We start from the raw sequence: 236,352 nt of genomic DNA, 5'->3' as shown, positions 1-236,352 counted from the left end.
TCTAGGCAAACTCTTGTTGGTACGAAGGTGTCCCCGACAGAAACCTCTCTCCAGCGAGCCGACGTCCCTGCCTTTCCACGGAGTCCCCCCGGTGTTGGAGGGGCGTCGGCCGTTTGATCAGCAGGCCCTGGGGCCCAACCGTGAACAAGACGGGCAAGTCCTCGCGTAGCAGAGGTCATTCTAACGTTTATTTATTTTTGAGACAGAGACAGACAGAGCATGAGCGGGGGAGGGTCAGAGAGATGGAGACACAGAATCTGAAACAGGCTCCAGGCTCCCAGCTGTCAGCACAGAGCCCGACGCGGGGCTCGAACTCACGGACCGCGAGATCATGACCTGAGCCCAAGTCGGATGCTTAACCAAATGAGCCACCCAGGCGCCCCAGCAGAGGTCATCCTAAAGGGGAGAGAAAGGAACAACGCCAAGGACGGGGAGAAATGCAGTGACGCGGACGGAGGGCAGGCACTGAAGGTCATGAAGGAGGTGCCATGACGGGCTGAGCTGAGTGTGGCTGGGCAGGGGTGGGCGGGGCCAGTGGGCCAGAGAGGCCAGCCCTCAGGGTTGTGTCTGGACAGATGCTCAGGATCGGGGGGCCCGTGAGCTGCTTGGGGCTTTGGGAGGGCTGGCTGCGGGACACAGGTGATTTCCTCGGGGGTCTGGAAAGAGCTGATGCTCGTGATACATGGGCCCCTCCCCCATGTTGGCCCAGTTGAGACCAGAACGGAGAGACTGTGAGGCTGAGTTACTGAGGCGGAGTCCCCTTGCAAGAAGGACCATGAGCTTGCAAGGCCAGGGTGTGGGGCTGCCCAGTTACTCGATTTCCCTGGTCCCGACCGTTCAGTTCTTCCTTCCATTCCACTGTCCTTCCTCTCTGTGCTACCGTTAGCCTGAGCTGTCTAGACATGGCCTCCGATGCCCGCAGCCCACAGCATCCTCACCTATAAAAAGGTCACTGTGGTTTCAGTAAGGGACACAGAAGTGTCACCTGGATGATAGAAGGCAGCGGTCTGGAGAGAGAGGAGATGCTTAGAAATAGCGCAGACAGGACTTGGTGAGGGGATGAGTGAGGAAGGAGGAGAGAGGCGTCAAGGAGGATGCCCAGGTTTCTGGAAGGTTCTTTCAAGGCAGGGGCTCTGCAGGGGGAGCAGGGCTCAGCAGAATGAGGACCTTCGGTTTTAGAGACGTTGAACTGTCACGCTGGCAGTTGAGGATTAGGCTGGGCAGTGACACAGAACTGGGGGCCACCAGTGTGGAGATGGGAGGGGTGCCCCAGCAGGTGGCCTGTGGGCAGAGGGCAGCTGTCCTAGGTCAGCCCACAGGAACAGGCAGGGCACGGCATTTCAGGAAAGCCAGGGATGAGCACTGCACAGGGTCATGGTGCTGAGACCTGGGGGGGGGGGGGGGGGGGACACTGGAACTTCACAACTTGGGAGTGCAAGGTCACAGCTCAGCAGGGAGACCCATGAGTGGGCCAGCCACGTAGACAAGTCTTTCAAGTAGGGAGATGCGGGAGAGAAGAGAGGGCGGGACCTTCCGAGGGGTCGTTCGCCCAACTAAAGGTTATTACTTTTTATGGCTTTGTTCATTCATGCATGCATTCGTTCATTCCGCCAATATTTACTGGGTGCTCACTGTGTGCCCAGCTGTTCTTGGTGCTGGGGACACTTCGCAGAAAAAGATGGGCCAGTCCCTGCCATCACGGACCATAAAATCCAGCGGGTGCTTGAGTTTTGTTGAGGTTGCAATTTGTACCATAAACACTCAATTCAATGATTTTTAGCAAACGTTCGGAGTTGGGCAACCACCACAATCCAATTTTAGAACGTCTCCGTCCCCCGCAAGACCCCCCATGCCTGTTTACAGGAAGTCCCCATTCCTACTCCCAGCCCCTGACAACCGCTACCCTGCTTTCCGTTTCTATAGATTGGTCTTTCTCGGGCATTTCGTGTAAATGGAATCCTACAGCATGTGATGTTTAGCTTCCTGTCCTTAGCATGATGTGTTTGAGGTGACAGGATACCCCAGCGTTTCCCCCCTTTTGACTGCTGGGGTAGGGGTGCGTAGGGGTGGGTAGCTGATGGCCCTGGAGTTGTTTTTACTTTGTAACCACTGTAATGGTTCGTAGCCATTGTGAGTAACACCACTCACCAGCTCTGCATATCTGTGCCCGGTCTTTATGTGGACAAAGGTTTTCGTTTCCCCTGGGTAGATATCTAGGAGTAGAGTGGCTGAATCACAGAAAAATAAACTTTTTCGGCAGCTGCCAAACTGTTTTCCAAAGCACAGCGCTCCATTTAACGTCCCCGCCAGCGGTGCGTGTGGATTTATTTTTCTCCACGGCCGCGCCAATACCGACTGTCTTTCACAAACCTTTTGTAATGTTTATTGACTTTTGAGACAGAGAGAGGTAGAGCATGAGCGGGGGAGGGGCAGAGAGAGAGGGAGGCACAGAATCGGAAGCAGGCTCCAGGCTCCGAGCCGTCAGCACAGATCCCGATGCGGGGCTCGAACTCACGGACCGCGAGATGGTGACCTGAGCCGAAGTCGGACGCTTAACCGACTGAGCCACCCAGGCGCCCCGAGGACAGCCCTTTTACATCTGGCCATCTTTGTGGCTGGGAAGTGATGGGTCTCTGTGCCTTTGATTTGCGTTTCCCTGATGCCTAAGGATGTTGACCTGCTTTTCATGTGCTTGTGGAACATTTGTATGTCTTCTTGGGAGAACCTGCAGTAAAGAGCTGAATTTTTCAGTTCTGGGAGGAGATGGTGACTTATCTCTAATTCCGAGGTGGAAGGTTTCACTGACTCTTCCATGAAGGCTTTACTGATAGCTCTTGTCTACACTGGTCTCCCCTTTCTCTTAGAATGTAAAGCATAAGTCAGATCGTATCTGAGGCCTCATGCCCTCCAAAAGAACTTCCCCTGGATCTTAGAGTAAACTCACGCTCCTCACCCCTCTGGCCTCATCCCCCACCGCCCTCCCATTTCTGCCCCTGCTCCTTTCGCAGCAGCCTCTGAGTGTGCCACGCTCTTCCCTGCCCCAGGGCCTTGGCACTGGCGGGCCTCTCTACCTGGAATTCTCTTCCCCCTCGCTCTTTGCAGGACTGGCTCCACGGTCTCTTTTCACCTTCTGTTTGCCTCAAAGCACTGATCGGCTAGGACGATCAGTCCTTAGGTGTTCGCTTGCTGTTTTCTTTTCTCCCCCTCGCAAAGCCTTTGCGAGGACCACTCCAGCATCCCCCCCGGCCCTGGCCCGGCGGCAGCAGGCATGGGGTACGGGTCAGCTGGATGACTGACCGAAGGGGACGCAGGTGTCTTCTCCTTTGTGACTGTCCTCACCCTCCAGCCGTGTGGCTCCCGCTGCCCGGGCCTTTGCCATCCATCCCCAGGCGGAGACGAGGCACAGCTCGAGATCAGGGTGACATTCCATCCTCTGTGTCCTCGACGGTCACTTGGTGAAGCATTTTGGGACCGTGTTAGAGCAGCAGGTGCTGGGGGCACCGACAAGCCAGAGCAAGACCAGACGGGGTCCAAGGAATGGTTTAAAAGTTGAGGAAAGGTCCTCCCAAGAAAAGATTTAAGGGCAACGTGACAGATTCGAAGGGCTGTAAGGGGAGCCGCGGGCGGAAGAAATGAGGGGGTAGGTGCTGGTTTGGCATAAGGGGGACCTTTCTGTTAGCACTGTCCAGCTCTGGAATGGCTCATCTTCTGAGGCAGTGAGCCCCCTGTCCCAGGGAGAGTCGCCCCTGGGTGTGGTGGAGGGGATACACCATGGAGAAGAAGGTTGGGACAGGTGGCTCGCTGGACCTTTCTGCCTCTGAGCCTCTAGGAATCCCCTAAGCCGAAGGGTGCGTGTCGCACCGTGCCAGCATCCTGAGGTGGCCTAGAATTTTGATCTGGTGCTTCTGGAAAAGGGGAAAGAGCCACTTTGGGGGGGGGGGGTGGGAAGAAGGAGAGCAGCGTGCATGTGGCATCCCCAGAACCGGCCAGCAGGGAGAGGAAGGGCTTCCCTCCAAGGCCCTGAGAGTGACTTTGCTGCTCGCTCGCTGATTTGTGGGGCATCCCTCTCCCCTATAGCAGGTCTGCCCCACGAGGGCAGGGGCTTGTGGTCATTCACCATGGCATCCCCGGTGCCCAGGACAGTGTCCAGCGTCTGGTTGGTGCTCAATAGACCTGAGTTCAAAGCCCAGTTCTGGAAGCCACCTCCCTGGGAGAATCCCCGCCCACATTGCTTTCGGTTCCTTGACCTCTGAGTCTGTTTTCCTCGTTTCCTCAGTGTGGGTGGTGGCAGGAGGGTGACAGTCATCCCTGCCGGCCAGGGGGTTGCTCTTCTGTTATTCTTAGTAGGTCTTTGTTGCCGGGACCCGCCTCCCCCATTCCCACCGTCCCCTGGGCAAGGGAAACTTTAAAAAGTTTCCAGGTCCCACCCACCGACTCTTGGAGAAGGTCACCCTGGCTAGTGGAGCCAGAATGTGGGCGAAGGTGAAGGCTGAGTCACGACCACAAAAACTGAGGGGCGTGTCATGGGGATACGATACCCCAGTTCCGGCCAGGAGGATGCTGTGTCTCACGCCCCAAGGCAAGGAAGCCCAAACAGAAAGGCTTTGAGAAAGAAAGGAAACAGGACTGTGAATGGAAAATTTCAACCGACCACCACCCAGGAATCCCCTTGGCCTGGGGTTGTCTTTGGAGCATCAGTTGTCTTTGGAGCATCAGCTCCCCACCGGCACCGGGGCCCCCTGTCACTTGGCCTAGAGTGGCTTCCCCATTTGTAAATACAGGTGAGCCTCCAGGCATCCCCCCACCCCCCAGCCATCCTTGCTCCCCAGTGTTTAGTCCCAGGGCCACAGCAAACGCTGTGCCCACAACCTGGCGTCTTCTTTCCCTCCCACCTCGACCCGCTGAAATCCTGCCCCTTCCTGACGCCCAATTAAAACACCATGTCCTGGGGCGCCTGGGTGGCTCAGTCGGTTGAGCGGCCGACTTCGGCTCAGGTCATGATCTTGCGGTCCGTCCGTGAGTTCGAGCCCCGCGTCGGGCTCTGTGCTGGCAGCTCAGAGCCTGGAGCCTGTTTCAGATTCTGTGTCTCCCTCTCTCTCTGACCCTCCCCTGTTCATGCTCTGTCTCTCTCTGTCTCAAAAATAAATAAACGTTAAAAAAAAAATTAAAACACCATGTCCTTAGGGCATCCGACTCTTGCTTTCGGCTCAGGTCGTGATCTCATCTCATAGTTCTGGGTTCGAGCCCCGCGTCGGGCTCTGTGCTGACAGCTCGGAGCCTGGAGCCCGCTTCGGATTTCTGTGTCTCCCTCTCTCTCCGCTCTTCCCCTGCTCATGCTCTGTCTCTGTCTGTCTCTCTCTCCAAAATAAATAAAACATTAAAAATTAAAAAAAATAAATAAAAGAACAAGCTAATTTAAAAAGAGACAACATGTCCTTGAGGCTTCAAACCATCTTCTGATGCAGCATCTGCCCCCCTCCTCTGCCTGCAGGTGACATTTCAGGCCTCGGTGACCACGGCCTGGTGGTCAGCTGGGGTTGCACACTTCCCTCATCACAGGCTCAACCTCTCCCACACCGGCTCATCTTCTCTTTCTCCCCAGCTCGAATGTGCTCCGGTGTCCTCGCCCATTTTCATGTGACTCTACACGTACTTACCCACGTGTCTCGTCTCGTAGGCTTTTTCTGACCCTCCGTCTCCAGGGTCCAAAATGACTGCCCACTGAAAAAATACATTAGCGCCCCTTGGTATTGAGCCAAACGAGCTGACAACTCAGGTCCACGCAAAATCCTGCACCTGGACGCCCATAGGACTTTTACTCCCCATCGCCCAAACTTGGAAGCTACCAAGGTGTCCTTCGGGGGCCGAATGGATACACTGTTGTTGCACGGAACGGAATTTTATCAGAGATAACAAGACGCGAGCTGCCGAGTCACAAAAAAGGCGTAGAGGCAACGTAAGCGCATAAAAAAATCTATTCATCGAGGCGCTTGGGTGGCTCAGTCTGTTGAGCGTGTCTGACTCTTGATTTCCGCTCAGGTCATGATTTCACGGTTCATGAGATCATGAGAGCAAGCCCCACATCTGGCTCTGCACTGACAGCTCAGAGCCTGCTTGGGATTCTCTCTCTCCCTTCCTTTCTTCCTTTCTTCCTTTCTTCCTTTCTTTCTTCTTCCCTTCCTTCCTTTCTTCCTCTCTTTCTTTCTTTCTTTCTCTCTCTGCCTTTCCCCTGCTCTCTCTCTGTCTCTCTCTCAAAAGTAAACAAATCAACTTAAAAAAAGTCTATTCATTGAGGCACCTGGGTGGCTCAGTCGGTTGAGCATAGGACTCCTGATTTTGGCTCAGGTCAGCATCTCCCGGCTCATGGGTTCAAGGCCCACGCTGGGTGTTAGGCTTTGCGCTGATAGTGCGGAACCGGCTCGGGATTCTCTCTGCCCCTCCCCCGCTCTCTCTTAAAATAAATAAACTTAAAAAGTCTATTCATTAAGAAAAAAGAGGGGCAGCTGGGTGGCTTGGTCAGTTAAGCGTCGACTTCGGCTGAGGTCATGATCTCACAGTTAAGCGTTCGAGTCCCACGTTGGGCTCTGTGCTGACAGCTCGGAGCCTGGAGCCTGCTTCCGATTCTGTGTCTCCCTCGCTCTCTGCCCCTCCCCCATTCATGCCCTGTCTCTGTCTCTGTCTCTGTCTCTCTCTCGCTCCAGGGCCGTTGGCTGAATTTCCTACCATGCCCAGTGGGTGCAGTGAGAGGTTTCCACATCTGCACTGAGAGGGTTTGGGCAGCAAACAGTTCCTGAGCCCAGGTTAGGGGGCTGTGGGCTGCGGGGCACTGAGAGGCCTGGGTTGGGCCTAATGTGGGCAGGGCTCTCACACTCCCAAAGGCTGGGCAGAAATGGCGGGTCCAGGTCCCAGCATCACCCCCTCCCTTCCTTCAGCTAGGTTTGTGACTTCTCTGAACCTCGCTCTTCTCATCTGTAAATGGGGAGCACAATTCCTGCCCCACAGTTGGGAGGGTTAGATCCATGCATGTCTGGGCTGCTCCCTCCCATTAGGCATGGGCGTGACCCCTGCCCTCAGGGCCCTTCTATCTGGTTGGGAAGGGAAGGCCCACGGACTTAAAAAAAAAAATGTCACACCCGCAGTGTGACAAATGAAGATATAGCAGGAGAGTTGCTGGAGACGACTTCTGTGTTCTCAGTGGTTTCCAAAGGGGGACAGGGCCATGTGAGAGGTCTTCTGGAAGCGTCCAGAGGAGGGCCTCCGAGGAAGCATGTGCTTGTCTGGGAAGGGACGTTAGCCATTAGCCGGTGAGGAATAGCCAGCAAGAGCCAAAACGAGGAAGTGGGAGAGAGTACCACAGAGCGAGTGTCCAGAAGCAGCCTCCGACGTCTGACAGGCTCCGAGGCCAGTGCTCAGGGAGGCCCCCAGACCAGGAACACTGGCCAGTGACACGACCCCTGCTCTTCCTGAGCCGTCTGTGCTAGGAGACCCAGCAGGGTCTGGGGATGTGAAGGGCGTGGTTTGGGAGCCAGACAAGAGCTGCATGACCTTGGACAAGTCACTTTACCCCTCGAACCTCAATTTCCCCAAATGCAAAGTGGGGGTGGTTGTGGATTGCAACATATACAGCACCGCCACGGGGCCTGTCACCACGGAAGGGGGTCATTTGGGTGGCAGCCATGATTATTATTGGGGGCTGGGAGAAGCCAGGGCCGGTTGAACCCCTTGGACCCTCCCTGGGTGCCCAGCCTGAGATGCATCCCTGCAGGTGCCCAGTGAAGGCTGACGGACCCACGACTGCACGAATGGGGGAGCAGTGGCTCTGTCCCCAGACCCGGCCCAGGGGAGGGCCTGTCTCTGGGTGCCCTGTGGACCCATAGCAGGAAGGCTGTGACCCATAATTAACCAAGGCCTGGCTGGGCGGGCGGCCAGGCTCTCCCTGGTGCCCACGTGATACTCCGTCAGCCTCCATGAGCACACGTGCCGCAATCTGAAACCCAGCCACAGGCTGGAACCAGTTGCACAGAGAACCGAGTTGTCACAACAGGAAGGGCGTGTTTGGAGGCTGCCAGAGGGACAGTGGAGGGGGCCTGGGCCCTGTTCTCCCACACCCCAGGCCACCCAAGAGCTGCGAGGCCGCAGGTGCCTAGAACACGGCTACCGGGAGCGTGTCCTTGGCAGGGTGCTGGATTCAGCCCTGGCCAGCCATCCCTGACCTCGGCCTTCAATTGTGAGGATTGTTCGCGCTTTAGGAATCCGCGTGCCCTGCACCTCAGGCCAACAGCTCCGATCCCGCTGCCCTCACGACCTGCCCCTGCAACATGTCCTCCCGAGGCCTGCTTATCATCTTGGAGGATCTGCTCAAATTCTGCCCTTCGCAGGAGCCTCCAGGGCCCCCAGGGCTTGCTTGGGCCCCTTGGGAGCCTTGTCCACAGCCCCCCACCCGGCAGGAGGCGCTCAGATGTAGATAACGTGTGTTCTTCATTCATGCCTTCCTTGGTCCCTGGTATTATGTGTCTGCTGTGTTAGAGGGAGAGGTGGTGTCAGTGTGGGTAAAGAACGTTGGAGAAGGAGCCAGGAGCCCCAAGTTTGGGAAGGATCCGTGGCCCTGGGCCTTCCCTGGGCCTCTGCTTCCTCACCTTACAAGGAGTGTAGGACTCACCTGGCTGCCCTGTGGGGTCTTGGGGCTTTGATGTTCTGTGGTCCCAGATGCTGTCCCCAGTCTCCCCCCCCCATCCCCTGCCAATCTCTCCCACCTGCCCCACTGCCAGCCCAGTAGTGCTAATGTGAAACCGTCGCCCCCTATGCCTGTTAACCTGCTGATTGCTTATCCTGATCTAGTGTCTGTCATTCACGCACCTGGAGAAGAAAAGGAATATTCTGAGCCTCTGCCACAAGGCGTTCACATTCGAAACCATTTGACCTTACCCTGGCAGCCTCTGGCTTGGATCTATCATCTGCTGCCCAAACCCAGAGAGAAGAGAAAGTTGCAGGCATGCGCGGTCCACCCGCCAGGGGGGGGATTGCTTGAACCTCATATGGAGGGTCTTGGCCCTTCCCCACCTCCCACCCCCACTGGGGCCGTTTGGATCGGAAGGTGGGTTCTGATGGGTTGTTCTCAGACTCGGTTGGAGGCTCCCACAGAGGGAGGAGGGGCGGGGGGGGGCAAGAGAGGAAGCGGGGGCAGGAGCAGAGGGCCCTGGGGGGGAGAATGCAGGCAGTAGGGTGGGGCAGCCTGTGAGAGCCGGTGCCGCATTCCGCATTCCTCATTCCTCCGCAGGTAACAACCCGACAGCAAGGCCACCTCTCTGGGAACAACATCTACCCGACAGGAAATGCAGGAGTGGGAGAAGGAGCCAGCACGTCCATTCGGGCGGGCCAGGCACCCCGCCTGCTCCCTCTCCCTTTCACAGACCAGCAGGTGGATCTGGCCAGCAGGTGCATCATGGTATGGGCCAATACCGGCATCAGTCAAGCAGGTGCCATGGCATTCTGGGCACCGCGTGAAGGGTTTTGCTTCTATCCCCGCATTTAATTCCTCAACGGCCATCCTGTTAGGTAGGGGTGAGCCATCGTCCCCCTGTCCAGATGAGGACATTGAGGCTGAGAAGTGAGGTGAGTTGCCCAAAGCTGTATCCCTAAAAGTATGCTAAAAAAAAAAGAAGTCTCTTAAAACAAAAACAGAGCAAAGCACAGGACAAGGAATGAGGAACTTTTGAGCCTGTGACTGAGTCCCAGGCTCTCCTAATTGCTGGGGGGAAAAATTCTTCTTAGCAAAAGATTAAGTGGCCTGTGTCACTCAGGCCTCTCCTCCTCCTTTCTTCTGACACGATGAGGTGACTGGGACCCAGTTACATATTATCCTGAGTGGGATGTCCCTGGAAGCCTGACCTTCACTGCTGTCTCTTGTACTGCTGCCACGGTGGTGACATTATGCTGCGTAAAATCCTGGGCCCAAGACCATTTCACCAGGAAGTGCCCCGCCCACCCCAGTATGTCACAGATGGTGATTGAACACGTCAGCCACAGACACACGGACGCGGGTCCTGCCCGTTCAGCGGGACCTTTGGTAGCAGCTGGTCTGGGGACCAAGAGCAGCCCTTGATGGCTCCCCACCGTCTTCTAGTTCTTTGTGTTTTTATCTGTGGCACTCTTTCCATGAAATTTTACGTCTGGTGAAAAGCGGCGCTCTATGGGTGAGCATTTATTTTGTAACATAAGCATGGTATACAACTTCTTTTGTAAGTGTGAGTTTCTAGCATTCATCTGTTATAAAGCGATCCAATAAAAGCGGTGTCACTTTGGGGGTGCCTGGGTGGCTCCGTCAAAGCACCCCACTTCAGCTCAGGTCACGATCTCCCGGTTCGGTTCGTGGGTTCAAGCCCTGCGTCGGGCTCTGTGCTGACAGCTCAGAGCCTGGAGCCTGCTTCGGATTCGGTCTCCCTCTCTCTCCGCCCCCTCCTCTGATTGTGCTCTCTCTCTCTCTCTCTCTCTCTTTCTCTCAAAAATAAACATTAAAATAAAAAGAGCAATGTCACTTTTTTGATGAACGCACATTCTGTGACCGCTGCAGCTTTTTTTTTTTTTTTTGATTAGCTTTGGTATCTAATTTCATTTGGCATCAAGGAAATCTGGAATCACAGAAATAGTTGCATATGGTAACTTTGTAAAACAAGAATTTGTTTTACAACCAGGAGACACCCTTCCATTTGGCTGATCCAGGAGCCTGCCAAGGGAAAGATGACGCTTTGGATTCAGCATGGCATCCCTCCTGGCACCCAGGACCTCTCATCCTGCTGAACTGCAGGAACTTAAAGAGGGAGATTGGGAGGCTCGGCTGTGTTCGTTGCAGGGTACGATGTATCACATTAAGCCTGGGCATTGTTAGGTCTTCGTGCAGTTTCAAAACATTCACTTTATGTATTGATTTCCTTGTTGCCACTTGTTCCCTACTAAAGTACAAATGGCAACGTTGTAACCTTGAACACACCCCCACTGGCTTTTGCACGGAGTAAGAGTCAGAAGAACCCTCTGGGAATACGAGGAGCTTGTGGAAGATGGGGTGATCCCGATGCAGGGTGTCCTGGAGATGCCCACTTTGGGAAACACCGTCCAGCTGATGCGACCATATCCTGCGGACTTTGGGCGGGAGCAGGCTCCCACCCCGCAGAGTCGGCTTGAACGTGGCACGCTCAGTGAGTGCAGCTATGTAACTTGATGGCACGGTTTTACGTGAGCCGACGTGCACAGGCCAGAAAGGAACAAAACGGAGCAAAGCCAGAAAGGCCGGGATAATTGCCTCCTAATCAATGACACATTTGCAAGGAATCCAGATCTTGATACAACTTGGCAGGGAAGAGCTTCATTCTGAGGTGTATCCAGAAACGTGCTCCTCTAGCCTCCACTTAACGCTTTGGTGTCTCTAAAATATTAATAGTTGATGCGGAGTACACGTTCCTGCATCTGGTGTATGGGGTCACAGTTAAAAAATTTAAAACATTAAATATATCCCGAGGCACTCACTCAACCAGTGCTGACTGCCAGGATCTGTCGTAAGAGCAGGTATGATCTCATGGATCCCTGAGGTTTCCCTAAGCATTGGATCCTATGATTTCCCCCATTCTGCATTTTTTTAAAGTTTATTTATTTTGAGAGAGACAGAGAGAGAGAGAGAGAGAGAGAGAGAGAGAGAGAGAGAACATGAGTGGGGGAAGGGCAGAGAGAGGAAAAGAGAATCCGAAGCAGGCTCCCTGCTGTCAGTGAGCTCCTGAACCGCCTGCGGGCCAAGATCAAGAGTGGGGCACTTAACCCACTGAGCCACCCAGGTGCCCCACTCCCACCGCACCCCCTTTTTACATTTGAGAAAACTGAGACCTGGCAGGGGGGCCGGGGGGGGGGTAGCGAAGTGACTTACCAGCACCCACAGCTATTCCCTGCACGGCCGCCTTCCCCACCTTAATTCTCCTTATTTCTCCTCATGCCTGCAATGCTCTGGCCAAGCAGAACCCTCCTCTCTTCCTGGAGAGCAGGATTTCTTGCCTCTGGGCTTTTGCTTTCATCGTTTCCGTTCACCTTGGCTCAGTTAAATATCACTGCCTTCAATATTGTGGCCCTCCCACTGGACGGGTTCTGGTTCTCCGGGATCGCTGCTGTCCCTTGATGGGGAGGTCTCTTCCAGACTCGAGGTCTTTGCTGGGTCTTCTCAGGTCCGTTCCTCCCCAGACTGCCAACTCTCCCCACCCCCCCCCCCCATCCTAAACATTGGACTTATTGTTTTTAAAGTTTATTTATTTATTTTGAGAGTGAGAGAGCAGAGGAGGGGCAGAGAGAGAGGGGGAGAGAGAATCACAAGCAGGCTCCGTCTTGTCAGCACAGAGCCCACTGTGGGGCTCAAACCCATGAGCCATGAGATCATGACCTGAGCTGAAACCAAGAGTCGGATGCTTAACAGACTGAGCCACCCAGGCACCCTGACGTTGGAATTATTTATAGAACGGATGTCTGTAACAGCTTTTGATTTTTTTTTTTCTCGTACAAGGAACATATATCTCTGCATAAGACAATTTACCAGCTATACAACCATATCTGGGTGTTTTAATTTTTTTGCAGAGTGTTTGGATCTCAGTGAAAATGTTTTAACCTGGGCTACGTAAAGTTTATCCAGGCTGCCGAGTAGGGAATGGCTAATAAAGGACTAACTGGGTCGCTCTTGGTTCCAGACCCAGGTAATGGGCACGTTTTGTGGGGAAGGGGGGACCACAATGTCAGTTGACAAAGCATGGCTGACGTTAACTGCTCAGATACTGGGTACTCACTTCTACATGCATGCTGTCCACACTCTTTTTTGTCCCACTCACCCCTTACCACAACGTACGATGGGCTCTGTTATCACCCCCGTGTCACAGATCGGGACAAGGAGGTGCAGGGAGCTGCAGTGACTTGCCCAAGGCCCCCGAGTGGGGAAGGGTCAGAGACAGGATCTGGCTCCAGGCCAGTTTGAATCTGATTGAAGAAGGAGCCAGGAAGTGGCTTCTGGGGCTTGGAGGCCAGAAAGGCTCGGGAGGTGTCTTACTGCCAGCCAGTGCCAGGCTCAGTGCCTCCCCGTGGTGTCCTGTCCGCAGGGACCCCCTCCTAGCCTCACAGGTGTGCAGCATGAAGGGGGATATGTGTGAGCATGTGTGTGCATGGAGAAGGGGCTGAGGGCAAGGACCGAGGAGTATGTGGGGGAGAGCGGGAGGCGGGAGACAGAGGTGACCCACTGGAGGTTCCGGGGCAAACCTCTCGTCACAATTAGCAAAAACAATGCAAAAGAACGAACAGTTTGGAAAGTGAAAAAACTCTCTCTTTGCGGACTCTCCCAGAATTTGTAGAATTTGTTTGTTTGTTTGAGAGAGAGAGAGTGCAGGGAAGGGGCAGAGAGAGAGAATTCCGAGCAGGCTCTGCGCTGTCAGTGCAGAGCCTGAGGCCAGGCTGGAACCCACGAACCGAGATCATGTCCTGAGCTGAAATCAACCGGCTGATGCTCAACTGACCTATAGGCGCCCCTGTTGGTAGTGGAATTATACAGTCTCCACCATTTTGTGTCCTGCTTGCCCTTTTACCATTCTAGCTTAAGCATGTTCCAGCATCGCCGCACCGTCCTCAGGGTTATTCTCCCGTGGAACCAGCACAGATCTGGGTTGGGGCGGACTTGGGTTTCTAATCCTGGCTCCGCCGTTTACCCTCTTTACTCCAGCACCCCACCCCGCCTCTCCGCCGTTCAGCTCCCCAAATTGCCTGGCCTGTCTCCAAACCCTCCCTTGGGCATGCTCGGATCATCCTCTCTACCAGGATCCTCGGAAGCAATGGTTGGAAAGTGGTCAGCGAATGTTGGTAATTTTGTACTCATTGTTATTTCTGTCTGCAGAATGGGGCTAATACTCCCATCAAGCAAGGTCAGGTAAGAACCAGAAATAAAGCGCTCCATTGTGTGGTGCCTGGCCATCCATATGCCCTCCCTGGCGGCTCTGTCCACACACACACCCCTCCACCACCACCACTCCTCCCAGGGCTTAAATTAAGCGGCTCAAGAGGAATGTACTCTTGTGGCGGGAATCGGAGGAAGCCCTGTTGACTTTGGCTTCGCCGAGCGCCCCAGGAGAGGAAACTTTCAGAACGACTACTTCCCTGAATTCCCAGTCGGGTGAGGCGCTGCCCTACGGCGCTCCCCACGCCTGGGTGCCAGCGAAGCCTCAGGACTCTGGCCCCAGTACGTGAGCGCGGCGAAGCACAGCCTGGGAGCGACCCCGGGACAGTGACCCCCGGCACCCTATCGGTTGGTTAAGTAGGCACTCCCCCTTGATTGACAGGAGACGCCGCCAATGGTGCCCAGAGGAGGTCCTTTTGGGCGCCAGGGGGCGTGCCGCCTCCCGGCTCCCTGGCCCAATCCGAGGTGTGGAAGGGGCCGTGGGGCGGGGCCAGGCGCTCAGCAGCCAATGGGGCGAGCACGGCGGGCGCGTCGGGGGCGGTGCGCTCCTGGCCGGCGGCAGCGGCGGCAGCGGCGGCCGCGGCGGGGCAGGGCAGGGCTGGGCTGAGGAGCGCGGCCGGAGGCAGGGCGGGAGCCGGAGCCGGAGACGCCGTCGCGGCGGGAGCGGGGTGAGCGGCGAGTCGGGAGACGAGCGGCGGCCGAGGTGAGGGGCGCGCCGCGACGGTTGGGGCGCCGCGGGCGGCCACCGGGGCGCCGGTGGGCGGCCGGGCCCGCGCTGCTCGCCCGGGGGGAAGCCTGTGCGGCCGCGCGGCCGGCGCGCGGACTTCCTGTCTCCGTGGGAGGGGGCGTGTTCGGGGGCGGCGGGCGCCGGAGCGCGAGCTGGAAGGTTCTCGGGTGGGGGTCGCTGGGGAGGGCAGCGCCGCGACGGGGCCGGCGGGGTTGGAGGCTGCTGCCGAGGGGGCAGGTGGGCGCTCCGCAGACACTCGGGGAGGAGCGGCGGGCGCGCTCCGGGGAAGCCGCCCGGCCGAGGGGCGCGGAGGTTCAGTGGGGGACCCGTGGGGGGCGAGGGCGGCTGCGAGGGGAGGAGCGGGGTGGCTGGTAGGCGCCAGTTGGAGGGCAGGCGGGACAGCAACGCGGATGAGCTTATTTGGGGGCCCTTTGAGGACTGCCCTCTATTTCCTTCCTTCCCACCCTCCCCGTGTCTCTCCTGGCTCCACGGGGGTGAGGGCGGCGAGGCCTTCCTGGCGAGCAGGTCCTGGGGCAGCGGGGACAGGCAGGAGAGGCTGGAGCTCTTGGCCTCCGTTCCATCCTCGGAGTTTTACCAGACTGTCAGTGGTTCGTAAGAAACGTGAACACGTTCTCTCTTCTGGGGTTTCCGAGCCTGCCCGGGCATCGGAATTGGAGAGGGGTCCCGGACTGGAGAGGTAGCAATTTCTGCCCCTTAATTTCAGTGGTTCGTTGGGTTTTGGCTCCACTGGAGGCGGGGGAGTGGGGGGGGGGGCGGGCGGGGGACTTTGCTTTTCGGATGGAGCTGGTCGGGAGGGCAAACTGTGCTGCCTCCTTGGGACCCACGCAGCTGCTGTCTTTGAGGATGCTGCCCTCCAGTTGGGTGCCCAGGGGAAGGTGTCCTTGGAGGTGGGGTGTGTGTAACCGTTCCCGGGTCTTCCCTCCTCTACTGCAACTGTCCTGTGTTTTTGTGGTTGAGGAGGGTAGGCTGCCCAGAATCTCCACGGCTACTCATTACACTGTTTACCAAACACTCCCTGGCTGTGCTGATGAAAATCAAGAGAACAGCTAAAAGAATTCAAACCTGAGTTGCTGACGGTGAGCTCATAGCTTCCTTCCCTCCTCTGCAGTTTTAGGCTGAAGTTCTGTTTTAACCCTCCTGGGATTGCCAGGTTGGAGCCCAGGGCAAGGAAACCAACCAGGTGGGCGCTGGTGAATGCCAGCCCTCCCGTTCTTGCCCCCAAATGTTCTTATCACACTTGATTCACAAGCCTGCTTGAAGCCTCCACGTACAGGCATTGACTAGGAGCCAGGGGGTTTCTCTTGATTCATGTGGGAAACTCATCTGCATGCATCTAAACTTTCTTCTGGAGCTCGGCATTCTCCTTGGTGAGGTTATGCTACTTGAGATATGAGGCCACCACATCAAAAACTTTTCTGCGGTGTGTGATTTTCTTTTGACAATTGTCTTCAGGCTTTAAAGAAGCTGGCTGTTGGGCCGGTGATATTGATTACTCGGGAAAGTAACATAACAGGGAAGAGCAGAAGGGTGATTCGGTCTGTACTCTTTATTCAGGTTTCGGAGGGGAATTAAAAACTCATTTGAACGGAAGTGGCACGTTCAGCTCATGGTGTTTGGGAGTTGGAACTTTATTACTTTCAGTCACAGGTGTATGAGAGGTTGTAATGTTTAAATTACCTAAAAGTATGCATCTGTGAAAAAGTGTGTGGGCTCCCGGCACCGCCTGCTGCTGGGAGATAAGGTTGTCTTTCCCTTGTCCTTGATGCCCAATCCAGATCTCTGATAGCCAGGCCATTTCTGGGGTGGGAGCTGAGGGGCGTTTGTCCTTTTCATTTTATTCTCTATATTCACTTGAAAATTGTGTTGACCAACTTAAGGACACGATGCTCAGGCTTCCTGCTTCTGACCGGGTCATCAGTTGATTCTGGGATGTTAAGAAATATCAAAAAGATTCCACAGACGCCTTAATTAATAGTAATGGTGCCTTGCGTTTAGAGATGGGGCACCTGTTACCCAGTGCTCTTAGGCCACACTCAGTGGAACCTCTGCGCTGACTCGTGCCTGCCTTATCTGCCATCAGATTGTCATGGTTGCTGTACGGAGGCCTCCCCATAGATTATGGGGGTAATGACCACATTCATGTGAGCCGTGGTGCTGGCTCAGTTTTTTTCCAGTTAGATTGTTTGGAACTGCAGTTGGCCTACCTGAAGGCAGGGTGGCAGGGCCTCAGTTATGAAGTCAGTGTGCATTCCGCAGGTAGAGACCGACCTTTACGGCCCTGGCGGTGATCCTTCACAAACCTGAAAGTATCTTGGTGCCTGAAACCTGACTCCTGATGGGTCCCAGTGGTGGTCCCTGGGGCGGCTGTGTAGGAATTCCTTCAGACGTTTGGTATTGCGATGATTATGTTCTGTCTGCTGACTGCAGACAGTCTTAAAAGAATTCTCCAAGTATACTCAGAGGTATTCTGTGCCATGCAATGTTCTTGACGTGTGTGTAGTTCCAAAGGTAACTCTTTAAAGAACAGCGGCCATCTGGGAGCACACACGTTGGTAGTTTGATTAAAAACACACATTAAACAACAACAGAGATGTCCTTTCTTTAGTTATGTGTTGGCTTCCGTTTATTCCCAGAATAACAATTTATTCATTCTGCACGTTAATCTGTTAGCTTAATAGAACACCATGTATTTTTTAAATTCCTAGAATAAAATATTTTGTTTTTTAATTTTTATTTATTTTTATTCTATTTTAGAGAGAGCATGAGCAGGGGAGAGGGGCGGAGAGGGGCAGAGAAAGAGAGAGAGAGAGAATCTTAAGAAAGCTCCACACTTATTGTGGAGCCCAACATGGGGCTGGATCCCATGACCCTGGGTTCATGACCTGAGCTGAAAGCAAGAGTCAGAGTCTCAACTGACTGAGCCACCTAGGAGCCCCTGTTTTGTTCTGGTTTTTTAAAGAATTTTTTTTTTTTTAAGTAATCTCTACACCCAGCGTGGGACTCAAACTCACAACCCTGAGGGCAAGAATCACACGCTCCACCGACTGAGCCAGCCAGTTAGTTGCCCCCAAATCTTTAGTTTTTAATTGAGATATATTGGACATATGTTTATGTGTTTCTCTAAAAAAATTTTTTTTAATGTTTATTTATTATGGAGAGACAGAGACAGAGCATGAGCATGGGAGGGGCAGAGAGAAGGGGAGACACAGAATCTGAAGCAGGCTCCAGGCTCTAAGCTGTCAGCACAGAGTCTGATGTGGGGCTCAAACTCACGGAGCGTGAGATCATGACCTGAGCTGTAGTTGGACACTTAGGCGACTGAGCCACCCAGGCGCCCCTCAGGTTTTATATTTGTAAGGTGAAGGCCTGAGAGGTTCTTCACCTTTTGAGAATTTAATAAAAACTGGGCACTCCTTCCCAGAAAGCACACAGCTTCAGAGGGCTGGGCCAGATTGAGGTCTCTGGGATCACCCCATCTCTAACCCCCTTCACTGCTGATACTCTGTAATCCTATTTTCTCGGTCATCTTTGAGCTAATAATAACAATGACTTGTATTTATAGAGGACACATTCCAAAGCATTTTCACCTCTCTTTTTTTTTTTTTTTTTTTTTTTGTTTTGGGTCCTTAAAATGTTTCTGACTGGTTTGGGTGGTGATGGATAGTCTTTTTCACGATGAAGAGAGAGGTACGGGGCTGGCTATTCCTTTGGTAGGATCACACAGCCAGAGGCTTGTCCTGGGACCAGAACTGGGGCACCTGGTTGCCAGCTTGGGGTTTTTCCATTAGGTTTTGCTTCCTTGGTGGTTGTCATTACCAGTTATGTTTGGCAGTGTAAATATCCCAGGATGTGTCACTTACAGAGGAAACTATTTGCTCATCTGCTGAAAGGGCTGTTTTTTTTTTTTTGTTTTTTTTTTTTTTGGTCGGAATTTGGATCACTGAACACCTTTCTGCCTGACTGTCAAAAGGATTATTTTGTTTTTGTTATGTTTTTCTTGTCATATTTTTCATAGGGACACGTTTGTAGGACTTAGGTGTTTTGAGCAGACTCGTTTAATGTTTATTGATTAAAGGGTACATTGAAATGATTACCACTCAGTTGCTTAGCACTTGAAAAACGTGTGAAGTCAATGTTAAGTCAGAACTCCAAATGTTTGACTTGTCCATCCAAATATGTACTTCAGATGAGATACGCCTGCAGCCTGTGAGGCCCCTCCCTGGGCCCAGAGCTCCTGGGTGGGTTTGAGGGTTGGGTGTGGATTGTGCCAATGACCATGACTTTCCAACAGTGGCTTCTTGTGGCCTTCTGGCCAGAGTCTGAATATTTTAGGGACTGGTTTTTTTCAGTTTATTAACAGAGCACAGAGTCTCAGCTCATGTATGCAAAAGAACACTGAATTTTAAAGACTCACGGATGTTAGGTGGTTTATTACTGATGGAAAGAATCATCGCAGTGAAGATGTTTTGAATACTCAGATGGAGGTGTAGGGTGGCATACAGTATGTATCCCTCAAATGTGGTGTGAGTGCGTGTGGTCCTGTCTTCTTGTTAGGTTGCATCTGAGACTATTATTCATCGTCCAGAGGTGGAAGAAGGTATTTGTTCGTTATTTGTTCATTTCACCATGAACTTCTTTGGGAAACCTACAAGGGCGAGGCAGATATGCACCTTCTCCCTGACACTGAACAGAAAGCCTCATGCCATGTGTCAGCTTCCTTAAATGAATCGCTCCCCAGAGAGAGGAATTGGTGGAGGCTACAGGCAGCAGTGAATTCTGAGCATTAAGCAGTTGGAAGTCCCCAGAAGTAGCAGCCTGGTCAGGAAATGAGGCTGTCGGAGGGCAAGGCCCATGACGAGGCCCCAGGCTGCCCGCCCCCTTGCAGGGATGGTGTCTAGTTAAACGTGACCTGCCATAATGGCTCCTTCATTAGCTCTGCTGGTATTTACAAGCCCTTCCTCTGACCAGGAAGCTTGCATCTGTAGGCTGGCGCTTCTCTTCCAGTGGCCTGCTCTCTGTGATTTAAATATCGTTAAGAGTGGTTGTCAGCTCCTTTAGACTGCCATGTCCAAGTGCCTGCTTTTTATTTTAATTTCACTCCCTGGGGCCGAGAGCGTTTGGAGAGATGTTTGTGGGTGTGGGGAAGTGGACAAGGGGGGGGGGGGTCGAAGCTGGGGGCATCCTGGCTCCTGAGTGTCCAGTGTGCCTGGCTCTGCCCACAGCTCTGGGATCCCAAGATGAAGGTGACTGTCACACTCTGCAGAGGCAGCTCAGTCAAGGAGGCTGACCTGGAAGCAATCACGTTTCACCAGGACAGTAGCAGATAGGAGCATGAACAAAGTAGAGGGGACCTAGGTGGGAGGGTCTGACTGCCCTCAGAACGCTGCAGAGAGCTGACCTTCAGGGAAGTGACTTTGGAGGGGTTTTCCAGATCCACAGGTGCTTTCCAGGGGACGATGCCTGGAAGGAGAATCCCAGTCGGGGAGGCACGGTGCTGTCGAGAATGTGGGAGTGTGAGTGGCTTGGGGTGAGAGGAGCCTCTTCAGGTGGAGGGAGGGAAGGCTGGGTGGGCAGGCTTCAGGTTGTGTAACCTGCCCGGCACGCTGGCTCGGGTTTTGGACCTCTTCCTGGAGGACGGGAGTTCAGTGGGGAACTGTTTCCGGGCAGCAGACACAGCAGGTTGAAGCTCTGCACAGAAAGGAAACGTCAGTTGAGAAGTCTGGGATGCAGATGGGGACGGGTGGTTAGGTAGCTCATTTTCACCAAGGTCACCGCTGTCCCCTGGAGGCTCAGGGATTACCATCCAGGTTTCTAGGAAGCGGTGGCTGCACTCTCTAACGACAGGGGCTTCCAGAGTGGGATTGGCAACCGTCTTGCCTCAGTCTCTTTGCTTATCGTGTTGCTTGCAGTTTTGGTTGGTAATGCAGTGGCTGCCTGGGTTCTGCCTTTTCCCTGTGGTTTTTGCTCACCGATCCATGCAGTCAGGAGGTAACTTTCACCTCTGGTTCCTGCAGGAAGGTCATATTGCACTAAGCTATGGGAGGTAACACGGTTTCAGAGTCGCACAGTCCCGGTTTGAGTTCAGCTCTACCCCTAGGTAACCGTGTGGCCTTCCTTGGCCACATGCTTCAACATCTTCAGAACTGGACCGCTGACGGCCCCCTCCTCACATGACCTAGGGAGGGCAGTGTGGCCCCGAGAGCTCAGCACCTGTGCCAGCTCCATGGTGCAGGGCCTCTGGACATGCATGGAGTGCGGCCCGCCCTGGCACTTGCAGGGCCTGGCTCCTGTCTCCTTGCCGCCTCTCTGCTTCTGTCTGAATCTGCCCTTCCTGTTGGGGCGCAGGCCGGAGGGCGGTCCAACCTCTCCCGAAGCCTTGCTCCTTCTGGGAGGGCGATTCTGTGCCTGAGTTGAATGTTCTAGGTGGTGGAGAGCCTGAGTCTGAGATGACGGGCCGATGCTGTGATTTAGTGACTCTCAGATTCGAAGGCGCATGTGTGAGGGTGATGATGGCTGTCACTGAGGTGACGAAAAATACCACGACTTGAGAAGGCCAGTTGTGAAGGTACACGGACACTTGTCCCATGGGGAAAGTATTAGACTACGTGCAGCGGTGGTAGTCAGGGCTGTAGAATTATGGGCGGTTTCTCCGTGTGTCCCAAACTGCACCATTACCCTTCTCCTTTTAGAATTAGTATTTGTGCAGGAGCTTGATTTTATAATGACAACATATGAAAAACAGCCTGGTTGTGCAGGCATCTGCAGTTTACCAGAACTTTCCTAGAGCTCTCGTTTTGTTTCCAGAGCGCCTTATTGGTTGGCCTCACTCTTCATTGTTTGGAGGAGGAAAAGGGGGAGGCCTGGGGGGCTGGTGGTTTGGCTGAGGCCAGCCGGCCAGGACCCCGACCGGGCCTCCACCCTGAGCCGGGCTTCCCTGGGAGCCTCGGTGTGGGGCCTGTGCTGGGGCCTGCAGGCGGCCTTCACAGAACGGACTGCGTCCAGTGTTGTGATGTTTCCTATTCAACCGAATGAAATTTTATTATAAAGCGGTGCCTAAACCATGCTTTGTGAACATTCTCGTATTTGAAACTACAATTTGTGTTCCGTTGTGCCCAATTATGTTGTCGCCAACCGAGCGTGCCAAGTCTGTGAGTTGTGGTCTTCAAGAGGAACCACAGAGCCGGCCGTGCCCCCCGCACGGACCTCCAGGCCCGCTATTAGTGGGTTTTTATAGCTGACTGGTTGTTGGAGGCTGGAGCTGGCCTGCCTGGGTGCCGTTGAGCTTGGATGTGACGGTGTTTCAATCCAGGGAGCAGTTGGGACAGACGTCCAGCGCCAGTAAACGCATCCTCAGCTCAGGAGTCTGGGCAGGCACCAGCGAGGAGGCCCGCGACAGTGGGGGTCGGTCGAGGGTGGAGGCCACCACCTGGGACAGGCCTCTGGGTTCTGGGGTTCCTGAGGGACCGTACAGGAAGCTCTACATTCCTGCTCCCTTGATTCTTGCCACGAGAGAGCGTTAACTCCACTTCCACGTAAGTAAATCAGAGTTCTGAGAGATGAAGTGACCTTCACAGGGTCACCGTCAGAGCTGACCCTCAGCTTGACTCTGAAGCCACACTCTTCTCACTCATCTGCTGCCTTGAATAAGTAGATTCTGGGTCAGTCAGTCTCCTATGAAAATAAGCATTACATGCTAGTCCTCTTTCCCCACCTCTCAGAAACAGAAAAGAGGTGAGTCATGTGGTCTTTTGTTTTAAGATAGGATCTATGCCTGCCACTAACTTGGGCAAGATAATCTGGAAGTTTGTAATTTATATAGCAGGGAGATAAGGGCAGGAAAGGGAGAGGCTTTTCAGTAGCTCAGCTGCTAGGTGTGTGGTCACGGCCTGTCCATCATCCACCTGTCCGCTGCCACTGTCCAGCTCCTGACTGGTGTGTGTGTGTGTGTGTGTGTGTGTGTGTGTGTGTGTGTGTGTGTGTGGTGGGGGGGCGGGGGGGACAGCATGCCTGGGGATTCCAGAGCTCCCGGCTTAGGCGTACCCTTGCCTCACCTCCCACTGGCTGTATTTTGAAAAGTGTCACATGTTGTTTAAAAACAGCGAGTTGAGGAGAAATCACATTTCTGTAAAGCACTCCTTTTGCACTACGTAAAATTGTGAAAGATATTCACGTTTTGTTGCCATTGTGATACCAAATGAAGATCCGTTGTCGAGGTAAATTAGAGCAGATGTTTGTTTGTATGCTGGTGATAATCGTTAAAAGGCTTATACCAACCCCATTCTTGTCTTTTTCTTTTAAATATTGAAGGTGCAGAGGTTTTTCTTTTTTTTTCTTTTTAATGTTCATTTATTTATTTTGAGAGAGAGAGCGTGCACTAGCAGGGAAAGGGCAGAGAGGGAGGGAGAGAAAGAATCCTGTGCTGGTGGCACAGAGCCTGACGTGGGGCTCGAACCCTTGAACTGCGAGATCATGACCCGAGCCGAAAGCAAGTGTCAGACGCTTAACTGACTGAGCCACCCAGGCGTCCCAGAAAATAGAGTTTTCTGAATAAAGAACTCTTCCTGTGTTTTACCTTCCGCATGCATAGGGGTTTTCAGTTTATCTTAAGAGTAGTTGCCACCTGCTAGCTGCCTGCTTTGTTTCAGGCTTCAGGGGAGGCCAGGGAGGTGCATTGCCTCTGTCCGACCTCTGACGTCACCAGTCTGAATGCAAGGACACTGCAGGAGTGAGACCGTGTGCCTAGTCCAAGGTCATTCAGGTTGTAAACAGGGTTGTAAATGGCAGGCACCAACCGCATGTGCCTCTTTTTCATTAATCTTCGCTGGTAGGAATGCATTATTCAGATCCACTGAAATATTTTATCTGATCTTTTCCAGGGTTTTACCATTGTCTTTAACAAGACCTTTAATGATTTTATAATCTTGTGAATGTAATGAGATTAAACCATTTCCTTAATGCTGGCCATTTTAGGTAATTTCCAACTTTTTTGGCTATTGTAGATGAATTTGTAATTTACAGTTTCATTTTTCTTTCTCCATTTGTGTGTTCAGTTCCTGGGAATAAATTCTCAGAAATAGAAGTCCCAGATTAAAGGGTATGAACGTCTTAGAGGTTTTGAAAGCCTTCTCTGTTGCTTGTGGGTTTGTTTTCCTGATACTTATGGGTGAAAGTGTCGAGGGATTCTCTCTCTTTAAGATGCCTTGGCCTCTGGAACGTGTAAGGATCTGTGAGATTAAGAAACTTTCGAGAGGTTTTCTCAAATGAGTCACGTTTCCTTTCTAGGTTTCTGGCTATCGTTTTACTCGAGTTAGCAGGAAACAGTCTTTGAAAAAGGCGTTGCTACTTTATCAATCACCCGAGCTAATGTTCTACGTCCCCAAGGTTGTAAATGTTTGTGGCTGCATTCCTCCGTCAGTACTGTGGTCCTGCCGCTCTGGGCCACCACATCTCTTCGTTCTCGGACAGTGTGCATATCGGGAAGGGCCCTGCTGTGCCAGGTCTTCCCCGCCAGTGTCACTGGGATGTCAGGACAGCCTGGGAATCAAGTGATCCTGCAGATTTTGCCTTGTGTACCTTCTAGAGGCAGCTCTCAGAGGTGTTCCTGGCCCTGTGAACGGTTAGAGTCCAACAGCTCAGAGAACATACTGGGAGGTTTATAGTGTCGTGCTTGCTCTCCTTGTGGTGTTTTTTTTTTTTTTTTCTCTGTTCGGAAGTTGTTGTGTCCTTCACTGTCCCTCACCGTGTCCCTTCCCCGAGGGATGGCTGGCTTTTTCATCTTCCACAGTCCCTTAGGTATCCTCCCTCAGACTGAGTGGAGTCCTGTTTTCCTGGTGGCTCGTTTTCCAGGGTCTGCAAAAGACCTGCTTATCAGGAACTAGGAGGGGCTCTGGTGGGGAGCGGTGCTGGGCCTCAGGGCCTCGCTCTCCCCCTCCTGGAGCCCCTCCCTTGGATTCCTGCTGTGCCTCCTTCATGGCCTCCCATCTCTGGGGTGGGCAGGGCCTGCTTCCCCTGGAGTCCTCTGTCCTCCCCAGGACAAAAACTCTTTTCTTAGTTCTTATCCTGGCTAAGAAAGGCTGACGTCCACAACAGAACAGAATGAGAGACATTAGTATGAGTAAGAGGAAATCATCGCAAACACCACAGAAGCGTAAGGAGAGTGTTGTCTCCCAGGCACCAGTGGGTCCTCACTGCCAACACTGCAGGGCTGGCTTCTCTGGTCCGCTCAGCTGGGTGCCACCTCCATTCCTGCTTCCCCTCCCCACTCATGTGTATTCTGTCAATTTTGTTTTCATTTAATTTTAATTTAATTTTTTTAAAATTTTATTTTATCTTTAATGTTTATCTGTTTTTGAGAGACGGAGCACGAACAGGGGAGGGGCAGAGAGAGGGGAGACACAGAATGCGAAGCAGGCTCCAGGCTCCGAGTTGTCAGCACAGAGCCCGACGCGGGGCTCGAACTCAGGAACTATGAGATCATTAGCTGAGCCGAAGCTGGACGCTTAACTGACTGAGCCACCCAGACGCCCCAATCAACCCCAGTTTTAGAGTCATGCTTTGCTCTGTGCTTAGCAGTCTGTGTTTGTATCACAAGTATGGAAACTGTACTTTGCCCTGGTTTCCACAGATGCCTAAACGGGCCTAGGTTAGCTGTTGCCGAGGCAACTTGCCAAGCCTTTGGTTGTGTGTGTGGTAGAGGCTTTGGCAGGGGCCGGAAGGCTCAGGCATCCTTGCAGCTTCTCAGCCTAGCTGGATGGTAACTACCAAGCCCCAGAGGCTCACGCTCTTAGCTTCCCCTTTTTTCCACACTTCCTGTTTTATTTCCCGAGAAATGTCTGCTCAGCTGCCGTGACCTGGCCGGGTGGCGTGGCGTGAGGGCTACTGAGTCTCAGGACAGGCCCTCTGATACCTGACCTTGAGGCATGATTCCTTAGCAGCCTTTGAGCCACGCTTTTTTCTGGGTTCAGCAGGATGCACGGTGGTGGCCCACCAAGTTTCTTCTGCTTCTTCGACCTGGGGCTGGGCCTTACCTGAGAGTCCCCCGGAAACAGGGCCTCGCGGTGGGGCGAGAGGGGTAGACCTGGCCATGAGTGAGTCATGGGGAAAAAGTTAACGTCTCTTTTTATGAAAAGTGAATGAGGTGGTTGGTATAATAAATTCCAGACTTGTTTCTGTTATTTTCTCTTTAATGCTGCTTTTATTTCCTTTTGGATTTCTCTCTTCTTGCTCTTACAGGTGGATGTGAAGTTGCCTGATTTGGGGGGAAAGGCTGTTTTATCACCTCCCTTTAAAGCTCAAGACCAGTCATGTGACCCTCCTTGAAGGTTTTGTGTGTGTGTGTGTGTGTGTGTGTGTGTGTGTGTGTGTGTGTGTGTTCGTCTCCAGAATTGTTGTTTTAGACCTGTGCTTTTTGGTCTCTAACCTCCAGCAGGAACGTGTAGTTCACGAAATTCAGAAATGGTTGAGACCAGGGGCTCCTGGGTGGCTCAGTCAGTTCAGCATTCGTCTCTGGCTCAGGTCATGATCTCGCCATTCGTGAGTTCGAGCCCTGCATTGGGCTCTGTGCTGATAGTACAGAGGCAGCTTTGGATCCTCTGTCTCCCTGTCTCTCCCCTGCTCGTGCTCTCTCGCTCAAAAATAAGTAAAAATTAAAAAAAAAAAATAGTTGAGAATCATGTGCCCTCTAACTGATAGGCAGGGTGAGGGGACCCCTTTAAATTCCTGCCTTGGGGCGCCTGGGTGGCGCAGTCGGTTAAGCGTCCGACTTCAGCTCAGGTCACGATCTCGCGGTCCGTGAATTCGAGCCCCGCGTCGGGCTCTGGGCTGATAGCTCAGAGCCTGGAGCCTGTTTCCGATTCTGTGTCTCCCTCTCTCTCTGCCCCTCCCCCGTTCATGCTCTGTCTCTCTCTGTCTCAAAAATAAACGTTAAAAAAAAAAAATTAAAAAAAAAATAAATTCCTGCCTTACAAAAACTTAATGTTAGCAGCACGATTGGAAGAGGTGGAGGCCCACTCCCGAGAGATGAACTCTGTCAGCCCTGGGTGCTGGGTGGGGGGAGGCGGCTTTCCCTCCTGGGGTGGAGGTGGCACGTTGCCCCTGTTCAGAGACTGCAGAGCCCTGCTCTCAAGTCCTGCCGCCGTCTCCTCACCCTCCTCACCGGGGACCTGGGTTGCCTTCCCCTGTAGGAGGGCCCCTCTCTGAGCAGTGGGATGGGGACGAGACTGCTCAGTTCTGGTCACGGGCCAGCGCCATTTCCTCCGCTACAGATGTATGCAGTTGAAGGGACAGGCGCACAGATCTGCCTTAAAGCCCTCTAGTGCATTGGTGGTCCCCACAGGGACGCTGGCTCCCCAGGAGGTGAGGGTGTGGCCCCAGAGGGATTGCGCACTCAGAGCTGTGCCCACCAGGCGTAGTTTGTACACAGGGTTTTTGCTGGCTTTCGACTTTCTTGTTGCGAAGTACATTCCAGAATCCGAACTGCAGATGTAAAGGCTGGGGCCTGCCCACGGCAGAGCCGAAGACTGCATGGTGGCCAGCCCTTGAGAAGCCTTCTCTTTTCTGGGTAAGTTCCCCTCTGGTTGATTTTGCTCTGTGAAGTTTGCTGCCTTACTAACATAACCTTGGTCATTAGTGTTCTGAGATGTGGGTGGAACTCAGCGGTATATCCTGACTTGGGTTTAGTTCTGAGCTCTCTTTCGGAATTTCATGACAATAGACTCCCCCACCCCGCCAAGAGGTTGCAAGCGTTTTTGCGCACAATTCCAGGGAGTTCATAAATCCTCATTTGATTATTCAACAATATTTGAACGTCTGTCTCTTGCCAGGCCTGATTCCTAGCACTGGGGTTACAGCAGGAACACAGTAGACCAAGACCTTACATTCTGGTGGGGGACGACTAATCAGGGGACTAGGGATGCTTAGACAACGCATGCCCTAGTGTGGAGGGAAGGCCAGCCTCGGGGCTAGAGGGTCCAGGCCTCATCCCGCCTGCTTAAGGCTTGGCTCCTTCCAGCCTTCACTTTCCTAAACTGTTTTTTTTTTTTTTTTTAACTTCATCATTATCATAATGATACTTAAAAATTTAATATTTATGGAGGCTTCTTTGTGGCAGGTGCCCTACTTTGCCATGCGTGATTACACTTATCCTTATGACAACTTTGTTTTGCAGGTGGGAAGCTGGGCTTAGGTTAAGTGACAGGCCTCGTAGCTCGGCCGGCCGTGCAGTGTGTGTGTTTGATCGGTGAGCGGCTTGGGGTTGTGGAATTCAGCAAGCTAGGCCCGAGGGCATCATCAGAAAGGCCACCGGAAAATGAAGTCTGGCCCGCCCTTTTGCCCGGGACATCTCCGTTCTCTGATTGCTTCCTTCAGCGCTGAGTCAGAAATGTCTTCTTTGCCTGACTGTCCCGTCAAGTGGTCTTGTTCCAGGATGGAAACGTGGGTTTCAGGCCCCTGTATGGTAGGCATTATAGACACTTAATGCTGCCGTGTATACGTGTCTATGCCTTTAGCAAAATGGCATGATCTCATCGCCAGTCCCAGACAGTTGCCTCGTGAATGGCATTTGAAATGCACGTTGTTCACTGCTTGGCTTAAAGGAGGAGGAGATTTATATGCACAACAGATTTTCCACATCAGAGAATCGTTTTCTTGTTTTTTAACTTCTGAGGCACTGCCCAGAGGACACAGGGACTTCCTGAAAAGTTGCTTCTAAAAAGTTCCTCTCTTCTCTGGAGGGTGGGATGAGGTAGCATTTGCGATCTCGACTGGGCCCCTGACATAACAGAATCGTTCCTCTGGAAGTCGCAGGCCGCCGTCCTCCTGGCATCCGTAGCTGCTGGTTCTTTAAATATTTACATTTAATAACTTCATAGTCTGCTTCCTTCTAAGGCTTGCCACGACTTCGTGCCAAACACAGAGCAGCACCTTTAGAGTTATTTTGAAACGTGACTGAGTGCCGGGGTTAAGTTTCTCTGCGGCCAGCTCATACCGTGGAGGGTCGGGTTCTGCTCGGGGCTAAGTCAGCATTGCAGCGTCCGGGCGCTTTTCCTGTCGTTGGGTCCCGAGCAGTCCCGAGGCTGGGAGGGGCAAGCCATCGCTTCGTGCGCTCAGAGAGAGCGGGGAGGCCTTCTAAAGCGTTTCCAGTCGAAAGGGGGGAGGCGGGGTGGGGGGAGGCCAGATTCGAAGTCCAATGAGATGGGGATCTGGGGATCGGGGAAGCGGTGGCGGTGGGGGGCGACAAGAGAATCTGTAGGGTTTCTGACGCGGGGAGGCAGTTCTGTGGCTTCTTGCCCTGGCTGGGAGGCTGTGGCTCCGGGGGGTGGGGGTGGGGGGCGCGTGTTCAGGGGCCGCGGCGCACCCACACACCTTTCATCCACACTTCAGTGTATATCAGACTGGGCCCATGGGACGCCTGCCTGGGGCCTTCTCCCAACGCGACTCTCCCCACAGGGTGAGGAATCTGAAAGGCCAGGGGCCGTGCCTACCCGGAACCTGTGTCTCTCCTTGCAGACCAGGCGCGGGGACAGAGACCCTGGAATTCTCCGCAGCCCACTGGTAAGAGCCGTGTGGGCCTCTTCCCCCGCCGCGTCCTACTGAGGGCGGACCGTGCCTCGGCGGACACGCACCTCAGGCTGAGAGGCGACCGGATGGCGGTTGCGTCCGGGTAGCGTCTGTGTGGACAGGGCTCGGGCGTCCAGGCCGGCGTGTTCTCGCGAGTGCACGTGGGGGTCGTGTGGTGCGGGGAACTGCTCCGGATTCCTCGTGTGTTTGGTTTCTTGACATAACAAAGTCCCTGCTCGGGGGACTTGAGCGTGCTGGGCCCTGCCATCCTTGCTGCTCGTGGCACCCTGCAGGGCTGGGAGGTGTCCCTCCCTGCTTGACAGCTGGGGTTCGGGGAGGTGGGCCCCAGAGCAGGCCTGGCCTCTTCTCAGCTGTTCTGACCACTAGAGCAGCCGCACACGATGAGATCACTGGCCGGGCCCCGTTTTATCTGAAGTCTCCTTCTGGGGTTTGGCTAATTGAGATCTTCGGGATCTTGTTAGCGTTCTGGCACGGTATCAGAAGATTCCGGTTTAGATCGTGGCTTTCTTTTATTTCTGCTTCAGCTCAATGGACTTCAGCCTGGAAGATTCCCAGTGAACAGTTTTAATGTTGACATGTGAGACTTTTCCTTGCAGCAAAATATAGACACACTGGCTTTGGGGTAAATAGCTCTTCCATAAACAAGGCATTTCACTTCTTCAGCAGCCAAGCAGCACTCCAGGAACCTTTTGGGGAACATACTTCTTGTGTCGTCTTGTCCCCTGGAAGGGGAGGACACAGTGTCTTGGGTCACTGCCGCAGCCACAGTGTCCCACAGTACACGTGACCTTCCACGGGTCTGTTGGGACCGGGGTGGGGGTGGGGTGGGGGGCTGCCCCTCCAGGAGTAACTGCCAAGTTGGACGTGAAGACGAGCCTGGGAGCTGCCTGAGGATTGTGGAGCCTCCAGCGGTGTCCCCAGCCCAGTGGGTCACAAAAGCTGGTCTGAAATGGTATTGTCACTACTGTGAGAAAAAAGGCCGTGTTCTTTTTGTATATTAAGATTAGCAATGACCTTTTCTTGGGAACGGCTTCCTTTTGGTATAAAATTGTAGCCATTCTATATTTTAGCTTTTTAAAAAAAAATTTTTTTTAACATTTATTATTGAGAGAGCATGAGCAGGAGAGGGGCAGAGAGAGAGGGAGACACAGAATCCGAAGCAGGATCCAGGCTCCAAGCTGTCAGCACAGAGCCCGATGCGGGGCTTGAATCCATGAACTGCGAGATCATGACGTGAGCTGAAGTTGGACGCTTAACCGACTGAGCCACTCAGGCGCCCCTATATTTTAGCTTTAAAATGCCCTTTCTTTTCAGGGGCACCTGGGTGGCTCAGTCGGTTAAGCATCTGACTTGATTTTGGCTCAGGTCCTGTTCTTACAGTTTGTGAGTTCAAGCCCCACGTAGGGCTCTGTACTGACAAGTGTGGAACCTGTTTCGGATTCTCTCTCTCCCCCTTTCTTTCTGCTCCTCCCTGGCTTTCTCTCTCACAAATAAATAAATAAATAAACAAATAAACTTAATAAATAAATAAATCAAATTGTCCTTTCTTTTCTTTTTTTTATTAAAAAAATTTTTTTCATGTTTATTTCTGAGAGAGAGACAGAGCATGAGTGGGGGAGGGGCAGAAGAGAGGGAGACACAGAATCCGAAGCAGGCTCCAGGCTCCTAGCTGTCAGCACAGAGCCCGATGCAGGGCTCGAACTCACAAACCGTGAGATCATGACCTGAGCCGAAGTCAGTAGCTCAACTGACTGAGCCAGCCAGGTGCCCCTGTCCTTTCTTTTCATGTTTGTGAAAAGAACTGGTAGTTTGTTTTTTTTTTTTAATTTTTTTTATTAATTTTTGAGAGAAGGAGAGAGAGAGAGAGAATGCATGGGGGAGGGGCAGAGAGAGAGGGAGACACAGAATCTGAGGCAAACTCTAGGCTCTGAGCCGTCAGCACAGAGCCTGATGCAGGTCTCAAGCTTGTGAACCATGAGATCATTGCCTGAGCTGAAGTCAGACCCTTAACCAACTGAGCCACCCAGGCACCCCACAAGCTGGTAGTTTTTAGAGTATTCTTACTTGACAAAAGGTAAGCAGCTTCATGTTATTACCCTCCCAAATTTTAATGTTTTAAATTTTAAGTCAGCTCCATGCCCAACATGGGGCTTGAACTCATGACCCTGAGATCAAGAGTTACATGTTCTACCCACAGGGCCATCCAGGTGCCCTTCCTCCACCCATATTTTAAATAGTTTTATTGAGTATAATCAACAGGCAATAAGATGTGCATATTTAAAGGTTACACTGTGATAAATTTTGCCATGTGAATACACCCATTAAACCATCACCATAATCAAGATAATGAACACATCCTTCACCCCCAGAAGTATTCCTGAGCCACCTTAGTCCTTTCCTACTCCCTACTCCCAGGCAACTGCGGGTCTGCTTTCTGCCCTTGTACGCTAGTTTGTATTTTCTAGAATTTTACAGAAACGGAATCATACGGTATGTAGTTTTTAAGTCTGGTTTCTTTGAGCAGAATTATTTTGACATTTGTGCATGTAGCGTCTATCACTTTTCGCTCTTTTCTGTCGAGTGTTTGGGGATGCCGCAGTTTGTTAATCATTTGCCTGTTGACGGACATTTCAGCTGTTTGTGGTTTGAGGCTGTTGCAGACAGAGCTGCCGTGAACATTTGTGTACAGGTCTTTGTCCAGAAGCTTTCATTTCTCTTGGGTAAATACTAGAGCAGAATGGCTGGATGGTATGGTAATGTTTGTTCAACCTTTTAAGACACTGCCAAGCTGTTTTCTTTTTTCTTTTTTTTTTTTTTAAACATTTTAAAGTTTATTTATTTATTTTGAGAGAGAGAGAGCAAGCTGGGGAGGGGCAGAGAGAGAGAGAGAGAGAGAAAGAGAATCCCAAGCAGGCTCTACACCATCAGCACATCTCACAGTATGGGGCTTGAACTCACTGTGAGATCATGACCTGAGCCAAAACCAAGAGTCGGACCCTTAACCGATTGAGCCACCCAGGCGCCAAGCTGGTTTTGGTTTCTAAGGTGCCGCACCATGTTACGCTTGCCCCATAGTGTGTGAGAGTTGTAGTGCCTGCATGTCCTTGCCAACATTTAGTATGGTCGGTCTTTGACTTTTGCCATTCTGGTAGGTCTGTAGTGGTGGCTCACTGTGGTTTTAATTTGCTTTTCTCTAATGACTAATGATGGTGAGCATCTTTTCATGTGCTTCTTTGCTATCTGTATATCTTTCTTCGTGAAGTATCTATTCAAACCATTTGTCCATTCTAAAAAGTTCACTTATTTTTTTTTATTTTTAATTTTTTAAAAAATTTCTTTAACGTTTATTCAGTTTTGAAAGACAGAGAGTGTGAGCGGGGGAGGGGGCAGAGAGACAGGGGAAACACAGAATCTGAAGCAGGCTCCGGGCTCTGAGCTGTCAGCGCAGAGCCTGACGCGGGGCTCGAACTTGCAAACCGTGAGCTTAAGTCAGCCGCTTAACCAACTGAACCACCCAGGTGCCCCAAAAGTTCATTTATTTTTTAAATTATTTTTTACGTGGTTTTTTTTTAAGCGAGATAGAGCGTGTGCACATGTGCATGTATATGCACTTGTACAAGGGGGGGGAGGGGCAGAGGGAGGGAGAGAATCTTAAGCAGGCTTCACACGCAGTGCAGAGCCCAACACAGGGCTTGAGCTCAATAACCGTGAGATCAAGACCTGAGCTGAAATCAAGAGTTGTGTGTTTAACCAACTGAGCCACCCAGGTGCCCCTGTAGCTTGTCTTTTCATTCTCTTGCCAGTGTCCTTTGGAGAGAAGTTGAAACAATTTGATCAGATCTGTTCTACAGTTTGTATTTTTTAGGTTGGTATCATAGCTAGAATTTTTGTGTAATCCAGGGTCACAAGTGTTTTCTTATATTTTCTTGTAGAAGTTTTATAGTTTCAGGGTTTATATTCAGGTCTGTGATCCATGTAGAGTCATTTTTTGTGCCTATGGGATGAGGTATGAATTGCTGTTTATATTCTCACATGTGGATGGATATCCATTTCAGCACTGTTTTGTGAAAAGTCCCTCAAATTTGGGGGGAGAATTTTCAGTTAGAAATCCCGAGGTCTGGGAATTGTGGTTCTAGGCACCCAGATCTCCTTCCTTTATGACTGGTTACTGTTCTTATCAGCTTCACACAGCCTGGCTTTTTCTTCATTCCATTGGTGACTTAAGCCGTTGGCAGCAGAGGCCCTCTCCCTGGGTCAGGTGGGCTGGGAGAGGTGTGCTGGGCTCTCATGGGGTGTCTCCCTCCAGTCTGGGTCTTAAGAGCCCTGCTCACTGAGCTCTTAAGGACTTCCTGGTGGGCAGGTTCCGGGCAGTGTCTCATTTGTGGAGGTGACTGTGGAGGCCTGCTGGGTATGGAGAGGTGAGGGGACAGCAAGCCCACTGTGCCCGGACAGGTGAGTGGGGCCCAGGCTAGGCACATGGGAAGGGAAGCGGACCCATCCCCCATCTGTGTGGGCTGGCAACAGTGTGACCTGTCTCGGACTGAAGGCCCTCTTGGCCCAGCTTTAGGACCATGTGTGCGAGGTGTGGGGTGCTCTTTCTTTTCCGTCAGTCCCAAAGGGGTCCGAACAGCCTCCGTCTTTGCATCCATATGCAGCGGCTTCGCAGGTGGCCGGAAAGGCTCATCTGCTTTTTCACCTGTGGGTACTTGATCTTGATTCGTGTGCTGCTCCCATCGCCATCACCAGCACCCAACAGCAGTGGAGCTTTTCTTGTGCCCTGGGTCCTTTGTGTGCATCGCCCATTCAATCCTTACAGCGGCCCTCTGGGGTGGCCACAGCCCATTTTACAGATGAGGAAGGAGGCACAGAGCAGGTGACCGGATGGAAGAAGTCTTTGGCCATGCTTATCAGACATTATTGAATGTTGGAGGAGGGATCAGGTTTTAACATTTTTCATTAACTCTTTTGAACCACAACAGGAAGGTGATTTACCTGGCTCTCTCTTCTGAGTCTTCCTTTCCTTATCAGCAGTGGGAGCAGTTGGGCTGTTTGACCAGATTAAAATTCTTTAGTGGCCCTGTGGCCATCTCAGTAAAGTCCAAACTTGTGATCTGGCCCTTGCATACCCCTTCATTCAGCCTGATCTCTTGCCGCGCTGAACTTTGAGTGTTTCTCCCTTTCCACAGATCCTGTTGTCTCTGCTGCAAACGCCCTTTCTTCCCATCATTTGCCCGCCGAACTCCTCCCCGTCCTTCGAAACTCAGCACTATTTTTACACCCTTGTCCCAGTCCCGGCCCCGCAGAGTGCAAGTGCCCCGTGCGGTGCTGCTCGCACGTGGTGTGACTGCTGACCACCTGCTGGTCCTCTGCTGGGCTGGGAGCACAGTGAGGCAGAGGCAGGGGCTCCCTGTAATATCGGAGTCCCCAGGTGTTAGGTCTGTGCTGGCCAGTCATAATAGGCAGGAGGACATTTGTGGCATGAATGACTGTGGCACGAGTAACATGCGGACCCTCAGTTCTCAGGGCTTGCCACATTAGGGGAAGCAGCGTTGACTGACTGCAGCATGTGGTGTATTTAAAAAGCATCATTTGGTGATTTCTTTAAATCCTGAGCTGGGTTTACATGGATCTTTTTTTTTTTTTTCTCTTTGAGAATAAGTTTCCTATTGTGTTAAGAAATACACTATTTCTTTGACCTCTTTTAGATCACAGATTTGTCTGAACATTTTTTCCCCAAATGTGTGTGATGGCATTATACTTTTTTATGGCAAGCTCAGTACATAATTTGAAGTTTTGAAAATGTTTCTTTGGAATGTTGGAGCCATCATGGATTAAGTGTAGTTTGGTGTGGGTGCCTGGGTGGCTCAGTCAGGTAAGCGCCTGACTTTGGCTCAGGTCATGATCTCGCGGTTCGTGGGTTCGAGCCCTGCATCAGTCTCTGTGCTGCCAGCTCGGAGCCTGGAGCCTGCTTCAGATTCTGTGTCTCCCTCTCTCTGCCCCTCCCCTACTCATGCTCTGTCTCTCTTTCTCTCAAAAATAAGCAAATATTAGAGTTTTTTAAAGTAAGAAAGAGAAGGAAGTTTGACGAGAAACGTTAACTGTGTTTAGCACAGAGCTATTTAGGAAGGATTTGCTGCATTATACTGCAGTCTGCATGCCTTGGCTGCATGGCTTTACTCCTGAGCTGCCGTGGTGCTGGGAGCAGTTAGACATCCGGCCAGTGGGCCCTGCGGCTGGACTCGTAGGGGTTGTTGAGATACAAACCTTTGAATGAAATTTTCAGTTCATTGCAGAACATGTTTTCCCTTTTAGGTTACTGGGAGGCAGGATTTAGCAATCTCACCTGTCTACTTTTCTACTGGGGAACGGGCAGTGGAGGGAGCTAAGGGAAATGGAAGGTTGAGTTGTATCTTTATGAAAATGAGTTCAAGTTTCATGTGGCCGTGGTCCACTCTTGCTCTTGGCACGTGCCTGACTTCTGGACATGGCACCAGTGAGGTGTGGAGCTGTCGGTCCTGAACTCAGAGTGGGTGGTCTTGAAGGACCGTGGTGGGTGGCCAGTGAGGTCCTCGAGCGGGGGGCCGGTTATATGTAGGGTTGGAGTCCTTCTCTGTGGAGAGCCAGCCGGTGGTATCCGTGGTCCAACACGTGGCAGGTACTTCACGTATGTTCCATCCACCTCTCACTGTGGTGCTGCAAGGCTAACGCTGCCCCTTTTTACATGGGGAGGAGACAGAGAGGCTCAGGAAGGTAAAGGTATGTGTTCACAGTCACCTAGCCAGTAAGTGCACAGCCGGGTCTGTCTTGGGCTTTCACCTCTGCCGTGGGATTGGTTGATGTGCCACACTCTTGAGCTCCTTGGCATAGACCCTTCTCCCAGTGTCCAGTGGGTCTGGGCCAGGCTGCAGAGAGCGGTGAGGGTAGCCTGGGATGTGAGCACGTGGCCTGTGCTCACACAGAGTTCCGCGCTGGGGTGTCGGGTGACGTGTGTCCTTTGTTCACCTGAACGTGATGAAGTGCACGGCTCTGTCCTGGTCTGTGTGTTGGCGGGGCGGGGGGAGGGGTAGAGATGCAGACACTCCCCAACCATGGGAAATACCTTTTCTCATTAACCAAGTATCGGAGGGGTGGTGGACTCTCTAGCTGTCAGAGTGGCGTGAGGGGAGAGTGCTGGGGGCCCAGCTGGTAAGTCATAAAGAGCGGCTTCCTGGAGGAAGTAGAGATGTCTGTGCCTCTGTGTATAATTTACATGGAGTGAAATCCACACAAGAAGTTTGGTTCTCAGGGACTATTACATAGGCAGTAGGAATCAACAAAGTTTAATTTTTTTCACTTGAAATTAAAAAAAAATTAAGATATAAAGGACAGTATAACACTATGTTAGTTTCAGGTATACAGTAGCAATTCGATGTTTGTATATTTTGCGAAGTGATCGCCACCGTTGGTCTAGGTAACATCCGTCACCACACAGTTACAGGTTTTTTGTTCCTTGTACTGAGAATATTCAAGATCTGCTTTCTTGGCAACTTTCAGATGTACAACACAGTATTATCGAGTGTGGTCACCATCCTGTATGTTAGGCATTGATTCCTGAGGACAGCAGCCTCGGGGATCCTCCTGTTCTCTCTCTCCTGGGATTAACAGAGGTCTCTAAGCAGAAGAGTAAGGTGAGCTCAGATCTGAGTTCCGGAAGGTTTTCTGGAATGGAGAGAAAAGGATAGAGCCGAGAGGCAGATGTCTGAGGCAGTGGCAACGGCCCCTTCTTAGGGTCTTTGCACATGTGGTGTCCACTCCCCGGACTGTCCTGTCTGTCTGGCTCCTTTGGGTCATAGCACCAAAGCCACCTCCTCAGCGGACCCTCCCTGGCCACTCCGTCTAATGTTGTCCCCATCCTGCGGTCTCAGCGGTATGTCTGAAGCCATTGTGTTCACACCTGGGTTTCTATGGATGTGACCTCCATCCTTTTGTTCGGCTGTCCCCGTCACATGAGCGGGGGCCCATCTATCCCCTGTCCTCCCCTCCGAGGACAGTACGGGGCCCCTGCCAGGCCTCCGTGAACATGTGGTGGGAACCAGTAGTTGAGGTGCAGGATCTGAGGTGCGGTGGGACCGAGCGGCGCTGCCCGGAGCACAGGCTGGAAAGGGGACGGGGCACCAAGGTCACTCTTTTCAATTTCCTTGAGCTGGATGGATGCCGCCCTTGATTTATACTTGTGGACGTTTCGGCTGGGTGGCCACTGCTCTTTCCTAAACAGCTGGGATGTTTGCCAGACTTGCTGACCGCTTCTGTGGCTGAGCTTTGTGGCTTCCAACAGCGGCACCGTTTTGCTTAGTTTGGATCGCGTTTCCTTTTCCGTTGGGCGAGTTCTCTTCTGCTAGCTATCGTTTCCCTCTTTTAAATCTCCCAGTGGAGCTGTGGCTCTTCCTTTTCGTGTGTCTCTCTTGTCCACTGCTTCTTTTTCTGTATTCGTTCTGGGAAAAGGGAAATTGACTCGGGGTGGCTTGACCAAGCTTACAGAGCACGGGAATCGTCGATTTTGAAATGACACCTCCAACCTCCTGACTCTGGACATTTGCAGCGGGCCAGATCCCCGACGCTCAGTCAAGGTGACCGTGATGTGCCCTTTCTGCTGGTGTGTGGGTGTGGAGACAGGCGGCCAGCGGCTCTCTGTGGACCCATAATGGACGCGTCAGTCCTGCATTCCTGCAGCGAGGTGGGGCGCGGTGGGGGTGGGGTGGGGTGGGTGGAATTGCTTCAAGAGGAGATAGGGCTGTGGCGCCGGGGGCGGCACCTGGGGTTTGCTTAGTGAGGCCAGGGTGGGGGTAGGGTGGGGGCACCTGCCAGATGGCAAGGATTTTTTTCAAACTTGACTCCTTCCTCCGGAGTAGGCGTGGTGCAGAGGCAGACACAGGTTGGATGGCAGATGGGGGGGTGGGGGGGTGGGGGGCGTGATTCGTCGTGTTTTTGATGTTTGTGAGTGTTTCAAAACCACGCGGGCCCTGCTCAGGGGTTGGCTGAGGGCTGGTGGCCGGTGTGGCTGATTGGGGGTGCTGGTTAGTAAGGGGTGACCCTGCCGAGCCCTGGAACTGGGTCTGGACGTGGTCAGGGGACCACGAGTTGCCGCCACGGAGCCTCCGAGCGCACCCATCTTCAGGCGCTGGTGGGTGGCGTGTGGAGCCCATAGAAGCGGCTCCGGGGGTGAGCACCGCGGTCGGGGAGGTGAGCCGCTGAAAGAGGAGAGGGCTTCTCTCTGGTCATGTTGTCCCACACGCTTCCTGACTTCATTCTTTGTAGGAAGCGGCCGGCTTTCCTGACTTTTGGTTACTTAAACAAACCAATGTATATCCATTTTTAGGATTAAACAAATTTTTTTTTCATGTTTACTTCTGAGAGAAAGAGAGGCAGAGAGAATAGGGGAGGGGCAGAGAGAGAGGGAGACAGAATCCGAGGGAGGCTCCGGGCTCCGAGCTGTCAGCCCAGAGCCCGACGCGGGGCCCCAACTCACCAACCGGAAGATCATGACCTGAGCCAAAGTCAGACGCTTAACTGACTGAGTCACCCAGGCGCCCCTAGGATTTAATTTAGAATAAGGAAGATTAAGTATTGGCCTCACTTCTGTTTTCCAACTGCCTCCCCCACCTTGCTTTTTTTGGGTAACCAGTTGTCTCTTTTGGAGTAGTCTTTTGAAGTTGTAAACCGCTTGGCTTTGCAATCTCATCGTTATTAAATTGGTGGCATTGTTGATATGCCAAGGGGCAGAGCCCTGTGTGTCTGTAATGCGGAGGTGTTCAGCCCTTCCCCCTGTGGTAACAGTCAAATTAGGCCACAGCTTTGCCACCTCTTGGCCCAGGTGAGGTAAGAGCAATTTAATTTCCGTTTCCTTCTCGTTTACTTTGCTCCTTATTCCCGGATGCCCTGAAGTGCCGAGTAAAGGGAGTGGTTTTTCCCCTTGGAGTCAGCTTCGCATCAGGGGTATATTACCCAGCTGGCCGGGGTCAGGCACGTAAGTCTCGCTTCGTCCCCAGATGTGGTCTGGGGAGACGGGCAAGCACGGCGGGGAGCAGAATCTTGTTAGCAGGCTGACATCAACATCAGAGCACCATCAGGGAAGCCCGGGGCTTTTCTTTCAGATTGGAAGTTGAGAATTCTGAACTAGGTACTTTTATTAATTTGTCTTGGTCTGTAAACACATTACACAGCTGTTCTGTTTTCATTGATGGTGGGGAAGAATGCTTCTGCTCTGCTAAGTGCTGTGTCCCGTAGGCTGTGGGCGCCTCCTCCAGCCCAGTCGTCTTCCAGTGTGTTTCCCTTGAGGCAGCACTGTCCTTGGCACTTGACGTGATGCCTGGTCAGTGGTCGCTCAGCATTTGTCTCGTGAGACCGAGACAGGCCACCCACCCGTCAGCTGACGAGGCTGGATAAAGCAAGAATCATACAAAAACCACAGAGTTTAGGCATTTTATTTTTAACATAAAAGAAAAAATCAGTGCATCTCATGTGCCAGTCTCTTATTGACCTTTTACTTTCTGTCTGCGAATAGGAACTGTGAGTCGTTTTCCTGCGTAAACTACACCCGTAATTTATTGTCTTCCATATTCAGTTTTTGGATGAAGAGGGTTGACAACCAAGAAGATGCATGAAGCAGTCTGAGTTGCTAAATCTGAAACGTTTTACACATTTTCACCCAGTCCTTTATACTTGTCTTACCTGTCTCACCCACACCTGTAATTTAGTTAGGGTTTATAAAAGTCTTAAAAAAAATTTAGCAACTTGTAATTTTCGTAGAAACGACCGTAGAAAGTGTGTGCGCGTGTGTGTGTGTGTGTGTGTGTATACGTACAAGTACACATATACGTATATCTATATGTAAATGCTTATTTTTGTACCTGTATATTTTATTGGTACAACGGCATAAATAGGTTTGGGGATGTTGACTTTAAAAATAAAAATTCCCAGTTATTTTACCAGCAAAAGAAGGGTTTATTCAGTTTATTCAGGAATAAGAGAATTACAATCTGGGCCAAACCCGTTTTGGCAAAACTGTAGACAAGTCCAGGGAACAGTGGAGAGGTGTGCTTTTTTAAGGAGAAAGGGATAAGCCGAGAAGGTTGTTACAAACTAAAAGTCCATTGGAGTAACCTGGGAGTTCAAAGTATGGTGGGTCTTCATTGGCTGAGCCCTTGACCAAGGGGATAGGGAAGCGTCTCTTCCCCCTACTGGAGTAGTGGAGTAGTATGCGTGCAAGGTCAAGTCTGTCTCTTCCTCTTGGGTCTGCAGTTGACCAATCGGTGGGGGGGCTTGGGAGCTCCCCCTGCCAGAACTCCCCAACTCCCTTTTAGTGAGGTTTCCCGGTGCTAATATTCCCAGGGACAAACACTTGCTTAGCACGTTGGGCAGCGTGTGGGGTCTGTTTGCCACATGCAGTTGATATACCAAGAGGGTCCTTTAGTAAATTAGATGGGGAGTCTGTTCTCCGGAAGCTTCCAGCCTCGTGGGGGCCACTGCTGTATTTCAGTAACTGATACACAAGTCAAAGAGTGGCAGATGTCTTCAGAGAGAACCTGTGCTCCCAGCAGGAAGGGGTCAGACTGCATGGAGAAGCAGGTATTTGACCGGCCAATCATTTCTTTCTGTGTTCAGCTGCATATTTTTCTGTAAGTAGAGATTTAAACGTATGTAACTGTCACTGGGTCTGGGGCAGTGGTAAGTAAATCTATTTTTGAAGTTTCTGTGTCTCCGTCCTTTGTAGAGGCACAGGCTATTTCTCCTAAGTGACAAAGCTTTAAAATACCTGTGTTTGTGCTCTGCTCCAGTGGATCGGTCAAGAAGGATGGTGTTCCTTTCAGTCACGAAACAGTGTACCAGTCACGGTTCTGTGGTCCTAAGCTAACCTGAGCATAAAATTGCTTCCTTAGAAGACAGCGGGTGGGGTGCCTCACAGACCGAAAAGGAGTCAGGGAAGGGACGATTGTTTCCAAGGGGTGGGGGGACCCCCCCCCCCCCGCAAAGCCCAGTTGGAATGCCGTAGCTAGAAGGGGGAGAAATGGGTGCTGGGCAAGGAGCAGCCTGTTGGGAAAGGCTTTGCCGGGCGCCCTGTGAAGTGGGATAATACGTTAACAAGGGCCAGGATGCATCCAGGAGGATGCAGAGACACTTTTGTATGTGTCTCAGATGAGTTCACCTGAACTTCTAGAGGCTAAAAGTATGTAGCGTGTCATCCATAGGAACTCAGGAGTTCAAGCCATGTTTCCAGCCTGCCTCCCAAAACTTACTGTCTGTATGAGAGGCGAAGTCTTCTTGAGATGCCCCCTGTGTGGGTGGGTGAATTCAAGTGAGGAGACACAGCGTCATCCCGGAGCAGAGAGCCCAGCTTTGCACCCGTCGGCCTGACGGGGTGGACTCTGGGCTCTGCGCCCCAAGCCGATGTGGACTTTGTGCTATTCTTTTGTTGTGTGTAAACCAAAGCCGTAATATTCTTTCTTAGATTTTTCGAAGTTACAGGTTACTGCCTTTGTTACTCTATGTTCATGCCAAGCGAAACAGAAAGATGTATACACGTCCAGGCGGTGGTAAACTTCCAGTCACAACACTGTGGAGATAAACCAGCACTGACCTGGTATAGCCGAGCCTTCCACAACTTTCTCTAGGCTCTCACAGACATCAGAGCATGTTTTAATAAAAGCAGGAACATACTGTAGGCACCGCTCAGCAACTGGCTGTTTTCACTTCCTTTTAGTTTACAGACTCCTGAATTTAAGCTGTCTGAGAAACAGAGCTCTGACAAAGTGCTCTGTGTGTTGTACATGTTTGTTGTTGAATGAGTGAGTGAGTGAATGCTGTATTCTGGATATCTCCCCACGGCAGTAGTTTTCGGTAGTTGGGCCGGATTGAATTGCTTCAGCCTTTTTGTAGGACATAATTACAGCAACAGCGTGTGACTTGTGTGCCTTTTCTGGGCATTTCCACCAGGCGCTAGATGTTTGTCTATTGCTAATCTGATGGGTGAAAATAGCATCCCATTGTTGTATTATATTTTCCTGAGTACTGGTGAGGCTGAGGAACATCACACATATTTATTAGCCGTTTGTATTTCTTCTAGGAGTTTTTTTTTTTTTTATCCATAATCCTTGTTCATTTTTTTCTTTTATTGAATTTGGTTTTCGGTTTTTAGGAGCTCTGTACGTTGGGCTATAAATCCCTTGTTGTATGAATTACAAATATGTCCCTCTGGCTGTTGTTCCTTTAATTTGTTTTTATTTTGTTTAGATGTCTTTTTCCATAAAGCTTAAAAATTTTTATGTAGTCCTATGTGTCTGTCTCTTTACAGTGTGTAGATTTCCTTTTCCATCCATGGTCTAGAGAAGACTATAGACCAATTTCCTGTGTGTGTATGCATATGTATGTTTATATATATTTGGAACATTTCTAAATATATTTCTAACTAGAACAGTAATTTGAATATAGTGGTGTAATAAAAGATTACAGAGGGGAGGTGGGCTGGGGGATGGGGAAGTAAAGGGGATGCATAGTACACTTATGGTGATGAGCACTGAGAAATGTACAGAATTGTTGAATCGTTTTATTGTACATCCTAAACTGATAATAACAGTGTATGTTAATTGTACTTGAATTTAAAAAAAAAAAAAAAAAGCTTTACTCTGCATGACCAAGTAAGGTTTATTACGGGAGCACAGGGTAGCCTAACAGGAAGTGTGTCAGCCGGCGGAGGCTCTGGCTCAGGGCTTAGGAGCATGCTGTGTTCCAGTCCTGACGTCTGTTAACTCTCTGACTTTGGCTGAGTTATTTAAATCTCCTGAGCTTTGGTGTCCTCTGTAAAATCAGTAGCACAAGAACAGCACCATCGTATAGAGTTGACGTAAGGGCTAAATGTGGGATAAATACGTCCACAGTGATGAGAACAGGGCTTGGTGCCTGGTAAGTACTCAATGTTATGCTGACCAATTCACTACATAAAATTAAAAGCTACGTTGACTGTGTTAGCAGATGTTTAAAAGGCATATAATAAAATCCAACAGCTAATCCTGATGAAATTCTAAGTAAAATGGTCATAGAAGGAATCTACATAAATACGGAAGCATTTCCCAGAAGCGGGCAGCAAGCACATTAAGTTGTCGTTCTGTTAAGTTCCAGCACGACAGGGAGGCCCGCCTGCAGCCCTCCCTGTTCCTTCACAACCGTGAGCTCCCGGATGATCCTGTGGACGTGACAGGTGCATGGGGAGAGGGGCCAGAGGAGTGGCTGTGGCAGTGTCTGTCCAGTGAGCTGGCCCTGTGCTTGTCTTCTGTCTGGAGCATGTGACCACTTGTCCCGAGGACTTCCCACTGGCCTTTCACCACCAGGTGTGGCTCCCGACCTCACCCTGCAGGAACCAGGAATGAATTCCTGGGGTTGGGTGGCGGAGACGATTGTTACCGCGAGGAGCCACCTCACTGGCCAGAGGAGCAGTACAAGTACCCGGAACTGAGTGCAGCGTCCAGATTGCTGAGGGCCAGTGGCAGCGCGGGTAACCTGGCAGGCGCCCGCGGTTCTGTACCCTCTCTGCGAGGGGTTAGCCCAGCCATAATCTCTGACCTCTCCCTTCCTCTTCCACATGCAAAATAAGTGGACCAGTGTTCTTGAAATGAGGGGGAGGGAAGGCTTGAGTGCTCTGAACCCTGGGCTTCGGGTCAGATGGCAGCTTCTAGACTGGTCTATGCAAGTTTTGAAGCATAATAATGACCTTGAAGCCAGCCTCCCAGCTTGGGAATTTAACAGTCCTGCACCACAGGGAAGCTCCTAGTAGGTATTTCCTGCCAGTGGGTAAAGGTATTCCAGGATATTTTATCATTCCCTCATTAACCTGCCTTTTTTAATTTTTTATTTATTTTTTTAATTTTTTTTATTTATTTATTTTTTTTTTTCAACGTTTATTTATTTTTGGGACAGAGAGAGACAGAGCATGAACGGGGGAGGGGCAGAGAGAGAGGGAGACACAGAATCGGAAACAGGCTCCAGGCTCTGAGCCATCAGCCCAGAGCCCGACGCGGGGCTCGAACTCCCGGACCGCGAGATCGTGACCTGGCTGAAGTCGGACGCTTAACCGACTGCGCCACCCAGGCGCCCCAACCTGCCTTTTTAAAAAAAAAAAAAAAATTTATTTTAATTAGTTATTTTATTTTAAATTTTTAAATTTTTTTAACTTAAAAAAGAATATGTATGCATGTATAACCAATGTATTCACTTTTTGTTTATGAGCTTTATAAAAAGAGAATCGTAAGTAATCTGCAAATTCCTTTTTACTGTGAATAGTGTTCCATTGTGTGCATTGTATTAGTCAGGGTTTTCCAGAGAAACAGAACCAATAGGATGTGTGTATCTGTAGAAAGAGATTTATTTCGAGGAATTGGCTTACGTGGTTATGGAGACTGACATGCCCAAATCTACAGTCTGGGCCAGGAGACACTATGCTACAGTCCAGGCCCTCCTGAAGGCCGGCTGAAAGAGGATTCTCTCTTGCTTGGGGGAGGGTTGGCTATTTTGTCCGTATCTTCAGCTGATTCGATTAGGATCCTCCCACATTGTGGAAGGCAATCTACTGATTAAAATGTTAATCTTATTCAAAAACACCCTTGCAGAAAAACCCAGAATAGTGTTTGATCAAATACCTGGGCACTTTGTGACAGTCAACTTGGCCTATAAAATTAATCACATGCATAGACATTCTCTTCCACACTGGCCATTGTCACACTTCCTTTTTTTAAACAAATTTTAAAATGTTTATTTATTCATTCATTCATTCATTCATTCATTCATTCATTCATTCATTCTTGGGGCGGGGAGGGGCAGAGAGGGGGAGAGAGAGAGAATCCCAAGTAGGTTCTGTGCTATCTGCGCAAAGCCCGATGGAGGGCTCAAAGTCACGAACCGAACCGTGAGATCATGACCTGAGCGGAAATCAAGAGTCGGACGCTTAACCGCTTGAGCCACCCAGGCGCTCCTATTGTCGCACTCCTTAATTGTGCCCATCTAATGGCTGTCAGTGTCCTTCTCGTTCTGGCCTTCATTTGCGTCTCTCTGGTCACTGATGAAGATGAGCATCTTTTCGTGTGGGTGTTAGCAATCCATGGGTCCTCTTTGGTGACGCCTGATGAGTCTTCTGTACGTCTCTTGGGTTGTCTGTATTTTCCTTACTGATTTGTGTTGGTTCTTCTTCATTTGCATAGTAGCCGATTTGCTGGTTCGATGAGATACAGATATTGCCTCCTACCTTGTCCATGTGTTTTTATTGTCATTATGCTATCTTTTGTTAAACATTTTTAATTTCAGTGCAGTTCACTAGATTAAATCTTTTCTTTAATGATCTGGTACTTTTAATGACTTTTTGAAGGAAATCCTTCCTAGCCTTGAGTCTATAAAGATACTTATTTTCTTCTAACAAAAGTTTTTTTTTAACATTTATTTATTTCTCAGAGACAGAGACAGAGTGCAGGTGGGGGGTGGGGCAGAAAGAGAGGGAGACACAGAACCTGAGGCAGGCTCCAGGCTCTGAGCTGTCAGCACAGAGCCCGACATGGGGCTCAAACTCACGAGCCGTGAGATCACGACCGGAGCCAAAGCCAGACGCTTAACCGACTGAGCCACCCATGCGCCCCTCTCCTAAGAATTTTAAAGTTTTGCTTTCCACATGAAGCCTTAGTCTATCTGAAGTTGATTTTTGTGATTGTTTTTTTGTGTGAAGTAGGAATCCAGTATTATTTTCTTCCATGTGGATGACTGGTTGATGTGGCATCACTATTGAGAGACTCCTCTGTGCTTTGGGACACCACCTCTGCCATAGAGGAGTTTAGAAATATTGTGTGGGTCTGTTTGTTTTCTTTGCTTTTTTTTTTTAAATTAAAATTGACTTTTTTTATTGTAGTAAAGTATGCATAATATAAAATTTACCAATTAAACCATTCTATTTTTTTAATTAAAGATTTTATTAATTTTTAAATGTTTACTTTTGATTAAAAAACTTTTTAAAAAATGTTTATTTTTGAGAGAGAGAGAGAGAGCATGAGGGTGAGGGGCAGAGAGAGAGAGGGAGACACAGAATTTGAAGAGGGCTCCAGGCTCTGAGGTGTCAGCACAGAGCCCCATGTGGGGCTCGAACCCGCTAACTGTGAGATCGCGACCTGAGCTGAAGTCGGATGCTTAACTGACTGAGCCACTCAGGCGCCTCATAGATTTTATTTTTTAAAGTAATCTCTACACAGAACATGGGGCTTGAACTCACAACCCTGAGATTAAGAGTCACATACTCCACCGATGAGTGATCAAGCCAGGCACCCCTACCATTTTAACCATTTTAACCATTTGAAATTGTTCACTTCTGGGGCACCTGGGTGGCTCAGTCGATTAAGTGTCTGACTCTTGATTGCAGTTCAGGTCATGATCTCACAGTTGGTGAGTTCGAGCCCCGCATCAGGCTCTGCTCTAACAGTGCAGAGCTTGCTTGGGAGTGTGTCTCTCTCTCTCTCTCTCTCTCTCTCTCTCTCTCTGCTCCTCTCCTGCTTGTTCACTCTTGCTGTCTCAAAATAAATAAACATTTAAATTGTGCGATTGTGTGGCATGAAGCACATTCCCTTTGTTGTGCAACCACCACCACCATCCGCGTCCAGAGCTTTTTCATCTTCCCAGACTGAATCTGTCCCCGTGAAATGACAGCTCCCCATTCCTCCCTACCTCTGGCCCTGAGGGTCTGTTCCTGGTCTGTGCCTGATCAGCTTACCACCACTAGAGACAACCTCCCTTCCTCCATTCTGCCTTTTATTAAAGTGTTTGGGGGGCGCCTGGGTGGCGCAGTCGGTTAAGCGTCCGACTTCAGCCAGGTCACAGTCTCGCGGTCCGTGAGTTCGAGCCCCGCGTCGGGCTCTGGGCTGATGGCTCAGAGCCTGGAGCCTGTTTCCGATTCTGTGTCTCCCTCTCTCTCTGCCCCTCCGCCGTTCATGCTCTGTCTCTCTCTGTCCCAAAAATAAATAAACGTTGAAAAAAAAAAATTTAAAGTGTTTGGTTTTATCTTCCTTATGAGTGAACCTCAAGGACGGAGACTCTCTAAGTGGATCTCTGTCTCCCTTAAAATTAGCACTTTTACAGTGAACGTACGACGAGAGCTTCGTAAATGCTCATCATTGAGTACCGATTGGAATCGGGTTGGAGTGAGTTAGTAGGTTACACTCACTCAGGTTGGGACCCGTGAGAGATGCCACGAGTGTCAGGAGTGACCAGATACCCCCTTCACAACAGACGTGGACGATATGGTGGCACTAGCCGGGTGGATTTGCTGGCTCTCCCTGACCCGCCATCGGGCATGGCCTCCTTGAAGGTTCGCTGGGTCTCCCGAGCAGATACCTTTGCTCCAGATGGCGGCCTTGCATTGGTCTGCAGGGGAGAGGGAAGGAAAAGAGGCCTTAATGAGTCCAGTGCCGATGACCTCTTCTTTATTTTTATTTTTATTTTTTTGCTTTGTCCTTGAAGTGTAGTTGACGTACAATGTTATATTAGCTTCAGGTGCACAACGTGGTGTTTTGACAATTTTGCACGTTACGCGGTGCCCACCATGGTAAGTGCCGTTGCCGTCTGTCGCCACGCGGCGTTATTACCGCCTTATTGCCTGCGTCCCCTGCGCTGTGCTTTTCATCTGTGACTTACTTATTTTATAACTGGAAGTATGTACCTCTTAGTCTCCTTCACCTATTTCGCCCATCCCTGCACCCACCTCCCTTCTGGCACCCACCAGTTCTCCGTGTGTATGAGTCTGTTTCTGTTGTTTTTTGTTTGTTTTGTTTTTTAGATTTTACATATAAGTGAAACCAAATGGTATTTGTCCTTGACTCATTTCCCTTAGCACAATACTCTCCGGGTCCACATCCATATTCTTGCAAAGGGCAGAAGCTCATTCTTTTTTTATGGCTGAGCGATACTGCAGTGTGTGTGACACACGTACCACATCTTTGTTATCTGTTCATCTGTTGATGGACACTTGGACTGCTTCCGTGTCCTGGCTATTGCAAATAATGCCGCAGTAAACATGGCAGTGCATGTATCTTGTCAGATTAGTGTTTTCGTTTTCTTGGGTAAATACCCAGTAGTGGAGTTACTGGATCATATGGTACGTCTATCTCTAACGCTTTGAAGAACCTTCCTACCATTTCCACAGCAGTCACGCAAGTTTACACTCCTGCCAACAGTGCGAGAGTGTTCCCTTTTCCCTGCATCCTCACCAACACCTGTTAATCGTCTTTTTCAGACTAGCCATTCTGACAGGTGTACGGTGACGTCTCATTGTGGTTTTGATTTGCATTCCCTGATGGTCAGTGATGTTGAACATCTTTTCCTATGTCTGTTGGCCATCTGTGTGTCTTGTTTGGAGAAATGTCTATTTCAGTCCTCTGCCCATTTTTCAATTCGTGTGTGTGTGTGTGTGTGTGTGTGTTGAGTTGTATAAGTTTTTATTTTGGGTATTAACCCCTTTCCAGATACATCACAAGCAAATCTGTTCTTCCATTCAGTACGTTGCCTTTTTGTTTTTTTGATTGTTTTTGTTTTTTGTTCTTTTTGCCATGCAAAAGCTGTTTATTTTTATTGGGTGTAGTCCCAATAGTTTATTTTTGCTTTTGTTTTCCTTGCCTGAGGAGACTTACCCATAAATACATTGTTAAGGCTATTGTCCAAGAGGTTATTGCCTATGTATCTTCTGGGAATTTTATGGTTCCAGGTGTCACATTTAGATCCTTAGTCCACTTGGAGTTTATTTTTGTGTATGGTGTAAGAAAGTGGTCCATGTGGCTATCCAGTTTTCCCAGCACAGTCTTTCCTAGTGAAGAGACTGTTTTTTGCCTATCGAATATTCTTGCCTCCTTTGTCGAAGATTAATTGACCATATAAGCATGGGTTTATTTCTGGCCTTTCTGTTCTGTGCCACTGATCTGTCTGTTTTTGTGCCAGTTCCGTATTGTTTTTGAGTACTTTAGCTTCGTGTGGTAGATCTTGAAATCTGGGATTATGGTGCCACCGGCCTTGTTCCTTGCTTATGATCTTTTAATGATAATCTCCACCCAGACAAGAAGCCTGTGTTTGGTAGCTGTCCCCTGCCCACCAAGAAGAGTGTGCTGCTGTTCCCCCGGGGAGGAGTTAGACATGGGGTAACAGACCAGGAGCACTGAGGAAATCCTCCTTCGTGGAGATCAGTGTAGAGGTCGTCGGAATACAAATGAAATTCATAGGCAATTGATAGATGAGTGTGGTGGGTGTGGTACCTGTCATCTGGTGCCCACGGGAAAGAGCTGTGCGGGGACAATAAAGCCAGCTGTGCTGGCTCCTCGGTGGAATTGGCTTTTTGTTGTTCCGTGGTACCTGGGTCTTGGAGGGCAACCAGAAGGAGAGTGGATAGAGGGATTTGGAGGGAAGGAGACGGAGATTTTGGGACACGATAGGCTGTCAGGTGCCAGACCAGGTGTTTTATCTCACCTAATCCCCTCCGCAGGCTGAGACAAGACCTGCCGGTCTTCTTACAGCCGAGCACCCCGGCCCCGTTGGGCGTCCGGGGAAGGCTGCTGTGCCTGGTGCCGGTGTGGGGCTTGCCAGGCCTGGCGAGCCTGGGTGCGGGGCCCGAGAGCTTGTCCTCTAGAGTCTGTCAAATGTGTAAAGTCCAGGGTGTGTTTGGACAGTTTCTAACTCAATACAGCATTTAAAAAATGAATGGAAAAAAGCCTATGTGGCCTTTTTCTCAGTGTGAAGTTGAAAAGCGAAGGCTCAGTGGAGGGCCGTCGGGCAGTGACCCTATTGTACAGACTCCTGGTTGCGTCACTCAGGGCGCTGGGGGAGTTTTGACCTGAATTTTGCAAGACAGTCTTCAGTTACTCTCCAATTACTGGATAAGCAGAAATAATGAAGTTGCTCATTGATGACAAACATGGCAGACTCTGTCGTTTTCAAACTGTTGTTCTGGAGAACAAGTACAACCTTTTTTTAGCTTTTTTTTTTTTTTTTTTTTTTAAGATTGTTTAAAAAAAATCGCTACTGGTTCTCTCTCTTTGTCTCTCAGTAATTTTGCTGCAGAGTGCTTGGGCAGGAGTATTTCACATAAATTCTTCCGTGGGCTGACCTTCAAGTGCAGGACGTTTGCTCTAGTGCCCAGGAGGACATTGGCTGTGCTAACGTGCTTACTTTGTGTTGAGTCTGGCCACAAAAGTCTTCTTAAATCCAGTTCTGAATGAATTAAATCCCCATATGCTGTTTATAATTTGAAAACCCAGGTGTGTGCTTTGATTTCTAGAACTGTGTCCTGTTTCAAATACGGGAAGGCACTGTTACGAAGAAGCGCATGCAAAGCTATTGAAAAGCACCAGTGAATTTTCAGTCTTTGTGAGGCGATAGGCTCAACCCTTCCAAGCATGGTCTCCGGGTCACAAAGACCAAGGGCAGAATCCTGCTCCTGCTGCTTCCAGCCCTTTCCCTGTGCAGAGCTCAGCCTCATACTTGCTAGTGCACAGTTCTTTTCTTAAAAATTAAAAACAATGTTTTAAAATATTCATTTGAGAGAGAGAGAGAGAGAGAGAGAGAGAGAGAGAGCTCACACACACATGAGGAAGGGGCAGAGACGGTAGGAGACAGAATCTGAAGCAGGCTCTAGGCTCTGAGCTCTCAGCGCCGAGCCCAATACGGTGCTCGAACTCACAAGCCATGAGATCATGACCTGAGCTGAAGTCTGGTCTTTCACCGACTGAGTCACCCAGGTGCCCCCGTTAAAAAATAAAAATTAAAAAAAAAATTTTAAGTAGGCTCCACACCCAGTGTGGGGCTTTGAACTCATGACCCTGGGATTATGAGTCATATGCTCTACCAACTGAGCAAGTCAGGTAACCCCCCCACCACTCAGTGCATTTCTGGTAACAGCTCATCTTTTCTCGAGATTTATAAAAAGCTATTTTTTGTTTTTATTTTTTACATGTTCATTTATTTTGAGGTGCCTGGGTGGTTCAGTCGGTTGAGCGTCCAACTTTGGCTCAGGTCATGATTTCACAGTTCACAAGTTCGAGCCCCGTGTCGGGCCCTTTGCTGATAGCTCAGAGCCTGGAGCCTGCTAAGGATTCTCTCTCTCTCTCTCTCTCTCTCTCTTTCTCTCTCTTTCTCTCTCTCTGCCCCCTCCCTCGTACTCTGTCACTCTCAATCTCAAACATTAGGAAAAAAAAAAATTTTTTTTTTTCCTAATGTTTATTTTGAGAAAGTGCACGAGTGAGCAGGGGAGGGACAGAGAGACAGGGAGAGAGAATCCCAAGCAAGGTTTGTGCCGTCAGTGCAGAGCCCGACTCAGGGCTTGATCTCACAACCCTGGGATCATGACCTGAGCTGAAATCAAGAGTCAGGCGCTCAACCGACTGAGCCACCCAGGCGCCCCCAAAAAACTTTTTTAAAAAATGAATTCTCATACAGTGGTATGTAATCCCTCCTCCTTTTATTGTTTTCAGTCCGCGAGCCGGCAGACCCTCAGAGCTTGCCGAGTGAACCAAGAGAGGCTCTGGAGGGGAGAGGCTGGGCGGGAAGGGAGGGCGGGAGCCCGGGCCTGCTCCTCGCGGGCTCTGCTGAGGCTGGAGTGGGGAGACCAGGCAGTGCAGTCTCGTGGTTTGGTGGTCACCTCTGTCAACCCAGTTCATTGCTACAGTCAGATGCTCCCGCGTCCAGTGGTGCACAGCATCAGCGACCTTGAACGGCCTTCAGCTTCCTTCAGGTCAGCGGGCTCCCTTTCTTTGAGACTCTTTAGCAAACTGTTTTATTTCTTCACGCTTCGTCTTCCCTGGATGAATTTTAGAAGGAAAGCCACATTGCCACCGACTCCTCATAAAGGGTATAATGAACACTTATTAGCCAGTTGAATTTTTTATATTATTTTTTCTGCGATAAGCTTTTTATTTTGGAAAAAATTGAGGTATGCAGAAAAGTTGCAAAGACAATACAGAGAGTTCCCACAGGCTTTTCGCCCAGTTTCCCCGAATGTTAACATCTTATGTAACCGCAGCACACTTGGCAAAACCAAGAATTTCACGTTGGTACAGAGTTATTAGCTAAACTACAGACTGTGCTTGGATTTCACTGCTTTTTCCACTGAGATTCTGTCTGTTCCAGCATCCAGTCCAGGACATCACATCGCGTTTATCCTGGTCTCCTTCATCTGTGACGGTTTCTGCCTTTCCCTGTTTTTCACGACCTTGACAGTTTTGAAGAGTGCTGGTCGGATATTTGGGGGGATGTCCCTCACTTTGGGTTTGCCTCATGTTTTTCTTTCACATTATTGGATGGGACTTATGAGTTGTGGGGAAGAATACGGCAGAGGTGAAGCGCCTGCCTGAAACCGTTTCAGGGAGCGCAGTGACGTCAGCATGATTGATCCCTGGTGAGGGTCACCTTGTAGGATGGTATTTTTACTCCTCAGTGTGACACATGGCTTGAGCGGCTCTGGCTCCCCAAAAAGTTGCCATTCCCTTCAGGTGAGGGCCTCTCCTCTGCCGTGTGTCTCTTCCCAGAGTAAGCACCCGTGCTGTGGGCCTGCCGGGTCCCGTGAAAACGCATCTGGGGCCCACGATTCTGGGAGCATTGAACAATTTTCTCAATCACAAGTGAAACAAGGCCAGCCCTCCATTGGTAATTGTTGAAACTAAGGGTCATGATTCTAGTCTTTTTACTTTTTATATGGTTGACGTTTTCTTTTTTTTTTCTTTTTTTTTTTTTAATTTTTTTTTTCCAACGTTTATTTATTTTTGGGACAGAGAGATACAGAGCATGAATGGGCGAGGGGCAGAGAGAGAGGGAGACACAGAATCGGAAACAGGCTCCAGGCTCTGAGCCATCAGCCCAGAGCCCGACGCGGGGCTCGAACTCATGGACCGCGAGATCGTGACCTGGCTGAAGTCGGACGCTTAACCGACTGCGCCACCCAGGCGCCCCTCTTTTTTTTTTTTTTTAACATTTATTCATTTTTGAGAGACAGAGTGTGAGTAGAGGAGGGGCAGAGAGAGAGGGAGACACAGATCTGAAGCAGGCTCCAGGCTCCGAGCTGTCAGCACAGAGCCTGACACGGGGCTCGAACTCATGAACCACAAGATCATGACCTGAGCCGAAGTCGGACACTTAACCGACCGAGCCACCCAGGCTCCCCTACGGTTGACGTTTTCTATAAAAGATGAAGAGGAAAACATTTCCAGTCTACAGATACAATGAATCCCACATGGTTTTGAGGGTGTAGGTGTTAGGATGTTGGTTGTTGCCAGAGTCGTTTGGGCTGGTAGGACTCATCTTGAAGGTATTTGGTTCTTCCCCAAGGCCTCTGTGGGAAGACAAGCTTGTGTATAAAGCAGTGTTAAGTGGTACTGCTAATAATTATGTAATGAAAGTATTTCTTAACGTCATAGATGTAGCACAATAATCGGTGTACCGTCAGAAATGAATCCTGCAGGGGCGCCTGGGTGGCGCAGTCGGTTAAGCGTCCGACTTCAGCCAGGTCACAATCTTGCGGTCCGTGAGTTCGAGCCCCGCGACAGGCTCTGGGCTGATGGCTCAGAGCCTGGAACCTGTTTCCGATTCTGTGTCTCCCCTCTCTCTGCCCCTCCCCCGTTCATGCTCTGTCTCTCTCTGTCCCAAGAATAAATAAACGTTGAAAAAAAAAAAATTAAAAAAAAAAAAAAAAAAAAAAAAAAAAAAAAAGAAATGAATCCTGCAGAAAATGAGGTCGTAGATGAGTTGGAATACGTTTGTGGAACAGACAGAAAATCTTCACTATTGTCACATTAATTTGTTGGAAAGAGCATCTGAATCTAATGAATTTGGACGTGGCCTATTTCTTATATATGCACTGTTTTGAACATTACACATTGTGAATCTGGCGTTTCGATAAATGAAGCAGAGAAATACTGGTACCAGTTAAAGGTCCCAGTCCCCCCCTCCCGAGCCTCAAGACACTTTCTAACAGGTAGGGAACTGAAAGTGGATTTGGAAGGGGCACACTGGGTGAATAAGCACGAAGGGCCCCAGGGTCTGGGTCAGCTTGCTCTTCGTGTCCAACTCCTCCCCCCCCCGCCCCTCCCCCCATTCACCCGCCAACGCAGTTACAGAGTGAGGAGTCGTAAAAGTGAACACTGTCATGAAGCATCATAAGCATGCTTGGTGCCACATTTTAAGAAGATCTTGGCCTTGGAAGTCAATGCTCTGGACTGTTTATAAAATTTCCCCCAGCCCTGGGGCACCTGGGTGGCTCAGTCGGTTGAGCATCCGACTTCGGTTCAGGTCATGATCTCACAGCTCATGAGTTCGAGCCCCACGTCGGGCTCTGTGCTGACGACTCGGAGCCTGGAGCCTGTTTCAGATTCTGTGTCTCCCTCTCTCTCTGCCCCTCCCCTGCTCACACTCTGTCTCTCTCTCTCTCTCTCTCTCTCTCTCTCTCTCTCTCTCGCAAAGATAAATAAACATTAAAAATTAAAAAAAAATAAATTTGCCCCAGCCCTAGTCCAGGTACATAGGTACTGTCACAGGACCATCTTCCCTGTCACGACCTTTATACAGCTTTGCGTGCGTATGTTCGTTGTATGGGTTCGGTGGTCACCCAGCTCTGTGGGGCATGTGTGTTGCCAGAAGCACTGGGATCTTTGTCCCCTCTTAGGGAAGGGGCTGTCTGGCAGCTGACTCCCCTTTCTCAGGGTTCTCACTGGGAGACGTCAAACTGTGAGAGCCTGAGAAGTCTCCCCTGCCTGTGTGTGGATGGCCCTGGGGACGGGGCCTTCATTTGGTTCTGTTCTTCTGGTAACCTCAGATGTGCTTACCCTCCACAATGGCTCCCTCAGACCCGCCTCTGTGTGGAGTTAATTTGGGTGATGCCGAGGTCTTAAAGAAGCGCTCTACTGTGGATGAGATCGTTGGTCTGAGCGTCTTCTGCTTTTGGATGCGGCTGGAGAGCCTCGACCCTTCCTAGGACTTAAGTATGTGTACAGAAATGGTTCATAAGATCTCAGACGGAGTTACGGAGTGAATTGTGGGGTACGCCCAGGAACCCCATCCCTTGGCTTTCCCACGTGAAATACTGCACAACCAGTGAGACCAGCTGCAAGGGTGACGCGCCTCCCTCTGGAGGTTCGGTGTCAGGCTTTGGTTGATGGCATCTTTGCTCCAGGGTTTGTCCAGAACGGGGGTTTTATGGAAGCCTTGCAGGCAGGGGTTCGCCCCCTGGGTGTGCTGTGCCCAGAGGCTTCTGAGCGTCGCGGTCCCCAGTGCCCTCTGTGCAGCCGTGGGCCCTCCACAGGCCTGCCTCGCACTGCCTTGGAGTCACCCGTTTGGGTTTAAACTCTTGTAAGGAACTCCGTTTATTCCTTCATTGTAAAATCAATGCACGTACTTTGTAAAATACGAGTACAAATTATTCAAAAGAAAATCACTCTCGGTACCTTGATGTTCAGTTCTCCAGAGCGTTACGTTTACCACACACAAATGTGATTTTTAGAAACAAATGGATCATATGATTTAAGCCGTTTGTAACCTGTCCTTTTTTCTCTTTTTTTTTTTAATGTTTACTTATTTAAGAGCGCGAGAGTGAGAGAGAGGACAAGTGAGGGAGGGGCAGAGAGAGAAGGAGAGAGAGAATCCCAAGCAGGTTCCTCACTGTCAGCACGGAGCCCCATGTAGGGCTCGATCTCATGAACCGTGAGATCAAGAGTTGGACGCTTAACCAACTGAGCCCTTGTAACCTGTCCTCTACTTCAGTCTCACTCACGGGGGAAATGGGCTCCTCGTCTATACTCTGTCTTGAGCCGGGTCACCGGGCACGGATGTGGGGCAACCACTGCCAGGCTGAACAGTTTGCTCTCTCCTGCGACCCCTGCCAGGGTGCACGCCGTGTGCCCCTGAGACCTGTCCCGGACTCAGCCCTCTCTGCTGCTCAGCCCGGTTGGCTTTTGGGCAGAGCCCCCACACTTTATTTTCCTTCGCAAGACCATCTGAAGCAGCCCCTTCCATATCCATACGTGGTTCCTCGTGGTCACCGTGGGTTTGCCTCCATTCGGATTGCGTCGTTGATTTTCTGACCTGTATTGGTCGCCTGCCCTCTGAATTTCCTGGGGTGCTGCTGCCACCCGAGTCCCTGCGTCTTTGCCTACTATGTTTCCACCCTATCCTAGGAGAGTCCCCTTTGATCCTTCCGCGACTTTGGCTGTGGTCAGCATCATGGGGCTGACCTCAGCGGCCACCATGTAAAAATGCCCTGTGTGTACATTACCTCCCTTCATCTTCCCGAGCCCCGGTGTGGCAACTGAGGCTGTCTTCGTGTCACAGGTGGAGGAGCTTAGAAGCCTGCCAGGGTCCCGCACCTGCTCACCACTCTGCGCCCCTCTCTGTTGCTTGGCCCCACTCAGCTCCACCTTGCCCACGGAGGCCAGCCTGTAATGTCCGCACTTGGCAGGGTCTCATGCCTTGTCGAAGTACAACTGGGAATGTTGTGTTTAAGATTGTTTAGAGTAGGCTTCAATTTTAAGTGGTAAAAGTAGAAAGAAAACATGAGATTTGTCAAACGAGACACACTTTTAAGTTTGTCATTGGTATTCTATTTATAATCCCATTTCAGACCTGAGAACGGGAGCTTTTAGGGTTAGAGAGCGTGTCTTTTAAATTGAATTTTTAGGGGCACCTGGGGGGCTCCGTTGGTTGAGTGACCAACTCTTGACCAGCTTGCGTCATGATCTCACCGTCTGTGAGTTCAAGCCCCACATTGGGCTCCGTGCTGACAGTGAGGAGCCTACTTGGGATTCTCCCCCCCCCCCCCCCCCGTCCCTCCCCTGCTTGCTCTTTCTCTCTTTCAAGATAAATTAAAATAAACTAAAAAAAAAAAATAAATTGAATTTCTACAATACTCAACAGTGCCTGCAGGCTTTAGATTCATTCATTAAACTCTAAATGTGTATTTACAGGCCGGGCTGAAGCACAGTGTTCTTGAATAAGGGTTTGGATGCCCCCTATTTCTTGGCACATCGGGATTCTCCATCTTCTCCCATCTTTCCCATCATCTTCTTTATCGCTGGCACTGGTCTAATTGCAGGAGAAGGTAATGAGAACATTCTGGGATGCTTGGGATCGTGATTTCACTTATTTACATATTTATACCTCTCCCGGTTTCATGAAGGGTTTGAGTTGGTTGTTTGGGATTATCAAAAGAAAAGGCAAGAACTGAATTCTTCCTTTGCCATCTCCAAAGCAACAATAAAACATGTTTAGTTCTTTAACTTTTTTCAAAGTTTATTTATTTTCAGAGAGAGAGAGAGAGAGAGAGAGAGAGAGAGAGGAAATGAATGGGTAGGGGAGGGGCAGAGAGAGAGAGAGAGAGAAAGAAAGAGAAACCCAAGCAGGCTCAGTGTCCAAAGTTGGATGCTCAACCGACTGAGCCACCCAGGTGCCCCAGAACAGGTTGAGTTCTGATAAGGCCCTCAGAGGTCTCCCAGAGCTCTCCCACACCGTCACGGCATGCTTGTGGGACCGAGGACTCCGCTGGCAGAGGGAACCAAGTGTAGAGCTCTGTGCAGTGTCACCACTGTGTGACCATCGGCAAGCCACCTCCCTAGAGCTCTAGTTTTCTCTTCCAAAAGATGGGGACAGGCCTCCCACCTTGCAGGGTTATCAGGAAGTATAGTCATTGTATGTAAACATCATGGCAAATGTGTATAAGATGTCATAAATAGTCCCTAATTTTACCTAATATTTGTAGAATTTCTAAACACCAGTTCATGATGGTATTTTTACTGCCATGGGGCCAAAGTATCAACATTGTAATTATTCTTTACAAAGCTAGAGATATTTAGCTTGAGGCTCTTGATTTATTCTGAAGTTGTATGACCTGCTTTTTAGTGTCAAATGCCTTTTTTATTATTAAAATGCCTTTGAAATAAAATAATGGGAGGTGATTGGTTTTTCTTCTTGTTTTAGTGCCCTTGGTGGACAAAATAACCCTGGTGGGTAAAGTTGGGAGCTTCCGTCTGGTGCCCTCTCCCCTCTTGGGGGAGGAGGGAGCCTCAGCCCCTTCCTTACCTGACTCCACCCATGGCCCAGCTTCCGGAGAGTTTTCCCATCTCCCCCACCCTCCTAGGTGGGGCTCCCTGCTTCCCATCTGTTAGGTAGCACCCGTCACACTGGGTGGTCCCCTGCGTGCTTGTCTCCCTACCCTCCTAAACTCTAAGCTGCGTAAGGACAAGTGTGGGGAGCGATTTAGCTTGTAATTCCTGGAGCCTAGCACAGAGAGGGTGCACGCACATACAAGAGGGGGAAAACCGCCAGTAACACTCGAACACAGCCTGTCTCTAACTTTATTCCTGCAGATACCCAAAACTCACCACAAATCTTGCTCACCACTCCTTTTTGAGTTCAGACCTTCCTTCAGGGATCAGTTTCCATCTTCAGCGTGTTGACCCGGGAGGGCCTGAGGGGGCCCCAGAACCGAGAGTGACATCTTAACCACGCACATGTTGTGTTAGAAGCGCAGGGGTTTCTTCTCGCGATGGCACGTTATCAAATGTGTAAGAAAAGAAATTAACATTTTTCATATCACATTGGTGCTTTGCAGTTTTTCTCAATTGGGCTTTCTGCTTTAATTAGTCTGGCTCATTTTTTTCTTTAGCTTTGGGCAAGTGCCAGGGAAGCAAAGACGCTTATATAAAGGGTTTTAAAGGGTTTTTTTTTTTTTTTTTTTTTTTTTTTCCAAAGATAGAACTGGTACTTAGTTCAGCTTGTTCTGGCACCTTCTTCTTTGATCGAGAATGTTAGAAATTTGGCTTGGATTGTTCCTTTTTGTATACATATGTGGGAAAAGCAAAGGCAAAGACGGCTCTATTTATGTCTTATTCCATAGAAATATGAAAGGCTAACAAGTAGGATTTGAACACGGCCACTACTCTCTCCACCAACCAACACCAAATAACCCATCGGACTGCTTTCTAGAACCCATTTAAATTCTAGAATTTCAGATTTACTTATCATCTGAGGAGAAAGAAAAGCTAATAATTGTAATTATCACATTAGATTTTACTTGCTTACCGACTGTCAAACGGCCATCGAAACCTGTCACCGAGAGCTGCCCTTTCTAATCCGCTGACTAGACGTTCTCGCGTTCTTTACTGCAGTGCTAAGGGAGAGCCGAGTTCACCTGGTGACGGGGTAGGGCACTCGGGTTCATCGGGATCGTTTGTGCCTGTTAGGGGACCAGCCGTTCTAAGAACTGAGACCCAGTGCAATACACGCACGCTGACACCGCCTGGAGCTCAGAGGCACCTTGCCGTGTGGTCCTCGGTGAAAGCAGCTTTGCTGCACTGGCCCTGCAGAGTGGGGACAGTTCCGATGTTCAGGTTCCGCACAGGGCTTTTCTTCTTTTCCTGTCTCTCTTGCCTTCTCCCCCACAGTCCCTCCTCCCTGCCTGCTCCCCTCCCCTTTTCTCCTCATTGAGATATTAATGTCCATACAACCGAATGGACCCATTCAAGGGCTTTGACTAATGGATACGCCTGTGTAGCCACAGCCCCAAGCAAGACAGGGAACATTTCCATCGCTTCAGAACTTCCCTTGTGCCCTGTGCACTCTGCCCCCACCCGGCCTGGCCCGGCCCCGGCCCGGCCCGGCCCGGCCCGGCCCGGCCCCAGCCCCAGCCCCAGCCCCAGGCACACACTGATCCCGACTCGGTGGGTTTGTTTGGCCTGGTTTAGAGCTTCGTGTCTGTGGAGACACACAGCAGGCACCCTTTCGCGCCCGCCCTCTTTTGCTCACCACCAAGTTTCTGTGATTCACCCGTTTGCATCTGTCGGAAGCTCATTCCTTTTAAGTGTGGAGGAGGAGTTTCCTGCCCCTCACGCAGCCGAGTTTCCGCGTCCCATATGGAGAAGTGTGATAGAGAAATCAGGGCCCCGCGGAAGTGCGTGCCTGGTTGGTCTGTGGATTCCCTTGTCCCAGCTCCCCTCCGCACTGAGGAAGGCTCTTCCTGAGGAAGAGCACAGGAGGCACCTTCTCACCCCGGCCGTCACCAGTTGAGAATCTTGAAGAGTTGGCTTCTCAATATGACTCCGATCTGGTTGGCGCCTGCCTGTGGTAGTGGATACGATCCTGGTTTGCCTTTCCGGAGATGGGGAGATGGGCATTGCTGCCGGTGTGGGGCCTTGTGACCAGAGGGGTCTTCTAGAGCTTCTGCATGACTTCCGCCGTCCCGGCAGGTGCCAAACCACCAGGCTCTGCGTTGAGCGCTCGCTAAGTTCAGGGACACGAGAACGAGAACCGCGGAGCCCAGCTAGCATGGGGCCGCCAGGTACCTCCACCCCTCCCCCCAGCACCTGCCTCTGAGCTGTCCGGCGTTTCCCTGGCCCTGTCCTGGCTCATCTGGGAGCTCTGTTTAGCCCAGGAGGGAAGACTGAAGCACAGAACTGCAGTCTGCACTGTTTTATTAACGTCCTGATTACTGTGTGGCCATAACCTCTTTAAGGGTCACCTTGCAAGAGGCAGTAGTTGCTTAGGGCTGGGGAAGGGGCGGGGAAGACGGGAGGGAGAAGGAGGTGGCAGCTAAAGTGCACGGGGTTGCTTTTTGAGGTGGTAACAATGTCCTGAAATTGGGACGTTGGTTGCCCAACTCTCTACATTCACTAAAGACCATTGAATTAGATATACTGTAAATTGCGAATGGCTGAATTGTATGGTATGTGAATTACATCTCAGTAAAGCTGTTTTGGAAGAAGTGTGGCATTAGAGCAAGGGCAGACCGGTAGCAGAATGGGGGAAAAAAATCACATAGTGGAAGTCCTGTTCTCGCCCCCATGTGACATGACCTGTTGACACATGTCCTCCTGTCCCTCACGAGGCTGGCTCCGTGGGAGGCCTGAGCCCGGTGGAGAGACCGTGGGCTTTGAAAGTATCCGGTAGACCCGACTCTGAATCCTACTCTGCCATTATTTGCTGGGTGGTGCTGGGCAGGTTGCCTAACTTCTCTGGTGGTTTCCCTTCTGTAAAACGGGGCTAGCGGTACCTATCTTACGGAGTCTTTTAGAAGAGCTCGGTAAAGGCAGCCGTTTCCGCCCCGCGCCGATCATATAACAAAGGTGTCAGAGAGAGGAGGCAGCCTGCCTGGTGTCGTCCTGATGTCTGGGGCTTAGGCTGGGCTGGTGAACTGCAGGGGCAGGACTCAGCCATTGGCTGAGGACGGAGGTCATGGAGGCTCTGGTAGCGTTCAGCTGACTTGCTGGCCTGGGTCCCTGAATTTCTTTTCCTGCCTATCTACGTGGTTTGAGTAGGCCGATGACAAGCTCTTGGAGAACCCTCTCCTGTCCCTTTCTTCGTGGAGCCCTCCCCGACCCCGCTTCCCACCCTGGGTCGCTGCCGCCCTCGCAGTGTTCCCTCCGCCCCTGGTGCACGTTGGTTCTCGCAGTCATCAGCCCGTGCCGTGTTGATTTATTTACACGTGTGTCCTGCCCCGACACTGAGGAGTCCCGGGCAGGGACCTTGACTTTCACAACCATGGGGCCCCCGAGGCCTTAAGCACTGTGCCTGCCACTAATGTTTGTTGAATGAATGCCCAATGGTTTCAAGTCCGGTGACAGAAACCAGATTGGAACTGGAAATACCAGTTTAGGCACCAGGTGCCAGAGGTTAGCAGGTGGGTTTCCCTGGAGCAGTGTTTCTGTCCCAGGACTGCCTTAGGGCGGGAGAGCTGCCTGAGACAGTCTTGTCCTCTGCCAGAGGGGCAGGACAGCTTGTCTCTCGCTGGGAACTGGGAACGCACTGGTGAGGTGTGGCTGAGGTTGTGGGGAGTGGGGAAGAACGCCCCAGCCACGCTGGAAGGAAAGCGGGGCTTGTTACTTCATAGTCCCACTGCCATCTGCATTTTTCTTTTAAGTTTATTTATTTTGAGAGAGAGAGAAAGAGAAAAAGCACAAGCGGGGGAGGGGCAGAGAGAGAGGGAGAGAGAGGATCCCAAGCAGGCTCTGCGTCGTCAGCCCAGAGCCTGACGTGGGGCTCAAACCTACAAACCATGAGACCAGGACCTGAGCCGAAATGAAGAGTCGGAGGCTTAGCCGACTGAGCCACTCAGGCACCCCTGCTCTCTGCATTCTTAATTCACTTCAGATCAGATTTTTATTACACAGCAGCTGTATCCGAGATTCAGTTCTGGTTTATCGAGGGAGGCCACAGTGGCGAGGCAGCGGGGTGGGGGGAGTGGTTAACAGCTGGATTCAGGAAGCTGATTCAGATCTTAGCTACCCCCATGTGCCAGCTTTGGGACACAGGGCAGGTAATAGAATATTTCTGGACCTCAGTTATCTCATCTGGGAAATGGGAGAGGCAACAGTGCCCTGATGGGATTATTTTCATGATTAACCATAAAGTAAGCATTGTATAAATGTTCACCAAGCAGCTTGTGTTTGTTGGATTACAAAAAAAGTAAAGAGAATGAGGGTCTTAGAAAAACAAAATGAATAAATCTATCTTGCCACGATTGTCCTCTCCCGTAACCAAGAGTCCTAAGTGGGCCTCTGGGGCGGGGTTTTCTGTCATGCCAACCAATGAAGAGGAAAGGTAGATGATCATCTGGCTCTACCAGAACTCAGGTGTTTATTCTTTCTTAGTGGAAGAAAATACCCCCAGAAAAGAAGGACTTTTGTGACCATACTTTGTGCTGCTTAAATTTAGTTAAAACGCTTTGGAAGGTAAATGCCAGGCCGTTAGTTGTAGAAAGCCTGTCTGCGTGTCGTGGTCAGGTACACCGAAGTAGTCTCTAGAAACATTATTTAGCCTTCTCCGGCCTTAGTGTCCATCACTGGACAAAATGACCTTGAGGGCCATTAACCGCCCCCAGCAGTTCCCGGGATGAAATAGGCACCTCCCTGCAGGCCAGAGGACGCCGGAGGCCCGGTGCGGCTGGCCTAGAGCTCCAGCGTGTGTCCCTCTGTAAGGGTGCGGGGGAACCAAGCGGACTGTGGGGTACAGCGAAGTCTGCGTTGGGCTGACTTCTGTGGGGATTTTCTTTCGGGGGCCAGAGGGTGACATGATAATTTTCCAAGTAGTGTGAATTATTATCACATGTCAAGTAATTGAGCCTTGCGTCGGCATGGTCATTGCTTTATTGGTGTTTTTCCACTAAGGCATTTCTATAAAAACTCTTTTTTTTAACGTTTTATCTATTTTTGAGACAGGGAGAGACAGAGCATGAACAAGGGAGGGTCAGAGAGAGGGAGACACAGAATCTGAAACAGGCTCCAGGCTCTGAGCTGTCAGCACAGAGCCCAATGTGGGGCAGAACTCACAAACCGAGAGATCATGACCTGAGCTGAAGTCGGACGCTTAACCGACTGAGCCACCCAGGCGCCCCTCCACTAAGGCATTTCTAAACACAAGATTCTGGAAAGATATTCTTAACCTATTCTCTTTCATGTTGTAAGGTCAGACTAGAGGCCCATGTTGCAAGGAGGGAAGGATCCAGTTCTGGCCACCGCCACTTAAACGTAGCATCTAGCTTGCCATAGGGGTTGAGGGAGGGGTGCACATTGTATCTTCTGGGAGGGTACTTTGGGGAAACTGAGATCTTAAAACATTTGTTTCTTGTGTTTTTACACATTAGTTTCAACATCTGTTCTTTTTTGTAGTGTTTGTATTTTTTAGTATTGTTGCATACGTTTTAAAAACGAGACACAATACATACATACAAGTGCACATATTACACGTTTGCATACCAGTGAGTTTTCACAAACGGAGCACACAAACAGCTCAGGAAACAGAGCCCTGCTCAGGAGTGCTCGTGGCAACCCTTTCCTGCTTAGTCCCTTCCCGTTCTGCCCTGGCTTCAAGCAGCGTAGAGTGTTTGTGTCGGCTCTTTACTTTAACTCAGGGGAACTATGCAGTATGTATTCTCATCGGCACGTATATTTAAAAATGAGTTAGGACCCCTGCCCCTTCCCCTAAAGTTACGTTATTCTTTTTCCTTCACTTTTAATTCTTTGTAAAGCTCCAGGAGGAAGGGTGTTTTCTGCGTTTAGTTTTTATTCTGGCGACTCCCACTCACGCGTTTGAGGGCCTCCGGAGGCCGCCTGTGCTGCTGAGAGGCCGGGTCTCCAGCTGTTGAGCCGCTTTCGCCTCGCTGTATGGAGTCCCAAAGAGAAGTTGAGTTTTACGTGTAGGGACCATGTAAGATTATCCCCTGCAAGTAAGTCCCTGTCCCATGATCTCCCGTGACTCCTGGCCCCTTAGCTCCAGCGCAGGTCTCTGTTCCTACCTGGAAGGATCCCAACTGCAACAGATTCTAAGGCTGTCGTGTGCAGTGTCAGTCAGTCGATGGACAGGTTGATTTGGGGAGGGTCCTATGCCTTTTGTCCCCAGATCTCCTCTGTCTGACTTTCTCTCGAGTACTGAGATTTCTGTTGGGCCGCTTTCTGAAAAGAAAGCGCTTCTGTGAGGGTCCCAGCGGGCCCGGAGCGGAGGTCTGCGGACCTGGTGCCTGGAGGGTGCCTGCAGCGTGGAGGCCCGACCATATCTCGCTGCCAGGAGTCGGCAGCCAACAGGAAATGATGAAATGCGCTGGGAGAATTCGGCGGGGAGCTGGAGGTCAGACACACCAGCAGGGCCGGGAGGAGGCAGGTACGGAGGGAGGCTGAGCTGCAGAGGGAGGCAGTCGAAGCTGGCGTTGGACAGAAAAACGTGAGTGTGCCATCTGAGGTGTGTATTTCCTTGAGGGGAGACCTTTGTAAGAGCAGAGTTGTCATTGATTTTTTTTTTCCCCCCTGGGTGCTTGGGTTTAACAGAAATCTCACCTTTTAAACACACCTCGTCTTAGAGCTTCTCGATGGAAACGTTCACCCGGTTCAATAGGAACCGAACTAGCGTGGAGTGTTCTCTCCAAGATGCTTTGCGAAAATGTCGGAGTAAATGTTTGATTTCTTGCTTGGTGAATAGATTTTTGGCCGAGACAAATGAAAGGTCGGGCTTTATCATCTTGACTCTGGTTTTAGAGCACACATGCATGCTTCATTCCCAAATAGATGGAATAAATGGGAAACTTGGGCCTGGCGTAGACCAGCTTACACACTCCCAGCTGTATTTTTTTTCTTACCGGGGAGCTAAATGAGTTCCTTGAGTTAACTGCTGACAGGGGTTGGTTCCTTCTCCTGCCGTCGGGCACATTCTGTCTTTGCATGCTGCCGTTTCTTTTCTTCGCAGCCAAATCTAATCTGCAGACATGAAAATGGGACTTGTGAGAAGAGGCGACCAAATTCGCTTCTCCAGACACTAATTGTTTCACGGCCGCCTGCCCCAGACTCCCACAATTAGCCTGTGGCTTGCTCCAAGGGCCCCCCGCCCTCCTCCTCGGTCAGTTTTTTCTTATTCCTCCCTGCAGCCGGACCCTGTGCGTTCGGCCCCTTCTGCCTGCTGTCACTAGCCCCTGTGTTTTTATTTTTAGTGGATAGCGGAGGGCAAAAAGCTCCATTGTTTCCATAACCAAGCAGCCTCATGTGCGTATTGCATTGTTTCCTATCTTGGAAGTCGTGTTCTGGAATTAAAAAATTGTGGCTTCCTCCTTATTGTGTATGCAGGACTCAAAGTGCTTCTGGTTAGAAGGGCTTTTAAGCTCCCGGCGCTTGAGTGATCGATCGCAAAGTGAATATACTTTTTGGATTACCTGTCGCCGTGAACATTTGAAAGGCAGCGTCTGGGTCCTTTCTGTTCTCCAGAAAGTGCCCTGCTGGCTCAGCCTGTGCCACACAGAGAAGCATATTTTCTTGTTAGGCTGTCACCTTGTACGATTTGCGTATTTCAGACACTTTCGGGTTATGCTTTCCTTTTTTTTTTTTTTTTTTTTTTAATATTTTTATTTATTTTTGAGACAGAGAGAGAGACAGAGCATGAGCGGGGGAGGAGCAGAGAGAGAGGGAGGCACAGAGTCAGAAGCAGGCTCCAGGCTCCGAGCTGTCAGCACAGAACCTGATGTGGGGCTCGAACCCACAAATTGCAAGATCATGACCTGAGCTGGAGTCGGACGCTTAACCGACTGAGCCACCCAGGCGCCCCAGTGTGCTTTCCTGTTTTTAGAAATCTCCCAAATATATACTATTTCCCTCAGACCTTAATGAGGTCCACAGGTTTTGCCCTTGCTGTTGTAATTCTGGGTAGCTCCTCAAACTCTTTTCCTTCTTCACACTAAGATATCTTACTGAATTCTAGATGAACTTTAAATGCTGTGTTTATGGAAAGTAACAGAGAGGTGTCATAACTTCAGACTGAAACATGTCTTGCAGGTCTGAGATTGATGCCCGTAATAAAAATAAGCCTCCCCTCCCCCCCCCCCCCTTTTTATACATCATTAGTCCTCTGTTTCGTCCCGCCACATAATTCTGCTATTCATTTGGTGGCATAAAGAGATGGGAACATGATATTTAGGGTTGCAGTGGCTCTTGCGGGCAGTATAGTCAGGCCCTTCTTTTTTTTTTTTTTTTAAAGCAAAGGAATGAAGCCAGAGGCAATGTGACACGCCTTGTTGACTTGGCCAAGGTCACACAGCTTGTTGTTGGTAGCTTGTGGGCCACTGGCCTCTCTTCTCCCTGCTTTCTCCACACATTATCTCACGATTAATAGGACTTGGTCAAGAATGGCTTTTCTCTTCTGATGAGGCCGTTTTCATTTGTCTCATTTTCAAGTATTCAGCTTTTTTGCAGCAATTTCCCAAAGCCAGCACCACCTGGTACAGGTCTACAGTGAATTACCTGAAGCCCAAAGTGAGCTGACATTTCTGTCTCTGAGAGAGATTTCTTCTTAAAACTAGAGTTCTCTATGGTATAAAGTTCTTGCTTCACCCCTAAACCAGGCCTGTTATAAGTGTTATAAGTATACCTCATTATATGATCACCTGCTAGCTGAGAAATCCAAACTTCTAAAAGTTTATTTATTTATTTTGAGAGAGGGAGGGAGGGAGGGGCAGGGAGAGGGAGAGAGAATCCCAAGCAGGCTCCCCGCTGTCAGCGCGAGCCTGATGCAGGGCTCGAACTCAGGAACTGTGAGATCATGACCTGAGCTGAAACCAAGAGTCAGACCCCTCCAACGACTGAGCCACCCAGGTGCCCCCAGGGATCCAAACTTAATAAGTTCACAAGAATACAAGAAACAGACAAAAGTACTTGGTTCTTTGAAAGAGGATTCTTGAGGATGTGGGAGAAAAAAAACAAAAAACAAACCTCAAGCCTGGGGACATCTTGGTCCCTCTGAGGGAGTTACCGATGGGGCTAAGTCTGGACAGCCTAGGTTTTGGAATGTGGCAAACTTTAAAACAAAAGGTTATCATGTTAAAAAAAAAAAGGGTAACGGTTTAATATATAACAGTGGAATTCACTCACAACTTTCCAGAATCAATTAAAACAGTCTCTCCTAAAAATGGAATTTGAATCCTGAAATTCAGGTATGCAAATTAGATGCAAATAGAGACCTACCGAGAGCAGTAGGTAACTAACTGTTCTTAGACCCTGATATGCTCCCACTGTCCAAAGCCACCTCCAATCCCTTGTAGAGGCTCACAGAATAGTACTTATCTGTATTTTTTGAAGTATTTAAAAGTATATGCCTTCAAGAGTTTCTGAAACAAATATGCTGCAGGGAAATAGGCATTTTCTTCTTTTTTTCTTTTTTATTAAAAAATTTTTAAAAAATGTTTATGTATTTTTAGAGAGAGAGAGAGAGAGCAGGGGAGGAGCAGAGAGACAAGGAGACAGAATCCCAAGCAGGCTCCACACCAGCAGCATGGAGCCTGACGTGGGGCTCGAACCCACGAACCTTGAGATCGTGATCTGAGCCGAAATCAAGAGTCAGACGCTTCACCCCCTGAGCCTCCCAGGTGCCCCCAGAAACAGGCATTTTATAAATACTCGTATTTGGAATTGTGGTCAGTAACTTTATGCCTATTTTAATTTATAACCCTAAGAGTGAGTAGGACACGTGAGCAGCGTTTTTACGCGGAGGTTCGGCGCTGTGTTTCCCTCCTGTTCTGGCAGGCGCTTTTGTCATTATCCTTGAGAAGCTGCTGCTTTCAGTGGCAGAGCCAGGTGACCTCACCCAGGGGTTAAAGAAAGGGTGAGCAGGGAGTGGCTTGGTTCACTTCTCCCATAATTTAGTTCCCTTGGCTCCCCAGTTAGCATTTTACCTTTACTGTCATATTTTCGGTACATTGGTTTCCTTTTCTTCATATGTAATTGGCCTTCTTAACATATATGTGTGTATATTTGTAACTGTGTGTGTAAATACATGTATCTGTAAATGTATAATTTACATACCATTGCCCTAGTCAGTAGGTAACTAGCATTCCTCCTTGCTCCTGGCTTCCGCTCACATTAGTGTGGACTCTGGTATACGTGAGAATTTAAAGATGTGAAACAGGTATGGTGCTGGCTTTGCTGCAGACCGAGGAGGGGTTGAGGACAGCCCCTGGGGCCGCTTTTGGCTCAGAAGCCTCTGAGACTTTGTGCTGCCGGCATGGGCCTTCCTCACTTCCGTCTCTGTCCGGGGCTTCTCTCCAGGACAGCTCTGAGTGGTCACCTTGGAAAACCTTTTTCCAGTATCCCAGCTAGATCATAGGTCCTAGAGCCAGGTAAAGAAACAGAGAGAGAGAGAGAGAGAGAGAGAGAGAGAGAGTGAGTGAGTGTGTGTGTGTGTGTGTGTGTGTGTGAGTGTGTGAGTGTGTGACAGTATGAGGGGAAATAATCATGGAAAACATGGACTGTGGATTTGAATGAATAAACGAGTTGCAATGGTCCCCTTTCCACAGAAGTTGCCTTTGAAGGCACTATAGTCCTGTGTCACCAGGCTGGTCTAAGTGCATTTGCATCTTGCATTCTGCCTGGGCACCAGGTGACAGACTGGGTGCTTATTTAATGTCTCCTCTAGCCCTGGGAATCTGGCCTCAGTTTTTTCCTCATTAGACTCTGTCATCAGTGAATCAAAAGAAGTGACTCTGTATGTGGACTCGTGAAGCATATTGTTCTATTTTTGGTTAACTTAAAGAGTCTCACGGAAAGTATCCTGAATATGAAATGTGTGCCAATGGCACACATATTATGGCCGTCATAATAGTAAGGGACTAAAATTTTCTTTTTTTTTTTTTTTTACCCCCCCCATGAAGCCAGTGCAATGAATTTCCTACTCAGTCTTGTTTCCCACCAGGACTGTTCCACAGTGGAGTCCTTAAGGGGGATCAGGGGAGAATGATTTTGCCTATTTGACAAGATGTTGTTGGTGTAATTAATAGGCTAATAAAACGTTGACCTTCCCAACTTGGAATTCTGTCTTTGTGTTCAGTACCGGTAGGGCTAGTACAGCAAGATAAATGAGGCACAGGGCAGCTCGGGGACGACAAAGTGACCTCTTTATGGTTCTTTTCACTATGAACTGACACACAAAGAAAACATAGCACAGGGCCCAGTGGTCCGATGACCTAGTATCTGTTGAGCTGGAAAGCGGAATTGTTCTGGTAACTCACCGCCTGTGAGCCTGTTCCGTGCAGGCTCACTTAGGTCTGGCCTGCACTGTGCAGGGAGTGTGTCATATGCAGCAAGGCCCCGAGGCCGTGCAGAGAAGCAGCGGGGCCACTTGCGGGGGAGAAGTCTTTGCACGGTCGATGTTGAACTCCAAGCCTTACATTTCCTCCCAGGAGCAGCCAGTAGACCGCCGAGGCCGAAGAATGCGAGTGCGGGATGGTGACTGCTGTCCCGGCGAGGCTGACGTAGACCGTGGTCACCCTGGCACCTGACTGCTTTCAGTGATGGCCGTGCGGCCACCTGAGCGAGCTCCGTGCTTATTTCCAGCTGTCCATTAGGGGACCACCCGGGGAGACAGGTCACCGGGCTGCTGGGTGGCTGCTCCAGGTGATTGGCTCGTTTGTGCCCGCGTGCATTCATACGTTCAGTTCACCCACTTGGCAGAGCCTCTCGTCCCGAGTGTGCCTCTCGTCTTGTGCTAGGGCCCTGGGGTGCGTGATGGTAGAGACTGAGTTCTTGCCCCTGAAGAGCTCACAGTCCGTTGGGCTAGAGACTTCCAAATGCCAGGGTGATGAATCTCCTTATAGCTGGAGGGGCCTTATTCTACTGTGCGGGGTGGGGGAAGTTGGGGAAAACTTCACAGTTTGTTGGTGGGTTTCAGAGAGAGGGGCCTGTCAGGCACACAAGGGAGCTGGAGGAAGCAGTGTGTGCGGAGGCAGGGACATCAGAAGGCGTCTGCCGCACTTGGGTGTGACTCGGCTGGCCTGTGGCACACGTGTGGATGCCCTGCAGGCGCCTCTGACTTATCAGGCCCAAACCAGTTATTTTCATCCGAAACCAGTTCTTTCTTCTGAACCTTCTGTTTTCCTTTGCGGCATTACTTTCTACCTTGCCTCCAAAATTAGGAATTTTTAATCCCCGTTACCCTCCCTGCCTCGCCCCCCCCCCCCCTTCCTGGGATAATCGTTCGGGAAGTCCTCTGTTCTTCCAGACCGTCCTCAGTCCTGCTCTCCTAACCGTTTCTCTTGCTTCCTCTCTAACCTGTAGAGCTGCACTGCGCTAAGCACACGTGGCTGTTTATACGAAAATGAATGAAGAGTCGCTGTGATGAAGGGGACAGTTCCTCAGGTGTACTAGCTGCAGCTCACGTGTGCGGTGGCTGGTGGCTGGTGGCTTGGGCGGCTCGGCTCTCAGAGGCTCCGTGGTCTGGGCTCCTCTCCGTCAGAGGGAACTTTTCCTTCCCGGACCTTGACCAGGTCCCTCCCCGCCGCCTTCCAGAGGAGCCCAGATCCCTAGTGTGGCCTCCAAGGGGCCCAGCCTCTGGCACCGGTTTTGCCTCCTGGTATCGAGCTCTTCCCTCTTCTCCTCCCCCACCGCCCCTTTGATCCTGCCCCTTTGAAGGTACCGGTTTATCTTCGAGTCTGCACCCTCTCCCTGCAGAACGTCATTCCCCGCCTGAGCGTTCCTCTGCAGCCTGCAGACCTAGCGCCTGCTCGCTCGCTCGCTCCCTCCCTGCCTTTCGTCTTCTGTTTGTGCTCCGGACAACTGGCGGTCACACGAGAGAGTACCCACGGTGCTTATCCTGCGGTTTGTCTCTCTCTCTGGCAGCCACCGTGGTTACGCTTTGGGGACAGATAGACTTAATTGCAAAACCAACCCTTTACTTGCCAGGTGGCCTTGGGCACGAGATTTTAGCTTCCCTGAGTCTCATTTCTTCGTGGGTAAAGTAAGTGGTTCCTCCCTCGTGGTACATGAAAGCGAATACTTAGAGCCCCCGGCCCTGAGCGAAGCTAGCTCGTCCGAGGTGGCTGAGAGCCCTTGCTCTGGATGTCCTTCCGGTGCCCTTCAGCCCTGCTGAAACCACAGCGTCTACGAATAGTGATGCTTTGTTTCTTCTTTTCTCATTTTACTGAGTTTCCTTATTGCACTGGCCAGTGCCTCCAGCATAGTTCGATTAGAAGTGGTGATAAGAAGCAGCCTTTTCTTGTTCCTGTGCTTTCTGTTTGCTACAGTTCTGGTGAGGTGTTTTGTTTTGTTTTGGTCTTTTGTTTCGATTGAGTTCCATCATGCCCTCCACCTCCATTTTCTCTCTCAGTTTAGAAATTAAATTCTCTGGGGCCTCCTGGGTGGCTCAGTTGGTTAAGCATCCAACTTTGGCTCAGGTCATGATCTCATGGTTCATGAGTTTGAGCCCCGCATCGGGCTCTGTGCTTACGGCTCGGACCCTGGAGCCTGCTTTGGAGTCTGTGTCTCCCTCTCTCTCTGCCCCTCCCCTGCTTGTGTGTGCGTGCGTTCTCTCTCTGTCTCTCTGTCTCTCTGTCAAAAATAAATAAGTAAACTTAAAAAAAATGTCTCCTTCTGGAACTTTCTTAGATGCTAAGTTAGGCTTCACTGTTTTTTCCAAGTCTTTAATCTTTGTTTTATATTTTCTTTCTTTGTCTCTCTTTATTACCTCAGAAGGAAAGGTGACTTATCTACTTCTCTTTCTCTTTTCTTCCCTTCTTCCCTTCCCTTTTCTTTTCTTTTCTTTTCTTTTTTAATGTTCATTTTGTGGGGGGAGAGGGAGACACAGAATCGAAGCAGGCTCCAGGCTCTGAGCAGTCGGCACCGAGTCCAATGTGGGGCTCGAACTCACGGACCGCGAGATCATGACCTGAGCCGAAGTCAGACGCTTAACCGACTGCGCCACCCAGGCGCCCCCTCCTTATATTTCTTCTTCAGATTTGCCTTTTTTGTGTCTTTGGGTTCCTTTATTATATTTTGGAGTATAATAAAGTGATGCCGTTCTATTTTTTTCAGCTTTTCAGTTTTTTCAGTGGGAAACTCATTAAGATATCTGGTTTGCCTTGCTGCTGAAAACAGAAGCCTGTCCTGTCATACTCTGTGTTTGTGCCAGAGCCTAGCACATTCCTTGACTCGTTCATTCCAGACGTGTTTATTTTTGCTCCTGTTGTGCATTAGTGCTAAGGATGCAGGGGTGAAGTAGACACAGTTCTCGTTCTTCAGAAACTTGCGTTCTTGTGGCTGGAGAGAGACAGTATATAAATACATAATTTGGCCTGGGAGCCTGAGTGTTATTTAAAAAATAAAGCCGAGTTTAGGGGCTGATGTGTCAGAGGAATGGGGACGGGTTAGGCTTTTTAAAAGAAGGTGATATGTGAGCAGATGTGTGATGATTTGAGGCAGCAAAACCTGTAGAGCCTGGAGGAGGGGTGTTCCTGGCAGAGAGGAAGCAGGTGTGAAGGTAGGCCTAAGCCTGGTGCATTTGGAGGCCCACAGGAAGGTCATGGTAGCTGGAGGAGCCAGGCAGGGGTCGGGGTTGGAAGGAACTGACGCCGGAGCTGGAAGCCGGGACCAGTTTGCAGGGGACCTTGTAGGTCAGGGAGGGGAGTGTAGATCAGTGATTAGCATTTTCCGGCACGCTAAAAGACACGGCCGGCAGCTCTTGGCAAGTTGTAAGTTCGCTGGCTTGACCCAGGCTAGCCGAAGCAGAGATGGTGTGAGGTGACCACACCGTGGCCCTGTTTCAGGGTAGAGCTGAGAGATGTGGGGTGTGAGGGCAGGAGAGGCATCGGGGTGGCATGGAGGCATTTGTCTTAAGGAAGCAGCTGGCGTAGGTGATGGGGCTCTTTACTGAAGGAGGAAGACTGGGTAAGAGCCTGTCCGAGGCGGGAGGAGCCAGGGCTGAGTTTTGGGCGGTGTGTCAGAGAGGCCCGTGGGGTGCCGAGGAGTTGATGCTGAGCCAGTGCTTGGGGCTGTGCTGGAGTGGAGCTCTGGGGAGAGGTCTGTGCTGGGGAAGTGAAGTCAGGAAGCATCAGAGGGGCCGGGGCTTCAAGTCACAGAAGAGGAAAGGCAGTGTGGGCACTTGTGCTGAGCGAGCGTGAGTGACACCGGGCCAATTATCGGTGACTTGAAGATAAGGGACATGGACTCCTTTACCAGAAATCTTGCGTTTCATGATTACGGAAGTTACAGAAGGTGCCTCGGTGCTGCCTTATTTTCCTTTTGAATTTTCAAAAGAGACCCAACCAATATTCTTAGGGCAGAAAAATTAAGAAATACAGATATACAAAAACAAAAACAAAAACAAAACCCACCTCCCAAACTCACACGTTCCACCGTCTGGAGGGGTGTGAATAAATGTTAGCATTCATTCAACTCTTTGCTCAAGTGTCTCCTTCTCAGGAAAACCTTCGCTGACCGCCATGCTGTCTACAGTAGATCCCAACACTCTGTCCCCTCCCCCCAACACCGCCTGCCACTGCGTTACCTCCTGGTCTGTCTGGAAGCGCTCTGGCCCCCGCAACGTCAGCGGGGACTGTCTCACCCCTTCACCCTCGTGCCCCATGTGCTTTGCCTCCCCTGTGCCTGGAGCCTCGTCGGCCTTCAGTACTCTTTGTTGAATGAAGCATTTCACGTTTTGGTACATAACCTTCTGGACTGTTTTTCTGGGTAATCACCTACTCTTAAACATGTGTGTGTATGTACATATGTTTATATACATATATATATTTTCAATGTTCATTTGTTTACCTTTGAGAGAGACAGTGTGAACGGGGGAGGGGCAGAGAGAGAGGGAGACATAGAATCTGAAGCAGGCTCCACCACACCAGCGCAAAAGCCCAACGTGGGGCTCGAACTCACCGCGAGATCACGACCCGAGCCGAAGTCGGATGCACAACTGACTGAGCCACCCAGGTGCCCCTTAAACCCCAATTTTTAAATAAGCTAAAGTCATCAGCAATGTAGATGGCAGGTGCCACGGCACAGCCACCTGTGTCCTGGTGGGCGTTGGGTGCCCTCGCCAGTCTGTGTCCAGCCTCGGAGCCCATGCCTCGGTTGGAGTACCACATCCTCACTCTCACCTGGCCGCAGGCCTCCCCCTTCTTCTTCCAAATTGCTCTCCCGCCCACCCCTCCCCCGTCCTCTGGCCTCCGTCTTCTCTCCTCTCTGTCCCCGAATCAGGTGTGACCTTGTCTTCTCTTTCCGGCTGCACTATGAGCTCCTGGACTGCAGGGCTGGTCTGATTACGGACTCGCTTTGCTCCCTTCTCCCAGCCCCCAGCAAGGTTTCTTGGCACTCAGGTAGTCCATGCTTTAAGAACAATAAAAAAAAAAAATTAAAAATTAAAAAATAAGTAAAAGAAGGTCCACGTTTTTAGAATATTGGGATGAACGTACATAAAATTATAAACAATATCCTTGTTTTGATTTATAATCTTACTGAGTTTATCAGAATAAATTACATATTTTATGGAAAACGTTTAAAAAGTTGGCTATTTCTTGAGCCAGCCAGACCAACAAATGCTCTTTATTCAGGATAGGCTCTTTCTGCCTGCCTGCCTTCCTGCCTGCCTGCGCGCGCGCGCGCGTGTGTGTGTGTGTGTGTGTGTGTGTGTGTGAGAGAGAGAGACAGAGACAGAGAGAGAGAGTGTGTGTGTGTGCACATATGAGCATAGATGTGTGCCTGGTAGTATAACTGAAGTTAAGGTAGTAAAGCATTTTCTTTAGGGCTTCTCAGATAATATTATATATGGTAATTAGGTATTTTGTCATAAATGGGAAGGTCATTAATTCTTCTGTGTAATCTGGTAACTGGAAATGTTTATTTGGCAGGTAGCATCGGGAAAAAAAATATAGAAGAGGCTTAATATTACTTTTTGAGGCTTTTTGTTTTGTGTTCCTGGAGTTTTCTGTAGCATAACTAAGGAACAAGCACACAAGTCCTGCTTTACGCAAGTGACATCTGCCATGCGGGCCAGAGAGCCCAGGAGGAGCTGGACCAGGGACAGGCAGGTAGAGTGAACACTTACTGAGTGCCTCGTAAATGCGGCACTCACATGTGAAGTGTCATTTAAGTGTCTCATAACTTCCCCATCAAGTAGGTTGGCCATGTTTGTCCCCACTTTACGTGTACAGAGAATGAGGTTTAGGAGCTAAAAGTTGCACCTGTCACAGCTAGTTCAAGCCCTGCTCTTTCTCCCTGTCTGGTGGAGACTTTAGCTCTTTGTTTTGTGTTTGCTTGTAGCTCATTAGTTTCAGATTGCTGCTGGATAGGTTCCCTCTTCATTTTCCCAAACCACTGGAGAGTCCTTCGTATTTGAACTTTTTAAAAAATAAACTCACTGTCACGTTAGAACTCAGTTGTCAGCGTGTCATAGCGGCTCCAAGCTGGCCCTGTACCTTCTCTGTAACAGGCTGCTTTTTTTTTTTAATTTTTTTTTTTAATGTTTATATTGAGAGACAGAGACAGAGCATGAGCAGGGAGGAGCAGAGAGAGAGAGGGAGACACAGAATCCAAAGCAGGCTCCAGGCTCCAAGCTGTCAGCACAGAGCCTGACGCGGGGCTCGAACCCACGAACTGTGAGATCGTGACCTGAGCCGAAGTCGGCCACTCAACCGACTGAGCCACCCAGGCGCCCCAGGAACAGACTGCTTTGACTCCGGCTGGTGCATCTGAATGAAATGGAAGACTGTCTTGAGAAAGTGACACCATAGCCAAGTGCATAATACTTAAAAACCAACTCCTTTTGTGGTTTGCATGACTTTGTTTTTTTTGTTTTGTTTTGTTTTTTTAACTTCAAAGGCACATATTCACAGCACTGCTTGAGGAGTATTCGAGCAGCTTATTTCCTGACGGCTGTGACTGTGATGGGCTGTCACAGTGCTGTCTAGTCGGTGGTTTCCCGCCGACTCTCTTACCAGGACGGGCTCCTTTTTGTTGCGAGGAGAGGAGCCACACAGAGCAGCACAAGTCAGTCTTCTTGCAGTGTAAGGAGTGACTCGTGCCGCCAGGCTGGATGGTGTGCCCCCCCCCCCCCCCACCCCGCGGCACCCTGCCACTCTTCGGCAGTTCCCTCTCCCTTCCTAAAGTCACAGCCGCTTCCCAGGGCTTGGCCATCAGGGCCTGTGTGACCCTGGGCTGAAGTTTATCCCCTTCTCTTTGCCACCCAGGAGCCTCCATCCGGAATGCCCTTCCCTACTTCCTATTCTCTCTAGCCGGTGAATTCCCCCTGGAACGTCAGCCCCGCGCACTCTGTGTGGACCCTCCTGTGTCCCCACAGCGCCGTGTGCAGAATTCTGTCCTAGTGCTTGGCCCTGTGGTGGAGGCAAGGTATCTCCCAAGCCCGTGAGGAGGAGGATGCCTCCGTGATCGCGCCTGGCGTCATTGACCGAGGCTGGCCCATAGTCACCCTCACTCTGGTAGCTGGCTGTCATCGAAGAGCACCCCCCCACCCCCCACCCCCCGCTGGCACTGTGCCGGGTCTCAGACAGAGGCCATTTGATCCTCACAAGCTCGAAGGAGATTGGATTCCGTGTTACGAGAAACAGCATCCATCACAGACCTCTTAAGTATTTTGCCCGAGGTGACTGGGCCACGAAGAGGTCACGCCGGCGCGTCTTGTGAAGAATCCTAGATGCACGTTTCAGGAACCTTCTAGATTTATGCTTCCGGGGTGCCATGTGCTTCTCTCTCGCTGTCCTTAGTTTCCAGGTGGGTGACTTTCGCCCTTCAGCCGGGGCCGCAGCCCCTGTAGGGGACAGGTGCTGCACTCAGGCTGACTTGGAGGGAGGGAAGACCGAGCGCCCCCGCTCTGCGGGGGAAAGGAGGCGGCGGGGAGTGGCCCACAGAGGCCCTTTGTGCCACAGGAAGTCCTCCTTCTGGAAGGGGCTGCCTCAAAGTGGAAGGGTTGAAGGCCGCCGAAGTGCTTGACCTGAGGCCACTCTGACTCATGCGTGTTGTTAATAATGCCCTTTGTTGGATCTTGGGAACCCGCTTTACAGACCTCGGAGGCCTCGTAACCGCTCTCAGCGGCCTGCGTGGCTCTTCCTCGCTCTCCCTATCTTGTCCGTCCTCGTTCAATGCTCCCATTTTCTTGCCTGAACAAAGGACAAGACCCATTCTATGCTTTTTCCTTCTGCTTTTGCCAGAAGACTCTTTCTGGCGTTCATCTGGGCCTACGTGTCTTTTCCTTTCTGGGGGTCACGTGTGTCTCTTGAGTTGGAAAACTTGCAGCTCAAGGAAGAAGAGAGACGGAGTTTTCGGGAAGTGTTGGATGTAGCTGGAGGGCCGGCTACGGCGGCCCCGGGGGAGAGGGGCCGCACTCTCAGGGTCTCGGGGGGCGAAGGCGAGATGAAGGGGCCTGAATCGACAGCCCCGTTTCCTGGAACTTCGTCGCGCGCTGTCTCTCGCGTCTTTGGCCATCTGTCGCTCGTTGGGTCCCGCGGCTCGGGTGTGAGGACGCCCCGAAGAGAACGGGGAGGCGGCGGTGGCGATGCGCTGATGTGTCCTCACGTGCTCTCCGGCCCTGACCGCCAGCGGGACGTGCGAGGAGCCGCAGACTGGCAGGAGCGTGTGCGTGCGCGTGTAGAACACGGCTTGTGCAAGGGCATTCCGAGATTCTGTTGGAATAACGCTGCTTCAGTCCCCGGCACGCGGTTTCTCGTGTTGCGGCGTCGCCGGGGCTCTTTGCTGGGTGCGCACGGTGGCAGATCAATGAGTGCTTGTTCTTCAGTGCCTTGAAGTGAGTCTTTGTTGAACGTGACTGCCTGGGCGGCCGGTCTAGAAAGCTTCCATTCGTGAGGCAGAAGCCACATCTGCTGAATGTGTTTAGTCGTGGGTGATAGGGACTTTGTGGAGATTTTGGTGACCACAGGTCATGACCCCTTTCCACATTCAGAGCGGTAGCAAATCGGACCCGCGGAGACCCTTGCCGTCTGGCCCACCTGCACCCCACACTGTGCAGCAGGGAGGTGGCGGCGTCCGGAGGGCATGAGTGGGCCGGGTCCACAAATGACTCTAGCCCCTTCCCCAGTCAGGTGATGCCACCTGAGGTCGGTGACTTGGTGGCTCAGCCTGTGTTTGACTGCGTGTGGGATGGGGCCTGCTGCGGACTCTCTGTGAGCGTGAGGGGCCGCGTGTAGAATGGCCCGGTGGGGGGGGGGGGCACACAGCGTGCTTTTCCCGTCACCAAGTCAGGAGCCAGGAGGGACCTGTGACGCGTCCCCCGCCCTGACACGTCCTGGGCCTTTATTATCTTTCTCCCTTCTTCACCCTCAGGCTGCCGCGGACTTGGGGCACTTGTGGTTTCGGAGGCCTCACCCTGGCTTATATTAGATACGTCGCTCGATGCGCTCCAGTATGCACTCACCGTCCGCTCACACATTCAGGCTCACACTACAGGCTGTCCGCTGTGGCTGGATGAGCACAGCGTGACTGGAGCGCGGTGGAATGGTGAGCTGGGGAGGGGCGGCGGTTGGGGCCGGGAGACCCCGCTGGCCACCGGACGAGTCTTGGAGGGATTCCAGGCGGAAGCGTAACCTCGTCTTCTGGAAGACGTGTCCGGCACCGCGGCAGCCTCACGGAGGATGACAGGATGGGGGGACCAGACCCGTTGCCGTTAGCGATCTAGGCGGAAGAGGGTGGTGGCCTTACCGGAGGTGGCCACTGTCGGGGGGATGGTGGAGGAGGAGGGTTCAGGAGATGCCGAGGGCCTGGTGTGGTCAGGTCTCGGGCGCCGAGTATGTGCGGTGGGGTCAGGAGGGGCTCGGGTGTGGGAAGAAAAGGACTTTCTGGCTCGAGCGGCTGTGTGCGCGGTGGCACCGTTTCCCGCTGCGGGAATCCCGAGGACCGGAGTGGTCTCGGGGAAGGCGGGCGGTGATTTGCAGGGACCGTGTGGTGACCCGGCGGAGGCGTCCGGAAGGCGGTCGGACGTGTGCGTCTGTCTGGACGTTTGGGCCGGAGCTGCAGGTCGGGGGCCGTGAGGGGAAAAGGATGGCTCGACGGGTGGGAACAGAAGAGCTTGCTCAGGTGGAGCGTGTCGCTAGAGAGCAGGGCGTCGGAACCCTGGGGAGCCCCGGCCAGCATGCGGGGCCCGGGCGGAAGAGGGGGAGGGAGGCAGCAGGCGCGGCGCGGTGGACGCTGGGGCGTGACTGGGGGGCGGGAGCACGCGGTGTGGGGGGCGGGGGAGGGGGCGGCGAGAAGGCCCGAAGCCGCCCTGGGTTGGACTTGACGCCAGGGGGCCTGGGGAGTATCCGCCTCTGACACCCGGATGGTCTCGCCTTCTGGTCTGACCAGTTCTGTCAGAGACGGGAGAGGAAGCTGCGGGTGGACATTGGACCGGGCAGGGTGAGGACCGGGCAGGGTGAGGAAGGCCGGCTGGGAGGGCTGGGTGGGCGGAGTGAGGTTCCGCGTCCTGGGGGGCGGAGGCGGGCCGGGGCCGGGGGCGGGGGGCGGCCTTCCACAGGGGTGTGTGTGGCGAGGCCAGCCTGTGGGCGCCGACGCCTCCCGGCTCTACAAGAAGCCGAGGGGCTCCTGACTGCCCGCTTGCCCGCGTTGTGCGAGAGGGAGGGGGGTGGCCCGGGAGGAGGTCGCAGGGGCCTCTGGGGAGGGCCGGGGAGAGCTGCCCCGAGACAGGGCGGTGAGGAGGACCCCCCCCCCCCCAGGAGGTGTGGCTTTTCTGCAGCCCCCAGCAGCCGCTGGGGGCTGCGGGGGAGGCCCGGGTCAGCCTGCCTGACCTTGCGGGTTCCAGCGATGTCTGTCCGGAGGGCCAGCCCGGGATGGAGGAGAGGGAGGAGGTGTGCACACGAGGAGGGTGTGTCTCACGAGGCGCGACTCGGTTGTTACCGCCCTGTGAATTGTGTTGAGTTTTTCCATGGATGTGAACGCGGGTCCAAAGGAAGAAGCGTGATCGTTGTAATCGCGGAGGGAGGTTCTGTGCTTACGGACAGGAATCCATTAGACAGCAAACACTGAGTGTCCAGGTGTCTGAACGAGGACACCCTCACTCCGTGTCCACTGCTCTGCCGGACACGTTGGCACCGCAAAACCAGCCAGGCTGTCCAGCAGCCCCCCCGGGGACCCGACCCCGCCTCTCCCTCCCGCATCGCCGACAGGTGGCCCGCCGGCCTCTCCAGGGACAGCACTTACCGAGGATTCCTTCCTGGTACTCGAGAGCTTGAAGTTCAGTGAGTTTTTCTTTGCGTAACGTCACGCACCCGTTCCCTTGAGACATGAATCCGGCTTCGTCCCGTGAAGAATACGATTTCACCTCCCCCGATACAAATACGCGCGTCTGAAAACGTGCACGTTCAAGTTGTGTCCCAGAAGTAAGGAGCACTCGACTCCATCACCACACGGTCTCCTCCCGCCCCTGTCAGCCCCGACTGGGCTATTCGTTGGTTGAGACGTTCAGTCACTTTGCAAACATTTGAGCGTCTGCTTCACGATGAAGCCGCGGGGTCACAAAGGCGATACACGCAACTCTTGCCTTTCAAGTTTATGTGTGATGAACGTCCCTGCGCGGTTTTCCTGCGCCTTTTCATTTGTACTCGGCTGTGAACCTAAGATGATTCACCTGCTTGTCCTTTAAAATGGCCGTGTGGTGTCCACTTTGTCAGTTCACCGTTGTTTTCTCACTTTGTGAGCATTTGACTCGTCTCCAGTTTTTGCTGTTATAAATATCGCTGGGATGAACATTTTGTTCGAGTTATTTTTTTCTTTGCCTTTATTTGCTTGGGGGCCTATTCCCCAGAGGCTGATAACTCCCTTGTTCTGGATTTCCAGATTTTTCCATGAAGCCTCTCCGCAACGTTAGAGTACATTTGTATTTTCCTATAGCCCTACCCAAACTGGCATCGTTATTTTAGTTTTTCTTATTTTGGCAAGTTATTTCCATTTTTTAAGGAAGTCGTGGAAGACCCACGGGTCATTTGTTGGGTCTTTTAAGGAAGACCCACACGGTCATTTGTTGTGTGAGATTTGGCCAGGTTATGCTGCAGTAGTAAGCCGAACCCCAAATATCAGGCTTAACGTAATAAGAATGTCTTACTTTCTCTGCATGTGCTTGTGGGGAGTCGGGGGTACAGTTCTACACAGTCAGTGGGAGCCAGGCCGATTCGGGAGGCTTCCCTGTCCTGCAGCTGCAGCATGATCCCCCTCAGTGGGTGACAGGTAGAAGTGAGGGGGCCGGGTGCTGTGAACAGGCTTCTCCCTAGGAACGTAGCCTGGCTTAGCAGATGGCACTTCTGTGAGCATCCCTGTCTGTGCCCCGGCTGTCTTTTCTCCTGTGTGCTCATCTCTGACAACCTCTTTGTGCGGTGGAATAGGATCTTTGGTTCTTCATGTCAGTCCTTAATATATGCTAGGCAGTAAGATTTTTATCAATTGCGTTGAATCCATTTTTCTTTCTTTGCTTTTCCTGTCACATTTTGTTGTACAGAGGTTTAAGTAATTGCATACGTTTTGGGCACTATATCTTGTTCAATATTACAAATTTATCATTTTCTTCACTTTTTTTTTTTTAAGTTTTATTTATTTTGACAGAGAGCGAGCGAGCATGCACACGTGAGTGGGGAGGGGACGGCAGGAGAGAGAGGGAGAATCCCAAGCCGGCTCCACGCTCAGTGCAGAGCCCGACTCGGGGTTTGATCCCATGAACTGGGAGATCATGACCTCAGCTGAAATGAAGAGTCAGATGCTTAACCGACTGAGCCACCCAGGCACCCGTTTTCTAAGTAAGCTCCACACCCAACATGGGGCTTGAACTCATGACCCTGAGATTAAGAGTCACACATTCCACCGAGTCAGCCAGGCGCCCCCTACAAGTTTATTGTGTTCTTAAAGCCGGAGAATAAGCTATTCCTTTGAGTTGCTTAAAATAGATTTTTATTTGCCTCTAGGTGACCCTTCACTTCCTCCAAAGTATATAATGTCAGGTGGTTTTAATCTAAGTTAACTTTGGTCCTTGGTGATACCTGTTTGTTCTGCAACATTAAGGAAATCTGTGCAACACCTCTTCATGATAAAAGCACTCAGCAAAGTAGGACTAGGAGGGGACTTTGGCCTGAGAAAGGGCATGAATGAAAACTCCTAGGGTTGGGAAATAGAAGACGGAAAGGACAAGGATGTCTGCTCTTTCTACTTCTGTTCACATTGCACCGTGGGTTCCACCCGGGGCAGTGAAGCAAGAAAAAAATAAAAGGCATATCAATTGGAAAGAAAAAAAATAAAATGGTCTCTGTTTGCAGATGGCATGTCCTTGTATATGGAAAACCCTAAGGAGTTCATTAAAAAACTATTAAAACTAATATCTGGGTTCAACAAGGTTGCAGGACATAAGATCAGTGTACAAAAATAATGGTATTGCTGTATGCTAGCAACGGATAATCCAAAGAAGTACAAGACTCATACACTGAAAACTAAAACGTTGTTGGAAAAAAGTTAAAGGTGACCTAAATAAATGGGAAGATCTCCCACATCCGTGGATTGGAAGACTTGATGTTGTTAAGGTGGCACCACTTCCCAGTCTCTACAGATTGAGTGCAGCCCCTACCAACAAGCGCAGCTGCCTTTTGTTGTTGTTTTTGGTAGAAATTGACCAGCTGATTCTAGAATTCATACGGAAATGTAAGGTTCCTAGAGTAGTGAAAATGATTTTGAAAAAGTAGAACAGAAATGAAGCACTTACATTTCCTAACTTCAGAAGTTTCTGCAAATCTACAGCATTTAAGGCAGTGTGGTATTGGCACGTAGGGTAGACATATAGATCAATGGCATAGAGTTGAGAGAACAGAGCGTAACTTTTTACGTTTATGGTCACTTGAGGGCACTAAGCCAGTTCAATGGGGAAAGAACACTCTTTCAACAGATAGTGCTAGGACAACTTGATATCTACATGTGAAAGGGTGAATTTGGACTCTTAACCTCCTACCAAATATAAAATTCAGCTCTAAGTGAATCAGAAACCTCAATGGAAAAGCTAAATCTATAAAACTCTGGGTAGAAAGCAACACAAATCATCCTCGCTTTGGACTAGGCTGTGGTTTCCTAGATAGGACACCAAAACACAGCAAGAGAAACAAATAGATAAATTGGACTTTATCAAAATTAAAGACTTTTGTGTTTCCAAGGGTGCTATCAAGATAGTGAAAAGGCAACCCGCAGAACGGAAGAAAATATTTTCAATCCTATATCATATTTGCTAAAGGACTTGTACCTAGGTCATGTAAAGAACTCAGTTAAAACCCAGCGATGAGGGGCACCTGGGTGGCGCAGTCGGTTAAGCGACCGACTTCAGCCAGGTCACGATCTCACGGTCCGTGAGTTCGAGCCCCGCGTCGGGCTCTGGGCTGATGGCTCAGAGCCTGGAGCCTGTTTCCGATTCTGTGTCTCCCTATCTCTGCCCCTCCCCCGTTCATGCTCTGTCTCTCTCTGTCCCAAAAAATAAATAAAAACATTGAAAAAAAAAAAATTAAAAAAAAAAAAAAAAAAAAAACCCAGCGATGAAAAGACAAATAACCCGATTAAAAACTGGGCAAAGGATCTGAACAGACAGTTTTCCAGAGATGGTATACGAATAGTCAAAAAGCACATGAGAAGGTGTTTAACGTCATTAGTCATTAGGCAAATGCCCATTGAAACCACTGTGGGGTATTACTTCCCACCCACTAGGATGGCTGTAACAGAAAAGACAGACAACAGCGAGTGCCGGTGAGGATGTGGAGAGATGGGACCTCAACTCAGGAGCAGCCGACTCTTGATTTCAGCTCAGGTCACGACCTCCTAGTTTGTGAGTTTGAGCCCCGCATCAGGTGCGGAGGCTGCTTGGGATTCTCTCTCTCCCTCTCTCAATGCCTCTCCTATGCTCGCTCACTCTCTCTCTCTCTCCCTCTCAAAATGAGTAAACTAAATTAAAAAAAATTAAAAAAAAAGAACTAACTTTCAAAAACAGCTCCTCAAAAAGTTAAATACAACTTTAACTGTGCAATATGACCCCGCATGTCCGCCCCCAGAATCTACCCGCGAGAAGTGAAGGTGTGTATCCGCACAAAGAGTTGTGTGTAAATCCCCAGAGCAGCATTTATAGCAGCCCCAAAGTGGAAACGACCCAGAAGCGTCCATCCCCTTGGTCATGGGTAAACAAACTGTGCTCGATGCATAGAATGGAACAGTGGCGATCAAAAGAAATGAAGTACCGGTATGTGCTTCAGCGCGGATGAGTCTCGAAACCGTTGTGCTGAGCGAGGGAGGCCAGTCACAAAAGATCACACGCTGCCGGATCGCGTTGGTGTGAAATGTCCAGAATAGGCAAATCCGTAGAGACAGAAATTAGGTTCGGGTCGCCAGGGCCTGGAGGCGCGGGGACGGATGTGACTGCCAGAGGACGCAGAGTTTCTTTCGGGGTGATGCGATGTGCTAAAATCGTCCGTGGTGATAGACGCACAACTGTGAACACACTAGAAATCATCGGCTACGCTTTAAATGGGTGAGTTGTGTGCGAATTATATCTCCATGTAAAAAACATCAACATTTGGCTGTTAAAAAAAAAAATAGCAAAATTTCAACTGCTTAAACCGTTGTCCCTCCCACACACAACCTCTTCTGGCCCAATAATGTCACTCCTTTGTATGTTCTTGAGGTGCGTTTGGGTCTCTCTCATTTATGTAAACGAGAGAATTATTTTAGGAGCCTCCTAAGCGGTGACTTCCAGGATTTAACACTGAGCCCCAAGGTGGGGGAGGAGGAGGCGGAGGCAGGGGTGCCGGCCTGAAGGGAACGGGCTAACCCCCTGTCCTCAGTGCAGGGCTCACCACTTCCGACCTCACCGGCTGAGCCCGCTGACTCGGCTTCTCCCTCCTCCCCGCCCTCCCACATCGGTTCAAGGAGGAGTGGATCTCGAGGAGCGCGTGTGAAGAGTGCCCGCAGCCCGTAGGCCCTCTGCGCACCCCCTTTATTCTCCCACCAGGAGCCACTGTTAGTCAGCAAACGCATGTGGGCCCTGTGCCGGGTGCAGCTTCTGAGTTTCAAGGTGAAGACGCGGGCTTGCCCTGGGGCGGCATCCAGTCTGATGATTTATGGTGCGTGTTTTTCCTTTGTTGCATAGAAGATAAAAATCTGTTTTTGGAGTAAAATGCTGCCCGTGTTACGCGTCGTTAAGAAAGAATTTGAGTTTTTACGCCAGTTCTCTTTCTTTCCATTGAGCGTTCGCTTTGTGTGTTAGGCTGATCACCAGCGTTGCGCCCCCTTCCAGGGAGCTTCCCCGGGGCGGGCTGCACTCGGGCAAGGGCCAGGTTTAGAAACCTAGTAATTGGGTCTGGCGGGGCAGTCCCACATTCAGCACTTTAGCAAAGGCCTGGCGCGTGCAAATGCCACTAAAATGCAAGGTATAAAATGTGTCAGGGGCTTTGTCTTACACGCCGTGATCTCGAGTACCCGGAGCATGGTGGGTCTCAAGATCTGTTCTTTCGCGAGTGAGCCGAGGGACTGACGGCATGGTGCTGTGACACTGTTCAGGCAGCGGTTAGTAACAGCCCCTTCATCCCCGCCCGAGAGCCGGGCAGGCCAGCCCCACGGCGGATCTGCCTTCCTGGGGACTGTGGGGAGCGGCGGGGGGGGGGGGGGAGGTCACTGGAGTCCAGCTGGGCCCGCTTCCAATTATTTTCCTTTCAGATCTTGGGACTCTTCCTGTACATTTTCTTGCACTGCTGTTTGCATTCTCACATTGATACCAGATTTGCCAATGTGTCGTTTTTGGTCTTTTTAAAGTAGCTTTTTCTATTTTTAAACCTGTGGAGCATCAAGTCAATATTTAGCTTGGGGAGATTTTCAGCCCCTGCCTCCAATGTTCCCAGGGCGCCTGCCAGCAGAGGGAGGTCTCACAAGTGTCACCGCAAAAAAATCAGTCCCAGGCACAGACCTGTCAGCTAATGTGTCTCCATTGCATAAGAGAAATGAGTTTTGGGGGCGTGGGTCCTCGTTAAATTGTGTGGGTGAACTAACAGCAGATGGGCTGGACTTCCCCCTCTGGAAGAGCCAGAGGGGCCGAAAACGTCCAGTGATGGGTGGCCATCGACTTGTTTCCTTTGAACTGTTAGGATGTAAAAGGCACCAGGGGTAAAGCAAAGTCATTTTAAGGGTTACTACGTGACTCCAAATCTGGTATTTTTTGGTACTGATTTCTCGCACAGAAAATCTGTCACCTCTATCCACCAAGCTCTAGCTCAGACAACACCTCCTCTCTCCCTTTGTCTTCCCGTCACCCGTGGTCCTGTCTCGTCTCTCCAGCACTTGTTGTGGGTTATACAGACCGATTCCCGCGGAATTCCTCACGGAGTAGAAGGACCTCTGTGAGCCTTGCAGGTGGCAGGTGGAGGGAGTGCGGGAGGAGACGGGGGACGGACACCCTCCGCTTGGCGAGGCCTTCCTAGAGGGAGAACTTCCTCATCCACTTCAGAAGCCTGCTCTCTGTCAGAACAGCGTATTTTGAGATTTGAGTTCATTTCCTGTAAGATAATCGGAAAGGAGAGGTCAAGCCTTTTAACACCTCTTCGAGTATAACAAAGGGAGAGGCTTTATTACGCCTTTTCTGCATCTGGGGCTTTCCTTTCGTCTCCCTGCCAATTTGAAGGATAAAACAAACAGACACTCCTTTCTCTGGATCTTCAGAACCATTCAGTTTTCATTCTTAGGCCTTAGGAGTTCACTGCTGAGTATTTGCTGTCCGCCTCTTCTCCTTGGTGAGCCCAGGAGATACTTTAGAAGTGAACTCCTTAGCGCAGGTGGAGAGTGAGGTGTTTCAAAAACCCTACCTGTGCTTACCTGAAGTGTCTACTTGCTGTGCCCCAAAACCATTCACATTCTGCTCGGGTCACATGGCATCAGTTCCGGGGCTCCTGGTGGCTCAGTCAGGTAAGTGTCCAGCTCTTGATTTCGGCTCAGGTCGTGGTCTCACGGTTTGTGAGATCGAGCCCCGGGTCTCTGAGCTGGCAGTGAGGAGCCTGCTTGGGATTCTGTCTCTCTTCCTCTCTCTGCCTGTACCCGTCCCCCTGCACTCTCTTTCTCTCGAAATAAATACATAAACTCTTTTAAAAAATGGCATCAGTTCTTAGTGCCGTCAGTGTGAATCAGCATTTAGCACTAGGATTTTGCTTTACTCTGCACACGGGTGGACCGGGGGTGGTGGTGAAGTGAGCTGGGAAATGTCTGCTTCTGGAGGCGGGGGTCCAGGACCGCTCGAGCAGGATGGAGAAGCTGTTTGGGCTTCGTGTCTGTATAGCTGGCCCTAGACAGTTTGGGACGCTTGGGGTCGCCGGACTTCCCCGCAGCTGCCTGGGAAGGGCTCAGGGCCCGCGTCCCTGCTCATACCCATAGCGGGCCTCGGGCAGGTCTGGGTCTGGGGCGGGGAGAGCCCAGCTCGGGAAACACAGGCACAGTGGCCCCTGGGCACGTGATTGTTGAACGACTGAGCCGGGAAACCCCTGCGGCGGGTCAGGGATGGACACTGGTGGGATAGAAGTTGAAAGAGTGAGGTCATTTTCTTTTATGCTCGGTATTCTCTCAGAACTCACGCGTCATTGTTTCTGCTGCTGTCAGCCTGGCCTCGGCCACCGTCCTGTCTCACTGGGTGACACCGTGGTGGCTGTTTGGCCGTTTCCCAGCCGGGCGGGCCTCCTGTGCCTTCATCTGTGAGCTTCCTTTTGCCAGGTGCCTTTCCCCTGGAGGCCCTCCTGGCCTGCCCCTTCGCTTTTGTCTCAGGTGCCACCTGCTCAGTGAGACCTTCTCCAGCCGCTCCACCTAAAAGCGCAGACTCCTTTCCGCCTTCAAAAGCCTCATCCCTTTCCCTTGCTCTGTTTCTCCTCATAGCGGCCACTCCGGGTTCTTTTCCTTGTCAGTCACTTGCACTGGAGTGGAACTCTACCAGAGGGGACGGATTTTTGTGTGCTCCGTACCCTGTTGGATTCCCCAGCACCCAGAACATGGGCTGACCACAGGTATGGAAGGAATAATGGAAATTAAGTGGGTAGCTACTATTGTATTCCCAATGGATGTCTGCTAATTGAATGAAAAGCAAAACCGCCTTTTGATTGCTGCTTTTATTTAATAAAAAAGTCATCTTTCTTCATTTCTCGTTTTGACACAAATTGCATAATACGCATTTTCACTGAAAACTTCTAGCCAGCGCCAGCCCCAGCCCATCCTCTCTCGGCCTGCACTCCCAGTCTCCCCTAAGCACATCCGAATCTACGTAGCGCCTGAAGATCACCTACTTTGTGAACGAAGAAACTGGAGGCCCAGGGAGTCTCGTGCGAAGTCCAAGGCCATGGTGCCCCATCTCATGACATTTGCACCAGAGCCAGGGAAGGGAACCGACATTTATCGTTGGCTGCATAAGAGAAGGGAGGGTCCTTGCGTTATCTAAGCTGATCCTCATTAAGAAGTCTGCTCCTCGTCATCCCCATCTCGTGAGTGGAATATCAGAGGCACAAGCAGTAATGTGACGCTGGGGCACACGGCTAGCAAGACTTGGATGGCTGGGTCAGTCCCGTTCCTGGCCAGTTCTCTCGGGGACACCCCCGGAGCCCCTCACGGGATGCACAGGGGATCTCCTGAGCCATGGTGGTGAGCACGGATAGCACGCTTTCCAGATCTTTCATTTGATGCTGCTTCTGGCCTGTCACCTGTGTTTCCATTGGCTCAGTGTATTCCAGCTTTCCTGCCACGAGCATGTTCTCACGTTGACCTTCGTCTCTGTGGACGACACTTTCCCCTGCCCAAAGCTGGTGTGTGTGAGTGATTCTCCTGGGCTTTAGATCACAAACGAAACTGAAATCTCAGTGATTAAGGGACCTGATGAATAATTTCTGTTGCAGGAGATTTTAAAATCAGCCCTAAACAAAGTAAAATTTAAAGGATTGCCTAAGGACCGTTTCTTCACTGCAGCTGTTCACCAACTAGCAAAAGCTTTTGCAAACAAGCTTTTCTGGTGCTTGGACCCCAGACACAGCTGTAGGTGAGTGTGGTAGTCGGTCCGAAACGGGTCTTTGGGCATGTGGGAGAGTGGCAGTTTGAGGAGCATAATTATTTTCATGGGAAAAAGGAGAGGTACAGTAAGTAGGGCAGGGGAAGGGGGAACAGGCTGGGAGGCAGGGCCTGGGCTAATGAGGTAATGGCACAGATAACTGCAGGATGGGGGTTTCCTAAGAAATTTACTCCCTGGCTCCATTCTTCCTTCAACAGTGTTCTCTAAGCAGCCGAAGTTACTGTGACAGGCACCGGGGTCCCCCCGGGAGCCAACAGCTTGGTTGGGGGAATAGGGATATAACCAAATAATGGCACCATGGAGGGACGGTGGCGGGCAGAGGGTCATTGGTGTGGTTGGGGGGCTCCTCAGAGGAGGTGACACTCAAACGGGGCCTTGCAGGCTGGGTAGGAAGGAAGTGACCGGGAAGGATGGTCTCAGGCAGCAGAGCGCTGCACCTGTGGTTGTTCAGCGCCCGGCAGGAGGCCGAGGCCGGCCGAGCAGGTAGGGCAGGCCAGCGCAGGGCCCCCCAGGGCTAAGACCTGTGAGTTTATTCCATGTGTGGGCCCAAAGGAGTCTTGTGTGTGCGGCTGCCACATTAAAAGGTGTGTAAGTGTAGTTAGAGTACCTGCAGTGGAGGTGGGGAAGAAAAGGAAAGGTGATCACACACGCAGAATGCCTTAAAAGGTTGTACGTTAATGATAGAAATCGTGTTGCGGTTCGTGACCACGTTCACTAGTATTTGAACACTCAGTATAGCACACTCTGGGGCCTCAGGCTTTTTGAATTTAGTTTGGCTTTTGTTAAAAGCCTCAAGACAGTTCTCTCATCATGAATGTATGTTTCTGTGCTCCCATCAAACTGTAAAACTGTAAAACATATTAAGGTCTTATTCATATCAAGTTGCTGGTAAAATTAGAGAAAATTTTCAAAGCGTCTTTTTACTTTCTTTGTCTCCCGTTTCTCCAGTAGGGAAAAAGACTGGGAGACTGTCAAAGAACTGGCTGTTCTCAGAAGTATTTGAGGAGAACAGTGTGAGTCATTGTAGCTTTTTACTGGTATTTTAGTATCCGGTTTATTTTTAAACAGTTTTGTGCGACTGGAGTTTCTTCCGTGGTTTCTGTTACCATGGCTCCATAATATTTCCTCAAATCTGCTTGTTCATCCTTTCTCACACTCCAGCATCAAATCTCCAGTTCCCTAGAATCAGAATATCTTATTTATGATATCCAAGAATGTTTCTCCAGCTGCAATAGCATTTTGCTCCAAAGTGGGAAAGTTACTTGTTTTTCCCATCAGAGGCATTGGGAGGAAAGAAGGTTTGGTTCTGCGAAGGATAATGCAGTAAGTGGGGATGGGCGGGGGCTCTTAGGAGGCTCCCGCTGGTGGTCTAAGCAGGGGACCAGTGTCATCTGTGTGGAGCCACTTCCCCTTTAGATCCCACAGTTGGGGGTACAGGATGGGCAAGCTGCCATATTTGGTTGGGACGTGCTGGCATTGGCCATTTTGGTCCAGACATCCAGCAGACTGTCGGTTCTTGGTTCTCCTGAAGCATCAGTGTGTCTCTTGTCACTCTATTTATTCATTTATTTTTGGACTTGATTGAGGTTTCCACTTTGGGAAGGCCTCTTGCTTTTTAGAATCTGCAGTCAAAAGGAAAACAGTGCTGGTCCTGGCAGTCACTGGCGAGGTTTGCCTTGCCCTCTCTTCCCTGCATTTGGGATTATTCAAGGAGCTACTTTTCTGAATTTCATGGCTTTCAGAAACGTGTATTTTCTTTTTTTTTTTTTTTTAAATTTTTTTTTTTCAATGTTTATTTATTTTTGGGACAGAGAGAGACAGAGCATGAACAGGGGAGGGGCAGAGAGAGAGGGAGACACAGAATCGGAAACAGGCTCCAGGCTCCGAGCCATCAGCCCAGAGCCCGACGTGGGGCTCGAACTCACGGACCGCGAGATCATGACCTGGCTGAAGTCGGACGCTTAACCGACTGCGCCACCCAGGCGCCCCAGAAACGTGTATTTTCTTAAAGGAGTGTTCTGGATTTAAAACAAAGTCCCAGAATAATACGGAATCACAGAGGTAGTTTGTTTCCAGTCTCTTAAAGTCTTTGACCTCTTCCAGTTTTTCCGGGATAACGAGGTTTTCCTCTGACACGTGAACGTAGTATCAAAATGTAGGTTCTGGGTGTGTGTTTGGGGTTCATTATAGGGGATCCGTCTGGCCAAACCTGTGCAAATTCTATAAGTACAAATGTCGATACAATGATAGAGCAAGTCCTAATACTTGAGGATTTCAAGGATGGTGTAACTGACTGGGCCTTTAGCTCCTAACACAGTTGTTTCCTTTGGTTCAGGAAGGACCTCTTTGCAAACAACAAAGACAAAATAAAACTGTGGTTCTGGGTGCTCTGGAGGCTGCCCAGAGAGCTCCAGGTGGGAAGGTCCTCTCACTTAATGACTGTTCAGGCTGGCCATTGTGGAAGAAGTGACTTTTTTTTTTTTTTTAATTTTTTCTTTTCAACGTTTATTTATTTTTGGGACAGAGAGAGACAGAGCATGAGCAGGGGAGGGGCAGAGAGAGAGGGAGACACAGAATCGGAAACAGGCTCCAGGCTCCGAGCCATCAGCCCAGAGCCCGACGCGGGGCTCGAACTCACGGACCGCGAGATCGTGACCTGGCTGAAGTCGGACGCTTAACCGACTGCGCCACCCAGGCGCCCCAAGAAGTGACTTTTTAAGAATCACTGAAATATGAAGTTTTGCTGTCAGCTCAAGAAACGTTTTGTGGTTAGTCATATGAGTAGCCTTTTTTTTTTTCTTTTCTGTGTAATCCAGGAGATGTCAGCTACAGTTATGGCCACAGAATATTACTGTTATGATCTTAGAGATCTTATAGGGTGATGGTGGTGGGAGGTGGGGCTGGATGAGAAAGGATGGTCAGGGAAGAAGCCCTGAGGACCTCTGGGCAAAGGCCCATATGGCGGCCATGCAGTTATCTTAGGAAAGAGCATTCTGGGGGAGAGGGAACAGCACGTGCAGGGGTCCTGAGGCAGAAAGGAGTTTAGTGTGCTTGGGAAACACAGGAAGATCACGGTGGCTGGGGCCAGATGGGGCCGGTCAGTGAGGAAGAGTGGAAGAGGGCGGACAGGGGCCAGGTCGTGATGGGACTTGCAGCAAAATTACGGAGTTAGGGTTTAACTCCGAGTATGATGGGTGTGAGCAGGGAAGTGTCACGCTTTAGGTCTTTTAAAAGATTGCCCTGGGGAGACTAGAAATTGAAAGTGAGATTGGGTTTTGTGATCTGCCTAACACTGGGGTTCTCTGAGAAAACATTCAGCTTTTGTTTCCATTTTAACTTTGTGAAGTTTTCGAGTTATTAATACCACCTGCATTCCTTGTATTTGGGATTCTGTGATGTTTTCTGTGCTCTTTTTTTTTTTTTTAATTTTTTTATCATGTTTATTTATTTTTGAGAGGGAGGGAGAGACAGAGCATGAGCAGGGGAGGGGCAGAGAGAGAGGGAGACGCAGAATCCGAAGCCAGGCTCCGGGCTCTGAGCTGTCAGCACAGAGCCCGATGCAGGGCTCAAATCCACAGACCGCGAGATCATGACCTGGGCCAAAGTCTGACGCTTAACCGACTGAGCCACCCAGGCACCCCTGGGCTCTTTGTGCAGAGAGGTATTATGTAAGTAAATAACACCCTGGTTGTTAACAATAGTAATAACAAAATGATGTCTGCATAGGCCTGCCAATTTAAAAATGTAAGTATTAATGACATATAACATTGCTCTCAGCCCAGCCAGCGGCTGGAAGATTACAAGTTATGAGAAACTCCTCAAGTTTAAACCACATGGGGATTTTTATGTAGAAACGTGACCCCATTTCCTCCTTCCTTCCTCACTGTTTCTGTTTCAAGGTGGGCATCGGGCCACGCTGAATGCTCTCGTTGACGCTGGCTGGCCCGTGCTCCCTTCTTGCCCCCATCAGCCCACCGCCACCCTTCCCTAAGGATTCTCCTGTCTGGGGCACCTTGCCCTTACCCCTGTGCACCTGCCTAATTCCCACTGGCTCCTCGGATTCAGCTTGTTGTCCCCTGGGAGGCTGCTGCGCGGAAAGCACCGCCGTTCCGGGCCTCAGCATCCTGGCGGAGAGCAGGTACTTCGCCTGTCACTGGGGTGTTTCATCCGCCAACAATGCCAAGGAGTAGTAGTGTCCGTTTTACTTTCTGGACGAGGAAACTGAGGCTTAGAGAGGTTAAGGGATGTGCCCACGGTTATCTAGTTGGTGCGCAGCAGGCCTGGGGGCATGGGTGCTCACTCTGCCTCACATATGACTGTCCCGTTTATGCTGGGCCCCGTGCCCAGCTCTGGGGTACAGCTTTGAGCGAGGTAGGCACAGGGTACGCGTCTGTGTCCCTCACTGCCCTAAGCCGTTTGAGCAGACGTGCTTCTAGGACAGGACCCCTCCACGGTGCTCAGTGAATGCCGAATGAGTGAGCGCCTGCGTGCGTTGTCCCCTTACTGGAGTCCCGGCTGGAGTGCTGTCCCCGGGAGGCCCCCCAGCTTTCTTTTCGTCAGGTTTCACTCACATCACTCACCTCTGCCTCTCCTTGCAAGGAATCTTCTTCACCGTGCCTCATCCCGGAGACCGTGTGGCCTGCCAGCTGAGGGGCAGGCTCTGGGGCGCCTAGCCCCGGGTTTGAGTCCCAGCTTCGCCACCTGCCAGCTGTGTGGCCTTAGTCAAGTTATTTAAATGTACCTCATTTCTTCATCTGTAAAATGGGGATGATGGTGGTAGCCGCCTCCTAGGGCTGTTCTGAGAATGAATGGGGCCTCGCACCTAGGAAGCACTCAGCAAATATGGCTCTTCTTGTGAATTCTGATGTCTGGTGGGAACAAGAACTGAGCCCCGCTCAACTCTGAGGGCGCTGTGAGCCCCCCCCACCTGCATTGCTCTTATCATGGTGTCTGCCACCAGATCAGGGCTTGGTAAATGTCAGGTGAGGGAGGGGGAAATGAGAGACTGTCCCGGGAAGAGTTCCACCCACACTGGTGCATCTGGGGGCTGTGGGACTGTGGGGCCCTGGCCCGGTGAGACCCTCGTGAGAACAGGATTGCTGGAACCATGGTCGGCTTCTAGCCCTGTTGTCCTGGCCTTTTCTCCTGGCTCTCCTGGGTTTGACAGCTTCCCTTGATTTGTCCTACTCAGCTTTTCCCTCCTGCCCCCCGCGTCCCTTGTCGGACTTGCTGTTGCATCCAGTAAGTTATGAAATTAGCTCGTGTGTTGTGTACCCCTTTCGTCAACAGTAACTGAGACGACCCCTCATCACCTGCTTTTGCCCAAGTGCGTCTGGGAGGTCTTTGCTGCAACTGCTGTGGCCTCAGTAGTGATGTGTCTAAATTTATGAACTTCATTTGTTTAATATTTTCATGCTTTCAATCAAGGAAGTACATGTAAATACATTTAACTTGCAAAGAGAGTAATATACCAGGAACTTGAATATTAGTTCAAATTAAAGTCTTCAAGATAATCTGACTTCTCATTAGAAGCCATTGTATTATAATACATTTGTCATCTGTCTCTGAGATTAGGGCTATCAGTAAGAAATAAAGTATTCTTATACTTTTGAATTTGAATTGTCAGAAACTTACATTTTGTAATTTTTATTTTCTTTAAATATTTATTTTTGAGAGAGCAAACGGGGGAAGGGCAGAGAGAGAAGGATACAGAGGATCCCAAGGGAAGCTCTGTGCGGACAGCAACCAGCCCCATGTGGGGCTCGAACTCACAAACCATGAGATCGTGACCTGAGCTGAAGTCAGACTGAGCTACCCAGGTGTCCCTTTAAAAAAAAAAAAAAAAAAAAAAAGGTGTTTGTTTATTTATTTTGAGAGAGAGGGGAGAGCATGAGCAGGGGAGGGGTGGAGAGAGAGGGGGAGAGAGCATCCCAAGCAGGCTCTGTGCTGTCAGTGCTGAGCCTAACACAGAGCTCGATCCCACAGACCTGATCCCACAAACCTCAGATCACGACCTGAGCCAAAACCAAGAGTCGGATGCTCAACCAACTGAGCCACCCACGCACCCCTCAATGAATTTAAAAGTAAGAAAGATAGTCACTTGCAAAATAGTGTGTCCCTTTATTTAGTGTGTATGAATGTGCGCATCCATGTGCTTCTTGGGTCAGGATTGAACTGGGAGCAAAAGAGAGAGGTTTATTTCTTTCACGCCTAATGCTCAGGGGTGGGATCCCAGGGGCTGGGCAGACCAGAGTCAGAGGCTCCGACTTCCTGTCTCTTGCTGTATTGAGCACAGCTCAGGGCCTAAGTCATGTCATGGTCGAGACAGGATAAGTAGGACTTTTGTATTCAGTACAACTGACTTTGCGCTGTGATTGGGATACAAAAATAGACACCATGTGGTCTCTGCCCTCAAGGACCCTTTGTCTCTTGATGGAGACAGATAGATCTATAGATGATAGATGTGGATAGAGTGAGTCCTGTAGGAGAGGAACGTGCTACTCAGGGCAGGCCAGGCAACAAAGCTTGATATTAACTGGGAATAAAGGAAGGCTTCGTGGGGGAGGTGACATTTGATCTTGACCTTGAAGAATGGTGTGGAAGGAGGTCTTAGGGCCCAAAAGGGCTGGGCTTTCCTGGGCCTTGGGGGGGTTGGGTGGGAGTGGCTCCGAGGCCCAAGAAGGTGGGTAACCCCCCTGCGCTGTCCCGGTCGGTCGGGAGTAGGTCATCCGCTAGAGAGCAGGTCACAGGATTGGCAAGATGTTCCCAGCCACGTGGCCTTTGTGAGATCCATTCTAAAAGGCGGGCAAACTAACCTTGAAAGAAAACCGGGCGCTTCGGTGGCTCAGTCGGTTGAGCATCCGACTTAGGCCCAGGTCACGATCTCCCAGTTCTTGGGTTCAAGCCCTGTGTTGGGCTCTGTGCTGGCAGCTCAGAGCCTGGAGCCTCCTTTGGATTCCTTGTGTGTGTGTGTGTGTGTGTGTGTGTGTGTGTGTGTGTGTGTGTGTGTATGTGTGTGTGTGTGTATCTGCCTGCCTGCCTCTCCCGCACTCATGTCCTGTCCCTCAAAAATAAATAAATGTTAAAAAGAAATTTTTTTTTTAAAAGAAAGAAAACCTTGAGTTATCACTTGTGGGGTTCAGGGATGCGCTTTCTTCTGCTCAGAGTTTGGAAGCAGGATTAAGCCCTGGCAGGCACGCTGCTCCCACCTAACGCTCCCCAATCTTCTGACTCCCCGCCCCCCGCCCCAGAATTGTCACTGTGCCTGACCTCCCAGCAGCCAGTGATGGGGGCTGGGGGCTCTTCTCGAGAAGCCCTGGGACATAGAGTCAGAGTGCCTGTCATGATGTACATGACGGTCGTGCCTCTTTTTACTCGTTTTGTAAAGGGCACGTGTTAATTGCTATCGACTGTCCCTCTAAACTTCAGATTCATACGTGCAGAACCGTGACATCCTGTGTCCCTGGGAACACTGTTCAGTAATTTCTGTGATGCGGACATGCTCAGGAAGCATGGGCTCGGTGCTGACCGAGGCGAGTTTTGCCGTGAGCCCCTGCGGATGAGTTCAAGCGGGACTCTGGGGTCTGGGTGAGAATGTCCTCACAGGGTGGCGGTGAGGCTCAGATCTGATGAAGTGGGAAGGCACTTTGCAGCCGTGAAGGTCCCTGCAAGGACATATTCTTACAATGACTTGGCTTCAATTCACTCAAGTTCTCCCACAGTCTCTTGCCAGTAGGAGGTTCTTGTGAGACATTCTACCTTCATCCGAAGGTAGTGAGATGCAGGGCCGTTGCCCTGGGTCCTGGCTGTTCAGTGGCAAACTTGGGCTGAGTCTTCCTAACACTGGCCCTGAGAGCCCTCAGAGTATAAAACGGCTTCTAAATCATCCACAGTTAAGATGGGTTCAACGTAGTTTTGTTGGGCTGGTTTATTTGGGGTATGTGAATACGTGTGTGTGCGCACGCGTGCATGTATGTTTTAAATTGGCGTTCCTGGCGGGCTGTACCCACACTGATTAACCGTGAACCACACTGATTGACCACCACCACCAATGCCTTCATTCTTGCCTCTTGAGGGGAACTGCATTGAGAGATTCACACTGGCCCACCGGCTGGACGCTGGCCCACCGGGATATCCGTGTGTGGGTAGCTGGTGTCCACGTCGGTTTGAATGGAGTCCTGAACTCTCGGCATGTTGATACGTCAGAGGCATCTCATATGTAAAATTTTATAAATGTTCATTTCCTTGAGGTTTCTTAAAAAGAAACAAGAGCCCCCCACCCATCTGATTTCTGTATTTACCAAGCAAGACACGAGAAGCCAGTGGCTCACTGTGTCCCCCACGGCTGAAGCCTCCTTTCCATGGGAGTTCCCTCTTCAGTTTTCCCTTTTCTGCCCATTTCTTACTTGTGTGCAACATCATGTGACATTCGTGTGAATGCCTTCTAAGATACTCTGATTCACCAGGTAGAACAGGCCCCTCCCTCCACCCACCGCCAGACAGCAGCATTTTTCTGCCAAGGTATGTCTTGGGGTCTTTCATCTTTTCTCCTGTGCTTCTCAGGGTCTGTTCCCATCCCTTCTTGGTGGGTGTGATCTGGAGGAGGTCAAATTGAAATCCTGCTTTTTCAACTGTAGCCCAGAGGTCCGCCAAGTGTCGTTAGGGCGATGAGCCCGATGAAGCGGCAGGACAGACCTGGGGAGCTCCCCGGTCTTGGCTCTGACTGGAAGGACCCAACCCCTGGTCAGGCCGCGAGGCCTGGGCCGTAGCGTGGGACCACAGTGTGACTTTGTACGTCCCTTAGGACGGACAGGAAGACGGCCGGACAGCCGGGGAAATGCTTGCCGTGCTCGCGTTGAGGAAAGCAGACCACGGCTGGCTCGTTGGCCACAACTGTGGCAAGACAGACGGCGGGTGGCCAGGGAAGAAGAGCCCGAGTAGTGAGAGCCAGGGCGGGTGGGCCAGGCCCTGCGCCAGGCAAGCGGGGGGACAGTGGGCCCGACTCGGCGCTGGCCGAGCGCAGCCGGGGAGGGGCCCTGGCTGACATGGGGGCCGCACTTGACGTTGCGGGAGAGCCTCCCTGGTTTCCTCCTTGCTTCCCTGACACGGCCTTCTCTGTGGGAGGAAAAGGGCTGCTCTGTGGCGTCGACTAAAACAGGACAAGACGAGCCCTTCCCCTGCTTTTTCTGTCTTCCGAACTGGAGCGTTTGGGAGGCTGGGCCGCGTCTGCTCGGGGCGAGGCAGCTGCGTGTCCTCACGGAGTTCCGGAGACACCCCCCCCCCCCTTCCTGTCCCCAGCACCCCGGTTAGTCCTCCGCCGAAGTGCTCGGACCCTCTGCTAGTTCCGGGGACGGCTTCCACGGCCCCCCAAGCTGGCTGCGCACAGATTCCGGGTCTCAATCCCGCAGCCCCTTTCAGTGTGTTCAGCCCACATGGCCCACCCTGGCGGGTGCTCGTGGAGGACCCTGCCCTCCCTGCCTGGGCCTGTGGCTCACCGTGCCACCGGCCCCCGGGTCCTTCCCCCGCGGGGGCAGCCTTTAAAACCAAGCATCCTGCCGCGCACAGGCGGCCTTCCGTTGTTGAAGTGAACCCTCTACATGGTGTTCCGGAGATACAAGTCACTTTATTTGCTGATCTCTATCTCTTCCTTTGAGGACTGTTCACTTTTCCAGATGAAATCACCGGAAACAGAATAGGCTGTGCCAGATATTTAAGCTATTTAAAAAAAAAAAAAAAAAGCGTTCCTGCTTTGTTAATGGTGCAAAGCAGGGTATTAGCTCAGGCCTTGCTCCCCGAGCGCCCGCCTCATGGGAGGCGGCTAGCGAGCCTGTCCTTTCTCACAGGGGGCTGCCTAGACACACGGAATGGCCCGAGCCGAGGCCAGAGGCCGAGAGGACCGGGAACCTGTGGGCCCCAGGGTGGTCCGGCCCAGGGGGCTGAGTGGCAGAAGGGCCTCCTGTGTGGCCTGGGTGGGGAGGGGGACCGGTTTAACGTATGCAGTATTGGTAATAAAAGAATTCTATGGGGCGCCTGGGTGGCGCAGTCGGTTGAGCGTCCGACTTCAGCCAGGTCACGATCTCGCGGTCCGTGAGTTCGAGCCCCGCGTCGGGCTCTGGCTGATGGCTCGGAGCCTGGAGCCTGTTTCCGATTCTGTGTCTCCCTCTCTCTCTGCCCCTCCCCCGTTCATGCTCTGTCTCTCTCTGTCCAAAAATAAAAAATAAACGTTAAAAAAAAAAAAATTAAAAGAATTCTAACCACTGGAGTTAAAACATCTTCACAGTCGAGCTCCGAGTATTTTCCACCTGTGGATCTTCAATCTGTGGAAGTCAAAATTACTGAGACTGTTTAGTTCAGCCTTTCTCATCCTGAATTCGTCCAGCAAGCCTTTACGGAGCGGCTGCGGTGTGTGGGACCTCGGGTGCTGGGATTTACCGCAGTGAACAAAACAAAAATCCCTGCCCTGCGGCAGCTCACATTCCAGAGGGGGAGACGGAGAGTAGACAGCGAACAGAAGGATCGAGTAAATGATACATCTCCTTGGAAGGAAATAAGCGCCTGGGGGAGAAGGATAAGGCGGAGACGGGGTCTGGGAGTGTGAGAGGCTGTGGGGGGACCACACGGGTCAGAGAAGACCTGCCCGGGGGCCCGAGGACGCCAGCCTCCCGCTGTGGGCTCCCCAGGGGAAGCTGGTCGCAGGGAGTGGGTGTGCGGGGCGGTGCAGGGCTCGGGGAGGTGACGCGGTGGGCAGTGAGCAGGGCGGGCTGCACTCTGCATGGGTGCTTTGGGCCTTTACCCTGCGTGAGGGCGGCGATGGGGTGTGACTTGAGCTGGGAGAGGGTCACACTGTGTTGAGAATAGGCTGGAGGAACAGGGCTCCCCGGGATACCCTTCAGGAGATGCCCTCGGTCGTTGCAGGGAGAGGTGGTGGTGGACTTGGACACCCGGTGGGCGGGGCTGGGGTGGGTGAGGAGGGGCGGTCAGTCCTCGGGGTGCACGTGGACCTCCTTTCTCTCGAAGGTGCGGGGCAGCCGCGCGGTACAGAGAGGGGACTGGCCTTCGTTCCGACACAGGCTGTTAATGAAACAAAAGGGCGTGTTTTTATTAACTAGTTTTTCTATTCTAAGGGTGTTACCTGCCCATGGTCAGAATTTTCAAATCGCTTAGAAGGTTGGGGGGAAAACCGCAAAGTCCCTTCCCGGCCCCAAGGCACCCCTAGAGAAGTCAGAGAGCTCACTGGGACTCTGTGTGCGTGGGTGCACTTTGGCGGGCACCCACCAAAGTTTGTAATACCAGTGGGCTCGGACTCTGTCTGCCACGCGACGCCCACTGTTCCGATCGGTGTGGGGGGTATCTTTCATGTCTGTACACTCTGTCCCCTCCCTCCTTCTCCTCCGTTCTGCTGGCATCTTTTTTTTTTTTAATGTTTACTCATTTGTGTGTGTGTGTGTGTGTGTGTGTGTGTGTGTGTGTGTGTGAGAGAGAGAGAGAGAGAGAGAGAGAGAGAGAGAGAGAGAGAGAGAGAATATGAGCCGGGGAGGAGCAGAGAGAGAGAGAGAGAGGGAGACAGAGAGGCCAAAGAGGGCTCTGTGCTGACATCAGTGAGCCTGATGTGGGGCTCGAACTCATGAACCCCGAGATCATGACCTGAGCCAAAGTGGGACGCTCAACCGACTGAGCCACCCAGGCGCCCCTGTACTGGCATCTTTGATTCTTGACAGTCAGAGGTTTTCAGGGTTTGTTTTTTTCTTTCTTTCTTTCTTTCTGTTGCTATTAAAAATAACACCATAGTGAATACCTGCGTTTGTCTCTAGGGTGAATTTATCTGTAGGATAAAGCTTTAGAGGAGATAGTTGGGTGAAAGGCCAGATGTTCCTCTTTTGTGAAATACACCACGCGTTGAGAGGCATGTGACAACACACGAGGTTAGATCTGAGGTGACCGGGCATTCACATCGCTTGCTCTCCGAGAGCGTGTCTTAGAGGCACTTGAGGCTCGAAGTCTGAACCAGTCGCTCAGACGGAGGGATCTGCGTTCCATGCAGCTCCCCAGTGGTGCCAGGCCATCCCTGCCGACCTCAGTGCTGCCTCGGGCACGCACGTGGGCTCCCACCGTGCTGGGTGCTGGAACAGGCCCAGCACTCGGGCCTTTGCTGCTGCCCTCGCTCTTCTGGAAAAGCCTTTCTCCTGTCTGTTGCGTGCCCACGTGCCCTCACAGTACGGCCGTTTGTACTTCACTGTGTGCCAGTATGTCCTATTAGGGTGTCGGCTCCAGGGGCTGGGACTGTGTCCGTCTCATTCACCGCTGCATCCTGGGGACCTAGCCACTGTGCCTGACACATGGTACGTATGCACACATCAGCTCGTGGCCTGAATGAGTGAATCTGCCCCTCAGGGAATGAATCTCCCCTCACTCTGGGCCAGATAATGGCTTAGGAGAAATTGTGGTCACTTTGCAGTGAGTGAAGAATTTCCCACCATGGATAACGAAGAAACCGACCTAGGTCTGGCGTGTGCTGTTGCTGAGAGGCCTGCAGGGCAGCACGGGGCAGGCCAGTGTGGGGTGGGAGGCAGCGGCGACGACACCTTCCTTCCGGGTCCTGCAGCGGACTGCAGGGGGCTTTCTTCCCCGTCCCCGCCAGGCCGACTCTCAGGGGAGATGAAACATGGTGCCTTCACTCTGACTGTGCTTGCTTTATAGTAATAGCTTTTTGGCCTAATGACCCGTTCTCTTGTTCCTTTTTAGAGCAGATTAAAGCCTTTCGAGCGAGCTAGATGTACTTCTGTAATTTGTATTTTTTGTTTACCTGATACCTGTTATCAGGCCCAGAGGAGAAGAAGGTTATGCCAGTTCCCAGCCTGGGCCAAGGGCACCCTCGGCCACCTCCATTAACCTCTGAGACCGCCTACCGTCTTAGGAGTGGCTCTGACTCACCAGAGTTTACAAACGTCAGTGGCAGAAGTCTCTGGAAGCCAGAGATCTGGAAGCATTCCCCCTGCCTCAGTCATTCCTGGGTTCCGGATTCTCAGATCTTTGTCAAGTGCTTCTTAGCATGTGCACTCAGCTAATATTGAGGGCCTATCGAGGGCCTACTGTGTGCCCAGGACACGTGAGGAGGGCCACGGATATGCATTTCAAGAGGGTGGGGAGGAGAGGGGGTGATGATCTGTACACCTTTACACTTTACCCTTGTACATTTTTACACTGTAAAACCTTTTACAAGGACTTCCTTGCTTTTGAGTCATGAGCTCGCTGCTAATATACCTTTGCGGGACAGACAAGGTCTCAGACAGAAGCACACTGTCCTGCCTCTTGAGCAGCTGGAATCTTAGGGTATCCAAGGGGATCCTGCCTCGGACTGCACTGACGACCCACAGGTCACTGCCACAGAGCCACCTTCCTCCCAGGGGCCTTGGAAAGAGAGGAGGGGAAGGCTGTAAACCTGTTCCTCTCGTACTCAGGTCTTTGCTGAGCACCTTTGACGTGCAACACTGGGGGTGCTAGACGTGAGGGGTAAGTGAGCAACGTGCTGGGACTCCTGGCCCCTCCCAGCCTGTAGGACCTCCTGTCCCTTAACCAGCCTCCTGCTTACGTCTCTCTCTCCTCCTGTTTTATGTAATAGGAAATGCCTGTGGTCTTATCATCCACGAAGTCACTAGCTTCAGCCATAGTCTCGTCATTGTGTTATACAGACTATCCATCAAAATGTTAATTTTGGTAATAAGGTTCCTAAAAATCAAGAAAACAAATCTTATTTCTTGATTGCTCCTTTTTCATAGCAGCCTGTTCCTGTTTACAGCAAGCCTTGACTTTCTTGGAGAAGTCTTATCAGAGTTCCTTAGAGTTTTTGTCTCGTTCCCTGAAGTATCTGTGTTTTCCCTAGAGATCAGCTCCAAATGAAAGTTGTCCTGTTGATCTTGGTCTTTTCATGGTTTGGGGTTTTATTTCATTATTGTTTATTTCGTGGCTCTTCCGCCATTGGTCCTTCCCTTGGTTATCAGTTCATGTTTATGAAAAAAGAACAGGGTGTGTAGGAACCTGCTCTGGGTTCCCAGGCAGGCCTCCCTGAAGGGAGTCTAGGCTTGCTGGTCACAAATGCAGTTTTAAAAATTCCTGTGATTGCCCCCCTCAGGGCCCCCCCTCCCTTGGCATTTCTCAGCCCTGGGCTTGGCACTCCTACCCTGGGAAGGCTCATTCCCACCCTGGCGTTTGGGATGGTTTTCTTCTGGCCCAGACCTGTCTGCTAGTTTCTAGCATGTCCTCTAGCCTGCTGCTGTGACGTTGCGGGGTTACGGGTGTTACGCGTGTCTTCGTGTCTGCTCCGTGGGCCCTTGTGGGGAGGGAGGGAGACGTGTGTGTGCCTCTTTTGAACCAGCTGCTTTGTTGTGATTGGGGGGAAAGAAAGACGGTTCGAAGAAATACACGGGGAACATATTGTCTTCTCTTTGTCTTTCCCATTGTGATGGGAAGGAGTCAAGAATAACTGAGCATACACTACCTCGTCCCAGAGGTTCATTTCGGAATCCATTGTTTGGCATTCTGTTGGCATTTTCCTGTCACTGGGCTGGACCGTGAAAGCCTGTTGTGGTGACTTCGGCACATAGCGTACCCCAGGGGGTAGACCTGGCCGGGAGCGCATGTAGCGTTTGTTCAGAGCTTACGGCGGAGTATCACGGTTCAGTTGCTTCAGGAAGAGGTGATCAGTCCCCTGCTGGGTGCTGGACAGGGTGGCATATACCGAAGACACGCTCGCTTCCGTCCCATCCTCAGAAAGAGCGGCACTGACTCATTTGTCTGTCACCTTGCACTTTTCCAGAGTTCTCCTGCATCTGTTACCTCCCCTGAGCCTCCTCATACCTCGGGAGGTCAGGGCGCCAGTGGTGTCCCCGCCTTAGAGGACAGGTGGGGCTCTCACAGGGGACGACGACTTGAGTCCACAGGGTCGGAGCTGAGATACCCGCTGCCTCCCCGGGACCTTCCCCTTCCCCTTGAGAAGCACCCAATTAATAAATAAATACACACTATATGCTTTTGGCATCAGTAAACATACTTCGGGAGGTATTCGGTACCCTTTGGCCTCAGAGGTCAATGTGTTCTGTAGCACGTCCTCAAGCTTAGTCGTGGCTTAGGTTGGCTCCGGACCCTGAAAGAAGGAAGGAGGCAGAACCAGGAAATTCGCCTGACCCATCTCCTTTTGGAGGAACAGGCTTGCGGTTCTCTCGTTGTCCTCAGAGGCCTCAGTTGCCCCGACTTACATGTTTCTTCAGCCCGGGCGTGCTAAAACCAGATTCATTTTTACAGCTAGGAACGTTTGCGTGTGAACAGAAAATCTGAGCGATATCCCCTGACAGGCCGAGGACCGCTGGGGATGCTTTGGAGGTCAGTTTTAGACTAGCCTTGATAGCCTTGATTAGGCTGTCGCGACAGCCCTGAGACTCAGGTGCCCTTTCTGAGGGAGCGGCCTCCCATCCACACAGGGTCTCCAGAGCTGGGGACGACTCTGGCTGGACGACCGGTGTCCTGCTGCTGTCGGGCCGCATGGAGTCACAGGGGCCGGGTTGAGTCCTCGCCTTTTGATTTGACACAAGCGTGGCCAACCTCGGCCGAGAGAGCCTGCTTTGGGGGTATCATTCAGTCCTTAGACAGTTATTGAACACCTGTGTGGTAGCGTTAGCCAGTTCTTTTGGTTCCTTCGTCGGTGGCCTTGGTTTCCCTGGGCGTGGCCTGGTCTGCAACTGGTTCCTACTCAGGAGGGCGCATGCTCAAGTGAGCGTCCACACTGGAAGGGAGCACTGGTGTCGGGCTGGACATTAGGGTTTTGTTCAGGAATCTCATTTTCCTTAGAGCACGGGCTGTGTCCTGAGGCCTCTCCTCTTACCTTAGAGTTGCTTGTCTGCAGCTCTAGGCGCTCACACGTGTGTCCATCCCCACAACGAAGTGATGCTGGGAAACACGCTGGGAAGAGCAGGCCCTGTGCTGTCTGTGAGCGCTGGAGCTGTGGCTAATCCTTCTTCCTGCCTTTCCTTTCTCTGCCGGACTCTTCTCTGAGTTCTCTGCGGAAACGTGGGTCCTTTTTGTTTTCCGAAGCTGCAAATACAGTTAAAAAAATAAAAATAAAAAAGGATACCCAAGCTGATGGGTACACTGAGACCCCTTAACATCGGGTATTATCGCTTTTTCTTGTCTCATGTAAATTTGTGGAACAGACATTATGAGACTTTATTTTGATTGCCATCAAGCATTCATTACCAATTTCACTTTATTTACAGCTCTGTAAAGGCAAAGAATATTTCTTCTGTTTGCATTTGACAGATTTAACATTTGGATCTTCCCTAATTTTCCCATTGTTCTAGTCCAGTGTAGTTGTTTTCAGTTTCATTTAAAAGAAACCAAGGTCTAGCTCATGGGCCGTTTGCATTCCCGGCACTAATAAGCTCAGTTCTTTTTTTTTTTTAACGTTTTATTTATTTTTGAGACAGGGAGAGACAGAGCATGAACAGGGGAGGGTCAGCGAGAGGGAGACACAGAATCTGAAACAGGCTCCAGGCTCTGAGCTGTCAGCACAGAGCCTGACACAGGGCTCGAACTCACGGACCGCGAGGTCATGACCTGAGCCGAAGTCGGCCGCCCAACCGACTGAGCCACCCAGGCGCCCCAATAAACTCAGTTCTTGAAACTTAGATCTTTGTTGAATGAATGAACGAATGAATGAATGAATGAATGAATGAATGAGGCTCACCAAGAATAGCTGATAATGGCAGGTCTTCCCCTCTTTCCAATTTTAAATTGACACACGACCATGGCGTCACTGGGCCACGTGATACTCTCTGGGCGCCTTTCTTCCAGTCCCTTCCAGACCATCTCTGGGCCCGGGTATGGCTGGTGTGACTCAGGAGGTCATTTGGGCCAGGAAGAGTGGCTGATCGTTGTGCCTTGTTGAGTCGTGGCGCCGGTCACATTCTGGTGGTAAAAAAAACGAATCTCTCTGTTGGTCAGGAGAACATTTCTTATGTGAGCCCTGACGGCTGGGAGCTGATTCTGTTTTTGCAAAATCTGTTTCGTAAAATCACCAGTCACGGATTTCCGGGGAAATGAGATTTCCCTGGTCTCCCTTGAGCCATCTTGACCACCTTCTCTGCTTATAGATAGGAAGCCCTTCTCTAGCACCCAGGAGCAGAGCCCAGCCGCCTGCCAGTTCCTTTCTAGCTTTTCCTATACCCCATGGAGGAAAGCACTCCTACTTTCTTGGTATTTTCATAGTATAATAGCCACAAACAGCTAATTATATGTAACATACTGTAAAAGGAAGAACTTGGCATTTTAGAACCGCAGAACCTCGCCTTGAGTCGTAATCTCCCCATTTTTCACCATTTATCACCTTAAACAATTTACTTGACCTTCAGTTTCTCATCTGTGAAAAGGGAATAAAGATACCTGCCTCGTGGGACTATTACAAAAAATAAATGAGATTGTGGAATAGCTAAAATTATACTTGGAGATAAATATATAGTTTTTAATGCGTATGTGAGAAGAGAGGAAAGAAAACTTATTTATAAGCTGCGCTTCCATATCCAGAGTCCGAAAAAGAACAACTTGAAGCCACAGATGTAGAAGGAAGGAAATTAATAAAGGGAAGAGATCAAGGAAAATGAAGACCCGATATTCAGTAGACAGCTGAAAGAAAGCAAGCTAAAAGTTGATTCTTTGAAAAATAAAAGTGAAAATTGGTAAATCTCTGATGAGACTGATCAAGAGAAAAGGCACAAAAACCTAACGTCAACAATGAAAAGAGGGACGCTACTACAGTTCCCTCAGTCTTTAAAGTGATCGTAGGAGGAATAATATGAACAATTTTATGCCAATAAATTTGAAAAAAAATCACCTGGATTCCCTATAAAACCACAACTTGACAAAATCAACATACAAAGAAATAGAAAATCTATGAATAGTCTTCTGCCTTCTAACTAGAACGTATGATGAAAAGTGCTTAAAGAAAACTTCAGGCCCACGAGACTTCACTGACAAATTCTGCCAAACATTTAAGGAAAAATAAAGCCAGTCTTAACGTAAACATCGATTTGTGATCACAGCTCTTAGAAGAATTACAGTGGAAAGGAACTTTCTAACCTAAAAAATGATATTTTAAAATATCGCATAGTAGACATCATACTTCATCGTGAAATGTCGAAAGCTCTGTCCTTGAGGCCAGGGGTCAGCTTGGTGCCGGGACCGCTGGCACCTGGGGACTGTCACAGTGGGCTAGTGCAGTGCCAGGGTGGGCTCAGGACCCTGGAGTGAGGGAGCATCACCACGTTGCCAGTGTGGGGCCCGGGCGAGGAGAGCTGGACTCGCCTTGTTCCTGCTGGTCAGCTCAGAGCATGCCTCCTCTCTGAAGCCCTTGCAACTCCATCCAGTGTTACCTGGTTTCCTTACTTGGCGATTCAGGTTCTGGCCCCTAGAAGTCAAGTGTGTCTTTTTGTGCTGTGAGCCCAGTGGCAACCTCTTCTTGGCTCCCAGCACTTAATAGGCTCTTAATAAATCTCAGGCAGAACTGACCGTCCGTTTATGTCTACACCATGGCTGAACCCCAGCCGAGTCTGAGTCCCTCCGGCTGAGCTCTTCAGGTATCAAGTTGCTTCTCCGTCCAGATCCCTGCAGCTCCTCCCTGCAGCTGTTCCCAGAGCTGGCCAGGCAGCCTAGCCAGCGGCCGGATTGGACCACTTTGAGACTTGCCTGAGCCCAAAGCCCAGATATTTCCTGAGGAGCCTGGAGCAGAGACGGCTGGCCTGGGTAGAAGACTTTCTGCCACTGCAAACATGGGCCGGCATGCTCCCAGGAGGGCCCGGGCCAAGAGCACACGATTGCATAGATGGGGGTGCTGTGGGACGTGGCACCAGGGCCCAGCCAGAGAAGACGGTCGGCCTTTCTGATACCCTGGAGTTAAAATCACACGCTGCCCTGTGATGTTGGAGCGAGGTCCAGCCGGCATGCTGTCAGGAGGTGTGTCCACGTGGCGCCCGGGCAACCGCCTGGTTATAGCGTGCGTGAACTTGGAGCACTTGGCTTTGAAGTACCATCATCCGCTCTTTGAATTTATTGGCTGTACAAGTGCTGTGTTCATCTTCAGAAGCTGTGACATCCATCACATGAAGCCTTTCTTTTTAAATAAATAAATATATATATATATAATGTTTATTTTTGAGACAGAGAGAGACAGCATGAATGGGGGAGGGGCAGAGAGGGAGGGAGACGCAGAATCTGAAACAGGCTCCAGGCTCTGAGCCGTCAGCACAGAGCCCGACACAGGGCTCAAACTCACGCACCGCAAGATCATGACCCAAGCCGAAGTCAGATGCTTAACCGACTGAGCCACCCTGGCGCCCCTCATGAAGCCTTTTTAATAGCCACTAGATCTTAGGTTATAGGACACCAGATTTATTTAAACTTCAGATTGTTCTTGGAAAACATCTTGGTGTGATGGAGAGAACATTACCGTAGCAAACTTGTCAAATGTTTGTCTCTGCCATTCATGACTTGGGTGACTGTAGACAAGTTACTTAACCTCCCCTCCCTGGGCACCAGTTCTCTCAACTGTAAAGTGGAGACAAAAGTAATGATAGTGGTAATTATTACTATCGAATGATGTTACATTGTAATTTACTGTGTCCACAGCACTCACCATGGACCATGTACTGTTTGCCTCTGTGTGTCTGGCCTCATTTCACCCTCACTGTAATTCTGTGATGTACGTCCCATAATCAGATAAGGCTGTTGAGGCACAGAGAGGTTGGGTAACTTGCCAACTACTGCCCAGCTAGTGAGTAACAGGTCTGGGATTAGAGCCCAGGTAGCCTGACTCTAGAGCCCGTGTTCCTGTTCCTTACCACGCTTCTGGATTGTTGCTTTGGGGGTTGTAAGAATTAAATGCGGTAGCATATGGAAAAGGGTCCAGAACAAAGTCTTGTACCTTGGAGGCGTAGCAGTGTGGGTCACCCTGCATCCACCCCATCCTGCCTGGTCCCTCCCCGAGCAAAGCTGAAGCTTTGGACTCCTGACTCTGGTCGTGAGGGGAAGTTCCAGAACTCTGGCTGTGTGATCTGGACACAGGGTGATGGGAAGGAGGGTGGAGTCAACTTTTCACCAAGAAGCCAGCGAGTCTCACGTGGCCGTGGACGGGTCATGCATCGCTGTGGTCTGTGCTCGTGAACATCGTGGCACCTCCCTCTAGCAGGGGGTTAGTCACGCCTTCACCCTTGCCTGGGTTTAGAACGCCGCCTCATGACCCAGAAGTGGTCACTTTTGCCTGTTTGTCTTTACTCTAGCTGACCTTCACACTGATGGTATCAGAATAAACTGGTCTGATCTGGGGCCTCAGTGGCTGAGGTGACATTGCCCAACACAGTGGCTGGGGACACACTGCCCAACACAAGTGAAACATGGGGGAGCCTGGGGGTGGAGTCAGGTGGCCAAGGCGGATGACTTCCACTCGTGTCTGACCGCAGGGCCTAGTCCTGCCTGGTGGGTGGGACAGGCTGGGGCAGGGCGAGTCCAGAGATGCAGGAATTCTGCCTGCTTTCGCTGTTTTCCACACACGTGCTCTCTTTCTCCAAGCGACGAGGAAGCTTGTTTAGTAAGGTTATCAGTCTGTTGGTCTGAGAACACGAACTGTTCTCCAGAAAGCTCTTTGAGCTCTTCAGTAAGATGTTGAGAAGGTTCGCTTGTTAATACGAAATACACACACGCACGGGCATATAACACATGCATATATATGTGTTTATTGATTTTCTCTCACCTAAAGGGAACGTTTGAGACTGCTCTGTACTAAGGCAGTAATGGATATGGAAGCCGTGTGATGGCCATGACTTGCTTCTTACCTTAAGAATTTAAGGGGCGCCTGGGTGGCTCAGTCAGTTAAGCGTCTGACTTCTGCTCAGGTCACGATCTCACGGTCCGTGGGTTCGAGCCCCGCGTCGGGCTCTGTGCTGACAGCTCAGAGCCTGGAGCCTGTTTCAGAGTCTGTGCCTCCCTCTTTCTCTGACCCTCCTCTGTTCATGCTCTCTCTCTCTCTGTCTCAAAAATAAATAAGTGTTAAAAAAAATTTTTTTTTTTTAATTTAAAAACCACAATGATGTGCTTTTTCTTTGACAGGTTTGTCTACAGATTTTGAGCATCTGAAGTTGACCTCTGCGCTAAGCATTGGCCGCTGCTCCCTCACTGTCCGAAGAGATGTCTGTCGCTTACGACGACTCCGTTGGAGTGGAAGTGTCCAGCGATAGCTTCTGGGAGGTAATGCCCACGCTTGCTTCCTCACGTGAGCGGAGAGCAGACCGATGGTGCCTGACGGGCCTGGCTTCTCCCAGCCGGAACTGGGGGAGGAGATGAGCGTACCCCAGATAGGCCCTGTCTTTGGGGTCAGATCCAGGTGGCGGCAGGGGTGGCTTGGCTGTCAGTGCAGGTGGTGAGCTGACCTTGCCAGGAAGGACTGATAAAGCCGCGTTTGTCAGGGTCTTAGCGCCGTGTCCATTCTCGGATCTTTGCTTTCGTGCTTAGCCGTGTTGTGACTTGGCTCTGTGTATGCTCGTTGCGGGGCTTGGCCTGAGAGGCCTCATGGCTTCTGAGTCGTGTGTGGAAAAATGGACGGCGGTGATGTGACACCATGCTGGGACAGTGCAGGCTGTCCAGGGGGCCGAGCAAACCGCCCTTGAGCTGTCAGAGCATCTTCCCGTGAGTCTAGGCCCATGAGCAACTCCTTCCCTGATTAGAAATTTTGTGGAGGGCGGGGGGTGGGGGGGCGTTTTGTTTTCTCTGGAAGTCACTCTTCCTGAGCCCATTTACTTTTTTCTGCCTGCTGCTTAAAGGAAAGCCCATTTTTGTTCTTGGGGCAAAACCCCTGGAACTTTCCAGGCAGCAGTGGGCTTAGTGGAGAGAGCACCGGCTCTGCAGTTAGAAAGATCTGGGTTCTGTTCCCGACTGTGCCATCGCTAGCTGTGATTTCGGGCAAGTGGCTTGACTGATAAGAGCCTCAGAATCTTCATCTCTAAAGGGGGGGTAAGGGGCGCCTGGGTGGCTCAGTCAGTCAAGTGTCCAGCTCTTGATTTTGGCTCAGGTCATGATCTCACAGCGTGTGGGTTCGAGCCCCATGTCAGACGATGTGGAGCCTGCTTGGGATTCTCGTTCTCCCTCTCTTTCTGCCCCTCCCCCACTGGCGGGCACACAGTCACCTGTGTGCATGCGCGCTCTCTCTCTCTCTCTCTCTCTCTCTTTCTCTCAAAATATATAAATAAACTTAAAAAAATAAAGAGAGGATACTGGCCTTTGGGGAAGCTGCAGGATGAAGTGAGAATACAGACGTCAGCACCCATGTGGCTGCTTTCCAGGCAACAGAGGCGCGAGTGGCATGAGATATAAGGAGGAAGCGCTGGGGTTTGCTGGGGACTTGGACGAATTAGTTTCATAAAACAGAGATTGAGTAGGTGTATCGTTTTGTCTGAGAACAAACACCATCTGATATTATTGTCCAGTAGAGACAGTGATCACAGGTGCCCAGTGTTAAAAAACGTGAGCAAGGAACTCAAAGTTCTGTTAACACTTTTCTTTCCTATGTGTTGGCCAAAAGGTCATTATTGACTTTTAGCTGAATACTTCATCTTATGAAAAGTCTGTGTTTCATGAGCAGCTACTACGTGCTAGGTCGTGTGAGACTCCAGTGGGAAATGGGACAGTCCGAGTCCTTACCCCTCAGCCTCCCTGGTGGATATCCAGGCCAGAGCCCAAATTTCAGTAGCCAGAGAGGTACATCTGCCTCAGGAAACATTCCTCAGAAGGCCCTAAGAGTGACAGGGTGACGACAGAGTCACTGTTGAGTCCGGCCGCCGCAGCAGTGGCTTCCTGGCGTTGTTAGGAATGTCCTCACGCCGTGGGGGTTGTGGGGTGTCCGTGGTGGACTATGTGAAGCTGTGTTGGAACAGGCAGTTACAGAATACGGTCTGGAGGTGCCTCTGGGACAGTGCTGGAATTCAGGACTGCCCCCCCATGCAGGTTCAGGTTCACGGGCAGACGGGTCTTGCTCGCCCCCAGGAGGGAGACTGTGGCCTTGCCAACTCACGGCCAGCCAGTGATGGCTGTGCGGAGCCCTCCCGTGAGCTCCGGTGAGACCGGGTGCGTCTGGTGGGGACTCAGGTCCTCGTTAGTTTCGACCTTGAACCCGAACTAGACAGAATCCTTTAGCTGTGGGGAAACTTTTTGTTTTGTAACCGTGGTGACATTACCGTCTGGTCCTAATCAGCACCTGCCTTGAGCTGGATGACAGTGCAGAGAGAGGTCGGCACACACAGCGGGCTGGGCCTTGTGAGCCATAGGCCAGGAGAGGCACCGGGACCGGTTCAGAGGTACGGCCTAGGCTCGACTCCTGGCTCATCACTAACTACATAGGGGTGGAGGGTGGGGGCGCTTGGGGCAAGTTACTAGTTTTTCTTTGCCTCAATTGCCCAATCTGTAAGATGGGGGTAAAAATGGTACCTATATCCCAGTATTGTCGTGAGGGTTCCAGGAATGAGCATGTGTAAAGTGGAAAGGGGCTTCAGGACAAGTGCTGGCGGGGAGCTCTGCCCTTCCGATGTGGGCGCTGGGGGTCAGCACGCACACAGCACATCACCTGTTCCCGCAGGGTGCGTTTGGCAGCATCGTTTGAGTTCCCAGTCGATGGCTGAAACTGCTCTGGAGACATCAGGGATCTACATATAGGGCTACTGCAGAAGCCTTCAGCTGCTGCTTTAAAAAAAAAGGTCAAAGTTGCCAGTATATAGTGTCAGCATATATTAAATCGAGTGGCTTTAACAGGTCCTGTCGCTGATTGAAACTCTCAGGCTCCCTGTTAAATTCTTAGCTGCGATAACGTCCACGGCCAAGAACATCTTTTGCCTGAGGAATGCTAAGGCCAACGATTTATTTTCTAGGCAGGGTCGGCTCATCTTGTGATGCTGTCTCTGAAATCACTTTTCAGCTTGTATAACTCCATGCTGCCCACCTCCTCCTCCTCCGGGATGGGTGTTCGCTGAAGGGAGGAGCGATCGCTCAGGGTGAACCCGCCCCGTCGGGCTCTGAGTGGCGTAGGTGCACGCGGCCAGCTGCGCATTTCTCCAAGCTGCCAGCAAGGTCGCTCTTGCCCACGAAAGGTGTCTTCTCACTGATGTGACCACAGACCTGTACAAATCTCAACACAGCCTTGTGGTCTCGAGGTGGAGAAGTCCTCATGCTCAGTCTTGCTCCTTTCTGCTGAAAGGTACTCACTGGAGTGGATCATTCCAGAAACCTTTTCTGCATGCTGGCCATGTGCCTGTGCAGGAGGGACATGACCCTGCCCTCCAGGAGCCTTTGGCTGTGACCTTTGGAGGTAAGCTCCCGTGGGAAGAGACCGACACTAGACAGATCACTGTGTGGGCTGCCGGAATGCTGGCTGGAGAGCGCGGCGGGAAGTGGGGCTCCCCCTGGGGGAGGGGCAGGAAGGGTGCTTTGGAGGCCGAGCGGGATTGGTATTCACTCCGCACTCACATGTTTGCTAGATGAGCGAACAGGTCCTGATCTGTGGGAGGACAGATCACCCACAGGAACTAATATCAATGGAAGTGCTTGTGGGTATTTGGAGGGGACATTTTGTGTATCACCCAACACAGAGTGAGCCATTTAGAGAAGAGGGGCCCCGCGGGGAAGGCTCTGGGTGGAGAACGGATGCTGGCCTCCACGGGGTCTGAGGGCCGTGGGACCAAGCCGCAGTCTGCCTCTGGGCGTCGTGGCGTTCAGAGGAGGAGAGCCTGCTGGCTGGAATCACCAGGGAAGGTGTGTGGGGTGGGTAGGGCTGGACTTTGAGTCGGGAGCAGGGAGATGGGGCAGACTTCTGGGTTGGAGCAAAGTCTGGAGGCCGGAATGAGCAGGGCCTTGCAGAGGGCTGAAGACCGTGAATTCTTTGGAGGCGGGAAGTCATGTGGGATTGGGTAGGTTGGGGCCAAGGGAGACTGTTCAGCAAGCGGGTGGCTTCTTCGGCAAGTTGGAGCCTGGCACGTCCCCTCCCCACAGGCTTCCCGGCGGGGGTAGGGGGGCTCCGTTACCTCTGGCACGTCTTCTGGCTCTGGCTCTGGCTCTTTCCAGAAGCCCGAGGGCCCTCCCACTGTGTCCGCTGCTTCTAGGCCCTGCTCCCGGGTCTTCTCTTTGGCTCTGGGGCCGGTGCACTGAGAGCCTCGGCTGCGAGTTGTGGGGCTTTTCAAGTGTCACCAGTGCTTCCTAGGAGAGCCTGGCCTCCTCTGTCTTCGGGGGCTCCGCACACAAAATGGCGGGTTTGTCACCTGCAGGCCTGCTGCTGCCCGGGTCTCCGAGGACCCCATGGTGGCCGGGCTGGGAGGGCCTACTGCTAACTTCAGAAACTGGGCTCTGAATCCACCTCATCCCCGAGGCAGGGGTTCTGCTCCGCCGCCGGTCATATGTGTGCTTAGAGCTCACATCTCCCCAGAGAAGCCAGGCTGGGGCTGACCCATACCGCGCGCTCTGTGGGCGCCAAGAGCCTTGGAGGAGAAGAGTATTTGGGGGATGAAGAGGACAGAAGTGTCTTGCTGTAACGTGTTCTGGGAACCTTGGCCCCCGAAGAGTCGGCAGGTGCCTCCTTCACAGAAACCTCCCCCTGCAGCTTCCTCTCGGACTGTGGAGACAGGGTATCACTTGCGGGCGTCTCCACACGCAGGACTGTTTGGCCTGGAAAGTTGTCCGCGTGGAACGGGGTGCGCTTCTCCTGTCCCTCTAGACGAGTTTCGTAGGTAACATACTCAGAAGATGCCGGTGCCCTGTGTCCGTGGCTTCCGCAGAGCCTGATGGCGGCCACCGTGGTCCGACCCTGGGCTGAGTCCACGGTCTTGAGACCCCAGAGACAACATTTGCCACGTCGGGCAGTCACAGGGCAGCAGGGGGACGGTGAGCGGAGGCACAAGGCACATGGAAACAACAACCTTGGTGCTCTGTGGCAGTGACCTATTCCACTCGCTCTCCGGCCACTGCCCTGATGTACGCAGGCCTGGACGGAGTTCTCCTCCGCGTGACGGCCTGTCTGTGGGTGCATCGGCTTTGTCGTAATCCCACCGTGCTCAGGCCTAGCTCCCGGCAGGCTGGTGGCAGGCCGTAATTGCCCTAAAGTTTCTAATTCATTCATTCTTTCAGGCAAACTAGTACCTGCTGCGTCATGATGGAGGGTCAGGGCCCTGGCCTCCCCTGTGCTGTGTTCAGTCTGTTCTCTAGCCTGAAGCCAGGGCGGCTCATCCAGAAAAGCAAACCTGTGCGATTCCTTGCCCTGGGGATGGGAAGCTTCTGTTTTCTGCATCACCTCCACAGTGGAGCCATACTCGTTAGCATAACTAAGACCTAAGCCCGTGCTGGCAGCTGCTGAACCACCTGGTTCTTCCTGAGCGGCACTGCCCTAGGCTTCAGCTAAACGGAGCACCCCCAGGCTCCTGTCCACAGGGCGCTGCCTGCCTTCCTCGTGGTCTTTCCTCCAGCCTGATCTCCGTTTCCTTCCAGCTCCTTCTCGAGGCAGCCTTCCCTGACCCCTTCTGGCGGGGCTCAGGCGGCCTTCCTGCAGGCCCATCCAGCGTGTAGTCTCACCGTGTGCGTCTCCCTCTGCTGCTCTGAGAACCTGAGGGCGAGGACTCGATTCTCGATCCTCAAATTCTCATGCCTGGGTGCCTGGGACTTAGCACGGTGCCTGACACGCTGAATGATCGTTGACTGGATGCATGAGTAAGCCAGAGAAAGGAAGAGGTTTGATGCTGGGTGGTAAGACCTGCTCTGCTCATAAGCTTGCGTGAAATATTTGGAATTAAAATATGTGTGCAGATAACCACAATAGTGGGCAGAAATCAGTCTTTCGGTGAACAATTGTAGAGCGTTGCCACGTGCCAGGCCCCGTGCTAGGCCTTGGGGACACGGCATGAATAAAACAGATACAAGGGCCTTTTAAACGGTCCAGAGCAAATGCTTTGAGGATGCGGAAGAGGCTCCCCCCCCCCCCCCCGAGTGGGCTTGCCAGGGCTGTGTCAGAGGTGGCTCTGGGCGAGCAGGGACTTTTGTCCCCCTGCCCCCGTGTCCCATGCGTGAGTGTGTACTCGCTGCTAAGTCACCCAGCTGTGCGCGCATAAGCTATGTGCTTACGGTCCGTGTACTTTTAGCAGAACGCGTTAAAAGGAACGTTAACCGAAAACGAGGAGTTTAGAAATAAAAAACAGTGATAATGGCTAGCATTTAATGCACCCGTGCTCTGTGCCAGGCCCCTGCTCCGGTTTTGTGGGTGTTCTCGGTTCTTACAACTGCCTTCTGAGATGGTCATCTCCACTTTGCAGGTGGAGAAAGCGAGGCTCGGGTGGTTGGCGGATGCCCAGCTTCCCGGAAGTAGTCGGTGGCGGAGCCGGGGTTTGGGCCCAGGCGCCTGCCTCTGGAACTGCTCTCTCGCCTCAGCTCTCAGCCTCCCGGGAGCTGCTTACGGGAGAGAAGTGCCCCTTTGCTCTGAGCGCCACACACTTAATGCTTCTGCTTCAGCGTGAAGACGGTTGGGTCCTGTCTGGTCGGACCCTGGCGCCACTGTTCGCGAGCGTGTGACCCTCGGGCTCAGAATAGAGAGACAGCCTGCCCGGGTTCCTAGGCGGACCTCTCCTCCTCGGGATGCTTCCGGGGATTATAGTCAGCCTCCACAGGGCCTGGCCGTGATTCCCAAGCCCCGGGGAGTGTGGCCTCCTTGCTCACCCGCTTCTCGGCCCTGCACGTGCATGTTGCGTACACGGGAACGGGCTTTCCCCCCCCCCCCCCCCATCCAGACTGCACGTAAGGAGCCGTTCCTTGAGAGAATCGAACACTCAAGGTGCTTCGCGTGTCCTCCAAAGATAAATTATTCTCTTGTTTGATCTCATTGATGTGAAAGCAACTTGTTTAAGCCATGTAAGATACAACATTTTCCCTTTCTACTCAGTAAATAAATAGAATTACCCAATTTTAGAGCTGGTGGGCTCTTGAATGCTCAATTAGGCCCTGCTGGCTTAGCTCCATGGAGACATTTGTATGCAGACGTTTGGGGCTGGAGTTGAGGGGCCCAGGCCTGGAGTTAGGGTGAGGCAGCCCGTGTGTGTGTGTGTGTGTGTGTGTGTGTGTGTGTGTGTGTGTGTGTGTGTGTGTTGTGTGGGGTGGTTGCAGGAATCATGAAGGTAGAACCAGGAATTCTGAGGCAGGGGACTCAGGGAGGGGTGGGGGGGACTGTGGAAGCGGGATTTGGGGAGGGGCTGGGCCTGGAAGGAAGGGGAAGTGCTGTTCTCACTTTTCCAGTCCGGCAGTCTCCCCCAAGGTAATTTGGCTTTGTGCCCCAGGGGTTCACCTGCTGTCAGCTCTCTAACTGTCCCTGCCCCCTTTCACTGTTAGAGCTTCCGACAACAGCTGCCAGCGAGCCCTGGCTGACGCACCTGGCAAGACCCGGCTCACCATCCAGGTTAGCGGCAGCTCTTACGGCAGTGGGGTGCCCCTCGCCCAGCGCCTGCCTGGGGTGAGGGAGACTCAGGGAGGGTAGTGACCTAATCACTGGGCAGCCGTGTCCTCGTGCTGTTTCCCGGGCACTCGGCTGAAGGGTGAGCATATGTGAGAGCCAGGGTGGAGTTTTGGGGGTGATGGCTTGCAGGTGGGGCGTGTGCTGTGCTCGGGACAAGTCCATGGGTGTCGCCGGGCCTTTGCTGACACTGAGTATCACATGCTGAGGGCGCAGAGCACAGTGAACCTAGCTGGCCACCCTAGGAGGAGGTCAGCTCTGAAGTAACTTTGTTTAAACGCATCCTTCCTCTCAACACGATGTGTTCTGCCTTTGGAGTTAGACCTGAGAACCGGAATTTCTGGGATTCTGGGTCTTCTTTTTTTCGTTTGTCATTTGGGACATTTAAAGATCGATAAGCAGTTGATCTTCCACGGTGCTGAAGGCTGGGATTTGTGCTTTGAAACTGTCGAGCGGCACAGGGTGCCTTGGCAGGGTAAGGAGCCTCATTTCTTCACCCTCCTACTTTGTGAGCATGGTTCCAGGCACAGCCGGCAGGGCCGGTCAGCATTGGGAGCGAGAGCTGAAAACCGGATCTGGGACCGGAGTGAGGCCCCGGAGTGAGACGGGACTGGCGCTGGGTCAGAGGCAGCCAGAGCACAGTTCGGGCTCCCGGAGCCCCGCCAGGTGAATGACATTACCCCGTTTTGAGGAGGTGGAGCCCGGTGAGGTTAGGGCCGGTTCAGGGGAGCACCAAGGTGGGGAACTCCTAGATCCTCTGGTTCCAGTGCAGGGTGAGTTGGGAGCCCAGATGGTGGGCGAGCCCAGCTGGAAGGCAGCGGGGAGAAGTCAGGTGGAGCCCCATAGAACGAGGGGCGCCAGAGCACAGCTTGCAAGCAGGCACAGACTCGAGGGTTTTCCAGAGCGAGTCCGCGCTCCCCGGTGCCTTCAGGCGCCCAGCAGATTGCACAACCCTGAAGTCGATGGTGACCCCGTTCAAAAAGGGGGGTTCAGAGTAGGGGCTGGGCTAGGCTGAGACAGGAGGCTCTGCGCTGGCACCGTGGGGCTCCCCTGCCTCTGTGTGCGGGATGTGGCAAATGACGTGCGCCCCACCAGGCACGTGGGTGGGGAAGTGGCGACACCCCAAGGCCCAGGCCTGGAGCGCTCCCGGCCTGCCTGGGGCACGAGTAGACCCGGGGCCGAACTAACTCGGATCCTGGGTTTGAAGGAAAGCCTCGTCAGCATGAGTGAAGCAGCCGCGGGGCTCTCTGCTGCTTTCTGCTTAAACGGCTCTTTCCAGATCGGCACGAGTGTTAGTGACATCCGTCATCCCTGGAGGTACTCTCTGGTGGTGCTCCAACAGTCCATTCCTTTTAGTTTTGTGAGGAGAGCTGGAATGGCTCACGATAAAGGATCACGAGTTACTTCATTGCCCGTGCGTCCAGCTGAACGCTTAGCAACTTTGCCGTCCCTCCCTGTGTGCGTGGAGCGGGGATTCCCACTCCAGCGGCATTCGGGCATTGAGAGGATCTTACGGGGTGCCCTCTGTGGGCCTGGCCCGGAGGACGGAGAATAAAGGCACGGTCCTTGCCCTCGGAACCCACTGTGTTACCGCATTTGGGCTTGTAGCTACATGTGTCCATACTGGAGTAGTGAGGGAGGGTGAGCTGGGGGGGGGGGCAGTTTCCCCGAGGGGGTGGCGTCTCGTGTGGCTCATGCTCCGTGGGGCCTTGATATCCTGCCTCAAGCCTTCAGAAAGCAGCCTTGCCCCTCAGAGTTCTCTTCTGCTCTTGCCACAGACACCCTTTCCTTCAGGCAACTCCGATGACCCAGGGCATTCCTTCCAGAACTTGTCACCGTCTGTAATTGTGTTATTTATCTGACCACAAACCCCAGGAAGGTAGGGACCACAGAAGTTTGTATCCCTCGTCCCTCCCACAGTTCTTGGCGCAGTTAGGTGTTGATGACACATTGGTGTGTGGCAAGAGGGTGGCACCAGGCTGTCAGAAATTGAGTTATGAGGGCTTCGGGGGCAGCCGGCCAGCTGGTAGCGTTGACAGGCCCTTCCATTAGAAATCCTCTAATTGAGAAGGGCCCTTGGAGGTCATCTGATCCTATGCCCCCATGGACAACCTGCAGAAATGGCCCGGTCTTGTCCAGCGATGCCTGAGCCCGGCTAAGAGTGCACCCGACCGGGAAGAAACCGGCCCGTACCATAAACCCACCCTAGCCCAGTGTGTTTAGTCCTTACGAAATCAGTTCTACTTCTGCCTTACAGCTGAAGGAATAGAAACGTGGGGAGAGAGACCCACACAAGGCCATTTATTTCGGGCCAGGCCCAGATCTTTGCCTCTCCCTCCTGAGAGGCGGCCACATCAGAGAGGGCTGGGGGCTGGGGGACTCAAACCAGGTAACAGAAGCTCATTCAGCCAATCTCCCCACTGTCTGCAGGCCTATAGTTAAGGAATCCCAACAGGGTCATCTTTCATCCTTGTCTTTCAGAATGTCCCGGAGCCTCTCCGTGTGCTTTATCAGCTTTGGATAAAACATTTGACTCTGATTCCATGGACTTGCCGGGAGGGAGGGACAACACCAAGGGCTTTTCCTTCTGTCCGTCAGCTCCGCACAGCTGGTTCGCCCTTGAACCTGCCTTTCCAGGATGTGCAAGGGGCAGTTGTGGTGCCTGGGCCTTCAGTGTCCCACGTTAAAGGGCATAATAAGCCTTCTGGGCGTGAAATCGAGGTCATCTTCGGCAAGTGGTCTTAGTAGTTTACAGATTTGGGGTTCCTGATGAGCCTCAGTGGCACACAGTGGAATCAGGAACAGGGCCCGTACGTTACTTCTCTGTCTTGAACTCTGCTGTGGCCTTCCCTGGGACCCATAAGGCTGGTTGGAAACACACACATCACTTGACATTGACTCGTTAAGTCTTGGCTTTACTCTCTCTCTTCTCAGCCCGAGGAAGGTTCTGGAAGGCGGGCTCTTCCTTTTTCTGGCTGCACGATCGTGGGTGACTCTGCCTCTTTAGACCCCAGTTGCCTTTCCTATAAAATGGAAACACTAATGGTATCCACTGCTGAGGATTGTCACAGGAGGGGACACGTGTAGAGCTGTTTTACACTGCCTGGCACAGCATTGACATGCTCTTTTATGATGCTGCTGCTGCTGCTGAGAAACACTCATTGTGATGCCCGTGGCCAGCGGCTTGCAGTCCGGCTGGGGCAGGGAGGCGGCGAACACGCACGATCGTGACCCATGTGGGTCGAGCTGTGGCTGCAGGCCATGGGGACAGTGTTTGGAAGGGCTCTCGTGGCCCCCACGTGGACCAGCAAGCAGGAGCCTGTGGTGGGGAATTGGCCCCACCTGTCTGCAAGTGCAGGTGCTACAGGTGCTCCCCCTTGGTGGTCCTGCAGGGACAGCTGGTCTCAGGGAAGCCTCCCTGGGGAAGGCAAGCTGTGCCTCATTAGACAGCTGGGACTGGTAGGTGGATGCGACCCAACACCCACGTCCTTCACCATCTCTCTCCCTGCCTTTGACGCTAGTCCCTTCCCTTCTCTAGTGTCATGGCTTGTGTTAGCCCGGGTTCTCGTAAACTTGATAGCCTTGCTTTGTGTGCGGCTGTTTTTAATTCACACCGAAGCTGTCATGCTGCCTACCGTTGCCGTTCTGTTTCCTTCTGTTCGTGAGGTCCGTGCAGGTCGCAAGATCTGTACCCCAGTCCTGCACTTTTCCCGCCGCTTGCCTCCACCTTGGTGTGCCACAGCTCCCCCCCCCCCCCCCCCGCCCCCATTCACCCATGCATTCCCCAGGGTGAAGACTCCTGTGTGCCCACAGCCCAAGAGAACATTTCTGTGGGGATGACTCAGGAACAAAATTGCCAGGTCCTCACAGGGCATGTGTCTGCTTAATGACTTAATTACTGCCTGGTTGTTCTCAGGCCTGCCTCAGGCTACCTTCCCCCAGTATATACAGTAAGGGTCCCGTATGCCGTATGCCCCCCTGCCCCACGCTTGTCAGTTCCCACTCTGTGGGGTTTTCCAGTCTGTCAGGTGAAGAGCCTTGAGATCGTGGGCATTTCCCCAATCACACGAGTGTGAGCGCCTCGCTGCCGTCAGCCCCTTGGACTTTGCTTCTCTCTGAAGTTGCCTGTTCATACCTTTTGCCCGACTTCCCTCGGGGCCTTTTTCATGTTGGTATATAGGACTTACTGGGATATTCCAGTTCATCGTGTTGTCAATTTAGACATAGCAGATTGGAAAACAGTGTTTGTGGTCTGTTAACTTTGTCTGTGGTGTTGGCTTCTGAACAGAAATCCTTAATTTTTGATGCAAAAAAGATGTATTCATATACATACACACGCATGCATGTAAGCGCACAGCTTTGACTTTTGAAATTTTAAGGATCTTGCCCAGCCCAAAGTCACCTGTATTTTCTTGTAGTCACTTTCTGGTCCTATCTTACATTCTTACTGAGTGCCAGCTGTGTGGCAGACCCCGTGGAAGGCAATGGGGGAAGAGTGGTGGATGAGGAGGTCCACACCCTCTTAGGGCACAGTGTGAGACGCACGGTATTTGGGGGTTGACGTCCTGTGCGCTGCAGGTCTGGCCTGCACAGCTCGGGACGGCAGGAAGTAAAGCTGTCTGGAGGCATGGACACAGGAACTGGCTGGGGAGGGCAGGGTGTTTTGGGGCACAGGCTGCCACTCCCTCACTCTGTTGTGCATCGAGTCGGCAGTGAGGCAGCCACAACCTCACTGGGGCTCCTGGGGGGCCCCAAGTCCATTGGGAACGTTGGTAGTGTTGAGATGAGCCACGGGCAGGAGGGAGCCAAGGCAGCTCAGGGTAGGAGAGTGTAGGCTTTGGGGCGGCCCTGCCTGGCTCCGTTCTCACTTGGGCCATTGGTTTCACTCTGGGACTTAGGCTGTAACAGGTAATCTGTCTGTGATGGGTCTGGTGGTCAACAGCCAAAGAGGAGGGTACAAAGAATAAAATGGAAGGTGTACTTGAGATGACCAGTACGTGGTACCTTGTAGGTTCCTCTGACCCAGTGGCCTGTGGTTAGCATAGGTGATGGTAGCTGAGCCTGTACTGGGGCCCAGCCCTGGCACTGGGAGGCCGACAGGTGGGGGGCTCCGAGGAGCTGCGGGTTTGCCTTCGCTCGCCCTGTCACCCGCCTGGGAGCCTGGAGGTCTCACCGGGCTGCTTCCAAATCCTCCAGCTTTCCTGTTGCCTTTGGCCACCGTGCTCCACAGAAGGGGATTAGTCTGGATAAGTTGGCTCTAAAGTCAGAGAAGCAGGCGTTGTGCAGCGTCCTTGTGAAAGGCAGTTCCAGACTGTTTCCACCCAGAGGATAAACGAGGAGCTGGTGCGACCTGTTTATAAACAGTCCCTCCCGGCGCCCCTGTAATTATAAACCTGCTGGGGTTTGGACAGAGCCCACTGTCTCTGTTCTGATTCCCAATTACCCAGATGTTTCTGCACAGGGATCGCTGCACCTCCAGCCCCAGACTCGTCTTAGCTGACTATAAACCCCAAGGTGTGTCTGACGCTGGATTCTCAGCCCCTGGGGTGGAGGAAACCCGAGGAACGACTGGAGTCAGACTTAGAGAAAGGGAGAGGTGGGCTGACTGCTAGGGGCTCCCTCCAGGCCTCAGGGTAGGGAGTTGTGAGTGGAGAGAGGATGGAGTGATTCTGATTCCCCGGAGGACAGTGAGCTTGGTGGTGGGGAGGAGTGTGGCCCCCTAGAGGAGTGGGGGCAAGAGAGTGGCTTCTGGAGGACTCTAGAAGGTGGTGGTTCTGCTCTTTCCAAGCCCAACCTGCATGAATTACAGTCCCCCCCCGCCCCCGGCCAGGTGCCTGGCCACTGGGATCCTGCCCCCACCTGCCACCCGGAGGACAGAGCAGTCCCTTGTCCTGCCTTTCCGCTCTCTGTCCCCACTGCTGAGGCCCCAGCCTGAGGAGGTTACGCTTGCACCCTCCTCTGGAAGCTTCGCACTCCTGAAACCGCCCCCCCTGCCCCTCCAGCCCCCCGCCCAGCCCCTGAGCGTGGCACCTTCCAGGATGAACGCCTGACCCTCGAGATTTCTCACCATCTGATTCCCCCCCCCCCCAGCTGCACCCAACCCCCCATCGAAGTGGCCAGTCGTTCCCTTGCGTTCTGTGTTCCTCGTTCCATGCCTCATGGCCAGCACCCCCGGGTCTCCTTGCTGGCAGAGCTTGTCGCCCCTACTGTTCTCTCTCTCCAGATGTGTCCCTCTCCTTCTCTCCTTGCCTTTAACCTGGCCAGCGTCCTACTGGTCCTTGAAAATTTGGTCTGGATGTTGCCTCCAGTAGACCTTCCCCACCTCTCGCCCCTCCCCTTGTCTGGGCAGCCCCTGAGGAAGGGGGGTGTCCCAGCCCTGCACCCACGGACATGTGTGGTGAGTGTATGCCTTTAGTATCTCGGTATCTGAGGGGGTGAGCCTGAATTTAGAGGAACTTAGAAACATAGGTGGCCTCAGACCCTACCGGGCTTTCTGTGAATAAATCAACTGATAATAAGGTTTGGAAGAAATCTTGTTAAGTTTTTAAATTTCTACGTAAAGTTATCTGCCATTTGGCTATCTCAGAACAAACCAGTGTTTTTTTTTGTTTTTTTTTGTTTTTTTTAACATTTATTTTTGAGACAGAGACAGCTTGAACGGGGGAGGGTCAGAGAGAGGGAGACACAGAATCTGAAACAGGCTCCAGGCTCTGAGCTGTCAGCACAGAGCCCGACACGGGGCTCGAACTCACAGACTGCGAGATCATGACCTGAGCCGAAGTGGGCCGCTTCACTGACTGAGCCACACAGGCACCCCATAAACCAGAGTTTTGAAAAGCAAGAGAGAGGGGCACCTGGGTGGCTCAGTCAGTTAAGCGACCAACTTCAGCTCAAGTCACGATCTCACGGTTCGTGAGTTCGAGCCCCATATCGGGCTCTGTGCTGACAGCTGGGAGCCTGGAGCCTGCTTCAGATTCTGTGTCTCCCTCTCTCTGCCCCTCCCCTGCTTGTGCTCTTTCTCTGTCTCTCAAAAATGAATAAAAACATTAAAAAAAAAAACAAAAAAAGAAAAAAGCAAGAGAGAAACTTTTAAACTACAAAACTGGTAAAGCAAAAATAGCTAACCATGTATGTCCTCACTTTATCATACGATCGCTGTGTCACGTATTTGCAAATTAACTTTTCTTGCACTTCAAAAACCAGTCGGCATTATACCTCAATTTTTTTAATGTATTAAAACAAAGAGAGCACACTCTGTCAAAGAAGACATATGGGTGGCAGACAGGAGCGAGAAAAGGCTGTCAGCATCACTAGACGTTAGGAAAGTGCAAATTAAAATCACAGTGAGACAACTGCCACGTACTAAACAAAATGGTAAAATATTACAAAAATAAACCCGACACGGCGCCAAGTGCCAAGGAGAGCACAGAGCAGTCGCAACCCTCCTACCCTGCAGCTGGGAGGCGAAATGTGCAGCCACTTGGGGTCACGGTTTGGCAATTTCTTACAAAGTTGGATGTGTGCTTATTGTATAACATTCCCACTCTTAAGTGTTCGACCTGCCCAGGAATCTTTATAGCTTCTTTATTTGTAATTGCCCCAAACTGAAAACAACCCCAGTGTCCTTCAACAGGACGAAAGGGCAAGCAAGTACATGGCAGTGTCTCCACACGATAGAACAGCTCTTGGTAGGAAAAAGGAATAAACTACTGACCGAGACAATAACATGGAACCGGCTCAAAGGCCAGGCCACGTGCTGGGTGGTTCCATTTATCCCGGACGTCTTGGTAAAGGGTGTTGGGGAGGAAGAATTTCCTGTGCCCTTCAAGGTCCTTCTGGCTGGACTAAGAATCAAATTGACATGAGGCAGATTAACAGAAGAAGAAAAAATTTAATTTGTACACTTGGGGAATCCACACACACGTGGCATATTCCGAAGACAGGCAAAGCGAGGTGTGTCTGTCATCCTGAACGAAGGAGAAGGGGTAGGGGTCTGGGGCTTCAAAGGGAAGGAATGTAATTCACAGGTAAATGAAAAAGAGTCAGTGTTTGGTGGACAAATGTTTGCCGAGCCGCCAGGAAACAATGGGACAGAGAGAACTTTGATCAGACAGGCCTTCCTGGGCCCTTCTCTGTCCACCACACCTAGCTCACAGAATAACGTTATCTGTGGCATACAATAGCTTTCTTCCTGGAGCAGGTCCTCAATCCAGATCCTTTTTAGGCAGTGGGGGGTCGGGGGTGGGGGAGGTAAAGAGCTTTTCCTGAATCTGTTGGGGTTTGATTGCTTTTTAACTCAAAATAATCTTCATGCCACAGTGGCCTGGCTTGGGGCGGCCTGACCTTTGCCCCCACAAGGGACGCCAATCAGGTCAGTGGCTGCTGAGGCTGTGTGGGGCAGAGGCTGACTGCAGGAGGGCACGGGGGACAAGGCAGGGAAATGGAAGTTTCTGTACCTTGATACGGTGTTGGTACACACGGCTTACATGCATCTGAACTCGTCTAACTGTATTCCTGTGAAGGGTGAATTTTATTGTACGTAGATTATATTTCAGTCTAGAGAAACAGCTGTCAGCACCCTGACCTCCAAGACCTTGCTCAGGGGAGCGGGAAGGCCACATCGCTCTGTCACTGGGCAGTTTGTGCAGATGTTAATAGTACTTCCTGGTGAACGTCCCTGGGTGTAGACTAAAGGGATAGGCGTCTCGAGCCCATATGTAGCCTTTTAATGGAGGAAAGCCCAGTAGGGCAGACGTTCCTAGAGCATCTCAGTGCCTGTTGTCATGACCACTCCCTTCTCCCCTTGGCCTCAGCAGTGGTCACAGCGGCCAACATTTAAACCCAAAACACATGATTCTGGAAACGTCCTGCCTGCATTCCTTGCTGCAGCTGGGAATGCGATTTCAGATTTCAAGAGTTGTCCTTAAGTATGAACAGCGCCTGAGGTACTGCTCAGGACCTGGCTCGGACCAGCGTGTGCCTTCTTAACAGATACCCTCTTCTGTTCCCTAAAATTTTTTTACGAGGCTTTTGAAAAGCAGAGAGGTGGGTAGGTTTCTGGAGAGCCAACACGCTGTGATCTTGATTACCAGTTTGGATATTGTTGGTGACAGGTGAAAGCCAGCTCCACGTCAAGGTCTCACGTCGCCCGTCGAGCCTGAATCGAGCTGCGATGATCTTAGCCCTTGTGGCCGCCAGCTCAGCGACACAGAGTTGTGTTTGGTTGGCTATTTATTTATTTATTTATTTATTTATTTATTTATTTATTTTTCCATCCTGCTGTAGATTTCAAGATGACAGCGGGACCCTATTTTAAAGGGAAGTGAGCACTTGGTGTCACTTCCAGCTGGTTGTGAAACGTTTGCTTTTTGCCTCGCTAATGACAGGGCCTGCTGAGGATACAGTTGAAAGCTGCCTGTCTTGGTCAGGAGCAACCACCTGGCAGTGGGCTCCCGGAGCCGTGCGTGCACTTCGGCGTCTGGTGGAGAAGGCTGCCCGGGCCGCCTGGCCTCCGGGGCTCCTTGCTGGTCCCCATGGAAGCGGGGTCCTCTCTGGCCTCAGTGACAGCCCTTCCTGAGGGGCCAGAGCTCCTCCCCTGTTGCCCATGGCATTCCGGGGGCCCCCGTGTTCTGTCCCTCTTCAAGGACTTCACCACTGCCCCCCTCCCCTCGGTTAGTTCAGCTCAGGGCAGGAGAAACTCTAGTGTGAACTCTTCGTAAACCCGAGTTCAACAGGCTGTGCCGTTGTCGGTCTCTGCAGCCTGCCCGGGAGAGCGAGGACTGTCCCCTTTTGTGTAGGAGTGGGACCTAGTCCTCTGTTCTGCAGGAGCTTCCAGACTGAGTCTAAACAAGGGTGAAATAGGAGAGGGATCAGCCAGCAGAGAGACCTTCAGAAATGGTAAAGTTGGTAAAAGTTGAAGATTTTGGAAGCGAGTGGGAAGGAAGGGTTGGAATGGCATGATCGTTTTCTGCCACATTTCCTCCAGCGCCCCAGTGTCCGCGCTGCCCTTCTAGGTGAGGTCTGGTGAACGCTTTGATCCTCACTCCAGTGCAGCCACTAATATTTCTTAATTCTGTTATATTTGATAGTTTATTTTAAAAATTTTTAATGTTTATTTTTGAGAGAGAGAGAGTAGGGGAGGGGCAGAGAGAGACAGAGACAGAATCCGAAGCAGGCTCCAGGCCCTGAGCTGTCAGCACAGAGACAGATGCGGGGCTCGAACTCATGAACTGCAAGATCATGACCTGAGCCGAAGTCAGATGCTTAACCGACTGAGCCATCCAGGCGCCCCTATATTTGATAATTTAAACGAGCTAGTCTCTCTTTTCATATGTGAGAGAATGTAGTCCAAACTCACCTTAACACTGGTCAAAGCAGAGAGGAGCCTGAGCTTTGCCATGGAGACGGTCCCACCTGGAGCCGTTTGAGATGCTGCCTTCAGCTGCTGCCCCCGATCTTAGTGACCTAGGTCATCCCCTAAGCCCTGTTTTTCTCATCTTCTTCCTACTTGCCATGGCAGGGCAGTATTTGCAGGTGCAAAACACCTGCTGTGTTGCCTGGCACATAGTAGGTGCTCAGAAGGTGGGAGAGTGTTGAGGGCTCTAATCGGGAAGTGATGATAATCCAGCATGGGATGATGTTAAAGTGGGAGGTGCCTGAAACCTGTTTATACCAGTGATTTTCCAAAGGTCTTTAGCCAGTTCTGTAATATTAATTATAGAATAATTTAGATCCGAGCCACTAAATTATTATTATTATTATTATTATTATTATTATTATTATTATTATCGCTCTAGTCAGACAGCACTTGCTCCAGGAGCTGTCCCTGACCCCTTGGTCTACACGAGATGCCCTTCTGGGCACCTTCAGCTCGCCATTCCCTCCACCACAGCCCTGCCTGTGCTGGTCTGTCCCCCTCCCTGGCCCGTGGTGTCAGAGTGTGGATGCTGGCCACGTGGTTTTTGAGCTCTGAATTTTTTTTTTTCAATGTTCCTGCCAGTAATAAAAATGGGGAGCTTGTCAGCTAACAACACAGGGTGCCTTTTGAGTGGAAGAGTGGATGAGCCCGGCTGGCACGGAGGCCACGCGTGCAGTCGCGGGGGTCAGGTCTGCCCCAGTCCCAGAAGGGGGCCCCGGCCTCACCGTGTGGTTCTGTCTCCTAGGTTGGGAACTACAAGCGGACGGTGAAGCGGATCGACGATGGCCACCGCCTGTGCAGCGACCTCATGAACTGCCTGCACGAACGGGCGCGCATCGAGAAGGCGTACGCGCAGCAGCTCACCGAGTGGGCGCGGCGCTGGAGGCAGCTCGTGGAGAAGGGTAGGGAGGCCGCCGCCCCGGGGGGCAGCGGGACGCCGTCACCCAGCAGCGCGGGCGGGGTGAGCTCTCTTCCCCTTTCTTTGCGGCACGGGGCTCCTCTCTGCAGACAGCACCCGAGCCCCCCCTCTGCGGAGCCCCGGTCATCCGTAGGACATGCTACGCTTGCCAGCCTAACCCGGAACGACGCCTTCGGGACCCAGACTCGAGTCAGCGCTCTCATGGCAGAGAGCTGGCTGCTTTGCACGGCGGGTCTGACACAGAGGGTTGTTTCTTCGTAAGCTTGGCTGTGTGGCAGATCAGGAAGGACTAGATGGTGACATCGCCAGGCTTTCTAATTTGGAATTTTAACAGGAATAACTAGAGGTGTCGTATGGTGTGCGTTCTGCCCCAGCTCCCTCCCTAGCAAAACGCTCAGAAGATTCTGGAGTTTGGTAACCGACTGCTGCCGGAGATATGGATTGTGCTCAGGACGCACCTCCCAGCAGTAGAGGGGGGCTTGATGGCTTCCAGGGTTTCCTGCGACAGAAGCTGGTTGGTGGGGCTTTCTCAGGGTGTGCCGTGGGGCAGGCCCTTTCCTGTGGCAGCCCACCTCAGAGGATGGGGAAGTCAGGCCGCTGGCCTCGGGGTCCGGCGGGGGGAGGGGGGGAGCCCAGGCAGCTTCGGCCCGGTCTAGACCAGCTGCCCGTGTCTCCCCTGTTGCTGAAACTGGTCGTCAGTCAGGTGGGGGTGGTTAGCACAGTGCCTTGGTACAAGCAGGTGCCAGGGAGTGAGGTGGTCACGCACGGGTGACGAGGAGCCGTAACTTGTTACTTTATTTCCACCTCTTGGGGTCCAGCTGCCAGCACCGTCCCTTGTGTTGATGCAAAACTTGAGGCTCACAGAGCACCGTTGCCCCCCTCACCGCGTGGATCCCACCACTGCGTGGCAGACCGAGGCGGGACAGGGAGCAGCTTGTGCTGTAGACACAGGGAGTCGAGGTTCAGAAGGGTTCACACCCCCCACGGCTACCCACCCCTCCAGTGCCTCTCTGTGTCAGTACACAGGTCAAACAGCACTTGTCCCCCTCAGATTCTGTCACAGCTTCTCCCTCCCTCACCTGAGGCCAGCACCCCACACCCTCAACAGAGTGACAGGCCGATTACGAGCTTCCTTCCTGAGTGCAGCGTGCGAGGGGACCGCTGCCTAGAGATTTCCATCTGGCCAGAGCGCTTCCTGCCTCCAACTCTCCTTCCTCTCCCCAAGACAGGGCTTCCATTCTGCTGAGGAGACAGTCCTCTGTTTGACGAGCAGCTCTCAAGTTCCTGCTCTGAGCCAGGCTCCTCCTGGGAGTGAATGAGAGAGGTGCTGGAGAGCCCCCCACGGGGAAGGGAGAGGCCTCAAGAAGGGGGAGAGGTCAGCTCACTTCAGAGGCACCTCCTTCTCCAGCCAGCCCTAAGCACATTAAAACTTTCAAGATGCTAGGGCGCCTGGGTGGCTCAGTTGGCTAAGTGTCTGACTCCTGATTTCAGCTCAGGTCACGATCTCCTGGTTCATGAATTCGAGCCCCATGTCAGCCTCTATGCTGACAGTGCTGAGCCTGCTTGGGATGTTCTCTCTCTTTCTCTTTGTCTCTCCCCACCCCCCTACCCTAATAAATGAATAAACATTTAAAAAATATTAATTAGGAAAAAGAAAAACTTCCAAGATGCAGAAATTCGAGTTTTTAAAGAGCTTAGTGACTCCAAAAAAAGGAAATGTGGGTAATCCCCTGATTTCCCTAACAAAAGAATGGCTGAGTCCATCCAGCTTCGCTTCCTTATTCTTTCTTCATCCCAGGCTGAAAAAGGAACAGCCACTGAGAGAAAAAGATCTGAAAGAACCCAAAGGAAACCTCTCGGCCCAGCAGCCAGGCTGCTGGGCCTAGAATCCGGTCCTCACAGCAGAGACAGGTTAACAGAGCAAATCCCCACGGCAGGGCCCCTCTGGGAGCCGCGGCCGAGTAACCAGCAGCTTCTCTCCTGTGCCAGGGCCCCAGTACGGGACGGTGGAGAAGGCCTGGACGGCGGTCATGGCCGAGGCGGAGAGAGTGAGCGAGCTGCACCTGGAGGTGAAGGCCTCACTGATGAACGAGGACTTCGAGAAGATCAAGAACTGGCAGAAGGAAGCCTTTCACAAGCAGATGATGGGAGGCTTCAAGGAGACCAAAGAGGCGGAGGACGGCTTTCGGAAGGCGCAGAAGCCCTGGGCCAAGAAGCTAAAAGAGGTGCATGCCTCCGGCAGGCAGCTCCCTGCCCGGCCCGGCGCCCCTGCTTCCTGGCTGCTCCCCCTCTGACTGCTTTGGGCAGCGGTAGAGACGGGCCACCCCTCGGAGGCCCGTGGTAGCTAAGATTGACTCCAGTTCAAGACACCGGAGTCCCTTTGGGCTAGTAGAAAGGATTAATTTGAAATGTTTCTTTTGTATGTGTTTTTCTCTGAAATTTGCAGATGATACTGATACTGGTTTTTCCAAACGTAGCAACCGAAGCCACTGAGCCTCGCCCAGCCTTGGCTCGCGGGAGGCTCTCAGACACGCACCCCTGCCCTCACCACCCGCAGCTCGCCAGCCCCATTCCTTGGGTGGCCGTGCTGCTTCCTTCCTTGCCCGTCCCCCAGCTTTTCTCCGGAGCCATACTGCCTTCCTCCTCCCCAGAACCGCCCAGAACAGACCTCTGTCTTTGGGTTGTAACGACAGGCTCTCCTCTTCTCTGTTGTCTCGGCCTTCGCCACTCTCCTTTCTTCTTGTCCGCGGCCTCATTTGTAACGATTATCCCCCTCATGAGGCCACGGTTACAAAACTCTTTCCTCTCTAGAATGAACTCTGTGACTTTGGCTTAAGCAGGGAAATGTCTGTGAAGTAAGGATACACACCTCCAGGGGCGCCTAGGTGGCTCAGTCGGTTGAGCGCCCAACTTCGGCTCAGGTCATGATCTCGCAGTTCATGAGTTCGAGCCCCGCGTCGGGCTCTGTGCTGACAGCTCGGAGCCTGGAGCCCGCTTCGGATTCTGTGTCTCCCTCTCTCTGCCCATTCCCCAGTTGCACTCTGTCTCTCTCTCAAAAATAAACATTTAAAAACTTTTTAAAAATATGAAAACTTTAAAAAAACTTAAAAAAAAAACTATACAGACATGTGCACATGTATGCGCCTGTGTGCGTGCGTGTATATATGTGAGAGAGCCGTGGAACACGTGTCCTGTGACTCTGCCTCCCAACACCAGCCCCTCACGTTAGCCCTGGAACTTTGTATTCGCTGTTCCAGCCGCCTGGCATGCTCTTCCCGCAGCCAGCCACACCTCCTTCCCATTCCTGCTCCGTGGCGTCTCTCGGCCGGCTCTCCCCAGCTTCCGGATGCAGCTCAGCACGGCGTCCCCTCCCCGCTCTTCTCTCCTCCTTGGCACTCATTACCCTCTGACTCTGTTCTTCAGCCGTCTCTTGTAGTTGCCTCTCTGGCTGGACGGAGAGCTCCGTGACAGCCCGGTGCCTTGGGTGCCGCACCCCCGGTGCCCAGGAGGGCACCCGGCCCCAGGCAGGCACCGCGCCAGCGTCTGCTGGATGCCCTGTCGCGATCGTGCGGCGCGCAGAGCTCTGCACCTGCTCCTCCCTCTCGTCTGCGTGGCGCGAGCCGAGTCTGTGGAGCCTCGAGTCGGGACTCTGTGCTCCCGACGTGGCGCTCAGGAGCTCCCTCCCCCCGCAGGTGGAGGCAGCAAAGAAGGCCTACCACGCGGCGTGCAAAGAGGAGAAGTTGGCCACGTCACGAGAAACCAACAGCAAAGCAGACCCATCCCTCAACCCCGAGCAGCTTAAGAAGTTGCAAGACAAAGTAGAAAAATGCAAGCAAGATGTTCTTAAGGTAAACCAGGCACAGCTCTTCCACGCTGAACGCGCGTGCCTCAGCTGGCCACCCGTCTGGCCCACGGCCTTTTGTCGCCGCTGGAGCGGATGCGGGGGGAGGTGCCACGGCAGCGGAACCCAGTGCTGCCCTCGAGAGAGTTCCGCAGTGAGCCCCTTCCCGCGGCCCCCCGTGCCCCGCTCAGGACTGGGGCGGAAGCGAGTGCTGGACAGGCAGGGGAACGGGCCATTCCTCTGCTCAGGGAAGGGCGGTGGGGCTGCTGCCAGCCAGGCGGGAACAGCTTGTGCGGGACGTGGAGGCGTGAACGTCAGTGGCAGGGAGCTGACGTCTGAGCTGGCACAGGGGGTTATGATGTCCAAATTGCCAGTGGTCTTGCAAGGCAGGTGGTGAGGAGCTTCTGACACTGCTAACAGCCACTGAAAGAAGGTTCCAGAACCTGGGGAGGGCACAGGTGTGGAGGAGGACCACAGCTTACAGGGATTGCTCTGGTGGTGAGGGGCAGGAGTCCCATGGCAGGACGGGAGTGCCAGGAAGGCCCAGGGCACTGTGGCCATAGGCGGGGTCGAGGGAGCAGGGCCCAGCGGTGAAGGCCCTGGAGAGGTGCAGGCGCACAGGCAGCGTGGCATCCTGGGTGCCCTCTGTGCAGTGCCGTGGATCAGAGAGCGGACGGGAGGGCGGTGTGACCGTGAGGGTGCCCGCGGAGGCCGGAGTGATCCTGCCCGGAAGGCCGGGGCACGCGATGCCAACGCTGGACAGGTTCACGTCGTTTGAAAGCTCCCAGGAAGTGAGAGCTGACGTGAGCGAGGCCCCGGGCCACCGCCTCTGCTGTGCGGTGAGGGTGCAGGGGGCCGGGGCCGTCAGGGGCTGCTCTGCGGCAGGGCTGAGCGAGGAGACGCCAGCCTGCGTCTGGGGAGAGAGACGCAGAGAAGTGGAGAGGCCCTGCGGCCGGGACAGGACGTGAGGCCGAGGGGAAGCAGGAGCCCTGAGCTGCTCCGTGGACACCCTCCACCATGTCTGGCTTGGGTGAGCACCACTGAGCCGGGGACTTAGGTGGTGGCATCTCTGTGTGTGACTGAGGACACTGCGTTGGGAGAAGCTCAGTCTTGTGCCAGCTGGTGGTGTGAGCGGGGGACGGCCCGTACCCTCTCTCTCCGCTCCTCGCTGCTCTGTCGTCAGCGTAACGAGGAGGCGGGGTCGTGCAGAATGTCATCTGTGGAAGAACCCATCCCTCAGAGCGAGCACCGGAGCCTCTTGGGGAGCAAGCCCCCACTCCCCGCTCCTGGTTCTGGGCCTGGGGCAGGGCCAGGAATGTGGGGTTTTAGAGCAGCTGCTGCCTCCGCTATGGGATCGGGTCAGGAGCCTTGGGGCTACGCGCTGAATAGGGAGGGCACCTGGGCTCTGGGAACGTGAGGCCGGCGGGGTGCTGAGGGCCGCTTCTGCCAGGTGCCCAGGACGGTGCCCAGAGGAGAGATGCGCCGTTTCCACGTCGGGGTGTGGGTGTGAGGGAGACGAAGACACATACCTTTCCTGTTTTATTTCCAGCCGCTCCGAACAGAGTTCACTAAATCGATGCTTCGGCAGAACAGACCCAGGGTCCGAGGTCAGATGTAAGGCACCTGTCAGGATGACTGGGCCGCTTTGTAGAGATTTCCCTCCTGGCTCTGCGGTCTGGTCGGTGACCTTGAAGCACGATGGTCCTCGTAGGCCGAGAGCCAGCCCAGAGAGGAGGGCACCCCCACCCCCACCTCCCCTTCCTGAAGCGGTTTCCAAAAACCAACACTGACTGGCTGCACACGCCCTTCTGTATTTCTTACCGGTCAGGCAGTGACTGCACCTCGCAGTATCCATCAGAAAGGAACTCCTCACGTTCAGTGCTAAAGGTCACCGTCCACAGGAGAGCGAAGGCTGCTTCTCGTTTTGCTCCATGGATGTTTACCGGGAACTTTCTAAGTGCTCTGTGCTGGGGATTCCCCAGTGGTGGTGATAGCGCTCTCTATCTGGCCTTTGCTGGGGCCGGACTGTTTGTGAACACGGGCCACGTGCCTGGGGAGCGTCTGGTCGCCACCGGGTGCCCCGGGGTGCCCAGGGAGGCTGCTGTGTTGAAGTATCCCAGAGAAGTGGTTGCTCTGTGTCGCCCTGATGGTACCGCTGGGCGCCGGGTGTTTAAACTAGAGCTTCAGGTCTTCGGGCCTCCGAGCTAGTGATCCCACACAGGGCCTCACACGTGCAGGCGGCCGATGAGGAGGAGGAGGAATAATCAGGGCAGTCGGTGGCTCTCTGTTCTTGCTGGGAATGCCCAAACTGGAAGGGGTGACCTTTCTCTGGGGTCACAGAGGACCCAAGCCCAGCCAGGAGGCTCAGAAGCAGGACAAGGAACGGTAGATATGGGAGGGGGCAGGGGGTTGTTCCAGGGAGTGGATGGGGCCTGTTGGGGAAGTCTTTGAGAAGAGAGATCCCTGGGGCATAAAGGGGAGTTTTCCAGGGCCTGAGTCACAGAAGCGTGTCTGGGAGGGAAGCAGTGTAGACAGTGAGTAGACTTGGGGTCTCGAGCGGGGGCAGAGAAGCTGCCCCCGAGGTTGCGGGGGACCCACAGCCGGGGTTCCAAGGCATGGCCTTGATCCTCAAGGCGAGGCGGCCTGTAACGGCTCAGGGAGGCTCAGCCCTTTCTTGGAAGCCCACACTGTCATCAGGACCAGAAAAGCCAAGTTCCTGCGTGGCCAGCCCACCTGTCCGTGATCACCCTCGTGTCTCAGGGTCTCCATAGTGGAAAGGTTTACAGTAAATACGGCCCCAGCTGGAAAGGCTTATCGGAAATACCGCCCCAGCTCTGCTGTCCCTCCATTTGCCCCAGGATACTACCGTGGTCCTATCATACTTCCTTTCTGGTAAAATCCCTTCTCAGGACAGTCTCTGAAGGAACAGCTGTGTAGGGGAGTGTAGTGGGCTGGAGGACAAGGGGCCCAGAACTTTTTTGAATTCCTGCTTTGTGCAACTTGGTGCCCATCTTGTGTTACCTCATTTAAATACCAGAATGTCGAAGTAGAAGTGCAGGCCCTGGGGTTTGGTTCTGGACCCGCCACAACGAAGGGAGTGTCACAGTAAAGCAAGTCAAATGACTTTCTTGGTTTCTCAGTGCATATAAAAGATACGTTTATACTATAGTGTAATTTACAAAGTGTGCAGTGGCATTACGTCTAAAAACGACGTACATACCTTAATTAAATATTTTATTGCTAAAAAGTTCTAACCATCAACTGAGGTTTCACGTGGTCATCATTAGTCACAGATCGCCATGACAAATGTCATAATAATAGTAATAATAGCGGAAAAGTTTGAAGTATTACGAGAGTCACCCAAATGTGACGAGAGACCTGAAGTGAGCGAATGCTGCTGGGGAAGTGGCACCGATAGACTTGGTCCACGCAGGGTGGCCACAAACCTTCAGTTTGTGAAAAAATGCAATACCCGTGGAACACGATAAGGCAAGGTTTGCCTGTACCTCATGTTCTGCGGAGGAAAGTGGGGCTGTCAGAAAATGGGGTGCCAGGACCCGCCCCCATGTCTGTCCGGCACTCAACCCCGTGATCTTGCCTCTGACATAACTTCTGAGTCACCGCTGTCGTGGGCAAGGCCCGAGGCGCGTGGGTGACCTGGCAGCCCTTCCCCGGGGGGAGAGGACACGGGTAGATGACGTGGGTGGGAGTCAGCGTGGCAGTGGTTGGTGCTCGAGACCACGCGCCCTGGGCTCCAGAGTGAACAGCCCTTCCCCAGCATCTACCTGTCTGGGCTGGTTCTAGCTGAGAGGCCCAGCAGATGCCAAGAGTGTGGTTTGCAGTTCAGAAGTGGGGGGGCTTGGACTTGAACTTGAATTTGAAAGTGGAGTCTGTGAGACTCCAGAGCTTGTGCTCTTTGTGGTTTGGAATCTGTAGAGGCCTCGGCGATGAGCCTGGGGGGCCTGGCCACGTGGGGGTGGGAAGGGCGCCTTGCCCAGTGTTTTCCCCACCCAGCTCGGGTGGGTGTCCCCTTTGGGATCAGGGGTGGAGCGGGAGTCCCGTGGGCTGGGACCTGAGGGGCGTTGAGGAAGTCGATCCTTGGACGCTGGGTCCCAGCTCCTCACCCTGCTTACTCCCTATGAAGTCCCTCAAAGCGTCTGCCCGAATATTGTCACCTGACGAGTCTAGATGCCGATGACGCCAGAAGTGGCGGAAAGGGACAAAGGCTGGTGAGGAACAGGGTGGCGCAGAGCCCGGCTGGCTTTCTCTGTGCCAGAGGGAGCCGGGGTGAGCGGAGATGAACCTTCGTCCCGTGGTGCCGGCTTTTCTTGTAGACCAAAGAGAAGTATGAGAAGTCGCTGAAGGAGCTCGACCAGGGCACCCCCCAGTACATGGAGAACATGGAGCAGGTGTTTGAGCAGTGCCAGCAGTTTGAGGAAAAGCGCCTGCGCTTCTTCCGGGAAGTCCTGCTGGAAGTCCAGAAGCACCTAGACTTGTCAAACGTGGCCAGGTGAGTTCCCGTTTAGAGAGGGAGCACGTCACCATGTGGTCAGTGGAAAGTGGCTTTTGCGTACAGCTCAGTAACTGCTCTCCAGACCAGGGCTGGGGGTGGCCGTGTCTGTCCCAAGACCTCCTCCCCGCTGAGTTTTCCTGTCCGGGGAGGGTCTTGTGCCACGGGGTCGGCCTGTGTGGTGTACTCCCCTCCCCTCCCCCTGCCTGTGGCAGCTGATGGCCCACGGCTGGCCTGAGCCGGGGGGCCTCGGGCCACGCACCGCCAGCTCCACGAACGCGCTCTGGGCCCAGGTAGGAAGGGAGTGCCGCGGCTTGGACCGACCACAGCGGCGTATCTGAAATCAAGCCAGGAGCATTTCCCCGTGCTTCCCAGGCTGGGGTGCCCCACCCTCAGGACCACCTTGCCTCGAAGCCCTTCGCGAGGCCCTTCCATCCAGAGCAGCTGGCTGCCTGCTCAGCCCTTGACTTCTCAGTGGCCCTTGGACGGCATGGGCCCTCAGAGACTCAGCTCTGAACCATGACGTGGACACCGCAGTGTTTCTTCCACACTCGCCTCGTCCTTGGTCCCGTGATGCCTCCTTTGGGACAGAGGTCCGGGCTAACTGTGGACGTGGACTTCAGCCATCCATATAGCAGAGCTGTTCAGAAAGGACTCACCAGTTAAGGCTCGTCGTTCGCAGGAAATTACGTTCTTTTTGTGTCCTGTGTGACACAATAGAAACAGTCCTCGCGGGGCTACCCTGCCGGCATTCATTAGTCCTTAGGAGAGTCGGTACAGTGGGAGGCACTATTTCCCATCTCACTGGCGAGAAAACGGAGGCCGGCTGTGGAGCGTGACTTGCTAGGAGCTGCACCGCTGGCTGGGGGGGGGGGGGGGGCTCGCCTCGCCTCCCTGGGGAGTAGATGGCGAGTGGCCCCCTGGGGCTGTCGTGACAGAATACCAAAAACCCGTGGCTTAGGACAGCAGAAACTTACTCTTTCACGGTTGGGAGGTGGGACGTCTGAAGGGAAGGTGTCGCGTGGCCGTGCTCCCTCTGAGGCTCTAGGGCAGAGGGTGCTCCCAGCGGGCCGTGAGTCTGCTGCCAGGCCCTGGCCCGTTTGGTTTAAAAGCCAGTTTGTGGGAAGGGTCCCCCGGGTGGCTCGGTTGAGCATCTGACTTCGGCTCAGGTCACGATCCCACGGTTCGTGAGTTCGAGCCCCGCGTGGGGCTCCGTGCTGTCAGTGCAGAGCCCACTCCGGACCCCCTGTGCCCCCCTCTCTCTCTGCCCCTCCCCGCCAAAAAATAAAAAATAACAACGACAAAAAGCCAATTTGTGGGAAGCCAAAGCTGTGGCTCGTGCACCGTGATCGTTGTTTGTCTCCTGTGCACGTGGAGGCCAGGGGGCCATCCCGCCGACCCAGGCAGCACCTCCTGGTCCATACTATGAAGCTGATTCTAGTGTGGCTGGGGACCACGTGCCTGCTGTGGCCCGGCTCTTGGCTGGGATGAACGGTAGCCTTCCCTGCCTTCCAAGACGGTCCTGTCTCCTCTTTCTGATTTAGCTACAAGAACATTTACCGCGACCTGGAACAGAGCATCAAAGCCGCTGATGCAGTGGAGGACCTGAGGTGGTTCAGAGCCAACCACGGGCCAGGCATGTCCATGAACTGGCCACAGTTTGAGGTAAGAGGAGGCTGTGCCCGTGACCCCGCTGGTCCGGCAGGGGCCTGGGCCCATGAGGTTGAGACATGTGCTGACTTTCTCATTCAACTCTGTGCTGGCCTTTGCCCTGTTTGTGGGGCAGCCTTTAAGCATGGCTATTCTAGAAACCAGCTTCATGTTCAGAGTCCCCAGGGCACTACTGAAGGGCCTTCTGAATCTCAGTAAAGACCCTTCTCATTAAGAATTCGGACAGTCACTTGGTGACCACTGGCATTCTCTTCTTGGTGGCGAGTGCCAGGACCCACAGGTCACGCGGGGGCCCCAGTTCCCCGCCCCACCCTGCCAGACGGCTGAGAAGGGAGCAGCCACCGTGCAGCTGGGCTTGGCAGGCCTCCGGTCCAGGACAGGGTGGAGAGTGGGCTCTTCTTCCCCCTCACGCGAGGCACTTTGCCTTGTTTCAGACGGGAAATTCAACCAATTTTGGTTCGGGGTTAACTTTCCTCTTTTCCTGATTTCCTGGGTCCGAGCCTTCCAGTATCTTTACGTGTAAAACGGGAGGCCCTGAGGCCCTCGGGTCTCTTCCAGACACAGGACTCGGTCGCCAGGCCCCATCGGGCCCCACATGAGTCCTGCCACCCTCCTTCTCTGAGAGAAGGGATTCTCTGCACCTTGTGATGAAGCGGGGGCCGGGAAAGGCTTTGCGGGCCCGCGGGTGCTGCCTTCTGGGAAGGACGCCTTGCGCGAGGGCCGAGGGGCCTCCCCTGCCTCCAGTGCTGCCAGGGTACAGGCTACACTCAGGTCTGGCCTCACCACTTACCAGCTGTGGGACGCTGAGCGAGTCATTTGTTCCCACGTATCAAATGGGGAGGACCACGGGCGCCCATCTCCTCGGGCAGCTGGGGGTCGTGACCTGGTCCGTGCTGGCCCTTGTGTCAGGCCTCATACGTGTGCCTCCATCTTCTGGAGCTTCTGAAGAAAGCTGGGCGGGCCCCCTGCACTGTCTGCAGGAGCTCTCCCAGCAGGAGGCCGAGAGCAGACTGGGCCCCTTCCTCCGAGGCACCTGCACAAAGCAGAGCCCCAGGGCCCTCCCGGGTGGAAGCGGACCTACAGGAGAAAGCACATAGCCTCCCCGCCCAGTGGCGGTGGATGGGGAGGAACCGAGTTGACCTGTGTCCTGTGGACAGAGCCAGGATTTCCCCCTGCAGGGGGCGTGTGCTGCTCTCTGGAGCTGGCTCAGGAGGTCACCCCCCCCACCGGTCCCTTAGGGAACGGAATGGTCAGGGAAGGAAGACTTGACAGGCCGTCCCACTGGGGTGGGTGTCCCGGCCAGAGCGCACCGTGGCCCTTCTGTCTGTGGATCCTGCAGGCCGGGAAGCAGCACCCCATGTGGCACGTGCTTAATGGTTCTTCCAGGGTCATGAAATTACAGGGTCTAATGAAATTATTTGTTTTTATTTTCCATGCCGCAGGATGAAGTAAGTTTCTGTTCTTTGGCTAATGTATTGAATTCCAAACCTTGTGCCGTGTGTGTCCAGCCCGCGTGGGCTGCGTGTGGGCTCCACAGCCTGGTGCCGGCAGAGGAGCTGAGGCAGCAGTTCTGCCCGTGCTGGTCATTGTCCTCGTGAACGGCCGGCCCTCCTTCCCCGGCCGGCCTGGTGTCGATTACGTGGGCCCTGGGGAGCCCACCCAGTCGGGACGGGTCTCTCTGAGTCAGCTGATTTTGGTTGAGAAGATAATTATCAACAAATAGGTGACCAGGATCTGGAGTCAGGCCCAAGTCTGCCACCAACTCTGTGTGGCCAAGGTCACGTTTTCTGTCTGGGCCTCAGTTTCCTTGTCTGACAAGTTGACAGGTTAGACTTGGTGTTTCTAAGATGCCTTCTAATCTGGAGGCCCTACAGGTACATGTGGGCCACGCTGTGGCCTCGATCACACCAAGGGTGAGTTCAGTGGAGGTGGTTTGGTAACAGGTGGGGTTACCTGCCTTTCTGCAAGATCGCGTTAGGGACACGTGTTAGGGACGGCCCTTCTTCCTTTTCCCCGCTTCCAGTGTCCCTCAGTGCAGTTGATAAAAGCTGTTTACGTGCTGGGAAACTAGGGAACCTTTGGGGAGTCGACTCTTTGCTCGGTTAGCCCCCCAGCACTTGCTACCAGTGAGGGAGCCACTCCCGGAGACCTGTGAGGTCGAGCCGGCTTATCTGCCCCTTTGGTGATGTGACATCCAGGCCCTGTGCGTTTGCACCCCGTGGTGCGGTCCCCACATTGCAGGCTTGCTCAGAGTCCTGTAGCCAGCCCTCCTGTTCCCCTGGGAGCCAGAAACACTTTAGGGAATAAATGGGAAGGATCTTTGCTGAAAGAGCTAATTTGGAAGGCTCAAGGAAACTGGCGAGGCCTCTGGCGACCCCTGGTGGCTTGAGGTGGCCGGAGGCTTAGTGCCACGTGGGCAGGGGCCGGATGGGGAAGCTCCCTGGACACCTGCGTGCTGGCTGGCCAGACTCTCCTCCCGAGACCAGGCCACCACAGGCCCAAGTCCCCACCTTTAGCAGTGAGGAGGGGGGAGTAGGAAGGTGCCAGGAACCTGAGGTCGGCTGCAAAACAAGGCAAAATCGAGGCAGCGAGGCTACGTGTCACTAAGCAGGCAGGGCGGGCCACTGGCTGGCTGGCCGGTGTGTTAGACTGACGTGGCCTCAAACTAATGAACTTCCCTGTCTCTCTCCCTCGGTGCCTGCTGCCCAGGAGTGGTCCGCAGACCTGAATCGAACTCTCAGCCGGAGAGAGAAGAAGAAGGCTACTGACGGGGTCACCCTGACGGGCATCAACCAGACAGGCGATCAGGCTCTGCAGAGCAAGCCCAGCAGGTGGGCACTGGGGCAGCCTCCGTCCCCTGGGATAGGTCCCCTGGGTCCTCTGCGTGGGCCGGACACTCCCCAGTGAAGCCTTGCAGGGAGCCCCACACACACGTCTTTCCAGATGCTTCCAGGGCATCCGAGCTCTGCTGGGTAGTGGCCCGAGGGCATCCCTGGGAAGGATCATCAGCTCACCTGATGCCAGAGCTGTGGAAGGACCCAGAGAAGGGAGCCTTTGCCACAGACATGCTTCTGGCCCCAAGTGAGGGCGGGAGCCGATGTCAGAGGCTGGTCGTTGTGGATCTCCACTGGCACACGGGCAGGTGGAAGTCGCTGTCGTGGCTCCCTCCGGTGGGACCGGGCATCCTGGCCAGGTTGCTTCCCTGTGCCGTGTGCAGGGGCCTGATTTGGGAGTGGGGGGCAGCACAGGACAGCATTGTCACGTGTCCCACCCCCCCCCCTTTTTTTTTTGAGAGCGAGAGAGACAGAATGTGAGTGGGGGAGGGGCAGAGAGAGAGGGAGACAAATAACCTGAAGCAGACTCCAGGCTCCAAGCTGTCAGCACAGAGCCCGACGTGGGGCTTGAACCCACGGAGCGCGAGCATGACCCAAGACGATGTCGGACGCTTAACCGACTGAGCCACCCAGGCCCCCACATGTCACCTCTTTGGTGAGAGCGTTGGTTATTTTATTTCCCACGTCACTGTTTGCTGAAACCTAGTTTGGATAGACAAGGTGATGCTGAGGTCATGGAACCTCTGGGAAAGCGTGTGCTGGACGAGGCCTGTCCCCGGGCCTCCGCGTCCCGGCGGGCAGGTGTTGCTGTCCTCTGCAGAGCTGCCCCTCCCAGAGGCCACTCCTGCCGCACGGGCTCCGCACCCAGAGGCTTCCCTGCCACAACGGTAATGATAGACCTCACGGTTGTGCCTCCCGGGAGGGTCCGTGAAGGTTCCGGAGCCCTTTCTGCATCCCCAGGCACTGAAGCTCCTACCCGGGCTTCCTGGGCAGACGTGATGGCTCACCATTCAGATGGCTGTGCCTCCATCTGGACAGGTGAACTTGGTGAAGTGGCCAGAGCAGTACGAGCTGTCCCAGGGATCAGGCCAGCACCTGTGTGATTGGCGCAGGGGTGTGGAGGGTGAGACACCAGCCCAGGGGTCGGGGAGGAGGGCGTGGGAGAGTCTAGGCAGCCGGGGCCGCCCAGCACCAGCCCCCTACAGAAAGAGAAAGGTGCCAGGGAGGGAGGAGGGCCTGCTGGCCTCAGGCATACAGCCCAGGCTTGGGTCCGGTGCCCCTCGCCAGGCCACTGAGGCAGTGGCTGGCCACCTGGGGTCACTGGTAGCATTTGTGCGCTGCCCCCCACCCCCACTCTGTCTGGGCCATCCATCCAGCGCTGTGGGTGCCGACCGCACACAGTCCCCCACTTGGCGGCAGGAGGCGGTGCTGGCCCCACAAGCCCCACCCTGCAGCTTAATTCCACAGTCAGGTGCTGGGGCTCTTAGGGGCCTGTCTCGTTTCTCGGCCATCCTGTTCTGCGCCTTGTGCCCACAGTCACTGCGTCCTGGCTGTTGGCCCCCGTCCTGGCTGTTGGCTTGGGTCAGATTTCTCTCCAGTCTGTCCCCTCTGGGCCTGGCACCCAGTAGGCGGCTGATACAGTTGTGCAGATGGATGTTCTCTCTGTGGAGCACGAAAGGGCTCCTTCTTTCTTCTTGGAAAGGGCTTCAGTAGGCTTTGGTGCCAATTTTGAAAGCTCTAACCCCAGAAGTGGGGAGGAGGCCACCGGACCCTTTGTAGTCAGAAGGAGGAGAGTGCTGTGCTGTGGGGTCTGGCGAGGGCCAGGGGCCTCCCTCCTGCTCTCTGCAGCAGGGCTCTGAGCCTCCCAGGCTGTCTGCTCCCCAGGCTGAGCCCCTCAGGCTGGCCCGCCAGCTCACAGCATCGGGAACGGGGGCCAGGTTGGGGGGCTGTGGGGAGAAGCCGAAAGCCCAGACATGACTTGTGCTCCAGCGGCAGCCTGTCCCGACCCCAGGGCTCCTGTTCAGGATAGCCAGCGTCCAGAGGCAAGGAGGGGAAATGGCAGTGTCGTTCTCTCTTAGACGCCATAAGTGTGTTTAGCCACCAGAATGTCACTAAGTGTTTTTGCTAAGACCATGTTCCCACTCAAACAACATATCCTCCTATCCGGGGCGGGGGTGGCCGATGTGTCCTTTCAGACCCTGGCCCTGTGATCCTGCAGCTGGGAGCATGCAGGCCCCGGGCGGGGTGCCGAGCTGGGGTCCCCTGAAAGCTGTCTCTCTCCCTGTAGTGACCTTAGTGTCCCGAGCAACCCCACACGGTCAGCACAGTCACTGTCCAACTACAACCCTTTCGAGGACGAGGACGACACGGGGAGCACCGTCAGTGAGAAGGAGGACGTTAAGGCCAAAAAGTTGGTGAACAAACATTTCCCTCCGGTTTCCACCTTGCTCGCTCTCTGTCTCTCGTCTCTCTCTGTCCAGGCTCCTGCCCCCTTGGCACTCAGAGCAATGCACGAGGCCTGCAGGAGGTGCCCGGCTGCCGGTGTGGACAGCCTCTGGCTCCTCTTTCGCTGGGCGGGGGGGGCACCCGTTAATAATCCGTGCTTGCTTCTTTTCTGTACTCTGCTAACCCTCGTCGAGGCCCTCGCGCCACCACCACAGGGAGACAGGTGTGCCGAGGGGCTCCTCTCCTGCTGAAGGAGCCCCCTGCCCGGCCCCAGGGCCCTGCGGCCTCCCCTGGCAGGGGTGAGGCTCCAGGCAGGGCCTCGCGCCTCTGCCGGCCCCGTGCTCGGGACGCCGGGTCAACCCTTCCTTTCTTGCAGCGTGAGCAGCTACGAGAAGACCCAGAGCTACCCCACTGACTGGTCAGATGACGAGTCCAACAACCCGTTCTCGTCCACGGACGCCAACGGGGACTCAAACCCATTTGACGAGGATGCCACCTCGGGGACAGAAGTGCGGGTCCGGGCCCTCTACGACTATGAAGGGCAGGAGCATGATGAGCTGAGCTTCAAGGCTGGTAGGTGGGCTCCCTGGCGGGCATCTGGGGCGGATGCTTCCGACCTGCTAGGGGCTTAGGGTTTAGGGGGTGTCTTTGTTTTTCTAAGTCTGGGAAACTCCTGCAAGTTTCATTTGCCGGTCCTTCCCGCCACATTTCAAAAGCAGCAGGTGCTCAGTGCCACACGTTAGAAGGCATGAGGCGCCCTGGTGCCTTTGCCTGAGGCGCCACCCCTTGCAGGACCGAGGACCGGGCACAGCGGGGCACTGGGCAGGACATGCTGGTCTCCAGCACCAGCCAGTTTTCCCAGCAGCCCTGGGGGTCCCCAGGGGAAGCCTGTCTCCAGAGACGCCCCCAGCTGGCAGAGGAGCCCTTAGCCAGCCTCCTGGCCCAGACCCCAGAATAGCACTCGGTGTGCCCCTGGGCCACCTGGAGTCCCGTTTTAGGGTAGTGCCTTTTGAACTCACTCCTGCAGCCACATCGTATGCATTCTGTCACCAGCACACCTTTGTTGCCAGTAGCGGAAACTTCTGTTTTACAGAACAGTCTGGATCCAGATTACGGGAGCCCTGTGCCGCAGATTTTCTAGCCTTTGTCTTTTATTGTTTTTTTGTTTGTTTGTTTGTTTGTTTTTAATGCTGGTTGCAACTTGCCAAAATGGGTTGCAACCCTCAGTTTGAAAGAGCCTATCTTAGAGCCTTTCAGAGGAGGCCCACAGACGTGGGCCCACAGAGAGCCAAGCTCCTTCCTTCTGCCTTGCTCCCTCCTCACAGACACCCCAGATCCAGCACCTACCCCTCTAGGTGGATGAGCTCAACCAGCGCAGGCTGCAGTGTGCACTGGGACGGACCCCCGTGCCCAGCTTGTGGGGCGGAGGGCCGTGTCGTGTGCTCGGCAGGCCGGCAGCTGGCCCCACACCCTCGAGCCCGGGGTTGGTCATCAGGTGCCCCTGGCCGTTTGTAGAGAGTCCTTAAGCACCATAACGCATCTCTGCCCAGTTTCTGAGATCTAGTGGTCATTAGCCCCTTACTTCATCTGTTCATTGATTTTTTTTTTCCTTTTAAGTTTATTTATTTTGAGAGAGAGCAAGCGATAGAGAAAGAGTGAGGTAGAGAGAGAGAGAGAGAGAGAGAGAGAGAGAGAGAGAATATCCCAAGCAGGCTCCTTGCTGTCAGTGCAGAGCCCATCGTGGGCCTCGAATTTACAAATAGTGAGATCATGACCTGAGCCAAAATCAAAGTCAGACGCTTAACTGACTGAGCCACCCAGGCACCCCCTCGATTTAATCATTTTTAATTCCTCATTCTTTCTGAGTCCCACCTATTGGATTTGCCAACAGCTTTTAGATACAAACATCCTCTTCTGCTCCGAGTGAATTGATAAAAGCACACTGACTGAAACCCATGCTTTTAATCACCAATTCATGTTTCACAGCCCGAAAGCTGCCCTCTTTACCGTGTCTGTTTTCTGTGTTATTTGTAACGTGACGTCTGCCCCCGGCTGCCACCGCTTCCTTCCGTCTGTAGCTTGTACTGGCGCTCGCGGCTCCTCGGGGGCTCAGGTGCCCACGGAGCCTCTCCCTGGCGCCCTTGCCACCCCGTGCGAGTGTCACGGAGCTGGTCTCGCCGTGCACCCGCGAGCCTGGCGGCACACAAGGCGGAATGAGGGAAAAGCCAGTTGTAGAAGCGTCGGCCCTGCCAGGAGCCCACAGTGGGGGGCAGGAAGGACAGGAGAAGATAGAGTTTACCGCTCGTGACGCTCACCTCCGCCCCGTGTTCACTGCTGATGTTGCCGAGTCAGAGTTGTGCGGGGGCCAGTGCTAACAGAGCAGCCCCGGTGCCCATCTCGGGCGCAGCGGCTGCAGGAAAAACCACCCCCACGTGGGAGTGACGGCAGCTGCTCATTGCATATCGGCCACCACCCGGCCCTTCCCCGATCTGACGCTTAATCCTCCCGGCACCCGGTCTGCAGATGAGGAAACCGGGCCCAGGCGCAGGGCGCTTTGCCCGGTCTCCTAGCCGGGCCGACCGGCTCCCACCGGCTCCCCGCTCCCGGGAAAGTCCGGGCTGCGGGTTCCCACGGCGTCTCCGCAAGGTGGCTCCTCGCCCATCCCCTGGCTCTGGCCCCCTCTGGCCGCCAGGCCTGGACCTTCCCCCACCACGGCCCCGACCCCACCTTTGGTCTTCGTCCCCCTGGTCTGGCTCCTGGAAGGACCGGGCCTCCCTCTGTCCCCTCTCATGAGTGTATCTCCTCCGCTGCCCGGGGCCTGGCTTGAATTCGTGGTTCCTCCGTGTCCGAACAGACCAGACGTGCATCAGCCCCACTAACACACGCGGCGAATGGCTTCCATTTCATAGTGTTTGGAGGGGGGTTGAGGACAAATGCCCCGAGCTGGGCGCTGGGGACCGAGTGATGGGTCCCTGCCCTTCCCACAGCCTGCTCTGGACACAGATGAAACGAAGGCATGAGGCAGGGCAGTAAGTGCTGGAGGAGATACCAGACCGAGTGGGCCAGGGCCCAGGAGGGAGGACAGCAGGAGAGGGTGGAGGAGGGGTGGTGTGGACCCTCGGAAGGGATTCCTCTGACCTGGCCTGGGACAGTCAGGAAGCACGGGCCTGTGGCATTTAATTCTGCAGTGTCTGTGGGAGCTGCTTGTTTTAGGGTCACTGAGAGATGGCAGCCATGACACCTCTCAGAGGCCCCTGTGGCTGAAAGGACGGCGTCAGATGCAACCTAGTAGAGAAATAACCAGGCCGCAGGCCCCGCTTTGTCCCCCAGAGAATGCCTGCCCCTTCCCCCCAGGTCCGAGACCCTCCGTGGGCCCAGGGTGGGGGCTGAGCCGCGAGGGCGACTCTAACCGGGCGGTCGGCCTGTCACCCACCCGCTCACCGGGACCGCTCCCTCCTTGTCTTGAAGGGGACGAGCTGACCAAGATCGAGGACGAGGATGAGCAGGGCTGGTGCAAGGGACGCTTGGACAACGGACAGGTCGGCCTGTACCCCGCGAATTACGTCGAGGCAATCCAGTGACGGGCCAGCCGGCTGGCTGGCGGAGGGTGGAGGCAGCGGTCCCGGGAGCTCCGTTGGCCGTCGGGCCCGGGCAGCGACACCCCCGGCACCAGCCGGCCGTGTGAGCGTCTGCTCCTTTTCCTGCAAAAGCTGACGGTTCCGTTGCTCTTGGCTTCATGGTGTCTCTCGAAGGCGGACGAGCCGGTCATTTCACCCGGGACTCGGCGCCCTTCCCGCACGCGGTGCCGACGGAGAGGTCTGAGCGCAGGAAGCCGCAGTAGGACGAAAAGCGCCCCGGCCCCCGGCCCGCCCGCTGTGCGTGCTGTGCTGGCTTTTCACAGATCTGTGTAGTCTCGCCCTCGTCTTTCCTCCTCCCCTCCTCCGAATCGGCAGTGGCTTCCTCTGATTCTCGCTCCGCCGATGACTTTCTCCGACGAGTCTCCTCACCTGCAACTCAAGTGGACGCTTCACTCGAGTGAGGACTTCGAGGTCCTTCGTTTAAAGGCTGTGTACAGTGATGCTTTTTTTACATGCCTGTTCTTCCACTCATTTGTGCTTAAACGATGGCACAGATTGATATACACCAGTCCTGCGGGGGGGGGGGGGGGGGGGTCTGTTTCCGTGCTGCCCGGTAGGTCCTGCCGCGGCTCATCGAGAGGGGCGGGCGGCCTGGGAGGCAAGAGAGAGCGGTGGGAAGGCAGGAGCGCATCAGGCTGGACACGGCCGTGAATGCTGTCCGCGTCGGGGCGTCCTCCACGAGTTTCGGGGATAACCTTACGTCGTACTCCCCGCGTCGCCATATTTAAAAGCTATTTTCATCCTATTTGTGTTTAAGATTCTACTCTTGCCGGTTAACGATTTTGTCAGCAATTTGGAAGGTTAAAAAGTAAGACTGACTTTTCAAGCACACGCATCTGTAGCCAAAGATGCTTTACATCAGACTGTCCTCTCTCGCGGTGTATATCTGTATATATTATTGGATATTCAGAGAATCTAAAGAGTTCGCCTACTGTTTTAACGAGACGTAACGGCTTTTGACAGTGGGTTTAACTGAACTGCTTGAAGACTGTGACATTTGGGCACAGGCCTGGCCGGTGGGCCAGGCCTCCTCTGGGCTCGGGACGTGGCCCTGGGCCTCTGCAGCGGAGACAGCTGTGGGGAAGCGTGTCCTCGCCGGCCAGCCGTGGGTCCACCTTCTGACTAGCCTTAGTCCTTTCCGTAGCAGAACACTGTACAAACTCCCGTGTCTTCGCGGCAGCCGCAGGGTCCACAGTCCTCCTTTATTCCTCGTGAGTGCACGAAAGCTGGGTCTCACCCCAGAGCACGGGGGTCTCTTCTGAGCAGCCGTGGTCATCGGGAGCAGACGTGCTGGGGCAGGAGCCACACTGAAATGACAGGGCAGGGGAGGGAGGGAAGGAGGGAAAACCTTTATTTTGTGTAACTCAGACATTGTTGGAATGGCCGCCGCCATCACAAGCTATGCATTTTCTCAACGTTTCCAGTGAGCTTGAGGTCTTGCTTGGAAAGTGGGTGTGTGTCTGTTTTGTCATGAAAACTTACCAGCAGAAATCCTCATTCCTTTGCTACAGATCTACCAAAAATTGTCAAGTCTTTTCAGTTAGGAGTTTCTTTAAATGGATAGTATTTTAGGAAAAAAATCAATAAACAGTTGATCTCGTGAGTGTGACCGTCTCAGAGCCGTGTGTGCCTCACGCTCCCGTCAGCGGTGCGACCGTGTCTCCGTCAGCGTTTACCAGCTCTGGAGCTGGGCGAGATCCCAGGCACCGGACTGCTGCCCAAAGGGTTATTATGTCCCCTGCAAAAGAAAGAGGTTGGGGATTTGAGGCACCTGAACCCCTCAGGGTTTTCCCCCAAACCCGCACGCTGTGGCCTGGGCTTCCCCGGTGTAGACAGGCTGGCTGGACCCAGATGAGCGACCGTCCATCACCTGGGCTGCTGTGAACACACTTCCTGGGCCCTGTGCTCTGCTCATACGGTGCCTGCAGATAACATGCCCCTCTCCGGACGTCCCGCGAGCGGGATGAGGCTCCCCATTGCATTTTGCAGCGGACACGGAGGCTCCTAGAGCCATAGTTACCCAAGGAGTCCCAGCCGGCCTGTGGCACTAAAATCCCTGTGGGGCCCTCCACCCTCCCTGGGGTGGCCTGAGTCGAAAGGGCAAGGCGAGAAAGAGCTGCCAGGGCTGCCACAGCCCCATACACCGAACCCTGGTAAGGCTCGTCCAGAAACGCGCCCGTTCTGGGCACTGGGCCCTTGGAGGAGCGAGGCGGGCGCCTGCCGCCGCAGCCCCGCTCTGCCCAGCTCAGGAAGGCGGAGACCAAGCCTCGTCACCCGATGGGCGATGGGGCCCCTGCTCTCCGCTCATGAGGAGTTGGAGCCCATCGGAGCTGCCCCCCGGCTGCCGCAGAGACGCGAGGTAGGACAGGGCGGAAGGGAGGGGTCGGAGCAGGCTCCCGTCCCCGAGGCCCGAGCCGGCCAGTCCTGGGCACGTGGTGAGCTCGCGTCATGACAGCCTCAGGGGAGTCTGGAGTCCCCCTGCTTTGCAGAAGAGACACGGAAGGTCTGGAAACTCAAGTTCTGCGACTTGCCTGAGGTCCCATGACAGAACTGCAGGGTTCTCGAGGGCAGGCCCTTCCTCGCAGCCCCCACTGGCGGCTAAAGAGCAGGGGGTGAACAGGAGGAACCCTCAGAAGTCAGGATGAAACCCCCTCTGCTCAGCCAGGCCCTGTTCGCAGCCTGTCCTCTCAGAGCTCCTGCAAGAGATCCTGAAGGGCCCTCCCTGCCCACCTGCCCCCTCCCGTCCTGGCCCTCAGGGAATCCCAACCCACCCCTTGCTTGCCCAGGCCAAAGTGGTGCCCGCCTTCCTGTTGGAGGGTTAGAGGCAGGCGTGCAAGGCCCCGGGGGCCCAGGAGGTGGTAGCTGTTACTGTGGTGATGAGTGACACCCCCCTCCCCCATCCCCAGCCAGAACCTTCTGGCATCCTTGACTGCCCCTCCCACACCTTCTGTGCTGGGCCACCGAGTCCTCTTCGTCCCTCTGTCCTTCCCCCTCCATAGCAACCGCTGGGGTCCCAGCTGCCTCATCTCCGGGATCACTACTGCACGCACACCACCTTCACGGGGCCCTGGGACCCTCTGCTGCCTGCCCGGTCCCTTCCCCTCAGCAGAGGGTGGGAAAGGGTATTTCAGCTCCCGTCCAAGCCCCAGGGAATGCCCCGAGGGCCAGCAAGCCCTGGCTGAGTGACCCAGGCAGAGATCCGCTCTGCAGCAGCTTGAGCTAAAACACTAGGTTTTCCGAGTTCCGAGCGGGCCCGTGTCCTGGGCTTCGCGGCAGGGCCCTTTACCACCCTTTACGTGCCTGGTCTGGTGTTTGCTGGGTGACCTGTGGGCTTGGGCTGTGACTGGGGGCAGACTTGGAGGCGGCTGCCTACAACCCGTCAGCATACTGATGGGGGAGGTCGGGGAGGGTCCCTGTGGGCCACGGGACCACCCCCTCTACTTGTTCACGGGGAAACGGGCCACGTCAGGGGCAGGAGTGAAATTCCCGCGGTCGCAGAGTGAATGGTTTGGGGGCACTGAGCGGCGCCTGACCCTGAGTAGCCCCTCCTGGCGGGGAGTCAGCTGGCCCTCTGCCTGGGTGATATTCACTCACCTGAGCATTTCTTGAGAACCTACTGTATGCAAGGCTAACCGGTGCCAGGACAGAAGCGAGGAAGGACACAAGTTTGCCTCGAGGGGACTCCAGAAGCTCAGGGAGGGACCCGAGTCATTCTGACACCCGGGAGGAGGGGGTGCCTAGTGGACTCTGGAGGCCACCCTATAAGTCTCAGGAAATTCGGACAAACAGGGCCCCAACCCAGCTCCAAGGCTCTTGGGGGCACAGTACTTGGGGTCCTGGAGCTGTTGCCCCCACTTCCGGTGGGAAGCATCCCTTGCCTGGCAAGATGTCGGGATGGACTGCAGACTGACCGGGGAGGACCCCCACCCCTGTGCGGCCTGAAGCCCGAGCAAGTGCCTGAACCTCAGAGGCTCGCTCTCCATAAAATGGGAATGATCTTGGGCGGGGGGGGGGGGCGGAAGCAGGAGACCTTGCTGGACCGGTGCCTTGCCCTCTGCATCCCTTCCCCAGACACCTGCAGGAGGTGTGTGCCCCTCTCTGGACTCTGTTTTCCCTTAGAAGGCCAGGCATCAACTTCCGGGCTGGACCTCTGTGGTCTCTGGTGGGAGTGAGCAGCAGGGCCCAGGCCACAGCGCCCAGCACACAGATGTGGGCCACTGGTGGAGGGATCTGGGGCTGGGATAGAGGCGCTCCGCTGCCCCAGGGAGGACAGACCCAGGCCAGACGGAATCTGGCAGGCTTGCTGTTGAGGCACAAGGTCATCCTGCACCAGGTGGGGCCACTGCCAAGCACAGAGTTCGAGGAGCCAGGCTGAGCCCGCACGGGCAGGGGACAGGCAGTTTCTCAGCCCACTGTTTCCATCCAGCCTTGGGCTTAACATTTATCAGCTACACGTCGGGTCCAGTCCTGAGCACCTTTCTCGGCAAAGGGTCATACAAACCTCCTCGTTATGTCTGAGCGCCATTTTGCAGATGAGGAAACAAACCAGAGAGGTTGACTGACTTGCATGAGGCCACACAGCAGGTTAGGGGCAGAGCTGGGGTTTCAACTCCAGTGCCTAACTCCAAAAAGCAGGTGCTATCGAACCCCCGGAGGACTCGTTACAACCCAGCTTCCTGGACCACGTGCCAGAGTTTCTGAGTCACGAGGTTGGGGATGGGGTCCAGAGTTTGCCTATCTAGCAAGTCCCACGGTGCTGATCCAGGACTACACTTTGAGAACCGCTGGTCCAACCAGCAAGTCAGAGCCGCAAAAAGTACCAGCGATTCCATGTATTCCTTGATTTGTTCATATGACCAGCGGATGCGTCTAACCCAGCTCTGGGGCATGGAAGCTGGTCTCTGGGGATCCAGAGACTGATAGACCACGGTCTGGCCCAAGGGGGTGGGGAAAATATGTCCAAAGAGAGCCCAGGGAGCAAGGGACACAGACCAATGTGACATCCCATTCCTGGCTATTCCCATGATTCCCATGCAAGGGGCGGGGAAGGTTAAGGGGCAGCCACCTGGCAGAGGGAGAGATCTCCCACCGGGGTCAGATGGGCACCTCGTGTCAACCAATGAGCTTCAGGTCCTCAGGTAAGCCCCTCCCCCTCATCTGGAAAATGGGGAGCCGGTTCCTACCTTCTCTTTTTCATGATCATGTGGGGCTAGAGTGCGAACGTGCTTGACAAACACACGAATCTGGGGAACACTGTTGCCGAGGCAGTCTAGCCCCGGATGTCATCGCGACTCAAGCCGATAATTGCCAAGGTAAGCAGATCTCAGATGGAGAGTCCAATTCCTCCCGACCAGTCGCTGGGCATGTGTCCTTCCTCCAGACCCCATGTGTTCATCCATGTATGAAACTGTATGCAAGGAGGCTGGGTTTTTTCTGCACCAAAATCTGAGAAAAGATTTTTGTTTCCCTGAAACTTAACAACAGTCTTACAAAGGCATAAAAATGAAGCTAGTGGTTAAAAGCGTGGGCTATGAGGGGCGCCTGGGTGGCTCAGCTGAGCGTCCGACTTCGGCTCAGGTCATGATCTCACCATCCGTGAGTTTGAGCCCCGCGTCGGGCTCTGTGCAGACGGCTCGGAGCCTGGAGCCTGCTTGAGATTCTGTGTCTCCTTCTCTCTCTGCCCCTTCCCTGCTCTCTCTCTGTCTCTCAGAAAATAATAAATAAACATTACAAAGTAAAAAAAAAAAAGCATGGATTATGAGGTAACAGTCCTTGTGCTCAGACTTGGTCCAACTCTATGACCTTAATGAGCTACGTGAGCTTGATTGAAATACTTCGTCTCTCTAAGCCTTGGTTTGCTCATTGATAAAATGGGAACAATAGTGGTTCACATTTGTATTTCACTCTGTGCCAGACCCTGTTCTAACCTCTTCAGCGTCTGTTAACTTCCTGAATTCTACAGCAGCCCCATGAACTACGTGCATGAGATCATTCCTAGTTTTACAGGTAAGGAGCTGGAGGCACAGAGAGGTTGGGGGAACTTGCCCAACGGGCCACAGCTGCCACCCGGCCAGGCGGGCGTTCAGACGCGGGGGGTGCAGTACAAGCCATGCCCGCTAGGCTGTGCTGTTGGACTGTGAGGGCGAGGAGGTGCCCGCCCCCCCCCCCCCCCCCCCCCCCCCCCCGGGCGGTGCTCAGCAAAGCACACGTCCGGGACCCAGTTCCCCAGCAGATCGCTGCCTGACCGAAAGGCCCTCCCCTGTGCTCTGGAGCACCCCACCTCACTGTCACTGCGGGCACGAAGAGCAAGCCGCTTGGTGTGGGGACTGAGCCTTCCTATCTCCAGCCCCAGAGCTTGTCTCTAGCCCTCTGGCGCTCGCGGAGCTAACCTGAAAAGATGAGGTGACATCCATTCTGGACCATCCAGTGAAATTCAGGTTCTAGTGTTTTCCACCTCTTCGAATCCTTTGTGGAAAGGACTGGGAAATGAAGGAAGGGAGGAACGTGATTAGGGAGCGTGGGGCAAGCTCCCTGATCACAAAGTACAGGCTAACAGCACCCCCACCCCCACCCCGGGTAGAATATTCCTCGGAGACTCCCGGCCCCCCAAGAACAAAGGGCAAGGGGTTTAAGTGCTTGCCGTGGTGCTGCGGGGAAACTCAGGCAAATGAAAAATTAAATTCCCTTGCTGCCTACAGCCCATCGACAAGTCCTTGAAACCAAGAGTGACCTCCCTCCAGGAGCTCAGCTGCCCCGATGATGACACTCCGCTGGGGCAAAAGAGGACCTTAGCCTAACATTATCCCCACCGAGGATCCTGTAAATGTACTTCCTCATCTCAACTGCCCCAGCATATATGCTGGCAATCCTGCTCCAAGCTTACGGCCCCCCTCTCCCTTCTGCAGGGGTTTTACTAAGTCATAAATGACGTTCCCCCGGCCACAGCCAGCCCCTCAAGGTCCTGGAAACCTTGCTTCCAAAATACCTTAGAGATCTACTCTATCCCTGCCCCCTGCCAACCTGGGGGGGGGGGCGTGTAATGAGTTACCCCTCACGACCCCAGCTCCGCTCTTCCTGCCCACGGGTCCTGTCCCCGGGCTTTAATAAAATCATCTTTTTGCACCAAAGACGTCTTCAAGATTCTATCTTGGCCGTCGGCTCCGGACCCCTCCACCGTCACCCAAAACTTCATCGGAACAGATGAACGAAGAACTACGTAAATAACATTGACCGCTTTGAGGAAAGGTTAAGTAGCACTGTGAGGTCAGGTCCAGTGTGGCAGAGATGGCCGGGCCGCAGAAACCTGAAGGGCGGGCTGGCCGGGAGGCACAAAGACCAATAGCCCGGAGCCCAACGGCATTCAATGGCCAACGCAAAACTGACCGCAAGCAAACTGGGTGCAGCTAACGCGCCACTTCCGGGTCAGGACAGCCAGGCTGCTCCTGCCCCTTTATAATATTTGCAAATAACAAGGTTAATGTTTCTCGCTTCGTTGTAAAAAGGAACGAAGGTTCAGCTGGACCCTGGGAAACCGGGCAAAAAGTATTCAGAAAGACAAAGTCACCCGTGGTCCGGCTGTCCATGCGCCGCACTGCTCATATTCCCGTGTATTTTTATCTAGTCTTTCTTCTACACGCGCACGTATGTAGCGCACGTATCGTGTCGTCGTTGCCAGCAGTGCGCACGCGTCTTACAAAATTGGGATCATACCGCAAATGTAGTTTGCCACCCTGCTTCATTCTCTTAACGTTCCACGAGCCTTTTCTCAGGACCCTAAATATGCTTCCACTCAAAATAGAACATTTAATGGCTGCGTGGTATCCCATGGGTCCTGAGTCCCATATTCCTGAGCTTTTGTTTCATTTCCTGTTTCTTTTTTCACCTTTTAGGTATAATTTACATACGGTAACATGTGCCCCATTTCACGTACAGTCAACTTCTGACAGATGCATATAGTCCTGTAACCACCACCACAATGGAGAAATGGAAGTGTCTCATCACCGCCCAAATTTCTCCTGGCTGCTCTGTAGTCAACCTTTCCTTATGGCCTCACCCCTTGGAACTCCCTCATCTGTTTTCCCTTTGTCCACTTTTGCCTTTTCCAGAATGTCCTAGAAGCTCTTCCTGTCCAGGGGCCTGGTCCTCGTGCTTTAGTAAAAGCACCTTTTTGGACCAAAGATGTCTCAAGAATTCTTTGTAGGCCGACAGCTCCGAACCCCAACGTTTCCACAACCCTGGGATCATGACCTGAGCTGAAATCAAGAGTAAGATGCTCAACCGACTGAGCCACCTGGGTGCCCCCCCCCCCCCAATTTTTGTTTTTGTTTCCAGTTTTTGATGATTGTAAATAAATCTGTTATAAACATTCAGGTGCAGGTTTTGTATAAACATAGTTTTCATTTCCGCTTTCCAATTATTTTTGCTAATGGTGCAAATGTTATAGCAATGAGGATATCCCAAATTGTTAATCCCATTACAGGAGCTAAGGGCATCAGCTTAAATTTCTTTTTAAAAATCAATCAGCAGGGTGCCTGGGTGTCTCAGTCCTTTAAGCATCCTACTTCGGCTGAGGTCATGATCTCGCCGTCTGTGAGTTCAAGTCCCACGCCCGGGCTCTGTGCTGACAGCTCGGAGCCCAGAGCCTGCTTCGGATTCTGTGTCTCCCTCTCCCTCTGCCCCTCCCCCACTCGCACTCTGTCTCTCTCTCTCTCTCAAAAATAAACATTAAAAAAAATACAAATAAAAAGTAAAAATCAGTAACATCAAGGCAATAACAAACATCGTTATTTATATATTTTACCTTTTAAAGCGGGGCATTTGTGAATTGACAAGTGTGCACTATCGGAGCATCATAGGCGTTCGTGGGAATCAGATAATGCTGCTCGTGATTTCCTGAGTTCATTTTCAGATGTATCTGACCGGCACAGAAGTGGCGTAAGAGATAGCATTCCTATGTTTTTTTCCTCTTCGGCGCTAACCAAAGTTCACTGGTGTCCTCCTGGGGCAAGGGACAAGGTCTGTGCCTGTTCTCACTTTGTGATTCATCGGATGACTGTCTAGGCAAGTCTACTTTTTCCGTTGAGGCGCACTTGGCTTTCAGCAAGCTCCTATCTAACTGAATGAACTGAATAAACTATTATTTTACTTGGCCACAGCCACACCAGAATGTCTTCGTAAGAGGTAAATAGCAAGGACGGTCCCCGGCAGGCCACGTGGACCTGCCTGTCGGCTGGTTCCTTCTGTATTCTGTTATTCTTATATCTGGAGCAGTGAATTTTTGCCTGCCCTCTTGAGAGCGAGAACCTCTCTTACCCTCTTTTGGATTTGGTATTACTGGGCTTTGGTTCTATTCCTCTCCTGGCAGCGGCGGGTCTTTGCCTGAACCCTGAGGGAGAGTGCTTGTCTGCCACTTTTGTTTTCCAGAAGGGATGCGGGTGGGGTTTTGCGCCCATCTCCGGACAGTTGGAAACCTGACTCACCCAGGGGTGTCTCTCACGTCTCTTTGCCTCCATCTTTCTTATGAAGAAAGGTTTCTGATGGAGGTTTATGGACAAGAGCTTGTGAGTGAATGCAAACCCCTTGCATCTGAGGCCTCTGGCTGTTTCAAACTGACATGCCAGCCCACACTTGGCCTTTAAGAATTCATTACAACTGTAACTGAGTTCCCCTTGCCCACTTGCATGGCGGCCACCTTTCTCCTACGCTTTGCCAAAGGTGAAGGAGTTCTTGTGTTCCTTTGCTCTTTGGGGAGGCTCGTTTCTCTTTGGAATTCAGTTTACTTGGTGGCTTTGCAACCTCAGCCATCTGACTGGCTTGAGAAAAGGCATGCTTTTGTTGATTATCCAGTCTTTTCTCGTGATCGTGTTGGGAGTGGCGCTCTTTTTAGCTTCCTACCTTCGAAGTCTATTCCGCACATCTTTCGTGAATGTACACAATGTGCCAGGCACGTTCTTGCTGCGGGGGACAGAGGCAGAGACGAAACAGATCTGATCTCCATAAACTTATATGCAGTCGAAGAGAGGCAGCCTGTAGTATTACAGACCGTAGTGTTAGGTGCTAGTAAGTTCTATGAAGGACACTTAAGCAGATGAGGACTAAGAATGACGGGTGTACAAATGATGGTGTTCCTCCCTTTATACCCCTGCCTACCAGCGTAGACACCACACTTCACTGAATGGCTTTTTCTTCTCCTCGGGGATCTCTATGCCGTAGAGCAGATAATACTCCGAGTCTGATATGTAACTTGGTAAGTAAGATTTCAGTTCCAAAGAGTAAACAGTCCCATCAGAAAAGATAGGACAGTTCCTCATAAACGTGCCGGGTGTTGTGTGTAGGGCCAAACAGGTATCGAGACAGGGAAACTGAAGGGACCCCGTTAAAACGAAAAACACAAAGCACAAAAACACTTCTCTGCTCTTTTTCCTACGGGAACCTGCACCCCTGTCTTGCGCATGCCTTCACGTATATCCTCCTTGTAAAGGTCAAGGAGTTAATGATTTCTTGAGAGCCTTCCAGCATGATAGAAACATCCAAGGAGTGACCAAGCAGGATCGTCAGGTACATTTTCCAAGACCACAGACTCCAGATACCTCGATGCCAAGACCCCGGGCTCCAGGGCTTCTGGAGGACGCCTGAGCCCCTGTCCTTGTTTTGACCAGTCCTGAGATGCCTAAGTCATGTACACCAGACCACGACCCTCCATTAAAACCCCAGACCCTCCGGGTGCCCAGGTGGCTCGGTCAGTTAAGCGGTTAAGTGTCTGACCCTTGATTTGGGCTCAGGTCATGATCTCACGGTCGATGGGATTGAGTCTGTTGGGCTCTGTGTTGACAGCATGGCTCCTGCTTGGGATTCTCTCTCTCTCTTTCTCTCTCTCTCTCAAACAAAACAAAACAAAACAAACAAACAAACAAAAAAACACATTAAAACAACAACAACCCAGACCCCAAGCAAAGGAGAGACTCTCTTCTTTCCTTTCCGAGTCTCCCAGACGTTCCGTCTGCTATGTTGTATCACTTACGCTATGAAATAACCTTTGCTCTCACTTCCTCTCTCCCACTAGGTTGGATTTCTGTCCTGTGCAAAGCCAAGGGCCCTCTTGGCTGGTCCTGCAGGACTCCCTCCAGGTCCTCTGAAGGGCCAGCCTGCATCAACACCAAGGGACCCAGAGTACAGGAATATCTACTTGGACTCAATAGAAGGAAGAACTTTCAGTCACAGGTATCTGCAAAAGTAACTCACTGTTCTGGACGGTCATGTTTTCCTTCCTTGAGGAAAAGTTCCAACCCTGGGTTTATCTGAGTCCACATCCCAGCAAGCTGCCAACTTCCCCTGAGGGCATCTAACCACACAGGTTGAGTGAGCACTCCTGGCTTCTAAAAGCAGAAAGAAACTGCCAGAGCCTTTTCCAGGGATCCCGGGGGGGAAGCTGCTTCCGGGGGTGCCCTGATTCTTCATCTCCAGCCCCATTGTACAGATGAGCAAGCCAGGAGTCAAGGCGACCTGACCAAGGCCACAGAAGAGGAAGTAGCGGGCTGAATCAGGCTTGGAGCTAAGGTTGCCCCGTTTTCCTTGCACGTGCATGCACCACCCAGGTGCACCCCAGCCTCAGGTGACAATTTCCCGGCGGCTCGACACCCAGACGGTGAAAGAGGCACCTTTCTCCACGAGTTTATTTATATTTTTAAAAATTTACTAATTTATTGAGAGAGTGGGGGAGGGGGTGGGGGAGGGGGTGGGGGTGGGGGTGGAAAGCATCCCAAGCAGGCTCCTCGCCATCAGTGCAGAGCCGGATCCCGGGCTCGATCCCATGAACCGTGACATCGTGGCCTGGGCCGAACCCAGATGCTTAACTGACCGAGCCGCCCAGGCGCCCCTCCTCGAGTTCAAACCCTCTGTAACGTCAGCCAAAGGATGGGCTGCAGCCCGGGGCGCTGGGGAAAGTCGCGCTGCTTTTCTGGTCTATTCACCAGTTGGGGCTGAGCCTCAAGAGAACGGCCCTCTCTCGCTGACCCGATACCCAAACAGATCCTCTAAGAAAACCAATTTTCGGGCGATGAAAGCTTCCCCACCCCAGGGGTCGGCTTCACCTTAATGAAAAAAAAGATTTTTTTTTTTAAAGGAAGGAAGGTGACAAGCGACAATCGGCGTCGGGAGGTGGCGGGTCGGCCCTTTGCCCTCACGTCTCCTCCTCTGCCACCTGGAGGGACTGGTTCTGCGCCCTCACGAGGACGAGGTGAGAAGACCTCGGCCAAGCACGCAGTCGGCCGTCGGTCGACGTGGCGATCCACCTGCCCGAGTGGCGGCGGGTCCCAAGCGCCAGCGCGCGGGAACCAAACCCATCCGCCCCCAGCTTCGCCTCGCACGGTCCGGAGCAGACGGCGACCGGAAGAAGGCGCCCGAGACTCCTGCGCACGCGCGGACAGCGCCGGGGCGGGGCCCGAGCGGGCGGAGCCAGCGGCGCTGCCGAGCGAGGCCGCGAGAAGAGAGCGGCGCGTGAGCTCCGGTTGTGGGCGGGACAGGGGGCGGGGGCTGGGGGCGGGGCCTGGCCGTCACGCTCAGCCCCGCCCCCTTCGGCCGCCGTCTATCTCCCGGAGGCGGCAACCGCTCCTGCTTGGTCCTTCCCGGTTGGCCGGGCCCGCGGCGCCTCGCTTCTGTGGTGACCATGGGGGACCCCAGCAAGCAAGACATCCTGACCATCTTCAAGCGCCTCCGCTCGGTGCCCACCAATAAGGTAACGGCTGCCGGGCGTGTTGAGGCTTGCTGGCCATCGGCGCCGAACCCCGCGGGCGGCCCCTGCTGCGGCAGTGGCCGCGGCCGCGGGAGGAGGGGCCGGCCCGGCCTGTGACACGTCGCACTTGCGGCGGCGCCTGGGCCTCGCTGGAGTCCGGGCCGCGCGCCGCCCCCAGCCTCAGCAAGGGAGCGGGGGAGGGGGCGCACACCGGGGCCCCGGGCGGGGCGGGCACTTGGGGGTCCCGGGGGCCGGGGGGGGGGGCACAGACCTTGTGGTTCCTGACACCGAGCGGGGGAGCACACACGGGGGGCAGGGTGGCGGAGTGGACCCCGTGAGTTCTGGAGAGAGCTGCGGGCGAGCTCGGGGCCCCGAGAGAGGGCTGGGGGGCATACACAGGGGCTCCTGTGAGCGGGGCGGACACCGCAGGCCACCTGTGACCCAGCTGGGACGCATGCACCGGCTCGGAAACTCCAGCTGGCAGCGCTGGGCGCGTGGGGAAGCTCGTGCGACCCCACTCCCCACCCCGCACCCCCCACCCCCAGCCCCGCACACTGGAGCTGACCTCTGAAGTTCCTGGGGTGCCTGTTGGAGCCTGCTTGGTTGCCCGTGGTTTTGATGGCAGCCTCAGTTTCCCTGTCTGCTAAAGCGGCCAAGTGGTGTGTGTTCAATGGCCTCTTTTCTCTTGCTAAGAAGGCCCACCATACACCCCCTTCTCTTTCTTCCCTTTGGGTCTCTCCAAAATCTTTGGAGAGTTTGGAGATTGGGGTTTTCCTTTTTTTTTTTTTTTTTGTCTCAGAGGTGGTTTTCTCCTCTGACTTTTACAACTTTTCGCAACCGGCTGGAGATGTTGTGATGACACATCGAGCTCACGTGACACCCTCCCCTGAGGATCACAGGTCAGCGTGGAACCTGGAGAGTGCAAAGGGCTGTCAGGGCGTCAGCGTGGACTCTCCCCTCCCCTCCCGTGGCAGCAGTTTGTCGGGCTCCCCACTGTCACCTCCAAAGTGAACAGCTGTTAACGATCATGGTCGTGAGCTGGAGCGTCCCAGCATGGAAAGATCCCGAGTTTCGCAAAATTAAGATGTCTTTGTCCTAAGCCTTGGAAGGGAGCCTGTATTTTTACAGACTAAGAGGATGAGAAAGGAAACGGCTTATTGGAGGGGATGTCTGATGAATGTAGGGAAGTCGGAGGAGGAGAAAGGCTCCAGGAATTCTCGAGTGCCCATTTCTTGGCCGTTTTCTTGATTTTCAAATTTAGATTCATCTGTTATTACAAAGAGTGGTTGCCCTAGAGCTAGACAAGGTTAGGGTCTGCGCCTGGCAGTGTAGAAGTTACACTTTTTGTCTGCTCTATCTCCGAAACAGTGTGTCTTCTCTGAATTCATCGAAGGGAAGGTGCCTTCTTTTTTTTTTTTTTAATTTTTTTTTTTTTAACATTTATTTATTTTTGAGACAGAGACAGAGTATGAACGGAGGAGGGTCCAAGAGAGAGGGAGACACAGAATTTGAAACAGGCTCCCCGCTCTGGGCTGTCAGCACAGAGCCCGACGCGGGGCTCGAACTCACGGACCGGGAGATCATGGCCTGAGCCCAAGTCGGACGCCTAACCGACTGAGCCACCCAGGCGCCCCGAAGGTGCCTTCTTTTAAGGAAGAGCTCATCGTCTTTAGGACCCTTTGAGGGATATGTGTGGGCTTATTGGTAACTATGTCACCTTGGGCAGGTTCCTTGGCCACGTTGTACGTCATTTTCCTCAGCGGAAAATGGAGACACGAGCAGGCTCTAATCCAGAGGGTTATTGCAAAGGATTAAATGAGAAAACCCAAGAAAAGCAGTTGGAACAGTACCTCCGTGTGCCGGTCCCCACTAGTGTCAGCTAGTTTATTGTTACTGTTATTGTCACAAACCCACGCACCTGTGGAAAATGTTATGTCCCGTAACAGGATTAATAAAAGCGTGGAGCAAAAATATTTTCTGGTAGTGTTCCGCAGCATTGTGCTACCTTTCTTGATGAAGAATTTTTCACTTGATCCTTAGGAAGAAACCGTTAGATAAGCAAAGATGAAAACTCATTTTAGTGATGTGGAAGAGTTGGGGAACAGTGAGCATTTTAAAAAGTTTTTTTTAATGTTTATTTTTGAGAGAGAGAGAGAGAGAGACAGAGCGTGAGCAGGGGAGGGGCAGAGAGAGAGGGAGACACAGAATCTGAAACAGGCTCCAGGCTCCGAGCTGTCAGCACAGAGCCCGATGCAGGGCTCGAACTCACGAATCGCGAGATCGTGACCTGAGCCGAAGTCAGACGCTTCACCGACTGAGCCGCCCAGGCGCCCTAACCGTAAGCATTTTTAAGAAGGGGCTGTAACGGAGAGAGCTGTAAGATATACAGACGGAAGAGGTACTTCAAAAGAAACCACGTGGTTTACTTTAAGAATACGTTATCCGATGTCTCCTGCTCGTGTGTGACGAATATTTACCGTGGATCAAGGTTTTAACTCAGAAGGGTCTGTTTTCTGGTTTGAGAAGTCCTTCCTGGTCTCTCTGTGTTTTACCGCTCGAGTTTTACTGCTCGATTGCTTGAGTTGTTCCGCCAACAAGTATTCGCTGGGCAGCTGCGGTCCACAGAGCGGTGGGGCACACTGAGGGATCCAGAGACAGACTCCTGCCCTCAGGAAGCTTCCAGTCTGGCGGGTGGAAGACAGATAAAGGACAGCCTGGCCTGTGAGAGGGCAGTGTGGTGAGGGGTGAAGAGTGAGCCCTGGGGCAGACCGCTGGGGGTGTAGAGTCCCCAAGATCCCGCTTCTCAGCTGTGATACTTCACTTCGTAATTCCTTAGTTTTCTCTAAAATGGGGGTGAAAACCCACACCAAGTGCTTTGCGGAGAATACGAAATGTGCAAAATGAAAATGCAGGGCCCTTGTTTAAAAAGCGTTGGAGGGGCGCCTGGGTGGCGCAGTCGGTTAAGCGTCCGACTTCAGCCAGGTCACGATCTCGCAGTCCGGGAGTTCGAGCCCCGCGTCAGGCTCTGGGCTGATGGCTCGGAGCCTGGAGCCTGTTTCCGATTCTGTGTCTCCCTCTCTCTCTGCCCCTCCCCTGTTCATGCTCTGTCTCTCTCTGTCCCAAAAATAAATAAACGTTGAAAAAAAAAAAAAAAAAAAAAGCGTTGGAAATTTCAGGGCCCCTGGGTGGCTCAGTCGGTTGAGCGTCCGGCTCGATTTTGGCTCAGGTCATGATCCCAGGGTTGTGGGATCGAGCCCCTGTGTCGGGGTCTATGCTGAGCGTGGAGCCTGCTTAAGATTCTCCCTTTCTTTCTTCCTCCGCCCTCTTGCCTGCTCGTGCGTGCGCGCTCTCTCTCTAAAATAAAAATTAAAAAAAAGTGTTGAGAATTTCAAGATGGGACAGCAGAGCATTAAGCAGCCGTGGGGCCCTGGGCAGCCATATAGGTCACACGTGTGCCCAGAAGCTGGCCTCGATGGGGATAATAATAATGCCTTCTTGTAGGGTTGTTATGATGGTCCAGTTGGCCAATAGCAGTACCTGATGTGGAATAAACACTCCGCGTTAGCTGTTACTTCTCTAGTAGTTACTCTTGTCAGTAGGCAAAGCCAACCGTTAGAGATAGTTGCTTTCCAACACCATGAGAAGTGATATTCTGCTTAGAAAACCGTATCTCAGGGCGCCTGGGTGGCTCAGTCGGTTGAGCGTCCAACTCTTGATTTCCACTCAGCTCATGATCTCACAGTTGGGGTTCGTGAGATCGAGCCCCGAGTTGGGCTCCGTGCTGACAGCGAGGGACCTGCTTGAGATTCTCTCTCCCTCCCTCTCTGCCCTTCCCCCACTCGTTCTTTCTTTCTCTCTCTCTCCCGAAATAAAGAAGTAAACTAAAAAAAAAAAAAGAAAAAAAAAAAGGAAAAGAAAAAGAAAACCATATCTCAGTTTTGCTGTGGGACTGCATATCACAACCAAGTGCAATCCCGCTCTCAAAGCCGCCTCCCGCTCCAGCATGTGTGAGAGCCAGACTTGCATCGCTAACTGCCTGCTGGTCTCACACCCCGCAGTACCTGATCTCAACCGCCCCTACACACTGTCCAACAACCTGTGTGTGCATTCAGTAGGTGCCCACTTGGTGCCAGGCTCCGTGCTCAGCTCGGGTGCACAAGATAGGACGCCTGCCCTCGCGGAGCTACGTTCTGGCAGTTTCTCATCTTAGCTGCTGGTCACGAGGGTGCTGAGACCAGCCTGTTAGAAGCCAGTCTGCGCTCTCCCCAGCCACGCGACAAGCCCACACCGGGAAGATTCTCAGTCTTGCCCGTTCTGGGCCGTGCGCCATCGCCCTTGTCACCTCCCTCGCGGGGCGTCTCCTCCGCAGGCTGTCGCCGCTTACTGTGCCTTAAGATTCCGTTCTTGAGAGTCCAGTTGCCTCTCGGGGGCTGTCTAGAGAACTTTTTCTCTCCTGTCCTTGCTTACTAAGATTCCGCCTATAACTAACCGTCTTGCCTTCTTGCCTGCTGACTGTGGGTGCATGTGCGGGCTCCACGCGGGCAGACTCTTCCTGAACCCCCTTCGGATGTCTGCTTCCCGTGTTTCCGGTCCTTACTTGGTAGTAAGTGCACAACGATTGGTTGAGTCAGTGGGGGACTACGGGCGGCCTCTTGCAGAGGGACAGCGCCGTTGGCAGAGTTGGTCACACTGTTTGGGGTCCCACGGAAGGGGATTCCTTACTCGACTGGCTGTTACCTCGGGGCATCTTAATTTCTGTGTCCTACCCTCCCCCTGCGCAGTGAGCTCCAGAAAGGCCAGCAGGTGGCCTGGCAGGGGACAGGGTCCCAGCAGGTGTTTGTGGAATCCGTTCCCAAATACCTTAGTGCCTACCAAGGTATCTGGCATACAGCAGGTAGTCAGTAAACACTGGAGCGGACCGGCACCTTCCGCGTCAGTTGTCACTCTAACCCCATACTTCGTGGGAGCCTGTCGTGCTGAGGGCCTTTGGAAAATCCGCCCATGTTTTCACTCTCGCGTTGCCCTCAGAAGGCCAGAAGCCAGATCTTTCTTGATGACTGTAGTTGGGACAAACTTCCCATAGGCGTCTCTGTCTATCAAGTGTATTTAAAATCTGGGACTCTTATTCTGGAAGAAAAAAAAAACGTTCTCTTATTAGTGGAGTTTTTGCCATTCTGTTGTTCTTTTTTTAATTTTTTAAAAAATGTTTTTATTTTTATTTTTGAGACAGAGAGAGACAGCATGAGCAGGGGAGGGGCAGAGAGAGAGGGAGACACAGAATCCGAAGCAGGCTCCAGGCTCTGAGCTGTCAGCACAGGGCCGGACGCGGGGCTCGAACTTATGAGCTGTGAGATCACGACCTGAGCCGAAGTCAGACGCTCAACCGACTGAACCACCCAGGCGCCCCGTCCCCTTCTGTTGTTCTGACTTTAATTAATTATAAATACTAAATTCTGTGACAAACTCTGGATATTTTAAAGTCGCTTTTATGCTCCTGTTGCCAGACGCTCTCAGATGAAGACTGTTTGACCTCAGTCAGTGTTGAGGGAGGAGGGCCCTGGCTCTCTCATGAGGGTGCCGTCAGGCCGTCTGCTGGGGCTGCCGTCTCTCCAGGCTGGGGTTCCCCACTCTCAAGCTCGGTCCTGAGGTGCTCCGCCGGCCCCTGCTCCTCACTGGCTCGTTGCCCTCGGGGCGTCCGTCCCTCACCACTTTGAGCCTCTCCCCTGGGCCGTTCGAGTGTCCCCCAGACCTGCCAGCTAGCCTCCCCCAGAGCCAGTGCTCCAGGGGAGAGAGGTGGCAAGAGACAGAAAGGAAGCCACGGCATCTTTTATTATCTAATCTTGGAAACTTCTGCCTTCTTACTGGTCACAGGTCACCCCGCGCAAGTGAGGGTGGCTCCCATCCCCTCCGCCTCAGCTGACTGGGGGCCAGTGGAGAGCCACTGGCTGGAAGGCCACGAGGCCACAAGGCCTTGAGTGTTCCCACCAGGGGGACGTCCCTGGTTAGTGTTCATTCGCGTGACTGGTAGGGAGCCCTGCTGATGCCTAATTAATACATAATTACCTGTAACATAATAATAAAGAAATTGAAAGTTCAGGGTTTTTAAAAAAAATTTTTTTTAGTTGACTTATTTATGTTGAGAGAGACAGTGATAGGGTGAGTCAGGGAGTGGCAGAGAGAGGGGGAGAGAGAGAATCCCAAGCAGGTTCCCCGCAGAGCCTGACGTGAGGCTCGAACTCACGAAACTGTGAGATCGCGCGACCTGAGCCAAAACCAAGAGTTGGACGCTTCACCAACTGAGCCTCCCAGGCGCCCCAAATGTTGAGGTTTTTTTTAAAAAAAAAAAAAAAACCAGGTGAGATATTTTGTACTAACCCGTTTCAAATTGTGAACGTTAAGCAGCTTTCAAGCTCGATCATGTATCGCAGCCTGTAAGATGGCTCATTTAGCTGATAGGGATGAATTAATAACTGAGTTTTGAAATTGTCTTCCAGGTGTGTTTTGACTGTGGGGCCAAGAACCCCAGCTGGGCGAGTATAACCTACGGGGTGTTCCTTTGCATCGACTGCTCAGGGTCACACAGGTCACTCGGGGTCCACTTGAGCTTTATCAGGTGAGTGAGTCTGTTTTCGTCATGGGCGGGAGCGGTTCTTTTCCCCTTTTCTGCTTATGAGAGGCCGGCGAGGAGTCGCGGGGATCGAAATCTTTATAGTTAGGTAACCGGGAAGATGACTTATTTTCCGTTCGGTGACTGTCCCGTAGAGCTCTGTGTCAGAGATCTGAGGCTGTGGTGCTGCAGACAGAGTCAGGAGGGAGGATCTGAGACCCTCTTCCCTTCCTCTTATCCCCTTCTAATAACCAGCAGCTCAGCGACAGCAGGGGGTTGGGGTGCTACGGGCCTGGAGGAGAGCTGATACAAAGGGTGAGAAGCAGGGCGCCTGGGTGGCTCAGTCGGTTGAGCGTCCGACTTCGGCTCAGGTCATGGTCTCCTGGTTGTGAGTTCGAGCCCCGCGTCGGGCTCTGGGCTGACGGCTCGGAGCCTGGAGCCTGCTTCCGATTCTGTGTCTCCCTCTCTCTCTGCCCCTCCCCACTCATGCTCTCTTTCTCTCTCTCTCTCTCTCTCTCTCAAAAATAAATAAAGATTGAAAAAGGTGAGAAGGCTCGTTATAGCACAGGCCTACAGCTCTGGCTCCCAGGGCCGCTGACCTCACGAAGCCTGAGTGAATGATTGTGTTGGGAATTTGAGTGGCAATTTCAAGTGCTTGTAAAAAGAAAGTCTTTTTTTCTTTAATCTGCAGACGTGGGCTGCCATTGGCTCCCTCTGGGGAGTACATATCTTCTACTCTGGACAGTCTGGTTGCAGCCTAGATGGGGCTTTTGCGTGTGGCCCCCTTGGACACAGCCCCACAGTCCGGTGGGAGGCTGAAGTGCCCTTGTGTGAAATAAAATAATCTGAAATAATAAAAGGATCCCCAGGCAGGCTCAGCACTTGGAACTGAGCGAGGCTTGCTCTTCAGCAACCCCCCCTCCATTCCTTATGACTTAAGGAACATCGATATAATACTATTACTATGAAGAACATTGGTTCCTATAAGATAAATCGATTATTATTTGTAATGAGACATTTTCTATAATGGCACAAAAACTACATAGTAAAAATAATATAATTTTCTTTTAAAAATATATTCACTTAAAAAAAAAACAAAACATTCTGATGTACTTTCGTGAGTTCTTTTTTCCGGAAATCAGTTTGTAGAGGCTGATGGGCTAAATATTTATAGCCACATAACTCTGTAGGCAATTACTTAGAAAAGGGAGTTCTTTTGTGTTCTTCCTGGTTTCAGAGTATCTATCCATTTCTGGTCTTTTTGTCTTAGATGCTGCTCCCAGGATATTTTGAATACACTGTCCTGTTCTTGTCCTTTTCTTTAAATGTTGAGGGATTTACTTGCCCGGGCAGGTTTCTTTTTAGGGTACTTCCCTCCTCTCCACCTCCCCCCCACCCCCCCACCCCCCGGATTGGTTGTTACTGGTTACCATAAGGTGAGCTGCTCTGCCCAGAGCTCATGAAGTCTGGACTCCATTGGTCTTCCTTTCTGTCTTCACTGTGTTCTGTCCCTCTTCCTCTGTGCCAAGTCCCGCCCTTGTAATCTGGCCCTCCCTTTGCCTCTCCAGCAAAGCACACCTCCAGTATAAACCATTCCAGGCAATCAGGCGGTCTTCTGACGTGTTCCCTGGTGAGGGGAGGACTGACCCAGATCATAATGAGGCTAGACAGCAGGGTCTGTCTGGGCTGCTGTAGGTTTAATGACTAGCCTTTTAAAATTTTTTTTTTTTTTTCAATGTTTATTTATTTTTTTGGGACAGAGAGAGACAGAGCATGAACGGGGGAGGGGCAGAGAGAGAGGGAGACACAGAATCGGAAACAGGCTCCAGGCTCTGAGCCATCAGCCCAGAGCCTGACGTGGGGCTCGAACTCACGGACTGCGAGATCGTGACCTGGCTGAAGTCGGACGCTTAACCGACTGCGCCACCCAGGCGCCCCAATGACTAGCCTTTTAAAAGTCAGATAAATAGAACTATGAATCGCAGTGTTTATAAATGATTCAGAAACAACTGTCCAAAAGTCCTATACAACCGGAGGGCAGCAGTCTAGGATTTGGGCAAGAGGAAGTCAAGGAAGGTGAGAGTACTCAGCAGGGTTTTTGTTTTTAAGAGGCGGAGGTTTGCTCATTAAAATTTTTTGGGGCGCCTGGGTGGCGCAGTCGGTGAAGCGTCCGACTTCAGCCAGGTCACGATCTCGCGGTCCGTGAGTTCGAGCCCCGCGTCGGGCTGTGTGCTGACAGCTCGGAGCCTGGAGCCTGTTTCCGATTCTGTGTCTCCCTCTCTCTCTGCCCCTTCCCCGTTCATGCTCTGTCTCTCTCTGTCCCAAAAATAAATAAACGTTGAAAAAAAAAATTTTTTTTATTTTTTCTTGGTGGGAAGAAATTACAAACGCTAGGTCATTGGGAAAAAAAAAAAAAATCGAAGCAGTCCCAAAGTTCATAAAGTAAGTGAAAAGTCCTTCCTCTAGAATCCCTTGTCCCTCTGCACCCTCTTCCCCCGCCAGACGCACGCACCGCCCCACCCCCCCAACAGCCCCACCTCCCAGTCACGAACAGATGAACAATTTGGCACGGGTGGAATGTTTATTTAAATGGAGGGTTTTTTTGTTTTTTTTTTTTTTTTTAAGTAGAATTTCAAGTCAACAATTTTACAAAGGAAAAAACCTATGAACTTTTGCCAACCAAAAAGGGAAAGGCGGGTTAGGCGTCCACGGAAATGGCCAGCTGCCTCGGAGCTGACTGCAGAGGATGTAACTGTATTGGCCCCTGCCCACCACCTCCCGGGGCTTGAACTCCGGGCCTCAGCTCCTGGGGCATCTGCGCCTCCCCGTGCTCCTCTCCCTCCAGCCCTGTTTCCTCTCAGGTTCACTGTTAAGTATTTCATGAGCTTATGAAAGGTGAATGGAATCTAGTAGCAGGGTAGGGACAGGCTTCAGTACAGCGTGAATAAGAAGATAGACTGTAGGGGCCTGGGTGGCTCAGTTGGTTAAGCATCCTACTTCGACTCAGGTCACAATCTCACGGGTTGTGGGTTCGAGCCCCACGGAGTCTGTGTCTCCCTCTCTCTCTGCCCGTCCGCCGCTCACACTCTGTTTCTCTCTCCTTCAAAAGTAAATAAACACTAAAAAAGTAAAATAAAAAAAAAAAAAAAGAAACAAAAAGATAGACCGTAAAGTGCCCCATAGGACATGAAAACAGCACTGCCTCTACTTCCGGTTGGAAAGTCAGTCCAAGTTGACCACGAGGTGGTAACATTTGCAATGAATTTCGAAGTTTTGGTGAGATTTTGATCATGGAAACAAGGCAGGGGAGAGGAGGTCAGCAGTCAGGCTTTGAGAAAAGGTATGGGGCGCCTGGGTGGCTCAGTCGGTTGAGCTACTGACTCTTGATATTGGCTCAGGTCATGATCTCAGGGCTGTGAGATCGAACCCAGCATCCCTGCTTGGATTCTCTCCCCGCCCCCGCCACCCCCCCCCGCCCCTCCCTGGCTTACGCATGCGCGCATGCTCTCTCTCCTTCTAAATAAATAAATAAATAAATAAATAAATAATTTAAAAAAGTATAGAGGCTGGAAAAAGTGAACTGTTTAGTAACTACTTTTTTTTTTTTTAACATTTATTCATTTTTGAGACAGAGAGAGACAGAGCATGAACGGGGGAAGGTCAGAGAGAGAGGGAGACACAGAATCTGAAACAGGCTCCAGGCTCTGAGCTGTCAGCACAGAGCCTGACGTGGGGCTCGAACTCACAGACCACGAGATCGTGACCTGAGCGGAAGTCGGACCCCCAACCGACGGAGCCACCAGGCGCCCCAAGTAACCACCTTTTTAAAAAAATTTATTTATTGTGAGAAAGAGCGCAGGAGGACTAGAGAGAGGGAGAGAGAGAATCTCAAGCAGGTTCCTTGTTGTCAGCACAGAGCCCGATGCAGGGCTTGAACTCACGAACCTGGAGATCATGACCTGAGCTGAAACCAAGAGTCGCATGTTTAACTGACTGAGCCACCCGGGGGGGCCCCTAGTAGCTAATTTGTCTAGGCAGAGGAAAATGAAGAGACATAGGATTTCAAGGGGAAGATTTGGGGGACGTTGTGGAGGGTCTTGACTGCCAGGCCAAGAGCCTGTACTTAACTGCTGAGACCTTGAGGGGCGAACGCAGGAAGGCCGACCTGGGCCCCGGGCGCAGAAGGTGCCCACAGATATTGGCCAGACGGTGCTGGGCAGGCGTGAGGAGAGAGGGCACTGTGCCTGGCTGCTGGGGGCTGAAGCCCAGCACCACCCCGACTGTTTCTGGGTGTGCTGCTTGCCTCTCGGTGTCTCTGTTTCCTTCCCTTGAACGTGGGGATGAGAAGCCGGGGAGTCACCGTAGAGGCTTTGGGAGAAGAAAGCGGATGAACCCACATAAAGCCTGGCACATGGTGAGTCCCCAGCAGATGCCGCCAGCGATCAGGTCTGAGTCACGTGTGTGCCCGCCCAGCGGATGCCGGAGGAGAAACATTTGTGATGTTCGTGTAGGAAGGCAACGCCTTGCGTGGTGGCCTTCAATCAAGCAGCCAAGCCAGTTAGCAACAGGCGGCTCCTGAAGCTGTTCCCGGGCTTGTCTGTGAGCCAAAGTCTAGATTAACGGTGCTGGATGGATGAAATTCCATTTAAAATTTTTGATTATGTGATAGCTTTGTCATGTTTATTTGGTGAGATTCCTTCTGATTTCTAAAATCGATTTAAATGTGCTGCTTACTGACTCTGGCAGCCACTAGGGAAGCTAATTCATGCAGTTTTGGGGAGGTTATACTGGACTCATGTAAGGATTACAGAGGTTGTGGGAAGCGTCTTTTCTCATTGACTTGGCTGCTAACAGGAGCCACTTTGTTAAAGTGTCACTGATTCTTCCACTTTTCTTACTGCCTCTGCTTGACTTTTTTCTTAGCGCTGTCACAGACTGTCAATTACCTTTCGTGTCTGTCAATCTACATTGGAGGGAAGAAATCACCTACAGTGAAGTCAGCTCCTCGTGTAGGAATGGGCACTCGTGAGCAATTAAGTTTCCTCTAAAGGTTGACTAGTTTCAGGCTCCACAACCCAGTTCAGGAACAATTCGTTTTAATCTTTTTTTCTAAGGAATATATAGAGTAATATTTGGAGAGAGAGAGAGAGAGCGAGCGAGCGAGCACGAGCCGGAGAGGGGCCGAGAAAGAGGGAGACAGAGGATCTGAAGCAGGCTCTACGCTGTCAGCACAGAGCCCAGTGTGGGACTCAAACTCATGAACTGAACCGTGAGATCACGACCTGAGCTGAGGTTGGACCCTTAAATGGCAGAACCGCCCCTATTTTTTGTTTTTTTTTGTTTTTTTAAGATAGTTTAAGACCAAAAGTTGAGGCCGATTAGCAAAGCCAAGTACTTGCAGCCTCAGTTTTAGGACCTAATTAAGTCAGCCCAAATTCAGGTACCTGTTATGTGCCTGTTGTAGGAGTGTGGCAGAAAAACGTGGGACATTCCTGTCCTCTGGAGCTCGCTGCTTCTGACCTGACACAGCGTGACAGGGTTAACATGATCATGGTGATGGCGACGGTGAGAATTTTAGCCATATGGGATTGACCGCGAGCCAGGCACTTTGCAGATATTAGCTTGTTTGATTTCTACAAGAGTGAGATAGATAATACTATAATTATCACTGCTTTGCACATGAGGAAAGCGGGCACAGAGAAGCTAAGTAACTTCTCCGAGGTCATCCAGCTAGCCACGGCAGAGTTGAGCTTTGTTCTGTCTCGGTCTGTCTCCAGAGGCTGTGCTGTTACCTGCCGTGCTCTGACAGCATGGGATGGGGGTGGTACCTGACTCCGTCTGATGCAGAGTCGTGAACATGTGGCTAAGATCCATCAGAAAAAGGATCTCAGAACAAGGTATATCATTTAGTCACACTGCCTGGTCATCAAATTCTAAAAGATTTTATTTTTGTCTTTGGGAAACCTGCTGCTTATAAAGGGTAGATTAAATTTTGCTTTTTATGTATTGACACGGAGTGGATTTGTTACAGGTGCAAGTAATGATATGTATTAGTGTTGTTATTTTAGGGTAGCTGTTGGCTTCAAAATAACATTCTAACGTTTACAAAGGCTAATAAGCAATACAAATAGGCACAGAAATTGGCAAATGGGAGGGCAGTATAAAAGGAAAAGAGGCGTCTTTTCTTTTTACCTTCCTATTTTGTGTTTTTTTTTTTCAATGTTTATGTTTTATTTTTGGGACAGAGAGAGACAGAGCGTGAACGGGGGAGGGGCAGAGAGAGAGGGAGACACAGAATCGGAAACAGGCTCCAGGCTCTGAGCCATCAGCCCAGAGCCCGACGCGGGGCTCGAACTCACGGACCGCGAGATCGTGACCTGGCTGGAGTCGGACGCTTAACCGACTGCGCCACCCAGGCGCCCCTTTACCTTCCTATTTTGTACAGGTACTCTACCTACACCCATTCAGAAATGTCCACGTTCCTTTACAGTTAGTGGGGGACAAGCTGTTGCATATGGGACAGCCTTGCTTTTTGCTGTTACCTACGGATTTAATGTAAAGGCTTCTAACGTTGTTGGAATATCACACCTTGCTTTACAGTGATCGCTCGGCGAATTGTTATTGTTGGGAAATACGGTTATTGCCTTTACCTTGCCTGGATTTGGTCTCAGTTGCAGAGAAGTAGAGCACGAGGTGTGGTAGGGGAGAAGGCCCTTCCAGCTTTCACGTCAGGAGCACTAAATCCTGAGTTTTCTCCCCTCCCTGATGGCGGTGGTGTTGGTTAGGTCCCTTCTGCTTGCTGATGAGACTGTGAGCGTCCCCGAGGCTCCCGTTAGAGGTCGGACTGGACAAATGCGTAGCTGATCTGAAAAATCAGAAGAGCACATCTGTTTTGAGCAGAGAGACGTTACCGATTTTTAGATCATAAGCCACTGAGAATGGGAGGCGAGGAGCCACAGTTGTTCCAACGGCCCAGGAAGCTCGTCTTGTCCCTGAGCCCCAGATGAGGCGCTGTCTGGAGCAGCGGAAGTGCTCCTGGCCTGGGGCGGCCCACCTGTGGTCACGCGTGGAGGGGAGCGTGTGGCTGGGCCATCGGAAACATGGCTGCCAGGAAGGATGAGAGGGGCCGGGAGCTGTTTGCATCACTATCACAGGCTCTGCAGGCCCAGCACATCCCCTGTCACTGTTAACACAGACCTAGAAGTCTCCAGGATGCTGAAAATCAAGGGAACTCTTGCTTCCAAAACTTTGGTGGCTTCGTTCTGGGGGAAGAACGTGTTAACATTTGAGAACATTCTCCCCATTTAGATCTACTGAGCTGGACTCGAACTGGTCTTGGTTTCAGCTGCGATGCATGCAAGTTGGAGGAAATGCTCACGCAGTAAGTTCATCGCAGACCTGCTGTCTCCCTTCTCGCTGTCAGCGGGGAGGGAAGTTGGGTATTTGCATGTATGAGTTTGGGAGGCCCTATTGAGTAGCTAAGACAAGACGGCGGGCCTGGGAGTGGATGGCCCTGGTAACTTGTTTATCCCCAAATCTTTTAAATACCTCGTAAGCACAAAGCTCTGGGCTGGGTGCTGAGACACAGTGCCGAACAAGACAAAGGAGATCCCCTTTCTTAGTAACTTCTGCGTAAAACATAACTTCTCAAGTGTCCAATTAACTTATAGTTTTAAAAGAGCAGGTCTCTTTACCCTCCCTTACAAACCTAAATAAAGAGCCTCAAATATGTTAAACTTCATTTACAAACCCAGTATATCTGATGAATCCAGTTGGGTCAATACGAGGATTGCTCATACAGGTTTCTAGAATGCCTGCTTTCATTGAGATATGAATTCCGACCCTTATGAGGTGGTTGGAAACAGTTTCCTCTAACTGTTGAAACGTTTATCTTATCTCGTGCTTATGCTGTGGTTTCTGTTCACGAAGAAACAGCACTAGACAAGGTGACGGTTGGCGTGGCCCCTGTTAACCAATTTGTCAGAAATTCCAAGTTAGAGGAATTCAAATTGAAATGAATTTCTCATGAGCTAAAAGTAGTCCAGAGTGGAAAGCGTCCCCCCAAATAACAGAATAATTCAGAATGACCAAAGTGGGTTGATGGAGAAATGAAGGGTCACAGCTTTGTCATTTTGTACCGTGAGCCTCATGCCCCGTTACACAAAAATACCAATGTTCAATGTGTGGAAAGCATTCCCTTTTACGAGGAGGAGTTGACTTTAAATTAGGTAGTACGAATTCTTTTTGTAAATTATGTGGTTTAATTACTTTTGTTTTCACTAGTATTTCCCCAAAACTCCTTCATAACATGAAGTGATGTTTTCAGTCACAGGTGAGATTTAATGCCGCATTGCTATTAATTCGTGCATTTTCCTCTGTAGTCTTCCTTTTTCCATCAACACGGCTGTGCCACCAATGACACCAATGCCAAGTACAACAGTCGTGCTGCTCAGCTCTATCGGGAGAGAATCAAGTCGCTGGCCTCCCAGGCAACGCGGAAGCATGGCACTGATGTAAGTCACGGGTGGGTTGGAGCGCCTCCGGCAGATGAACATTCGTTTCGGTACAAAAAGTGGTTTTGGGGGCTCCTGGGTGGCTCAGTCATTTAAGCGTCCGACTTCGGCTCAGGTCATGATCTGACAGTTCGTGGGTTCGGGTCTCGCGTCGTGCTCTGTGCTGACGGCTCGGAGCCTGGAGCCTGCTTCGGATTCTGAGTCTTCCTCTCTCTGCCCCTCCCCCGCTTGCACTCTGTCTCTGTCTGTCTCTCAAAAGTGAATAAAAATGTAAAAAAGAGAATTTAGGGGCGCCTGGGTGGCTCAGTTGGTTAAGTGTCCGACTTCAGCTCTGGTCATGATCTCGTGGTTCATGGGTTCAAGCCCCATATTGGGCTCTGAGTTGACATCTCAGGGCCTGGAGCCTGCTTCAGATTCTGTGTGTGTCTCTCTCTCTGTGCCCCTCCCCCACTCGTACTCTGTCTCTCTCATAAATAAATAAAAGCAGTAAAAAAAAAAAAAATTTTTTTTAAAGTGGTGTTACCTATCCCAAACAGTAAAACCTTCTAGTTGGATTCTCTTGCAAGGAAACCATGTGTAGTCGATTCTTGAGGTTCATGGGAGTGATGCACTGAATGAGTAAATGCGGAAACATCACTCCTAGGAGAGAGAGAGGGCTAGGTTCCTGTGAGTGTCTGGTCACAACATTCCCATCAGCTGATCAGTACATAACCTTATCTTACATGTGATACTATTTAAGGACACCTTATTGAATATATTATTAAATTTTTAAATTAAGAAAAATTAAGTTTATTTATTGTGAGAGAGAGAGGGAGTAGGAGGGGCAGAGAGAGAGAGAGAGGGAGAGAAAATCCCAAGCAGGCTCCGCACTGTCAGCACAGAGCTCGATGCAGGGCTCGAACCCACGAACCTTGAGATCATGACCCGAGCCGAAATCAAGAGTAGGATGCTTAAGCAGGCCGAGCCAGCCAGGCTGAATATATTATTAATATGCAATTAAATATATAATAATTAATAGTATATTGATATCTATAGATATATCTATAGATATCTATATATTTAGATATATCTATAGGTATATATATAATATTTAATATATCATTAATATATAATTATTGACTCATTAATTGAACTCCCTGTCCACAGCACTGTAACTCATGCCCGGGGGTGGGGGGTGGGGCTTACCTCATTCTGTGTTTTCTCTATAAGGCACATCACAGCCTTCCTGTGCTTAGGAACACAAGGTAGGACTTCGGCACTGGGCTTGGGGGCCATTTTAACCAATGAAATCACCAACAAAGCACAGCACTGTGAAAAATGTGTCGCTAAATCGACCACAAAAAAGGACACTTACTTACAGTTTGAGCTGAAACAAGGAGACAGAGCGTCACCTTGTTCAGCCTCAGCTGGGAACGTGCACCTCGGGGTGACCTACATTCTTTACTGATCCACACATGTCTATGAAGGACCGCAGAAGTGTCTTAAGTCCTGACTTGGGGGTTACAGATAAATTGTGGCAGGTAGGTGAATTTGCAAACATGGAATCCACTAAAAATGAGGATTGATGATACTCTAGATACAATATGCACTTGGATATTAAGCCCTCCGTCTTTCCTTTTCAGAAACGGCTTGTGAACCTGGTCTTGACATCCTCAAGGCTTGGGAGCAAAAGTTACTGGGTTGATACATAACCAAAATGTGCTCAGGGGCCCCGTGTAGGCCTGTTAACTGATTGTATAATAGTGGAAAGTACCAATCATTAGCAAACAGGTCTCTAGAAAGGGAGTGAGAGTATTAAAGAAAAACTTTTAAAGCCAGGTGAAGGACTCAGCACACACTTTATGTTTTTGCTCTAGCTGTGGCTTGATAGCTGTGTGGTTCCGCCTTTGTCCTCTCCACCGAAAGAGGAAGACTTCTTTGCCTCTCATGCTTCTCCTGAGGTATGTAGTCTGCTTTATATAATTTTAAAGTATGCTTACTCCTACAGTTATAAAGGGCATATATTGAAATGTTTCACTTAGGATCCAAGCTAAGCCGCTGTGATAAACAACCCCGAAATAAATCACTTTACACAAGATAGAAATGAATCTCCATCAGCAGTTCGGAAGTCGCCTGTCCAGGACTGACCGAGGGATTTATTTTGTTCTTCTCCACGTACTGGCTTCTATCTCACAGTCCAAAGTGTCTGCCCCAGCTCATGACCTTTCGCAGCAATGGGCAGGGAAGCTTCTAGGGAAGCGTGTGCCCCCCCCTTTTACTAAAACAATCTGGAGGCAGTGCACATCACTTCCATTCATATCCTAGTGGCCAGAATTTGGTTACAGGCCCATGCCCAGGCTCCAGGGGGGCTGAGCAGTTATTACTGGTGGCGCCATGATTCAGGTCACAGCTATGGAACTGACCAAGAACGAAGACAGGTGTTTTTTTTTTTTAACCCAAATTTTAATAGGGGTTTGAACCTCATTGTCCCTGTTTAGTCGTGCCCATAGAGCATACCGTATCTCAAGGCTGTTGTAAGAATGAAGTCAGTACAGATGCAAGGAGTTAGGAGCTGGCACAGGGTGCACCGTCAGTAAATGCTATCAGAATAATGATCTTTGTCGTCGTGGTCCGACAGGAGCCAAGAACAATCCCCAGATCTCTCAGGTCAGGGAACGTGAGGCCTCCAAAGCCTAAAATATTTACGGAGCTGTCCTGTGAGGAAACGTAGGTGGACCCCTGGCTCAGAGCCTCAGATGTCTGTTCACTGCCCTGCCTCTTCCCAGCCCCACTGGGGAGGGAGCATTGTTTGTTTAACCCGTTCTGTAACCAACTTCCAAGTAAAAATGTGGAAAGGTGTATAAATTGCTAAGCCTTGATTTTTTTGTTGTTGTTATTATGATGTGCACATACACATTCATTGACATAGTTAACAGTTACCAGAAACAATTCTCAAAAAAGAAGAGAACAGGGGCGCCTGGGTGGCTCGGTCGGTTAAGCGTCCGACTTCGGCTCAGGTCATGATCTCACGGTCTGTGAGTTCGAGCCCCGCGTCGGGCTCTGTGCTGACAGCTCAGAGCCTGGAGCCTGTTTCAGATTCTGTGTCTCCCTCTCTCTCTGCCCCTCCCCTGTTCATGCTCTGTCTCTCTCTGTCTCAAAAATAAATAAATGTTAAAAAAAAAAAAAATTAAAAAAAAAAAAAGAAGAAGAGAACAGAAAACAAAAGAAAAGATAAGGTGGTCTGTCATGATCTGTGCCTCTTGTTTAATATAGAACGAGATCTAGAACGTCCAGGACTAGTAGCCGAGAAGTGTTAGGAATAGAAGTGACAGGCTGGAAGGAGGAGACGACAGTTTGGTGCCTAGTGTGGGAATTCGTGTGGAATTAGCATTAACGTGAACTCACGTTTATTTCAGCATGTCTCTGTACGCACACTCACGCACGCACACACACAGTGGAGCACGATGACAGTAGTGGATACACATGGGTCAGCAGAGACAGACACATGTATTACCCGCCTCTGTCCACCAAGAGGCCCAGCGACAGGGACGCTCCGGTACACAAGCACACCCAGCACCCACATCTTGGTTTCTAATTGCCAGGAGGACCCGGGGCTACCTTCAGAGAAATGGCCGATTCTAGGGCCCGGGCCACTGGGGAGCCTGGAGTGCCCTGGAGTGTCGGAAAGTAAGCAGGTGCTGGGCGGAGCGGGTGGCAGATAGGGGAGGGCATGTCTAAAGGACTCGGGAACCAACCGGAAAGAGGTCCCAGTGGTCAAAACTGGAATCATTCAAGCAACAAAATAAATAACGACAGTTCAGATTACAATCCAAAGAATGAAACGAATATCCACGAGTCCCCACTAATAATGATGAGATGATTGGATAAATAAGTGGAGAGAAGGGATGATTTTTCTTAGAGAAAAATTCAGTCATATCTGTAGATAGTCTGCCCCTCCACAGATGCAGCTTCACCCCCTCTCCCCTTGAGTGCAGGCCAGACTTGGTGACTTGTTCCCAAAACTGGGGAATGGGAAGGGGAAAACAGTGACTTTATCAGAGAAAAGCCTGGCAGTCACCACCTTAACCAAGGGATCAGGGTCCGCATCGCCCACGTTCAGGGAAGCTGACGTGTGGCAGTGAGAAGGGTACCTCAGCCCTGTGCCATTCTTCCCCCAAACTGAGGCTAAGCACGAGAAAACATCGGACACACCCGAACTGAGGGATATTCTACAAACTAGCCGATCGCTACCCTTCAGAAGCTCGAAGGTCGTGGAAAACCAGGAAAGACTGAGCAGCTGTGACAAACCGGAGGAGACTCAGGAGACACGACCGATGCAGCATGGGAGCCTGGAAGAGAAAAGAGACGGGGGTGGGAAAGTGGTGAAATCTGAATAAAGTCTGGAGTTTAGCTAATAACGATAGCTAAATCATTGATCCCTCCGTGATAATTCTTAGTTTTGGCAGACGTGCCGTGGGTACTTTACCATCAGAGGAAGGTGGGTGAAGCGTATATGGAAACCCTACTATCTTTGCAGCATTTTTGCAAGTCTGAAGTTATCACAAAATAAAAATCTGGTGGAGGAAAAATAAGGAATTGGAGCCTTAAAACAGAGACTTAAGAATATACGTGTTTTCGACACCATTTTTCAAGGAACTGAAACAAAAAAATCCTAAAATCTGTGTGGAACCACAAAAGACCTTGAATAGCCCAAGTAATCTTGACAAAGAAAACCAGAGCTGGAGGCATCACAATCTCAGATTTCAAGATATACCAGAAAGCTGTAGTAATCAAAACAGTATGATATCGGTGCAAAAATAGACACACAGTTCGATGGAAAGAATAGAGAGGCCAGAAATAACCCCACACTTACGTGGTCAGTTAATCTACAACAAAAGAGGTAAGACTCTACAATGAGGAAAAAGTCTCTTCAACAAACGGTGATGGGAAGACTGGACAGCGACATGCAAAAGAGTGAAACTGGACCACCTTCTTACACCCTACACAGAAAGAAACAACTCAAAATAGATTAAAGACCTAAATGCAAGACCTGAAACCATTAAATTCCTAAAAGAAAACATAGGCAGTAATTTCTGTGACATCAGCCACGGAAACCTTTTTCTAGCTATGCCTCCTCAGGCAAGGGGAACAGAAGCAAAGTCAAACTCTTGGGACGACACCAAAATAAAAAGCTTTTGCGTTGCGAAGGAAACCATCAAGAAAAGGACAAGGCAACCTACCGGATGCGAGAACGTATTTGCAAATGATATGTCTGATAACGGGTTAATGTCCAAAATACGTAAAGAACTTGTACAACTCAACACTGAAAACAATAAATAATCTGATTAAAAAATGGGCAGACAAGGGGCGCCTGGGTGGCTCAGTCGGTTGACTGTCCAGCTTCGGCTCAGGTCATGATCTTGCGGTCTGTGAGTTTGAGCTCTGCATTGAGCTCTGGGCTGACAGCTCAGAGCTTGGAACCTGCTTCAGATTCTGTGTCTCCCTCTCTCTGTCCCTCCCCCACTCATGCTCTGTCTCTCTCTGTCTCAAAAACAAATAAATATTTAAAAAAAAAACGTAACTACCACGAATAACGAGAAGGGACCATTAAGATGCTGCTTTCAGGGGCGCCTGGGTGGCTCAGTCGGTTGAACGTCCGACTTCGGCTCAGGTCATGATCTCGCAGTTCGTGAGTTCGAGCCCCCAAGTCGGGCTCTGTGCTGACAGCTTGGAGCCTGGAGCCTGCTTCGGATTCTGTGTCTCCCTCCCTCTCTGCCCCTTCCCTGCTCGTGCTCTGTCTCTCTCTCTCTCTCTCTCTCTCTCTGTCAAAAATAAACATTAAAATTTTTTTTTAAATGGGCAGAGGGCCTGAATAAGCATTTTCCCAAAGACATCCAGATGGCAAACACACAGGAAAAGATGCTCCACATGACTCATCATCAAGGAAACACAAATCAAAACCATGGTGAGCGATCACCTTACACCTGTCAGAATGGCTAAAATCAAAATCACAAGAAATAAGTGTTGGACAGGATGTGAGGAGAAAAGAACCCTCACGTACCATGGGTAGGAACGCAAATTGGTGCAGCCACTGTGGAAAACAGAATGGAAGTTCCTGAAAAAATTTAAAATAGAATTACCATATGATCCACTAATGCCACTGCTGGCTATTTACCCAAGAAAATGAAAACACTAATTCAAAAAGATCTATATCCCTGTTTATTGCAGTATTATTTACAGTAGCCAAACTCTGGAAGCAGCCCAAATGTCCACCATAGATGAATAGATAAAGAAGATCACACACACACGCGCACACACACACACACACACACACACACACACACACACACACAGGAATATTACTCAGCCACGAAAAAGAATGAGCTCTTGCCATTTGCAACAACATGGATGGACCTAAAGGCTATAATGCTAAGTGACATAAATCAGACAGAGAAAGGCAAATCCGATGTAATTTCACTCACATGTGGAATTTAAGAAGCCAACCAAAGAGACACATAAAACAACAGACTCTTAAATACAGAGAACAGACTGGTGGTTGCCAGAAGGAAGCACGGGTGGGGGGGTGGAAGAAGGGTTGAAATAGGTAAAGAGGGACAAAGAGCACACTTATCTTGATGAACCCTGAGTAATATATGGAGTTGTTGAATCTTTTTATTGTATACCTGAAACTAATGGGATACTGTACGTTAATTATACTTCAATTAAAAAAAAGAAAAAAGAATAGACATGTCTTAATATTATCTTTCCTTGCCGCTAACCCAGGTACCTGGAAGGTGACCATTCCATTATTAGCTTTGATTTTTTTTTTTTTTTTTCTTTTCTTGCTTTGCTGACTGGTGAGTTTTCTCACCTTCAGGTGAGTGGCACAGGCTGGACATCAGCACAGCCAGAAGCATCTTCTTCGTCACCAAGGAATGTGGAGACCACTCCAGCTAATAATGAAGGTAGTCTTCAGAATTGTCGTGTGATGTTATCCTTTGGTTCAATGGCTATGAAACTATTAGAAAATAAGGTCCTGTGGGGCACCCGGCTGGCTTAGTAGGTGGAGCACGTGACTTTTGATCTCAGGGTTGTGAGTTTGAGCCCCACGTTGGTGTAGACGTTAGTTAAAAATAAAATCATTTTTTATCTTTTAAAAAAAATTTTTTTAAATGTTCATTTTTGAGAGAGACACAGAATGTGCGCAGGTTAGGGGCAGAGAGAGGGGGAGACACAGAATCCGAAGCGGGCTCCAGGCTCCGAGCTGTTGGCACGGAGCCTGACGCGGGGCTCGAACCCGTGAGCCGTGAGATCATGACCCAAGCCAAAGTCGGTCGCTCTACTGACTGAACCACCCAGGTGCCGCTAAAAATAAAATCTTTTTTTAAAAAAAAAGGAAAGAGAAAATAAGATCCTTGTATTTCATGAAGGAAAGATGCCCATGGTACATTATATAGTGGGGGGAGAAGATATTACCAAACAGGAAATATGATCTCATTTTTGTAAAACACTGAAGCAAAAACATATACACACAGAAAACATTCTGGAAGGTACATACCAAATTGTTAACCAGAGAATAAAATTACCGAATGAATTACTTTTACTTTCAACTTGATATAGTTTTGATGTGACTGAACTTTTTTATGTGTCTCTGTTACTTCTACGGTCAGAAAACAAGATTTCCATTTTAAGACCAATTCTATGAATAGTTGGTATCTAATGATTTACCTCTGGTGACTTTATTATAGGATTGTATTTATTGTACCCGTACTTATGTCCGTTGCTCGCATTTAAAAACATCACTTATGTGATAGGAATAACAAGGATCAAGATGTCAACTTTTCTGGTTTAAGACTGAGCATCTTTTGTTAGCCGGAAGGCTTGAGCAAATTAACAACGAGGTGACATTTGACAGCTACGTGGGCACCCTGGAGCGTGGCCAGAAGGGCTGAGCTGCTTTGGGGAACTTGAGAGAACCTCGTGAAGTAGCAAAGACCAAACACTCCACCAGCTTTATGACTGAGATGCTTACTCGAGAAACTTCCTGGCGAGGGTTTTGCTGGAGGGTCGGAGAGAGTGACTGATACTTATCGAGAAGAGAGTCCTGGGAGAGTGGCCACTCAGGTCTCTGTGAGCGGGGTAGGGAGCTTGCTGTGAGGAAAAGTCGCTTCGTTTGCACTGAAGTGCAGGTGTAAGGGTGGGAGTGTCTGAGATTGCAGCAAACTGCAGATTTTAGGATGCCGGTTTTTCATTTTACTGGTCTTAGGAGTAGACCTGTCAGGGAACCAGGACGGGAACGCTTTGCATTCTGGGGAACAGTGGATGAGTTGGGACAAGCGTCTAGCATTTTGGATAAAATATTACAGTAAAGTAGAATTCGTTCTTTACTCTTTATACCAAACACAGTGCAGGCGGGTCAAGGATTTAAATATAAATCATGGAAGTATAAAGGTGCTGCAAGGAAACGGGTGGAGGTTTTCTGTCCTCTCGGAGCCGGGGAAGCCTTCTGTGCACGTTCAAGCCTCGTGAAGGGAAGAGATTAACGAATCTATCACACATGCAACATTTCTGTTCCGAAGAGATGCTTTAAAGACAGGTGATAAGCGTTTTGCAATTCATATGTAGACAAAAAGCTTGTTCCCTTCGTATGCGAAGGACGCTGGCATGGCTGGGTTTTGTATGATTTGCAGTCTGTGACGTTTTGGCACATTTCATTCTTTGTGCCTGTGACCCTAAGTGTCTGGTAAGAAGACAGACCCCTTTCTTTTTTTTTAATTTAATTTTTTTTAATTTTTTTAAATTTACATCCAAATTAGCGTCTAGTGCAACAGTGATTTCAGGAGTAGCTTCCTTAGTGCTTCTTCCCCATGGAGCCCCTCCCCCCTCCCCCGACCCCTCCCGTAACCCTCAGTTTGTTCTCCATATTTATGAGTCTCTTCTGTGTTGTCCCCCTCCCTGTTTTTATATTACTTTTGTTTCCCTTCCCTTATGTTCGTCTGTTTTGTCTCTTAAAGTCCTCATAGGAGTGAAGTCATGATATTTGTCTTTCTCTGATTGACTCATTTCACTTAGCATAATACCTCCAGTTCCATCCACATAGTTGCAGATGGAAAGATTTCATTCTTTTTGATTGCCGAGTAATACTCCGTTGTGTATACATACCACATCTTCTTTCTCCATTCATCCATCGATGGCCATTTGGGCTCTTTCCATCCTTTGGCTGTTGTTGATAGTGCTGCTATAAACATGGGGGTGCATGTGTCCCTTCGAAACAGCACCCCTGTATCCCGTGGATAAATGCCTAGTAGTGCGATTGCTGGGTCGTAGGGTAGTTCTGTTTTTAGTTTTTTGAGGAACCTCCATACCGTCTTCCAGAGTGGCTGCACCAGCTTGCATTCCCAGAAGACAGACACCTTTCTAAGTGACGCGTAGCAATTCAGCTCCTTAGACCCACACTGCCCTGTAGCCGCACTGGCCCTTCGTTCCTGTCGCTTGCAGTGGGAATCTGTCCTCGGTTGTCATGTTGCCGCCTCCTTCCTGGAGTCTCTGCGCGAACGCCTGTCCTCAGAGAGGCTGTGTCCACCCCACGGACACTCCCAGTCACGACCACATTTATGTGTGGTCTCCCTCTTAGCGCAGTTCGGCCTGGTTCTGGGAATTACCACGTCCGTGTGGGTCCCTTCCCTGGGCTGTGAGCCCCTCCAGAGGGGGATTGTTTTTTAAGAGAAGGAATCTACCTGAGCCATCGACGGGTTTGTCATTGTCCAAAAGGACAGAGGAGAAAAAATAATCCCGACACTCTCCTGACTAACACAGAGACAAGGCGAGCGTTGTACCTTCTGAAAGTACCGATGGCGATTTGAATATTGTTACTGTTACAACTAGTTAGCATAAGAGGCCTTTGGAGGTTGAAGCATACGGGGCCCTGGAGGTGTCCCTGTGACCTCTGGAGTCCAGGTGTCTCCCATTTGATTTGCTAACAGGAAACTGAGGTAACTACATGCAGAACAAGATTCTGTTCTTGTAAATATTTTAAACCCTGCATTCTTAGCCGCAGAGTTTCTCCAAAAGGTCTTATCGTTTAGAATTCCACCTCCCCTTGGGGGCGCCTGGGTGGCTCAGTCGGTTGAGCATCCGACTCTTGACTTCTTCTCAGGTCATGATCTCAAGGTTTGTGAGTTCAAGCCCTGCGTCAGGCTCTGTGCTGACAGCGTGGAGCCTGCTTGGGATTCTTTCTCTCTCCACCCCCCTCTCTCTGCCCCTCCCTGACTCTCTCAGGTGCATGCTCTTACTCTCTATACATAAATAAACATTAAAAAAAAATTTATAGGGGCGCCTGGGTGGCTCAGTCGGTTGAGCATCACGACTTTGGCTCAGGTCATGATCTCGTGGTTCGTGAGTTCGAGCCCCGCGTCGGGCTCTGTGCTGACAGCTCGGAGCCTGGAGCCTGCTTCGGATTCTGTGTCTCCTTCTCTCTCTGCCCATCCCCCGCTTGTGCTCTGTCTCTCTCTGTCTCTCAAACATAAATAAATAAATGTAAAAAATTAAAAAAAAAATTCTTGTAATGGTAAAATAGAATAGGGAGCTAAAAAGAAAACCAATAATCGACAAACTTGGGTAACACGTGGTACCGAGCAAGTTGAATGTGTCCTATATTCAAAAGCACATTTAATGAGTATATTTTCTGCATTGATATCAATATGTTTAACTTTCAGGTGGACCAGAACAAGGACCAAGTGTGGAAGGTCTTAACGCACCAACAAAGGCTGCTTTAGGTAATACGCCTATGACTCCATATTCTGATTCAGACAGTGAGATTCATTAAGAGATAAAGATGAATCCTGGCTTTCCATTCTGCCTAGAATGTGTAATCTGGCATCATGATTACTAATCTATTAATAAGATTTTTATTGAGCAAAAATGCCGTTCCCCTTTAGGACCAGCCTGAGGCCCGTGAGTGGCGGCAACCAGTGCGGGGTCCCTGGCTGAGCTGCGGAAACTGTTGATTTGCTCATCTGTGTTGAACTGGGTTATGTTCCCAGCATGAGCAGAGGGCAGAGCGACGTCTCCTAGAGTGTTCTTCTCTTTCTGATTTTACCAGGATCTTTAATTTTTCATCATCAGGGAATTATACTCTGAAATGAGCGCATATGGCATTAATTGGAAAGCAAGTACTTTGGTGAAAAAATAGCTGAACTATTAGAAATGTTCCAGATATTTTCACCCCGAGTTAATAGCCTCGTAGGAGGTTGGGAGCAGATTACGTGAGTGCTTTAACATGGATCCAAAAGAAAGTGATGGAAAGAAACACTTCCATAGATATCTTTTTCCTACTTGGCACGTAATGATGTTATTCTCTCGTTAGGGCTAAATTTGAATCTTTAGTTGTGTGTGGTTATTTGCTGTCCTTTCTTATTTTTAAAAAAATTTTTTTTAATGTTTATTTCTGAGACAGAGACAGAGCATGAGTGGGGGAGGGGCAGAGAGAGAGGGAGACACAGAATCCGAAGCAGGCTCCAGGCTCTGAGCTGTCAGCACAGAGCCCGACGCAGGGCTTGAACTCACAGACCGCGAGATCATGACCTGAGCCAAAGTTGGTTGCTCAACCGACTGAGCCACCCAGGTGCCCCTATGCTGTCTTTTCTATTATTAAAGCACATTCTCATCTTGTAAGAAAAAAGTTAAAATTTTATTCTTACTGGGTCTCTTAAACATAATTGTAGAAACAGAATGTGTAATCTATGATTAAAGTTTACCCAGAAAACGATTTTTAAGAAACTTTATCTTAAAGCCTCATCTGTTTTTGTGCAATTTAGAAAGCCTTACTACTCAAATAATGGAATGCTTTGTAACTCTCATTGATTGATGTGATAAATCTGTATACAAGTCAGGGTGAAAAACCATACCACTGCTTCCGTTGTGTGCATAATGCCTGGCTAACTTTATATCTTAAAATAATTCTAGAAGTTTTTGAAGAGCAGAGCTTAAGAGGAGAGTTGGTTCTAATGTATTTAAGAAATGCTCTGAAGAAAGCAATGAGTGGGGTGGGGTGGGGTGGGGTGGGCAAGGCCAGGCTCTTCATTTCTCTCTAGTGTGGTGTGCACAAAATGTTTTCTGTGAGCTTGGATCCTACTTAGAAGTGCCGAGAAACTCCATTTTAACAAAGCTCTCTTAATCTGCAATACACTCGTGTGCTTGAATGTTCTGGGTGACCAACTAAGGTGGAAAATGTTACAGTCTCTTACATAATATGTACAATATGTTAGAATTTAAAAAAAATACGCTAGAATTAGAAAAATTGAGTATTTCTATTGGTCTGACTTTCTACTTTTTATTTTTTGACAGAGGTGTCCTCTATCATAAAAAAGAAACCAAATCAAGCTAAAAGAGGAGTAAGTATTGCATATAAATATCTGGTAGTTTGGCTTTAAAATAGCCTATGTTTTCAAGAAAGCCACCTTTGTCGTTAAAAAATTTTTTTAAATGTTTATTTATTTTTGAGAAAGAGAGACAGAGTATCAGTGGGGGAGGGGCAGAGAGAGAGGGAGACACAGAGCTCAAAGCACGCTCCAGGCTCTGAGCTGTCATCACAGAGCCCAACACGGGGCTGGAACCCACGAACCATGAGATCACGACCTGAACTGTAACCGACTGAGCCACCCAGGTGCCCCTGTCACTTTTTTAAAATTTATTTTGAGCCATATTGTAATAATAAATGTGACTTTTTTTTGGAAAAAGAGAGAGAGAGTGCATGCACACGAGCTGGGGAGGGGCAGAGGGAGAGGAAGAGAGAGAATCCCAAGCAGGCTCCATGCCCAGTGCAGAGTCCAACGAGGGGCTCGATCTCAGGACTGTGAGATCATGACCTGAGCCGAAGTCAAGAGTCAGACCCTTGTGCCCCATAAATGGGGCTTTGATAAAAACATAGGTTTTGTTCCATGAGGTGAATGTTACACGTAGTGAAGATTTTCTAGAATGAGTGTTCGACAGCATTTCTTTTGCTAATGACAGAATTCTAAAAAATCAGGAGAGGCCCTGTGGGAGTTCCTGTCGTGTTTGCGTTTCTAATAAGGGATGCTGTCACCAGGGTGTGATTCCTGATGTCTGTCATCTTACTGGCTGTGTGATCTTGTTCAAGTCAGTTAACCTGCACCAGACTTGAGTTCCTTATCTAACCTGGGGATAACAGTAGTGCCAACTTCACAGGGTTGTGAGGACTAAGCGAGAGAACAAATATGAAGTGTGGGTTGCACTGCCTGGAGGGTAATAGACCTGAGGAAGTGTTAGCCATTAGCTGAAGCTTTCAAACAGCGTGGGTCAAATCTAATCTTCTATATCTTCTAGCTTGGGGCCAAAAAAGGAAGTTTGGGAGCCCAGAAACTGGCAAATACATGCTTTAATGAAATTGAAAAACAAGCCCAAGCTGTAGATAAAATGAAGGAACAGGAAGACCTTCTGGCCAGCGCGGCACCTAAGGAAGAATCAATGTAAGTTTGATTTAGTTATAGTAGCGTGTGTTTAGTGAATAAGGCTATTAATCAAACAACTCTTGAGATTTGCTTTCAAAATGCCATTTAATTTTTTTCGGTGCTGGGAAGGGGGAGTTGCCTGGATTGGTGAAATTGGAATGATAATGTGGGGTACCTTGAAGTCAGGCCAATCATTTTGATGAAGGGGGTGTATTTTGGAAAGTGAGTTTGGTGATGAGATTAGGACAGACAGACTGGGGCAGAAACTGGAAACCAGGAAGCCAGTCAAGAGAATTGTAAGTAGACATTTCAGGCTCTTGAGAGGTTTTTGTTTGTGTTGGAAACAGAGGAGCAGTATGGCCGCCTGGAAAGTGCATGTGCTGGGTATAAAAACAATCATAAGGAGAGAAGAAAGCAGAGTGAGCACAACACCTAAAGGAAAGGCAGCTTGGGTTCCTAGTTCTTATGTGTGCTTATTTTATTTATTATTTTATTTAATTAATTAATTATTATTATTATGGCTTGAGTTACTACGGATGGCATAATGAAGAAAATAATAATGCTTATTTTATGAGGCTTAATGCTTTGAGGGTTAACTTAGTTAACGTTTATTAAAGTGCATCGAACAGTGCCTGGTACAGAGTAAGTGCTCAACCCGCTGTGATTTCTTGTTATTCATGCTAGCAGCTTGCTAAGGGATGTTCTAGCCCAGAGAATTGGAAGTTGTTGTTTCTCATTGTCATTTAACTCCTAGAACATAGGGGGCAGCACTAAACTGTAGTTAGACTAAATGTGGTTTGAAATGCTTTATGTAAAATTTGCTTTGAGCTGTGGTCACAGACTTCACTGTAATTTCTCTAAGCTGGGATCCTGACCCTGAAAATGGGGGGAAGGTCCAACCTGAGGTTTAGACTGCTTCTCTTGGTGTTTGGGAGTGGGCTGTGCAGATTGTTCATGCGTGGTTTTCCTGGAGCGTGTACAATCTAGAGCCTGATCAGAACAGAAGACACGGAACACGAAGCACCTGCTCCCTCCCTGCAGGGGGGGTGGATGGAGATTAGCGTATTGTTAGAGGCAACACCAGCCTTAACTCGAATCTTTCACTAGGACGGTTCAGTAAAGCGTATACGCAAAGATGCGGGCCATGGGTGTTTATGAATTTGATTTGGGAACCTGCTTTGACAGCTTTCCTGGCCGTGTTCAGGACAGCCGCGCCACTGTGCCCAAGACACTGTCCTCCCTCTCAGACCCGTCACAGCCCCATCCCGCCAAGCCAGGGCTGCGCCAGCTCCGGGAAAGCACACGTGTCTTATCCGAAAGACGCAACAGCGTTATTTTTCTGCAAGTTAATTTTTTAACGGCTGTAAATAGAGTTATTTTCAGTTGAGTAAACTGTCAAGGAACGGCATTTTTCTCTGTCTTCAGCCTGTGAAACCCTAGCTGTCTGTCCTGGTCCTCACCTGCTGGCGGTTCCTGGGCCCACCCTCAGAGGAGCCTGCGCACAGTGGGTGGGAAGATGAGGGAGAGGAGAGCCGCCCCGGAGCCCCCTCCCTTGCTTGGCCTGAGCGGCTTGGGAGCCTCCCCTGAGCAGGGCCTGGGAAACACGGAGCCCTGACTCCTTGGTCCTGTGGGCGTTGCCATCCCCGCGTTAACGGGAAGCCCAGGTCGGAGAGCAGGTGCTGTTGGTGGCGGTAGCCTCGGTCCCAGCCAGATGCTGAGGAGGAAAGTTCTCCCGTCTCACATCTTCCCAGTGGATCGTTTTCTTCCCGGCCGTTCATCTTCTCCAGAAGAATCTGCCGCTCCAGTTTTATCCGTTCGTGGTTTTCGGCAGATCTGTGGTCTTCCTCCAAAAAGTTGACGCAAGAGTATCATTTATTTTCTGAGTGATAAAACTGGGGACGTGGTCAGACCCTGCTCTGTAGGAATAATGGTAAAGAAAACAAAACTACCAGATTAAAACAAAACAAATCCTGACTGACTAAGGAAGGAAACAGCAGCAGTGTTATTTTTTTTTCTGTTTTCTGTTTACTCTTTTTTTTTTCTAGTAAGAAATTTAGTTGTCATTCCCTGTTACTACAGGAAAATGTATTTATATTATTATGGAATTTACACGGTGCCTTTCTTATGAGAAATTCATGAGATTTTGCACAATTTTATGAAACAGATAATAGCTTAGAATTCCTGATAACATGGGTATATCACCTTTCAGGGCCCCCAAGTTTTGTTGCTGTCTTACTAATATAAAATACTCTTGTTATTGCGTAGTTTTCTTTATGAAAAATTAAGTATTTGTAACGTTTTTAGGAATCTGAGAGCAAGGGACAGTGTTGGATACCTCTTTTTACCCCTGTGGTACATCATTTGTAACAGGTATTTGATAAACAGATGATTAGTGTCTGACGAGTAGCACAGAAGGAAGGTTGGCTAAGAAATGACTGCTCTTGGAAGCCTGATTCTATAGCGGTCCTCTGAAGAATCTTTTGCAATTAAGTAACTCCGTCTTAATTTATATATTTGGTTTTTTAAAATGCTTATTTATATTTGAGAGAGAGAGAGAGAAAGAGAGCTCAAGCAGGGGAGGGGCAGAGAAAGAGGGAGACAGAATCCGAAGCAGGCTCCAGCCTCCGAGCTGTCAGCACAGAGCCCCGACGCGGGGCTCAAACCCACGGACCGTGAGATCATGACCTGAGCTGAAATCAGACACTTAAACCGACTGAGCCACCCAGGTGCCCCTTAATTTAACTACTTGTAAAGTCAAATGTATGTGCAAACCAATGCAACTAACCTCATACTTTTGCTATGTAATGCAAAAAGTATAAATATTAGCTCAAGTAAGAAATTCTGCTTTTTACTGTGCTATGTAGACGTAATCTTAGCATATATTACGTTATTACGCGGCAGGTAGTATATGATGATGTGATGATTAATACATGATGATAGGTGATATGAACTAGAACAGTAAGGTAGGGTCAGCAGCAACCAAAAAGCAGGTGTAAACTCATTCAAATTTTCTTGAACATCTACTCAAAAAAGACCTTTAGGGAAACAAAAAGCCAATTCGCCTTCATAGTTGTTAATTATGGAAAGAAGCACGAAGCTCAGATTATCAGCGACGTGTTTAATTTCACTTAGTGTTTTAACTTGAGAACACAGAATTAAAGCTAAATTAAGGAGCCTTTGGTTTTCTGGCAGCGTTTCATCACTGCGATTAGCCTATAAGGATCTTGAGATTCAAATGAAGAAGGACGAGAAGATGAACATGAGTGGCAAAAAAAAGATAGAGTCAGAGAGACTCGGCATGGGGTTCGGAAACTGCAGGAGGTACGTGGCTTCCAGAATTTAAACGTTGCTAATGGCGCATGGATTTTCCTTATTGGCGTCAACTGGGAAAGTATTTTCTCATGATTCCTTCCTTTCTTCAATTGTTTTACTCCTCTCTAGTATTCAACCTAGCATGAAAAGTTCCAAATTGAGTCAAAGCAAAAAGGAAATAGGCCTGACTCATTGTTAAGCGGATGCTGCAGACAGAGCTAATATGTGTGACTGCATCTTGTGTAATTAGTTCCAGTCCTCACAAAGGCCCAGTATTTTTTGATGCTTATGCCAAAAACTATATATGCTGTTTTATTGCTCATGTTTTTAACCCCACTAACGTTTTTTTTTTTTTTTAATTTTTTTTTTTTCAACATTTTTTAATTTTTTATTTTTGGGACAGAGAGAGACAGAGCATGAACAGGGGAAGGGCAGAGAGAGAGGGAGACACAGAATCGGAAACAGGCTCCAGGCTCTGAGCCATCAGCCCAGAGCCCGACGCGGGGCTCGAACTCACGGACCGCGAGATCGTGACCTGACTGAAGTCGGACGCTTAACCGACTGCGCCACCCAGGCGCCCCTACCCCACTAACGTTTTTGTTGAAAGTATAAAACGTTTATTCTTTGGTGAGCACAAGTGTCTTCCTGAACTGATATAATTCCTCTCCATTTTATTCTCTGTTTTCTCCAGTGGTATTTCACATTCCGTGACTTCAGATATGCAGACCATTGAGCAGGAGACGCCGATCATAGCAAAATCAAGAAAGAAGTACAGCGATGACAGTGGTGACCCATATTTTACTTCCAGCTCAAGGTAACCTGCCCCAAATCAGCCTTAAAGCGTTGTTTTAGAAAGTGGTCATTCATGTGGACCTACTCGCTTATTTGCATGAAGAGCAAATACAAATCAGTTTACTTCATTGCTTTTACAAGCTTTGGCTGGAGTCAAGGGTGTCCTTTGGAAAATTACTGGGGAAAGATTCATAAGTGGACAATGCCTGCGAGATGTTTATAATAAAATCAGTGACCAAGAGTTGAAAATAGAGTAGGAACTTGCAGGGCGCCTGGGTGGCTTAGTTGGTTGAGCATCTGATTCTTGACTTTGGCTCAGGTCACAACCTGAATGCAAGCCCTGTGTCGGTTAGCACAGAGCCCGCCCGGGATTGTCTGTCTCCGTCTCCCATTTGCCCCTCCCCTGCTTGCGTGTGCTCTCTCTTTCTCTCTCTCTCTCAAAAATAAATAAACTTAAAAAAAATAAGAAGTAGGAATTGTGTTTATCTAAGTGTGAAATTGGAGAACGAGGCAAGAGCCCAAAGGTCCGTATCCTTTTGTTTCAGAACAAATAGCAAACACTATTTGTGTGTGTGTTATCGATTCGTGGAAAACACTAGTACACTCTGAAGGCTCTCAGGGTCAGCTAGGTGCCGGTCCTTCAGCCTCCACCGTCAGATTGGGACCAGTTGCCTAACTTCGGTGTGAAGGCAACCGTGGCAAGTACCACGGTTCAGGTCCAGGGGCCTGAAGGGCAGGGAGAACAAGTTGAGACTTGAACTGACTTACCGTGTGAGGTTCTTCCAAGAACCTGACCCGTACAGGAGAGTCCTGCTAAAAAGGCACCGTGTAAACCTGGGCTGTGAACTGGAGGTGAGCACCAGCTGAGAACACAGGGGTGAGAGTGTAGACCCCGGGTCAGACGGTCTGGATTTGAATCCTGGCTGGGCCACTTAGTGACTGTGTGACCTTGGCCAAGTCGCTCAACCTCTCTGTGCTGCAGCTTCCGCATCTGTAAGTTAGAGATGCTGGGGTCTGCCTCACTGTGTTGTGCGATGGTAGATGAGTTGATGCAAATGGAACACTCAGAATAGCGCTTGACTATTTGTGTGATGTTTAGCTGCGTTTATGACATAGGAGTTCAGTTCAAGAGACGTGACTCAATCTAAATGTGTAATTACTGTGGTTAGATTCTTAACTACGCCGAGGGCCACCTTCCAAGTTTGGAGCTCGGGAAAATCGAGTGTGTGTCCATCAGTCATGGGCGGTGCGTTGAAGGAGGCTCCGTGGCTCACGTCTGGAAGGCCGTTACTGTCGTCTGGCGGTTACTTACGCAGGCCTGAAGCGGTTTCGTATCTACATGGGATATATGTTTCATATACATACGAGATACACATACATGTTAACTATTAACTGGAAGCTGATTGTGACACACATCCTCCCAAAGTTCATAGCTTAGTACTCTGCCTAAAAAATTCTCCTCACACTGCTTCCCATTCTGTCAAGTCCGGATATTTTACCAAAAAAAGTTACTAGGTTAGTGGTGTTCCCTGTCAGTTACAGGGATGGTTTTGCACCTGTTGTGAGTCACTTGTATAACACACCAGGTGTGGTTTACACAGAGGCAACCCCCCAATCATGCCTTTCAAAAGTATTTAGGGGCGCCCGGGTGGCTCAGTCGGGTGAATGTTCGACTTTGGCTCAGGTTGGGATCTCGCGGTTTGCGGGTTCAAGCCCCGCATCGGGCTCCGCGCTGTCGGCACAGAGCCTGCTTGGGATTCTCGCTCTCTCCTCTCTCTGACCCTCCTCCACTTGTGCTTTCTCTCTTTCTCTCTCAACATAAATTAATAAACTAAAAAAAAAACAAAACACATAAAAATATCTACATAGGGGCGCCTGGGTGGCTCAGTCGGTGAAGCTTCCGACTTCGGCTCAGGTCATGATCTCGCGGTCCGTGAGTTCGAGCCCCGCGTCGGGCTCTGTGCTGACAGCTCAGAGCCTGGAGCCTGTTTCGGATTCTGTGTCTCCCTCTCTCTGCCCCTCCCCCATTCATGCTCTGTCTCAAAAGTAAATAAATGTTAAAAAAAATTTTTTTTAAATTTACATATATTTTCTACAGGATAAAATTAAATTTCTAACTTGATTTAAAAGCTGCATGCATGTGAGATCATTTCTGATTTGCTCTTTATTTTTTTCATTAATTTTTTTAATGTTTATTTATTTTTGAGAGAGAAGAGAGTGAGAGACAGAGCGTGAGCAAGGAAGGGAGGGCAGAGAGAGGGAGGCACAGAATCCGAAGCAGGCTCCAGGCTCTGAGCCGTCAGCACAGAGCCCGATGCGGGGCTCAAACTCACAGACTGGGAGATCGTGACCTGAGCTGAAATTGGACACTAACTGAGCCACCCAGGTGCCCCATGAGTGCCTTTTCTAGCCTCCTTGGTTGTGACCACTGCTGGTAGAGAACAAGGGAGCTATTAGTACTCTGGCGACTGACGGATCGTAAACACAGCCTCCAGGAGAGCCAGCCTATTAGCTCCATGAGCAGCCTGCACTGCTTCCGAATTATTCATTAGCCCTTTAGAACTTGAACATTATAAATTATGAAATAGTGCTGTTTCTATGAAAAATAAAATCCACCATATCTGGGATTTTTCAAATTGAATTCCATTATGTTCAGGATATAAACAGTGTAATTATATACGGAGTACAAAATAATGAAACTAGAGTGATTTGCTCAGCCTTATATAAGCAGTCAGCGTGGCCTTCACTGGGTAGATGGTTGTCTACAGCTGTAAATCAGATATGCACTGTTGGGGTACCAAAGGATTGCAAGGAATGTCCTCAGGGTTGGATGAAGACAGAGTGAGAGCAAAAATACAAGTGAAGAGCATTGAGAACCAGGATCTAGAAACCAGAACATTAGAAAGTCAGTAAAGGGACGCCTGGGTGGCTCAGTTGGTTAAGCCTCCCGACTTCAGCTCAGGTCACGATCTCACAGTTTATGAGCTCGAGCCCCGTGTCAGGCTCTGTAATGACAGCTCAGAGCCTGGAGGCTGCTTCGGATTCTATGTCTCCCTTTCTCTGCCCCTCCCCAACTTGCACGCTCTCTCTGTCTCTCAAAAATAAGCATTAAAAAAAAAAGTCAGGAAAAATGTGGAAATCAAGACTGCTGTGTTTCTAAGGTCAGGCAAGTGCCCCACAGCCATCAGGCATCAGTTAGCCCATCCTTCCAACCGATGGGACAGCTGTCTGCACCCCCAGGGCTGCTGCTCACCTCCCACATCTGTCAGAGCACAGAGAGCCCACGCCCACCTGCCCCACACTTAGAATGCTGTCCAGTGCTCCTGCTGACCAGTAGGATCCAAGCAGAATGGCTTTCTCTCTCCTGATTTTTGTTTTTTAATTTTTTTTAATGTTTTTTTAAAATTTATTTTTGAGACAGAGAGAGACAGAGCACGAGCAGGGGAGGAGCAGAGAGAGAGGGAGACACAGAATCTGAAGCAGGCTCCAGGCTCTGAGCTGTCAGCACAAGGGGCTCGAACTCACAGACTGTGAGATCATGACCTGAGCTGAAGTCGGGCGCCCAACTGACTGAGTCACCCAGGCGCCCATCTCCCTCCTGATTTTTGAATAATCCAGTCATTGAAAAAATCCGACACGCTTATATTCCAAGATAAGCACTTGGACTTATAAGAATGAAGAATATTTCCTTAGAGTGACACTAAATCTGCAAAATCCTAAGTCCCAGCAGCTCAGAGTTGCGAAGAGTCTGGAAGTTCCAACCACCCCTGCCTGGTCCTTCCCACCCTCATGCCCCCAGCATCCTCTTGGTGAGCATCCTCCAGGGGACCATGCTGCCCCTCTCCCCACCCCACTCCTCCTCCTCCTCCTCCTCCTCCTCCTCCTCCTCCTCCTCCTCCAGGCAGCCATTCTGTCCTGGGGCAGCTCTGTGAGGAATGATGCCTTTACTTATGTACCTTGCTGGGTTTCTGAGCTCAGATCAGCCAGGCCCGTGAGAGCAGGGGCTGGATGTGTCTCCTTGCCCTGTGTCCCCATCTAGCAGAGCACCGGCTCCTCCTCGTAGATGCTTGTTAAGTCGTTTCTAAATTCCTCATCGACTTGGTCTTAACTCTCTCGCTTGGACCTTTACAAATAAATCTCTTGAATAATTGAAGATCACCTTCAGGCCAGTGTGCCTCCCACATCTGGCAAGCCCCCTTTCTCTGAGCCACTTAAAAGTCTGCTTGTCCAGGTCTCTCCTCCACAGGGACCGCTTGTCCCTGCTCCTCCAGGCAGAGCCGGGGCTCGGGCCCACCTGCCCATCAGCCACCAAGAGAGCCTGGCCTGTTTCTCGCTGAAACACGGATCTACTCTGAACCTGTGTCTTCCTTACACGGAAGAGAAGGCTAGCGGAAGGAGATTTGTTCTTCAGGACCTCCTCGCCAGAGAAGGCAGAGCCCCTTCTGGAAATTCTGCTTTCTCTCTATTATCCACGTAAAGCCACACCATCTCCTTCAAATAGCAGGTTTATCCCTTTCGCCTTTTTTTTTTTTTAACCCAGAAAAAGTATGTTTGTTCTTAGCATTTCCAACCTCCCAACTCTTAGCTCATAGGGGCCCTTGGCCTATTTTTTCCTGCAGGTTCTTGCTGCCCTCTTCTATTCATCTTTGGTTACAGGCCCCTCTGACTGCCCAGGCTCTCCGTCTTTGTGCGACTTCTTGTGACATCCGAGCTCGGTGTTCACCATGTATCCCATGCGCGTCTTTTCTTACTCTGCAGAAAGCCAGGTGACATTTTTGAAAGAAAGCCTCTACATTATCTTCCATCATCCTTCCTTTCTCGAGACCTAAGCCTTGGAATCTGCCTCTGCTGAACTTCTTTAACTCCACATTTAAGGAGTGGGGGGCGCCTGGGTGGCTCAATCTGTTAAGCATCTGATTCTTGGTTTTGGCTCAGGTCATGATCTCACCATTTGTTAGATCGAGCCCTATGTGGGCCCTCTGTGCTGCCAGCACAGAGCCTGCTTGGGATTCTCTCTCTCCCCCACTCTCTCTCTTTCAAAATAAATAAATAAACATTAAAAATATAAATAAATAAAAGGAGCGTGTCTCTGGCAGGGCTCTTTTCCATCCGAAGCTGTTGTGAATTCTGACAAAGCACGGTCACTTCTTAAGGCTCTGGCACATCCACCTCGCCTCTGAGTCTCTGTCCTGTTCCAGGCAAACCCTGCTGCTCGTGGTCAGAGATTTTTCTGTCACCGTGCAGGACAGGAAGCTGCCGTGGAGCTTTGCTCTCTGAGCAAGGCCCGGCTCAGGGGTACTCGGCTGGTGAAAGAGTAAACCCACCTACAGGCCTACAGATCAAGTTCACGTCAAGCCCCAGGCTGGAAAAGCATCCGCACACTGGTCCAGCCATTAGCCATCCACAGCTTTGTATCTGACTCCGCCAAGAGGCTAATTAGCACCATTTACATTAAGTGGTCAGGGCTGTCGCCAGGCTTACCTGGCAGGGACTGCCAACAGGGAGCTCCTCGAGTGGGGTTTTTGTTGCAACTACCTGATTAGGCAGAACTAGACCCAGAGAAAGCAAAATACGTAACCTGTGGTGAGTAAAGACGCTCAAAGGCATCGTGTGCTATCCGGATGGGCTAGGTTATACTGCACTGACAAGTATCCACCCCCCCGCCCCGGCCCCCAACCCCGTCTTAAAAGCTTAACACGGGGCGCCTGGGTGGCGCAGTCGATTAAGCGTCCGACTTCAGCCAGGTCACGATCTCGCGGTCCATGGGTTCGAGCCCCGTGTCGGGCTCTGGGCTGATGGCTCAGAGCCTGGAGCCTGTTTCCGATTCTGTGTCTCCCTCTCTCTCTGCCCCTCCCCCGTTCATGCTCTGTCTCTCTCTGTCCCAAAAATAAATAAACGTTGAAAAAAAAAAAAATTAAAAAAAAAAAGCTTAACACAACAACGGTTTATTTCTTGTTCAGCTGAGGGTACAGGTGATTGTCCAGATTACCTGTCCTTTGGGTAACACCTTGATCTTCCAGATGGATGGAAGCTTCTCCTGCCTGAGGCTGGAGCGCCTGGAAAACCACCTTATCTTTCATGTGGCACAGGAAGAAGGGACTGGGCGAGTTGAGCACAGGCACTTTAAAGGCCTTGGAAATGACTCTCCTCACGCCTGCTTCTGTTTCATTCGGCAGCTCTCGTCACATGGCCACTCCAACTGCAAGGCCCAGGAAGTGTAGCCGCCGTGCACCCCATGTGAGCGGACATCAGTAAGGTCTCCCAAGTCACCATGTCCCTCTTTTTCATACAGGTACTTTGACGAGCCGATGGAGTTAAGGAGCAGTTCTTTTTCTAGCTGGGATGACAGTTCAGATTCCTATTGGAAAAAAGAGACCATCAAAGATACGGACACTATCCTGAAACCCACGGGCTATTCAGACAGGTATGAACAGAGAACAGTGGGATTGTAAATATTGAGGCCATGGGTCTCCAGGGAAATTCTCTAAGACTAGCGAATGATTTTATTCTACTGTTTCAAGAATATTCTTTGCATCCTGGTCTGTTTTCTGACCTTACAATCTTGCCTTTCCCAGAACGTCCTATAAATGGAATCATACGGCAAATGGCCTTTTTAGACCGGCTTCTTTGACTTTTCGTAGTGCATGTGAGACGCTTGTCATGATGTTCCTTCCTCTTCGTTGTTGAGTTGTTTGTCCGTTCACCTGTCGAACAACTACCTCCAGTTGTTGATTATGAATGAAAGACTTTACAATCTCCTGTCCAAACCGGACAAAAGTGCAGGGAGACCTAGTAATACGTTGGGACAACAGGCACAGCCTGGGATTATGCTGGGTGACTGCAGTCTGTGGCCAGCCTACTGATTTTGTGTCCTGCGTGATGCGGAACGGTGTCTTCCGTGCATTGCAAACAGTGCCCTCAGTATTCACCAACTTACCTCCACAGGGAGCTGAAGATCAGAATGCTGGGTCTGTTTAAATAGGAAAATTCCTTCAAATGTCGGGTGCTTTGGATATTTACTCATGTTTTTTTAGAATTTTCAGGCTTTTTTAAATGGCCTGAAATCCTTTTACAAAATTACTACTGTCAGCTTTTTAAAAAGTAAAATGGCATTAGTATACATTATAAATGAGAAGTGCATTTGCCTCACCTCAAATTAGTTTAACCTATTTGGGCTGGGGTTTTTTTTGTTTGTTTGTTTTCATTTTGTGTGCTGGCAACACTTAAGATCTGTACTCCTAGCGAATTTCACGTATATAACACGGTATTACTTTCTCTGGTCACTCTGCCTACTTTACATCCCCAGAACTTACTCATCTTGTAAATAGAAGTTTGTACCCTCTGAACATCTGCCCATTTCCCCTACCTTGAAGGCTGTGGGAAAGAAACACCATTCCACACTATGAGTTTGACTTTTTTTTTTTTTTTAATTTTAGATTCCACCTATAGGAACAAAATCGTGCGGTATTTTTCTTCTTTGTCTGGTTTGTTTCACTTGGCATGATGTCCTCCAAGTTCATCCGTGTTGTCACAAATGGCAGGATTTCCTTTTTTTAATGGCTGAATAATGTTCCACTGTATATATATTTTCTTTATCCATTCATCCATCAACAGACATGTATCTTGGCTATTGTGAATAATGCTGCTGTGAACATGGCAGAGATTTCTTCGAGATACTGATTTGTTTGTGTCAGATACAAATCCAGAAGTGGGATTGCTGATCAACTAGTAGTTCTATTTTTTATTTTTTATTTTTTAATTTTTTAATATTTATTTTTGAGAGAGAGAGAGAGAGAGAGACAGAGCGGGGGAAGGGCAGACAGAGAGGGAGACACAGAATCCGAAGCAGGCTCCAGGCTTTGAGCTGTCAGCACAGAGTTCGATGTGGGGCTTGAACTCATGAACTGTGAGATCATGACCTGAGCCGAAATCAGACACTTAACCGACTGAGCCACCCAGGCGCCCCTCTGTTCTTAATTTTTTGAGGGACCAGCCTCCATACTGTTCTCTGTATGGCTCTGCTAATTTGCGTTCTCACCGACAGCATACAGGGGTTCCCTTTTCCCCAATTCTCCTCCATACTTACCTCTTTTGGTACTTGCCATCCAAACAGGTGTGAACAGAGAACAGTGACATCTCATTGTGGTTTTGACTTGCATTTCCCTGATGATGAGTGATGTTGAGCATCTTTTCAGATACCTGGTGGCCATAAACTTCCTTTTTAGAACTGCTTTTGCTGTGTTTCATGAGTTTGGGTGTGTTGTGTTTCCATTTTCATTTGTTTCAAGATATTTTTTTATTTCCCTTTTGATCTCTTCATTGACCCCACTGGTTGTTCAGGAATGTGTTGTTTAATTTCCATATATTTGTGAATTTTCCAGTTTTCCTCTCTCCAATCACTGATTTCTACTTGCAACCATTATGGTTGGAAAGGACACTTTATATGATTTCAACTTTCTTAAACATAACGTATGATTTAAATTTATTTTGTGACCTAACATATATTTGTCCTGGAGAATGTTCTATGTGTGCTTGAGAATGTGTGTTCTATCGCTATTGGATGGAGTGTCTTGAATGTGTCTGTTCATTTGGTCTAAAATGCTGTTGAAGTCCAGTTTTTCTTGATTTTCTTTCAGGATGATCTGTCCATTATTGAAAGTGGGATACTGAAGTCTCCTATGTGATTACAGTACTATTTCTCCCTTCTGATCTGTTAATATTTATATCATATATTTAGGTGCTCCAATATTAGGTACATATATATTTATAATTGATCATATGTGTGTGTGTGTGTGTATATATACACACACACACACACACACACACACACACACACACACATTTATATAGTTATATAATGACCTTTGTTCCTTGTTACAGTTTTTGGCTTAAAGTGCACTTCATCTGATATAAGTGTGGCTATCCCTGTTCTCTCTTGGTTTACATTTGCGTGGAGTATCTTTTTCAGTCCCTTTACTTTCTGCCTATGTGTGTTCTTCAAGCTGAAGAGAGTCTCTTGGAGGCAACATGCCATTGGACCTTGTTTTTTAATCCATCTGGCCACTCAGTGTCTTTTGGTTGGTGAATTTAGTCCATTTATGTTTAAAGCAACTATCGATAGGTAAGGATTTACTAATGCCATCTTAGTAATTGTTCATTGGCTGTTTGGTGGTTCCCTTGTTCCTTTCTTCCTCTCTTGCTGTCTTCCTTTGTGAACTGATGACTTTCCATAGTGGTATGTTATTATTTCTTTCTCTTTCTCTTTTGTGTGTATACTATAGATTTTTGCTTTACGATTACCATGAGGCTTACATAAAACATCTTATAATTATAGCAGTCTATAAACAGCCTATAGCTGTCAGCACAGAGCCCGACGCAGGGCTCAAACTCACGAACTGCGAGATCATGACCTGAGCTCAAGTCGGATGCTCAACTAACTGAGCCACCCAGGCGCCACGATAACAGTCTATTTTAAGTGGATAACAACTTAACCTAGATTACATACAAGAATTCTACCTTTTTACTCTACCCCCTTTACATTTTATGTTTTTGATGTCGTAATTTACTCCTTCTTATATTGTATATCAAGTAATAAATTAATGTAGCTGTAGTTATTTTTACCATTTTTGTTTTTTAACTTTTACACAGAGGTAAGTGATTTATATACCACCATTGCAGCCTTCAAGTATTGTGAATTTGACTGTACACTTACCTCCATCAGTGAGTTTTATACTTTCATGTTTTTGTGTTACTAATTAGCATTCATCAGTTCAGCTTCCAAGACTCCTTTTAGGATTTCGGTGACACAAGTCTCTTGGTTGGCAGGGTTTGCTTGTTTGTTTGTTTTTCACTTCGAATATATCCTTCCCCTGTCTCCTGGCCCTGCTAGGTTTCTGCTGAGAAATCTGCTGATGGTCTCCCAGGGATTCCACTGTACATGATGAGTTTCTCTTCTCTTGTTGCTTTAAAAATTCTTTTTCGGGGGGCACCTGAGTGGCTTAGTCAGTTAAACATCTGACTCTTCATTTTGGCTTGGGTCATGATCTCACAGTTTGTGGGTTCGAGCCCCGTGTGACAGTGTGGAGCCTGCTTGGGATTCTCTCTCTCTCCCTCTCTCTGCACCCCCACCCCCTGCCTCAGAAAACAAAAAGAAAAAACAAAAAAACTTAAAAATTCTTTTTTTCCCCCCTTATGCTTTACCTTTATTCCCATGACCTACTCATTCCATAACTGGGGGCCTGTATCTCCCTCTCCCCTTCACCCATTTGGCTCATTCTCCCACCCCCCTTTTGTCTGACAACCATCATTTGTCTGTGTCTGTATTTATACTTCTGATTCTGCTCTTTTTTTGTTTATTCATGGGTTTTTTTTTTAAGATTTCTTTTATGAGTTGAATCGTATGGTATTTATCTTTCTCTCTTTTTGTCTTTGATTTTTAACAGTTTTATTATAATGTGTCTTGGTAAAGATCTCTTTGGGTTGAATCTCTTTGAGGACTTTTGAGCTTCGTGTACCCGAATGTCCATATCTCTCTCCAGATCTGGGAAGTTTTTAGCTGTTATTTCTTGCAATAAGCTTTTTGCCCCTTTTGCCCTCTCTTCTCTTGATGGGCCTCCTGTAATGCATAACTTAGTTTCTTACAGTGTCCCATAATTCATATAGGCTTTCTTCACTCAGTTTTACTCTTTTTTCTTTTTTTCTCCTCTGACAGGATGATTTGAAATGACCTGTCTTCGAGTTCACAAATCCTTCTGCTTGACTCAGTCTGCTGTTGATGTCCTCTGTTGTATTCTTCAGCTCCACAGTCTCTGTTTGGTTCTTTTTTGTGATTTCCGTCTCTGTGTTGAACTTCTCACTCTGTTTGCGTGTTATTTTCCCGACTTCGTTGAGTTGTGCGTGTTCTCGTAGGTTGCTGAGCTTCTTTAAAACAGTTATTTTGAAATCTTTGTCAGCCGATTCTTTGGGATCGGTTATTGGAAAATGACTGCGTTCCCTTTGTGGTGTCGCGTTTCCTTGATTTTTCGTGCTGCTTGGCGTCTTGTGTTGCTGTCTTCGCATTAGAAGAAGAGTCACCTCCTCCTGTCTCTACCGACTGGCTTGGGATGAGAAATGCCTTCACCAGCAGCCCTGCTAGGGATCCTGAAGCTTTCTCAGACCTTTTCTATGGAAATACCACTCTATTTTCTATTTCTATTTCTATTTCTATTTCTATTTCTATTTCTATTTCTATTTCTATTTCTATGCCACTCTATTTCTATGGAAATACCCCACTTCCCTTTTGGGGCTGGATTCTTCAGATGAATGCCGTCTCTCAATCCCACAAGGCCAGGCCAGGTGCTCGAGCCTCCTGTGTACTCTCCCTTGGTGCCCGGAGATGCTCCTTTGTGTACTTCCTCCCAGCCCCAGAGCGGGCTGGCTTTCTGCACACGCTCAAAGGCTTGTCCTCGCCGTCTGTGGGGGCTTGTGCGGGGAGCCGACTATGAAGGTGGGAGATGTGTGGGTGAGGTGCACAGAGCGTTGGAAGGCATCCATGGGCCAGCGGGGGGCTCCACGGGCAAAGTGTCCCCAGCTGCTTGTGAGCAGGCTTCCTCGTGGCGTCCACAAAATGGTCGGTGGGACCTACGTGCCTTTGAGTTCTGAGCCCTGGCTGCTGTGCTTCCAGCCTCTCCCAGCCCCTAAGCCATGCAGATCACCTCAGTACTCCGGGTGGGGTGGGAAAGAAGGGGCATTTTCTGCAGTGTCCCACCCAGCAGGGGAAGTCGGGCTCCCACTCACCAGCCTCTCACTTTCCCCCATGGGAGATATCGCAGGCCAGGGGGCTCTCTCTTGGTACTGAGCTGTGCCGCCCGGGGAGAGGGGTGACTCAGGGAAGGTGAAACTGTGCCTCTTACCCTCTTTCTTGTGCCCAGTCTTGGATCGTTTTACTCCCAACAGTGTGTTGGAATCTCTCTGCTGCACCCCTGCGTCCTGTCTGTGGACAGTTGTCAAAATCAGTGTTCTGTAGGGGGACGATGGTAGAAAACTCCCTACTTCACCGTCTTGCTGACGTCGCTCCTGTTCTGCCTGTTTTTAATTATAGACCTACTGCCCGCCGTAAGCCAGACTATGAGCCAGTTGAGAACACAGATGAAGCCCAGAAGAAGTTTGGCAATGTCAAAGCCATTTCATCAGATATGTACTTTGGACGACAAGCCCAAGCTGATGTAAGTGTCCAGAGAGTTTGTGTGTGAGCCCTATTGAGCAGGAAGCGAGCAGGGACCTGGGAGCCAGGGGAGGAGGTGATAGGCGCAGAGTGGGAGGGACTCAGACCGTGAGAGGCCCCTGGGCCCAAGGTGATGGAGTCGGGACTCAAACCCAGGTCCTCCTGACTCCTCTCCCTCACTGCCCCAGCTGGAGAAGAGGCTAGAAGGTAGGGACCGTGTCTCACGTTTCTCTGATTTTTGATACAGCTGTAATTTACTTAACTTTTTAATTATTATTAATGAAGTTAAATGGTGTATATAGATATGTTCGGGGAGGGTATATAGATTTATTTTCAGGTTGTTGCCTCTCGCCTTAGAGGAGTCTTGCTACACAGAAGGATCATACGGCAATGGAGAGGCCTAAGGTTTTTTCTGATGTCGGGGTGCTGGTGTGCTTTTGCCAAAGCTCTCGGAGTCGCGTGTCACTGCCAGGTTTCTTGGGCGACACAGGGAGCTGCTTCCTAAAGGCACTGAGTCTGTTTTGTAGCAACAGAGCTTTGCCCGGCACTTCAGGAGCTTAGAGTTACCACTTGCTCTTCCCACCCCCTAAAAGCTGCCTTATTTTAAAGCTGGCAACATTTAAGTCTACTTTGAAAGTCACGGAGCAGAGCCCATGTGGGCAGCCGTGCAGTGGCCTCTGCTGGCCGCTGGTGGGCACAGCGCCGCGACAGAGGTGCCCTGCTGCTCTCTGGTTCCCCTGCCCTGAGCAGCTGTGAACCGACAGCTCCTCGCTGATTCTTTTTGCAGAATTGCTCACAGCCTTTGGAGCCTGATGTTTCCTATTCCTTGTCTTCTCTAGTATGAAACCAGGGCTCGGCTGGAGAGGCTTTCGGCGAGTTCCTCCATAAGCTCAGCAGATCTGTTTGATGAGCAGAGGAAGCAGACGGCAGGTAATGCGGGGGCGGGGCTGCCAACAAGGTTGGTGCCCGCCGTGTCTACGGCGTGAGTACGTTTTCTCTGCATAGAACTTTTTACTTTTCCAAGATCATCCGCAACCGTCACGTGATGCTCTTACCCCCTCTGTGAACAGAGCAGAAGTTACCGTTTCAGGCCTGGCGTGTGAGGAGACCGGGTCAGGACATTTAAGCGACGTCCCCGGGTTGCCAGAGAAGTCATCTTCCTGGAACATGTTTCCTGGTCCAGTGCAAAGGCCGTGTCCGATTTGTGTGGTATCACAGCCCCGCGGGTGGACGGCCCTGGGCTCCTAGCTGTCACTGACCGCTCCCTGCCTGAGACCTTGAGTGTTTCATGTCATTTTCCAGTCTTCCCAGATTCCTGCTCTGTGAAGCGGGTAGATGCTACATCCCGCGCAAGGTGGCACTGAGGCTTAAGTGAGGTACTATGTGTGAAGTGCCACCTGGGTGTCTGGCACCCAGGGGAGACAGAGGCAGGTAGAACAGGGGACTTCACCAGGCTCAGTCTTTGAGGGAAGGCAGAATGTGCCTGTGGAAACAGGCAGGTGCAGAGGAATCTCCTGTCTCCCCAGCCCTCTTAGGGTGCAGACCCCATGGACGAGAGATGCCGGGGAGCCCCAGGGAGTGCACCTCAGAGCATGGGCCCATCCTGGATGTCCAGAGCCGAGCCGGTCTCTGCTTGTGCCTCTGGGTCCCTGAGCCATGACTGAGTCCTACCCAGGCCTCAGCCTGGCCAAAGGCGACGGGAAGGCTGTGTGTTCTTCCTTCGTCACAGCTCGCTTTAAAGGAGCGGTGTCCTCTGAAGTCACTTCAGGAACCCACTCGGCGGGAGAGCCCAGGGGGAGGGGACCTCCAGAGCCAAATGCTCCAGGCCCAGGACCACCTGCTCCCCCTCGTCCCCAAACCTGGAGGAGCCAGGCCTGGGCACAGGTGACCAGCATGGGCAGCTGCAGAGAACAACTGTTTTCTGAGTACAGCGAGAAACAGCCTCAAGAGAGAAGGTCGTGGGACAGACCCGAGTGCCTGGAACCTTCAGTGCTGGGGTGTGGGGGATGCTGGAAGATCCACTGTGGCCCTCAGGTTCAGTAAGCACACCAGGCTGCTTGCTGCCGTGGGGTGGGAAGGAGCTCTCCACCCAGGGGATGCAGGGCCCCAGGGGCAGGTGGGGGCCAGGGCCTCAGCTGCTGCAGGCAGGGGTGCTCGGTGGGGCTGCGGCTCTCCCGCCGCTCTCTGGGCTGCCTTCTGCACCGAGTCCGGGTGGGGCAGGGTGGCTCCTGGACTTGTATTCTTACCTCTTGTCAGGACTTCCTCCTGTGGCCGCCTTCCCAGGTGGAGGGGTGCTGGCCCTGCGCCCTTCGGAGGGGAGCAGGGGAGCATCCCCACAGCCCCGCCTCCCCCCCCAAAAGGGTATCAGGTCAGCCCCTCAGAACCTCAGGTGTTGAAAGTCGTCCCCCCACAACCAGCTGTGTGTGATTTTGTAATTCAGGTTATCGGAAGTTTCACTCTGAAACCCTGTTTGTTTAAAAAAGGAAAAAAAACCATTTGGAGATCAAATGAAAACCCCTTCCAATTGTTGAAGGAAACTTGTGGCCGGCCCATGTGTGCTTTCCTGTCCCCTTTCAGAGAACAAAGGTTCTTTAATTGTTTGGGCCCTGTGTGGGTCCCAAACTCAGGGTCACAGAAAGGGTGCCACCCCCCCCACCCCCCCGCCGACCTTCGTGCTCCCTCCTCCATCCAAGCCCACGGCTCAGACCGTGGTCACCCTCGCTTGGCATCTTCCATCAAGCGCATCATAAAAGTTGCCTTCGGTAACGACCATAAGTGTAAGTGCATTGAACAACTCTTATTAAATATTTACTTTTTGTCAAGAGTGCATTTCGGCAAACAGCAAAAGCTGGTTAAGAGACTCTTCTGGGTTTCTTACCTTAGAAGCTTTCCCATCTGTGAAATCTCAGTCATTGAGGAGATCATGGTATACTTTATAATTTCATTGTGGTGGGGGGACTGGGGAATGACTCGAGCTTCGAAATGCCTCCTGGCGAAACAAAATGCTTCCTGGGGATGTGTTTAATCCAGCAGCCTGGACATTTGTCAAGGGCCCTTCCCTTTCAGGATACCAGAAGGACCAGATGAAAAACACACACAAGCACCCACCGCCAGCCTGGCATAGCGCCGGTCCCTGTGGCCATCCTCCCAGAGCAGGGTCAGCTGGGGGAGGTGGGACTGCCATCACCCGGGTCCTGTGTCAGGAGGCAGCCACTCAGGGCACTGAATGACAGAACAGAGGCAGCTCTGGGAGAGCAGAAGCTCCAAGCCCAGTCTGTCCCCTCGGGGTTTTTCTTTTGAGAAAATGACTCTGGTTATTTGAATCTGAGCGTGTCCACCGGGAGGGCCAGAGACGCTGAGGCCCTTGTCTCCTAGGCCCCACTCACTCGTTTGCTCCGTGCACCTGTTTGCTTTGTCCCCTTGGGGCACCTTGGCTGCTCGCCTTTCCTCTTACTCAGGCCCGCAGTCCAGGCATGCGACCTCTCGCATCTCGGGGCCCGCAGATCTCCAAGCACTGGCCTCAGTCTGCAGCCACGTGATTTTGTTTGGTCAGGCGGTGAATGTGTTTGTCACAGCTGCGCCGTGGCGTCGCCGACCCGGAGTCGGCCGCCGGCCGGAGTCTCGTCGCTTGGGCACAGGGCTGCTGGGCAGGTGGCAGAGAGGTCACTGCCGTGCTCTGTTCGTTATTAAACTCGTTGCTCGTGTCATGTTGGAAACCCTTTCTTCTCTCCCTTCGTCCCCATTTCAGGGAAACGGGTACATGACCGTCTACTGAAAATCGATAGTTTGAGGAGCCGGGGCACCGTCCTGGGCTCCTCGGTCTTCCGCAGCGCCACCCTCCCACCTCCTGCAGCTACCCCTTCTCCCTTCTCCGGGCTGATTCTACCCAGAAGTCTCTGGTCGGCCCAGGTTTCACATCCTGCCCTTGCTCCCTGCCGCTTGGCTCTCAGCTCCTGTGGGCCTTTCCGGGCTCAGTTCCCAGCGTTTTCCTGCTCCAGCCCTGGGTGCATGCTCTGGGCATCCTCTGCTGTCACCAGGGTAGAGGCCATCTGATGAGCCCCCCTCCCCCCCCCCAGACTGGACCCTAAGCCCTTCGGGGACAGGACCTGTCCGTTTTCATCTCCGTCCCCTGGCAGCTGGCATGCCTGGCACAGGGAAAGCCCTCAGGATGCGTCTTTCGAGTGAACGAACGGACGGGTAATGAAGGAGCCCTGGAAGCCGGGGTGCCGGTCAGCGGGTCCCTCCGCCAGCTGAGCGCGGGAGCCACAGTCGTCACTGTGCTCGTGCCCCTTCCAGCACAAACAGGAACGTCCCCTGCCCCAGCCGGGATGTCACGTGGCCAGTGTCAGGCGCCGTGTGCACGTTGCCGTGGTTCCTTCTGTGTGGAGGTGGCCTCCGAGGCTTCCACCAAGAGACGGCCCCATGGGCCCCCATCTCGGGTGACTGTGCAAAGCGGACCCCCTGCCGGCCCGTGGCGGGCACAGTGAGGTGCTAGCACGGTGTCACTTGGCTTTCCCGACTGATACAGGGCCTCCACGCCAACCACTTAACGTGGCGTGGCTCGGCTGGCCCCGTCCCCTGGCCTGGACACTCCGGGGCCTCTGTGTCTGTCTTGCCACCTTTTCGGTTGCTTGAGCCAGAAACCTGGGAATCAGCCTTAATTTCTCTCTTTCCCAGCCCCCAGCTGCCAGTTGGTCCCTAAGCCTCCTCGGGACACTCGGACTCACCCACCCCACTGCCACCAGCTTCGGCTCGGCCGCAGCCACTCGTGCCTGGACTGCCTCGGTGGCCTCTAACTGCTGGCCGAGCTCTCCCGGTGCTGTTATCGGTTGATTGTCTGCCTTCCCCAGTAGGCAGTAAGCTCTGGAAAAGCACGTTTGTGATGATGTCCTCAGCACCAAGCCTGCTGGGGGTGTAATGGGGACAGATAGATAGCAGGGAGACCGGGCACCTGACCTAGACCATAGGTCAGGGAGCCTCTTCCTGAGGAAGCAGCTTGAGCCGTCATTTCCTGAAGCCCATTGTGTAGTCTGAGCGCACCGGGGCTCTGCTGCCCTGGGCGGCCCTCAAAGGAGACACGGCACCCAGATACGAGAGGAGGAGGGAGACCTCACAGACACGGGAGACCTTCAATCAGCTTTCACAGGTTTGCAGGCAGCAGACCTACAGGCGGAGGGCGGGAAGCCACCTCCCTGCCAGAGACCTGACACCCGTTCCGGAGTTGGCAGGCTGCTTACACTCCCAGGACTTAGATGGATAGTGAGGATTAAGTAAGGAGTAAAGGTGCACGATAACAGAGGCTAAATCAGATCTGAGTTCGTTTCCCTCTTACATGGGACTCTGGGGGGGCAGTTCAGGACATGTGCTATGTTCCCAGATGCCAAGGACCTAGGCCCTTCTCCTCTTGTTGCTCATGATCTCCTCTCCATACTTCACCTCATGCCCAATATGGTTGCTCCAGCCCTAGCCATCCCATCTGCATCCCGGCTAGCGGGAAGAGGCAGGGAAAAGGGCAGGCGTCAGCCCTGGATGGCACTTCGGCTTACATCCCATTGGCCAGAACCCTGTCACCTGAACACACCTTGTTGCAAGGGTTAGAATTTGGGAGCTCTGTACAGAGAAGGGGAGGAGAGGAGAGGAAGGACTCTAGGGGATGGGCCGCCATCTCAGGGCACCTGGGGACTGTACCTAGTCAGTGAGAGATCATGGTCCCAGAGCTGTCCCGCCTTAGCTGTGCTCTCTTCTTTAAGTGCTTCTCAAGTTGGAGGGGCGCCAGGGTGGCTCTGTCGGTTCAGCGTCCAGCTCCGGCTCAGGTCACGATCTTGCGGTTCGTGGGTTCGAGCCCCGTGTCGGGCTCTGTGCTGACGGCTCACAGCCTGACTCCTGTGTCAGATTCTGTGTCTCTCTCTTTCTCTGCCCCTCCCCTGCTCATGCTGTCTGTCTCAGCTTCTCAAAACTAAATAAACATTTAAAAAAATTTTAAAAATTTCCCAAGTTGGAAACTTGTAAGTGGAGGTGCTTCTGCTAAGGTCCCTCCTGTGACCTCTGGTCCAGACCTACCCAGCCACTGTGGACCTCTCCGGGTAGTGGCGCAGCCGTGACCCTGCCTCTGCACCCTCAGGATCTCATACTAGCTTCCTGTTTGCTGTGAAGACCCATCTGCAGGCCAGTAGCAACACTGGTGAGCGGCCGTGCTAGGATTTGAACCCAGATCCAGCGTCCAGGCTGGGCCTCCACTCTTTTATTGGCCAAGGCCTGCAAAACTTTAAAAAGTCAGCTGGAGGGGTGCCTGGGTGCCTCAGTCGGTTGAGCATCCGACTTCGGCTCAGGTCGTGGTCTCAGCTCATGGGTTCGAGCCCCGTGTCGGGCTCTGTGCTGACGGCTCAGAGCCTGGAGCCTGCTTCGGCTTCTGTGTCTCCTTCTTTCTCTGCCCCTCCCCTGCTCACGCTCTGTCTCTCAAAAATAAAATGTTTGAAAGAAATAAAAACAAAATTAAAAATGAATAACAAGTCAGCTGGAGGCAGAGAGGGGAGGAACCCGCACCGGCGGCCCCTCCCTGCATGGTGGGCACGGGAGCCGTGCTGGGGATCCACACTGTCCCTTCTGGGCGGCGTCCGTGTGGAAAGATAAACACACCCATTCCGTTTTTTCTTGGAAAGGGAACTGGCTTCTGTTGCTTAAGGGGCAGGTGGGTGCGGCTGGGTCGTGCGGGGGTGGCTGGGCTTGGCACCCTAGGACCTGCAGGGTTTGGGCTCGCTCACAGTCACGGGGCCCCTCCAGCGTTCTGTCACACCTCTGTGACGGAGCCTCAGCCCGAAACCCTGGCTGTCTGCTCCGGAGCTGCCGCCGCTCAGGTGCGATGCCGCCGCTCAGGTGCGATGCCGCCGCTCAGGTGCGATGCCGCCGCTCAGGTGCGATGCCGCCGCTCAGGTGCGATGCCGCCGCTCAGGTGCGATGCCGCCGCTCAGGTGCGATGCCGCCGCTCAGGTGCGATGCCGCCGCTCAGGTGCGATGCCGCCGCTCAGGTGCGATGCCGCCGATGCGCTTCCCTTGCACTGGTGGAAATAGGCTGATGTTTCCGCCGGCCGCCAGAGCCGAAGCAAAGAAATCCCACTGGTTCTGGCCTCAGGAAGCAAGGTGGGGGGTGAGCTTGGCTCCGGCTCAGAGTCAGAAAAGCCTCAGAGAGACACCTGTGCGTTTGGCTCCCCTCCCTAGTGAACCTCGTTCTCCTGTCCTGCAGGCTTCCCCTGCCCTGAGTGGCGGGTGACAGAGACAGCGGCCACTGCGGTGCCTTATCCCCACCGGCAGCCCCAGAGCAAGCAAAGGCTCCTCTCCCTGAGAGATACAGGAGTCCCAGGAAGGCTCTGATCGGCCAGGCCTGGGTCACACGCCCACCCCTCTGGATGGAGTCCACGGGGCTCCCCAAGAGAAGGGAGGAGGGCTTGTACCAAAAGCGCAGGGCGGGGGGGCTGGGGGGGAGGATGTTGAGCACTCAAAACCTAGAGATGTCCGCCCATCTGCCATTTACTGAGTATTTACCTGTCAGATCTTGTGTTCAGAGGAGGAACCAGGAGCCCAGAGAGGGTGAGAAAGCTCTCCAAAGACACACAGCTTAGAAGAGACAGTGCCAGTATTTGATCCCCTGGTGGTCCCAAGACCCAATACGACATCTGCTCTCGTACGGGGTCTTACAGCTAGTTCAGGGTGGGGCTGGCACTGAAACAGGGTCCTGACCCCACCGCAAGGTTCTTCTCCCTTCCCCCCAGCTGCTGCCTGTGGGAAGCGGGAAGCGGGAGGGGAGGGGATTCTGTGCCCTCTAAGGTCATGGAGTGCCCTGGGCACCGGTTGTGCCGCCTGTCGCCACGGTCCAGTGACAAACGGCATCTGTTCTGTGTGCAGGAAGCTACAACCTCACGAGCGTGCTGCCCACTGCGCCTGACATGGCCCAGTTTAAGCAGGGAGTGCGATCCGTTGCTGGAAAGCTCTCGGTCTTCGCTAACGGCGTCATGACTTCCATCCAGGTCAGTGCCCCGGGGGTGACAGGAACGGAGTGGGGTGGTGGCTCCGGCGTGGAAAATGCAACTTGGACCGCTCTTCACCTGCCGGCAAATTCGATTTCCTGTTGTTGACTTATATGTCTGCTACGGTGGAACCCGGGGCGTCATGAAAACCAGAAACTGGGCTTTTATTTTTGCTTTAAATGTTCTCGTTGACGACTCTAGAGGAATTGTTACAGGAATTGATCGTATGCTGCGCTTCTCTCCTGTGTTGGAACAGAGAAATAGGAAGAAGAAAATAAAAACTGCCCATGATCCCGAGGACAGCTTCTGTTACTGTTTCGGCATATTTTATTTTAGTACTTGATTTCTATGCACATCTTCTTAGAACTCAAAAGGATTCGGCTGTACAGATGATTTGACATTCTCCGTGGTGCTCTGCTGTGAGCGTTTCTGTGTAATTCTTCAGAAGCTACCTTCTGTTGAGCGAAAATGCAGAGCATTTATTTAACTCTTCCCTAATTTGGGGATTTACGTGGTATTTCGGTCTCCGAAATAAGGCAAGGACGGGGCATCCTCGCGTACCACCGCGGAGGGCCATCGCTTAAGGCTTATTTCGTGAACCTTCTGGTGTACGTGCTGTTGTTCTAGGATGCTGCTACTAACGCGAAAACGTGGCCACGGGCGGTAGGACCTAATCAGTGCGGCCTCTGGTGCCTCTGAAGGGGCTTCCCTGCTTGGGGAGGGGGTGGGGCGGCCCCCACTGAAGAGAATCCCCTCCGCCCAGAGCTTCCTGCTGTTTTGGCTGCTGTTGAGAACAACCTTTGGTTACAATTCACGGGGCTCTTTTCATGTCCCTGAGGTCAGCTGAGCCCACATCAGTCCTTCCACGTAGGTGACATCCATGTTTTAGGGAAGGTCATCCCCCCTTTACAGGTTACCCCTCTTTTATACCTTTATTTTATAGATGCAGAATCGGAGGTACGGAGGTTAAGTTGCTTCTGCGGGATCGCTCAGCTGAGCCAGAATTTCAGGGTTCAGACTCCACTTGTGTCACACCTGCCTCCCAGAGAGAGGCTCCCCACTTGGCTCCCCACCCCCACCCCCCAGATGCTTTGCGCCCCTCCCCACACACCCTCCCACAGCGCGGGAGCCGCAGGTGGCCGCGGGGCTCAGGGACAGGATGTCCTCCTGTCCACGGCCCCGCCCACGCAGACCTCGGCATCAGGAAGCCCCGGCTGTGGCCACGCCCCTTCCAGTTACTGGGCTCTTGGAGGGGATGGATTGGGGGGGGGGGGGGGGGTGCGGCGTACGTTCCAGATGCCAGACAGACAGTCGGTGTTCCGTGTTCACTGCGATGTCAGTTTGGGAACGCTGAGCGTTCGGTGCGCGTGAGAGGGAGAAACCGGCGCTGAGCGCGAGCAAACGTGCGTCTTGCTTCTCTCTCGCCAGGATCGCTACGGTTCTTAGCACCCACGCGGGGCCGCGCGTTTCCAGAAAGGCCTCTTGACGTGAACCAGTGAGCACGTCGCAGACCGCAGTGAAGACCAGACAGTTTTGCAGATTTTTCTGCTGCTTTTTCACATGGTATACATGCATTCCTGATTTCTAATATCTCCTTTGAGAAATTCTCATTTTTGATGTAGGAGAAGCTTTATTGTAATTTCTGTTTTGCGTTCCTTCCTGCCCATGCGCTCCTTTGGGCATATCTGTGTGTAGCCTTGCTTTATTTGTGTGGAATCTGGTTCCAGCAGCTGGGGGTCTGGAGACAAGGGCTTCTCCCACCTCTGGGGGGCTGAGAGCCTTCGTTCCGGGACTGGGGGAGGGGGTCTCAGTGCCGTGTGACCTGTGGGCTAAGGGCTACCCCAAGCAGCGATGCTCCAGGGGCCCGGAGAAACCAAATTCACCAACACACGTTTCATTCAAAAGGGAGCAAAGAATAAAAACAACAGACCAAAAATGTCTAATTTGGCAGGTTGCTTCATTTGTATTGCCACATGTCACAGTGATTTCAAAATAATGTTTAAAGCCGTCTGTCCCTTTGTATGATCTGTGAATTCAAAAATAATTTACAGTGAGCACTTTTAACAAGGCTAAGCTTCTGCATTGCCAAGGGAATTAATCTTCGGACACGGTGTTGCTGTTTGAATTTATGGGAGATGTCAGCTGAGAATCTCCTGAGTGTGTTTACGAACCGACATAGTGGACAGAATTTAAAATGAATAAGGTAAGAAGACAGACCCACGGGAAATATCTCAGTACAGGGGAGAACAGTAGTTGTAACTGGGTAGTTTTGTTAATATTTTTTATCTTAATCTTGGTTTTCAAAAAATTACAGAATGTGTATAAATGAATAAAGAAAAATAATTTGGCTGTGTTTTAGACAGCGTTAGAATATATTGTTCAGCACAGTAAAATATATTTGAAATCTGATGAACCAGAAATGTGGTTTCAACTGAATATTTTGTGAATTTTTCTTAAAAGATCAAATTTGTAGACTTCTAAATATAATAAACCCTTGCAGCAGATCGTGTTGCCTATTTTATTTTATTTTATTTTTTGCAAAAGCCTTTGTAATGAATCTTGTAAATCAGGGCTCATGATATAACATTGGCATGCATTTGAACTACGATATAATTAGAGATGGATCTGTTTTTCATGTACGTTTGGGGCCTGATGTGCAGCTGTCATTAACTGAGGTGTTGTCCCCAGGGCAGTGGCAGGTGGGGTGTCCTTGCTGAAAGTGAGGATGTGCACAGTGGCATGTCCCGAGCCCAATGTGTTGCTGTAACAAGATACTACAGTCCGGGGGCTTAACGGCTCTGGAGACCAGAAGTCCAAGATCAAGGTGCCATCAGGGGTGATTTCTGGAGAGAACTCTCCCCCTGGCTTGTGGAAGGCCACCTTCTCTTCTCTGCCCTCATAGAGGCTGGGCTCTGTTCCTCTCCTTACAAGGGCACCATTCCTGTGGGATCTGGGCCCCACCCTTCTATGCTCACTTCACCTTAACTACCTCCTTAAAGGCCCATCTCCACGTAGAGTCACATTGGGAGTTAGGGCCTACACACACGAATTTTAGGAAGACACAATTCCGTCCCTAACAGTGTCCGCAAGAAATTTCCACACTGGGTTGGCCCTGCTCCAGCCAGGCCGGGGCCTGGGCTCATTCCACATCCAGGAAATCCTCCTGGATTTCCTGCCCAAGGTGGTTCGCTTGCTCTAGCTCTGAAAGTGGCTTTTCCTTGAACTTCCTCACAAGGAAGGGCCTCTGCAGCCCCACCCCCCAGCCCGGCTCGGGTGCCTTTTCAGGGCCTTCTGGACCCCCTGTCCGAGGTATTCAGAGAAAACATCTCAGTGCCCGACACCTTCCCCAGCACGTGTGAGTGTGCATCGTGCGTGTGCAGGTGGGCCTCCTGCTGCACGTGGGGGGTTTTGTTTGTGTTCCTGGCCCGTTTATCCTTGGGCCTCGGTGTTTGTTTTGTTTCATTATCAGTGTGAGTGCTTCGTATATAGTAAGGATGTTGTTAATAACTGTTCTAACAAAACATGTTTTGGACCTACGGATTAAAAAAGAAAATGGAAATAGGCCGATCCAAGGGTCTGGTGGCAACCGGCCCAGCCTGGGCTCGGGGGTTAAGCCGTGGTGCTCTGGAAAAGGGGTTTATTGCGCTTTCATTCTTGGGAGCAAAGCCGGTAAGGACCGGATGATAGTTCTGAGAAATTGAGAAAGCCAGGGGGCGGGGCTAGTTTTACAAAGCGTTTACCAGAACAAATTCTCCTTGGAAATGCAGAATTATTTAATCACCCTGGAGAGCGGCTGGGAACTAGATGTGAACCGAGCTGTGGGTGCGCCCCGATTGGGCCCCGATTGGTTTCCCTCCCCCGCGGGGCGGAGACCCAGGGGCTCCCGGGAGGGCGAGGAGGCGCCGGGCGCGGAGCTCCACCTGCTGGGCCCGGGAGCCCGGCCTCGGCCGCTCGGCTCCCACCAGCCCCCGCCCGCACGAGTGAGCTCGGCACCCCTGCCCTGCCCGCCGTGTCCTCCTCGCCCTTCCAGGCGCTCAGCCTGCAAACCCGGCGGTCAGAGGTGACCTCCCGCCCGGAATTCCGCGGCCCCACCCCCAGGCGCACCTAGAGCCTGACGCGCTGCGGGCCGGGTCTGCTCGCTGGTCCTCCGCCCATCCCAGAGCACAAGCCCGGGTCCTCTCCCCTGGCCCCTCCCTGCGCTCCCCCTGCCAACCCACTGTGCCCCTTTCTCCCGCCCAAGACCTTACCCCCAGATCTCTTACCCCAAGTGCAGTCTGTGCTCAAAAGTCACCTTCTCCATGACCCTGATCTCCCATTTAAAAACTGCAGCCCAAGCCCGGGCACTTCTTATCCCCCATCCTGCTTTCGGCTCCTTCCCCGAACGTTTGCCTTCTTGCCACTCCCTCCTCTGCTGTGTGTTTCCTGCCCATTTGGCTTCCTAGCTCTGTAGAAGTATCAGCGTCCTGAGGGCAGGTTGCTGAGGGCCTGCTCGCTGATTCCCTGGTGTCTCTCGCACAGTCTGAATGGGGGAATTTTGTCCTGCCAGCCCCACCCCTAGGGGGGGTGACAGGCTGCCCTTGTTAACCCCTGGCGCTACTGTGTTAGGCCATCTCTTCCGCCGTCACCCATTCTGGTTTGTTCCCAGCCCTTTCCCTGCCCACACCCGGCTCCCAAGGCCCGCAGAGAGCGCCAGGAGCCCAGCTGCTAAGTTGCGGAGGGGTGACAACCCCCAGAATGCATGGTGGCCAGTGGCGTTGAGGCCAGATGAGGAATCAGGTCTGGGACCCCGGGTGACTGTGACCTCCAGGGTCAGACACTGAGGACCGGCCCCCCCCCCCCCCAACCAGCTACTCCGGCCCTTGGGATGTGGGGTCACCGGCTTTCCTCCCCCTCCCCCACCCCCTGCAAACTGCGCATCTCTGTGGCTACGAGGCTCAGGTACCCGTGTTTGCTCTGTGTCCTGTGATCGGTTTACAAAGGCACACACAGGCTTCCTCCCTTTCTTTCCACTCCCGGTCCATTTTCCTGTTTGTAGTTCTTATCATTCTGCTTGTCCGGGTCATTTGTCTCACCTGAAACAAGAGCACCGTGGCAGGAACACCGGCCGTAGGCCTGGCACGGACAGATGGAAGGACAGACGGACGGAGACAGGGACGGCGAGGGAGCAGACGCCAGGGGACTTGCTGGTTTTGCAAACAGGCTTCCGGCGCCTGATCTCCCTCCCCCTGTCTGTGCTTCTCCCTCTCCTGCGCCTGTCCACCCCCGCCCCGAACCTGGGTTTGGGGCGGAGGTGAGCCCTGCTGAGTTTGCCAGCTGTGTCCTGAGGCCCTGATGCTACCTCCTCCCCACCGCTCGCACGGGACACCAACCTCAGGCGCCTACGCCCTCAGTTCCTCCCTGTCACCCTCTGACCTTACCGTCGCCCAGTTAGCTGCACCCTTGTCTGCAGCACACACAGTGGGTGTGAGTGCTGGCGTGTCCCCCGGGGCTGTGCCCCAGCAGGTGCAGACGGCCCGGGGCACTGCTTAGGGAGGGCGCGCGTTTGCTCGGCACCCGGGGCTCAGTCTGAGTTTAGGCCGATACTGAGGCATTCCAGTTTGGCTCTGGATGTTCTTACGGCACCCCTCCCTCGAGCCCCAACAATGCAGGCAGCCTCCTCCCTCACCTCCCCCCCACCTGGTCCTCCAAGGACACCCGTGAGAGGCAGCACCTGCCCGCACCTGCCTGCACCTGCCCGCTGCTCCCACTTTGTGCCAGCAGCCCGTGGGTCTGTGGAGCCTACTTCCTGAGTGTCCCCAGCCCCACGGCCTCCGCTTGACCCACTTGACAGGAGCTCCTGCTGTCTCTGGCCAGGAGCACTGCACAGCCCAAGGGCCCCTCCTCCGGCCGGGCCCCAGCCACCCCCCTCTTGGCCCTGTAACAACTCAGGGCTCCCGTCTTCCCACCCAAGACCACCCGGCGCTCTTTTCCCCTCTGAGTCCTATACTCCTCGGTGTTGTCCAGGGACCGTGGGTCTCGGCCCCCGTGCCTCTCACAGTCCCGGGGCAGCCAGGCTCTGGGTCTCCTCCGGGCCTTTCCGCGGTTGTCACCTCCTCCAGGAAGGAGCCCTCAGAGCATGTGACCAATAGTTGGTCCAGCAGGCTCCCAGGGCCCGATTCTGTCCCCCGAGTGCATTCACCATTCGGACCTCTGTCCTGCTCACACCCGCACGTTCCTCAGGCTTTTGAGGGGCAGGTCTGAGAGGCCCAAGCATGGCCCAGAGACCTCCTCTCTGGCTCCGGTGTAGTAAGTGGAGGGAAGGAAGTTCTTTTTCCTTCTACCCTCCTAGGCTCTCTGGCTGGGACGCCGTAAAAGCAGACTGGTGAGGGGCGCCTGAGTGGCTCAGTTGGCTAGGAGACTGGCTTCGGCTCAGGTCATGATCTCGCGGTTTGTGAGTTCGAGCCCCGCGTCCGTGCTGACAGCCTGGAGCCTGCTTCGGATTCTGTGTCTCCCTCTCTCTCAGCCCCTTCCCTGCTTGCTCTCTGTCTCTCAAAAACAATAAACATCGAAAAAAAAATTTTTTTTAATTTTTTTAAAGAAGCTCAGGACATCAGGGAACATGCCGGGGGCTGACCTCCGAATAAGCGGGTTCAGAAAGAGAGAACAGAGAGAACAGAGGGAAGGAAATCATCACAGAAACGATTCAAGGGCATTTCCAAGAAAAAAAGGACACGGACAGGGACACGAGGTACCCAACGACACAACTCTGCCCCAGTGTCAACGCTCTGCGCACAGAATCAGGGGGTTTAACCTCAGTCCTTCAGAAGAGGCAGGGTTGACGTTTGCGTCTAATAGAGGAGGAGACCGAGGTTCAGAGATATTAAGGAAGGGGCTTGCTCAGTCACGCTGTGCCCAGACCTCCTCCTTGACCCAGCCAGAGCCCCCGAGGCCTCCCTGCCCCTCCTGGTCACCTGCCGGGCACCGGGCTCGGCCTCGCTGGCTCCTAGATGGGACCCATCGTGCCCTGGGCTTCCTCCCATAACTGGGCCGAACCCATGCCTGAAACAAGACAGCAGGGGCCTCAAAGCCTCCCACCCTGTCCAGGTTCACCCTCCCACCACCCGTCAGGACCCAGGAGAAATGTGTGTCTCCCCCGCCCCCACCCCATCTTGTTCCACAAACCAAAAGGAAGCCTACAGAACAAGGCCTCCTCCAGGCTTAAGACTCGAACACGGGTCTCCCGGTTTTTCCGAGGAAAACTTCTGTTTTCCGTGGCCTCTCATGGCCGAGCAGCTGTGTGGCTAGGTCAGATCATGGGGCTGGGGGTGGGGGGCGGGGGCATGAAATGCAGGATTGGAACTTGGATTCCTTGTATGTGACAGCGGCAGGGCCCCTGGGGGCCTGAGCCCCCGGTCAGAGAGTGGGGGTGGGGGCAAGAGCAGCCTTCAGAGGGAAACCGAGGAAGGACGTGAGCGAAGGCGGGAGAGGAAGGCAGGACACAGGCTTCACAGGAGATCGGGGTGGGCAGAGAGACCCGGAGGGCCTGGCAGGGTGGTGTGTGACAGGAGGCCCCGTCCCCGCATCTGCCGGGGAGAAGTCCCACCGCGGCGCACGCATGCTCTCAAGGAGGAGCCGGGAAGAGTGGCTGGCAGGCGTCCAGAACTTTCCGTCGAGCTTTGACAGGGCTTGCCGGGCACCAGACACTATTAATTCAGCCCCTCCTCTAGAGGTCTGCGTGGCAGGCACAGTACCACCTGCCTTTATACACAGGGAAACTGAGGCACGGGGAGGCAGGTGCCCGGGCCAGGCCGCTGGCAAGTCGTGGAGTGTGATTCGGGGCCTTACCCGCCACATCCCCACCCTGCGTCTCTGGCAGGAAGTGAGTCATGCAGCCGGGGGGTGGGGGGGGGGGGGGTGGGGAGGGGGAGCCAGGGGAGGGCGGAGGGTGAGGTTGCCCACCCTGGGCCTCGCTAAGCCTGGTTACATTCAGGGGCTCCTTGGGGCTCCTGAGCTCCCGGGCAGTGCTCGGCTGGATCGTGCATTAAATCAAGCCCCTTGGCAGTGAGCCAAAAGCAGACCCGCCCTGTGACCGTCAACAAGATGGGCAGAGCCCCCCCCCCCCCCCCCCCGTGACCCTGGAGGGTCTCACATACCCCTGCATCTCTAGGGCAACGGTGGCAGCTACTCCAGACCGGCAGTGCCCCTGCAGGAGGGGGGGCAGTGGGACAGGAAGGGGACTGTTCGGATGCCTCTTTATGAGAAAAAAAGATGCAAAGCTGTGACTATAAAATGAGGTATTGGGGCCCCTGGGTGGCTCAGTCAAGTAAGTGTCCGACTTCGGCTCAGGTCTTGATCTCTCGATCCGTGAGTCTGAGCTCTGCGTCGGGCTCTGTGCCGACAGCTCGGAGCCTGGAGCCTGCTTCGGATTCTGTGTCTCCCTCTCTCTCTGCCCCTCCCTTGCCCACGCTGTCCCTCCCTCTCTCTCAAAGATAAATAAATATTAAACAATAAATAAAAGACTTTATAAATTATAGATAGTTTTGACCAGGCATTGGTGACAATTTAATTCCCTGCATACACTTTGACCTGCCTGGCGTTTGGGAGAATGTTCCGGCAACTAGCTTCTGACTCTGTACATTTCAACCTTTGCTGAACACCGCATGTCGCATGTTGCTGACAATTGTACATTTCCCCCCGTTACCCGTATGTCCTCTGGGCTCGGCCTGGGGGACACCATCCTATCGCCCACAGGACACTATTTGGGTGGCAGGGACAGAGTGACGAGTGCAAACCACATCAAAGTATTCCACTCGACCCAAACCGTTATACACCCTGGACTCAACTTCTCTGTAGCTGGACTATCAAAACACTGTGCCCACACCAAAGCCAGCCCGGTGCCCACACCCAGGGAGAGATGGGGAAGGGCGTGGGGTCAGTCAGGGTGGAAAAACATGGCGGTCGGAACCACTCGCAACAGGAATGTGTCACTTCCTCAAATTTTACAAAAGAATTGTGCGTGCCTTCTCGGGGCACCTCCGAGGGCTTGGTCACAAGGTTCAAGTTTCCTGGCTCGGTACTGTGTGAAATCACTTGGTCAAGGAAGTTCACGGAACTTTCCTGTAAAATCGTGGGCTGAGTTTAAGCCAGAATAACCACACATCTTAAGTCAAACTCTGGGAGACTGTAGGTAGGTGGACAGGAGACATGCTTGGGTCGATGACTCAGGCCCTCACCGAGGCCCCTGAAAGGCAGCCCCACCCGGCTGAGCCTCGGAGCCTCTGACTGGCCCTCAGGTGGGTCTCAGAGGCCGAACAGAGCGAGGAGGGGAGGCCTCGGTCACCTTTAGAACTAAGCCCCCCAAATGTCCCCACATGACAGGGCTCAGAGGTACACTGGTGACAGATCACCAGGAAGGACTGGGGGCTCAAAGTCAGGAAGTCACGTCCCAGGGGCCCAATGCCCAACAGTTCTCAATAGGGACAGGCCAGTGTTGGGGCAATTGCTGAGAATCATGAATTTCTCTGAGACCAGAGAAAGCTGCAGCTAGCCCCAAAGTGTGATGGGGGTGGGGGGTCAGGGTGGAGAATCGGCCCTGGGAGGAGGTGGCCAGGGGACAGCAGTTTAGAAAGAAATGTCCCTAGGAAACTGGGGACTTTTTCAGAGACCCGGAGACTACCCGCCTTCTAACTTCCCTTGTCAGTGAGGCTAACTTAGGAAAAGGAGCAAGACGCAGCAGGCTATTGTGTGAGAACAAGCCCACATTTCAGGGGTGTGGTGGGAGCAGTCCCCGGGTGGCAGTGAGGCGGGCCCTGCGGACTGGCCCCCGCCGTCAGAACTCTCAACCTGAGCTTCTTCCCATGGGCAGGCTTGGCCACGGCCCACCCAGGCACCACCAGCCGAGTCCTCCGGGGCCCTGGCAGGCAGAAGACAAATTCAGGGACAAAGAGGGCTTCCCAGGCCTTGGAGGAGGGCACACTGACTTAGTCCATTCATTGTGCGAGGCTGGGCATGACGTACGAGGCCTCACCCTGCGACCTGCCTTTCAGGAGCCAAGGGAGGGCCCAAGGGTCCAGAGAGTGGGGGTCAAAGACTCCGGGGAGACTGGCCCCAACAGAAACAAATGCCACAGTCCCTAGAGGTTCCCCGGAGCCTGGGCTGCCAGGCTGGGACCCTTCCTGCCACCAACCTGCCCAGACAGGTTCAGCAGAAAGCACAGCCCCAGCTATTGGGGGTCGGGGGGTCGGGGGGAGGTGGGTGCAGGCTGGGCCTCAGATCAGAGAAGTTTCTGGTGCCCGCAAGCACACCGCACGGTCTCTCTGGGTGGAGAGTCCCAAATTCCTCCAGGGTGGGGCATCTGGTGAAGGGAGAAGCCAGGTTCCTGTTTGCAAGGCCACAGGCGGTCACTGTGGGGGGGAACTCAGCCTGGTTTCAGTATTTGTGCAGCTGGATTCCCGCCTGCAGATGTGCAAAGAGGAGGGTCTGGGGGTGCCTGGGTGGTTCAGCTGGTTGAGTGCCTGACTCTTAATTTCAGCTCAGGTCACGATCGCAGGGTGGTGGGATCCAGCCCTATGTCGGGCTTGCACGACATGGAGCCTGCTTAGGATTTCTCTCTCTCTCTCTCTCTCTCTCTCTCCCCCTGTCTCTCTCTGCCCCTCTCCCCAGTGGTGTGCGCTCGCTCTCTCTAAAATAAAATAAATTAAAATTTAAAAAGAGGAGGGTATGGGGCGCCTGGGTGGCGCAGTCGGTTAAGCGTCCGACTTCAGCCAGGTCACGATCTCGCGGTCCGTGAGTTCGAGCCCCGCGTCGGGCTCTGGGCTGATGGCCCGGAGCCTGGAGCTTGTTTCCGATTCTGTGTCTCCCTCTCTCTCTGCCCCTCCCCTGTTCATGCTCTGTCTCTCTCTGTCCCAAAAATAAAAATTAAAAAAAATAGTTGAAAAAAAAATTAAAAAAAAAAAAAAAAAGAGGAGGGTCTAGACGTGGTGGGGGGAGAGCCCGGGTGTGTGTGGGCAGGGGCAGGGGTAGGGTCTGGAACAGACAGGGAAGAGCAAACGGGAGACCGTGCACGGGAGGCACCTCACCTGGTGAATCTCCTGGAAAACCATTATTCAGCAAAGCTTGGGGGAGGAAGACTGTTACAGGTGCCGAGGGTGGCCTGGGAGGTGAAGGTGCATGAGAACAGAGGCTGCCATGGGGGTTCCAGCGGACCCGATGGAGGGGTTGGGGAGTGAATCCGATGCTGGTGGAGGACGGAGATGCACCTTGGCCTCAGAGACGGCGGGAAGCAGGAGTGCCACCAAGGGCGCCCAGCCCGGTTCCCTCACTGCAGACTGTTGCCCGCAGCGGCAAGAGCAGCACGGCCAGCAGCTCTTGGACGTGACTTCCGGCCTCCGCCTCGGCCAGGAGCCCTACTGGCTCCAGGCTGGCACAGACTCCCAAGAAAGGGCTCTGATTGGCTTTGCTCCAACCAGGACCCGCCCCCCGACCAATCAGGAGTGGCCGGGGGTGGTGTACTATAAGGACTGGGGCGCTGTGGGAACCACACAGTTGGGTGGGTAGGGGTGCCTTGGGAAGAAGGGGGAGGGTTCGGGGCAGCAGATTGGGGGGTGCCCTCCTGAGGGAGGGGGCACATTGCCTGAGCGTCTACTTTGTGCAGAGACTTTAACCCCCATAAAATATTCTCACCGTCAATTCGCAGATGCAGAAACCAAGGCTTGCACCGGGTATGGGATGGCATAGCCGGTCAATGGTGGAGCTGGGATCAGAGCCCCGGTCCCCACATGCCAAAGCCTGGCTGGCCCTGTGGCGCCGCTCCTTCGTCTTTACAAACTCTCTTGTGCAGAGCCGCAAGCCTTTTTGCGAGATGGTAAGGCCTCGGAGGCAGAGACCACACTGGATCGCTTCTCCCATCCCCAGAGCAAGGCGTTTCTGCAAGTTGAGTCTGGGCAGATCCCCAGATGTCTGTCTGAGACCCCGAGGAGTTTGCGCCGGTAGAGAAAAGAACAACACACGTTTGTGACATAAATTTCACCAATGTGTGATGCAAGGTTGATAATGATGATTTCGCAGAAATCTCCCCGGTGCTCTTAATAATCATTGTCCTCGGGGCGCCTGGGTGGCTCAGTCGGTTAAGCGGCCGACTTCGGCTCAGGTCATGATCTCACGGTCTGTGAGTTCGAGCCCCGCGTCGGGCTCTGTGCTGACGGCTCAGAGCCTGGAGCCTGTTTCAGATTCTGTGTCTCCCTCTCTCTCTGCCCCTCCCCTGTTCATGCTCTGTCTCTCCCTGTCTCAAAAATAAAACGTTAAAAAAAAAAAAATCATTGTCCTAAAGGCCGCAGGTGAGCGACAAGGACTGTCCTGGCCCGTTCACCTCAGCCTGATGTATTTGCATATTATTTGCCTGTTAGAGTTTACATGTGTTAAGTTTGCATTTTCTTTATTACTATAGTATTGCATTATATCCCTCCAACTCGGAGCTGGAATCCATGGCTCAAAGTGACTCACTCGGGCCTAAGCGTGGGGGTGCAACGAGACATATAAATTCTAGAATTCCGAGTGATGAGGTAACCGTAAACACGGGAGCAGAACCGTGCAAACCCAGTCGTCTGCGTGTTCTGGGCAGCAAATCCGCAGGTGTGATGCTTCCACAAAGCAGCTGGAAAAGGCAGAGGCTGATGGGCTGACAACGGGGAGTAGACGCCAATTTTCTTGGATGCATCCGGTCCTGCCTCCCAGCGCAGTGGCTGATGAAGCTTTGGCAGGACGGGTGGCAGCTCGTTTTTTGAAGACGGCACCATGGCTTCTCCAGGTACACCCCGGGTGCTATTTCTGGAACTAGCAGAAAAATCATTCTTTCCACTTCAGAACGGATCAATTTTGACGGCTAAAAGCAGAAGAGCAGTCCAAACTATAGAGACACCATCGCACGTTCCAGCATATTCCACCAGAAACAGATCTGAGAGGGTAGGAAAACCTTGGGGCTAAATTGTGACCCCTCCACCCAGATTCACAAGTTGGAATCCTCAGAAGGCGATTGTATTTGGAGATAGGGTCTTCAAAGAGGTAATCACGTTAAAACAAGGTCAAGGTCAGTGATTAAGGCGGGCCTTAATCAGTATGACTGGGGACATTAGAAGACATCAGGGCACAGACACACACAGAGGTCAGGGAGAAGATGGCTGTCTACAAGCCAAAGCCGTCAGAAGAAACCTACCTTGATGTCGGGCTTCTGGCCTCCAGAACCGGAAGAGCATGAATTTCTGGTGCTTAAGTAAGTGCCCAGCCTGTGGTGCTGTGACAGCGGCCCCAGGACACAAGTACACTGCCCAAGACAGACTCAGGTATTCCGTTCTGCAAGAACGAATTCCCTGATCCACATGGTTGGAGGTCACAGAATATCAGCTACATCCTGGGGGGGGGGGGGGGGGGGATGATAAGAAAGACCACGCGAGGGGACTAGTAGACATTTTTGTCGTTTGGGCAAAACCACCGACATCTCCACTCTCGGCCTTTGTCCGACAGTTTGTAGATGACTGAGAAGTGCTTGATGCTTCTGTGTGTCACTGAGAACCCAGGCTCAGGAAAAGAGATGGGGTGTGTGTGTGTGTGTGTGTGTGTGTGTGAACTGCCCCCTCGGCTTCAAAAGAGGAAAAGCCTCATTAACACCAGCTTTGAGGAAGCACCAAACACACGTAGAATGAGAGGTTGTGCACAAATGTCTTTCCGTGTTTCCATGACTCGCAGAGGCCTCTGGGGGCTCAACGGTGCCCTCCTCCCCTTGCTTCGGTGGGAAGGGAGGTGGCGAAAGTCAAGGAACCAAACGGTAGCCGGCCATGATGCGTCTTTTTAGCAGGCTGAAACGGCGCCTGTTATAGAACTGGGTTTCCACGGGCAGGTGCGAGCCTCACTCGGGAACTCTGGGAACTTGGGGTGGGATCCTTTTTCCTTTTTTTCTTCCTGATACCGTTAATTCCAGTAAAAAGCCATTTCCCTGATGCCAACTGATTTGAGAGCATGGCGTGTCTTGATAGTATGTCGTTTTGCACACGTCTGTTTTGTGGCCAAGTGTCGCCATTTTCACGGAAAGACAAGCGAGGGAGACGTCTCGAAGACAGAAGGGTGGTACCAACAGCTCGGTCGCTGACAGTCTGGCTCTTTCCCGAATAGTCTGTTACAATCCAACCAAAATCATGATGATTTTCGCTAGCGTTTGGCAGGGACTCAATTCCTGTGTGTCGTGCATTATTTTAAGCACCTTATATGTTCAGACTCGTGGGATGCTTAGAATGAGTGTTCGGGGTGGTGTTTTATCCAGAGTCCCAGATGAGGTCAAGTGACTTGCCCACAGTCACACGGCTGTGAAGTCGGGACTCCGGAAGCACCGGCCCTCTACTTCTGGCCACATGACCGCTACCCTTTGTTTTGTTTACCAGGCCGAGGATTACATCAACCATGCAAATTATTAGCTATATCTAAATACTGTGGCAGAGCGTGAAGAAACCCACCAGAGAGACTTAGGAGTCTGCGGGCCCGAAACACCCACAGGTCAGGCGGGCGACATGTGGTCAGTATAGCATCTGGGGCCGCACCGCAGGCAGTCTCCTGGGGAACCGTCCCCAGCTTCTGAGCCCAGATGTGACCCGAACCCCCAGAGGGCCCCGTGTGAGTCAAGGTCTGGAACCCATAGGGCAGGCCCCCAGGAAGGGTGAGCAGGAGCCCTCGTGGGCTGGTTTCTTCTTCCTTCTGGAACCTTGCTTTGGTTCTTAAGACCTCTCAGTTGAGGGGCGCCTGGGTGGCTCAGTCGGTTAAGCATCCGACTTCCGCTCAGGTCATGATCTCGCCGTTTGTGAGTTCGAGCCCCGCGTCGGGCTGTGTGCTGACAGCTCGGAGCCTGGAGCCTGCTTCGGATTCTGTGTCTCCCTCTCTCCCTGGCCCTCCCCTGCTCATGCTCTGTCTCTCTCTGTCTCTCAAAAATGAATAAACATTAAAAAAAAAAATTAAAAAAAAAAACCTCTCAGTTGATAGAATCAAGAATCCCCACTTCATCCAGGATAATCTCCTTTACATAAAGCCAACTGATTGCTGGCGTTAATCACATCTACAAACTACCTTCCCAGCAACAGGTGCATTAGTGTTTAATTAAATAACTGGGACGGTAGTCCTGCCACGTTGACGTAAAACTGACCATCACAGGCCACAAGTCAACCCCAAGGGCCTATGGGATTTTCCAGGTTAGGGGGATTTTCCAAGATTCCGGGAATAATATGATCTAAGTAAGATTTAACATGCAGCCTACAGACGATACAGATGCATTTCGGACAAGACTGTCCACCCCGTCAGCTCCCCCCCCCCGCCCCTCCTCACGGGGGGGACAAGGATTTGGAGTTGTTTTCCAAATGATTACTGTTAATCGTATTTTTTATTTTTTTAAGTTTATTTTTATTTATTTTGAGAGACACAGAGAGTGCAAGCGAGGGAGGGGCAGAGAGAGAAGGGGACAGAAGATCTGAAGCGGGCTCCGTGCTGACAGCAGAGAGCCCGACGCGGGGCTCGAACACCCGAGCCAAAGTCGGACGCTTCACTGGCTGAGCCGCCCAGGCGCCCCACTGTTCCTCTTTTAAAGTAAGTTTTTGAATTAAAGTATTCCGTGACTACAGCAACAGCCACAGGATGAATTTTCACAACTGCCCCGTGAGCGGCGCCAGGAACCCCCCCCCACCATGGGCCCCTCGGTCACCATCTCCCTCCATGGGCCCCTCAGACCCCCATCAGCACTGTCTGCTTTGCCCTTTTCGCGTGCCTGGCTTTCTCACTATTTTGTTTGTCCACACCGTTGCTGGGTCACTGTGGCTTGCTCCCCCTCAGTGTTGTTCACGGTTCCATGGTGTGAACGGACCACAATTTGTGCACCCATTTTGGGTGTTTCCGATTCGGGGTCGTTAGGAATGAAGCTGCTGTGAACTATCAGGTCCGAGATTGGGGGGCAACGCCAGTGCGCTTTCTGTCACACGTACCCGGGAGCGGGATAGGCTAGGGCAGCAGGCGTGTGTCTTTGGTGAATCTTCCAGAAGTAACCAGTGCGCACTCACCAGCAGTGTGTGGGTGTTGCCATCACTCCCCACACTCACAAGGGTCCACGGGGCTGTTCTTCTCCTGAACCCAGCTGGTGGTTGTGTGGCACTGTGACCCGAGTGTGGTGCCTTTAGTTTATTTTATTTTTAGAAAATTTTTTACACATTTATATTTACTTTTGAGAGAGAGACAGAGTGTGAGCAGGGGAGGGGCAGAGAGAGGAGACACAGAATCCGAAGCAGGCTCCAGGCTCTGAGCTGTCGGCACAGAGCCCGACGTGGGGCTCGAACTCACGGACCGTGAGATCACGACCTGAGCCGAAGTCGGACTCTCAACCGACGGAGCCACCCAGGCGCCCCCGCCTTTCTTATTTGTGTTGATTCTCAATCCCCTGGGAATTAATTCTTACGTATGGTGTGAGGACGCGTGTCGAAACTCACTTCTGTCCCTACGGCTTATCCCATTGACTCAACACCATTTATTAAACATATGTGTTACTGTTGTTATCGTTTCTTTTTGAGCCCTTATGCTTTCTTTTATCTCAACAATTGTGAGTCTTCTTAAAAACTTACTTAACACTGGGGCGCCTGGGTGGCTCCGTCAGTTGGGCGTGCCGCTGGTGATTTCAGCTCAGGTCACGATCCCGAGGTCGTGGGATTGAGCCCAGTGTCGGGCTCCAGGCTGAACATGGAGCCTGCTTAAGACTGTCTCTCCTTCTCTCTCTCTCTCTCTCTCCCTCTGCCCCTGACCCCCTCTCCCCTGCGGATGCGTGTGCTCTCTAAAAAAAAAAAAAATTTTTTTTTTTTTTTTGCTTACCACTGAAGGGCCACAGTGCCCTAGATTGACAAGCAGGGCAGCTGATACCACTGAGACCAGCCCTCTGCTGAGCCCCGGCCTGTGTGCCCCGCACTGTCCGGGCCGTGCACTCACCTTCCCGTTAACAGCTCACCCTGCCTGCTGTCCGTCACCATCCCCATTCTGCAGGGGAGGAAGACTGAGCCTCAGAAGTCCCTCCACTTGCCCAAGGCACACAGCCAGTACTCGGCAGCTCCAGGGCGGCTGTGAAGGAGAATGATCATGATGAGCCTGTGCCTTTGGGGGGAGGTTGCAGTTCTCAGAGCACTCGGCGACCAGAAAGTCCCCTGCGGCTCTGGTGCCCCGGCCCTGGCTGGCCCTGGCCAAGAAGATAGGAGCTCAGGGCCCAAAGCGGGAGGCGGACCCACCGGAGTAGGGCACACGCTCCCGGTGATTGAAGCTGTGACATCCCGGGGGTTTCCTGGAGGAGGCGTGGACGGGGCTTGCGGGATGAGTCTTCCTGGAACGTGGTCGCCCAGAACACCGAAGGCACTTTGGAAACGGCAGGAGTCTGCCTCTTCGATTTCATCCTCTCACTTAGAAAAATCCCACCTCGGGCCAGGAAAACCCAGCCATGGGTCACGGGGACATAACTGGTATTTAATCTGCTTGTCTTATCCATTTGGAGAGGGGCAGAGCAGCAAGGGAATCTGCCAGAACTGGAGCCAGATGCCCAGATAATTTGGTTAGGGCCGACGCTGTGCAGACAGACAGCCTGACAGGTGTCCTGGGAGGGCCCAGGGAGGGAGGCCACCGGCTACAGAACCACAAGTCCTCGTGGCTGACGGGGTCTCCCTGTCCGCCTCCATGGTGCCCCCTGGACAGGCCCCCCAGGTAACCAGCGCTGCACGCTGAGCCTGCGAAGGAAGGATGGGCATCCTTCCTGGTTCTCGGATGAGGAAACTGAGGCTGGGAATGGCCGTTGTCTCCTGGAGGACGAGCAGCCAGGCATACCCAAGGCGGGGAAGACCACGGGGTGGGGGGGTGGGGGGAGTCTGGCCTCCAGCTCCTTCCCCCCTACTTCCTCCTCCAGCCCAGAGGGACTGAGGGGCCCTGGCGTTTCTACCCCTCCTGTCTCTCCCTGTCCCCCAGGAGGAGACCCAGGGACAGAGTCAAGTCCCGGGAGTCAGTCTCTCAATGCTGCCTGACGGCATATGGGAGGTGCCTGTCACCTCCTCCCACGTGTGTCCCTGACTCAGGAAACAATTTAGCTCCCAAATGACTGATGCACCCTGGGCAGGGTTGTCCTTTGTCCTCCTTTCCTGGGGAACAATTCTTAAGTTGATTAGGGGACATTCCTATCTCCTGATTGTTTTGTTTTGTTTCACGTACAAGGTCAAAGCAGCTTGGACTGGGGCCTTCCGGGAGAAAGTCACATAGCACCCAGGGGGCCAGCTTCACTCTGCCAGTTGGTGGGAGATGGCCACAGCCCTGCTGAGGGGGACTGATGGGGGTTGGTGGGCGTGGCCGGCAGGCCCCCCACTCTCCACTCACCCTGGCCTTCCCCCTTGTTTTGGGGTGGAGGAGGCTTCTACTTCCTGGGAGGAATATCCTAATGTAAAATGTTGGCCATGGGAGGGGCATGGGGGGGCTCCTGCTGCTTCCTGCTGGGTCCGGGCGCACCTGCGCAAACCCAGCGTTGAGAAAAAAAGCCTGGCCCTTGGCTTTCTCACTGAGCCCTGGGGTCCTGGCGCCTGGTCCCTCGTTGGCTGCAGCCTGGGTCTCTGTCCCTCATCTGCGAAAGGGACAGTTGTCCCGTCCCACCTTGCAAGCCTGTGGCGAGGGGCAAAGCGACCTGGCTGTCACGCTCCCTCCCGTGTGTGCTCATGGTTTCCCCTCCCTGAGAGTCATCCTTTTGATGAACAGATGCCCAGAAGGCACTGGAGCCAAGCCAGCCCCCCAGCGGATGCTCCCTGGCCGAGAGCCATAAATGAACGGCGGGAGCCAGAGCTCTGGCCGACGGGAGAGCAGGACTCATGACATTATAGTTTATAGTGATGATGGACCAGCTCTCTGGGCGCCAGGCGGAGGCCGTAGGTCATTGGCCGGCTGCGTGCTTTCACCCGCAAGAGGCCTGGCTGGGTCTGTGCCCGGCCTTGGACAGAGGCAGCCAGGCACCTGGAGAGACCACCCAGCGTGACGGACATGCTGGGGGAGACACCGTCATTCCAAAGAGAGAGGAGGGGGCTGGATGGTGCGCGGGCAGGAGCGTCGGTGCCCAGGACACTCAGTGCTCTCGAGCCCACGCCACCTCCGTCCCGGGGCCCCGAGACCGTGACCTTGCGGACGCTCCTGCAGCCCCCACGGCCCAAAGGCACCGCACCTGAACTTTGCGAGGAGCTCCCATTTGATCTGAAGAGCAGCACTAGGAGGCCTCGGAGGCCCTACCGTGAGGAAGCCGCGCGCCAGCTTCGCGTACTGAGCTCCTACCCCAGGCCAGGAGCCCCCCCCCCCCCGCCCCCCGCACACGCAGAACATGCTGGGTGGCAGCCGCTAAACTTATTTCTGCTTGCAGAGGTGAAGGGATGGCCGAGGTCCCACAGTGGAGGGCCGGCCCCGTGGGAAGAGCCGGGGCAGAACATTCCTCTCCCAGTGTCGCCCCAGCTGACCTGAGACCCCCCCACCGGGGCTGGAAGGACTCATTTTAAACTCTAAGGGAGGGCTCAAGGTCAGCGCTCCAAGCTCCTCCCTCCTTCTCCATCAAAGAATCCCAACCTCCCTCCGGGCTGGGCGGAACCCAGGTTCATCCTCCCCACGGCCTTTCTAGCAGGCAGGAAGCTGGGGGGCCAAACTGTATCCTCAAGAGGAGAAAGCTAAGGTCCAGAGAAGGCAGTGGGCTTGGCCAGGACCACACAGGATCAGGAGCAGGACTTGGACCCAAGCCCCCTGGGGTTGAGGACAGAGTAGACCCAGCGGGCCATGGGGCCCGACAGTGATGCAAGGGGATGGTGGCGGTAAGAGCCAGCCACCGGGCCCACAGGGCTGGGGAGGTCGCACAGGCAGGTCTCAGGAGAGGATGGGGTGGGGGGGGGGGCAGCAGAGTGGTCCCTGCGGGTCCCTATCCCTGCATGCTGCCCGGCTCTGAAGCCACCGGAGCTGGCCACGACCAAGGGAGCTGCATGTGGATGCACAGGGCCACGGGAGCCCGGAGCAGAGCTCTGACGCTCCCGGCTTTGTGACAACATATGCAGGTTTAGACAATTCTTAGTTACTCTGCTCAATACATGTCGTGAGCCCTTTATTTGTAGATTCATGACTTGCACCATTTCTAGAAAATTCTCAGCCGTTATCTCCTCATTTGCCGCCCCGCTTCCAACCCTGCCTTCTGGGACTCGGGCTGGCCTCTGCTACACCTTACTCTTCTCGGTGTCTCAGCCTTCTTTACTCATTCGATCTCCTTCTCCCCGTGTTTGTTCATCTCTGCCTTCCAGCCCATTCTTCATCGCGTTCTGGTGGCCGTGGAGACCCTCTCCGCTGAGAATTTCATTTTAAAAATTATATTTTTAATACCTACCAGTTCTATCTGGTTTACTTTAACTTAAAGTTTTTTATTGTTTATTTGTTTTTGAGAGCGAGAGAGAGAGACAGTGCAAGCGAGGGAGGGGCAGAGAGAGAGGGAGACACAGAATCGGAAACAGGCTCCAGGCTCCGAGCCATCAGCACAGAGCCCGACGCGGGGCTCGAACTCACGAACCGTGAGATCGTGACCCGAGCCGAAGTCGGACGCTCAACCGAGCCACCCAGGCGCCCCTATTTGGCTTAATTTTAAACCACCCCGGTCCCTCGTTCCCTGATCACCATTTTATTTCATCTTTTCTAAGTATCTGGAACTTGGTTTTATATTCTGTACCTGATGTCGCCTATCTGTAGTCCTTGGTGGGGGCGGAGAGTTATGTCTAAATTCCCAGTCTGTTTTACTTCCACTGACTCTCATTCGTAATGCCTTCTGTGCGCGTGCGTGTGCGTGTTTTGTAAACTCCTATGTTGTTGAACTTAATCTGGGAATCCAGAGGGGCCCAAAGCAGGCTTGCTTTCCCGCAGAGAAAGTTTGCTCTTGTTTCTGCCAGGGGCCAGGAGCCTGGGTCCTTACTAACTTGGGAGTCTAGAGCCCTTGGAAGATCTGCGCTTCCTGTGGGGGATGGGGCCGCCTTCCTTCTTTCACACCCTGTGGCTCAAGGCCCAAGGTTTCTCCCAGGTGTTCTCCCGTCCCTCCGCACTCACTCTCCACTGTATCCCGTTCCGTGCCTGGCTCTGGCCTTGGCTCCTCTCCTAACTTGAGAATTCCGACCGGCAATTGTTTCCCGCACGTACTTTGCTGTTTCCCGCCTCTGGGCCTTTGCCCGGATCGCATTTTCCAGCCTCTTCTTTCTCACCAGAAAGCCTTCCCCAACATGCCTCGCTGGATCAGCCATCTCCTCTGGTCTTCTGTGTCCCCTGGACACACCCCGCCGCCTCTGTCTGTTGATTGGCCTGTCCCCCTCACTCTGGTGTGCCTGGTCCCCAAGAGGCAGTACAGGGCCTGCTCAGAGGATTTGCTGAAGGAATGAGTGAGTCTGCTAATGATCGTACCTTGTGCTGCCACCCACCGAATGCCTCGTCCTGTGGCCCCAACCCTCCCTTCAGCAGCTCCTGAGTGTCCTGTCACCCTGAGGGAGCCGCGGAGCCGGTAGCCAATGCCTGGGAGTGCTGTGGTCGTGGCCCATGTGATGTGCAGCCTGGCTCTGTCCAGGAACTCGTGTGTTCCCATCAGGTGGCAACGCCCTGGGAGCATGGCTCCCACACGTGTCTGTCCCGGGAGGCCTGAACCCGAGTTACCACTCTCAACCTCCCTTCCTTCTGGGCTCTGGGGACCAGGAGAGGCACCCACGGATCTTCAGGGTCCGGCCCAAACAGCGAAAGTCCTCAGCCTGCTCTTACCTGGGGGTAGACAGGGGGGCCGGGTCTGTCTCTGGGGCCCCCTCCCTGTGGGCCTGGCATCTGACCCTTTCCCTGTGCACCCTCGCTCTCCCCCCATCTCTGGGCCTCTGTGTCTCTTTAGCGGCATTTCTTCCCGCCTCCCGTCTCTCTCCCACTCATCCCATCTCTCACACTGCCCGGCCCCCTCGCCCCCTCCTGGCTCCCCTGTGCTCTCCGGACCCAGCCAGGGCCCCACCCAGCCTCCAGGGATGCTCCCAGCACACCCCCCACCCCCGCCCCACCCCCCCAGGCCTGAGAGATGCACAGATGGGAGTGTGGATCTCTCCGTTCAGCTGAGACCAGCTGGAATCTCCCCTAAAGCAAATTTCCTAGGAAACTGGGGGCAAACAGAGGCCAAACAATGGAAAGAACAGAGGTCCCAAGAGGG

The 236,352-nt window shown here is 52.1% G+C and overlaps 2 protein-coding genes across 5 annotated transcripts; both read left to right on the top strand.

Annotated features, from left to right (window-relative positions):
* The first annotated feature begins 14,534 nt into the window (after positions 1 to 14,534).
* Positions 14,535 to 150,084, top strand: PACSIN2 (protein kinase C and casein kinase substrate in neurons 2). 4 transcript variants are annotated; one of them, XM_047866823.1, is made up of 11 exons: positions 14,535 to 14,666; positions 110,793 to 110,930; positions 129,369 to 129,525; positions 131,532 to 131,767; positions 133,235 to 133,390; positions 137,718 to 137,893; positions 139,438 to 139,558; positions 142,274 to 142,395; positions 144,686 to 144,808; positions 145,220 to 145,416; positions 148,312 to 150,084. In XM_047866823.1, the coding sequence occupies exons 2-11, from the start codon at positions 110,871 to 110,873 to the stop codon at positions 148,422 to 148,424; spliced, it is 1,461 nt and encodes a 486-aa protein (XP_047722779.1). In that variant the 5' UTR covers positions 14,535 to 14,666; positions 110,793 to 110,870; the 3' UTR covers positions 148,425 to 150,084. The 4 variants fall into 4 exon arrangements, with proteins under 4 accessions (XP_047722779.1, XP_047722781.1, XP_047722782.1 ...); XM_047866825.1 differs by lacking the exon at positions 14,535 to 14,666 and adding an exon at positions 60,455 to 60,639; XM_047866826.1 differs by lacking the exon at positions 14,535 to 14,666 and adding an exon at positions 79,867 to 79,957.
* A 10,957-nt stretch (positions 150,085 to 161,041) lies between these two features.
* Positions 161,042 to 216,610, top strand: ARFGAP3 (ADP ribosylation factor GTPase activating protein 3). Its single transcript, XM_047866822.1, has 16 exons — positions 161,042 to 161,214; positions 167,706 to 167,824; positions 175,127 to 175,199; positions 176,200 to 176,331; positions 178,188 to 178,271; positions 183,188 to 183,275; positions 187,026 to 187,085; positions 188,656 to 188,702; positions 189,655 to 189,797; positions 192,972 to 193,100; positions 193,783 to 193,905; positions 200,176 to 200,307; positions 205,963 to 206,086; positions 206,925 to 207,015; positions 213,985 to 214,106; positions 215,535 to 216,610. Exons 1-16 carry the CDS (start codon positions 161,146 to 161,148, stop codon positions 215,550 to 215,552), a joined length of 1,554 nt encoding a protein of 517 aa, XP_047722778.1. The 5' UTR covers positions 161,042 to 161,145; the 3' UTR covers positions 215,553 to 216,610.
* Positions 216,611 to 236,352: the final 19,742 nt, after the last annotated feature.

Source organism: Prionailurus viverrinus, chromosome B4, assembly GCF_022837055.1.
Source record: "Prionailurus viverrinus isolate Anna chromosome B4, UM_Priviv_1.0, whole genome shotgun sequence".
NCBI classification, from domain to species: domain Eukaryota; kingdom Metazoa; phylum Chordata; class Mammalia; order Carnivora; family Felidae; genus Prionailurus; species Prionailurus viverrinus.
This window is presented reverse-complemented; position numbering and strand designations above follow the sequence as displayed.

Coding starts and splice junctions, on each gene's coding strand:
- PACSIN2 (XM_047866823.1), top strand. CDS start 110,871: ATGTCTGTCGCTTACGACGACTCCGTTGGAGTGGAAGTGTCCAGCGAT. Junction 129,526..131,531: donor GAGGCAGCTCGTGGAGAAGG/GTAGGGAGGCCG, acceptor CTCCTGTGCCAG/GGCCCCAGTACGGGACGGTG. Junction 144,809..145,219: donor GAGGACGTTAAGGCCAAAAA/GTTGGTGAACAA, acceptor CCTTTCTTGCAG/CGTGAGCAGCTACGAGAAGA.
- ARFGAP3 (XM_047866822.1), top strand. CDS start 161,146: ATGGGGGACCCCAGCAAGCAAGACATCCTGACCATCTTCAAGCGCCTC. Junction 175,200..176,199: donor TTGGAGGAAATGCTCACGCA/GTAAGTTCATCG, acceptor TTTCCTCTGTAG/TCTTCCTTTTTCCATCAACA. Junction 188,703..189,654: donor CAAATCAAGCTAAAAGAGGA/GTAAGTATTGCA, acceptor TATATCTTCTAG/CTTGGGGCCAAAAAAGGAAG.